This window comes from Chroicocephalus ridibundus, chromosome 11 (genome assembly GCF_963924245.1).
Source record: "Chroicocephalus ridibundus chromosome 11, bChrRid1.1, whole genome shotgun sequence".
Classification (NCBI taxonomy): domain Eukaryota; kingdom Metazoa; phylum Chordata; class Aves; order Charadriiformes; family Laridae; genus Chroicocephalus; species Chroicocephalus ridibundus.
The window spans coordinates 786,933-1,018,958 of record NC_086294.1 but is presented as its reverse complement, the minus strand read 5'-3'; the positions used below and the strand labels follow the sequence as shown (position 1 = coordinate 1,018,958).

General features: G+C 50.4%; 2 protein-coding genes across 13 annotated transcripts; one reads left to right on the top strand and one right to left on the bottom strand.

The window, feature by feature from the left end:
• Positions 1-2,279: 2,279 nt before the first annotated feature.
• Positions 2,280-175,658, bottom strand: NRG2 (neuregulin 2). 2 transcript variants are annotated; one of them, XM_063349233.1, is made up of 12 exons: positions 175,172-175,656; positions 65,645-65,816; positions 53,498-53,616; positions 49,444-49,509; positions 36,737-36,857; positions 25,733-25,791; positions 14,145-14,168; positions 9,877-9,979; positions 8,824-8,947; positions 7,394-7,521; positions 4,512-4,736; positions 2,280-3,064 (listed from the first exon to the last, which is right to left on the bottom strand). In XM_063349233.1, exons 1-12 carry the CDS (start codon positions 175,599-175,601, stop codon positions 2,407-2,409), a joined length of 2,229 nt encoding a protein of 742 aa, XP_063205303.1. In that variant the 5' UTR covers positions 175,602-175,656; the 3' UTR covers positions 2,280-2,406. The 2 variants fall into 2 exon arrangements, with proteins under 2 accessions (XP_063205303.1, XP_063205304.1); XM_063349234.1 differs by lacking the exon at positions 49,444-49,509 and having other exon boundaries at positions 175,172-175,658.
• A 22,683-nt stretch (positions 175,659-198,341) lies between these two features.
• Positions 198,342-219,745, top strand: PURA (purine rich element binding protein A). Of its 11 annotated transcripts, XM_063348630.1 has the most exons (4): positions 198,342-216,529; positions 216,617-216,673; positions 217,713-218,024; positions 218,779-219,745. In XM_063348630.1, the coding sequence occupies exon 1, from the start codon at positions 198,413-198,415 to the stop codon at positions 199,355-199,357; it is 945 nt and encodes a 314-aa protein (XP_063204700.1). In that variant the 5' UTR covers positions 198,342-198,412; the 3' UTR covers positions 199,358-216,529; positions 216,617-216,673; positions 217,713-218,024; positions 218,779-219,745. The 11 variants fall into 11 exon arrangements, with proteins under 11 accessions (XP_063204700.1, XP_063204705.1, XP_063204706.1 ...); XM_063348635.1 differs by lacking the exon at positions 216,617-216,673; XM_063348636.1 differs by lacking the exon at positions 217,713-218,024 and having other exon boundaries at positions 219,174-219,745.
• Positions 219,746-232,026: the final 12,281 nt, after the last annotated feature.

Below are 232,026 nucleotides of genomic sequence, written 5' to 3'. Positions count from 1 at the left end.
GCATCCACTCACCTTAGTGAGCCTCCACGCCTAAGCCCTGCAGTGAAGGTCAAACGTCCATACCAGGTAGAAAAACGTCCACCTCTGGATCTCTAGGGGCATAAAGTTGTTTATGGAACCAGACCATCGTTCATATGTGGAGAGGCTGAGAGAGCTGGGACTGGTCAGCCTGCAGAAGAGAAGGCTCAGAGGGATCTTATCCTCGTGTATAAGTACCTGATGGGAGGGAATGAAGAAGAGGCAGCTGGACTCTTCTCAGTTGTGTCCAGTGACAGGACAAGAGGCAATGGGCACAAATTAAAAAATAGGGAATTCAGTGTGAACACAAGAAGACACTTTTTTTGCTTTGAGGCTAACAAGCACTGGCAGAGGTCGCCCAAAGAAGTTGTTGTGTCACCATCCCTGGAGATACTCAAAACCTGACTGGGCACCATCCTGGGCAACTAGCGTTGAGCAGGGGAGTCAGACCAGATGACGTCCAGAAGTCTCTTCCAACCTCAACCAGTCCGTGATTCTGTGTATGGTACCTGTCACAGCTCCCCATTTGCCCCCCAGATTGCCTGAGATAAATGCAGCCCACAGCTTGTTGTTTCTTATTTTATTTATAATATAAAAAATGTTCAAGTGTTAAACAGTCGAGAGTTCTGACATTCAGACAATCCAGAGCAAACTTTGACAATCATCTTATGACAAATTAGCAGAGTTTTCTATCTGACCCCATCATGGGTGAGGAATAGAGGGTTTAGTTACTTTATTGCTAAAAGTTAAATGAAATACACTGTCAATTGTTGTATTATCTTCTCAGTCACAGCTTCACCATGCATCCAATCTACAGTATCTGAAATGCAAAGGACATGCAGAAGTAAAAATATAAAAAGAAAAAAGTCAGGCTACAATGTAAACAGGTTTGCTGCAGAGAACTGAGGAGAGAGGGGCACTTCCATGGGGGATGCTCTGCCGCCTGGACACGCAGGACTGTCTCTTTGCGCCACAGAGCCAATGGCCAGAGCTGCTCCGAGTTCGGAAACATGACGTCCATCATCGATGGCAGGACGTGACGGTGACACAATTACAATACACGGCACGGCAGTACAGAGGAATCTGCTCACTGGGCTGCCCCACCCAGGGCCCCCCCTGCCCAATGCAGGGGCGATAAGTGGGGCCAAAAGTGCTCGGGCTCCTGCCAAACCCTGGGGCAGCACGGCCGGCAGCTCTCTGGCTCGGCGTCCAGGGCGAGCCGCGGCCGTGCTGCGTCGCAGGGCCGCACTCCGGGTGTCCTCCCAGTGTCGCCTGAACCGCGGCCGAGCACAGCACGCAGGACGGCACAGCCCCGGCAGCCCTACGGCACTGCAGCACAGGGCACCACGGCCAACGCCGCACCGCGGCTACACCGCACGGTCAAGGGGACGCCGCGGCCAGCACGGCACCGGTATGGCAATGCAGCCACGGGGCGCCGCAGCTGAATGGAGACCGCCCTGTTGGGACCACGGCGCAGTGCCGTCTGCCTGCCAGGGCTGGCTTCAGTGAACTGGATGCAACCGTACGTAACGGGGTACTGCTCATCACGTTCGTGTGGGTGTCTGCCCTGTTGGACTACAAACCTGTGCCGACCCAACTTCAGACCCACGGGTGAAATGGCCAAAGGTTGAGAGCTATATTGTAAGGGCTGCTGCTGCTGCGCGATTTCTTTTTCTCTTCCTACCTGTGTGGCAGAAGAAACATTATTTCTGCATTTCAGTATGGTGCTGTTGGGCTTCTTTTTCTCCTGATTTAAGCGAAAATACAAGTATTTCATAGGGCAAGACAGATCCCCGTTAGACATGATAATGGAAATGCTCCCACTCATGTCCCAACTGTGTGTTTAAATGATACCTTAAAGAATAAGATCATTAATAGCGGGGTACGGGGCAAAGTGGCGAGGCTGTTTTCTTCCAGCGGAAGAGCGCCCTTGTGACAGGTTGTCTCCCAAACAAAAATCTATGATCTTAAAAATGCTACTGAAACAGAATCCTCGGCATGAATCCCAGCACTAGCATACAGCAAAAGGCACCACGATAGTTTTGTTTTCTATTTTTAAGTAGTCAAAAATTGGCCCACTTTTTTTTTTTAACTTTATTGTTTGTTTTCTTTTCTTCTTCTTTTTTTTTTTCTTTTTTTTACTTTTTTTTTCTTGGAAGCTGTAAATCAAGACATTACATATAAATAGAGATTCCCTATAAAAAAGTCATTGCCGTTAGCTATTATAAGACAACTTTGCTAAAATGAAAATAAAACATTTTATTTGTTATATTTTTTCCCTCTTTTATATAAAATAAAAATATTTATTTTTGTTTTGTTGTGTCTCGCCTCCCTCCTCGGCCTCCTCCATGCGGGTTACGTCTGCGGGCGCGCGAGTCTGGGAGGCGCCTAGAGAGGATGCGGGTCCGGTTTGGGCGTCGTGTGCGCCAGGCTGCTGCGCCCGCTCTCCGTGTGCGCGCTGTGTCTGCCGCAGGAGTAGTGAGTCCGGCTGTCGCCCGGCCGGTGGAGCGGGGGCGACTCTGTGTGCGCCGCCTCATTGTTCTGAGTGCTTAGGAAAGGGGTGCTCTCGGCCACCAGCTCCTCGTCAGACTCGCTGTAAGAGGCGCTGCTCAAGGAGAAGGAGTCCCGGACGGCTCTGGCTCTGTGAGGGACGTGCCCGTTCAGTTTGGATTTTTTCCACCGTCTGTTGCTGCTGGCTGTTTTCTTTGGCTGCTCTAGCGCTGTGACGTACTCCTGCGTCGTCTCGTACTCGTCGTCCTCCGTGATGCGGAAGGGGCTGGAGGGCAGGCTCCCCATGCTGTCGTTTAGGTAGGTCTTCCTTTGGTAGTAGCTGTCGTACCTCTGCGTGTCCTGGAAGGGGAGCTGGTACCGCCGCAGGAGGGGCTGCTGTTCCTCCACGCGGAAACTGATGGGGGCCGCCGGCGGCAGGGAGACGGCGTGCGCCGAGTTGGGGGAGGTGATCTCGAAAGTGGGCACCTGTGTGGCCATCGAGTAGTGGAAGTCAACAGGCGACAGGCGTGCTGGTGTGGTCAGGGCCGACACATACCTGAAAGAAGTAACACCTCTGTTTGGACACTGCACAACCCCGCAAACCTCCAGCTGTGCCTGCGCTCTGCCGAACACCTGGCGCAGGGACCCATGAAGTCCCAAGTGCGCCTGGTCCTGGAGCTCGGCATCTCCCGGGGGACCAGGTGGAGGGACCTCGCACCACCGTGCTGAGGGAGGAGGAGCTGCTGCCTTCGGTGGGCGCTTGGGCGCTGTGCACCACGCATCCCAGGAGTGCCTCTCCCCAGGGACTCGGTATGCAATTCCCACCCCGCATTGCTGCAAACCTTGCAGCATCTGCCAGCAGGCTGAGTCAAGACTTCCCTCCCTCTCGTCTGCCTGCCAGCTGCTTTTCTGTTCCCCCTGGAGCTGCCAGGCTTGTCTCCAAGGAAGGTCCCTGAAATGCCCTCCCCCTCCTCAGGCCACAGATGGGGAAAGCCTGGGCATTGCTTCCTCTGACTGAGCAAAAATCTTGCGTCTCAAAAAGGCATCTACCCCTTACATCTACTCTAGTGGCAACGTCAGTGCGGCAACTCACGTCTGGTCTAGCCCCTCTCCAAACAGCCCTTCCTTTGGCATCACTTCTTTCTAAGGAGCAGATTTCATTTCCTCTCGATAGTCCCAATTGGTGTCATCTCACTCGTTTCAGGCTGACCCGGCTCCCTGCCTCATCCGACGCTTTTTTACCCGTGCGTCTTGTGAAGTATGAGACCTCCGTAGGAGCTGGGTCAGCCTGCCTGAATGGACGGGGGGACGGGAATGAGAGAGCAAGCAATGCTGCTTATCTCCTCTTCCTTATGGACAAGTCCCACTGCCTTGAAGGGTAACTGCCTGAAAGTGGCCACGTGGCCACCCAGAGTTGCCCACAGCTACCCACAAAGGACTGGAGCAAGGCTGGAGACGTGCTTCTGCACCATGAGGAACCAGACCCGGGAAGGGATGACTGTTGCTGCCTCGCACTGGCTGATGGTGTCTCAGCTCTGCAGATGCTTTCCCCCGAAGGCTGGGTCACGCAGAACCCTGTCCCAAGGCTGTGCCCACATACGGCACCCCGGGCCACCCAGGACTACGCTGAAGATGCACATCTTTTCCACATGTATCTGAGGGCCAGACTCTGCTTGAGCTGCCAGCCCACCAAGCTGGTGCTCTCAGACAGTTTTTCTTCACCAGTTGCTGACTGCAGCAAGGTATAGTCCGCTCCTCTCATTCCTGTGCTCCAAACCTACTTTGCCACCAGGTGAGCAGGGTGCAAGTGCTTGCTGCTGCCCCTACCAGAGTGGTCTCCTGGGGTAGTGGCTTCCGCTGGTAGGACCAGAGCTGGAGTTTCTCCAGTGCTACCACAGGACTGCAGCTCTAGGGCTGGGCAGAGGCAAACATTTTTGTGTCTGGCACAGAGGGCACAGCTCGCCTCTGCTGTGCCAGGGCGGCACCAAGCAGTGGGGTCTGACCTCTCGCTGTGCGGTGAGTCCCGCAGAGAATCCACTGAGTCACGATACTGCGTCATGGGCCTCCGCGAGTCCTCAATGCAGAAGGCGGCCCCGCGGCGAGCCCGTGCCTCCACGCACGCAGGGCTGTTGCATTTACTGGTTCCCACCGAGGACAGCATTATCCCAGACTGGGAATCTGAAGTCAGGCTCTCCGTCCGCTCCAAGCTCCAGGTGTGGCTTTCATGTCTGTGGACCAAACCCCATATGGACAGTGAGCAAGGAACCCCCACCAAGGTCTTCTCCAAAGAGCTGCATGCAGGCACAGCTCACACTCTTTTCTGCACTGGTGTCCCCTCCTCTCTCTCACTAGGACACAACTGGCCAGGGATGCCCAGCTTCCCAACCTTGCCTTTGATTTATCTTTCTTTACTACTTCTTGGAGATATGATCGAGAGCTTAAAGAAAGACAAATTGGTGTATACGGGGTAACTATCACACCACCTCCTGACAGCTGGGGACAGGACAGGACAGCCTCTGGAGGGAGGCCAGGGCAACTCTGCTTTGTGCTTGCAAAGTGTTCTGGGTGTGGAGCAATGCACCGGCCGTGCCAAGGCAAATCCGCAAAGGATCTTCAAATGTGCCATCTGCATTGCCAAGTGACAGACCCATCAGAAATGCTACCAGAAAGGACCCAGAAAAAAAACACTCAAAATTACTTCATCAGCAGCAGAGAAAAGCATACCAAAGGTAGATCTAGATGTTCATTTTCCACTGGCTTATAAAAGATTTTGGTGGCAAAACACTTTCAAGGTGCTAGACAAAAACTATCATGTGTTGTCCAGACCTTCCTGAGCACTTGGAGCTCCACCTGCCCTAGTCTTGGTGCAAAGAAGATATCCCGCAAGGACTCACTGGGACCATGGGCACACCAGGGGTCCCACTCACGTCACGGCCACCAGGCTGACCCCTCTCCATAGCAGAAACATGCGATCCATTAGAGCAACAGCTCTGGACTCCCAAACTGCACCAGGTGGAGCTGTGCTGGCAGAGGATTTTGGGTGGGGGTTTGCAGAGGAGAGCAGGCCTCATTAAGACTTCCCAAGAACTTGTTAATTATTGATGGCTCCAGGCACATGCTCGTCTGCAACCACCACACTCATTTATAACTTCAAATGGCGTCCTCATTAGAGGCGCTGATCGAGTAAAATAGAGCCTGATTATGCCAGTACTTTGCCTCTGGCATGACTTCAAGAAACACCTGCTCACTGCACTTGACTCAGGAAGATTAGGTGGCAGGTAGCCAGGACCAGAGGCTAGGCAAGGTAGGTGCCTCCCCACAGCTGTCATGTGTTATTGCTGCCCTCCAGGCACACCTCTGCGTCTTCAGGAGGCGCCCAGAGATGGCCCTGGGGTCCCAGGACTTTGAAGTGAGCATGGAAGGCCAGCAAGGCGCAGCTCTGCCGGCACAGGAGCCTCTGTGCACCTGGCTCAAGCTTGCACACAGATAGCCTGGGTTGGGCTGCAGCGTATGAATTAATAAAAAAAAAAACAACTGGAAAACACACTGTCTAGCTCACCAGGGGTAGGACTTCCCTGGACAAAGGTAGTAATTTCCAGCCCAGAAAGTCATTCTTGGCTCCCGCTCTACCTGTTGGAGGTCTAGCCGGAGGAATCTGAGGCGGAATTCACCTGAAAACCTACGTTCAGTATCTGAAGTTGATCTGACGCATTGTACACCGAGAGCACTTGCTCATCCCTGATGAATGCCTGAACCCTGAAGAAACCTGCCAGGGGCCATCTTTGAGCTTTAGCTGAAAGGATTCATTGCTTCCTGGACGAAGGGAGGCAAACACATCAGACCGATGAAGTAAATAAGCTGGGACATCTTTTGCTTTATAGATTCAATGCAATGTGATCTATACATCATTGACAGGCTGTAGATATGGCTGCCCTGCACCTCACTGTCACCTTTCAAAGGCAAGTTCTCTCCTAGGGAAACACCACCACTTACTGGAAGAAGCACAAGAGCTGTGTAAGAAGAAGAACCCGAACATGCAAACTTGAAACAGCACAGGACTTTTTTCTAGAGCATTTGAAGGACTTTTCTGGACATCATAAAAATAGGAAAGTGCCATCTGCAATTTAAATGCTCTCACAAACCACAAGAACTTCGTCTTCCAAGCCATGCTGCTCTTCCCCCAGTGGCTATGCTGAAATGTAAAAAAAATTATGCCTCTGCCTGTGTACCAAGAATTACTGGCACTTTTCTGCTAGACCCAGTTTTCCTGAGATCTTCAGCAAGACTTCCAGTGAAAGAGGTGCCACCACCTCAGAGGCTGAGATTCTAACGCAACTTTCTGGACTGTGATAAACTGCACAGGAGGGTTTTCTCTGGTGAAAAACTTTGACTCCCAAGTCAAACCCTAACTTTGAGGAACTGGTAAAGACATTTTGTGGTATTTTGTGTACTTTGCCTTTCACAAGGCAAATATATTCTGAATATACCAAGCATGAAACAAATAACCTGTGTGTGCTTAATGAATGATTGCAGGTGTCCAGTGTGGTTGCAACCACAACTTGCAAAACCTTTCCTACATGCATCCTCCCGTTTGTATCTGTGCAAAGCATGAAAGCACAACTTAATTTCCTCCTAGTTTCCAGCTATGTCAGCGCTGCAGGTTCCTGCCGGCAACTCGCTGCATGTCAAGGATCACACCTTTCCACAGCTCTCACTAACTCGCTGTGGAGCCCACAGTGTCAATATGGCCTGTATGCCAGCGTAGTGCCAAACATCAAGTAAAAACAGAAAGGGAGGTGAAAGAAAACCTTTTGCTAGCTTTGAACCTTACAGCATCCTAAGGCAAAGAGTAGGAGAAAGTTCGGGGGAAAATGGCATACATCACCTCTGGCTGGACGTTGGAGTGGCTGTGGAGCAGTGATGAGACGGGGAGCAGGAGTGACTTCCCGAAAAGGTTGTCTCGGTTTCCCTTCGGATCACATGCTCGGTGGCAGAAACATTCTTAGAAATATACTGTAAAACAGGAAGAATCACACAGATCAGCTACCAGCTTGCCAATGCTGTCACAGCCAAATTCGTCTGACTTGATCATTTCTGGTGAAATCAGATGACGACTGAGAGAACCCGGCAGCTCCGCGCCCCATGGAAAGAGACAAGGACGCTGGAGGCTCTTCTCTCTTCTCCGCCCTTGCACTTTGAACACTTTGAAGAAGGGCCGTGGCACGGGGACTGCAGAAGGGTATGAAGAGCCACGGGGTCACCCTGAGGACAGTGGTATACCACGTGTAGCTACTGAGCAGAAAAGCATCTCCGCTTACGGGAGGTTATACACCCAACAGAGCACCAGCAAAAAGACAACCACGTGAGATCTGTCGGAGATACGAGACCTACAGAAACGCCAGGTGTAATCCAAATATTTATGCTGAGATATTGCTCCATCTAACAAGAAGCACTGCTTTTCACAGGGACACTAAGCTCTCTGGGGGAGTCAATACTTTGCAGCCAGAGGGCTGTGGTTCTTAAAAATTTCCTTTCCCTCTTCCTTCATGGCTGGGATTCAATTAACATCCAAAGGGTGATCCAGCAGCGCCCGTAACTGATTCATTGTACTCATTTCCATCAGTACTTCTTTTTGTTTGGCTCTGTCTCCTGCCTCCCTTTTCCTGACCCCTTTCAATGTCTTGGTCCAGCGAGGCACCTAAGCACAGTGACAGTCCGATTGAGTTCACGGAGTTTGATGGGAATCTCATGTGACTGAAGTCATGAGAGTGGCTGAACCACCCTTCTGGATCTGGTCCTAAATTCTTAGATCGTCCTCATTGGTGTGATGCTGACACCACACCGGGACATCCCACCTTGCCCAGGCAACTCTTGGTACGGTCAGGGGGGCTAACGTGGTGCTGACCAGATCACCACGACATGCTTCAGTGTAACATGGTCACTGCGGCGGCTCTGGCCACCGCCACGCCGATCACATTTGTCATGCTGCAAAGTGGGGCTTAACAGGACAGTTTAATAAACAGGAAACATTGTGAACATCTCTCTTCGGGGAAAAGAGGACCACGCTTGATTCACCAAAACAAGCCTGTCCCAAGTGCCCTAGTCTCATCCTGATCTTCAAAGTAAAATCACATTTCCCTTCAGATGTTGGTTTTGGAAATGTTTCTATGCAGAATCTCATCTTTTTGTTCAAGTTTGTTAGTGTTTTGCTCCTCACTCCGCACACAGGTGTGTAAGCATACACATCCACGTCAAACCCCTGGCAGAAAACAGGCACTCAGTAACATGCAGGGAGATGGAGACAAAAAGTCTTACGTCAGCCATTTGGATTTCCTCAGGATCCAAACGTGGATGGCTTGGACCATTTGCAAGGCTCCTGTTCTGATGGGCAGGGCACATGTTCTGCCGTAAATGATTATGCATTTGTTTTCTTTGTTTCCTTTAAAACAGAAAGGAAAAAAATCTATTAGGAAGACCTATCTCATGGGGGCCTGCCCTCTGAGACACCTGGGGGGCGCAGATGATAGAGAAGGCAAGTCTCGGACACACTTGATTTTTCAATGTTGTTTGTGGAAAGCTGCAAACAGGAAGAAACAACGCATTCAACATTTGCCACCTTCTGCTGCTTCTTCAAAAAAAGGTGAACGTTTCTCATCGTGGGCAGTTTGGGAATCTGGGTCCAGGGTCCTGTTTCGCAAGACAAGGCCAAGCACAATGCAGTGGACCCATGTGCACCGTGGCACTGGGAGCGGAGGAGAAAAGCAGGAAGAGGGGAAGCGGGTCCTGGCTTGGCCTTCGTGGCAATGCACTTGACCTGTCCTGCATTAAGCACAAGGTGGCAAAGCCTACATGTGCCCCTATCAGGGCACCCACTCCACAAGACCTGCCGTCTCCTGGGGGCACCCTGAACTGAGGTGAGGTGCCGGCTAAGTAAGGTGCTGTCCAGGCAGGGAAGGCTGGCCTTAAAAGAGGACCCCAAGAGACTCTTATTCCATCAAGATTGCTCTGAAAGTCCCCAAAACGTACATAGCTGAGGCAGCAGCTCCTGAACAACAGCCCAGTCTGCTTCTGCTGTCAGGAGATGAGCTGCTGGCTTGGAGGCCAGCTTTTCCCGGTAACACAGCATCACCTGCCTGGGCGAAACGATGCTGATTCAGGGCATAAGTAAATGGCCCCAGGAAAACATCCTGCTCAGACACAGCCTGGTAGATGGCTTCACTGGCCTCCTTCAAGAGACCTTCCTGGGAATATCACAGCACAGGGTCTCCGTAAAATAGCATTTGGGTGAAAAGCATGACAGTGTGAAGCATGAACACTACCACTCAGCAACCTCTGGCCAGTTATTGTCTGATAGCCACCCATACTCACTTGGTTTTACAGTAAGCTACCACACAGACGATGCCCACCACAAGCAAGGCAACACAGATTCCTGTGATAGTTAAAACTCTCTTCTGGTAGAGCTCTTCCGCTTCTGCAAATGGAGAGAAAGAAACTAGTTACAAACGGGCTCCAGCAACAGGGTTGTGTCTGGCTGCACAGGAACCAGCACTGTGTGTGGGTAAGATGGAGAACAGGGCTCGGTCCGACCTCCTACCAATCCACTGCCCGTCTCTTAGAGCTGCCCCAAACCTGAGACCAGCTGGCCCAACCTTACTCACCCCTCAAGAGACCTTCACTCCTTTCGTCTCTCTGCACTTGTGCCCTCTCTTGCTCAGTTGTTCACCCCTTCTGCGCTCAAACATGCTTCTCTCTTTCTCTTCTTTTCCCGCAGCATAGCTCGGTGATTAATCTCGAAAAGCCCCACGACTCTCCTCTCCCTTCCAGCAGATCCCCGCTTCTCGGTAACTTAGTAGCCTACCAAGGAAGTCCCCGAGCATCCCCCACTCACCACGTACATGCACGCCCTGTGATGCTCTCATCACAGGCTCTCTGCTCTGACGGGCTCAGAATGCCTTTGCCTTGCAGCGGCTGCATGCCCTGGAGCTCGGCGGTGTGCTACAAACCACCGAGCAACAAGCCCCAAAGCATGTAGGTGCTGGAAGGGACATCCTAAAACAGTCAAAAAGCAGAATGAGGATGGAAAAGTGATGGCGCATCAGACAAAGAAAAGGGAGTGAAGTAATTAAAATACAGTAACCAATTACAGTTATGGATTTTTAATGAAACCCTAGGAAGTGATTAATTCCGTTGCACCAGGTAACTCAGATGCACACACAAAATTCAAGCAGCATGCTGCCGCTTCTCTCAAATATCACCACTTGTCACGGACCACCTTTCAAAACAGAAAGGTCAAGTCACTTGCTTCAAAACCCAGCCCATGCTGGAAGTGAGTTAATTCACTCACGTTAATCAAAGCTCCAAGGAACGCTAGGAAGTCGCTTGCAGTGCAACTGAACTACACCTCGGCTGCAAGCGCAGGGCACGGACACCTCTTCCTCTGTGGCTACACCACAGCAGATGCTCTTCTCAGAGACATCCAGCAATCTCCACTGAGATCAGCAGAGGCAATTCGGTTCTCCAGCTGGATGACTGAAAGAAGGATTCAGCGCACAGCTGCCATGAGCATTTTAGTTCAGCGTCTATGAAAGATGTCCTCCTGCCCCCATGCTGTGTGTTAATGTTAAAGTTATTGGGGTTTGTGACTTCTTCAATGTTCGTTGAAATATTTTTTCACATAGATTAGGCAATAAAACTCATGCCATGGTTGCTGTGCTCAGTATGGTTCACCATGCCACACTAAATACCTTGAACGGTCTATACGATACCCTCAGTGCTCCCAAGCAATGAAATACAAAAACAGAAGAGAAACAGGTCTGGTCGCAGAAATCCCTGGGACTAGACTTTAGCAAAAAAGTGAGGGGGAAGAAATTAAACATTCCAGATAGATAACTGAATATTTAAAACCAATTTCACCTTGCCCTTTTAGGAAGGAAAAAGCATTTTTGGAAGAAAAAAAAAAAAAACACTAGGAAAAATGTTCATCTCTTTTCATTCAAAACTCTCAAAATGGGAATGAAGAAAGATTTGCTAAACAAGGGCTGAGAACGATGCATGGAGATGCAAAACACAATCAGCAGATCTTGCTTCATGCCTGTGCTGCAAAGCTACAGTTTAAAGAAATACATTTCCGTCCGTTTTGTTCGTGCTCTGGCCTTTGGCTTCATGAGGCACTCAGGGTGCGAGGGCCAGAGCCTGTACAGCCTTGGACATCCCATAGAGCAGGTTTTGGGTGCTGGCTGACCTTATACTCCTTGTTCTTTACTACAAGGAACCAGGTGGAGCTGGAATGGGGAAAGAACTCACTCTGGGGTGAAACACCTCCTTCAGCAATGTGTTTCCTTTGCATGGGTGCCCTATTCCAGGCATCAGCAACCATGGCAGACAAGTTTTCTTTCTCTCGCACACCTCTGGGACCTGGATACCAGCTGCACAGCTCTTTCCTTCAGACAGACAGGAGCTTCAGAGATTTTATCAGAATCAGGAAATCACGTCCTGTTTATGGATGGCACCGGGCAAGAAGTTTGGACCCATGGACCCATCCACCAAGACAATTTTTTCAAAGATCCTTCACCAGCTATGGGTTTTGCTACAAAGACTTAAAAAAGTCCAAGCATAAATCATTCCATTTGAATCATGGAGGAGGGAGAAAGAGAAATAGCAAAAAATATGGCTTTTTTTTTTTTTTTAAACCTATTACCCACATGACAAAATTTTTTGCCCAAGGCTCAAATCACAGCCTCTGTTCTGGTGATCATGTCGGTATGGGACCCTGGCTCTGGTATGTCTGACTGCCCTGAACCTTCGCCCGAATTGCATGGGGCATGTTTCAGGTCACCAGAAACGCAGATTTAGCCCCTCTGTCTTGAGCTGACAGCTCTGCTACGTGAAGCAGTGAAGTGCAAGGCTCTGCGTCACTGCTGCAAAACTGAAAATTAAATGACCTGCTAATAGCAATTTAGCTTGGCTCCGAACATCTCATTAAAGCTGATGCTCGATAACACAGTATCTTCATGTTGCACAACAGTAACAGAAAGAAAATAAGAGAATGCACACTACAATTTTGTATTGGAGGAGCTAAGATCCTGGAGCAGGACTTGTCCATTTGTGTCTCTATGCTCTACAAACACCACGTCTTCATCAGCAGCATCGTCACTCTACAGCAGCAAACGCTATGAACAAACCATATGGTGCCACACAGTGCCGACAGAATCACAGTCCAGCCATGGGTGTCACAGCAACGCATGAAAGCGAGAGACGAATGACAGAGAAGAGACGACTGCAGACTGGGAACAGGATGTGTGCGGTTCTGTGATGACATTGAGAATGGATGAGGAAAAGGACAAAAGGTCAACAAAAAAGGGATGTCAAAAATCCTCAATTTTAAGGTTTATTTAAGTGTATTAGCATTAGCAGCACCACTTTCTCTGAATCACCTGACCACAAAATGCATACATTTTCTGCAGCAGGGAAGAACTGCTGGGGGATACACACCAACCCTGGAGGATCGGGCATGCAAAAATCAGAGGAGACCAGTTTCTCCAGCTTCAACTAGTGCATGTCCCTCCACCTCAGGGACCTGAGAAGACAATTTAGGATCCAGAAGTGAAAGACTGGCAGCCCCATCCCTCTAGCAAGCGGAACTGAAGCGTCTTCATGTGAAGATCTGCTCTAGCTGACATTGCCCAGTCAATGTTTTTACGTTAGGTGATAACGATAAATCTCTCCGCTCTCACCTGACCAAGCCCTTGCTGAGGTTGGCCTGTACACTCAAGGGAAACCTAGCCTCAAGGATTTGATTTCCAAGGTGCTTACTCAAGAGATACTTGATACATTTCTAAAAGCAGACTGAGGAGAATGAAAGAAAAATAATATAATTACGAGCAACTGGGCAGGAGCCGGTAATTGCCCAAAGCGGGTGTTTTTAAAAGCATTTAAGTTACTGCGGTGTTTTTCCAAACTTCAGCTTGCCACCATGATACTCAACATTACACCCTCCGCTCTCACGGGAGACTACTGACTTCCCTGGGCTTGCTGTTTTCCAGACTAACTTGTCTCATGCCACCTTTCTTGACACAATTCTTGACACGAAAATAAGTCGCTAACCTTTGGAAAGAGGAACAGCAAAGCTCATCCTGACCCTTCATAGGATCCAGTGGAGGTTAGTGCGTCTAGGATGGCAATTCGTAGATAAGCCCTGATCTTCCTAAAACTTGCCTTCCCGTTCCTGGAAAACTTGCCTGCCCGTTCCCAGGTGGTGCCTGCTGGCAACCTTTTGGATGGACACAAACTCCAGCTTTTCAGTTAAATACACAAAAGCATGTTGAATGAGGAGACGTATGGCAATTGTAACATCCCAGTCACGCCACACACACCAGGCTGCTGCTTGAAACAAAGAAAAAAGTGCTGCTAAAAATACACGTGCATTTTTATAGGTTTACATTTAGATTTTGTGTTTTGCTTTGTTTTGTTCTGTTTCGTTTGGTTTGTTTTTTTTTTTTTTTTCAATCCAAACATCTATCTTGGTGCCAGGAAAGAGAACAGAACAGCTGATTTTTCAATCATCCCATTAAAGCCATAGATATAATGTGGGCAGCTCTTAATGGCTTCTGATTAATAAATGAATGGTTGTTCCATACCCTTTAATTCAAATCCAAGATGCTCTGCCAATGCAGAAAGAAGACAAGGAAGAGAAAGAGAAAAAGAAAAACAGGTCTGTCAGAGATCTCTAACATACAAACACACTGTGCAGTTACAGCAGGTTAGCTTTTCCGTAGGCTCCGCAGCAGTTACACAGAAGGCAGTGTATGCTTCAGAGCATTTAAAATTCCCACCAGAGCTTATATCTTATGTAAAGAAAGACCCAAACAAATTGCAGTGGAAGTTAATCATGAATTCTTTTAGTTAATTATGAATTCTTTTGAGATGAGCCATGTTTTGTTAGTACCTGATATGGAATTCACAGGTTAGGCAGGAAAAAAAAAAAAAAAAAAAGAGTAAAAAAAAAAAAAGTACACTGGTTCTCAAACAACTCCTGACAGGTCAAAACACATAGCGACTGCATGAACCTGGTAAAAACCATTCTTTCACTTTCTACAGGCAAAATGTGCCCTGGATGGTTTCACACGCCCCTCTCTGCCTGGGGGCCTGTGCGCCGAAGACGAGCGCTGGGCAGACGGATGTGCAGGCACTTGCTCGGGGCCCCGAGGCCTGCCAGCACCATTCTGCTGCCCGCGACCTCAAGTCTGGTCTCGGATGCACAGCATCATCTGGCAGCATTGCCTGTAAATCACCTGACGGTGTGTCAGTCGCGCGAGCACTGCTCTCGGCGGTACTGATCCACAGTTGGGCCACTGATGCTGCAAGGGGGTAGTTGCCCGGGCAAGGCAATGAACCCCTTGCAGATCTAAAAGTGCGAATTGCACTGAAGGTTTCCCTCAAGTCTGTGATGTTACGAGTTTCACTTCTGCTGTGGTTCTGCGTTGTTTTAGAAATAACAAGCAGGCTGAAAAAAGCACAAACAGAAGCATCTGCTTTCAGGTTCACAGTCATTACAAGTGAGATTGCAGTTCGTCTTGCAGAGACAGCGCTAAGCAAAGTAGTTTACCTAATGAATCAACAACACAGTTATCCAAAACAGGTATCCTGAATTTTAGTAATTTACCTGGTACAGGCCTTACCTAAAGACAGTTTTTCTTACATAAAGTTCTCCATACTTATCACTGTACACAAAAGCGAGCTCGGCTGTTCCCGATCACCGTACACGCAAGATTATTTGCAGCTTGGGGACGTCTAGATTTATTTACTGTATTTTCCATAGGAACTGCTTTTTGCTGCACAGAAATATTGGCTTTCTTTTGCAATGCTGTGCAAGATTTAGGCAGGGGGAAATTAGCACTAATCGTTACGGAACATGAAAACACAGTTTTCTAAAGCAGGTTCTTCTCTTCAAATCAATGCTGATGTTTGGGGGTTTTGATGGGGGTGGGGGGGGTGTGAGCGGAAGTTGGGGGGGTTGGTTTTTTTTTTAAATTTTGTACAATTTAAAGGCCACAAAACCTGGCTGCTCTCTGCTTCTCATCTCACATTTGTGCAAAAGGAACGTCAGACTCTACCATGCATTGCACAGTCATTCTGTACAAGTTGCAGCGACACGGACACCATGTGGTGGGCAGCAGAGAACCAGACAGAATGCATTCATCCTAAACCTCTTGGTTATCACATCTAACCAGGACTTTTTCCTAAGGCATGCTATCGTTACGCACTCCCTTTCACCTGACAGTATGAGAAATGTGTGTACGGATACATTAAATTTCATCTATATATCTGCGCTATTCATTGATTTCATAGCTGCATGCTGCCTACACTGCCACATTTCCTCCCTGTTCCAGGATTTGCTGCAACATCTACAGCTACAAATGGATGCAATTCAAAACACTTTCATGTTTTTTTTTTTGCAAACTCAGAAATGCCTGCGCAAACGGAGTACCTGAGGACCTTCAGCCTTCCCACTGTCCCTCTCACATCAGAACTGCGGTTTCTTTTGGCTTCCCAACCCCACGGAGCAGATGCCAGACAGATGGCTCACTGCATCTTAGCCACAGCTTCCCCAAGCAGAAGAGGAACCACGCAACCCTGCAGCAGCTGGAATGCATGTGCCTGCCTGTGCCTACAAACCCACCAGTGGCTTTGCAAACAGAGGGAGCCTTACCCCAGCCTGTGCTCCTGCATCTGACGTTCATGGCCACTCAACACTTCTCTATCATAATTTCAGGCTGCAGACATTGCTACCGTATCACCCGTAACTGAACTCAGAGAACAGGGAGCCACCTCCCCCTCCCCTGCCCAGGAGGTCCTCCCAGCCCGGACAGGTATTGCTTTCTGTGCTGGGACAGGGAAGGAGGAGACGCTTCAGGAGCAGGCTGGGATTTGGAGGGTTCGTCTCTTCTCTAAAGAGCAGACTGTTTAAATTATTCAACATGTTACAATCCAGAGGCTAACGAGATGACTCCAGCTCTGGGAAAAGCATTGCTTCAAAATATAACCATTCTGCGTTCAGCAGAGGGGTATCATCTTCACAAGCATGGGTTACCACATAATGCACGCCTATTTTGTATCAACGACATACCGCTTGCTAGCAAACATGCTTGAGAAATCAAAATTTCTCCTAGAGACAACAATCTATTTTGGTCTGGAGGAAAAGGTATTTCTCACTGCTTACCATGTTTGAAAGAAGTCTCCTTTGCTTTTTTAAGAGGTTGGTCAGGAAAAGTAACACATTGTTAAAAGCTTTGGGTTATATTTGCTGCTAGGTGGAGAAGGTGCTCAGCATGACATGTAGCACCTGCACTCTGTCTTGTTCAGTCAACCTGCATTTTACTCACCCTCCCAGTTAGACTGGCAGTCTGGCAGACTTGGCTGCTGGGGACGACTAGAAGCCTTTGGGCAACCGTCCCCTCTGCAGCCATTAACCACACAGAGGGAAGCATGAGGTCCAGGTAAGGCCTCCAGCTCCTCCAGACGGGGACTCACTCCACGCTGATAGAGGCGGTTGCAACGGGGAGGTGTACGGTATCCCAGGCGTGTGGCAGAAGGAGCCTTTGGGATAGCTAAGATTAAATGGATGAATCCCATCTGTAGAGATAAACTGACACATGCCAGGAGTGCTGACAGAGTGCAGCAGTACTCTCCAACCCCCACCGGGCAAGCTCCATTGGAAGCAATACATCCAGAGGCTACTAGGCAAATAAATTACAGTGAGACAGAAGTGAGACTGTAGCTCTAGGCTGAGGAAGTGGGCGTATTATTTTTCTCACATCATCAGCCTTCCGTTGCTCCCTAGTCATGGCCAGGAGCTGGGCCGAACACCCTGAACGGCTGTGGGACTCCCAAAACTATTTGAAGTGGGGACTCGTTTTTTTGGAAAATCTCATTCGGAATGTGCCTGCTGAACCTTTCCGAAAATGCTGGACTTAAGATAGAACCCATTCTTCCTAATGCAGCCATCAGCGTTAAGGAAACAGTAACTACTGACCTCTTTAACGCATTACTCTGCAGTATTTAGGTTACTTCTTGTACCTAAAAGCTAAGCTAGGCTCTTCTGTGTTGATCCCAAAGGAGACGGGACTAGTAGTTTGTAAATGTTCAAACACCTAACTACTGTATGTATGACAGAAGGCTGTCCAACAGAAAGGCAGCGAGCATGGGAGAGTTGAGGAAGGGAAAAAGGGAAAAAAAATATGAGAGAGATGACAAAAATGTTTCATTTTGACACTCTTTGCCCCAGCTGCAGCACATCTGCATGGGATTCAGGTTGGATCCCATCACCCAGATTGGTACCACTCAGCTGTTCAAAGCAGGGCTTGCAGAAGAGTCAAGCGATGCATGGACCTTACACTCAAATCCCCCAAACGCCTTGAAAAAATTCAGCTGAAGTGGACTGAAAGAAAAAATTCAGTTGGATTTAGGTGCTACCAGAAGGGCGGGTATTCTGTGGACCCACTGTCACAAATTTTGTGGTGGACTGTTTTCTCATTATGGGACAGAAGACAAAGTCCTACACTTACTTGATACGCAGTGACTTCGTGACTATCTTTTTCTCTATAATGTATTTTTACTTATTTTAAAAGATGAACAGACAAAAACATTTAATCTAAAATATCCTTATAGGAGTAACACCTCAAGACAAGATGGCTCTCACTGCGCTGTAGATTTATGGGATGATTAAGAAGGATAAAAGCCTTAGCAAACAGCTGTGAAAACTGGGCCTGTGGTGATGTGGACTTCAGGATGCCCAAGAACATCATGAAGATGTTTAGTTACCGTATGCATTATTCCCCCCAAACACACTTGGGTCCCCCAGGGGGCTATCTGGGCCACAGAGCAAGCTCCAAGGCATGAAACAAAGTGCAGAATTAACATCTGAGGACCAGCAAGACAAATTATTGATAATAAATTGTACTGACGGGAGAAATACTTGCAGCACCCTGGTCCAGGCTTTCCCCAGGGGGTACAGAGAGCAATGCAAGACAGCCCTGTGATGCTGGGGACAGAGGACACCGTGCTCATGTTAGAGGCTGGGCAATATGTGGGATCTCCAGGTATGGAAAACTTTCCATAAACTGCACAGCCATTTAGCTTGTCCAGTACTGTATTGATAAAAAAAAAACCAACTCGGTCGGCCTCAAGAGTCCAGATACATAACAACAGAGTATTAGCAAGCTGCTGTGGATTAGCATGCAATTAACTTTAGGACATCCCAAGGGTAACCTGTACTGCTGTCCAGGGGAGAGGAATAACTCTGTTATGATAAACCACAAATGCCCTGTAATTACCCAGACACACCACAGCATAGTCATCAGCCTGTAATTAAGTGGTCAGTGGTTATCATGTCATTGAAAGGAAGCCGCGGAATGTTTGTGGAATTTAAAATGTTGCTAAATATTGTTTTAGGGTTCAGATGAGTAAGAGGTGGAGGAGGAAACAGAAAGGCAGGTATAAAAAAGAAGTATTCTTCTGTTTATCATTTTTATATTGCAATCGATGGGTAGGAAGCTACTGCTGAATAAGTGAACTGAAGTGAAGTGAACAGAGAAGCTGAAATTCAGATCTAGACCTTCCCAGAAGAGCTTCAAATGGTACATTTATTCCTCTGCTCACAGGGACACTCCACCTCAGTGTGAGGAGCAAGCGTCCCAGACGCACCTGTCAGAAGGATCACTTTCACACGTCAGCGTGATGATCGACAGTCCTCCAGCTGCAGCCTGGTGACTTCAGAGCAAATGGGACCAGCCCTCCGAAAAATAAGAAGCCTCTCCCCCGATAAACCTACACTGCTCTGCTTCCGTGATGGTTTAGTCAGCAGCGCTGGAGCCAGTCGGTGTGCCACCGTGGGAACAAGGGATGCTGCTTCCAGCCCAGAGAGCCTGATACCGACACTGAGAGTAGAAAGTTTATGCTTCTCTGGCTGGAAAGGCTCTCTGAACGCAATTTCCTTGGAAGGAATGACTGATGGGAAGACCCAGACATCCAATCTACAGGAGATGTGTTATGGTAGGGCAGGGATCATGCTGCTGAGATCAGTACACGGATCACACCCAGTGATGGTGCAGTGCACGCTCAAGAACAGATGGTGGTTCTCATCTCGGAAACACCCGTGCTCATCATCTGCTGTTGGAAGGAATCTGTACTGTCTGTGCAAGGGAAATGATTGATCAGGAGCCAGACCCACGGCACTAAACTTTCGATGGCTTTAGTTAGGGAGCCCCGGGAGACATAGCAAGCTGTGAATTCAGGATACACTTTCTTATCAGCATCCACTGCAAGCCGAATTGACCAGATAGATAGCCTGTGACTGCAAGACTCCGATTTCTCAGCTCAAGCTCTTCTCTTCCATGTTTCCAGATGACTACACTGAGTACCATGCAACAAGAGTAGCTGTCTTTCTCCCCTTCAAAAAAGGGATTTGATGCCTGAATAACAGGCTCCTAGGGAAGCCCAAAGTTGAAGAGAAAGGCTGCTCTCCCAATGGATAGCAGAAAATGCTGCTCTGTGCTTCCAAAGCTGATCAGTAGGAAGACTCCAACTATGAATTAAAATTCAATTGGTAAAGAAACCAAGAATGAAATATGGGGTAAAACTGGAGAACATGCTGGATTACATTGTATATAAATGTCAGCTCTGCTCTGGGATATTTACAGGCAGGCTACAGATTTCAACTTTAATTAGGTCACAAAGTAGAAAATGAAAATATTTCACTAAACAAAAAGATGAATGGTGTGACATTTGTCCTCCAGATCAGTGACAATTATTTTGGGAGATGAATAAATAGCAAAGTCAAGATGAAATTTCAGATTCCACAGAAAAGGGACAAGAATAAACACAAAACTTCATCCCGAATTTCTAAATTGTTCCATAAATCACAAGTGGAAAGAATCCAAATGCACAGATTTAGGCAAGGTATAAATGTTCCTGCTCACGATGTTTAACCTTCAGTATCTTGGCCCCGCAAGGAGCAAAACAGCTGCCAACATGTTTTACAAAACCTTTACAACCAGCCAGCCTGGCAATTTATTAGTAAACTTCCAGAAGGGTTTTACAGAGACCTGAAAAATTTCATGTAGAAGAGAGAAGATAGAGCTAGATCTTGATCTGATGTAGAACAGGCAGCTATGAAATACAGGTGCCAGCACAGCTTTAAAAAAAAAGTTTCTTAAAAGGAAGAATGATTTTGGCTGTGCTTCTGTCTTCTGGAAAGAGCTGCAAGACATAGTTGTGACTATGAAGTCATATATGTGACTATGACTCTCCTGTGACCCAGGAGACAGCTGTCAATTGGGTGAGTCTCCAGTACCCACTAGAAGTTCTCATATTAGAAAGACTTCCCGACTCTTTCGTGATGTTGCTGGACCCGTGTGTGCCAGCAGAGATGAAGACCTGACTGCAAAGGCAATGGTCCCTGTGTACTGGTACTATGGATCCATTCAGGCCGTAGATCAACAGCTTGATGTGTTCTGTTCTCATTAGTGCATGGACAGCCAGCCAGAGACAGCTGTGATCTGTGACTCCGCAGGTACTCGTACCAGCGCTCCGGGAGAGATATCTGACAGCTCATCCTATGAGTTTGTACTCATCACCCTCAGCACCTCTGGAGGATGAGATACCGCATCCTGATGGCAGCACTGGAGTTCAAGTAGCCAAATGCTCATCCTTTGGTGCTGAACCCTCTGCAGTGGCTATGAAGGGAGCCTTCCTTTCTAGCACACAAGTCTAAAAGTCCAGTGAAAAAATAATGAGGATCTGGCTGCACTATTGCTGCAAAGAGTGGGGCAGGGAGCACAGGGGTCAGAAGGCAAGTTCACGGCATGGACTCAGACTGCCAGTATGGCTGGGTACTCCTTGCCTGCACGTTGCCTTCCCCGTGGCCAGGGTTAGGGAAGATTCCTGGTTTAGGTCACATTTTGGAGTTAGGATCTCCCAGTTCTGTGGTTTCATCGGAGTTACGTCATAACTGCAAGATCTAGTTCCTGAAACTAGCAGACGATGTGACTTTACCATCACATGTACAATGCAGTATATATATTAATTGTATCTGCAACCATAATCATATGGAGACATAGAAATATGAAGACCTTGATGTGAAAAATATTTTAGTAAGATGATTTAATGACTCATCACCCACGGAAATAATTCCCTATCTTCTCATCTACCAGGACATTCTTCTGTTTTATATAGTAATTGCGGACGTTCACTGTGCCCTCTGTTCACTGCCATTAGTTTTCCTTAAGTCTAAATTAAAACTGCTTCATATGTTTCTTTTATGTCCCTCAGCTATATTGTACAGCCTCTATAACGCTTTCCTCTTACAGATAGTTAAAGCCTAGACAACGTGATCCTCTAACCTTGATCCATCAGACAATTCCTTATGGGTGGACGGAGGAGCGTGCACAGAGACCAACCGAGATCAGTGAAATTTCACAGACAAAAGGGATCTAAACGGGTTTAAGTCAGCACATCTTAAGTCAGAATTCCTTTTTCTTCTCAGAGATGTACCTTTCAACTACTTTAATCTCAGCGAACATGCAGCTGTTTGCTCTGACATCTCTCCCTCCTTCCTTCCTTCTCCTGGTAGGTTTTCTGTTTTGACGAATGTGGGGAAGCCATCTGTCATACTGTCCTAAAACTGATCTGTGATACACAGGATAAAGCTCTGAAGTTTCCCCGTGAGACTTTGCCCATACTTACTGGATGTGGGATTAGTATGTGTCAGTGTCTCAAAGGCCCTCATCTGTGCTGCTGCCGCTTAGCAGGTTGTTGTCCGTTTGCTGGCCGATGGTAACCAACCGTCCACACACCCCTAGCCACTGCTGCGTAAAACAAACGTGCTGCCTTAGATCTCCCTACAGTATGAGCCTTGCTGGTAAACAGGCCATCAGGGTGGCTCAGACTAAGCCAGGCTTAGCGTAAAGGCAGGCTGAGAGAGCTGGCGTGGTCAGGTACCACAGGAGTGGCACCTTTCTAGGCCAGAGCAACGTTCTCTGTTGGCACTATGCATCCATTTTCTCAGAGAAGTAGCTGTTTTAGCATGCTTCGCTTTCTTTCTACAGTATCTCAACACATTTCCCATTACGTTTGCATTACAATGCACGGGAAACAAAATGTAAACTCCTTGTAAGCAGATAGGAAACAACCGCCGAGATACTTGCTTGGATTCTGCTGTTGCAAATTCCTACCAAAAGCAAATGCTATTCATCCAAATAAGGACTGAGCCGGGACAGACTGGGAGGCCTGCGAGCTAGCCCAATAATACAATTCCTAGTGAGTTCCTCTGTACCAATCTGTTAGAAAATAGCAACAGTGTGAGAACGGCATAGAAAAACCCTCCGTCTTTAACATTTTGTCTTCATTTTCAAGCAGTAGGGTATAGACCCAGAACGTCTGGCAGCTGGCACTCGGTCATATGGTTGTAACAGCAACATAAAGAAACATCCCCTGCGAGAAAATCTCTCTGAATACACCTGGTTTTCACCTTCATAACTGCAGTGGTCCAGCAGGTATTTTGGACAGAGAAAGCCAAATCTCCAGAGCTACCTGTCAAATAGACAAGGATAGCCTGAATGCCTACAAAACATGGGGAGTTTTACCTGAGCAAAATTTGGATACAGGTTTAAACGGGAGAGAGAGGAAGCTGCTCCCGGGAGAAAGATACACAACATCTGGCATGATGCTGGGACGCTGCACCATCTCCGTCTCTGGCCCAAATTCAGCAAAGTATCTTTTCAGAACAGCATCTTAAATTTAGTTTGCTCTGCAGAGACCCTCGCTCAGCCCTGGGATATACCTACTGAAAGTCATACTGTAATATTTAATATTTATGTTCAAGAATCTGAAGGCTCCAATCTAGGCCTGAAATCCTAAAATACCCCAAATGCATCTAAAACAACAGCAGCGTAGGTGTCATTATTTACTGTTTAAGTATCTGTCAAGTGCTGGCAATGTTCTCAAAACATGAATCAGGACAGAGCTATTTTATTTCCAGTGGAAATGCTCGAACCTCATTTAATCTGTTTCAGCTTTTGACCTGTCAGAACCCATATGGGATGAAGCACTGAATGAATTATAGAGCAACAGCAACTTCTACTGTGCCCTAATTGTTGATTAAAGTAGAAAGTAAGCTTCTGCACAGCCCAGACTCAAGAGAAGTGCCTTTCCTACTCAGAACAGCCAGTTCAGCGCACACTTTTCTGCAGTGTTGCTGCTACGTACATTACCCAGCTGTGACCTGAAAGTGAAAACAGCTATAAACACATATGAATCATCTTCTTAGATTATTTTTATCCAAGTTCAGACAGGCAACCTGGATTGTTAAGCTGTTTTTACCTTACTGTCCTGCGGTTAAAGCAGAATTGAGGTAAGGAAATCTACATGTGTCGGTTTTAAAGTTAGTTGAAGTTAAATCTCATTCCCATAAAAAGCTGGATTCTGCAGGCTGGGGAAAAAAAAAAACATGCGCTGTTTACTCTTGCCGTTAATGTTCTGAAAAGGCATTTTCCTGACACAGAACTCATTTTCACCCGTTTTGGTTTTGCAGCATGGTGGCAATAATAATAATAATAGCCGGACACCACCTCATGAAAGATGTGACAAATCAGCTTCATCAGGTGAGCATCCCACTGCTGTCGGCAGCCCTGGTCCCTGGCACCCTGGGCTTAAAAGCGGAAAGGAAACCCTTTTGAATCAGGTTAAAGATCAAAACAGAACATTTCGTTTTGTCATTTTGAAAAGAGCTTACTTGGATGTTTTAGTCTGAAAGAATAAATCAATGGACTTTTCAACTTTGGAAGCCAATTTGGAACAAAAGGCAATGTTTTTACATCAAGCTGTCCCAAGGGCCTCACAAAACCCATTTGCATCTTGTCTGTATACTCTGTAGAAGGGAGTCCAAGGCGAGCACTTGCCAGCTATTAGCACGTGCTAATGAGACTCCCGCTATGGCCAGTTCGGGATGAGGACTGCAGGATTTCGCAGGAACGGTGGGAGAGGTAGTACTGGCAATCAGGCAGTCATCACGGAGAGGCATTTCTCCTCTGGTTGCCACTAATTAAAGCCTCTCCTGTGGCTCTTTTTAAAAAGCCTGTTTTTGAAACCACCATTTGCAGTGGTCCTAACAGCCAGGGTGGAGGCAGTGTGGGTCACACAGAGGGACACTGTGGCCGATGTCCTGCGCTGTAACTCTGCCTCCTTTCAGGCCAGTCCTTACCCGGACCGGGATCCCACTGATGCTGGGACACTGTCTGAATACAGACCCAGGAAAATTATCTGCCTTGAACAGAACAAGCTACAGATGTCTATAAGCGAGACGCCTCTGGAGACCTAGAGCCTGGAGGAACTGGAAACTAGAAACTGGGAAGCACTAAGTGCAACTGCAAGTGCATTACACGCACCGAATACAAGGTCAAAGGATTGGTCACTGTAGTTAGGCACAACGCCATATGCAAGGCTGTCCAACCCCTTCGGAGAGACAGGAACATCTCTGTGTCCAGGAGGAACATAGTCTGAGATGCCCAGTCAGCAGATTTAGCCTGTAACCTGCGTGGCGTGGAGGCGTGGGAAGCCCTGAGACATGACTGCCGGGGCTCCAGGCATGCATGTGTGGCCTGTCCAGTCCTCTGGGTGTGCTCCAGGATCTGACTCCACACCAGCCTTCAACCGTCTCACCTGAACAGCAGCTGATGCTCGGTTTAGCTTCTGGAAACAGAAACGCAAGCTCACCCTGCGGGAATTCTCATTACAGCCCTCGCCGTGATTTGCTCAGTTGGTACAGAGAGACTCACACACCCCCTCGCAGGAGTCATGGGAAAATGTACACCTCTTGCACTGCACAACATAGTCCACCTTGAGCCAGCAACGCAAGCAGATACAGCTTATCACACAGACTGTTCTCACACAGCACACCACATAACTCTGTGCCTTATTTGCATTGTGCATGAAAAGAGCAAGCAACATTAAGTTCAATCAGAAATGAAAGCAGAACCCATTCTAACAAATGGGGAGATAACAAGAGCCCCAATTCTCCTCTTGGACACGATCACAGCTCCTCTTAACGGCCGAGCAGAGCTGGGAGCGCACAAGACAGGATGAGGGCTCTTGGAGAACAGAAGAACCTGCTTTAAGGACACGACACAGAGCTACAACAACCAGGGAGAGAGAGAAGTAGAAAGAGACATACTGGAGAAGCTGACCATTGCGAAATGCTGACATCGGTCTCCTGTGAATTCGATCGGACACCTACCGGAAGAAAGAAAACCAGAAAGGGAGAAACAAGATAGCAAAATGACACCCAAACAGACCGAACTGAGGCCCCTTCTGATCCCTTCCACGTCTCCTATCCGTCTGCTCTCAGCCTTCACCCTTACCTGCATCCCTAAGCCCTAGCCCCAAGCTGACACCAAGAGCAATCCCTGACTAGACCACTCTACATCCACCGCCGTGCCCAGGAGGTTTTAAGTAGTGTGGTGCATTTTTTGTCTTCAAACATACTTTGCTTAGGGTCTGGCATGTACAATCGCAAAGGCAGTTTCTCCAAACATCTCTGTCCGAAGAATCCATTTGGACATCTGGAGGGGAAAAGGGGAGAAATCACAGAACATGTCTGGCACCGTTCTTGAGGCTAAGGTCAGAAATAAAAAGTGCATTGTGATGAATGGAAAAAATAAAGGCTTTACGCGCGTATTTACTCTTCACTTTGCTTTAACCAGGCACCTGCAACGTCAGCATTCCAGCTCTATTTTTGGCCTGAGTCTTCGAACAGCCAACCAAACCCCTCCTTTCCTCCGCTGCCTGCCTCCTTCCTTCTCACCTGCTAGAAGCACCAGCTGGCAGGAAGATCGAGATGGGCTGGATGCTACTTTCAGAGACTCCCCTCGGAGCTGCTATCTAGACAAGACTGGCAAGAGGCACCACAGAGCGGTGAGCAGCTGCTCAGGTGACAGCAAGCGTTGTGTACGGCAAGCGTCTTCCTGCTATTACCCCAGAAGTACCCACAGGACATTCCAGGGAAAAGGGTTATGTTGCGGTTAGAGAGAAAGCATGTGCAGAGTCTCTGTGTTACCAGAGAGAAAAAGACAGAGAAGAAAGCTGAACCGAACAGGTCTCACACGCTGCCCAACTGTGAGGCTCTTCCGACCAACGTTACGTGACGGGCCAGCTCATGGGGCACCGGTTATATATCAGCATGATGCTGCAGTGGCAGGGATGGTGCCTGTGGATGAGGGCCACCAGACATGTGCACCAGCCCATGAGTAAGCTCCCCTGAGCAGCTCCCAGGCTGAGCCAGTTTTGGGAGCACGGGGACCAGGGCAGGGGTGCAGCAGGAGCTGCCGAACCACACACGGTGCAGCAGCCACAGCTGCGGGTGAACCTGGGAAGCGACGGGAGCTCAGCTGTGGGTGGTCAACCGCTTGTCCCCTGGGCACTTATCTCTCTCCTTCACTTCACATCTTTTCTTCTGGCCTCCTTGGACAGTCCCTCAAAGTTATCCCTAGCTTTCTTGAAGTCTCAGCTCTTACCTGTCTGTCCTATAACTTCCTCCCTCCCCAGATGGCTTCCCCCTCTTCCAAGCTTAAGAGAGTTTTACAGCTAGCATCTTAGTGTCTGCTTTCCAGCTTCCCGGGGTAAGTGGGGCTGTAGGCTCTGCGCCTCATACATATCAGACCTTCCTCGCTCTCAGGGGCCACCCACAAGATCGCACTGTCCCTCAGTGTTCGGCAGGCCCCAGCTGGTCAACGAAGAAGGGACTGAAAGAGACCTCAGCAAAAAGGACGTGGACCAGAGGCCTGGGACTGAGGTGAATGGCTTAGCTCCCTGTCGGTCCATGGCAAAGGACAGCAAGCAGCTGGAGCAACCTTGGCACAGTGTCAGACGGCTGGTCCCAACCTGCACATATGGTGGGGTGGAGTGGGGCAGGTCCAGGTCCAGGTCCAGGTCCAGGTCCCATGTGCTCACTGCCAGCCCCGCATGGGCAGTGCAGACCTGACCCTTTCGTGCCTCTCAAAAGTATGCTAACTCCTGTTCCCAGTCTGCAGACGTAGCACAGGGCATGGGGAAGGGATGGCTTTGGTGTTTAATATGACCAAAGCTTTGCGGTTCCAAAGCTTGTTGGCAGTTTAGCTCTGTACTGTTCCTCAAGGGCTATGGCAGCATTTGGCGCTCTTGACAGATTTATGTTTAGATGGAGCGTTACAGATATGCAACTCCAGTGGCAATGAAAAAAAAAAAGTCAAGAAGAGAGATTAATTCCTATTTCTCTCTACTTGCTTAAGGGAACACAGGTTTTTTTCAGCAACTATTTAGCTCTCTTGGGGGGAAGAGGTAGAAATTAGGGAAGTCTTCCCTATTCATTATGTCCAGAAAACCTTGGGTTTTAATGGTTCTCCCTCATCATGGACATAGACTGATCTGGGCCAGCAGGTGGGAATCAGAACATGTGAGGGAGTGCTAGGGGCTCTCAGCAGCCGCACCAGCTGTACAGACCACGGGGGCACCAGCCCATGTCAGGCCTGCAAGGATACAGACTTCTCCGAGCTGGAGGGCTCCTCTCCAAATGGGAGAGGTGAGAGTCAACTGAGGTCTGGGGAAGGACTTTAGGAGGCACCAGGTGGCTGGGCACGAGGCAGGACAGGGTATAAAGATCTCCTGACGGACATGGCTGGTGCCATTCCCCAGTGCATAGATGTCTAATCCCTGCCTGGAGACCTGCATTAACGCTCCCGGGGGGAAGGCTGAGGCATTTGCTGACACACTGATACACCTCCTAAAGGAGACCATCCACCTGTGGGACAACCTGCTGGTACTCCAGAGGTAGCCTGACCCTCAGTGCTGGATGCTGGATGCCTACAGGGGACCTGCAGGTACACCTCTGAATCCAGCATGATTCAAAGAGAAGATATTGCCCATGAAAGGCTGCATAATCTCTGCATCCCATCTACTGTCCTTCTCCACCTCAACGTCTCCACAGCTCCAAACCTGTCCATCTTTCCCCTGAAGAATGCACTTCCCGGTTCTCCAAGGCAGGGTGCCCCAAGTCCAGGGGACAGTTCACCTGCTGTCCCTCTCACAGAAGAGAGCTTTGGAAGACTTTGCACGACTGAGGTGGCTTTGGTGCTTGATTTCTTGCTGGTTTTCACTGCAGTTTCGTTAGGTCTGCACTGAGGAAAAAAGCTCGTGCATCCTCACTGCCCATGACCAAACTTATTTCTGTGCTACACAGCATCTGGCTTTTGGGACCTGAGCTAACACCTCCATGAGGGAGTGTGCTGGGCTATTTCTGCACCCCAAACTGCTTGGGGTGAACTTCAGGGCATGGCTCTGCATGAGGCTTCACTGAACTCCCTCGTCATACGCTTAAGTTTCTCAATATCTAAGTCGCTTTTGAACCTGGAGATTTGACTCCATGGTCAGGCAAATATCTTCAAAAAATTCATTCTTGGACATTCATCTTGAAGTACAGGAGAGGGAGACATACCAGTGACATAATTTCAATACCAGGGAGCCCAGACAGGTCCCAAGGAAAGCCCAGCCCAAAGGATTATCATGTAATGAAGCAGAGGAAGCTGGTGCTGTGCTGGGAAGTGGATTGAAGAAGATGCCCTATTGGCAATCAAAGAGCACAAACCTGAGGCAGTTGGGTGATGCAGACTCACAAGGACAGCCTTCGGGAAGAATGACTTTGGAGAAAACATTGAGATTGCACTGGGGTTTGAACAAGGCCTCCAAAAAATCCTTTTTGAAGTTTATTCTTCACCACTGATAGAGTCGTGAATTTATTCACAGAGTCTCCAAGGGTATCCAGTTTAGCTTGCGGCATGCTGCCCGTTTGTCTGGGATCTGAGACTTCATGTGTGTTGTGAGCACACCGAAGGGCCTCAAGGGTGCTGATGAATGAAGCAAAGGTCCTACCCACCTCAAAAAAGGGCACTTCATCTGAAAGGAGCTAAAACTGTCTCAGGGGCACATCCCCAAGAGGTCAGCCAAGGCTGGAACTTCAGTGCGACTGAAGCTGCATGCCATTAAGGAAAGACTGAAAATTATGTGAAAACTGGTGGAAGGAAATAAAAACCCAGAGAAAGAATTGGTGAGAAGTGAAAAAGCAAAACAGAAAAGTGTCAAAGAAGCTTTGATGTCATGACAGCTACCATACAGCTCATCTTCAGATCTCTCTAATCAGCCTAGCGTGGGTGGGGAGAAGAGCTTTCTAGACAGAAGGCAGTAGATAACTGTCTTCTCTGGGTCTAGGACAGCCCAGGCTTTTCATCTTTAGTTACTAGTGAATCAGCACTGGGAAAAGTGACAGAAAAGAAGCCTTCATGAACATGAGCACCTTCTGTCACCTCCCAAGCTAGCATACAAGCTGCCAAGACACATGGGCCACTCTGGCGTCCCTGGGTCTCGATTCCTCATAAGCAAGGCTGCTGGCAGCAACAGTGACCAGGAGACCTTTGAAAGCATGCAGTGCTCATGGTTCCTTTTCTTCAGCTGTCTCATACTTCTAGGCTGGTGAAGATGATTTGTTATTTATTACTATGGATCCAGATGTGAATTCTAGGAAAGAAATTTCCAGCGTGCATGGAACACGAGTTTAGCAGTCTGGGCAGGAAAAGCAACGTAAAGCACCCTGTCTGCATGCAGAATCTGCTGCCTGTGGCAAGGGCTTCTGAGCAGCTCTTCTTCAGTGGCCAAGCATATGGCCTGAGTGATAAACCTGAAAGTTAAGGGTCTTTTAGGTCGAGAGCTATCACCAGATGGTCTTAGATCATGGCGTCCTTCTTCCTGTACATTTGACCCTGGTCAAGAGGTTTTGGCTGGCTATCCCAGCAAAATGGAGTCCCTTCTCCTTTTGAAAGCTCTTGCAGGGTCTACACAGATGGTGGACTATTCCTAGATTTCCTGGTCCACTCACTGGTGTCATGGAGGCCCAACTTGTCTCTCCTCAAAGGCCAAGGGAAGCGGACAAAGTTGAGTCTGTAGGAATGGTCCTGGGGAAGGACAAAGCTGCACCAACCTCTTGCAGACAGCACCTTGTCCCCTCTCTAGCCTGTGTGGAGAACCCCCAAGACTGCCCTTGCGTAACTCCATCCCTCTGTGCCTAACCAGCTGCATGAAAATTAAAAAAAAAAAATTGCCAAAAATTTACTACTTGCAAATGCCATCAATAAAACTGGTCAGGGATTTTTCTGTCCAGATCCTATTGTTGCTGGAAAATGTCCAATTCTTTTTTCAATTTTGACCAATTCCTTAAGACCTTTTGTTACCCCGGTTTGAAAACATCCACAAAGTTCTGCTGTTGGGTTCAGGATGAATTGCAGTTAAATATTTACATGGTAAAAAAAACGCAGTAAGATGATTAGTCAAATAAAGAATCTCAAAAAGTACAAACAAAAATGTCTTGAATGACCCATTCCTTTATTGTTTGAAGAGCACTTATTTCTGAAAATTGAAAAAGTTTGACCTTTTGCCCTGTATCAGGTTAATTATTATTAGTTACTCTTAAATAATAACATCATTATCATAATGTTCCTGCTGGAAGCAAAACTTTCTCTGCCCATCTGTTGATCTAAATCTTGCAAGGGTTGGCATATTTCCTTTGCTCCCCCAGATCTTAATTAAAATTCCTAATTCCTAAACTAAAATTAAAATGCCAAATTCGGTAGCTCTCATAATGCAATCCATGTTACAGAAGAATGTGAACGAGCAGGTGCTTCAAAATAACGGGATAAGGAGAAGCTGTAGCAGAAGGACACAATGCACTGATATAAGCTAATGGAGTAATGTTTCAAGCACGTTGCTTATTTGTACGAAGGGCTGAAAAAGAAGACAGTTCTGTCATTGTCCCCTGACCAGTCCCAGATGATCAGGCTCTGGAAAGCCACAAAAGGCTGGGCTTCATAAAATCACTGATGGGAAGAAAAGAAGCCAACCAGAATAAATGCAGAGGCCTTATCCAGAGCGGCTAATCAAGGCATGTTTGCTGTAGAGTAGAGTCCAAACCAGAGGGACACCTACTTCTGGGCTCAGTGAAGACAACAGTGCTCCTCCCACTGAGCTGCAGGAGCTCAGCAGGATCTGTGCTGTTGTCTTCACCGAGCCTCGCTGTTTCAGGATCAAGCTTCCACACTTAGATAGTTCTTAAGGGTCTGCTATATTTATACGTGCATTAAAAAGGACACATTGAACAGGATGCATAGACGGGCCACTTGTACCTGATCTCATCACCCAAGATAAACAGCATGCAAAACCCAAGGAATGAGTCCTGGCTGGTTCAGGAGATTTGGAACAGGATGTGGAGATTTTCACCTCAAGCTCAACACTGTGTGCTCTTCATTTCCAAGGACCTCCCCACAGAAATGCTGACATCTCCATGGCAAAGTGACATACTTGTGGTTGTGCAGTGTGCAACTTGTGCTGACCAAATCAGGAGAGTCACTGAGGGGGGTGGCATAGCTCCTGACACCACAGGAGAGCTGAGCAAGCTGCATAGCAAGGAGGACCACGGCCGTACGAGATCAGCCTGATGTTCAGCACTTTGAATTGTGCTATGAAAAAGCACAGGGGAGCTGTCAATGTGGCTAACCCTTCAGCATGATCTTTCCCTTTTCCTGGGAAAATCTGCAGGAACCAATAATATACATGGAGGACGTAAGCAAATGGGCTTCTAGGAACTGAATATGTAATTTTGTAATTTGGTGATTTCCATACATCATCTAGTTTAAAAATGAATTGATCTTTTCTCTTTTGCTTTGTTTTGTTTTTTATTCTCTCCTTGACTTTCACTTTTTGTCCAAGGCCCTCCAGGCCCCCGACCTCACTCTCTCACGTAATGCAATGCCGTCAGCCCAAACTCAGAGAGTCTGTTTATCTGCCAGCATTTGTAAATCCTTTAGCATGACTCTTGCAAGCACAACCAGTGCAATATGATGGGGGAGTGTTGCTCTATAAAGCTCTTTAAATCTTCTCATCGCAAGGTCCTGGCCCACGTCCTGGCCCGGGGTACCAGCCACTTTGATTACATCAACCACACAAAAGAGTCACGAAGCGCGTTTAAGTGGGAAGAGAAGGGCTGTGCAGTGATGAGACTTGGCTTTGTTTCCTTCTTTGCTGGGAAGACCCCAACTGTATATAATGTGTGCCAGGAACTAACTAGCAAAAAGAGCATTTCTGTTGCGATACACACGCTAGCACAATCCTGTGGGGCACGGCACCCAGCAATAAAAGATTAGAGCAGCCTCAAACTGCTCTAAGTTGTGCGGAGAACCCAATGGTCTCCAGGACAGAGGCAGACCCAAGATCGGAGGCTGCTAGCCACCCCAAGCACTACGTTCAGCTGGACACAACAAACCAGTCACCGCTCTTCTGTGTCCCAGCCCAGCTCAGGTCTTAAGACTTGCTTGTGTGCATCCCTTCGGCAGGCACTGGAATTTGCTCTACTCAAACTCGTCACTTCCCCACGGTTATGGTGAGAAAACAGTCCAACTCATAAGGCCTCTCCGAGCAAAATGGTCTGGAGAAGGGTCAAAAAATTATTCCTGTCAACAAGAGCCTGGGGCTTTTTAATTTACTAAGGCTGTTGAGTCAATTCTGTATGTGTGTGGCTCAGTCATTTCCTGGGTTTATGCCGAAAATTTGTAGAATATCTGAGGCAGATTGCACTTCTCCCATCTAACTTCCAGGTGGTCTGTTTGAGTGTCAGGATAACAGCACAAATTATATCATGTTCAGATTTTCTTTGACACTAGCATGTGTAGAATTTACTTCAAATAAGGACATAATTATAAAAGCACAAAATCGAAAAAAAAGGCACAACTTCTGGAACAGCTCCAAGTCCATTCTGGGCTCTTCCCTGATGAAGAAAACGCATTGTCTAAGGTCTAGCTGAAGTGCATTGAAAAGGATGGAGGAGGTGTGTTTACAGGCAAACAGTTTGTTTCCCAGAATTTGTAAGACCAGGAGGAACACGTTTCTGGGAAGCCTGTAAAAAAATAATAATAAAAGGCCAGCGGCCAATCTGTAACAAATCAAGCATAAACCTCTTCAGGAGAAGAAATCATTTGAGAACCCAGCTACTCTTTTTGCTCCTGAATGCCAGGGGTAACACCTACAGGAAGGATCTCCTATGCTTGTGGACAGCTGAAAACAATGAAATCCACTCCAGGAAGCTGATTACAGGATGGTGGTAGGTTACTGCAGTAGTAGAACACTCTAAAATCTTATTCTCTGATAGCTGGTATTGGAAGGGTGCTGGGGTGCTAGAGTCTCCTTAGCACTTGGTGAAGGAGGACCGCAAGCTGGCACCCGGTGGCAGAAGACTCCCCAAGGCCCTGCTGACTCTAATCAAAATAGCGAAGTGGGAACAGCGCACAGAGACATGCATTGTTCCTGGCCCAAGATGCTCACGTGGCTCTTGTTTGATCGCCAAGGCATTTGAGGAGGTTGTGTGCAGAAGGACCTATTGATTTCCTCTATGCTTATGTCTCAGAGGCTGGAGGACCAAGGTTGGATCCCATGTTAGAGAGTTCAGAAATGCAGGTCAAAGCCTGCAGCTTTGCCTCCTCTAGTTTCTCCTCCAAATCTGTACCAATGTGTCTTTCACAAACCACAGCAGCAGGCCTCCTGCCCGGGTACAACGAGGAAGCTGTGAAACATTTCAGCATTTTGCTAGTTTGCAGGCAGGCGAATGTGAAGTCCGTTTATCCATCACCAGTCTTCCCCAAGAACTGTCCATGTTATTGGGAAAGCCATTTTATGGGAAATACTATGTTTAGTTCAAATGCCTCTCCATTCCTCAGTAACTAACTATTGCCTTCTGGAGTCCAGAAACTCTGAAATTATACCACTTCAAAAGCCAGGATTTCTTATCTTCAGTCTATGATTTAATGATAAAAACAAGGAGAATGAACGTCCAGATATCTCCTCAAGCACTAAGATCAGAAATTACTGTTCCGTGTGGAAGTCACTTGAGTCCCTTGGGTTCCTGTTAACACACAACAGTCTCTTCTGGCAGATGAATAGTGACAGCATGGACCTTCAAAGCACCTCCTTTTGGTTAACGCTTTGCTGCCCTTCCTTACGCACCCATTCAATTCCCATCTGGCTTTAGCAATTGGTATCTTGGGACTCATCAGAAAAGGAAATCATTTTACCATCTGCAAGTAAGGAATTAAGGCTTTCAAACTACATGAAATAATTAGGGGTCTGTTTTGTATGGCACATAAAATCTTAATGGAATCCATCACTGAGCTTTCCCTCTGTTCATCAGCTATCACAGCAGCCTGGTTTGAAGGTAGACTGTTTCTTCGCAAGGCTTGAATCACTTTGGTTAAAACAGTCCATCTGCCAAAGACACTCGATAACCACCACTTGTATCCTTCATTAGGAAAAACAGAGCCTTACCATTACAGCTGCATGTGGCAGGAGGTCAGGTAACTCTTGCTATAAGTAGAAAGTGATCTGATTTGAAAAGTCTGGATCTGGATTCAAGTTCTTCCCAAAAGAAAAAGCCTTGAGATCTATGCTTTTGGCACCACCACATTGCTTCCAGATAGAGATTTTGATTCATATGCTCCCCCAGGCTTCAAGGGTTGAGCCCTCTCCAGCATGGAAAGACTAGAACTGCTGGGGCTTCCTAGGGCTACAGCCACACCAGAATAGTGGCTGTGACTTTGATTCATCATATGGAGCGTCCCCCATGTTTCCTATGGGGAACACTGGCCAGATGAATTTACAGGACCACCAAGAAGCCAATGGCAGACACAACTACCCTAAAGCACAGGTCTGTGGTGTACGAGGGCGGCTCTCACTTCGCACTATGGGAAATGTGGAGGACCACAGCATCTGGTTTCTGTCCTATCTGTCTCTTTTCATGTGTGAAGAAGCAAGCCTGGGAGAACTGGAAGATACTGTTCATCCTATGTCCTCACCACAGCTGATCCGACATTGGAAAGTGAGAGCGCAGCAGCTCAGCAGAATGCACTTTCACATGGTCTTTCCCACTGCTCCCTGCCGAAACAAAGGAGTACAGGGAGAAGGAAGGAGTTGTGCTAAGCGTAATCCAGCTCTCAGCCCTTCCAGAAGGGGTGATGGTTCTGTTCAGATGCGTCCTTCAAGGCCTGAGGAGTGGAGGTGTCTAGTGAGCATCACACCATGCAGTGGCAGTGGTACAAAGTCAACATCCACAGATGTAAATACCTTTGGCTGTGCATCTCCACAGAGAGGTCTCTGGGCCACACAGGGAGAAAATAGTCAGCTGTGGGCTTCTCCAAGCTGGGCACAGTGACACCTGGATCCCCAGGTCTGCTCAGAAGCCAACTGCACCTGCTCAGCAAATGCACACGCAGCGCACCGCCTCATGCTCAATCTGCAGGAGCCCCGGGGCAGGTCCTTTGGGTACCTACATCTCCAGCACTGGCAATCAGACTCCACTTTTCATTCACAGTCCCTGTTAGGCTTGGAGGGTGAGCTGTGAGATGCTATTGGGCTTGCTGGCTGCAGCAGGTTTGAGCCAGAGGTGAAAAGGTCTCACATCCCATTCCACATCCCTTGGACTATGCAGCCCCACTTTAACCCCTCCAAGAAATTCCATTTTAAGCATAACTTAGCATGTGTCCCTGGGGTTTTTTGCAGGTTTTAACACTTGAAGGGGTGGAATAAACAACCCGCAGCCCACCACGAAGTGGCAGAGAGTGGTGAAAAGGCGTGTGCGAAACCCGCCTCTGGGCCCGTGAGGTGCAGAGAGGAGAGGTAAGAGGTGGGTCTCGGCAAGGGACCCCCTCCAGTCAGAGAAGGGAGGTGGCTGTGCACTGGGGAGAGACCACCCCCTCGGAGGGGATGACGTGTCAGCGGGGGGCGCGGAGCTTTGACCTAGCTCAGGGAGAGCAAAAGGGCCCCGACCTTCCCTGAAGCTGCAGAGGAGAAAGGGAAGAAAGGGAAAGGAAACAGCCAGGACAAACATATTCTTAGAGGAAGAGTCAGGACAAGTGAATAGTGGCACTCACACAAAAAAGAAAATATGAACCCTCCTCCCCCACCCCCACCCCTGTAGTCTCCCTTTCTGAACCTGCCCAGCTCAAACTGCAATTGCCAGGAGAATTTCAGAGCCACCCCTCCTCCAGCAGTCGCACAGAGGTCTCCTCTCCGCCAGCCAAGTAATTTCCATATTGACACAAGAACTACACTCACTTACTTGCAAGACAGCTGATTAATCCCCTCGATGTAGTAGCATACCCCACCATTGACACAATAGGACTTGGCTGTTTCGTTGCATTTTCTAGCATGCCCGGACCAGGAGGAGAGGGTTGTGGTTACTGCAGGGAAAAAAAAACAAAACACACACACAAAAAGGATATATTGTTATTTCCTTTGTTGGGCAATACTGTTTTCTTAGATGATTTTCAACTAGTTCATTTGCCAAGGTAAAAACCCCAGAGCTACAAACCTCAGCCTGTGCCTTTAGACCCACCTTTACCTCTCCAGGTCCTGGGGCTGCGACTTGACCTTTCCCAGCAAAAGTGGCCAAGCGAGTGAGGAGTTGAGGACACGCCTTCCTCTAAGCAGCCAGCATGTCAGGACCAAATCATATTTTTGGCAAGCTGTAGGGAAATGTGCCCCTTTCACACCTCTCCTCGCCCCCCCCTCACACATGCATGCAACCCTGCGTGAGCAGGCAGGCGGGAGGTTAGGAGGAACGTGTGCTGCAGAGTCACAGAGCCACGGTGGCATGCTGCTGAGGCCTGATTTGCGTCATGGTACTGGACCAAGATCTGCAGAGGACATTTCGTTGCTCCACATCTCTGGGAGGAAATAAGTTTTCAGAGCCAGAAGCAAGTGCCCTCATTGTGCCCGGAACAGTTCCAGCGCAAGCAAGAACAGCTCCATCTCGCCCTCCCCTATTTCTGAGCATTTCTCTCTCATGCCCCAACGGGGCTGCCTCAGGAGACCGAGCAGAAGTTCAGCTGTAGAAGTCAGTCAGACCTAGTCTGTGCTAAAAGGGAGGCAGCCAGCATGACTCGAGTTCCGTGGGGTACAGATGCTTTTCCAAATCCAAATCTCTTTACGGAGAAAAGCTTTCCAGCCATGTAAGGTATAAAAACAAAACCGACAGTACTCTGCAGAATTTCACTGCGATTCCTGTCTCTGAATGACTCAGACAAACTCACAGCCCAAAACTGAGAGTCTCCATAGGCCAGGGAAAGGCTTCTAGGAAGGGAAAAGCCTTTTGTTAGAGCAATTGATGAAAGTTACAAAAGCAGACCAGCTTTGGGGAATGCAGACCCGTCTTCGCCTAACTGAAAGAAGGGCTGGGCACTCAAAAGTAGCTGCTTTTTACAACTGAATACTTAATCTCATTAAAGATATTCCCCCTTCCTGGACTACCCAGCTTGCTTATGCCCTGACATAGTTACATCTCCAGCAGCGTGGCTGCTACCTACTTTCCAGTGCCCTTCATGTTGTACCGAAGGTTTCTGAGGAGATACCCTCCTCCATCCTGTTTTCCAAAGCATGAACGAACTTCATGGAGAGGTTAGGGGCTTCAGATCAGCTGCTGAAGACTGAATACCTCATTGACACAGGATTCGAGGAAGAAGGCTGGAGCCAGAGCCCCAGGCAGGAGCTAGTCAGAACCATGGGAGAGCAAGGCATGCCAGAGCCTGCCCCGGGGGGAGCCATGGCTGCTCCCCGCACCTCGGGCATCCCCCGTGCCCGTCCCACTTCCGCAGCAGGCTCAGAGGCTGCCGCGGGTGCCTGCCCTGCTGCCTCCGGCTGCAGCCCATGCCACCAAAGCCACGGTCTCCGTTCTCATGCTCAGGCTCCAACCCGGTGCCTGCCAGGCACGTCTAGGCTCTCACAGCTAAAGGAGCGCTCCCAGCATCCTGCGAAGCCGCGCACATTTGGGTGATGCTCGGCACGCGAGCAACCAAACAAGCTTGTTCTGGCCCTCTTGCTTTTAGGACTATCTCTGACTGCATGGGGTCCATGCCTCTCTGAACGAGGAGTTTGCTCATCAGGCTGTGCACGGCAGGAGCAGCCCGCTCTGTTACCAGCCAACCTTGCTGCTCATTTTGCTTGAACCAATGCATCGTCCAACCCCATTGTCTTCTGTTCCCATAGGGAAGCCAATGCCTTCCACTGTCTGACAGAGCTGGGGCTGTGCACCAAGCGCAGCTATTTGTATGCTTTGCCTTGAATAACAATTGCCTCTGGGGTTCTCTTTCCACAGCTATACAGGGCAGAGCAAGTTGTCCCAAGACATGGCAAATACTTCATCAAAGACTGAAGATGCAAATGGCCCTGGGACAGCAAATAGCTGCTCCCCTCCTAGGGCACGTAATGCCCGCCAACTAGGAGCCAAATGTGCAGAGCAGCGTACGCATACTGGGGTGTATGCTGGGGTTTAGAACAGACCACGATTTGACCAAGCCACCAAAGAAGTCCTTGCAAAAAACCCTCAAATATGAAAACTCCCAAACTTCAGCACTCCCTTCCAGTTAAGATTAATGGGAACTAGAAGCCTGAGTCACTGTAACGGCTTTGTAACAAGTCTGTATAATTTATACCTTTACGAGATAGTAGCACGTTTCTTCTAAGGCCAGTGGAGAGCTGCGGGTTGAGGGCGGAGGAGCTCTGACTGTGTGCGGTGACACCTGGACTTTGTTTGCAAGGCCTCCCCTTTAGCTATTGCGTGATCCAGCCACTTAAACCAAGCCTTAGCACCAAATGCCATTTTTAAAAATGAGCATGAAAACAAAGCCTAGCCTGGCAGCATGCAGCTGTGTCCCAAAACACAAGCTGTGCAGGTGCATGGGAGGCTGCGGGCAAAGATGATCCGATGGCTGGAGTCCCTCTGCTGTGAGGACAGGCTGAGAGAGCTGGGGGGGTTCAGCCTGGAGAAGAGAAGGCTCCAGGGAGACCTTAGAGCCCCTTCCAGTACCTGAAGGGGGCCTACAGGAAGCCTTTATCAGGGAGTGTAATGATAGGACAAGGGGGAACAGTTTCAAACTGAAAGAGGGTAGATTTAGATTGGATATCAGGAAGAAATTCTTTGCTGTGAGGGCGGTGAGCCCCTGGCCCAGGTTGCCCAGAGAAGCTGTGGCTGCCCCATCCCTGGAGGGGTTCAAGGCCAGGTTGGACGGGGCTTGGAGCGACCTGGGCTGGTGGGAGGTGTCCCTGCCCAGGGCAGGGGGTTGGAGCTAGGTGATCTTTAGGGTCCCTTCCAACCCGAACCATTCTGTGATGCTGTGATCCTAAGACAGCCGCTGCCCCTTCGAACAGTCCCCAGCGCTGCCGGGCCAGCACACAGCATGGGAGATGCCGAGAGACGCTCGCAGGGCGGCTGTTGGTTTGCAGTGCTTGCTGGCTTTCACGGTACCTTAAAACCACGCAATGGAGAGATCTGTGTTAAAGCTGCAAGTGTGCCATCAGATCAGGCAGCACTGAAACTTCATGAACCAAAGCACCGGTGCGAACTGAAAGGCACACGGATGAAGAACAAGCACAGCCTGCAGGAAGCCATCATCCCCGCAACCATCAAACGTACCAGCTGCTAGCAAGCAAAACTGTCCATCTGGCAAAGTCTCACATCGTAAATTCTACAGGAAAGGATTCTGGAGCGAGCCTTCCCACAGTAGGGGAGGAGCAGAGAGGGAGAAATAAAAACAGAGCCCAGAAACCTCCCCATAGAAAACACCTCAGATAAAAGGTACCCTTTCCACCAGAAAAGGCGGATGGGAAGAGGCAGCGCCATGTGATGTTGTGATACCAGAGTGGATTACAGTGCTGACCAGCTAGAGACTGCATGGGATTTTCATCCCATATTAACAATTTTGTTCCTTTTAAACAAAGAGACTGACGTGAATGAGCCTGGGACATGCATGTTGTGCACTTCTAGAAAGAGGCTGTCAACAGAGCTATGCCTGACAGAAAAACACGTGGTTGATCAGTTCTCCGAGAAGCATCTTGTTAATGTCGTTATGTTTAAATCCTGCAAGTAATCTGCCTTTTCTCCCAAAGAAGCACAAAGTATTTTGAAACTGAATCATGGAATCATATTACCGTGGTCCATTTGTTGGCAGCAGAGATGTAGCAAAGGCTACAAAAAGAGGCAGCCAGCCCAGTTCCCTGTTGAGAAGAGAGTGTCATGAAATGCAGGCCATTATGAGACTATAAACTGAGCAGTACTGGCCAAACTAAAGCCCTGTCTTGTCTCTGACAGCGGCCAATAGGCGATGCTTAAGAAGAAGATCAGCATGAGCACGCAATGATAATTTTCTTCCGGCCATCAAGGATGAGCAGCTCACAGACAACTTAAATCAGCTGCAGTGTCTCTGCATTTAATAGCCTTTGACGGTTTTCTCTTCCACGAACGGGCCTAGTTGCTGTTTGAACAAATCTAATCTTGCAGCATCCACAATACTTGTGGCAAGAGCTCCAGTGTTATGCACACAGTGTGCAAACACACATCTCCATTTACTTCTTTTAAACCTGCCCCTTCCTGGCTCTTGTATTAGAAAAAATAGCGATCGTCCCCACTCATTTCCCCTGTGCTGCCTGTGGCTTTAAAGGCACGGTCAGCATCTCCTTCCCCAGCCGGAAAGCAATGATCTATTTAGAAGCTTCTTATACAGAGGTTCATCTGGCTGCGGTACTTTTTTGTGCCATCTCTGGTTCTGCTTTCCCCTTTGGAGATGGCGAGTCCAGCCTGCACACAGGACAATTACGTCAGCCTGGTTTGTTCTCTGTTCCATTCATAGTAACGCCTAACGCTCATTTCGAGTTTTGATGTACTGAATACAGATTTTTATATATTATATACCCTGACATTATATATATATATTATTATCACATATCTACTATAACCCTGAAATCTCACTGCTCCATGGTAACTCCCAAGGTGCCTGATTGCTCTGGGATGTCGCTGCAGCTGGGACCTGTTGTTTGTGAGGGCAGTGGCTGCAACTAGTTTGGGAGCAAGGATGGAGAGACCCCCCCAGTTCAGAGCGCAGCAAAGGGGAAGCAAAATGTCTCACTTAGGAAATGTGCCTGGGTTGAAATGTGGCACCTTTTGACACCACGTGGCTGCGGATCACAGACAAGCACCTTGAAGCATGAGGCCAAGGGGGATTTCAGTGGGTTTCCACCAAACGAGCAGGATAATTCCCAGATTCACAAGTGACTCCCCTCAGTTACTTCGTGTTTAGTTGTATTCCCCCATCAGCCTGAGCCACTGGAAATACCTTAGCAAACGTCTAACTGGTCCTGAGTCATCTGCAGTTTGATGACTGATGTTGGTAACGAGAGCTTCATGTACAGTTTATTTGCAGTCATGCGTGTTCATTCACCTCCACTCTAAACGCCACTCAGGTGTGCCTGGTGATCCAGAAACTACTTCCCACGGCTATTTTACCTTAACTGCCACACGGAACCAGGCAGATGTTACTCCCTGTTGGCTGGTGTGGTAGAATAAGTCCTTCATTTGGCCTCCAACACAACCCCTATCCCAAATGGCTTGGAAGGTTGTAAAATTACTGACATAAACGGAGATCTGAATAAGCAAGGGAGCAATTTTGGGTGGAAAGGGGCTCACGTGAAGGCAGTGGGAGACGCTGAGGGGGTTTGTGCAATAACTTCAGTCACGTACCAACTACTGTACCAAGTACTTCAATGAATTAAGAGCAGGGAACAAGGAGTGTGCATGGGGCAAGCTACATAAAATAAATGGTGAAATTAGGCCAGTGGGAATAAGCAAGGGGCCCCTGAGACAGGGGTCTCTGCAAACACACAGGCGAGCTGGTCACAAACCTCCCACAAGGTGGAAGAAGGCCTGGAGCAGCTCACCCACCATCAAGTCAGAGTTCCAGCTGGTCTCAGTCCCAGGGCTGAGAACAAAGCAGAAGGGAATAAGGAGGTGAGGACGGGGAAAAGAGGGCTGCCTCTTGATGGATGTGATTGCGAACGATCTGGAGCCGCGCTCCGTTGCTGCTGCCCCAGTCAGTGAGGACAGTGCAGCACAAACACATGAGAGATTCAGAGCACTGTAGTCATTCAGAGCGTCTAATTTCCACCACACACCTAGGTTACTCGGGACTAACATCAAGGGCAGGGCAAGAGAGAGGAGAGCCACGGGCAGGGACATTGCCGTGTGGACTTCACACAATCCACCTACACAGAAAGGCCATTAATGATTGTGCACGGATTCTTACACAATTCCTACCGTGCACATCGTTTAGCCTTTGCAGACAGCTCACCAGCCTGTTCTCAGAAATCCGGTGAAATAGTCCCCCTGCAAAGAGTTAATTATTGCAGCCTGGACTATAAATTATTGTTAATTTTTCACGAACTACAGCTACTGTCGAGAAGAGCAGGGAGACAGCGATAGTTTCGCTGATCCTTTTCTTTTTTATAAATAACTTTGACTGGTGGGTTCATAGAGTACAGACACTTTATTCTCTCAATATTTAGACATTCAGTTAGACAGATGAACTCAGCTGGTTGGAGAGTGTATACAAATTGCCTGCTCTGTATATGCCTTATGTACTTACTGATAAAACACAGAAATTCTGAGGTTCCTCTCAACCAAGTTCATTCAACTGCTTGTCAGAAGAACATGGATGAGAAGGTGTCTGGCCAAGCTATTCCTTAGTTGCAGCAGTGTAATCCTGGCGTGAGCCACACTAAATCCATGATTTACACTGATTAATACACTGAGGGGCTGTTGATCCTAACCATTCTCTCTGTGGCAGATTTCTGTACGTCTAGTACGACGCTCTCTTCTCTTAATAAACCTGAAGAGAGTTTGGATGCCCGCTGCTGCTTTCTGTACATAAAATCAGAAGGGGCTGTGCAGACTGCGGCTTGCCTGGCAACAGACTGGGGACTCCGGAGCTAATAAAAATTCTGCTCCTGTGTCTTTGTTCATTTGGAAATGGCCCAATATTTACCCCTGCATTTCATTGAAATAGATCCTGCTGGAATTATGTTGCCAGTTCCTGAGGGAATCATGAGGATCAATAGCTGCAGAATAGAAGTTCATCCCAAAATACAATGCCAGACTACCGGGCGCTCAGAGCATCAGATATTGCTGAGCAAACCAACCCATGCAGCACTCCCACATCTCCCATCTGCACTGTTTAGGTCTTTCACTGCGGAGCAAGTTGAAAGGTTCCGGAGTGCCAAGGGACTGCCTGTTTCCATAGGACAGGTAGTTATTGCAGTGGCAAAGTCCTGTGTTATTACAAAGCTTCTAGTTGCTCCTGCAGGCTGATCTCTCCAGCTTTATGAAGGAGCCCTTACTACGCTTTTCGCTACCACAAGAGTCCCAGAATGCACGTTAGCACTGCAGCATTTTATTTTCCCAAATCCCCATCATGAATTGTAATAGCGGCAACATGATATTTCAATGAGGGGATTTGTTCAACAATCTAAAAAGCCTTTTGCGGGGCCAGTGCCAGCATGAATGCTTCGCAGGTGGGACAGCGGAAGCCCAAGAAGTGAAGCAACATGCCAGGATCACATGGTGGAGTCAGACAGAGCAGATCCCCTGGTACAGAGCCTCCTGCTTTAAACGTTGGGCTTACCACCTCAGTTCTTCCAGGGGGCATCAGCTTCCATCCCATGCCTATTTTTGCCTGTAGAGTCACAGTGGCCTGTCTTTACATAGCATCTAGAGTAGCAGACGTGACGGCTACTTAAGAAATACACAGTGTGCAAAATAAGCAATGACTGGGACCTTTCAGCAGGCAGGCACAACACAGCTCTGTGTAGACTGTCAGCAAGATCTCCAACAGGTAGACCTCAAGGCACCATGCTTGCGTGCTTGCAGGCTCCACTCAATTATCAACCACACCTCCAGTTGTGGGTTTCAAATTATCTGAGCAAAGGCCACACCAGGACTTATTTTTAGTCTAATGTGGAAAACAGGTCTGTCCTCGTGGCCCTTGGTCGACTGACTTCTGTCTGTTCTAGCCGTGCTCTGGGCTGGCCGGACACCCTTCGACTCCAAACCAACAGCACCATGCTCCTGTTTGCAGTGCTGCTGGCTCCAGGAGAGCACAGTGCCTTCAGACTGGAGTGACCAGAAATTGACCAGCCAGTTAACATGCAGGTCTGCCATGACCACCCAGTAAAGGCCATGCCAGACTGGACTTGAGACAAGATTTGGGGGAACTGGCTGAACCTTAATTACACGTCATATCTTACTATGGTATATGCTGAAGCTTCAATTCCACTAGATGTGACTAGATGTGACTTTTCAAGGCCCAGTTGGATGGGACTTCGAGCAGCCTGGTCTAGTGGGAGGTGTCCCTGCCCAGGGCAGGGGGGTTGGAACTAGATGATCTTTAAGTTCCCTTCCAACCCAAACCATTCTATGATTCTATGACTTACAAACCACATCACAGTAAAGACATCACTGAGACACTGTAGTCATGCAAGTCCACCAGGCCTATCTCACCTGGGACAGGGAACGCAAGGAAAACATTTCCAACACCCAGCCATGCTAAGCATTGGGGAAGGTATTAAATGGGAGAGGAGGAGCCTGAATGAGTCTAAACAAACTAGTTGACAAACTAGGTCCAATGATATCACCAAGATGACAGCTATGACATCTGTGGACCTACACGGGTGTGTGTAGAGTTAAACTTAATTGGAGAAAGGGCTGTTTCACCTACCCTCCCATGGAGATCTCTAAAGAGACTTCAGGGAGGGCTTGTGATCCCCAGCAGTTGAAATAAAGGCCCTAAAAATCAATCCAGAGAGCCTGGCTCTCAGGTGCCTCACATTATCACCAAGTCCTCGTGTTCCCAGGACAACTCAGAACTACGTCTTCTGCTCTTTCTCTCTCTTTCATCTTCTCATTTGATCCCAAAACTCTTTCTGCTGCAGGTCATCTGTAGAGTGAGATTAGACAGACCAGCCAGCACTGCCAGCCTACACAGGTTGGTAAAGTAAAAGCACTCAACCAGATTAGCTAGATAGTGACCCAAAGGGTCCAGCTGAGCAGCTGCAATGATCCACATGTTGGTTTAGAGCACCTGCCCATCACTGGTGGATCCTCTTGTATCCTGACGATATCAAAACCACGCTTCCTCCACCCAGCCTGCATTCTCTTTTTACCCTCCAGACTTCACTTGCTCGTTGAAGTCAAGGAAATAAACTAGAGAAACTAGACCTCAACAGCAGAAAACAAGCAAAAGGGATTATCTGACCTTTTCAGAGATTTCAAAAATTATCTTACCTTATAAAAATGAAACCCTGATAAGATTTTAGTATCTTTGTCCTGCATAAACCTTCCATCTCAGGATGCTCTACAGATTCCTCTGAACCTTCTTCTATTTTTGCCTCCATCAAAATGTTCCTAAACTTTGACACCGATTCCTATTCTGTTTACCAAGCAGGTCTGTAGCCAGACTACCGAACCTTGTTTAGCTGCTTCAGGCTGCGCAGTAACTGGATCGCATTACCATTTAGAGTTCTCGGGACGTTGAAATGAGCATAAAGGACCTTTTTCTCTGCATCAGGGCACATGATCAGGTTACCCCATGCCTGCAAGTTCCTGCCTGTGAGCACCCAGCTGCACAACCTTATCCTGTGAAAAACACAAGACATGTCTTATTTAATGCTTTTTCACTATGGATGAAGCTACTGCAACTATTTCATGCTTACTGGGCTCAACAGGAAGACTTCTTGATAAGAGTACTATGCTTTCTTTTGAGCCCCAGTGTTTTCTGAAGAAAGCATCTCTAGGGCTGCTCTGATAATGCTCAGACAAAAGCATATACTCAGAGGAAGGTACAGTGGTACCATGTCAAAATACACAGCATAATGGGAAGACTTTCCCAGACATCAGATTTCCTTTCTGAATCTGGCCCTCAGAGTCTAGCTTGACCATGTGAACCAAAGCTGGTGTTAAGATCAACACTACACAGTGTCGATCTTAACACCATCTTTGGTCCACATGGTCATCACACTCCATGGTCCGGCTTGTTACATCTGCTAAATGGCTCTAGCTCATCTGAAGGTGTCCACACCACTGAGTGAGGCTGAGCGGTACCCCATGCCACGCACATAACAAGTAGTGGTGGCATCAGGAAACTCAACTCTCTGTCTGGCAGGTCCCAGTACTCACCCCAAGTATAAGGTTGCATCCACATGGGCTGGAGAAGGACACAAGGAAGATTTGTATCCAGACAGCTCCCAACATGCAGCACCATCAGATCCCAGATCTCTCCAAGTCTTTGGTCCCAGATCCAGACTGGTATCAGGGCTGTCTCTACACCAGAAAGACCATGAGATCCTTGGGTTTCTCCATACTGTCATGAGATCTGTGAGGCCCATATCAAACAGTACCCCTGTCAAAGGGGTCCTGCTCTAGAGGTCCTTCTCCAGCCAGCCTGTAGGCAAGGGGAACAGGAGCTGGGGGAGAGATCCTACCACACATCATCATAACAACGTTGATGTTTCCAAGAACCTATGGTACCAACCTGCCTCCTTGCACTCTGTAGCCTCATGTCAGGTGCCAGTTAGGCATGGAAAGGTGCTGAGATGGAAAGCGGTGGGACAAAAAATATGCTTGCAGAGAAAAAAGTTACCCAAGAAAGGAGACAGAACACATTGGAGACCTGGGATGCATTTTGAGTGCCATGTGCTGTGTAAACCTGACTTGTGTCACGGATGCAACAGAGCCCAGAGGTCTGTGGCCACTGGAGAAGAGGAGGAGGAAGGCAGGGATGACTCAGAATGTGGCAAGTTTTGCTAGTAGCTACACTTAGAGGTGGTAAGAAAGGCTTTAACAGTGCTCCAAGGGGAAAATATGTGATATCCCACTCCTTTTCCCAAGACAGGGAAAAGGAAGGCCAGATCATCCAGGAAGGAACTGGGACCTTCAGGAAAAACACTAGTTAGAAACTTATACATCAGGAGCAGCAGGGCTACAGGGGGTGAGGCGTGTGGGGCTACACGGAGTGATGGGGCTGTATCTCCTTGCCCATAGGAACTGTCTGGGACATGGGGAGAACACGGTGAGTTTCTTGAGGTGGAGGGTCTAACACCCTTGCCCAGCCTACCTGGTAAGAAGCCTGCCTCACACTGCGGTCCAAACAGGAGTGACCAAGCGCCATGACCAAGCTGCCTGTGCGAGGCAGTCTCTCCTTTCCCAGAAAAGTGCAGCTACCGCCAAGATCGCACAGTGCTTTCTCACCGTGGTGTTTAAAATCCAGTGGATCATTTACAACCTTTCAGTGAAACAATGAGAGGTGGGACAACCTACAGGTGCCAGACAAGCTTTTGAACACAGACATTGAAAAGAAATCCAAGAGTTTTACAAGAATGGGACACTTGTCAGCTTTCCAGATCATCCCACCTCACAACATCTTCATTACCTACCCATATGTCATATACATGTATATGATAGATCATCCGTAACCACAAAAATCAGGGGGACTATGTGTTATTTAGATAACAATTGAGAGAGATCATAAAAAAGAAACGTGAAGGAAAAAGTCAATTACAACTTTAACTCTGGAGACTTTACCATCTCTTCACATCATGAAGACAAAACCAGACACTCAAGGATGATGTTCCCACAGAGGAAAGAAGTTTTACAAAGGGAGAAACTTCTGTGCAAGCCACAGGGAATTTTGACAGTTTCCTTTCTATTGTTGAATTTGGCTTTTAGTGAAAATAGTACATACGTAATGCAATGTAGCATGGATCTATGCGGGTGAACACAAAGGATAAAGCATGGGGAAGGGTGGCATGGTCATTGCGTTAACGGTGCTGCATCGCCGCATGATGTCCCCAGTGTAGTGGAAGGCTAAGCAAAACATGAGCAAACTGTAAGTACAGTTTTCTAATCAGAAAAGCTTTTAAAGGATACCTGGCCAGTCCCTGCTGTGGCTGTAATCAGATTTCCTTTAAAAAGATAAAAGATGGAGTTTTCCAAGGAGAAAACATCCCCATCAAATCTGCAAAGCAGAATTGTTAAGGAAGAGGCTCAGCCAGCTGTGCTGTCAGTTCTGGGCGTGAGCAGCTGGAAGGGCAATACAGCACAGATCTCCAAACCACCACCCGGTCCTCGGCTCTCCGGGTGCCTGCTGCTTTGGACGGGATCCTGGTGGGCTGCCCAGTGTGCTGACGCCCCATGGGTGGCGCGGTGTCCCCCAGCAGGGAAACACCCTCCCACATGGAAATAATGCCCTCCGCCAGAATGAGCTGAACCAACGGCCGGGCACCTTGTATACGTCCTTTGATTTGTATTTTTGTGTGCCCGTTTTCTACTGCATTTGTGACAACTGAATAGGAGGGAATGCTAAAAAGCACTTCCACCACTTTAAATCAAATTAAACATTTTGGGAAATATGTTCTTGCTTTCCGGAGACTTGAGGAAAAACGTAATGGCAGGGCACAGATGTATTTGCTGCAATTTTCTTATGACTTATGCTTAGAAGACTCACATATTTTTTTCTTGTATTTCCTATAGCCTCTTTTGGTTTTCTCACCGATCCTTAAAATAAAACACCCAAACCCAAAAAAGAAACCTACAAAAAACCCCTGCTAAATCAAAGGCTGTTAGAAGCACATCTTACAAGTATCAGTAAAACCATGTATTGAACAAGCTGGGAATGCTGAAAATCCATCTGCAATTTTAAGTTAGCATGCTCTTCAAGTTATCATTGCAACAGTTACTAACCTCTCCCTCTCTAACACAGACACCAGAAAAATAAATCATAATATTTGAAAGATCTAGGGAAAGATCAGTGGCTTTCAGAGAAATCAAAGAGAAGTAGCGATTAAAGAAGATTCCAGGAGGCAATAAAGCATTTATGCAAAATGTCTATAAAATCAAAACAAATAAGGGGGAGGAAGCTGTATGGGGGGAGTCGGGGGAGAGGTACTTACACTCTTCTTCCATAACAACTATTTTAGTTTCTGAGGCTGGTAAGACTTGTGGTGCTTTCGTTGTTCCTGGGGAAATTAAGGTAAGAAAGTAGTGAACAAAACATCTGTTTTGAGCAGAGAAGAGTGGGCTTAGCTACTGCAGGGAGGAGCACAAGAGCAGGTGCTGCTGGGTGGCGCAGGTTGGGGTGGCGGTCAACATGTTAGTACTGGTTAGAATATGCTCAGGTGGGTAACTGGGTAACAGAGGCAGATAAACGAGCGTCGCTGCAGGGGACGGCACAGGGCACGCCAGTCCCCTCGCTGTAACGGGCCTCCTGCCATTAGCGTCCCTGTCGTGACAAAAAGGCAGAAATGGCTCAGGATTCACCTGGCAGGTGCTGAGCGAAACTGTGGGAGGTTTTCTTAGTCCTGACGGCCATGAGAGTGCGAAGACGGAACACGACAGCAAGAAAAATGTGGAGTTTAAGAAAAGGTGAGACCACCTGAAGAGCCTCCATCCCACAAGTGTGTGCAGTTCTGCAGCACAACATAACGCTCGTACAAGAGATGGAGGAACGTGAAATGGATGAAGGCCATGGCCCAAGGCAACACGGGAGCCAAGCACATGTAGTGATTTTCTCTTTATAAACCAGGATGCTGGGAAAGTCCAATGTCCACAGCCCACCCAAGCCCGCTGGCAGCAACAGCCCCTTCTGGGTCAAAGCCCCTCACCACCCTCTACAAGCACAGAGGAGAAAGCACCAGGAGCCCACGCTGTGTGTGCAGCACCCTGTCAGAGATAGGGGGTGAGACCACCGTGAAAAGGTAAAAGCAGGAAGAATTTTTTTATAAAGTTTGATTTTTCCCGCAGTGTTTAGCAAAGGGGAGGCGGGGGTGTCAGTTAAGGAGGTGTCTAGAAATTTTCTGAGGAAAAAAAAGAGTCTGAAATGGTCACATCTCAGCTGTGCCTTCATGCCTATGTGATACCAATATTTGACTACTCAATAAAGAGAACTGGGAAACGGGATGTTTTTCTAAGAAAGCATCTGATTTACCTCAAAGTAATAAAAATCTGAAAATAGCACCAAAGCACAATATGCTTTGGATAAGCCCAGAAGCATTTCCTCAGAAACTGACACCCTCCCAAAGCTTTTCAATGTGAAGGCATTTATTTCTGAGCTGGGCATTTTGTGGAAATACCAGAATTGCAGAGGAGAGATGAGGTGATGGGTTTGGCTCATCGGCATTGTTGAAGTGACAAGGAGTCACTGCACTGAAGCCACTCTCTTTCTAAAGAAAAATCTCTCATCAGTGTGGTGTTTTCAGTGATTTACAACAGATCTGCACGGCTGAAAAGGTGCTCTTTGGAAATTGGTATAAACCGAAAAGTGGTAGTGGGATGGAGCAAAGAGTACTTTGCAGCAGCAACGCTGCCTTATCAGGCTGAGAAATTTTTACCAACAGAGACAGAATCTCAGACCTTCACATCCATGGGCCTGAGGGTCTCACGTGTGAGGTCCTTCCCTGCCAGCCAGGACCCAAGTGGGCTCGGGAGCCTCTGCACCCCGGAGGGGAATGGTGTGTCAGGCTGAGGACACCTCTTCCACGATGCTCATCTCAAGCCTCAACAGCCATGCCACCTCTCTACAGGGGTACCCCAAGGTGTCCTCAGACCTTGTATCTCTGCATCACAAGATGCAGCGTTAGCTCAGGACTTTTTCCCAGTCCTGGATTCACCCGCGTGTATCACAGCAACGTTACGGGATGTCCAACAATACTACTAAGGGTCAGGACACAAAGTGTGCTTCTTCCAGCAGACGGCCCCAGAGCACCAGTCCCAGACAGCCTGTGTGGGACATGGTGATGCACCAGGTTCCCAGGGATGGGGCAGCGGTAAAGGAGAATATAAAGCAGCGTAACATACAGAAACAGCAACAGCCGGAGTGAGCTTCTGGGAAAGAGGGGGAGGCTCCGAGGGGAGGCCAGCTCGCGCGGCTGCTCTGATTAATTGTTATAAACTGCTAGAACTTCACAGAGCACTGTGTTGAGACTTAGCCACAGCAGGATCAGTGCTAAGGAGTCTGGAGAAGAATGCGGGCAGGGACAGAAGACAGCACACACGTGGATTCAGAGACAAGCAGATGCCCTGGGGAGTTTTCCACCGAAAAATATCACAGAAGAAGGGAGCTTGCAAAAGTGAGGAAAGCTGTCAAGGTCCCAAGAAGTCCCAGCAGTAAGGAAAGAGGGACGCCCTGGGACAGCAAGTGCCTGGGCACAGATGAAGGCTGCTCGGCTCTGGGTAGCTCCAGCAGGAGGTGGAAAAAGAATGCAAAGGGGGTGACAGAGCTGCAAAAGCCTACAGTGATCGCCACCATCTTGTTTGCCTTTGCAAGGAGCTACTACTAGCATTCAACTGCTGTCCTGCCAGGTGACCTGCAATAGCAGCAGCAAGGTGTGCAAGCAGCTGAGAGTGACAAGCCAAAGGCGGATTCGCAAGGCAGCTTAGAAAATGGATTAACCAAGGCAGTGCCACCACAGGGCACAGCAGGCAATCTACTGGATGTGCAGCACCTTGCAGCCTGCAGCTCGCGCTAGGAAAATGTACAGGCCAGATCTTTGGATCACTTTGGTTGCTTTTCAGGTCTTAAAACTTTGCCGGGCAACTCAGGTGTGTCCTCAACCCCCTCGTGACCTGAGTGAGCGCAACCACCTGTCCTTGCCAGACGGCATGCCTTCCTGCAGAGGAAGAGTTAAGCCCTGACAAACACTGCCATTGCCCGCGCATGCGGGATGGGGCAGCTGGAAGGCGCAGTGGCCTGATGTGCACATTCCTGGTGCCATGAGCAGCGTGCAAGATCAGAGCCTTGCACTGCTCGGTCACACTCTCCCACTTGTGAAAAGGGACGGCTGGTGACTGGGAAGGGCGAGTGGCGGAGGCAGAGAGGGCTCTGACGGCAGGCACGTGCTGCCCGTGCGTGTTGCACGTGGGGACAGGGGGTTGCACCCGCAGCTCCCAGTGAAAACAGGAACAGGTCACGTTGTGATGGGACAGCCAGAGCGTGAGTCAGAAAAAAAAGGAGCTGCGCTGCCTCAGATAGCTTGTCCTGACACCTTTCCTATTTGTGATCAGAAAGAAACACAGCAGAGCAGCTGGGCTAACTTCAGAGATGTGGAGCATGAAGGCACGGACGTCTGAACGTGGATGGCCTTTCTCCAGACTTTGCACAGAGTCTGGAGACTCTTTGCTGGCTTGCACAGAGTAACTGCGGGGGAGGCTATGGGATATTGCAGCCTCAGAGAATAAAAGATTCAGGACCGCAAACACTGCAGAGGCAGAGGTTAATAGAGAAAAAATGCCAGAAAGCAGCAGGAGAAAGCTACCTTCCTTCACATTTGACTAACGCTGAGAAGAGCACAACAGAGAAACTGGATGACACCAAAGGGCTGCAGAGCCTAGGCTCCCACAGTGGCCCGTGGTGAACGGCAGGAGGAAGAGCTTAGGGAACAGAGCTGGTGTGGAGAGTCATCCCTCCCCCCGTCACACACTCTCAGCTTCTGGCAACCACTGTAGGGACTTTCTGAGCTGGAGGGTGCATCCAAACCATCATGTTAAGCAATATAATTATTATGACCAAGATAATAATAAAACCACCTAACCTCAGACTCCATCCGCTGAGCTCTACGAGATGGAGCACACATTCTAGGATGAAAACCAGAAGCAACTTCACTCATCACAAAGCTATGGTTTAATTACTTGTCTTCTGGTGAGTTTTGCTTCTCAGAAATTCTTTAAAAAAAGAAAACATCAAGCCCACCAGCTTTCTTTCCTCCTTACCCCTTTTAATAAATAATACATAGACTTTAAGTTTATTTAAAATGTAAATTAACCACATTGCCAGTGACAGATAACAAAGATAAACATTTACACTAAGCTGCATTTTTCTTATCTCCCAAGATTGTTTTACTTGATATCCTGAAAGCATGAAACAAAATACAAGACAGATCATGTGCAGAACCTCCCGCTTTCTGCTTGAATGGCAGACAGCTCAAGACATTTGCTGGCTTCTTCACTTACCACTTTTCACATTCAGGCTGCCTTTTGCGGTGTCTTTCCCTAAAACGTTCTCCGCTTCGCAGCTGTACTCCCCAGCATCTTCCAGCTTCACCTTGTTGAACTGCAGTCTGGAAATCTTTCTGTTGAAAAGTACAGCAGACATTTCTTACTTGATTGCTAGCCATCCTCACGAATTGATAACCATTCCTGGCCCTGGTACGCTGCCTGGTATCTCACCCCTTTTTGAGAGGATGAGCTGCCTGACCTCACGAGCTGAACAGGCACTCAAGCCTGGCCAGGAATCCGATGAGATCCTTCCCAGGAATCACAACCACCTAATGGTTTTCCTAAACGAACATTTTCTAAATGAACATCTCCCTCTGAACCCACTGCTCTCGGCACGTTGCCATGGTTTGGTCTGACACCTGCCCTCATTTGCACAGAAAGCCTTGCAAGGGGTTGAGCCCACGAGTCCCCAGCATCCCAACACACAGACTTTCTGCACTGGAGAAAAGCCACTTTACTGACGGACAGCAGGATCTGCCTGCGAGATGGAGGCGCGGGGATGAGATGCACATTCTGCACCTTCCTCGGCATGGAGGCGGAGCAGTCCGGTGCTTCCCCCGCTGCCTTCAGCAGTGCCACACACTCGAATGCAAACACCCGTGGGGTCAGGGGGGACTCATACCTTTCCAGCCTGCAAATCAAAACCTTGTGGTTTGACCTAGACAGCTAGCTTGTAGCTTTATCCAGGCCAAAAAATAAGGTAAGCACTTAGTCTCCCCAAAAACATACGCACTCCAATGTGGGGCTGAGCTGCACGCAATCATCTTACCAGCCAGAAGCGCCTAAAAAGAGCAGAAGATGATGTTTGTGATGATTGCCCGTGTCACCTAACAACCCGTGCTTCACGGGAGTGGGAGCAGCTCTGCGGCAGAGCTCTGCGGCACTACAGGGAAGACGAGCATCGCCTTTCCCACCGGCTTTGACTGGTGTCTCGTTCCCTGGGATGTCTTTCTGACAAATAGGCAAAAGCTTTTGTTTAAGCCTTTAGTTTAACAGAGATCTATAGGAGCCTTCAACACACGCTGAATACTGCTCCTGAGACCACAGTGGGACTCCCACATTGGGCCCTCTGTTTTACTACATTTCCTTCTATTTTAGCCATCTTATCAACCCCCCCCCCGCCCACCCCGCCATGTACTCTTCTCATGAGAACATCTCTCTGCTTTCTACCCCAAGCTTTTATCTCAGGTCTGTGTCATACAGTTGCTTTATTTAGAGACTTGGAAACACTGCCAGCTTTAGAAAGAGGTCCCATGGCCTATGTCGCTGAAGGCAAATAAAATTCCTTTTATGTGGAAAATAATCATTAGCTTTGGACATATTTGCAATGTTACACGTGTCATCTGAGAAGGACTTTTTTGGGGGCTGTGCAAATCATCGTCCATAGGAAGCCCTTCACAGAAGCACACTGGCATCTTTTTAACACCCTGACATTCTGTTCTACTGGGAGGCATGGCACAAGGACACAGCATGAACATCTCACTAGTTATATTAGTAAATTAAAAGCACTTGGAGACAACTTGGTACGGCTCCCAGGATACAGGCGCTGCCCTGTTTTACAGGATGCGGTCAAGTGTTCAATTGCATGAGTTTAGGCCCCATGTGGAGCAATTTTTAAATGAATGTTGACAGTATGCAAAGATCTCTTGAATCCCTCTAATCCCAGGTCTCCCCTAATCCACTGTGCAAAGCCAGCTATTTGGGCCAACATGTTCCAACATGGGTGCCTAAACAAGCAGGCTGATTCAGGGTGGTGCAAAGCTGCCCTGAGTCCCGGTGCCGAACACTTCTCTGAATTTTCTTAAGTCCCTTAGAGCAACCTGCGACAGTCCTGGGCACCGTGGTCGCTGCTGCTGTGATGCCTTAGGAGTCGAGCGGCACCCAAGAGACAGCCAAGCGTTTCAGGGCCTCCAGGGCCTGTTGCTGCCCAGTAGCAGCTGGGCTCTGCCTCTTGCTGGGGAGGTACGACGGGCGCCTGATGAAGAGGGTTGGCTCTCTTGGGCTGTAGTGCCCCGTCCAGGAGCACATTCCAACACTTGGCGAAGGGGCAAGGTGGGCTCCTGATACTACGCATGCAGCTCCAAGGAGACTGCCCCCAGCACAGCCCAGCCGTTACTTTCTCTCAGCTGTCTCAACCATCACTGACAAAATACACCATTTGTTTTATAAACCACCCCTACAATGACTTGTAGCTATTGCTGCAACGCAGAGCGAAAAAGCAGGCAGCACGCGTTGAAAGCAGCTTGGAAGAGCAAGACTCTAACTCAAAGTCCTGCAGAAAACACCACCCTCGCACACCAGCATGCTGAGGCTATCTGCCAGCGCAGAGCTGAGAGTATTAATGAACGTGCTGCCTTCAGCTGCTGGAGGACAGATATTCTCATGATAATTGGCTGCATTGCAACCTCATATGCACAGCACGTTTCACCGTGTGGTAACTGGAAAAATCCACTACAGCATTAGAATATCACCTATGTATGTGATCTTTTACACATAAAGGGTTTTAAGTCCCAAAGATACAAGTCAGTAAGTTATTAGTGACACAAAAGGCTAATGAAAGGGGACACACTTGACAGATTCATCTCCAAGAACAGGATGAGAGACATTTGGTCTTTTACCTGGAAGTGGAGAGGAATGTGAGCAGAATAAAAAGCAATGTTGGCATTTATAGCATATCAGCATCAAGGTGAAACCAAAGAGGATTATTTTGTTTTAATGCACAAGACTGTAAAAGGGCCTTTTTTTTTTTATTTTCCATCACAGTTTGTTGAAGTTCTCCTGGACTGTAAGATCCCCTTGAAAAATCAAGAGCCTTTTCTTGCTGTTCATACCCCAGACCAATGGTGTAGCTACTCTTGGTCTCCACACTGTGCCGTATAATGTCAGCTTGGGGTAGGGAGATGAAGGGTTCAGCCTACTGAAGCCACAGTAAAGAGAATTTCCCTATTGCAGGAACCATTGAAACAATCAGAGAGGTAACTTGTGTCTTTTAATTCACGTGAATAATGCCTGTGCACTAGAAGAACTGAAATGAAGGACGTAGAAGAGAGTAGACCTTGCTTGATCTGTGTGTGGCAAAGACGAAGATGACCAGTCTGTCTTTGTTCTATTTTACTATCTCCAAGTGCTATTGAAATATCTCAAAACTGCCTCGGAAATTGGTTTTTCAAGTTCACGTTCTTCCTTCTGCTGCCCCAAGGGCAGGTACTTTGTTCACTTGAGGGCTGAGGCGTGTTTTGCCAGAAATACCAAGTAGTAGCATACAAGGAATTACGCTGTGCACAGGCATTTTGTATCAAGTCCCCTGCTGCCCTTTTGGGCAGCGTGTCTCTTGGGGATGCCAGCCCCTGGGAAAGCCCTACCGTGTGCATTCAAAAGGGTGCCTGGCTGCCAGACGATGCCATTCTTCTGGAGGAAGGCACTGCCCCGGGCTGTTTGTTCAGTGAAAGGGCCAGGGTCACTGACAGATCCCATCATTTCACTGCAGTGCAACTCTGCTGACATTTCTTTACTCCAGGGGAAAATCTGCTTCATTGTCTTTTCTGACCCTCAGCACATATGACTTAGCCACACACTAATTATCTCCTGTAGTGCCAGTGGAGGAATAAGCCACAGGGAATATGTTGTCTGCAAGCTCTGGGGGATAGGATTCACAAGGAGACCTTCAGCCTGGCCAGAAGAAGATCCCCCAAAATACCTTTCTGTCCAAGAGAGAAGAGTCCCCCAGAGGGCAGTTTGGAGTGATGAGTAAATCACCCTCTTCAGTGCCAATCTCCAGACTACAATGGGAAACAAGGAGATCAGCCCTTGGTCGGGACCTACACAAAGAGCCTGGCAAATTCTGGCTGGGAAGGGTGGCCTCATCTGCTGTAATTTAGACATCTCAGAGTTAGACATCTAAATGTGTACTTGGGCCCTGAGGCCCAGTATAGTCAGAGGAAAAGAAACGGGCGCTTCATCTCAGCCAAAGAAGAACTTTTCATGACAGGAGTCATGTTCCCACCATCACTTTGGTCAAGCTTGAATCATTTTTCTCCTCTTCCCTACTGCCAAGTGGAAATGGGACCATCTTCCCAGGTCATCTCCTCACAAAGCCTTTCATCTCAGAGCCTGTGAGCAGCTGCCACGGGACACCCACGTCTCACTGAGGACTCAGCCTTCCCTATGTGAGTTCAGCTGCTTCTGCACCACTCAGGACAAAAATAGCCCTAGGATTACTACTGTTGTAGTGTTTTATTAGTCTTCTAAAAATAGAGTAGCTAACACGTAAGTAATAAAGAAGAGAAGGAATTAGCTGGTGAAGAGAATTTGAAGACTACACCCTATGTGGCCCCTAAATTGTCAGTGAAGAACGCTGCACATAGTAAACACACCTGAGATCCTAGGAAAAGGAAATTCCCAAATATGACCCTTGCAAAGGACACACTGAATACACTGCTCTGGTTACCTATTAACTCCATTCCTCTCGGTTTGCAGGAAGCACACCGATATCTCAGAGAGCAGAAAGGGCAGCAATTGCTGTACTGCTTACACTCCTGCCAAAGATTTAATTGGTGCCCGTGTGCTGTCCTGGCACACTGCAGGGTGGTGCATTTGCCCTGAGAGAGCAGGTTAATGATTGGCAGGAAGATTCAGAATACCCAGTTCTTCAGCTTATAGTCGAGAAGCGTTGTCCAGCAACCGTCAAACATCAGACAGCCCCGCCGGCTGGTGCAGGGGCTCCCAGTGCCCTGGCCTCGGGGAACACATTCATCTTCCCCAGCACGCAGTAGGATAAAATCAGGAAGCAGAGATCACTGCAATGCAAAGCAGACTGGGGATGGCCGTGGCAAAGCACCTCTGTCTGGCAGGGGAGAAGTGGCAGCCCGGAGCGTGCTCCCCCCCTGCACAGCCAGATGGAAACCACACCAAGCTCTTCCCTGCCCTTCAGTTACAGAGAGGCACAACAGAGCTGGGCAAGCCGGCTGCGCCTTGCAGAGCTTGAGAAAAACAAGTGGCCCTATGCTGGCTGCTGTGGTCTCTAGGGCATGATCTGGCTAGGCCAGGATTAGCTATAGAAACAGCAAATAGGAAAGAGGGAAAAAAAAAATGCCCTCAAGCAAAGCAATCAAATAAAAGGGGTAAGGGCAGGAACGTTCGGACTTTTCAGCTTGGCCATCATCCTCTCTGCAGTGATCGAGGTCCTCCTTCCTCCTCCCCTCACGCCATCACCTGCCCCACTCAGCGTTTGACCCGCTGGGACTGTGGGAGAAGCAGGCGTGGGAGACAGCTGATGTCCTTGTGGGTGCCCAGGCCAGGACCAACCATCCCCTGACCCCCTCTGCCTGCTCTCTCCTACCCCTGTCCCCCAACATTAAAGTTCTGTTCTAACCTGAAAAGCAGATTTGCCCCTTCTCTGCTCAGCAGTGCTGTTGTCTCTCTGTGCCCAGGCTTGGGACAGGCTGATTTTAAAAAGAAGACTCGACCAGTCCTCACTCTGCAGAGCTGACACTGACACTGGCCTCAGAGTGAGAGCAGGAGTCCCTTCTGGGTCGTGCAGCGTCAACAAAAGGGGAAAAGATCAATAAGTACGCTCCAAAGAGCAGGGTCACTTGTGCAACCCCCCTCCATCCTCAAATTCAGCCTGGGGCCGCACTGCTGAATTGCCAGGGATGTTCCCACAATGGGAAGAGGTGTAGGGCAACAGAGGCAGCGTAATGCAACCACACCAGTCCCTAGAGTGGACTTTGTGGCCGCTCTGTTGAGAGGCAAACCCCTGTGCGCTGCTGCTCTTTGTGCCAGGCAAGTCTGCGGCAGCTGCCAGGGTGTGAAATCAATAAATACGTAAAAGCTGCTTTTTGGGTTAAGGCTGATGCGCAGACCCAATGTCAGTGCAGGGTTCCTTGTATTACTTGTCCTGGAATTGAAGGCAATTGATCCATCCCACGAATGTTTCCTCCAACCCCGATGCCAGGATTTGAATTTCTTTGAGGAAACACAGATCTCGGAGCAGCACTCTGAGGCCAGCTCAGAGCAGGCTCTTTCCCTGCTTACTCTCATATCTCACACAGGAGCATCCTAGAAGCCTCCCAGGAGCCAAGGACATCCCAGCACCAAAGGTGGACCAGATACCTCCCTGTCACAAACAGCGTGTGAGCGTGTGACCTCAACAGAGAGCGGAGACACCCCTGGTAGGTGTGGAGCCAGGATAGCGTGCAGGGGTCTACACTGTCTCAGCAACCAAGCCACAAGCTCGTTCTGTAGTGGGGAGGGGAAGAGAGGGTCAGTGCTGCTGAGGAGAAGGCACAGAGTTTGGAAGCGCATCGCACGTTAGACGTGGGCTGATATGCTGGGCAAATCAGAGGCAGGACCAAAACTTCAGGGATTGCCAGAAACGGGGTAGGAAGCCTGAGAGGGCCTTTAAAGCAAAGTCGATTAGTTTTTAAGGATCAGGGGAGAAGGAGAGGGAAGTGCCATGCTAACAGCAGCTGTCTGGGGGGGAGCCCTGTGCTGAGCACAGGAATGGAGATGAGCAGAGACAGGCTGCAAACACTCAGATGAGGAAAACGCATTTGTGGGAAGAGAGGTCATGGGAAATGGATGGCACCTTCAGATTTTGGGGGGTTTTTGTTTTGTTTTTTTTTGGGGTTTTTTTTTTTTTTTTTTGTGTGTATGGTTGGACTCGATGATCTCAAAGGTCCTTTCCAGCCATGAAGATTCTATGATTCTATGACAGAACTACCCTTCCAAAACCTCTGCGAAACGTATCGTCATGCTGATATGCAGGGTTATGCAAGAGATTCAGTTACACTTTTGGGGCTCCTTTCTGACTTTGGAGCCTTTGGGATGCATGTCATTCCTTTCTTCCTAAGTCATTTTTCCACAACGGGTATGCGCCACGGGTCCTCACCAGTGCCTAATCCATGAAGCGTGAGGGGGACCTGGCCAATTCATGGCTGTAGGTATACAATGTGCTGTCCCGGATGAACTGCCTGCAGCCTCAGCCCTCCTCCCCCTCGGCAAAGCATTTGAACCTAAACTGGATGAATGGGGTTTCAGCTCATGTCTCTCAATGAGTGCTTCAACCTAATCTGGGACATTTTGCAACTGCAGCAGGCTAAGGTCTGTAGGGAGAGATTCATATTTTTTTTTAAAGCAGCCAACACCACCGGACAAACCACACAAAATTTCAGGCACGTAAAGCTCCTTCCACCTCTAAGTTTGCACACACCATCAGTTGAAGCAGCCCAGCATCTGACCGTAACTTGTTAGCCACTATAACTCAGTCAAGTTTGATTAAATGCCCATTCCCTGAATCTCTTAGGAGCCACAACTCGCAAAGTTTGATTGTTCTAGCTCAAGACCCAACTGCTTCTCCTTTCAGTTCTCAAATTCCCTGGTTCAGTCCCAGGTGCATTGGCCAAGATGATGTCCATCATCTCCTTTAAAACAACAAACAGACAAACAAAGGAGATGCTCTCCTTCACACCCCCCTCCAATAAAGTGCCTTCAGCAGCTAAAACCAAATCCCAAATATTGGAGACTTATAATGACATCGTGAGAGTTAGCAAGGCAGAAGCTCCCCTGGTGATTATAACAACACCGGTGCTTGAGAAGAGTCTTAGCTTCAAGGCATCTGGAATTGCTCTTGCAAGATCCATTGTCAAATGAGCCTTTTCCTTTGTTTAAAAATGTCAGCCTGAAGACCCCTGCCAGAGTGGTGGTATAGCCTGCTTGGGTTCACTCTGGCTCCCACAAGGCTTCAACAGTTCTCTTTGCCCCTCCTTGTCTCCAGGCTTAATTAGGAAATCATTTATCTTTATTGGCACTCTCTTTCCCCTGCTGCTCTGGCATTATTATTTTTTTTTGCCTTCATTCCAGAGCAGTGAGCTGTACAGGGAAGACCACAGCCCCATTCATTGTGGGTGGGGAATAATCTACAGCAGGGAGCTCTACAAGGAAGACCCCAGCAATGAATCTGCCCCAACTAGCATCGCCTGAGGGACTACTGTACAGAAACACGAGAGGAGGGTATCCCTTGGCTCCACTTACAGGCTAACAATAGGGATTCCTGGTGATACTGAAAGTAGGACACTACTCCCATGGGATGTCATATGGTCAGCCTGTCCCAAATTGAACTGCCAGCCCTCTCCAATCTAATGATACGCCTCCTTCACCACCCCAGCAATCTCCCTTGGTAAAAGTGCACACAAAGAGAAGAGGCTTTAAGGACAGACACAGCTAGGAGACTACCAGGCTCATGGTCCCCCTCTGACTCCAGCTGAAGACCTACAAGTCTCAGGGCTGAGACCTGAGCGCAACCTGAAGTGGGGAAGGTTCTCTACACCTCTGCAAACAGAAACTCCCTTGGCTTTCTCCACAATTGGCATTTGCCCATTTGCTAGGACAGTCAGAGAGTCAAAACCCAACCTTAACTTCTTGGGAGCCAGCGGACTCAACCAGATCTCAGACGCACTCAGCAGAAAACGGTATCGCTTTGGCAGCCCAGTGGGAGAGCCACTCACTATGCTGAACTTCCACTAGTGCATGCAGTTCTTTATGGGCAATTTCTCTAGGTTCCCCATCAACTGTGTTTTATTTAAATTGAGCCAGAGATAAAATTCCAGCCAATAATTTCTTCCACCTTAAAGAGAAGTTTCCTCTTTGTGTAAGCCAGGCTTGCCCCGGCCTGTTACTAATTACAGATGGAACATGCAGTTCAGAAAGGAGGAATCAGAATTGTTCCCCTCCCTCCAGCAAATACCCATTGAAAAAACCTGACTCCTTTGCCTGATGGCACCAGAATTTTTCCCGGTAAGTTTGAAAAACAGGAAGGAAGATGGTTGATGGAAAAGCTGAAAAGCTGACATGCACTTAACTGCTCCGCTCTTCCTTACAACATATACTTCCCTTATTTTCAAAGAGATCTCCTACTCTAGAAAGGCCGGTGGGATCAGATGAAAACTCAGTCACAAAAAAAGTGCTTCAGGCATGCTTTCTAGTTAGAAATCCCAAGGGTCTTTAAACACACAAGGAGAAAAGCCAGGCACAGAGCAGTAGAGGAATGAGTCACGAAGGGCAACGATGTTCTTCCTGTCTCCCATCCTAATCCTCTGCATGTTGCCGAAGGACCGCACAGTTGAAGACAAAGAGTCTGTGCCCAGCTGTGGTGGGGACTCACAGGGCCAAGGGAAACACTACGGACAACACCTCCACATCCTGGCAGGGCTCATTTTGCCTGGCTCCACCACTATTAGGTCTTTGGATCAAGCTTTTAAGGAAATGATCCTGTGCACCTGGCCAGGTGCTCCATAATCCGTGAAGCTTTTTGCCTTGTGTACTTTCTCTATGAAAGTCCGTCTCCAGTGCTCTATTTCTAGCCTTCTGGAAACCCCACTCTACTCTGAACTGAAAGGAAGGGCAGAGGGTTGTCTGGAGACCAGTGTCAACTCTAAGTGGAGCCAGATGTATAAACCCCATTATTCTTGAAATAATCATCATAGAGTAAGACATCCTTTCTGTGCTTTACATTTTAGGATGCTTAGCTTTCCCTGGAGTCCCCTCCTAACGTGCTGGACATAATAATGTATACCCATACCCCATGTCCAGTTTTGGGTCTCTACTAAACTCAGCCCCACTAGCTACTTAATGGAGGTATGCAAGGTCATGAAGGCTGTCTTGATCTTTAGCCTCCACGCACAGAGTAATTTTTAATATTTATTGCATGCAGGCAAGACCAGAAGGAGGCAGGTCCAATGCCAGCCAGTGCTCTGCCCTCGAGGTGTTCTCAAGCACCGAGACCTCGCAAACCCAGTGGAGAAGAGAGCCTGAAAGCTGAGGATGCCAGACTGGGTGTGCGCAGACCCATCCAGATCTGCTTGGAGAAGTGTCCTTGCACTGCTGACTGCTCAACAAGGGGCAAATGGTCAACGAGGGGTGTATTGTCTCAGAGCTGTTCCATACGACAGCTGCTTGAGGCTAGCCTCCGTAGCCAGACCCCAGCCCCAGCACCCCCCCACGCAACCTCTCCACTTCATGGCATGTTTTAATGGCAGCAGGGTGCAGAAACAGGGGTGGAAAGCAACTCTGGGGGCAGATCAGCAGGGAATGCTCTGGGCCCTCACACCTTTGCTGTTGAGGGAGCCTCAGACACTGGAGGAGGCAGGTGCTCAGCTTTCTTTAAAATGTTTATCCTTGGGCTTATTTTGCCAGCAGGAAGCACTTCTAGCACGCACATGTCTTTGGCCTGTCACTGGCAGGCTGTGAGCCAATGTGTTGCCATGGAAACTGGTAAATGCAAAATTATTACTTGACAGCAGTGTCCTGAGGAAAGAGGATCAACCTTCTTCCATATGTTTGTGTCCTTGACCCAGGGAGTGTGTTTTCCCCCCATGCACCGCTGTGGGTGGGATGCCATCCTGTCACGGCTTCGTGCTGGACATGGGGTGCCAGGAGGCAAGGAAGGACTATGATCTCTGGGAGCACAGCAGGGAAATGCTGCAAGCGGCGCTTCTCGCCATCGCCAGGGTCCCTCCCCAGAGAGTTTTGTTGGGTGTTTGGTCTGGGGCTGGTTGCTCTCTAGCTCTGAGGGAAACAGCTCCCCAAGATCTCTGCAAGACCCCAGCGCCAGCGAGCTCAGGGTCCCACGAGCTGCCTGCCCGCAGGGACGCAGTGTCCACATGGGGGTGGCTTCCCACGCCTGGCTGCAGCGGGTGGTGCAGACATTCCTCCAGGGCATCCCAGCTCCAGTACCCATCGGTAAACAACTGAGGCCATGAGGCTGACAGCGGCCACAGAAATACTGAGGGCAACAGAGCAGAGGCAGGCGCAGTTCTGCTCTACCTCTGCTGCCTGCAAGCCCGGACAGCCTTTCCTGAGCAGATGGCATCCACTAGATACAAGCCAGTTATCCTGGGTCTGCTGGTGCGTCTAGCCTAAGCCTTCCACTGACCACCCCTCCACCTCATCCCAAAACAGCCACGAATCCTACAGTTACAAAGGAGGTCAACCATTTTGGCTGTGATGTTGAAATCAAAACCAACAGGACTGAAATTAAATTAGAGCAATTGACAATGACCCACTGGAGCACTAATTGATTTTTCTAACTGATTTTTTAGTGGCTTCTAATTTTAAAAATTAATACTCTATCGAGTCCATAATGAGAAGGGGCGAGCTACTTTTCACACTCTCAGACATAACACACGTTAGCACAGAATTAGTTCCAAGTTTTCCAAGGGGTTGGGCAGTTGCAAGCTGACTTTGCTGCTGGCTAGGTCAGGGTATCTGAATGTAAGTATAGTCACTGTTATGGAATAATTTCAAGATACGTTATATGTAAATACTTGTCCTTGAAAAAAATCAACATGGATCCATTTTAATCAGTTCCTAGTGAGAACCTCTTAGCTTAGCCTCTAGGGCCTATTTCTCACAGTGTTTTTGCGCTGCCTGAACGAGGCGGTGTCCGTAGGACGACACTCACTGAGGGCAGCTGCCCGACAGCTTCTCTGTGTGGGGAGTTTGGGGCAGCCACGATGGAGCTTGCCCTGGGTGAGACAAGGCCTCGGCGAGTGACTCCGGGCCCTAATCAGACAGTATCGCGATGTGCTCTTGCATCCGTGCCTTGGATGCTTTTGAGTCCACTCAGCTTCAGGAGAGAACAGAGTGATTCCTCCCACATTTGCACAGGCCCGCTGTTGGCTGGTGGGGCGACCGCTGAGTTTGGGTAGCTTCTGTGTTCAAATGCCTAATCACAAAGCAGGATTCACCCCAGGTAACCCGAGCTGCCTACAACCAGCCTACAGCTAGCAGGGAAAGAGCTATCTCCCCAGGTCACCAGACACCCGACTCCCACACACAATGACACAGTTACCCAAGGAGAGACCCGTCTACAGACCCAGCATCTATCCTGCGCACACCTTGCTACTCCCCCTCAGCTACCCTTTGAGGAAACTGGGAATCTTGCTCACTCTCCCAGGCATGGCAAATGGGCTGTGCGTGGTCCTGCAACTCCGAGGAAGTACCTCACTATCGCTCAGCGCAGCACCACTCCCGGCCAGCCAGTCCCCCAGACCCAGACACTCAGTATTTGTGAGCAGAGGCAGAGCAGCCCCAGAGCATACTTACTTCCCATTCCCATACTTGATCCGGATGTCTTTGCTCTTCTTCAGCTCTTTGCCATCTTTAAACCATTTGTAGGAGGGCTGAGGGTTTCCAGCAGTCGCCTCACATTTCAGTGAAATCTTTTCACCGACGTGAACATTTGGGCTTTTCAGTTTCTTCAGTTTGGGAGGGACAGCTACAAAAAGAGAAACCAGACACTGTGAAACCTGCCTCTTTCGGAGCCTGTGCACAAGCGATGTGAGCTCACCCATCCCCCTCCCCTGGGAAAAGCGCTTGCTGCCCCTGCTGCCGCACCATGGCTGGAGAGGGGCTGCAGATCAGCTCGGCTCCCCAGGTTTTACCAGCACACAGGTGGGGAAGGAGCACGAAGTCAGAAATACCCCTGTGGGGAACAGAGGCAGCCCCCAGGTCTGGCCGGCTCTTTGCCACACGTGGCCAGGCTCGACTGTTCCGCTGCTGCCCTTACTCAAGCGGGCAGGACCCACGCGTCTCCTGCTAGCCCAGGGGCCTGCTCCGCTCTCCAGGCCCTCCCGCCAGCCCACAGCCGGGGATGCAGGACCTCAGGCTCTTCCGAGACTATTTTTCCCTGCATCCTGCCATTGCCGCTTGATGATTACCGACACCTACATGGCCTCTGCCGCTGCCGATGGGCATGCTGCCAATCCCACAGCCCCACTAACCGCAGCCGGAGTGTTTTGCTGAAGAAGGAGCAGAGGTGGGTCACAGAGAGCGGCCCCCTGTCCCCAGCAGTGTGTGCCACGGATGCTCCCTGCCTGCTGCTAAGACGGACGGTCACTCAGCACGACAGCATCAGCAGCAGTGCCACAGCCACGGAGAGGGGCTGCAATGAAAACCTGCACGTAATAAAGGACGAGGAGGGGAGGGACAGCTGTTCTTCAGGTCACAGTTAGAGAAATGAAAGAATAAAGCTATTTGAAATGGTCTTAGGACCTGCAATGTCAGGCTGGCCAGCAGCCCTTCCAGTCTGTGATTACCATGCACCTGGAACATCAGGCAGAGAGGGAGACACTTATTATCAACCTCTGCCAGGCTTTATATTAAACCCGACAAGAAAGTATTAGCAGGCTTGGAATTTTTCTTTCAACTGACAGCTCTGCACTCTTCTAGCTCCCCGTTTCATTCTCAGTGCTAACCTTAGAAAAGAAAATGGCAAGTTGCTGGTTTTGCCTTAAGAATATCGGTAACAATGGTTTCCACTTGGCTAAGATGTCTTACAGATAAAGTATTTCTTCTGTCTAATATGCACAAGCTGTGTTTTAATTGCCTAGCGCCTTCTGATCTTGAGATATGGAAGAACAATCAAAGGAGGAGGAACCGGATGTGTTTCATTAGAGCAATTGCTATTTTATAGACCTTTGTATGTCTCCACTCATTCTCCATGCCAAGCTAAGTTATCGTAGGTTGGTTTTATTTAAAGACTGTTTTCACTGAAAGTGATCTTATACAAAATAAGTTTGCACGGGAGCAAACTTCAGATCCAGGAGTGTGAAGGAAGCACCAAGGAAAAAAGAATAAACCCCACCAAATGATCTTCCTGACTGCTATTTTTGCACACCCGAGCCTGCTGCAGGCTCCCGGGAAACCTGTGCCACAGGCAGCAGGAGGGGGAGGGCTGCACGTGTGCCAATGGGGCAGGGACAGCACAAAAATCGGCTTGGCAATCGCTTCGGGCTGCACTGATGTCTCGCACTGCTTCCCAGGTCACTGTGCTTTGGCACTGACGCGGAGGCTTCTGAAGAAAACCAGCCCCAGCTTTCCCCACATTTCAGGAGTTCTGTGAAAATCCAAGGTGTCCTGGGTTTTGTGAAGCCAATATTGCTGATCCTTGCCTGGAAATGGGTCACCCAGAAGAGCAGGAAGGCAATGAATGGACAAGAGAGCTTGTCTCTTCTCAGAACGCTGTGCACAGAGAGCTAGGAAGGTAAACAGGACCTTGCTTTTATAGGGGTCATCTTGGGGAATAGAGAAATAGACTCTGTCAAATATTTATTCTGTCTGAATGTGTGTGTCGGTTGGCTCCTATTGTACACTGAGGTCACCCTGTACCATGCCAACTGTATACATATGCCTTAAATACCGGGAAGGTCCTGACCTTGGCATTGGTGCATCTGCTTCATATTATTTCCAGGCTTGTGGTCTGCAGAATTATGAAGCGGGCAGCACAGCCTGGGAAAAAGATGCGTCAGCCCTGCCCCTCTCCCCAGAAAACGCTGGCAAGAGCAGAGCAAAGCCCAGAAACCTGAAGATCATTGAAGGAGCAGGCCAAGGACAAGCAAAAAACCTTACAAGACCTCTGTTCCCTGGTTCCTCCTCACCGATGTGAATCACATCTCACCCAAACCTATGCACCTCTTGCACCTTGTGCTCTTGGCCTCCAGTGATAAATTACATGGTATTCCTATATTTAGGAATTTAGGCAGGTCCAAAGAGACATAGGCCAAGCGTGGCAGAGATGGAGCTGACACTCACGCAGGGCAGGGGCTCTGCCTGCGTTGCACCCCTCCAGCAGAGAGTCCTGCCTGGAAAAAGGGAGGAAAACATGTTTCCTCCCCAGATTGCATGCCTTACTGCAGCAGGGAAAGGGACTGTGCGTTCAGCTTACAAGCCACACTTCACGGACTGTAATTCCCAGTTGAATCAGACAGGCCAGTGAAAGGGGAATCCACTCCAGAAATATTTTGGACCGTGTCTGGGAAAAGCGCTGTGCACAAAGAAACAGGGCTGCGCTCCCTGACTCCCAGCACATCTGTGCGCCTTACTGCTACGCTACGCGTGTGGCTCCGGCTCAGGCAGCAGCAGGAGCCCCACGCCGGGGGGGGACACAGCGTCCAGAGCCATCCACAGCCTGCTCTGGTTCAAAGGGAAGCCCAGCCTCGGTCTCCTGGAAGCGCTGTTCTGGGCTGGAAAGTCTCTCTTCGTAATTCCTGCATCTTTTAGAAAAACACAGGAATCCTCATTTAGAGCCATTAACTGCTTGATGAGTCTGCTTAATGCCAGCCAAAGACCTTCCACTGGTTTTTGTGCCTATTGTTTAAACTGCTGCCCTTATTCCTAGCCTGAATTTCTCTAACTTTGGCTTCCAGCCAAGAGATCTCTCTGCCTTTCTCCGGTAAACTTGAATTCCATCTAGCAACCAGAAACCTCTTCCCTTTTTAGGTACTTGCAAACTGTGAATGAATCACCTTTCAACCTTCTCCAGCAGTAAACCCAAGTAGCTTGAGAGACCACAGCAGCACACAGAGTGCTAATTCTGGAGTACATCAAAGACAAAGTTTTACCTTTTGGTTCATTTTCAACTTCATTTCCTATCTCTGCCCTGTCCAAAGCACAGAGTTGCAGCTCGGGAAGTCATGAGCTTGGTTCAAACAGACATGATGATTTTAAAAGTGCCCCCTTTCTTCAGTGCTCTGAATATTTTGGGTCATTTTAGCCTCCTCCCTGCTTGGTACTTTTTCAAACACATCGGGAAAACAAAGTCACTAACTTCATAAATATCAAGATAACGTACTATCCCTGGCACACAGTCTCAGATGTATATCAAGTGGGGTCCGGGTCCAATTTCCCCATGTTTCCACCAGCTCCCGGCTTCCCAGCCTCCTGCCCACAGGTTACTGCTGCTCAGGTGTGGCCAGAACAGCTTTTGTCAGAGCCAAAACACCGAACCAGGGCCACCCAAGTCACCCCATCATCCTGACGCAGGCTGAGCTGGAGCTGCTGTTTCAGATCCTCATCATCTGAACCTCATGGCTCTGCTCTGCCAGCTCGCGGTCTCCTCTGCAGCAAGGTTAGCAACACCCACCGCTCACCCACCACAACTTCCTAACCTGTTTCAAGAGCCATGTTTCACAAAGAGGACTCTGCAGGAGAGGTTTGCCCTCTGACAGCTGTCCTAGTGTCTACTGCCAAGTTACCATCTTCTCATGGGGAGGAGAGGGTTACAAAAGTCAAAGGAACTCAGCTCTAAATTACACTATATGAGTTGCTTGACCATCTACCATAAAAGGACTTATATATACACACCGCTTTAATTAATTCACTTCTGATTATATTTGATATTACATTTGATATTACATTGAAGTACCTTGATGATAACAACACCTCTTTTACTTCTGGTACCTGGAGTATGCCTGAAAGCACCTTAGAGCCTCAACTCAAAACATCATTAATCACGAACGGGCAGAGTGCCCAAATGGAGTCCAACAATGGAGCAGTAACAAAACCACATCCCACCCACAAAGCATCATACATAAACAACTCCTCGGCAGCATAAAGCAGAAGCAAGTCATCCCGGGAAAGGTGCTCCGTGAACTCTGTAACAGCCAGCAGCGCTAGCCACAAACACTGCTTCGAGGGCTGTGTCTTGCTCGCGGTGGAAGATCCTCCAGGGCGGACAATCTACAGACACATCTGGGATCTCCGGGCAACGGACATCATGAGTAGACGTGACTTTTCTTCCTGGCCTCCTCCAGAGGATGCAGTGCCAAATACTGGAGGCTCCCCCACACTGCCTGGCACATGGTGGGTGGCAAAATGTTTAGATAGCTGGATCTGGAGAACTTGGAGGGCAGGATGCTTCTGTGTCTCCCTGAGCAGCTGAGGAAGAAGGCAGCTCAGGTTGAATTCCCACAGAACAGATTGAACGGGCACAGAAAAGGGAGGCTGAAAAATGCTTTCTCACAGGAATGGGGGATATGTGAGGAGAGTTAGTTAACTCAGAGGTGATGCCTTGACATGCCTACATCAGAGCAAAGTAGGCAGGGGGGAAGCTGGGAAGCTGCACAGGTGATGTCTTGGATATGGGCTGTGTTTCTCAGACTGCCCACGCCATTGGCCTCAGGACAGCCCTTCCACACAGGTGCCAGGACTTCCAGCCTCTGGGCTACTGTGCTGGGATGAAGCTGCAGGTCCAGCAGTGTCTCCAAGGGTCTGCACTCCCAATTACCCAAGGACACCTGAAGGATGCTACAGGCACAGTCCTTGAGGCTTCCAGGCTCCTTGCCATCGAAGTACAAGATCTGGAGGCATGACACCCACCCAAGCCACACCTCAAAGACTGCTATTCCCTAAGCTCCTTCTGAAGAGTCCCCACCACTTTGTTGTTCAAAGTCTCACCCGCAGGAGTGCAGGCCTTCCCTTTGACGTAGGGCACCTCAGATGGGAAAGTTTCAATGTTCTTCCAGATGGAAAATTGTAGAATTTATCTTTCCGTGGGAAATGTTTTGCAGCCTCAACTTGCTCCAAATTCAAACACAAACTTTTGCAAAGATGGCGACTCCTTACCAAACAGAATTTTCCTCGTTTCTGTCATCTCTACTACAAGGTGAGGACACATGTCCCTGGCACAGAGTATCACCAATGCAGGTCTGGAGACCATACACGTCTTTAGTGGGTCAGCATGCTCAGCACTGGGCTAATACATCTTACTTCTTGGCTAATGCAGCGCTACTGCTTCTGGTATGTTTGCTGCCTGTACTGTATTTATCAGAGGTGATGCTCCTCTGTCCTGTGTTTGCTTTGGCCTTTAATTGACAGGAAGACAAAACTGAATCTCAGCAGCAGCAGCTCCTGCCCACCTTGACTATTTGAGCGTTTCAATACTGGCTGCAAATGCCAACTTGTCAAAGAGGGACCTGCTCTGAAGAAAGCTCCCTCCAGCCAGAAGGCACGGAAACATGGGGTCCACTTGCAAAAAAGCCTTGCTTGATACTTTACATGCTCTAAGTGTCTGTACTCCCGTTTTCTGGGTTTTTATAGAGAGGGTAAAAATGCGGTCACTGCTGTCCACCTAGGCAGGCTGTGGTGGCTGCAGCTGGGACTCTGAACAGAGTTCAACTCTTCGGTGGCAGGGTCACAAGGACCCCTCTGAGCCTGTGACCTTCCAAGGCCCCTGAAGGTCACAGGACTGTACTTAACTAAAGCTGTATCTGAAATATGGGAGGGAGCGAAAGACCCTGGCTTCATTCAACGGATGGACACAACCTCCACAAACCACACACAGTCCGGGGCTTACGGGAGAGAACCTTGATGTCAAACTGACATATTGCCCTGTCCCAACCTCTGCCGCAACACGCCGGTGGGTCACTACAGGCTCCAGATTGAGAATATAAAATATAACATAGTACCTGTGATATGCTTAAGGCCACTTATATTTACGGTTTATGCAAAAAGGATGATCGGACTTTCTCACGGCTGTTATCATGACTGTCTCTGCACACTGCAGCAGCTCACCCAGACCTCTACACCCCGGGTAGGGGTACACGGCAGGTAAATGACAACGTCAAATTTAAATTTCCAAGGAGCAGCATTCTTGCTGTAGCCACTATTAGGCTTTTTAATTAACACATAGACATGTTTCTCTTAATGGATCTGTGATGGTAGGGACTCCGCTGTGGGAGCCAGCACGAGGTGACATGGCTCACTTTAGGCGTTCACACCTCACTTCCACTGCCCACGGTCTATGTGTGCAGCAACTGCAAGGACCCTTCAGCAAGGGTTAATAACCCAAAGCTCTCCAAGGACATGGGAGATGTCCTCTGTGCCTAGCATGCACCATGCTGCTGTATCCCTCCCATAGAGGTACACCACCAGGGGTCAGAGGCATATTTTTTTGTTCCTGGGAGAAGCCACACTTTGACAGCTGTAGACACTAGGTACGACAATGCAGGAGCCGTTCCTCCAGGACCTAGAGGGTCTGCTGAGGACATCCACCCAGCTAGCTCACACAGAACAGACAGTGGTGTGGAGAAGACCCAGATGTCTGGAAGTGTGAAGATGCTGAAAAGACTGCTATCAGCAGATCTGGGGTTGGAATGAAGCTTGGAAACATTGCTGGAGCCAGAATGACTGCATTATTGGTTGGACTCTATGATCTCAAAGGTCCTTTCCAACCATGAAGATTCTATGATTCTATTAGTCCACTCTACGTGTCCCATAGCATCCCTACCATACAAGTTCTCTTCCCTTAACTAGGTTCCTGTAGCCCTCTGTCTCAGGAAGGAGAAATTACTATAACGCCAATCCACAGCACTATATATATTTAAAATTGTTAGTTACAACAATCAGTATTTCCATGACCATTCCCATTGGCCAAACCAAATTGACTGGAAAGCCACAAGCAGGTTTGCTGATTTAGGTTTGGTCTCTGCAGGATCCCTCTGGCAGCTCAAACCACAGGGAAAGGTACCACAAAGCCAGCCAGGTCACTCTCCTCTTACAAATGCCGGCTTTGCTTACATAAAACAGCAACTGATAAATTCCTCCTCCTCTGTTTTTCTCTTTCCCACATTTAATATTTAGTTACTCCTCTTTCAAGTGAAAGTATTGAAATTAGTGTATGATTCGGCCCAGCGCCCTAGGCTGAAATCTCAGCTCCATTGAAATCTATGAGCTTTTGGACACTGGGCAAGGATGTCTTCCCATTACCCGGGCTTTTCACCCAAATTGTTAAGACAAGCTGGGGTATGCTTTTATCACAGATTGGGCAGAAGTGCTGGAGGTGCCTATGCACATGGCCACTCAGATGCTTACCTGAACTGCACAACAGCTACAAGTAATTCACGTACAAATATCCAATATTAAGATCCAGGGCTGAAGTGCTTGGATTTGCCAAACCTAGTACTCTATGAACACTAGCTGGTTTGCAAACAATGTAATTGGAGTAGAATTGCTATTGTGTTTGTTTGTTTTGAATATTTTTGGCCAGGAAGTTGTCCTGGAGGTATAGTTGAGCATAAGTGGTCTGGTGGAAAAATGTCATTCATTCTGTTCCTATTAAAACCAAAAACAATAGCCACACAAAGACAGCAGCGACAATTTCTGCTCTTCATGCCTCTAACAATGTGTTTTCAACCCTAAAGGCAACATCTTGTTTGTACCCAATTGATTCTGGGATCATATTTTATATAATCAGATATATCTTTGAACAAAGATATATTTTATGAACTGCTCAATTTCCAGATGACCTTGGAAACAGCAATTCATAAAATATAGCTTTATCTCTATCTTCACAATCAGCTAGAAAAATGGCCCACCCATACTCTGTGGACTGCCAGTCAAGACCCAGCCAACAAACAAATTACCCAGAGCATCCAAAACTTTAAAATACATTAATTCTTTGTTTCAGCCACTGAACACTAAGCACAAATTACTTGCCCTAGTACCCTGGTAAAGACCTGGGTGGCATCCAACATCTTTCAGTCACCAAAGGAAAGTGTAACCCTCACCCCAGGAGACAAAACAATCTAAGTTAGCAAAAAAAAAACTTGTTTCATTAAATGTTTATTATGAAATCTGTACATGAAACCATATATAGACCCCTTATGGTCATGGCAAAGCTACAGGCTATGTTTCAGGATTTGCTGATGTAAAATGGCCATTAGTGGAATATCACTGGTTCTAGAAAGGGGTGGAAAAAAAATCTGTTTGGTGTTTTACAGCTCTACCAACCACAGGAGTGTTTCTTTAAAACACGGAGGGGAAAAGCTCAGTTGAAGAGGAGCTGAAGTTTTTTTAACAGAGACTGCCTGCACCGCCTGGGCTCTCCCAATGACGAGGGGACAGAAGACACGCCATCGTGGGCTGGTGGGAGCACTGCAGGTACACTTGCAAAAACAAGAGCCACTGCAATGCCACGGGTACAGAACAGCCCCGACCACCACCCACCGAGTCCTTCAGGTAAACCATCAAGAAGGGCCACTACAAACACATAAATGCAGCCAAGTCCCCGAGTGAAGCGCGAGGTTCAGCAAGGAGACCTTTCTCTCTCTGCCCAGCCCTGTCTTGTGCCCACCAAATTAGGTGTAAAAGCAAAGGGCCAGGGATGCACTCTTAGCTTTAGATAGCACAGCACTTCTGGACATCTCTTTCCTCCTCTCTCAAGGTATTTACTTAAATAGAATGAGGACCCCGGAGGTGTTAAGCTACTGAGATGTGCGGGCTGAGGTCAGGAAGACCATAAAGACGGAGCACCGTCTGCAGTACTGCACCGTGGAGGGACGGTTCAAACCCAGCCCGCATCAGCAAAATCCCAGCGCAGAATCAGCGCAGAATCTGACCCAGCAGGCTTACAGGTGAGAGTCAGTTTTAACAATTCTTTTTGAGCACGCTTAACATCGGCAAGTAGGGAAAAATCAGCAAAACTTGGGATCGGTTACAAAGGTGTTGATTCGGGTCAGGCAGAGGTCAAGTGAAGGTCAGATGCAGCAGCCCAGTTTGTAACGTTTTTTGGATATTTTGGCCTCCCAGGAAGTCCCGGGCCAGAGGACGTCCCGGTGTTTCGTACGTGACCAGGTGGAAGCACTGCACAAAGCAGGCACTCAAAGAAGAAAGCGCTTCAACGTCTGGACAAAGAAATTTGGTTAGCAGCCTCTAACATTGAGGTGGGGGGATTTTTAACTTTTAACCTATAAAATCCTATTTGCTAGCATTCCGTGACAAAAGCCAACCACTTGCAGTCTTAATTACAATTTTTTTATTTTTTTTTTCCCATGTCTCTTCTTACTTTGAAAGTTCACCATTGTCTCTGGTAGGGTTTTGACAAATCCACCAGAGGGTATTTCCAAAACAGAAAGCCATGTTTTTATCGGGATCTCCCCACAAGAGACCCTGGGGCTTGCATTAAAGTCTTGTTTGTCCTCTGTAATGTTATATTAGAAAGATTAAAAGGTTTTCTGTTAGTTCAAGAAATGCTTTAAAGCACCAGTACCAAAAGAAGCTCAGACAGTGACCGCAGGTCTGTTTTTCATACAAACACAGGAAAAGGAAGGAAAATAAAGATCATCCCTGAGACAGCTTTTTCAAGGCAGCCAGACGCATACGCGCCCCAACCCTATACGACACTACTCTCCCAGGACACCCCGGGTCTCTGCCGCTGCTGCTGCGACAGCCGGTCAGGCCGAGCTCCACTCCCTTCCCACGCCTTGACCTCTCCGTTGGGATCAGCGGGACCCTCTGCACAGGAGAACACGATCCGCAGAGAGGGGCTGGCCGCGCTCCGTGCCAGCAGCACCCGGCGCTGGCCGAGCCCCGCCAAGAAGGGGCCACCACCCTCCTCCGTGGGCTGCAGGGAAGCAGCAAGCTGTAAATTCCGTTTGGGACTCTGGGCACTGCCCAGTGGAGACACTAACACAGCGTGTCTCCTGCCTTGTCCAGAGTGCGGCTTCCCAGCATTGTTCTGAATAGCTCTGGACCCCCACTGAAGCACAGCGATGGGTGGCTCACACTGAAATGTCCCCCAACCAGGCTGATTTACGGCTGCCAGGAGTCTCAAGGATGTCAGCTCTTCCTGATTAATTTTTTTATCCTTATTTTCCCTCGTTTTATATTTGAATATTGCTTATTGCAATATTCTTCAGAACTATTCTCTGGAAAGCCATACTGGCTAATTTTTGGCTTGTAAATTGCTCATGAGCAGTTTGTGGCTTGTGTTTTTAAAAAAAAAAATAATCTAGCAACTCTGGCCCATTTTGGTTGGATAAAGAGATTTTGTGGCCTCCATCAATTCTAGTCCCTGACAGCAGTGACAGAGCTCTTATTATCACAAACATACAGTTGCAATTTTAAAATTTGCTTCCTGTGACTCTTCGTTAAAATTTAATCAAGAGTTACTGCTTCCACAAACATTTCCGGCAGAAAGTTCACTTTATAGAATATTCACGGGCAAGAAACACAAAGGAAGGTAAAGCAGATTTGAGTTCTTGAAGTGAGCAAACCCTTGCTGGTTGCCCAGCTACTCCACTGAAGGATTTAGGCAAGAGAGCAACAGGAGGTGCGACACAAATCATTTTCTCGGAGATATTGCAGAATGCAAGCAACCAAAAAACAAAGACCAATGATGCAGCAGAGAAATGTGGGCGAAGAAAAGACAAAAGGCAACATAGTGGGGGCCCAAGCAGGAAGACTATTCTGTGTTCAAAATGCACAGGAGTTTACTGGACCTGCTTTACGTCTAGCTGCAGATCACAAGGTGGCAACTTTCGCCCAACCGGCCAACAGATCCTGCACAACGCAAACAACTTAAGGTGAAAACCAGAGTTGCGAACAAAGGATGGTTGTTGAGCAAAAAGCTATTAATAGTGCTGGGTTTTATCCCAGAAATGTTGCGTAAAGTGGGACAATTCACATCCCTTCTCTGTGCTTCCATTTCCTCTCTCAAAGATCCTACTTAATATATTTGGGGCAGGGACTGTCTCTTGTTATGACTCTGTGCTGTGAATAGCACAAGGGGAACAATGCTGCAGTCAGGACCTCTGGATGCCACCACAAATGCCAATTTTAAGCAGCAGTGACAACAAGCGGAAGGAGTTTGGGATCCAAGGAAGACCTGAGAAAAGACAAGGCACGATCTTGTATTATAAGCATGGATGCTTCTCATCTCCGTACAAGAGAGACAGGGAAAAGCAAAGAAGCAGCTGAGCTAGACAAGAACGAAGGCAGCTCCCTGCCCAGACACTCCAGCTTAAGCAACATTCCTCCAGAGCTGCTCCTTCACATCTGCACTCTCACTGCTCCTCCCCTTCACCATCACCCCAAGCCATCCTTGAATAGCTCTCTGCAGAGGAATGCAACCACCTACAAACCCCAAAAAGGGATGTTCAGGGGTTTAAGACACGGTACGAAAAACCAGATGGAACGAGTGGGGTCTCCTCTGCAGGGGAAGATTTTTGTAGGAGACACTCAGTCTAAATACCCTGTGCATGTGGCTTCCTGATAAACCTGTGAAAGGTGCAGCGGTGCCGAGGAGCTGCCCTGGAAAGGCTTGAATAGACCTTTACCATCTTCAGCATCTACAAAACCAACCTGGAAACGCCCAGGGTTTGGGTGGACAACAAATCACAGAATTGCAAGAATAAGCTTGGAAGAACCCTTCAGAAATGGAGCAGACCACATCCCTGCCCTGAGGTTGGATCAGTCAAACAACATCCACCCAACTCATCAGGATCCAGGCACACAAACAACCTGGTACTACACACCTACACTGCATCCCACAGAGTGCCCCGGGACCTGGCTGACTTCAAGGATATATCTCATCCCAACCTCACAACCTCCCCAGCAGGCAACACTAGATCCCCTCTGGGAAAAGGCGCGGGCTCCCTGCAGGAAAGGCTGTCACTACAAGGGCACAGTAGCTAGCAGGTGATGGGAACCCAGCCACATTATCAATACTGAGACCTGTGAGGCTCTTTCGGTCCCCAGGTGCAAAAGAGATGTTCTACCCTTTCCCAAAGGTGTAGCCCATCTCTCCTTTTGTCTTCCGGTCTTTTACACTGCCCCTTCTTTCTGTTTTGTTCTCCTTGCCCATGCCAGCTGCCACCAATCACAAGTGACCAAAATCACTCGTCTTTATCCTTCCTGTTTCAATTCACCTTGGCTTTGAGATGCACGTTTTTTTCTTCCCTTTGCAAAATCAATGGTCTTGAAAACCTTGAATATCAGCCTTAAGCCCCAGCATCATCCCCCTCTCATTTCTGGAGGTGCTGACTGCCTCCCGCATCTCAGTGACGAGCTCCAGGCAGCTTCGTCTTCATGAAATCGAGAGGGCCTGAATCAGCCCCTCGGACAGGCACCTGAATGTTGGTGCTTCTCTTCTGGTTTTCTGCCAGTTTGGGCTAGTGCGTCAGTAGCTCCACTATCACACAGAGCTCAGAAATACTTCAGTGCTGCTGTGAGGCTGTGTCACTCTCTGGTCACACTCTCCCCCTGGCTGCAGGATGCAAAAGCTGAGCTTCCACTTGTACTCACGCTCGGCGAAAGGAAACTGCTCGTCACCCTCATGCCCTGTCTGTCCCTGCGGGGGCAGTTCCTCCACGTAATGGTCAAGCCCAAAACACCAAGAGAAGAACGCCTTCTTTCTCACCTGGATGCTGCTGTTTGTAGCGACAGGACCCTCGCACAGGTACAGAGGACGGATCCATCCCAGATCCGCTTTTATAATCGTGCTTCTGAGCAGGGACCCGCGCCAGTAGTTACCTGGGTCTCAACCAAAGCCAGGGGATCATGAAGACCGAACATCACAGCCAAGCGCAGCCTACCCTATTATGCTTTTCATCCCATTTTTCAACTTGCACCCCTCCCTTTGTAATTTGGTGGTAAATAAATGTCTGGTCAAAATATCAGATAATTAACTGGGAGCGTCTTTGTGAACACGAACAAAAGCTAAACGGACACCTCAGACAGGATCACTCATCCGCCCTGCCGTATGAAGGATATTCCGAAACACCTTCCCAGGCAACTAAAGGCGAACAGATCCAGCTTCCCAAGTACACTCACAGACTCCCCTTAGTTGCTGTAGGAGCCCCACGGAAATGCAGCAGAGGTTAACTACGCGCGGCTCACCATGAAGGGCAGCAATTGGCAAGACTTTAGCTCCCAACACTGCGCTCTCCTTCACTCCCCTGACAATTTGACACACTGCTGTTTATCCTAATCCATTGTTCATGGTCCTCCCCACCCAGTTTTCAGTCCATGTGATGCTCTCCTGTCCTACCAACTGGAATTAATTTGGGGTGCTAGGGCTCTATCAAGAGACTATTAAAATCTAAGTGCTGGCAAAGCATTACCTGCTTTCATGCAGATATTTTAGCCTTTTATCAGACACCCAGAGTGAACAAGCAAGCCATCACAGTTTTCTGGGGCAGCTGGCTTGTAATTCCTGGCTCCCTCAGCGATCCTCTGAATAACCAGGTAACTTTGATAGGGAGGTCCTGGTCAGCAAGGACTCTGTAACAACATAAACCTTACTCTCCCAGAATTCCCCGCTACCTCTAACTTGTTCTGTAAATCTGATGCTGCTAAAACATTTAGCTGAACTTAGGTCAAGCGAAGATGGCTTTTGAAAGACTTCCAGTGGTTCATTTGCAATAAATGGCTGAGGAATAAATCATTTCAGCCCTGATGAGTCCTCAAGCAGCCAACTCTGTTAGCAGGGCAACTCCAGCAGCGAAGAACAGGGGAAGGGTTCGGTGACGCAGGGGGACTCGTGACAGGCACAGAAAGCAGCCAGAAAAGACCACCATGCTGCAGAGAGACTGCCATGTTGGGTTAGACCATGCCCCTTGCTAGAGAGGGACCTCCACTTCACAGCAGCGAGTATCACTTAATCCTTTTAAATAACTTCCCAGTAGGGAAGTCTTCTGCGTTCTCTCAAGGACAGAGCTGTTTTTCTACCCCGATGCCCAGAAGCTTATAACCCCCGCATGCACTTTTGCCCTCGCTAATCCAGCTGACAGCATGCCTATGCTTCGTATAAATGTTTCTCCCTTTCTGCCAGTCCCGCTGTGCTCTTGCCCTCAGTGACTGCAGTGACAAAAACTTCCAGGGGATACTGATATACCAAGTGAAAACTGGCTGGGAGCAGAGAGGGACGTCCGGGCTTCTACCTTTGGCCTCAGCGGAGGCATAGAGAAAGAGTGTTTCATTCGTGAGACTTTCTGTACTGTCATGGTGTCCCTTCTCCTTTCGGAGACCTCAGGTTTCAATCCTGTGGCATGCAAGCAGTTTCCAGGGTCCCTTCCCTGACTCACCACAAAGGTCCTTCCTACTTGCACACCCGTCTTGCAAGAGCCACAGTAATGCTTCGCACAGAAAGCCTTGCGCCAGTGTGACTGTGGGCATGGGACCTCCATCCACCACCGGAACCTCCATCCACCACCACACCTCCGACCCCAGCTCAGCAGGCACAGTCCACCCATGGACCGCAGTCGGCTCCCCATAGGACCATTTTCCCGGCATCTCAGGTCTGCCATGGTGGGGTTGAGACAGCGCCGGAGGGCTGGATTTGAGGAGAAGGCTTCAGAGAGCTTCATGCTCTGGTATGTGAGGGCCACAGACGACAGCTAGGGCGGCCAGTCTGACAGCTCTCCGTGAGGACCATATTTGCTGTCTACAAAGCAAAACACCATACCTACACACAGCTCCTGCAGCATGCCGCCCCAGCAGCTCAGCCAGCTCACGTGGAATGCGAGCGCAGCGCAGAAGGCCTGCTGACTCAGGGCAATTCATCAAGTTGAGTCCCAGTCTGCTCTGACAGGTTCGGACTCGAGCAGCTAATCCAAGCCCAAACCTGAGGAAGAGGGACTGTCAACTCAGGCTGGTCTGTGCAGCCTCTCTGCTCAGGGTGGCTTTTCCAGAGTGTAGCAAGAACCCCTAAGGTGGGCTCTGCTCCAAAGTGGTCCCCCTTTTCTGGGTACACAGGGAGCCCGAGGGCACCAGCCTCCTGCCTTTCACCCCCTCGCCTCCTCCGCGGTGCCAACTGGAGCCAGCATCGAGAATCCTCTGAGAGGCCAGCTCAGAACAGAAATGCCACAAGAGTCTTTGGCTGCTCAGGTCAAGCGCAGTTGTTCAACCAAGTCCAGCCAGCAGCACGGTAAAAATATCAGCCCTTTTTCTGCAGAATAAGAGGGTTTGAGGCAGGAATCTGGTGCAGAACAGTTCTTTCCCTTTAAATTCACACCCTAGGCCAAGCAAGTTTTGCAAGAGTCTCCCTGTGCAGACAAGCCCTGAGGCTTCAATGCAGAAAAACGCTCCTGCTGGGGGAAGCACCCAAGCCACTTGGAGGCCAGGGCCCCGAGTATTACAATGGGGCAGCTGCTAAGCCTGCACGTGGCAGAAGAGATGGGGCAGGCTCAGAGATGTGTGTTCTCCATTAGCATGAGAAGACAGCAAGTACGTACAAGAGACCCTCGATGTCTCTTGTGACCTGCAAAAAAGACCACGAAGAGAAGAAGGAGAAAGGAGGAGAGGGCAGCTCACTTGGAAATCATGAATTGGGCATTTTCTCTTTCTCAAAAAAATGTGATATTGGACTAAATATAACAAGCTATCCATCTAGAGATGTCTTTGGGGCTTGTTATTATCTTTGATATAAAGGATGTTTAGGCTCCAGAAAGGACACACTGTCTGGCTTTGCCCTGCGATGACAAAGGATCAGAGAAATTGGAGATTCTCAGAAAATAAAGCAAGTACAACACCTGGAGCTTCACGGGAAATAGCAGATTATCACAGTTCTGGCAATAAAACCAAAACTGTTGGCAGTGCTTCAGATTTCTACTGCTTCTTTTTTCCTTTCTAAGCCCCCAAAGACACCTACCTAACCCGCTAAGAAAACCAGAGCTGTGACTCATGCCATCTCTCTCAAACATCAGCTCAAAACATTACCAATAGAAAATGTTACAACACATGAAATGAGCAATGGCCCTGCTAACACAAGGCTTGTTCTTAAAATTGCATGGCCTGCCCACATTTTCTAAATATAGGATAGACAAGGAATCCTCTCCAGAAGCACTAATAATTCAAACAGCCAACCAAACACAGAGGTGGTTTTGAAAGCTGTTATCAACATATTTCCACCGCACAACATTTCTTTGCCACTCCTGCTTTCTCTTCTGCGCACCAGCAGCAGGTAGAACGGATAAGCTCGACCACAGAAAGAAGCTATTCCACGAAATGCGGCTCAGGAAAGACCTAAGCAACTACAGCAGCATTGTGGCTGCTAGTCTGCAGACTCAGGAGGGCAGTCTTACACCTGGAAGTTTGCCAGTAGAAGACCTAGAAGTATTATTGAGAAAAATTAACGCCTGGGAGGTCTGTGGAAGCCGGGGTCACTTGCCCTGGAGTCTGCAGCACCTACACCATCATCAGCAGGACAGATCAGCATCCATGAGCCTGCCTGGACAAATAAGCTGAGAGAGAGGAGCACCAAGAGCCCAATGCATGCACTGTAACCAGCACATAAGGGCTAGGTGCTAGGGCTACACAGCCCAAAATTTTAGCATGCCTTTACTGCTGCTTTACCAATCCAAGCAAGCGGACAGAAAAGCTTGCTCAGGACGTCTTCACGTAGCAATGTTCCTTCCTGACTGCAGCATAGACACCACGCTGGCTGGGCAAGGACCGTTTGCCCATGGCAACCTTTTTGACTTGACACCTCTTCTTCGGTTAACAAATTTCTTGATCCTCATGCCCGAAAGTGCCCAACCGTGAATCAGGAAAGCTGAGTCAGATCCTCAGTCTTGCAGTTAAGGAACGGGCTGCTGCAGTGCTGCATGGGTGCCTCCACACAACCGCTGCAGCATGGAATGAGCACTGCCCTTCACCTCCTGCCTCCTGCAGGAAACTCAAGAGTTTATTTAACCGTCACCCGCAACCATTCCTCCGGATTTTTACCATTTTCTCCCCCAACTACCAGCATTATTTGCCAAGACGTCCCTCCTGAAATCCACCCATTGACATTTCTTCAGGGAGTCCCCCAAACAAAGATACCCAGGAGTTTGCTACGTCTCTCCCTTGATCTAAACGTGTCCACTTCAGGCAGCAGAAAGGTTTCGTTATTCCTAAATGGTCCCACTAGCCCTGCTGGACAGAAAGGGGGTGCCCAGGACTCAGGCCAGGTTCAAGGGAGCAGGCAGCCCCTTTGCCTCAGGGTGGGCAATGGGAAGGACACCCTGAAATAGGTAATTTGTGCTGCCTCCCATCTTCCTGAGATTACCTTTTTTAGGGGAAAAGGTTCAGATTGTGGACAAAGACTATTCATACCTGGAAGGACTGGGAGAGGTAACCCAGGACTGAGTGGGAAATGTTCTTACAAGTAGAGAAAAAGCACGGACATTATTATACACACAATGCTTTTGGTAAAGTCATCATTTCATGTAAGATCCAAGATAATTTCTGTTTTGGGCAGAATGTCTTTTTCTTGATCATATAACTGGCATCTCTGCAATGTTAGGACCTCTTCTGCGATGCAAGTTTTAGCTGTGTTTGTTACCCAACAGCCAGCTAGAGAGTTTATTTTAGCATTCATTAATCGTGCCTCTCACGCAGACTCTCAGCACAAATACAGAAACCTAATCTCATTTATTGACAAATGTGAAGCAAAATACACTTCCATGCCAAAGAGAAGTTCATCACATTCCTCGTCCTTGCCCTTCAGGCAAAAGCCTGAATGAGCAGATGAAACATGCATGATCCCTGGAAGGGAAACAAATTGCTTCTTGGGTAGCAGCAATCAGGCAGACTCCTAGCCTTTGAAAGACAGCCTGCCCAGCTCCAGCAACTTGACCTATGGATCCAGAGACTGTTAGCAAGACTTTCTGGGTCCGAATCACTTCAACACCTCAGTCACTTTCAGCCAACATACCACAAGTTCTGCAATTTGCGCTGCTCATGGCAGAAGTCACACAGCCTAGCACTGGGATACCGTGGGATGTAGAACTGATGCTGCTGCACGAACTGCTGTGTCCATCAGCGATGGCGTCACGGAGCAGGCAGAGCAGCAGAACAGGCTGGCTCTGAAAACCTTCTGGCCGAGAAAGCCCTGCTGTGCATTGCCAGCTGTCTACCCACAGGGAGGAATGTACCTGCAGCAGCAGCCACTGGAGTGTCTCACAAGCCTCTTTCCCCCATCAGTGTTCCTCTTACTTGCAAACCCTGCAATGGAAGTCAGGCAGGTGATTTTTTTTTTTTTTTTGCTTTGTAGTGCAGCTGAGGCTTCTCTCCTGCAGAAAGCAGCGAGTTGGCATGGCCACAGCGGAAGCTGGTTACCTTGCCATGCAGAACAACCGTGCTACCAGCTGAAAGATCCTCCCTCCCTCTGCCAGACCCAAACTCAGCATTCCTCTCTTCCAGCCCTGTCCCATTCACTAGAGCTTGGAGATGGAGACAAGGCATCTGAACATACACGCAGTGCAGGCAAGTGGGCCACGGCCAGGTTCAAGGCAGCAGGCAGCCCCTTCGCCTCAGCTCCCTGGCCAGTTTTCTTGCAACAGCACCAATAGCCAGTTCTCTGCTGGCACCTGAGCTCATTTTCCGATCGGACTTCTCACACCACGAATGTGGGAGCTCTATCAATAACCTGGCCAACACCAGCTGGTCTGAGTAGACTCCACAAACCAGCGCCTGTGCACACACCACTCATGGAGTAAGACCAGTTTGCCTCTTGAGCAAGGAGGCTTCTCTCCCGGAGCGCTTAGCTGAAGCCAAGAGGTGGGGAACAGCTTGAACACAAAGAGCTCTTTTGGTGTGCTTTGAACCAGCAACATAGCTGCTGAGCATGGGAGTTTTTATAATGGTTTGACTGGAGGAAGCGATGTACACGAGGCATACAAGGAGCAACAGCATCAGTACAGGCTTTGCCAGAGTAGTGTGCTAGCCAAAATTGCATACCCATGCCCCCCAGAAGGCTAGAGTGCATCAGGAACCAGGGGACTCTTGCAAAGTGCCGTGGACTTCAAAGTGGAATAAAAAATTCATGTGAGCACAAACATATGTACACATGCACAGATACACGGTTTCAGAGCTGGAATAAAGTCCCAGCCTTCAAATCAAAAAGTTGTCGAAAGCAAGAGGGTCGGATGCTCAGCTGGTATGGATCACAAACACACCAACAAAGCCAGACGAGACAGGTCAGAGAAACATCTGCTGAGAACCTGGCTGATGGATTTTAACCTGATTTTACCCTCAAATTAAGCAAATGTGCAAATTCTGACACCAAAAACAGGCTTCTCTGAAGGGCTTCCAAACACCAGTCAATGATGTAAGAAATCTGCTTCAAATTTGGGGTGTGTTTTTTTTTTTAAAAACAAAACATTAAAGCACCTGAGTTCAGTGCAGTTTTAAGGTAATTTAAAGTTTCACTGCTTCCCTAAAGAACACTTTAGGGAAGTGTCCATCTCACACATTCATAGCTGTCTTTCTTTTTCTCAGCTGACGGCCACTGAGTCTCAGACTTGGAGTACAAATGCGGCTCCCTTCCCCTCCCCATCCTCACCAGGCACAAAAATTCCGCAAGAAAAAACAGGCTCTGACTTCCATGTGTAGTCAAAAACTTAAGGGGATACGAAGGATGAGACAAGCTGTAGAAGAGCCCCAGGAACACCGGACTCCTCAGAAGTATGATCATCACCATAACTGCTTGGAGACAGCCTTGTGTGGCTTATTGCTCTTCTCTGCAAAGCCCCCCTTCGTACAGAGAAGCTCTTACCTTCCCGACATGCCTGATCTAAAATCCTTTATAAGGGCTGACGACTGAGTCTGCCAAGCCTAATCACCAGAGTTATTAATTACCTAAATGTTTAATTTTTACCATTATTCCCTGTATTTGTTGTTACAATTTGGAACATCTCAAAAATGCAACAACATACCACTGCCCCTGTCAGAGGGGAGACAATCCCAGGTCACATCGGCTCAAAACACAGCTTTCTGTCTGGAGCACAGCAGAGGAGCCAGGACCGTGTCCTGGCCAGGAGGCCAGGCTTGTCTTGCACTGCTCTGGATGCTCTTGCGGGACGTTGAGGGAACCTGCCGTTTTGCTCCCGTCAGGCCCTTGCGAGCCTGGTGAGAGCTTCCCTCTCGGGCAGAGTCACATCTCCCAGTCACGCGAGTTTCGTTATCCTGCCCCAGACAGGAGGTCAGCGCAACGGGTGATGCATGTCCGAGCTCCAGCCCGAGCGGAGAGGCCTTTGCCCTCCCAAACCGCCTCTGCTGCCAGCACATCCCTCCACCTCAGCGGCGCTGGCAGATCAGCGGAGGGTGACCAGTGGCCAGGACAGCATGCGCTGACAGAAACTGGGGCAAGTAGCTTGACACAGCACCGAGCAAACTTTCTGGTGAAGCAGCGGTGGTGGGTGGCTCCTGCCCAGCTTTCCACTCCCCTCCGGCCTCATCCTCAGCAACATGAGAGGCAGCTTTCCCAAAGGAAAGCTCCAGGTTTACCTCACGGCCTGACGGCCTCTGCCCTGAACGTGGTCTCCAGCACAGGGTGGATGGCCAGACTTTTCTGGGACTTCACAGTCCTGCAACTTTTCCGCCAAAGGAGCTTGCCTGGATCTACAGGCCTAGTTGTGAGCTGCAAGCTCAGCTGCTCTGGGACTTAGGTTCTTCCAGTTTTCCTCAAGAAACACTTTGTTTTTCATGGAGCTTTGCTCTCAGAAGAGCACAAGCACATCCAAGCAAGGGCCGTGTGTTACTCATAGCTCCACTCGTTGCTTACTGCAAGACCGTGGCCCCACTGTAACAACGCTCCTAGTCACTTAAAATGGCACAGGGCCATACGACCCCCATGCCGAATTCCCCTTATGTGCCCGAAAGTGTTCATTGGAGCCCAAGGGGAAATGAGGAGGAGTCAGAGGAACAAGAAGCTCGTCTCCCCTCCTCTGGCTGCCTCTGGAGTTATGCAACAGAAGAAGTGAGATGCAGGTCCACGCACTCACCCTGCCCCAGCCCCACCTTCTCCAGTCGGTTGTGAGTTCCAATACATGCTGCAGGCCCATCAGCACTTGCCTGAGTGCTGAGGCAAGACTGGAGATGAGGGACTCGGGGCGGGAGGCTGGCAGCCCAGATGCAGGAAGAAGGATGACAGAGCCGTGCCGTTGATAGCAACACAGCTTTCCTTTAACCACTTTGCAGCTGGAGCCTGTCACATTAACAAAGGCAGGAGAATGGGCCGAGGGCATGATCTCAAAGGTCGGCAGCCAGGCTGCGCTCAGCCCCTCTCCAGATGTTCCTCCTCTCACCAGAGACTGCTTTTCCCAGGTTACTTACATCCATCTCCAAAAAAGGGATTGAAAATGGGATGCCCAAGGCTCTGACTCACCAGCTTTTGGATCCACAGTGGGATTACTTGCTAATGTACCATTCTGCTCCATCCTGCACCTCTGCCAGGAGTTCATAGCCCCCTAGTCTGCCTGAATGGAGAGATGGGTTATTCCCCAACCCTGCTGGGTCTCTCTCCCATAACCCTTCTGTTTGTACTAACACCTGAGACTAGAAGACAGAGGCAGTGGAGGGACAGAGCTACGTGCTCATTTATCAACGCCTCCTTCTGCAGAGCTAGTGAGCCCCAGCGAAAAGACTAGAAAGCAGCTGGGACATATAACCTCTTCCTTTACCCCAGAGTGAATCACTGGAGCTTGTGAGTCAGACCCCGTCCGTTCCCAAAGCTGAGCAAGTCACTGCACGTTTGCTGATCCCTGGTAACTGGCCACATGCGTGCTCTCATCCACATGGCAATGGCAACAGCAGTCCATTAGTTTAGCCAGTGGAAACGCTCTAGTGAAAACATGCATGTGGACAGATCCTGGAGCACAGCTGACATCTGGTACCTCGTGTGTCTGGGTGTTTATAGAAAACAAAACTGCTACTGTAGGATATCCGCTGTGGGTTATCCTTCTTGTAAACAAACCTTTTGGCTAATGTTTCCATGAGCTCCGTAGAACTGGAGTCTTTCCTACAAACAGGAGACTAAGAACAACTCAAGAACAAATCAAGAGCATGTTCACCCTGCAACATGGAGAGAGCTCACACAGAGGTACGTCAGCCAGCAGCGAAGCTGTTTTGGTTGGACTACGGTTGAGTATCTCTGATAGCATGAGTTTCCACCACAAAGCCTGCACCTAGCATCTGCAAGGGACTTTCATGTCCCTCACCGAACCCTGTGTTAATGTGGCAGCACCCTAAAGCACCCCAGGCTGGTAGAACCTGGCTAATGTCCACCTGCTTCTGCTACGACCCCACCGGTGCCTCGCACACAGGGGCACGCCTCCTCCTTAAGACCTCTGGAGTTTCAGTTCCAATACCCGTCTGCAAAACCTTTATACCAAATCCTGACTCTTCTGGGAACTGAGGTCAAGCCGGTTCCTACGGAAACATGAGACACTCTCTGCAGAGACTCTACACCTGCTCTCCGAGTAGTTTTCCAGCATTAGCATTTGCCATGGGCAGTTCAAGAGAAAGGCACAATTCCTGTGCTCCCTGCCTTATTAGCACTGAGAAACAACAAAAACCTTAAGCACACGCAATGTTTTCCTCCGCACCATGTAAAAATAAGAGAGAATGCCTGGAATCGCTGGGGAATTTAACCAACAAAATGTTTTACATATCTCTGATCTTTTCTCCCCAAGCGACCTCACAGAAGTACAGATGAAACACAGAATGTTTCCAGTCTCATAGCCCTTCCCTTTCCACTTTGCTCCTTGCCTATACCAATATGAAGGCATCCTCCAGCCCTTTTGCTTCTCCTTCTGCCTGTCTCCCCATGAGGCTGGTGCACTGGCCTCCTAATCCACTGCCATAGCTCTGGCGTTTGCTCCCCCTGTTCGGCTCTGAACTTCTGCGTTGGCACCAGTCCATTTGTCCCACTTCTCCAAGTCTTTCAAGAGTGCGATAGGGCAGCTCCTTATACACCCACAGTCTTGCCTCAGTATCAAGTCTTTGACTGCCCCAAGCCATCCAGTGTCTGATAAAGTACCAGCTTCTCTTGCAGTGCGGAAGTTTTCTTCCGGACCTGAACTTTGCCAGCATTGCGGGAGCATTATACATTTATTTGCTGGTCTGTTGCTACATTCTGCAGCTCACGTAGTCCCTGCTGGGTGTGCCTTCCACATGTGTTGGGTGGGACACAGTCTGTCTGTCTTTCAATGCATCTTACAAACATCTAAAAGAGGGATCCTAATGGTGCTTCTTCATAGGTGGACACCATCTCCCCCTGGAGGCCTTCACAGGCTGTTCCACTGGCTAGATCTGTAGCTGAGGCACTCACTTTAGGACAGCTGCATCACTAGAGGCATAAAAATGTGAGTTTAGGTTAAAGATAGCCCTTGTCCTCAGAACAAGGCTAGCACTTCGTATGAGATCAGCAATCTTCTTTTACACATTCACAGAAGCCCAAAAAAAAAATAAAAATTGCATTAAACGCCACAGTGGAAGAATCCTCTCCTCCCCTGAGTTTGAGAGACCTCAGGGGAAATCTAGCACCCCCCGTGGCACACTGATGCTCTTTCCTGAAACTCCTGTTTCAGCTCTCTCTTCCTTTAAGAGGTTTTTTTGCTGCTCTGATTCACTGGAAGTGAATAGCTCTACTACATGGGGCAATTCCCCCAGGCCAGCTGGCAGGGCTGGGGAGATCACCTTTGTAAGTCAGAGTGAGTGTTTTTCTGTGCCAGAGCTGTCCTGGGCTCTCTGCAGAGCACACCACAAAGGGGTGTCTAGAGGTAATTTCCCATGCAGACACCTATGAGCACCAGGGTAGATCAAGACTTTCAGAGTGCTATAGGTAATAAAGCTTGGCCCCCAGCACGCAGAGACTGGTCAGGGATGCAAGCGTGAAGAAGGAAGGCTTTCCACCCTTTTATCATTCCCCGAGTCTCCCCTGCACGAGCCATCTAATACAAATGTTCCTGTCTGGACCTCCTGAGTGTCTTTTTAGGACTTTTTTATGTTCCTCTTCTGCCTCCTGGTTTCAGAGGGGTCAGCACATCCCATTTGCATGGAAACATGTCAACCTGGGGAGAAACAGAATACAAATTGCCCTTGCAGTGCACTGCCAGTTGCCTGATTCATGCTGGAGCTGGGTTTTTGCATCAGCCCAAGCACGCTGGAGAGGCAGTCTGAGGTCCAGCCACAAGTTAAAGAAATAGAGTCCACAGGATGCTCAGCTGCCTGGAGTGAGGGTCTGTGTACCAGGACTGGGGCATTTGCTCAGAAGCGTTGAGGGAGGAACTCCTCTTGTCTAAAAGTCCTTTTCGGGAAGCATTGCTGCGGTACTCCTCAGAACACAGGGCAAAAGTGACCCATGATGGGAAAAGGTGTTCACAGATTCCACTGATATCAACCAACCCAACCCAAAGTGGGATTTGGTTCAGAGACACCACAGACAACTAAGTGCCTTCCTCTGATGGACCCACAGAGCAAACAATGGGCAACCTCTGCAGCAACACAAGGCAAAGGAGTGACCTGGATCCAAGTAACCTCATTAAGAATGAATGCAATAAAAGGACCGTGTTCATGCTGTGCAAGCTAAACCCAGAACCTTTCTTTTCTTTGGTTAAGGTACAGACAGGATCGATGCAATCATCCCCAATTCTGCCCTGGATCCATTAGTAGAGAGAAAGGGGTTTTGCACTTTGGCCAAAGTGTTCAGTTGTGGGATTTATATGTGATAAAACACCCCTACAATGCGCCTCAGTAGAGGACTCGGTTGTCAGCATGAGTGCCTACAGGAAAAGGGTCTTTACATGTTCCCCCTAAAGCAGTAAGCCATTACAGGGCTTTGATGCGGCACTAGAAAATAGAGTGTGGTCTGACCCCTCAGCTCACGCCTGGTCCTTTCCCCTGCACGTAGCCCCCATGGCCCTTGGGCAGAACCAGTCATCTTCAAGCAGCTGCTGCCTCTGCTTGGTGGTTTCAAGCTCCCTGTTCCGAAGCCATCCCAAAAGTCTCCTCCCAGATCCCACAGCAACAGCTATGTTCTGATGTCATAGGCAGGAGACCATGCGTGAGGTCAGCCTGCCACGGCATCAGCACCCGCTGCCACCCCAGCACCTCTGGAGCAGAGACAGTGGAAGAGCCCATGCCCTGGGTGGTGAACAGAGCTGGGTTTCCGTGCTCAGATCAAGGGATGAAAAAGGGCAGGGGCAAATCCTGCCACCAATGATGCCGGTGGGAAGCCAAAACCAATCTATTCAGGTCAAGAGCACTCACTAGCATCATGGTAACAGGACCAAGAGCCCAATTGCATCCAGGCAAGCGAAGAGCTAAATTGTCTGACAGACTCCTCCAGGACCCGCTTCAGCCTGTAGCCTCTCTCAACACTGATAAAACACAAAGTCTGACAGAGTTGCCGCTCTGTCCAAATACATTTCCAGATAAACCACAGATAAGAAACAGCCAGGGATAATCCCTCCCTGATACCATGACAGAGTAAGAAATACCACTGTGCTGCATTACCACCAGGACACTGCCGTATCTGCCCAAGACAGTGCTTGCGTTGCCCTGGCTTGTACTCCCCATTTACTCAGGAACCAAATTTTATCAGTTAAAGGCAATCTAAACATTTTATCCCGGCAACATTTTAAGTATTGCCTTGCTCATTCAGCAGGGAACAGTCAGATCTCCTGAGGAACAGCCCGATTTCACTAACAAGCATATCAGCAACAAGTGAGGGTTTACAGTCCACGTGTCTTTAACTACAACTCAATGCAGTTACCTCAAAAAGCAAGGCTATAACTTACGTCTGATCTTGGAGAGTTGGTCTGTCCCAAGGAACAGTCCCTGGGATCCTCCAAAATAGTGGCTTTTGATATTTACCTCAGGAAGAAGCAAGAAAACAACCAACCAAACAGCAAAACTCGGCACACCAGAACCCCCAGAGAATGAGCACAAACCCCCTCAGTTACCATATCACCATGACAGGAACAGAATGCTGCTGGGTTTTTTTTGAAAAAGTACATTGCCCTGAATTCTTGGGGCTTTGGATATTTAAAAGAAAAAAAGAAATAAAAAAAAAAAAAAGAAAAAAAAAGGTAAGATCAAGAAGAAAGCAGTCCTACAACAGCATGAATATGAATGAGATGCAGAGATTTGCACACTTGCCTGGCAAACGCTCCCTATCATTTGCACCCTCATGCAACCCACAAGTACTTTCCTGCTGGCTTTCTGGCTTCTCTCTTCTTCCTATAAGTAAAATCTGTTAAAAATGGGAAGTACCTTTTCCTGGGTCAGGTTCTCTTTCCCCTTTTTTCCCTTCTTTGTTCTTTTTGCTCTTTCCTTTCCCTTTTTTCTTGGTCTCAGACATTCTGCACAAGTGTTTACAGTCTCAGGAAAAGACAGTCCACACCAGATCTATATGCCCCACGACTGCTACTCCAAATGTTACTTGCCAGCTGCAACTTCCGACTGTTCTTATATTGTTTCTGACACAGACAACACCCACCACTGGGTGGAGAAGCAAAACTTTAACCGTTTGCTCACTGCTCCCAGTTGTCTGAAAAGATGCACTGGGTTACAGTGGGAGGGCAAGGGGAGCAGCGCTACGGGATGGGAGTAGCTCTCCCGAGAGTGTTTTAGACACACAAAGTCTAGAGGTGGTTTTCTGCTTGCCGATTCTGTCTCCGGCTGCAAATAAGTTCTGAACAGCTTCTGGAGCATCGCAGAAATAAGTGTTTTGGGGAACTGCTAAGGGTCAGACCTCAGTGATATGTGAGAGGCAGTGGAGTCTAAAGAAAAGGGTAGAGGCTTGAGACCCATTCTCATTCTGCTTCAACCCTGCAGAGGGATTAAGTTGGCCTTTCTCCTCACATTGTTGTTCCCACCGTAAATCAGAGTGACTTCCCCTGCCCTTTCACCCAGCTCTTTGTTGTCCCAGGAGGTCTTTCCAGAAGCTAAGAATAGTTGCAGAGCCCTTACCTGCTCTTCTTGTATCTGTCCTCCATCACTGGGAGCTCTAGCTGGTTGATTAAACCCATGTCTCATCTGCTTGGGGGTTAACAAGGTCCTTTTCCACAGGTCCAACATGGGATGGGTGTCTCAGCCCAATCCTCTTCTGCAGGGCAGGCCATGCTGACATCGCCTCAGAAGTCCATCCGGATCTCCATCTGGAAAGCCCCAGAGTGCTGCCAAATCATTCCCAGATGCAGCTAAGGGCTTCAAAGGCCCAAAGGGGCCGTAAGCCGTAAGGCACTGGGTAGCACATTTGATCCAGTTATCCATGAATCAAAACCAATTCCACGGTCGTGAGTAAAGCATGTCCTCCAGAGAAGCACTCCCGCCTGGTGCACGGACATCAAGAAATGAACGAGCTATCAGCCCCCTTGGGATCTTCTCCCAATGGTTAATCGCCCTCATTGTTAAAAATGTCTGCCTGCTCTAAAGTGGAATATCTGGCTTCACTGTCCAGCCATTGTTTCTTACTCTTGTTTTCTCCTCTAGATTAAAAAGCCCTTCAGCAACTGGTATTTTCTCCCATGGAAGTACTTACACACTGTAATCAAGTTATCCCTCAATCTTCTTTTTGATAAGCTAAACAGATCAAGCTTTTTTCCATTGCTTGCTGTATGGCATTTTCTCCAGCTCAGGGATCATATCTGTGGCTATCGCATTTTGCAATATCCTATTTAAGCTAAAAACACAAAACCCAGGCACTATTCCATCGTATCTCGTGTACAGAGGCAAATACAGAGGCAAAATCCCTACTGCCATCTCTTCCCAGCCACTTTAACCCCCAAGAGTCGCATTTGGACACCAGGCTTCACAAGGATGATATGTTCTGTTCCGTTTCTACTGCAGCTCCTATCAAGTCCCTGCTCTGCCGGGCATCGTCCCCCGCTCTCTAACTAGGAGGAATTTCTTGCTTCTTCACAGCACCACTCTCTGTGTTGAACCTTCATTTTGTTTTAAAAGAGCCAGTGTGCCAAGCCACTCAGATTACCCTCTCTAGCTTCTTTCTTCCCACTGATGCTTGAAACTCCATCAGTCTCTGTGTCACCTTGCTGATTTTACGAGCATGTTTGCCTTCAGGTTGCTGATGACAACGATCTCACCAGAAGCGCTTCATGGAGTAGCAACTGCCTGCCAGCAGCAACTTTCTGGTGTGCGCTAGTTGATCACTTCTTCACCAGTACATGAGGTACATTAGGGAACTTGCAACACCTACTTTCCAGTTTGAGCAGAGGACACCACCAGGCTGAACACCTTGTATACAGACTTACGAAAAGCTAGGAGGTATACGCCACAGAGCACCTCAGCAAACTTGCCAGGAACTATTAGATAAAACTACCGAGCCTGCTGATTCGGAGTTTGAGCATAATATACATTGTTTTCACATCCTCCGGGATTTCTTGGTCACAGGAGAGCAGCAGCCCATGATAGTGTTTCTTTTCCAAATGCAGGGTAATAGTGGTTACTGACCAGTTGGTGTCTTCTAAGTCATTATGAATGATGCTTTCCACACAGTTATCTCACCGTTTCCCTCATAATCATATTCCTCTTTGCTAATATGTTCCTAGAGTCCCTTAATTCTGTAGCTGTACTTGATAGGTAACTTCCCTCCAGATGTTTTTACGTTGTTGTCTACACACCATAACTCCAGATGCATGTGGATTGCTACCTATTTTTCTCTTTTCTAAATTTGTTAACCTTATTATTGCTTCCAGTTGTTGCTTTTATTGCTACCAAGCTATGATGGATATTAGCTAGACCTTGTCCTCTTTCTTGAATCTGAAATCTCAACTTTCTTGGCCTCTGCTCAAAGAGCTCCCGGTCCTTACTCGCATTTTCCTGTGAATGTTTTAACACCCAATCAACTTCACTCAGTTTTCTTCAGCCTTGCAAAATCAGTTCCTTTGAATCCTCAGGAGCGTCTTATATATATTTATGATTAGGGCTCTCATCTGACTGCCCCTGTGAATGAAAACCCATGATGGTCACTGGCCCCATGTCAACCACCAGTGATTAATTCAGCCATCAAAATCAATAATCCAGCACTCACCAGACATAACGAGGCCCAAACAGAGTTCCCTCACTTCAGTGTGATAACTTAGTGTTAGATCTACAGAGTTCTAGGAGACTTTGATGTTTTACTGCTAGCGATAGCTCCCTTGCCAGCACGTGTCTCCCGAATGGACGTATCTCATAAAAAACACATTTCCCTCCCTCCTTTCTTTTCTTCTGCAATTTTATTTTCGTCTTGAAATATCTTTTACCATGGGTTCCTTTACATGAAGGCTGCATTTTTTTGCTCTCTGCTGTCGTTTCTGAAGATAAACTACAGCTCTTCCTCCACTCCAGCAAGCCAGTATTTTCATTCCTGTTAAAGACTCAAAGTCCATGTTTTCTTGGGATCATCTTTCCAAAGTGCTTGTGTTTAGCGGGGGTTTGTTAAAGTTAGCAAATGCAGCTAAGATGATGCCCTACCTTTTTTCCCTCTTTTTTCAAATTAATGAATAATCAAAGATTCCCTACTGCTGAGCAGTGCTCAGAGGGTGAACCTGTGTACAACAATGCACAGCTCAGCTTGAGCATCAGAAAATGAAAATTGCAAAGTCTAAGAAGCGAAAGTGGCAGCGTCTAGCTTGGCCCCACTGTCCTAAACAGCCTGGGACATGCCATGGGAAGAAACAGCACCCCCAACACCCAATATGGGTATTTTTGTACCTTGGCAGCAATCACAGTCTTACCTGCGACAGACGAGGAATACTATACACAGATTAATTTTTGCCTTGGCAGATGTACATCTTTTACATCTTGTTATCTTATCCAACTGGCTCGCGCCTGTCCCAGGGCAGGGATCCACCGCTCTAGATCCAGCTTTAGCATCACAGATATACGGATTACGCTCTCTCCTGAACAATCCCAACGCACAAACACAGGAGCTAAATCCAGCAAGTGACTTCAGTCCTCATGAGGCTACACCGATATAATAAAATCTACCAATGGGAAGGGTATTCCAGGTTGGGGCCCCAGGTGCCTCATCTGGCAGTCGGCATGTATTTTAATGGCCGTGGTCTCAAAAGTCACTTAATACTTCACTGTAAAATAGCATTTAATGCTTATTGCTTTAAACAGTCTCATGGAGAGTTATAACCTAAAACACTATCAACCTGCGGTTTTTGCAGTCTTTACAATTCCTGTACAGCTTTAAGCTTAACAAACAGGAGGCATGTAATTATATAAGAGACTGAGCCATACCTTAAGCGCAGCTAAGTCTTGCATGGAATCCAGCACACTGATTTTACAACACGCTGCCACACTGCAAGCAGCAGGGTGAGTTTACCAGGCAGAGCGTCCTTACCCTTGTTAGAATTTGCCTACACACCAACCTAACAAGTTGGGCTCCGTAATAATCCCCAGGAGGTCAGAACCGAGATCAGGTGAAAGAGAACCTCCCTACCTCTTCACCCACACAGTATCCATTGCAGTCAGCGGCTGTAAAATTACTTCTTTAAACAAAAGTCCCAGATCGGCTCAGTGGAGAACGGAGTCCGCAGCTAAGAGTCACGCTGCTGCATTGCATTCTGGCTTCTTTTCTGGGAGGATATAAGGCACCACTCCCGTGCAGAACAGCAGTGTGCTCTCCAGGGGAAAACAGCGTAGTTCGAAACAGCAAGGTCTGTGCCTGGAAAAAAATTATTAATACAACACCCCCCGGCCTGATGGATATTTAAAAAAAAAAAAAAAAAAGCCCTGACCCATCAGTGCTACTTGATATTTCCTGAAACCCAGACGGCAAGCCCACTCCAGCTCCTCCAGTCTCTAAATTTCAGAAGCAAAGGCAGGCGCGCACGCTCCACAAACTTCTGAGGCTGTATTTATGGCAGCAATCTTGGGAGCACAATGACCCATTTTAAATCGTAGCATTTTCAAAAGCTCTCGGTATTGGCTTAACTCTGCTCTCACTGGCATCACCAGGAGGTGGCCATCAGTTTCTGGGGAACCTCTGTGTCACATTATATGGTCCGTCCTAGAATTGTCAGCTCCTGTTTAACAGTGGAGTCGACCCAAAATTGGCGGTAGCCAGAAATACTTACAGGTTATTTCTAGAGAAGTAGAATAAAAAGAAGACACATTAGGACTACCTGTCGGCATCCCTTTGGCTTATCAAGGCAATCCGCTGGACACCATTTTTCTACAACTCTGTTCCTACAAAACACTGCAGGCTCGACAGAAAGACTATGGCATCACGAAAGCAGCAAAGCTCGGGCTCCTGACCCACCTTGAGCTGGAGATAGGCAGAATCCTACCAGCAGGTTCGCTGAAGCAGAACTATTGAAAAGCAGCACAGCCTTCTTGTCACTGCTGTTCAGACAGCACCTCCAGGACCAGGGTAAAAAACAGATTCTCCTCACAAAAAGCATCTTGTACCAGAAGAAAAGCTGTTGGCACTTGCTGGATCATTAGCTCAACAAAAGCTGCGCTATAGGTTTGTCTGCTGGAACTGACAAGCTGGGAAAGCTATTTTCAAACTGAAAAAAACATCCTTCTTTTTGCACCTCTTGCTGCCACATCTTTTGTTGCCATGCAGGAAAAAAAGAAAAACCACGCAGGAAGCACAGCTATTTGTCCAATAAGGGTCCAGATAAGTTCCATCTGACCACCACCTGATGTCCCTCTGTTGCATAAATGGCATTTTGCCATGCTCATGTTTCACATCTGCACACTCCGAGGTCCAGCCTAACCCCCCACTGCACATTCAAATGCAGCTCCGAAACAGCACAGGTCTTGTGGATGATTGATAGAGACCTGACCCAGCCAGCCCGAGTGGGATATTTCACATTGCATCTTCTTTTCCTTTTCATCCTCACGGAATGAAATCCTCATCTTGACATGATTTATCACGTAGCCATAATGTCTTATAACCATATAAATTTTTGCTCACAGAAGTGAGCTTATGTTATCAACTCTTACTGACACCCAGCTAAATTTGCTTCTGAAAGCAGGCAGGAAGACAGGGAAGCCAGTGCCGGCTCATGTCCTGAAGATGGCCTCTCCCCACTCCTGACACATTCCCCATCTCTTGGAGACTGACGACAGCAGTGTCACTGCCAGCTTAGATAAATCCCGGTCCTTGTTTGCAACTGCTCTGTGCAGCTCCGAAGCAGGAACAGACAACACCCACTGCCGGCTGCTCTGGGGTGTCTCTGTGGGGTGTCTCACGCAGCTGCCCTTTGATGTTTGGGTGCCCTCACACAGCAGCGGGCAGGTCAGTCGCTGCGCTTTACTGTGTGGACGCTCCTCCGGGCTGTGGGTGCTCCTGGCCCAACACAGCCACGACAGACAGTCAGTGCTGAGCTTGGACACAGGCTTCACCCTTGCTTTGGAAGCTGCAGTACCAACGGCTTGTGCGTGACCAGGCTGACGGGCTTAAATGATGGGCTTTATATCACAGACTTACTCTTCCCTTCCCATGAATTGAGTCCCTGGGGCTGCTCAGAACAACCCTGCTGTGAACCGGCCCAAACTCACTAACTGGTCTGGGGCAGCTCCAGTTAAGTTATTGTGTTCGTGCCCACGAGCCAGCCCTGACACCTTAAAAGCAGAAGTCGGCTCCTTGCTGAGCCAGCTGCCCCAGCCCTCAGTCTCTGAAATCCTCCCGGACACTTTTCATCCCACCTGCCATTTCCTTCACAACTTCCTCTTTAATCCCACTTCTTCCTCCTGCCCCTGCAATCAACAGCAATTTCCATGTGAAACCAATGGACAGGGCATCCTTCATTCGTACCTCAATCCTGAGCCTTTCAAGTACATCTGGCCAGAAAAGGCCAGGAAGTTTTGGGGAAAATTCCATGAATTCTTACGGTCTCTTTTTCTCTAGCTGCAACTCTGCTGAAGTGCTGAAGGCCCCAGCAGGTTATAGCCTCCTACAAAGAAATCAGAAAGTTGCTTTTGGGAGTGTTTATATTTAAGTGATAGCATGAAGCCTCTCCCCCTCGGCCCTTCGCCTGCTCGCACGGTCAGTCTTGTGCTGGAGGAATGGAAGCAGAGGCAGAGCCCGTGCATGTGCAGACCCTGTAATGAGGGGCACTCTAACACCTCAGTTGCTTATCTGAGTGGATCTTATCTGCTAAGCACTGTGCCAGGCCCATGAACAACCTAGAGGAGCCTGTAAGAGGTACTGCTTACATGCAGCCACTCTAAATTGTGCATCCCCTGATCCATCATCACCCCTCCCTGTTGCAACACCCACATACCCATCAGTTCCTCAGACCCACAGCCTAAAGGCTGCTGTGCAGACCCAGGGGATGTTCTGCAAAGATAAAATGCATCCAAAGCTACAGTCACAAGGACAGAAACGGCACATTTGATGTGTTAGTTCCCCATTCAAAAGACAACTTGGACAGAAGAAAGGTTGGACAGGAGAGACTGAGACCACCTGGAGCAAGAATAATCAGAAGCTGCTCTTGTAGTTTCTAGAGAACTGACCTTGGGCAAGAGGCTGCACATGGAACATCTCAGATGTGTAAGATCTCACAAGGCTCCATGAAGCCAGAGGTTTCCCAGGCTCATCTCACCATGGGTCCAGCTTACCTCTAGTTCTGTGTGAGCACCAGAGAGTGCAGGTGCGAGGTCCTACCAGATACTACTTACTTGGAAAGTCTCTGCAAGGACATTGACTGAAACACCTGAGCTCTGCTTTACAGAACTGTTTAAAAAAGCAATTAGAGATTACAGCTCTACCTAAATGAAAGGGTTCTTCCCCAGAAACCTCTTCTGGAACCTTAAAAGACCAAGAAAAGCAATACGGCATCACTGACTGCAATAGACGGAGAGCGTGATCAGGTGGATGAGTACATTACACAGGGCAGGTGCTGTTCTGTGTTGTATTCGCCTGGTTAAAATGTGCCTGAAGCAACAGAGTAATTGGATCCGCTGTGTTCGATTCAATAGAGGAGATGCTGTGGGTTAACCTCAGTGGGCAGCTAAGCACTACACAGCCGCTCGCTCACTCCCGCCCACCGCCAGTGGGATGGGGGAAGAGGAGAGGAAGAATAAAAGCAAGAAAACTTGGGGATGAAGATACACATAAAAAAATAATAATTGATTTGCAAGTGAAGGATAAATAGAAGAAGAGAGGAGAGAAGAAAACAAAACAAAACAGTGATGCAAAGGCAATCGTTCACCACCTCCCATGGGTAGACCGATACCCAGCCAGTTCCCAAGCAAAAGACGGATAACCCTTTTATTGCTGAGCATGACGTTACATGGTACGGAATATCTCTTTGTTCAGGTCATCTGCCCGGTTGTGTCCCCTCACAACCTACTGCACACACTCCCAACCTATTCACTGGAGAGGCAGAGCGAGAACCAGAGGCAGCACTGATGTTGCACAGGCACTGTTTAGAGAAAGCTAGAATGTTAGTGCATTATCAGTATTTTTTTTTGTCAGAAATCTAAAACACAGCACCGTATGAGCTGCTGTGAAGAAAATTAACTCTATCCTAGCCAGGTCCAGTACAGGAGAGCACCAAAGAGTCCATTCAGGGATGTAAGAAGTTCTTCACAATGAGGGTGGTGAGACACTGGCCCAGGTTACCCAGAGAGGTGGTGGAGGCCCCATCCCTGGAGACATTCAAGGCCAGGCTGGATGAGGCTCTGAGCAACCTGATCTAGTTGAAGATGTCCCTGCTCACTGCAGGGGGGTTGGACTAGATGGCCTTTAGAGGTCCCTTCCAACCCTACACATTCTATGGTTCTATGATTCATGTCACCTCCCCATGCCTGTGCCACACTAGGGAATGTGTCCCCCCCCAGGCAGGCTCTGCTGGCACTGACACCACAGCCATCTGCACCGTTACATGCTTCAGGTGGCCAGGGGCAAGCAACGGAGCAAGGCCACAGCTGCCAGCTCTGCTCCTCCTACTCCAGGGAGAGAGATGGGCAGTTGAAGCATCTGCTCTTGACTCTGACCATGGGTGAAAAGAGAGGGAGAGCTCAGGCAGCCACAAGAATAGTCACATACTCTGCCTGGATAGGGACCGGAGAAGCCAGGTGATGCTCAGCACAGAAAGCAGGCTGCAGAGGGGATTCCTCCAGGTTGTGTGGGGAAGGAGGTGGAGAGAGGGGTCCCTGGTGATTCCCAGAAATAGCTCGGCATGAAAAGGCCTGAATTGACAGCACCAGCTACTCAGCCAGGTAAGATCAGCCTGCGTGGATTTTAGGCAGCCCTCTGTCCCACAGGGACATGGCGGAGCTAATCTGTGCCTTGCTCTAGGCTGCCTTAGAATCAGGGCTGTGCAGAGAGCATTTTCTTTGCATAACTTCTCTAATCCAGAGACAGAAGAGCCCGGGGGAATGGCTTGTGACTTTGCAGCACGGAAGAAGCAGCAGCAAACCCACGTTATTATTTTTCTCCTCCCCAATAGGCTTCCCTCTTGTGCAGGTGTGAGGGCACAAAGCACAAGAGGAGCCACGTCCAGACTGTGATTCACTCCTCCTCACTGACACTCCATATATTTGGCTCCTCCAGGCCAAAGGAAGGCCTCCTGCCCCTCACCATCCTCTTTTTGGGTTACTGCCAATTCGCCTCTGCCTTGGTCACTAATGCATAGTCGAGGCCACAGCTGGCCCAAGGAGATACCACCTCCTGCCACCTCTCCCCGTGGACGCCTGGGAGCAGAGAGCTCAGCACCGCTTCATATTACAGCCTGCTGTCAAACGTGTCACCCGCTCACGCAGCCAGGGCTCTCTCAGAATTGCTGCTTTCCAAACAGCTCCTTCTCATTACATAATTCTGCCTATAATTGTTCTTGCCCAAAGGTAATGGCTATGTTTCTCGCTGACTATAACCAAGATTACTTTTCTGCTTACTGTCAAAACCCTCCGTCTCGCATTTCATTCCCTGCTCTCTCCTCTCATTTGCATTACGCCTTTTGAGAACCCAACGTGGTGCTTTTCCACGCCGGTCCCCCCATGTACCACGTTACATAGTGAGGGGAGTGACTACCCGCCTGGGCAGCATCTCCCCTTTCACCCTTGCCAGACGAACGCTCGGCATGGCCACTCCTCCCTCCATCAATCCTTTCCACATATTGCAAGCTAATATTCCAGCTAATTGGCGCTCCAGACTCCAACAAGGTCTACGTCGCACCACAGCACACTGCGAAGGGTTATCCGCTGTCTTCCTCAGTCCACTAATTGTGTAATTATGCAGAAATGGCCTGTCTGGTACAATCTATTTCTCATACTCCCCTGTGGTGCTTGTTGCTTACAATGCTCATTATTCCTCTAAGTATTTGCAGACCTTCACCCTCCATCATATTTCCACAAATTGCAGTTCTATTAACAAGGGAACAATTCCTGAAGTCCTTGCAAACACTGTATTCATTTTCTCAACTGCTCCCTCCTTTCTGGTCAGGAGCAGATCTAGCGCTGTCTCCAGGCTGGCTCAGATTCTCCTGCTGTCTCAGTTCCACAAAGGTGCCTTTGCTCTTGAGCCTCTCCCACGTGATCTGCTCACCTGCCAGACCCACGAGGCGAGGCTGTGCAGGACCTCAGCGTGCAGAGCAGCGGGAGGTGTGCTGTTCCATGCGCACAGGGTACACACACCTCACCCTCTGCTACGGGTACGTACTCCTGGCTCTTCGCTACCCAATCCATCCCACAAGGAGGAGACAGGTGGGCTCCTTGCTTCATGCAGGAGTTCTGCCTGCTGCCGGACTCATCTGTCCCTGCAATTAAACACCAACTAAGGCCTGTTATTCAGACTCAGCTTCCTGACATGAGCATGCACTGGGTCTGAGCATGGAGCACTCCCCCTCCAGAAAGAAGGAGCCTACGCACGTTAGGATGCAACCACTGTCCCCTGTTTTTATTTGCCTGATGAGGCTAGCAGCATGCCCACACAAGGTCAGCACCAGACCTCCCCAGCCTGGACCTTCTGAGCTAGAGGAATGGCCAGAAACCCATCTGGAGATCCTGATATGTTTCAAGGTGGCACAGCAAGGGCAAGTAGCAGATGTGAGCCACTGCTTTTTGTGGAAAGGGCATCGGAAGCAGGCTGGGGAGGCTCTGGGCCAAACACCTGTGGCTCCTCTAGGGTTGTGTTGGAGGTAGGGTATGGCTGCAGGAGGCCAGGCCAGGCTGGTGTAAGTCATCAACGGGGCTGGAGGGAGCTGAGGCACAAAGATTAGCCCATTGCCCAAGATTCAACATGTCAGGAGACCCCCAGGCCCTAAGAAGTAGTATTTCAGGGAATTTCCCTCCTTGCAGACAAGAGGAATCAGAGGGAGACCAGGGCAGCCATCAGATGACTTCTTAAAAATTAATAGCCTTACCTTGTGACAGCACCACCACAAGCATGAGTGGGAGTGGGAGCCCCAGACCGGCTATTTTCTGGATGAGAACAAGACACAGTACTGATGAGCAGAAGTACTGTGTGTCAGCATATCCCTCAAATCCCTCATCCCTCAAATGAAACCTTAAATGAGGTCATGTGGGATCACCAAAAGCCCAGGAGTGAAGGACAGTGAGAGACTGCACTAGCACAGCAGCACTTGGCATCCCTCTGGGCAGGTACACCGACAGAAGTACCTTCCCAAGAGTGCAGGTTGCCAGAAGGACCTACCTCTCTGTCACTGTAGCAAATGCAAATCCTCAGGGTCAACTGGGAGCTGAGGAAGCATTTAGGATGGGTAAAGGGAAGCTTAGGCTTGGTGGTTATAGTTGGTTGAGTTGGTCTTTAGTTATGGTCCATTTGTTCCGCTTCCTCTCCTGGCCTATCCTCTCTGCCCTTTCCCAGCATCATATTCTCAGTTTCTCTTCAACCTGCTGGTGCTTCTCCCTCGTGTTTTCCCTCCACCACAGTTCCTTGGCAAGCCACATCCAGAAGCAGCCAAACGACACCCAGACACATAGAGATGAAATCTTGCTTATGTGCAAAGGGTGAAACTGCAGCATCAGCCTTGCAGGTGCTCCATTCCTTCAGTTCATGTTGCCCACCCGTCATGCCCCAGCTGCCTCCATTCCTTCTGCACCATACATAACCTCTCTTCCTTGGAGGACCATGGGGTCAGCTCTACAGGCAGCGTTGCTGTACCTTGTGCATCACACCTCAAAAACAGGCTAGAAGAGCACAGCAAAACAGGGATGGTCATGCAATGGACAGGCTCTAATGAGCCTAGGAGGTCATTTGGCACATAACATATCTTTGATCTCTTCTCTCTGCCAGCCACAGTGCCTATCTAACCTGGACTTCTCACTCACTCCCAGAGCCATGCAGCAGACCATGCAGGCAAGAGATCATGGCAATAGCCCCAGCGTTGATCATCTGCCCTTATCAGAAACAACCCAGGGAAGGGGCTCAGAAGAAACCTAGGGGACCTTTCTACAAGAATAAATTGGAGTTTACTGCAGAGCTGGATGCCCTGGGCAGTCTGGCCATCGGTGATATTCAGAGGAAACTTCCGTCTGCCTTAATCTCCATTTTGAATTTCCATTACAGCTTTTGGCTTATTTGACTTGTGCCACAGACATAGCGCAATAAGAAAAGAACTGTTACAACTGTTGATCATGATAATAGACCAAGTGTGTTACTAAGCCTCACACAGGGTTATCTCTGGCATAGCATTCCACAAGAGAATTTAAATGTGCCTATAAAATTTAATTCTAACCATCTTTCTCCTAGATATTTCTGAAAGGGGGTCTCCCATGAGAGGCCTGGTGCTCTCTGCTTTCATTAAGTCTAGACGTTTCATAAAGCAGTCTCTCCTTTTACTGTTCTGGCTTCCTCTTTGTAAGCCAAGAGTTGATAAGACTTCACAAAAGGAGGAGATGAGAATACACTGAAAAAAAACCAATTTGACACCATTTGGTCATCTCAGTTGTAGATCTCAGCAGAGAGTTAATGGAGGAGAATGAGCATGCTGCTCAGTCAGACAGGACTCCTCCATCCTCCTTTAATGACAGACCAACTGCTTTTGTAACTACCCCCTGCAGATATTAAAGCTGAGAAAAATCCTTCTCACAGCAAACCACAAAAAGAAAAGAGTTTTTTTCTGGAATGTCGTGTCAATTAACAGGATGAACTTCTTAGAACTAGTCTGAAGGCTGCCATATCTGAGACTTCTCAGGCTAGGAGACCATTCACAGATACACCTGGATGAATTATACATTGCAAATAAGTTAACTGAAGAACTAGATATTCCTTCCTGTTTGTAAAATGATTCTTAGCTGATCTTACCAGCTAAAGATTACAAATACATTTATAAACATCTGCTGCATAGTTTACAGGAAGAAATGTCAGCCTCTGACGCAGGTCATGTGTTATGATCTGCATTATGTCCACACGGCAATCAAAGATGCAGTTGTTGCAATCACGCACATAACCCTGTGGGCTTTTATCTGAGTAGCACAGGTAGGCGCATCAATGAAGAGAGAGCTCAGGGCAAGCCAGAAACCCAAGCACACATCTGCTTTTGCGCTCCGAGCAGAAGACTTGCACTAACCCCCCTGCAGCTATCATTTATAGCTATATAAACTTGCATTATATGACATAGCACTTTGGCGTCTCTCCTGCTCAGGATGCCCATGTGCTAGGCGAAGCAAGGTCGCAAGTCCCAGCGGTTCCCCTAACCACCAAGTACAGCCCCACTAATGACGACCTACAACTCTGGCGAATGCAATGCTCAAGAAATTGGAGGAGGCACCCAAGAGTCCGGCCAACCTTGTTCGGCCTTTGCCGACAAGCTGCCTTAGACCAAGCCTTCAATAGCACTGCGAAAAAACAAGCTGGTTGACCAGTCTGCCTGATCTCCATCGGCCTCATTCAGCCCCAAGGGAAGTTTCATGATGAAGGCCCTTTGCAATATACCCCCCTGAGCACAGATGAAATTGAAGCAAGCATGAGGGAACCCTAGGGTAGAGGGCCAATGTCTCAACTGTAAGCCTACAAAGCGGCACAGGCATGATTCAAGTGCTTAAGCAGTGGAAAAGTGCTGCATAAGGACTAGTGAGGACCTTAGACTGGCACACAGGAGATGAAGAGGGTACAGGGCAGTGTTTGGACAATCCCTTTCTATGGTGGTAAATGCCCCCTGTCCTGATGAAAGAGTCTTTTCTCTGTCTCAGAAACTTCCGTTAAATCAGGTAAACGTACACAGAAATTAGTATCTTCCTCTATAAAGCACACAGGCAGACATGGCGGAATTTCTGGAAAAATAACAAGATTTGATCCCATACATTCACCCCCGACTTGCGGGGAGAAAATTCTCTCCCTTTCCACCATTCCCAGTCTTTGCTTTAGGACTCTGTCTGCAATTCTTTGGTCTAACATAATGAAGTGTTTTTTCTGCCTTCTGTGCCATAATGAAACGATAATGACCTTCTCTGGCAATCATTCGACCCTGAATAATTTGATCCATAAGCAATGGAAATGCTTGTCCCATCTGCCTCTGTTTAGAGCACGGCCAAGATGTTCTGCTTCTTTTCTCGGCTAAGGCATAAAACTTAGAGTGACCCCACTATTCAGTCCTGTCCTTTGGGTTCCCCAAAGGTAAGCTGGTAATTTTAAAGGCAAATTCAGTGCAGATGACTAAATTAATAATGCCCGTAAATAACCCAAGGCCCCATTCTGTTCTGAGACATCACATGTCGCACACAGAAAAGCCCAGTCCCATGTGTTCCCTCCGTGTCCCAAACCATGGGCGAGATTCCCACAGTTCAGAGGCACAGGGTGACAGGAGACAGCTCAGAGCAGTCTATGTCCCTCTTGGCTCTTTCAGTTGCATGCATCAGGGAAGAGAGACTAAGCCAGATGGACCAACCTCTGTGCCCTCCAGCCCTTTGGCATTCACCCCCCCCAAGCACTCCCGCATTCAGAAATGTTTGACAAGCAATCCATCTCCCACTGTCTTGGAGACAACACCAGCCCTTCCTGCCTCTCACATTCTGTGTCCCACATTCTGCCTCTGCTACTCCTGGGACAGGGTGGCTGGGCCACTGAGCCCAGACCTCAGAGCCCCCTCACAACATCTGCTACATCCAGGACTTGTGCTTCCAATTGAATTTTTCTCACAGGAGGTCTTGCGTAGGAGTGCTCTGCACTGTCACCTCTACGCCTTGAATCACAACAGTCTTTGCCACATAAAGCCATATGACACACAGCATGGCAGCTGGAAACTGGTGGGGAAATCAAAGGATGATGAGTGTCTTCAGGTCACACGAGCTCAGAGTCACCCCAGCTGGCCAAGGTGGTGTAAAGGCTATGTTGGCCACTCCAAAGGGCAAGTCAACCCACTTCAGATCCATGTCATCCTCCAGACATACTTGTCTCTCTTGTCTGTAGGAAGGGCTTAGAACACAACCTTCTTAAATGATGTGGTGAAATGAAGTGCCTAACCATGGTCTCTGCAACAGAATTAAGGTTACAGGCAGGGTTCTCGACTCATGACATTTTGCTTGCCCACACTTCTATCAGAGCAGTCCAGGGAAGCGAGGTGATACCAGGAGAAAATCGCAAACGTGACATTCTCCCACACGAAGTTCAGTAGGTGAAGGGCCAGCAGGGCCAGGAATGAGGAACACGAGTCACGTAGCACTCACGCTCACAGGCTCAAGCAGAACAACTGGGAGTGATAGAAGGAGCAGCAGGGACTTGAGGGCTGGGAAAAACTCGGGTGTTCGGTGGAGGACACGGGGGGAAGAGATTAAAGCTGTAGACATGTTAACCTAGATCACAGAATCATAGGGTTGGAAGGGACCTCTAGAGATCATCCAGTCCAACCCCCTGCCAGAGCAGGGTCACCCACAGCAGGTGGCACAGGAACGCGTCCAGGTGGGTTTGGAATATCTCCAGAAATGGAGACTCCACCACCTCCCTGGGCAGCCTGTGCCAGGGCTCTGCCACCCTCAAGGCAAAGAAGTTCCTCCTCATGTTTAGGCAGAACTTCCTATGGTCAAGTTTGTGTCTGTTACCTCTTGTCCTGTCGCCGGGCACCACTGAGGAGAGCCTGGCCCCATCCTCCTGACACCCGCCCTTTCAGTTTTTATAAGCATTGATGGAGGAATTATGCATAGCACAGATATTTCTGATTATGCCCTCAGTCCAGTTACAATATTTTTTTAAAAACAGAAGCCAATTCTGGGTGCTCACACTCAGGCACCTGGTCTCCTTCCACCACTGCTGTGTTTTAACAGCCACCCCAATGATAAACCCAGCTGGGACTGTTCAGGGTAATTGTGAAGGATGAATTGGCTTGGGTTTAAAAGCCTTTCTGACTGCTGTTACCCTTCTCCATCTCCCAGCAGGAAAAGCCCTTAGAAAAAAGGAGTATGGTAGTATGGTTACCTTTTTTTTTTTTTCTTTCTTCCCCCCCCCCACTCTTTATTTGTATGCCCTATGCTTCTCTGGGAACTGACGCTCTCACCCATCTAGAGATGCCAGCAATTAGTGTGTTGCATTTTAGTCCCTTTCTATAGTGGCTCACCTCTGCTGAAGACCTGGTAATGACTTTCTCACGTGCCCTGGCTCCAAAGGTTAGGCATAAATCAATGACTAAGTCCCAGAATACATTATTCTTCTAGTTGCTTGCTGGTGAATTATCCATGTTTGATTTCTGAACTGCTGCGGATAGTCCAGAAAGCCAGACTTTGTGGCTGAGCAGCTAAGCTGCTCAGGAGTCTACAGTCCTACTGGGAAAAAAATTTTAGAGCTCCACAATTGAAAACCACTTCTCTCAGGATCTTATTCTGCTAACAGCACTTTCTACCTCATATGTCAAGTTGTCACAATTCACACTTGCCAGCAGCTGCCTGACCCTGCTTGGGTGGTGGCAGGAGTAAAGCAGAAGAAACATGGAGCCAAGCGTTTAAAGGAACAGAGATGTTCTTGGCAGAGACAGGGGAAGAACACAAGACTGGCAGCCTTCAAACTAGAGAGCGGTGTACTACACCAAGGTCCCAGCTGTGCTCCTGGGATCTTCCCAGAAGGACTAGTAAATTCATGCCCTGGAGGAGCTCTGACAGAGACCACGATCTAGCCCTTGCTCCACGAAGCTCACGAGTATGGGGTGGTTCAGCTTTATCCAGGCAACCAGTGCCATTTGGATGGACCCCAGCCTTGGTACCTGCTGACTGTAGCCTCATTATGCCATTTGATATCCCTTGCTCAAGGACGTCTCCACGGAGAGCATAGACCCTCAACGCTCCTAGCACTGGCTCTGCATGCAAAGCTTGCTAGGCAGATCTGTGTGCGCGTGTGTGTTCCTCCCTGGTCCAAGTGGTAAAGCCTGAGAAGAAACCTTGGCGCTGGCCCAGAGACATTTGAGCTTAGTAGCAGCATTTGACGACAGATGTGTGTCTTGCAACATCGCTACTGAAGTGTCTTTTCCTTTCAAAGTAGGAATCATTTTCCTTCACGTAATAGTCCAGGCAAATATAATCCTATTAACGGGGCTATTAAACTAAACAATACTTGGCACGCCATGACCTAAAGAAACAATCCACCAACACCGGCAGCTTGTAAACAGCCCTGTCCCTAAGGCAAAATGGGCATTTCCTATGCTCAAGTGCCCTCCTAGCCAGCACTCTCCCACTCCGCTGCTGTCTGCATAAAAACTGTCTTTCCTGAGACAAGTGGGCCCTTTTCCATCCTGCTCTCCCACCGTCTAAATTGACTTTACTCCCTAGCACAATTAGCATTCACTAAAGGTTACACCAAGACAAGGCCTGGATCTTTGTTGGCATCTCTGCAATGTCTCTAATCTCTTGGGTCTATAACTCTTTTGCTCTTACATATACCAGAATTCCCAATCTAGTCATGCCCAACTTGAAAGCCCAGACCCACATCTCCTTTTGGTAGGGCTGCCAATAAAAGTTCGTCCTCCTGATCTGGTCTCTCCACTGATGTAATCCTAATTCTTGCTTCACTCCCTCAAGGATGCAGCTGCCCCTCCTCTGCTGCTATGACAGGGAATGAGCTCTTGACAGCACTGTCTTGGGAGGCGAGGAATGATAGGATGCTCAGGTACTCCCTGTGCAGCCCTGGGCACTGGCTTCTTCTCTGTAAGCCTGAAAATAGCTATCATTTCCATGGTGTTGCAGCAAGCAGAAGAGCAAGGAGAAGAATTTGGGCTGGGGAGCCATTTGAGGCTGCATAAAGACTTTTAGCAGCATGAAATGATGCACTTGCCCACAGATGGGGCACCAAACTGAGATCAGCAAAGGAGGAACCCGCAGAGACTAAACGCCAATGTCGATGACCAAACTCCGTCTTCTTATTTCTCCTCAGAGCTACCCACACAGTAGGAGCTCAACAGATCTATGTGCTATGTAGACCACTTGTCTCTGGCCTCCCAGAACTGTTGGGCTCCCCAGGTTGTTCCAAGGAGAAGAGCAAACCTGCCTATCAAAGCACCACTGGTTTCCTTCCCCTGCAGTGAGTTCAAAACAAGACTGGAGCAATCACCTTTCTCTGCCTCTCTGCCTACACTTCACCCCCTTCCCAGGTTGTGAGAAGGCATCGTCTCACCTGTCCTTTCCAGCACAGTTCATCCTTCGACCCCTTGCTAAGCAGCTGTTCTGCCCATGGGCTGAGATCAATTGCAGATGATTCATTGGCAGAGACCATTTACCAGACGGGTGAGGGATGTTTTATCATCGTCCCAAGCACTTCTGCCAGTCCCATGAAGAGAAGCGGAGGTGGTCATCCAAAATTACATCCTTGGCTACATTATGTGTTGGAGCTGGTGTTTCCAAAGAGATGCACTATCCTACCACTCTGCTTTGGAAGGAGATACGCTCCGGCCTCCCAACTTATGGAAATCAGATTCCCCTCGAAGCTGGGGAAAGACAACCCAACAATCACTAGTCATTTTTCAATTCTTTTGTTATTGTATATTACCTTAGAAACCTCTGCAAAATAAGTAATGCAAACAAATCCAGATCAGTTCCCAACGAACTGTGTGGATCTCCACAGAGTCCAAGCCAGAAAATCTAGACTAGAGAAAATGAGGTATGAAGCAGTATGGTTAAAATTGCTCATTGTCATTTGACTCTTGCACAGTCCAGCTACTTCATAGTTTCTCCTAGCCAATTTGGCTTTCCTTGTTGCTTTGCTTTACGGGGAAGGTTTTGATTATTGCAGCTTAATATCTCCCTCATCTGCTTTTATGGGGAAAATGTATTGAAAATTCCCCCTCACACAAAAGTCCCGCACAAAGTGAAGCAATGACACATAGAGCTCAAAGGATTTCTTGGTCAGCTGATTTCTCAAGGCTGTCATCTGGGCAGGGTCTGAGGTAAGACCAAGATGAGCAGTCCAGCACTAAAACACTTGAAGGGATCTGATAGGATGAAGACCTACGAACTGCCCCTATCAGAAAGTACAATCAAATTACAGGAATTCACTCAGGTAAACAAACAATCCCAAAACACGTCCAGATATGTGCAGGGTGATTCAGTCCAATGACAAATAGACCAGACACAGCTCCAGCCTCTTAAACTGACCACAGCACTTTTCACTCACCCCCATCAAATTCCCGGAATAACAGACATTCTGCGTTGTTCAAACAGACAATATTTGTTTTATTCTTACGTAAAATTGTACGGGTTCTGCAGATATAAACATAAGTAAACATTACCTCCTTTCCCCAGTGCTGTAACGCAGAGCAGTATCACAGAGACAGGGGGAGGACCGTGGTGCCTGCACTCATCTCCCAGTTCTGCCAGACCTTCCCAGACAACTTTGCAGGGGTCAAGCATCTTGGGTTTTGGTCTCCCTCAGACCAAGCACCTAAAGCCAAATTCACTGTAACAAACATCAACACAGCCCAGTTTTCAGAGGTGTTGAACTGCAGTAGCTACGAGCAGCATTTTCAGCATTTGATAGCCAGGCCATTTCGATATTTTAAAATATTAATTTAAATATAAAATATTGACAACAATATTGTGTTTAGTCACCTAGAAAGAGAACAAGACAGTTTTCCTAACTGAAAGGCTGAGTTAGGCTCTTGGTGACAGTAAGCAGAGGACAGAAAGAAGCACAGAGCATTACAAAATGAAGAGCAGCAAGTGCATATGCCGGATTCCAGAGGCTGATTTATTTCTCTTTTAGCAAAAGCATTCAGAAACTTACATCTTTGTCTCTCCACAGATGGTGTGAAGCCAGATTGTCCTGCTTGGAACCATTATTGACAGTGTCATTGAATCATCTCCATTAATTCCCATGAGGAGGCATGGGTAATTCTGGAAGGCTCGTGTAAGGCAAACCCCAGTGGGGCTCATTTAGTACTTTATGAACAATTTTAGAAAGCTGCGTTCCTGCTTCAAGCCTACAAAGCCAAAGATCAGCTCTGGCCATGGTTAAGAAAAAGCCCTACCTAGGTCGGGAAATTTTATGCAACTTGGCTTCACTTTTCGGCCAGAGCTTTGGGGATTGCTAAGATTCACTGGGGATGAGGATCTAAGATCCATCTTTCCACAAACTCATCAACCCCAGGAGCAGGGAAAAAACATGAGAAAAAGTGATATTTGCAAGTCACACCACAGTTCTTTGCTGCAACACCAGTTGCAGGATGCAAAAAGAACAAGATTGAAGAACCAGTCGTCCCAGGGAAGGTTATGAAATAAAGACCAATAAAGAGCACATGTAATTGCTCCCCAGTGCAGACCAAGCCTAAAAGAGAGCAATCGCTTCCAAAGCATCTTCTTAGAGGTTATGCACTTGTTCTCTGAGCATGAACTTACTTAGGCAAAGGGTGGGAAACACATGAAAAGAACTTGAATATATTACACAAGTCGCTACTAAAAAGGGAGAGCCTTTCTGCCACCCCGCATGAAGCCAAGGGCTGCAGAGCCCCTGGAGCACTCAGCACTGGCAGACAAAGGGCAGAAGGAATGTTTGAACGGGTGATTTTTGACTGTGCTGGGAATTTGCCCTGCTCCCTAAGGCCCTTACCCAGTCTCGCAGGGTTTTCAGCTCCCTGAAAGCACTGGGAATCACGGACCCTATTATGCCTCAGAAGCCTTAAGGAGTTTTTCTCTTCTGAAGCACCTTGCTAGCAAGGTGATTTCATTATCCAAAAAGATGAGACCTTCTAATGAATTTCAGATGCAACAAGCCATTGCAAAGCTCACCTTCATCAAATCCTGTGTCATGACAATGGGTAAACCAATTTTAACAACATATTCTGGAAGAGGCAATAGCATTATGGAGAAAAGAAGTTACAGAAAGAAACCTGATGTCGTCTTTTCTATCACTTTTCTCTGTGACAAAAAGCAGTAACAGCAATGGGTACAAGTTGAAATATTGCCACACGGGGTCAGATTTTGAGGGCTGCATCCACTGAGAGCAAGACAGTCTAAACCACCCTTTTATCTGCCCTTGGTCTTTATTCACACAGTGGTTAAGCACCTGTTTAGATCTCAGAGCAGCATACGTGCCTAACCATCGCAGGGAGCAGGTACCTTACTTGGGCCTCTGCTTTACTACAGCACAAGATGACTCAGAAACCTGGACTTCAGAAAAAGATTTGAAGTCAGTCGGTCACTGGGATTGGAGATACACCTGCTGGAAAGAGCCTGGGGACACCGCAAAAATTTCTGGGGAGGGCTATGTTGTTATCGCGATACTGATTTATCATAGGAACACCTAACAGCTCCAAAGGAGCCCTGATTTCAGGTGGGGCTGTGTAGGTCCACCGTGCTTAGAGCACAGACAACACAGAAAAAAGAAGGACACAGCCCATGCTTTGTAGGCAAGGAATGGAAGAAGAGTATGCCTGCCATCGATGGTATTTCAGTGTGGGATGTGGATGCTTGAGGTCTTCTGACCTTCTGGCCTGACAATGCAAGTACTTTGTAGACCTGCTGGGACTCAAACATCCACATCCCACACTGAGACCACAGGAGTGCACCGAGTGGTGAAGGTAGAGGGTGTACAAGGGCAGTCAAAGGAGGAGTTAGAAAGTCTGGCTGAGAGAGACTATGTTTAGCACACGAGGGAAGCAAAATCCATTTTCAGTCCCCATCAGTTGCAGCGCCAATCTGGAACTTTTTGTAAATCAAATCAAGCTTGACTTAAAGTGCTGCGAGCAGATCTAGCCTAGCACCTTCTCCCTGTAGGGCAGCCTACAAACGCCAAAAAGAAGTCCGCCTACTACAGAGATGGAACCACTAATGAACAGGAGAGCCACTCTGACAGCAGCTAGCCAGTCAAACTCTAATTAACAAGCAACAGCAGTACTGGATGATCATACTGGCAGCCCCAGGAAGTTTTCAGCCCCAGCTTTACACTGCCAAAAGCACATAATCTCGGCAGCTGTGGTATGACCAAAGCCTTTCTCCAGACAGAGCAGTTCATGGTCCCTCCACTTACATATGGGGCTCACTCAGGTGGTCGTGCAGGCTGATTTCTCTGGAGCCTAAAGAGACTTGGGTGGCTATTTGAAACACTCTTATTCACATATTGAGTTGGAGGTATGGCCGTCACATATGTTTGAGGGGTTGCTATAAATTGCTTCTCTGGACCTGTGTCATTTGTGAACTTATTTCCCCAGCCACACAGAAGGGAGTTTGTAAGTGACACCGAGCAAGGAGAGGCTGGAGACAGTTTGGTGATCAGACCTCTCCCAGAATCCTCACCTCAGCTCTCTGCATGTTATAACCTTCTGCAGTTCAAATGACAGAGTAAAACCCCCGCCTGGTCAGCTGAAGCAAGTCACAGCTTTTCTGCACATGTGGCAGTGGAATTTCTGGATACCACAGTGATTTGTACGAATAGGAGGGTGGGGGGGCTGGGTGGCCCAGGGAGGTACATGGGTTGCAACCTGTGAACATACCCTGAGGCCACCCCCTTTCACGAAATGAAATTGAGGCACTTCCTTGTTCCAATGAGAACTTGCTAGAGCTAGCAAAGCTCCCACCCGCCCTCCCATCAGGTTGTGAAGCTCTCAGTTAGTTTAGCAGACAACCAGGAGAGCATCTCCTCTCCCTTCTGCAGGGGATTCCAACTCGGCTGTCCTCTCCTCATTTGCATACTGATCTGAGCTTAGGCCTGGGCTGCTGAACGCTCATGGTCCTAAGAGGCTCCCTGATGTCTCCTCCAGCTAGATGACATTCACCCTACGCAAAGAGCAATGCCCAAATTCACCCAAATTCACCTAGTTTCCCTTTCCACCATTTGCATGGCCAAATCCTCTGAAAAGCCAGGACACGTAACGCATATTCTCCAGAGCCAGAGCTGAGCCACCCCCAACTCCTTTGTGCATGCTAACCCTCCGGGCTTGTTAGCAAACGGCTTTCAGATCATACAGAAAAATACAAAAATAGGGTTCTTGTTTGGGTTTTTATAAAACTTGTTCTACACCAGGTGGGGTGAGAAGGGGAGACCTGGTGCAGCCCTCTTTCTTGATCTCAATAAGAAAAGCCCAACAGCAAATCCATTAATTAAACAGCTGCTTTAATAAGATAGAATTAAAGAGAAATGTTGATAGCAAGTAAATCTTACATCCCTTCAGATGCTGGGAGCCATGCATTCGTGCAGCATTGGACAGACCCCAGATGAATTTTCTTACAGCACTGCACGGATCCTGTCCCTGGAGAGAATCTCCATTTTGGTCATTTCAGTTATTATTTTCTTACAAGAAAACAATTCTATTCACCATGCATACTGTCAAACAGAAAGGATGTTCGCATGAGAACTCCTTGCTGCACCGTTAGATGCAGGCAAGGCGATGCATGCTGTACGGTGGTGGGAGCTGCCTGCCATGTCCTCCGTCACCATGAGCTGGCTGAGCCTGTCCCGCAGCAGGGGTTTGTGCAGCCCGGCACAGCCCGAAGGCCACGCTGGACATCCAGCACAGCCCAGCGCGGCACAGGCCTGGGCGTACTCAGGGTCACTCTGATGTGGATCACTGACTTCTCCATGCACGGTGGCTCCCGATCGGGATCACTGCATTCACCCCTTGATCCACATACAGTTTTCCTTTCCAAAGGAATGATAAGTTACAGATTATGTTAATAACATACAGGCTTCCCAAGCCCTAAGTACAAGGCGCAATAGAGCATACATGGCACGTTCAAGATCACTGACTCCTCAAAGACAATGTCTTCCGCAGCGCTCCCAATACCAAACCTTATCATAACCAGCCGTGCAACAGCAGGGTTCAGGGGCATTTCTGATGAGTGCTGCTGAGCTCATTTTATGAGGATCGCACTGTGTTTTATACGCTCTTATGGAATTTTATTTGTCTTTGGTTGAATTTTCCATCTGCCTAAACATGCCCAGTGGGAACCGAAGATGCCCACACAATTCTTGAAACGTTACACCTGAGTGACAATACCCGCAGCTCTGCCCAGCCACCTCCCATCCTGCTTCAGTTCAGCTGGCAGCGGTTGATGGGCCTTTGCCTCTGCACCCGGGTTTGTGCAGGCATGTGTGCCCACTTGCTGTGTTTGACAAGGACAGGCAGCTCGCAACACCAGGCCCCACTCCTTTCCAGCGGGCATCGCTCCTTCAGTTCCCCCTGGCACAGCCCTGCACTGCAGAGCTTAGCTGGTACCTTCGGTACAGCCTGCTAAACAGTGAGATCTCTCTCCCACCACCCAAAGCAGACGCCCCTACTCGAGCTTCACTCAGCAGAGCTAAGTTTCAGTGGGAAAGGGGGACATGTAGAGTCAGAAACCCGGGGTTTGATCCCATTTGTCCAGGTCGAACAACCACGGGAGCAGCTTCACAAGTACAGAACGCCCAGCAGAGCCTGCAGAGCGGCTCAGCAGCCTCTCCACGCTGGGAGACGTCTGCCTCTCCAACCCAGAGACACAACAGTCACACTGCTCTGGCTCGGAAGTTTTAACAAAGCCTTTTCTTCCTGGAGAAAGCCAATGTCAGTCTCAGACCTGCATTCATTTGAGTCCCAATAACCCTTGGGTCCTAAGAACATATAAACGGAGAGGCTTTTCTAGGGACAAGGACAAAAATGTAGCGTGGGTGCATGCTTGTACAGCTCACAAATGGGTGACAGCATTAAAGCCCTGCTACATTTTAACATCAGCTCTCAAGAAGGAAGAAAAAACAATTTTTAACTGATCATTCAAATATACCTGAGTCATCTTCTCCTTTGCATAAAAACCACTTCTAATCCTGACATCCTGGGCAGAGCGCTCTGATTCACACGCATCCCCTTTGCAGTCACCAAAGCTCTGAGCACCACGATTCCTTAGCTCCTGTCTTGCTAAAGGAGCCAAACTACATTTTGTTCCAATTTCACCTCCTCCTTCCTCTCCGCACAGGAATTTCCCAAGAAGGGAAACTGAGCTGCTGCATACACCAACAGGCAAAAATCACCTTGGGTAATCTGGGTTGGGATCAGCCACCAAGACACATCTGCATTCCAATGACACACAGGACAAACCGATTTCTCATCACAGCACCGCATCCAGCTGTGGAACGTGACTGATGCTCAAAGCATCAAAGCCTGGATGCTCATCTCGGCTCCTGCTCCTCATCAACAGAGGGAACCATGCAAAGGGCACACGTGCGCACACACACCAGTAACTGGCTCTCAGATCAGCCTCTCTTGAATCGATGGGACTTCCCAGAGAACATCTGCTTCCTATTGGAACAGGTCCCTTTGCTTTCATTCACAGAAAGTTAACAGCCCTCTGGGCACATCTTACCTGGAAAATGTGCCATTGGGAAAGCACTGAAAACGTTCTCCTGCCTTTTAAGGCAACTAAGCAACTGGAAACAAGAGGAAGTCAGCAGCGGTGAGCAGACAAGAATCTGAGAATCACCATTTTAACGAAATTTGCAAGCCAGAGACTGTGATGTTATTCCCCGTGTTCCAGCCAAACAGAATCTCAACACTTCTGAGTACAATGAACACAAAAGCACCACGGGCCCAAAACCACACCATCACAGAGACCACAGGCTTGTAGCAAAGTATTAGAGGATGGGGCTTGGCAGGCAGGCACATTACAGCTATTTTGGAGTCGATGTGGTTGTTCTTGGTGCCACCACCAGAAAAAGCAGCGTGCATGGGTCTCAAAACAGCGTAGAGCACCGCAGCCACTGGAGATTTGCAATGGAGGTAGCAGCTTGCTGCAAAAATCCCCTCCTCCCCCAGGCAGGGTTGCAAAGGAAACAGGTCTTTCCCAGACCCAAGGTTGTCAGACTTCACTGCCATAACCCCGAGGTCTCTGTAGCAACGGCCTCCTGAACAGAGAGCACCTCGACTCAAAGCCTTTCTGCTGCCTTGGGTGGATGTCCTTGCTGCATCCAGGGAAATGTCATGCATACGTGCAGCTGGAACCACTTCTGCTAGCGAATGGGAATCCTCCCACGTGGCTGCTGAGCCCCGCGCTGCAGCCGTCACTCACTCCATGCCAGACTGAGTCATCCTGAGTAACAACTATTGATGTCAAATCGATCTCTGGGAGCCGGCTCAGCTATGCACAAGGCAGGGATCTGCTTACTGTGAGTCACAGTGGGGCAGAGCAGTGCCAGCTGACCTACAAGTAGCCCCACAAGTGGGACTGTTTACAAGTGTAAGCTGAAGGTGCTTTTTGACTGACAGACATCCGCTCAAGTAAAGAATCAGAAAATGAGCCAGATGTAGGGGCCAAACACCATCAGAGTCCATTTCTTCTCTTTTGTTACAACCATTCAAAATGGGTATGCTTTTACGGAAACCAAGGGATGATGCTGATGCCCAGTCAGCCAGGTGAGAGAAGCATCGCTGCTCTTTGCTTGCTGATGCTCAGATCTTGCGCAGGCAAAGTCTTCATCGCACGCAGACAGGGCACCGCACAGATCTGGCGCAATTTGATCCACAGCCTTTCCAGAGGTACACAACGCCGTACAGAGCGGGTGCGCTGCCGCAGTCCTGCCCAGAGCTGCGACACAAGGCCCCATCCTGTCACGCAGCAGCACCCACCCTGGGTTGCTCTCCCCGGCCCCTGCTGCCAGCCTGACCCTGGCGTGCGTATCCTCGCCTGCATCAGGCTGTCTCACCCTGCGCGGCAAGCGCAGCTGTGTGTGCTTAGTTTACCCAGAGTGGCACTGGGGGTGGAACAGTGACCTTTCTCATGAAACCGTATGGGAAACGAAATTCCCTCTTTCAAAACTTTGTCATGTCTCAACTAGCTGCTCTGCAAGTAATTTTTACAAAAGAAGGAGGGAGCTGTCAGCTGAGACCTGTCAGTGACCGAGAGCACAAATCACACTACCTCCCCAAGCCATGGAGACAAAGCACTTGGCAAGGCGACTGCTAACCCCGCTGCCTTGGTGCCAAGCTACCCAGGCTGCCTCCTCCAGCGGGCTCCTTGGAGCAAGGCAGACGGGAGGAGCTGGCAGCCATCGTGACAGGCAGCAGGGGAGGGCTGGGAAATCAAAGCAGGGCCATTTCCACACAGAGAAACATTCCCGTGCCTTGGAGCAAGCAGGAGCCTGTGCCTAGAAGCGCATGTCCCATCCAGCCTGCCTTGCTAACGTAGCGGAGCGCATGTGCCTTGCTGTTCCCATACGCGCCACCTTAGCAACGTGAGCGGAGTCGGTGCTGCCGGGTGAACCGCCGCTCCCGGCCTGGGGAGCGAAGCCACCCAAAGACTAAACCTGGGGGAGGTCTGGTTCCTCCCTCCCTCCCTCCAGCCACAACAACGAGGCTAAAAATCTCTTTGTCTCCATTCGTCAGGACGCCCGATCACAGAATTGTAACCTTGTAATAGCTAAGCGGATGGCTTTTAACGGCAAGAAGCACCATTAGGAGACACTGGAAGACAGGAAAAAAACTTTGGCCCAGGAGATTTGAAAATAAAGGAGCAGAGACTATTACCTGCATAGGAGAGGCCTGTCTAAGGAGGGGATTTCCCAAAACATCACACTCAGCCTCTGTTTCAAAAGCATGTGTTGAACAGGGTAAAAGTCACCTCTTTGCAGTCAGATAAATACATTCAGAGAAAAAAATCACCACCTCCAGCTTCATCTGAGCCGCGGGCTGTTGCTTGTGGCACGCTGACGCTTTCGTATCTTGGGGAAATCTATCACTTCAAAGTCACGCTGACATATATGGAGTGAAAGGCAGGAGCAGTCTCACATTTGCATGCTGCTGCTAAGTAAAGCAAGTTGCCAAGATACATTTACTGCTTGCAAAGTATGTTGCTGAACATCATCCAGGTGTGCACAGACGTTAGACACAACCATTCATCCTTAGCACCGTAATGCATTCATTGGTCATTCACATGCTGAGATCTCTCTTTCCTTTGTCAGGTTCCCGCTGGATCTTGTCCCGCTACTTCTATCCCAGTTACCTCCATACAGTGTGCAGAAACAAGATCACTTCCTAGTCCTCAAAGGGCTTAGGACCGGACTTTCACAATCATCCTTTTATTTGCTTTAGATCAATGCATTTATGTGCAGAAGGTGAGCAGCTTTACTTATCCATTAAGACCCTCTTGCAGAGGTTTGGGAATCTTGTACTATATTTTTAGAGGTTGAAGGCACAAATTCTGCTATATCAAGGGGATGCCCTTTAGCTTAGACCTGTCCTTTTTTTTTACAACTCTGCTCATCAGCATCAATTTGTAGCTTTTTCCTTTTTTAATGGGCTCTTTTGGGAGAGGATTATGAACAAAAAGAATTCCTAAGGAGCTGGAGACCCTCTTCAGAAGGTGCCTTGAAAAGCCTTGTCAGTGCTAACTGAGGGCAGGTGCGAATACCAGCAAAACTTTTTCCCGCTCCTGCAGTGGCGGTGGCAGGATTAGCCCCTTACGTGTTGTGGCGCTGTAACATTAAGGTTAATGTGATGCCCTAGACACATACTGAGTCAGTTCTGCATCAGACCTCACCTCTGTTTGGTACACCAGCATCCTATGATGTAGGCCCAAAAATCTGCCCTCAGCATCTCCCTTCAGGTCCCAGAGCCTCAAGGTGTGGGTCTGGTCTGGGGAGAACCACGGCTACATGGTTAGACTTCTTGGAGTGCTTCAGCCACTTGCTGTGATAGAGCAAGGCACCTTGGTGCCGCGGAACTCCGGGTCATTGGGACTGCAGTGTCAGGACCATGACAGCCAGGACCTCTGCAGCCCAGGCAGGGAACCCATGCAGCTACTGCAGCAAAAGAGAACCCTGAGTAAAAGAGATCATCCCAAAGGGACATCTCCATTAATGACCACACTGAAATTATTAGACCTGGCGGCAAAATCCAACTCAGCCTTTTATCAGGGAGTCACTAGCATGCTCCAGCTATGAATAGAGGTCTTCCATGCAGTGCCCAGGTCAGATTTCAGGTCACCAGGAACAGAGATGAAGATATTCTAGACGCGACTGGGAATCTCCAGGAAGAGATTTGGGAAGCGAAGTTTCCAGATGGTGGCGTAAAAGGAAGATCTGATGAAAGCAGCACAGACATCGGTGCTTGCCAAAACTAAGGAAAGAGATTATCCAAGGCCTGGATACTTAACTATGAACAATTTAAAATTTAAATTGGAAAAAAAAAATACAGAAAATTTGGAATTACCACACGGGAAATGAGTTAAAGATCTCCTCAAAACCTTGGCTCTCTTCCACAGCACAACATGGGGGAAGAAACATGGCAAGTTTCTTCCCCTCCTCCTAGAAGGTTCTTTCCCAGGCCCCTTCTCCACCCAGGACTTTGCTTTTTCTTAATACTATGAAGTTAAGCTCTAAGCTTGCCCCCTTCAGTTCACTGCATTTACTGTCCAGAAACCAGAGAAAAGTGCAGTCACATCACTTTCTACACAGCACGAGCTTCCCACTGTCCGGTTCAGATCTTCTTTTTTCCTGCAGGCCAATCTACTTCAGAATCTCTTCTGGCATCTCCCCTGTCTTTTCCCACTCATGCCTTCCTCTCCTAAGGGCCCCCAGAGGTCACACACGGGGGTCTCTATCAAGCCACTCACCAGTCAAATTCAAAGAACCACCCTGTGGTCCCACCATCCACTGCAGCTCTTCACCATGTTCTCCACATAGCCCGCGTGCTCTGAGGTGGGGAACAAACCTGGGAGGTGAGCTGGGGTATCACTAGCCCACTTGGGCTAGCACCACTTACGTGTTCCTACCTGGACACTTCACAACAGCAGGCCAAGGGGGATACACAGGCTCAGCTTTTGGGAGGCAGTCGGCGATGTGGGAAAAAGCTTTCCTGCCATCTTTTACCTTCTAAGCAGGTATAGGAAGCCAAAGAGCGGTGTCTTCTTTTCTCTGTACCTCCTACAGGTGAGAACTCCCAACATGGATCACATATGCCCGTTATAGGAGAGCCAGCGGTGAACATATTCCTCCCATTTCTGGGAGTTTGCATAGGCTCGTTATTATGTTAGTTAATACCTCAAGGGAACTCAGAAAAAAAAAAATCAGAGGAGGTTTCCCAAATCCTACAATGGCATGGTATTTACGGGAGGGTCTGAAGGAAAAAGCTGTATTGTGCCAGACCAGTAGGTCTGCTGTTAATTATGAGCCTTCCCTGGAGATGACGCGCCTACCTCCCTTCTCATCCTTAAGTTCCTGACCCCAAATTCAGCCAGTGCCCTGCACCTAAACCATGGTATTCACTGCTGCAGAAGCAGCTTATAGAGATGATCCCTCATCCGCAGAACCCACAGGGCAAGATGCTTCATTTTGCCAGAGAAATCCAAAGCGAAACGAAGGGCCGAACTTCCCTACACACACACCCGCACAGATGTGTCCTCACTGCCTTCCTCCAGCCTGCATCAGGACCACCTGGCCTTTGCAGATCACACGACATCTCCGAACTGCCCCTAGGCCAGGTTGGTCACAGCAGGGACAGCCTGGCCCCAGCAAACACCGATTGACAAACGCAGAGTTTGTGCGAAAGGTTCAGCAGCGTTGCAGGGAGAGTTACTGCTTGCAGCACATCCCCTGGCAGGAACCTGGCAGAATCCCCACGACACCCACCCCATCTTGTTTTCTCATCGAGCTGCTGGCAGGGCCCAGACCAGAGCGCACACTGTGCCATCTCAGCTAGGAAACACAGCAGCAAAAAAGAGCCAGGCAGGTGTCATGGAGCTGTTCTAGAAGCCCGGACCTGCTCCTCCCAGATATCATGGGAGTATCATGCTCTGCCACTCACAGGACATCATTAACAGGGATATTGAGGCCAAGCCCAGCAACCTGGAGCCAGAAAAGCAGTTCTCCGTCATGGGCAGGGAGAGCTTCTGTTTTGTGGTGGTATAGCTGATGTCAGTGCCTGGAGCAGCTGCAGAGTTGATTCAGATTAACCCATGTGGCTCTACAACAGATCCCTGCAGTGGGAAAGCAAGGGTCGATGTGAGTCCAGTAGCCAACTGGTGGGCAAGGATCTACCAACACTTACTGGGGCCAAATGCTATCTAAAGCTAGTCATTGAAGGGAACTGGCCAGGAACTAAAATCCTCACTCAGGCTTATTGCCACAGCAATTGGGTGTAAGGCAGGGAGCCCCCAGATTAAACATTTGATTCACCTAGATTACAGGTCTTGGAGGCTGCAAGATTCAGTCAGTGTGGAAACAAAACCAACATGAGCCATTCCACGTGGGCCAGGATCCCCGAAGCACTCTCTGCAGTAGCAAGATTGCCGCTATTAGACCATGCAGACCTTCATCAGGGCACTTTTGTAGGTCTTTTCAAATCCCTCACCACCCCTTACTTTAGTTGTGATCAAGCCTCTCCCTCTCTGATAGAACTGCTCTACATCGGCGAATGGCCGCTTTGGTGGTTGGACGTGTATTCAAGTAAGGAAGAACTTTGAATTTCTAGGAACCGGAAAAAGCATTTCAGCCTTTTTACCTGAGAAACAGGTCTAATTAAACTGCTTGATCTGTGCATGAATCTGTATTTCTCCTCGCAGAAACTGCTGGCTCTCCTGTCTGATTTCAACTCCATTTAAGCAGATGGGTAGAAATGCAGAGATTGTGGAAGTCAAAAAGGTCTGAAACATGAGCAACTGCAGAGGTAAAGAGCCAGGCCCAAAGGCTTTTGTGTGCCCAGGGAGCCTCTAACCCTACTGCTCACTGGAGTAAGTGTGGCTGCCTGGAGGATGTTGCCAGGATGTTCCAGAAGAGAAAGAAATGATGCCTCCACAAAGCTCCAAAGGATGCAACGTCACTGCAGAAATTCCCACTGGCCTTGCAGGTGATGATTTTTCTCCAAAAAGCAGCTACCTAATGCCAGAGAGAAGGGTACGTTAGAGAGAGAAGAACAAGCTAAGGTCAGGAAAGAGCAGATTGGAGGAAGAGTAAGAGAGACAGCACAGAAGTCTGGGAGTGTCCTGGAGAGGAACAAGAGAGAGTAGAAAGACGAAAGCTGCTGCAGCTGTTAACTGTGAGACTGCTGTCCAATAAAGCCCTAAACAACTCTCTACCTGATGCGGAAACTTTCTTGAAGACCAATTGCAATGCTTGTCACAAATCACCTTCCTGAAGTAAGCCAGGGTCCACTGGCCCCAACACTCATGAACAGTTTCTTCTAGGTCAAATTTCTAAGGTAACGTTCTTCCCACACCCACCACCTACACAACACACTGAAGTCAACAGAGCTACCGAAGGAGGCACTTGTGCCCAACCCTGCAGAGCAATTTTTCAATATCTCAGCTGCTGGTGTAACCACTGCCAACCCATGCAGCCACCTGGAAGATGGACCAATGAGACAGACCTGTAGGCACAGGGGGAGGGATGCTGGGGCAAGGAAGAGGGAATGCCATTTAGATGTCAGATTGGGCTCACAGCTGGGATGGCAGAGATATTAGCATGGTCAGTGCAAACCTGTCAGCCCAGAACTGCAACAAAATGAGGTAGTCCACTCTGCCGCTCCTCAAGGCAGCTCAGAGCTGTGCAGCTTGCCTCAGTACTGACCCAGTGCCTATCAGGCCTCTGCAGAGTCCACACAAGCTCCATTATGCTTCCCAGACCAACTCATGGCCTGGGGAACTGGTGGCCAGATCTGCATCCTGACAGAGGAGAAACCTACACAATTACAGCATCTCTCGACACACCATGTCTGTTTCCCAAGAGCCCCCAGGGGGCCTGCAGGACAGGTAACAGCGTCTCCTCCATCTAAAAGGACCTGGGAATACCTGCAGTCCCCAGAGCAGATCTTCTCTTCCCCCATGGTGTCTTCTGCTTCTTTCTGGTTCTAGGCTCAATGGGAGCATCTCTTCTGACACCTGCATTTTGTGCCCAGCTCGACAACACTTTTCAGAGGCAGGCAGCTGTATGCATGCAATTGTAGAACAGCCACATTTGTGCAGAGGGAGGATGTTTGGACCTAGCAAATTCTGAGAAAGCCGAAAGAAATCCAGACAACTGCTGAGAAAGCAGGCTAGTAAGCAGCCTCTTACTGTCTCCTGACCGATACGCTAAGACCTGTCCAATCCGCTTTGGAGCTGAATTCAGTTCAGTGCTTTTCTTACAATTCTTCAGCTTTTCTGAAAACAACATCCCTTTGCTTGCCCTCCTCAATTTGCTGGGTCAGCCTTGCCTGCAGTGCTGATGTGAGCTTCCCTGGGGAAACTTCTACCTGGGACAGTGGGATTCAGAGCCTGTTCAAACCCACTTGATCTCTTCCGCTAGGCAACTTCTGATGCTACAGTATTTTACACTAATTGCATACAAACCTGTTATTAAAAAAAATGCAAAAGGTTACACTCTTCAGTGTCTTCTACTTTTATAACGTATTTGATGACACCCCCCGGGGAAAACACTCCCGCATGAACAAGTAACGACACAAGAGGAAAGTCTAAGTAGGGCAATCTGGGTATGGATGATAATTACCGACGCATAAAAATATATCATGAGATACGCTTAAATAACTTCACATGAGGCGGCACTTCTGGCTTAGTAATTCCTTCACCATGATATCATTTTTGTGCTCATACGCCAACTGAAAGTAGCTAAAAATCTCGGGACCAAACAGACCATGGAGTCAACAGGGGTGAGTCTGTGTCTTTTCTCCTGTCGCACTCTCACTGGCATTGAATTTGGCCCTAGAAAGCCAGTGCTGGTTTTCCCCGTGCTTCCTCTTCCTGGCAAACCGAGCTTCAGTTCACCCTGAACTACTGGACTCCAAATCAACAGACGTTCCCTCTTCACAGCTGACACACAATTTGCCTTGGAACAAGAGACTGACCAAGGTTTTTGTTTGTATGGGAAGCAATACCTTCTTTTAGTCTGAGCAAAAGAATCCCAAACTGAGATAATGCAGAAATCATTTATCCAGCTCTCAGGAGTACAGATTCCCCTTACAGATGCCTTGCGAATTTTGGGAACGAGTTGTGCCCTTTGGGCTGGCCTGAAGGAACACATCCTACAGTATTGCTTATCACCGTCCTCCTTCAAACTGCGTACTCACGTGCTACTTGACAAGCAGACACATCTCACTGAGCAGCAGCGTCTAAGACAACAGACAGACCCCCTGAGACATCTCCCAGCTGAGCAGAACATGCACATGGTTTTCTTTCTATCTACATCTCTGCCAATGCACCGAGACTCATTCTCTGCACAGGTCTACCACAGACTGCCTGGAAAAATTGATGAAAAGAGGCAACTTGAACACTACAGTCTGCCAGCACTGGCTCTGGAAGATTCCACCATGAGCTCAGAAAGTCCTAGAGAGCAAACTCCTAAAGAGGCATTACAAGAAGATGATGACTGGGCATGTCAACATTGCGGGCAGGAGGCTTGACAAGTAGGCAGGAGCCCGAGCTCTCCTGGAGACAGTGCACCAGGCAAACAGATATGTGTTCTCCTCCAAGTTTCTGGATCCAGGACACAGGAAGAAGCCAGAAACAAAAGACAGGCCTGGAAACAGGGACGAAGGATAATCAAAGTGTTTTACACCGTTGCAGGTGCACGTGTCTTGTGTAAGGATGAGCTGGTAGGCTTGAAGCACAGACAGCAGTCTACATACCTAAGCTTTCTACCTGAGCACCCATACCATGTCCCATACCAAGACTGAGCTGTGCTTTAGCTTGGGATTAATCTAAACTTCCTTGCAAGAAGGCTTGCTAGAGGGCTAAAAAGTGCTTAATGCTGGTCCTGCCATTTTCCATTCAAGACAACATCCTTCTTTAGTCCGCACAGTGAAGGTTCTTCCCCAGAGAGGTTCACAGGACCCAAAGCCCCTCCTCACATCCTCACACACACAGTGAAGATCCCAAAACATGTTATGGTGGAGAAGCTCACAGGAGGGAACTAAACCAAATACTCAGAGCACAGTGACAACCAGCTTGTAGACAGCTCACACTGTTCTACCAGACTGGGAACTGATGTCTAGCTAAACAAGCAAGAAACGATATCTGTAATGCTTCATACAACTCAAGTTTGCCTCCTGAAATACACAGCAATGGTAAAGTTTGTCAGTCTTCCAAAAGAAAGAAGTCCCTACCCACCTCACCAGCTCAAAATTAACAAATTTAGAAAATTAACAAAAATAACAAAATTAACAAATTAACCCTTTGTTTGGCTCAGACCAGTTCAGATCTCTGAGCAGTTCTGCCCAAATTTTCTGCTGCCCACAGCCAGTCTGAAATGTCTTTTCTACCTGAGTCCCCAGACACTGTTCTATTCCTTCCTTGCATAACGTGTATACAGTAGAAATAGCAGTGGCTTAATCTGTACTTTCCACTCCTATTGTTCTCTAATGACCTGCTGCAATTATCCAAACTGAACTCTTCTGGCAGAGCACAGCATCATTTCTTAACTGGCTCAGTCTGTTCCCAGTGGGCTACCAACTCTATCTGGAAGCATTTTCTGCTGGTGAAGTGCCCTAGTGATCCTCTCAGCAGGGTAAGTCCAGCAGCAATGGGCTGAGGTGGAAACAACCACTCCTGCACGAGCAGCAGAGGGAGGGCTCTCCCAAGCATTCCTAGAGCTTCACACCCTGAGATGGAGAGAAACAAAAATACCATCTTCCCTGATAGAGGGAAGAAGGGAAAACAATGAAAATACTTTCCAGGTGCCCTACTACAGACAAGCACAATCGCGTTCAGACAGGAAGCTTCATTAGCAACCTCTTAGCTTTGGTGGGGTTCTGTGATTTGTTTTGTTTTTTAATAAGACACATTGCCTCTTTCCAGACTGGTTTGTTTTGGCTTCCTGTGCCAGTGAGACAGGAAAAAAAACGCAAAACCTTATCAAAAATATGATCTTTTCCCCCTGTTTTCCTTTTTTAAAAGCTGCTGAAATAAGGTGCACCAACAGCAATTACCTCCCTGTTCTTAATCCCTGGTTTGGATCTGCGAAGTGAAACTGAACTCCCTGGGAGCGCACAGCTAACTGAACTGTCAGAGCAGAGTGAGCACTGATTTTTTGAAAGCCAAGAGATTAGAAAGAGGTTGATCCTCCATTTTCTCTCCTGGCAAAACTGCTATCATTATCAACAAACGCATGGTAATTCAGGGACCAAGAGAGTCCATTTGAGAGAGAATTTTTACAACAACTGCTAATTTAATTTCAGATTCCTCACCATTGCAGTGGTTCTGTTGCACCTCCTGCACCCATTACCCAGGCATTCTGGAGTCAAAAGGAAAACTAGAGATAAGGTAGGCCCACTGTTGAATGAGACAAGAGCCATGGTGACAGAGGATGTGGAGAAGGTGGAGTTACTAAATTCCTTCTTTGCTTAGGTCTTTCCAGCCCTCAGGAGTCCCACACTTTGGAGGTAACAGGGAAAGTCTGGACGAAGGAAGACCTCCCCTTGGTTGAGGAGGATCAAGTTAGAGATCAACTAAGCACACTGGGTAGCAGAGCCCTGGCACAGGCTGCCCAGAGAGGTGGTGGAGTCTCCATCTCTGGAGACATTCCAAACCCACCTGGATGCATTCCTGTGCCACCTGCTCTGGGTGACCCTGCTCCGGCAGGGGGTTGGAGGGGATGATCTCCAGAGGTCCCTTCCAACCCCTACCATTCTGTGATTCTGTGAATCCCCAGTGATGAAGATCCCTGGTGACCCATCCCCAGGCTGCAATGGACATTCCTGGGGAAAGAGCCGTTAAAGGCATATGGAGCCTTCAGGCTGAAAGGACACAGCTCCACACGTCTCTGCCACCAGCACTGAACAGCAGTCTGGGCAGCTCAGGGACGAACAACCACCATGCCGACTTCCAGGCTGCCCTTCGCCATATAAGCGTAGCCCACCCTGCTCCTCAGAAAAGCCGCTGCAGTCTCTTCTGCCATGCGAGCCCACGGCCTCTGGCACCCTGCCAGACTTTTCCATTGGAGGAGGGGGGTGGGAAATAAGTATGCTGCAGTGTTTACAGAGATGGAGAGAGGATTAAAGCCTTTTGTGAGCAGCTAGTAACCCAAACCAGAGGTGCAGGGCAGAGACTGTGTGTCACGGCACCCAGAGTACAGAGTGGGATATTAAAGGCAGATTAGGATAATTTCACGTGCCAGACACCAGGAGAGACCTTGCAGTCCAAACATGCTTGAACTTGCTGATAAACCTGTTGCCTTCAGTGGATAGCCACCAAAGCAGGCTAAAAAGCTGGGGCCACAAAGCAAATGCCAGGCCTGATAACAGACATTTAATATTTATTAGTGCAGGGATATGAGCCCCTCTCTCTATACTTCTACTTTCACTAACAGCATCAGCCCTTCTGCAATCCCACCAGGAGAGAGGCCTTTCCCTGGTCAAATGGTTTGTGTCAGGCTGACACCAGACGCCTCTGTGTCTCACTGAAAGGAGCAGTTTTATGGCCAACTGCCAAAATTAGTTTATAACCTGTGACTGGTACCAGCAATCGCTATGTCTGACTGAAGGGAAGGTGCCCTGATCTCAGGTCTATGATTATATATGTCAGGAGAAGAGCTAACTGTATTACCATGCATACTGCTCACATTATCATATTAACCCCTCAAGCTCAAGACACACTGCAAAGAGCATCTGCCCTGAAGCGCGCAGTAAGGAGAGCTGCGGATGCACTGGCAAGGGCCTGCTCTAGTGCTATCCCAGCCTGGACATCACAGGCCAATGGCCTATTTTCATCAGATACAGTCTCCTCTGCAACTACTCCCTCTCTCTGGCCCTGGGCAGTTATTTCTGTAGACTTCTATAGCTTGTGGTAGAAGAGCACTTTGCATGTCCTACCTAACAGTCTGAAGAGCCAAACAAACGTTCATTGCTTTCACCAACACTAAAATGTTAGCCCTGTTTTTAACATTCATTGTCATCATTAAATGATCTCACACCCAGGAAGTTAGTGACTGTATGCAGCCAAAGTGGCACTGAAAATAACTGGATCCCTTAGAGGAAAAGCAAGCAATAAAATGGCAGAAGTTCTCTTTATGCTAAAGTTAGATCAAGGTCAGATTCACTAGCTCATGGTCTATGGATCTAGAGGACCGTATTTCCTAGCGCATAGCACCTTCGCAGAGAACAGGATGCCACACAGAGATGAAGCATCTGAAGGACTGAAAACTACAAAAAGAGTTCAGAATCAAGGAAAAGGAAAAGGACAAAGGGGGAAATGCTCTAATGGAATAAAAGAAAAACCTATTGGATTGAGCCATCATATCAAGCAAAGTGGGCATACTTTAAATCTTGCTTGATGTACCAGAAAGGAGAATGCTATTGAGTGACTGTGAAGTAAGAGGAAACTCACAGCAAGCAAACAAGGCCTGCGGAAGAACTTCAAGGGAAGGAAAGCCTTCCAGCAAATGCAAGGTAGTGGCAGGAAGATGGACATCCTTGGGACAGTCTGACTCCTGTGTGTCTTTTGCTATGGGAATGGAGATTGGGCTTCCAAAACGAGTTGCTGGCATACAAGAACTGCACGTAGTAGCATCCTAGTAGCACAAGGGTCCCTACCACTGTTTCAGTCTCTATTGTATCCAAGATGCAAATTATTACAATCACTGCTGTGTTTAGGATACTGGCCTGGATATCCTCTCACAGTGTATCCTGGCCTGGGCCAGCTGAGCATCAGCAGGCTTTCAAAGATAACTATAGAAACAAGAAAAAGAGAAGGATTTTGTCCAGCCCTTCAATATAAGATTATTTCTGCTCATTCCACATACAGCCTTTCTGATCCACTCACACCATCAGAGTGGCCAGTGTCTTTGCTAATCCCACAGAGCTGCACACCATTTCATTCCAGCCTGATATCCATCACATTGAATGAAAAACAAGAGCACCAGTGAAGAAAAAAAAAAAGCTTCTAGTTTGCTTTAGAAGGATTTCCTGGTTAAAGGGTTTCACCACAGCCCTCCCATGGCAGCCAGGGGTAATTGTTACTTGTGCTACATGATCTAGACATCTCCGTGTCAAATGTCCTGCAATCCTCCGTCTCGGTTAGAGGGACCTTGAGAAGCATTCATTGCCACAAGCTAGATGTCAACATTCTCTTGCACTATAAGAAGATACATATGAAGAGCCCAAAGAATCTCCACGTCATCTGTTCAACACAGTGGAGGGACCATAGTTTGTTTGAGTTTGACCATGTTTCTGGAAGATCTAGTGACACTACAATAATGAACACTTGCAAGGTCATCTTTGTTCTGTGATGTGTATCAACTCTATAGCTAGCCACTACACATCACAGGGTAAACCATGAGGGAGAAAACTTTCATGTATCCCACACTCAGGTGATAATAAGAGACAAAAAAAGAGTTTGAAGAGCCTTCTTTCTAAATAACAGCCTGGTAACTTTGCAGGTGTGGCTATAGCAGAAGCACAACAGGTCCAGGCGACAGTACCCAGGAAGAGGCTAATAGAGGAGTCTCAGTTGCCATAGGAGGAACACAAGGAACCTTGCATCAGTTTGCCAGATGCCCTGGAGATGTTACCTTAAAATAAACAGGAAGGATTTATAAATGACCAGAATTATGATTTACGAGGTGCAACAGATTTTCTGGGAGAACTGAAACTGAACCCATAAAAGTATCAGCCTGTTCCGGAAGGACTGTGTGCTTCAAGGACATAGGCGCTGGCTGCAGGGTCCAGGGAGAATGGAAAACTCAGATCTACAGAAAGTTCCAGCAGTGCGGAGAAGTAGCTGTGGGGACAAAAGTGCAAACTGGAACATACTGAGGACAATCTGCTGAGACAGGAACAGTGCAGGTGACTGACAGACTTACTTTCAGGAGGGACTCAGTGTGGAGGACTGGAGAGAACACAAACATGGGTGAGGGTGACTGACCCGAAAGGGTTTGGGACCCTTCAGAGGGGTACTAGGAAAGTTGAAATGCTGATTTCAGAAAGGCAAAGCACCATAAGCTCTGAGCTTTGGTATGAATATCTTGGAAGGCTGAACTACAGAAACAAAGAGCAGCAACAGATCTGTTAGTTTGTGGAAGAAGCAGGCCTTGAACAAGCTCTCTCGCTGCCAGGGAAAAGGCAGGAAGAAAAGGAAGGGCCCAATACAGCTCCACATGAGATCCTTGTGGAGCTCAGGAGGAGGAACTGACACTAGGTTAGATTACAACAGGTAACAGTTAAAAGCACAAAAGGACAAAGCTGAAAAGCCAATGCACTTAGCTTTAGAGGAACAGCGAGGGTGAGAAACTGTACTAAGCCCATGAGTCATGAGAGGGAGACGTGGCCTGTCCACTGCTCAGAGCTGGAAAGCCATCAGCTGTCTTGGATAAATGTTGAAGGCCACAAAGACCAGTGTGAGAAAAAAGCAACAGCTGATGCAGCACAGGTATTCTCAACTACAAGAGGACAAGATTTAACCCCAGATAAGGCAAGAGCAGAGTAAGGAGTACTCTTCTATGATGTGAAGGGTTTCCAATGAGATGTGCCTGATAAGCCTTATCTTAAGGCACTGATGCAGGTTGCTGGGTTTTTGGACTCCAGAGACAACCAAGTAGCCTTAGAAGGCCGCAGAGAGCACAAATGGAGTGGTGCTTTACAAAATGGAAGAAAAGAAAATCTGTGAAATTACATACCCACTGTCTTAGTTTTCATTACCACAAGCACTAGAGGCAAGCAAGGAAGGGTGCAGGAACTAACAACCTCTTCAGACCAACCCAGCTTCCCTGGACAGTCAGGCAAAAGAATTTTGTAGGAAGGAAAGACACCAGTTATCAATTCTAGATAGTAAGACTTTTGATATTTGTTTGGCGATAGTCTCCTAAGCAAGCTAAGGGAGATCCAAATGGCAATATGATGGGAGAACATTTAGAAAAAACATATTCAAAGAGTAGTCATAAATGGCTCATTGTGTGAAGGAAGAAGCATCAAGTCAGGATTCACAGAGATGGGGTTTGGGTCAATCCTAATCAGCCTTTTTACTTACAGCCGGATAACAGAAAAGGAAGCAGGTTTATTCATCATGCAGATGACGCCAGCACAGAAGAGGCTGCCAGTATATCACAGGACAGGCTTTGGATTCAAACCAATCTCAAGAACTTGGGAGATGCAGTCAGAAAAGAAATAAGAAACAACTGAGTCAGTGTGAATACACCATGCCGGACCTCAGCAGGGGAGTCAGCCCCACAGGCAGAGAAGAGGAAGAGAAGGATCTAGAAGGTATTGTGGGTTACAGCCTACACAGGAGTCCGTGCCCACTGATGGGCACAGGGGCAAGGGGGCATGAGTCCCATGGCTCCACAGATGAAGACTCCACATCCTCTCTGGGCAACCCGTGCCAGTGTTTGATCACTCTCACAGTACAAAAGGGGTTTTTCATTCAGATGGAACCTCCTTTGTTGTCTCTGGTCCTGACAATGGACACTACTGAGAAGAGTCCCTCTTCTTCGTTCCCTCCCATACACATGGATAAGGTCCCACTGAGCCTTCTTTTCTCCAGACTGAACAGTTCCAGCTTCTCAGCCTCTCTTCATATGAGAGATGCTCCAGTCTCTTAAGCACTCCTGAGTTCAATTTGTTTAAGTGCTCCCTAACCTGAGGGTAAATCTTCCTTGCTCCAGATTTTTCCCCTGGTCTCAGGGTTTTGGGATTGATGAAGGCTGGTCTTACCAGTAAAGACTAAAGCAAAGAAGGCATCGAGTACCTCAGCTTTTTCCATGCCTTTTGTTACTAGGTCCCCAGCACCATTCAGCAGTAGGCCCATGTTTCCCCTGGTCTTCTTTTTGCTGTTTACGTACTTGCAGAATCCTTTCTTGTCACCCTTCACGCTCCTCACCAGACTCAACTCTAGGTCACCCTATCCCTGCAAGATCAGACAGCAACTCCATACTCCTCCTAAGTCACCTGCCTTTGCTTCCACCTCTTGTATGCCTCCTTTATATGTCTGAGTTCAGTTATGAGCTCCTTGCTCATCCATGCAGGCCTTTGCTCAGTTCTACCCCTTCAACATTTACTTCTTCTTCAGGTCCTCACCTAGGTCTCTTGATGGGGAATAGCTTCGTTACTCCAAGCCACGTTGTCTAAAACCAACCTCCAGCCCACCAGCTAGATTTTTCTGATGTCCTATGGGTATTCAGCTCCCCATCACAACAGATCTTCTTATATCAGCCAATTGTGGCATTTGCCTCTGTTTGCTATGTAAGTGGAGCAGATGGAAAAACCACAAAGGAAGTAGCGGTAGCTAAGTCTCCCCTCTTACCCTATTCACCCATTTAAAGCCTTGCTGCACAACATGATATGTTTCAACACCTGCAGTGATAAATAGTAGCACAAACCAGGAACAACCACTTGGTCATGTTTATCCTCAAGTGTTCCTTGGTCGCATTGCAACCCACAATAGCATTCGTTAACAAGTGTTAGAACATAGTTACAAATTGCAGCAAACACAAATGCTCCGTCAGTGTTATTGCAGACTTCATTAATGATGATCCTTCACATTTCAGCAACAGCCATTCAAGGATCTGAAAACATTTATATGCCTCTGTGAGCCAAGTGTCACGCTCCATGTGTGAGCCAGATGTTCACAACATCGTTTCACAAATGAGGGAACGAAGTTCACAGGACTGACTCCAGACCCCTTTCCTCCCACTGAGTAATCCACTGCCCACCAACTAGTCATAGGGGAATTATCCAATTCGAGGCAAGGCAGGATACCATTATGGTCTCTTTGTTTCCTTGCATTGTCTCTATTCCCTTGCTCCTCATCTTGTATTTAGATTCTAGGCCCGGAGGGGTACCTCTGAATGTGCCCACTGCAGCGCATCACGGCACAGAGATGCAACTTAGCACTACTTCGTACCGCCATGCAATCAGCAATGGTACCAGAATCTGCGTAACTGAGCTCTTGAAGGAGATCTCCAGCAGCTGCATGCGTCAAACCAGGCCCCTTATAGACAGAGCAAGCCCAGATAATTTCCAGTAGCAGCAAACCCAACTAAATCCAACATCTGTCCCATTCTAGCCATCTCCCCCACAGAGCATACAGTGCCTGCACTTGGCAGGGCCCTGTCCACCTTCAAAACCTTGCACTTCCAAGAGCCAAAAGGAGAGTCAAGAAAGTAATTCCCACTTAGCAAACTGACCCTTTTAAGGTGCTTAGCTCCTCCCTCTCCCCTCGGACCTTGCTGGGACAAGAGATTCCCTTGCAGCTAGAGAAACACCTATGTTCATGAAGCCAAAGAGACTGCAGCATCCCTCCTACATGCCTCCTGCCATACTGCTCCACCAGCTGGATCTCTGCATCATGTAATTTTTTCAAGATTAAGGAAAAATCACATGCTGCTCCCTCTAGTGACAACCTGAGCACATTTAAGCAGTCTGGCCATGACTCGCAGCACCACTGCAATAGTTGTTTTTAGACACAACAGGCAACATTTTTACACGGCGACCCACTCTTTGGCATCTATAGTCTTTCTCTCATGCCTTTAGCATATCCAAACCTACCTTAGTTGCTCTCTCTGAGGCTGCTGCTCTACAAGCACAGGTCTCACCAAGCTCAAGAGGCTGCTAACAGGATCTGCAGAGCTTCACCAGTCCTCAGTTAAAATCTAGTCTGAGCTGAGAGTGACCTCAAGGTAAAAGCACTGGGTGGCCATGGCCACCTGCGCAGGGTCATCACGTGTGCACTCTGCAATTGGTACTCGTTGATCAAATAAAAGCCAAGTTCAGGAATTAAAAGCAGCTACGCAACAGGGAACGGCCACAGCTTCAAACCAGCATTCCAGCTGCTGCATTCATTTCAGGGACAGCAGAAGGTTGTTAAACCCAGGTTTAGACACCATAAACTAGAAATAAAAATGGATATTACAGCTTTATGGATAAAAGCAAATTGAGCTGAGCAACGAAAACAAATGAAGGGAGGTAGAAGTTAACATAACCATTGCCTTTCTACTAATTCTAAACCATTAAGTAGTACAGGTGAAGCTCGAGCTGAAAAGAAGCATGTGCACCGAGAGACCACAACCACCTCACTTCTGCAGCCCCTGATGGAGGCAGCATAAACAACTCTGCACAAGTCCTTCATACTTGTTCTCCAATCAAGAAGAAACATAAACAGATAGCTGAAGAGGAGGGCAGTCATTTATTTCTTGAAATTCACCAGTATACTGGTTTGGGCTGGGATAGAGTCGATTTTCTTCATAGTAGCTTAGATGGCGCGATGTTTTGGATTTGTGACGGAAAAAGTTTTGATAACATAGGGCCGTTTCAGTTATTGCTGAGCAGTACTTACACAGTGTCAAGGCATTTTTTGTTTCTCACACTGCCCCACCAGCAAACAGGCTAGGACAAGAAATTGAGAGGGGACGCAGCTGGGACAACTGACCCTAACCGACCAAGGGGATATTCCATACCATATGACAGCATGCTGAAAAACAGCGGGAAGAAGGAAGGAGGGGACATTCGCAGTTACGGCATTAGTTTTTCCAAGTCACCATTTCGCGTGATGGAGCCCTGCTTCCCTGACAATGGCTAAATGCCTGCCTGCTGATGGGAAGGAGTGAATGAATACCTTATTTTACTTGGCTTGCATGCGCAGCTTTTGCTTCACCTATTACACTGTCTCTATCTCAACCCATGAGTTATCACACTTTCACCCTTCCGATTCTCTGCCCCCTCCCACCGTGGGGGAGTGACTGAGCAGCTGGTAGTGCCGAGCTTCCTACCGAGTGAAATCACAACACCAGTTCCCTTGCTTACCTGTCTCTCCCATTGCAAGTAAATAACCTGCCAAGGTACCAAACTCCCCTGGCCCAGGAACTCGGCCATGTGTGGAGAAGCAAAGCCTGGCAGCCCCTTCCAGGGCTGGCTGGTGCATACGCATGTACCTAACTGCCGGCACATCTTCTTGCCAGTCCCTTTCACCAGCTCTAGGTCATGCCCTTGCAAACACTGACCTGAAGCATGTCACTAACTGTCCCCTGCATGGGAAAGAGTAACACACCTGCTGTCCGTTCCCATTCACGCCGGAGTGTCAGCGCTGAGGGACAGAGGAGAATGCAGGCACTGGGGTGACAGTCACGCAGCCACTCGCCGGCAAGGCGCAATGCAGGCAGGCAGGTGCTGGCATTTCCCAGCCCACGATCAGCTGCATGCAAGGGCCTAGCCCTGGATGACTCTGACTGGCTCCTCAGTCCTGCACCTGCCTGTATGGCATAGACATATGCTTGGACTCCATCAGAGAAGCTTGCCGGGACCCCTCGGAGGGGCCACTGTCCCCTCTGTGCCACCAGCCCTGTCGCACAGCCACACCCAACCGCAGTCAAAGGACCAGCACCAGCGGGATAAAAATGAGTTTTTTCTCTTTCTTTTTCTGTCCTTCCAGTTCCAGAAAGTCTAGGAATGGCCCCAAAGCACTGACACTGCTTCCTGAGTTTGCAGGGAGCCCGAGAAAGCTGCTTGGAAGGGGGAGGGCCATACCAACAGGGCTTCAGCCCCCATCTTACCCACACCATGGCTGCTCAGGGGGAAGGAGGGAAGCATCACATAGCTGCTGCCAGCTCTCACCAAATCGGCAACGCTGGCTGCTTCAATTCATGTTAATCTGCCTTATACCAAAGAATCCCAGAACCACACAATAGTTGGACCCTCCCTCAGTCCCCATGGCATCGTCCTTCCCCGACACCTCTCTCTCTGCAGTGCCACCCACATGATGGCCGCCTTATTCCCACATCCCCCAAGAAAAACAGCCACCAGACAGGGTGCTGGGGGAAAGGCAGGGTAGTCAGAAAGGCACCAGGAGTAGCAGAGGCCTGGACATGGAGAAGGGAAGATTCAGAAGTGCGGAGTGAGCAGGAGCAGGGGTGTGGAAGCTCCCCGAGGGACACAGGCCACAGCAATGGGGAGCTGGCAACGGGAATCAATGGGAAGGCTCCACAGCCCTGAGGGAAGCCACGGAGCCTGAGGGAAGGCCATGGGAACCGAGGGAAGGGCATGGGACCTGAGGGAAGGGCATGGAGCTTGCAGGAAGGCCGTGGAGCCCCAGGGAAGGGCATGGGGCCTGAGGGAAGGGCATGGAGGCTGAAGGATGGGCATGGGGCTTGAGAGAAAGCCATGGGATCTGGGGAACGGCATGAAGCCCGAGGGAGAGAGAAAAAATCATGGAGCCTGAGGGAAGGGCATGGAGCCTGAGGGAAGCATAGAGCCTGAGGGAAGCCATGGAGCCTGAGGGAAGGGCATGGAGCCTGAGGGGAGGCTCTGCATCCCTGAGAGCTGGCCCTGGAGCCGGGGGAGCTGTAGGAGAAGGGCAGGAGATCCGTGTGCCTCCTGTTGGAATGGCGCACGCACGGGCAGGTATCAGCCACCACAGAACCCCACCTGGTGCCGCAACCGACCCGGGACAGAGAGGGTCTGTCCCACTGAGGCCATCCCTCCTCCCTGCTTCACTGCGCACCACCAGAGCCAGAGGCACCCCCCTCTGAAGTGACCGGCAGCTTTGAGCCCAGCTGTGCTGCCGCCGGCCATTCCCTCACCCGCCACCGTGGCCTCGGCAGGGCAGGGTGCTGGCCCCAGCAGTGGAGGCGGAGAGGATCCCTGAAGGCTGGGGAAGCTCCAGCCACCACGGGATGCTGCAGCGGGCAGCGCTGAGACAGCACGTCTGCCAGGGCAGGTCCCAGAGGACAGGGCACAGTGGGTGGGAGAGAGACAGACAGCAACGTCAGCACCCAGGCAGGCATGGAGAGACATCTGTCACCTGCTACTGCTCCTGGGAACAGCGGCAGAGGATGGTGGGGATGCTGTGTGCGCTTATTTAATGCCATTTAATTCTCAGCACTACAGATATTAAAAATTAATTAATTAAAATAATCACAGTGCCATGGCATCCCTGTGTCCACTGCAGACAGGAAGTCTGCTGCAGAGCAAGCTGTGGCCGGGTCTCCTTGACCCTCATCATGGGAGCAGGAGACCATGTCTGCTGGGCTGGGTGACAGGGGACAAAACCGGGGGAATGGGCTGCTGTGCAACAGACCGGCACAGAGAGGAGGGGACGCTGTGTGCAATGTGCTACAGTGACAGGGCCAGCATGTGACATGCTGACTCCTAGCGAGCCAGAGCAGGAGAGCAAGACACCGAGTCCTAGCACACCCCTGAGGCACCAGCTCCCAGCAGGACACGTGAGCCTCACCAGCTTCTCATGAGGAATGGCCAGCATACACTGCACTGGCTCCTAGCAAGGCAGGGCTGGAGGGCAACACACACGCTCCTAAATGGACACGTGGGACCTACCAGCTCCTGGCAGGACACATGTGACATGGTGAGTCCCAGCCAGAGAGGGCTAACCTGTGATGCTCCCAGCTGATGCCCTGACTGCCAGCAGGATGCATATGATGAACTGACCCCCAGAGGACACGTGATGCATTGGCTCCCAGTGGGGCTGAGACCCACAAGATGCACCAACTCCCAGTAGGACACAAGGGACTGACTGATTCCCAGCAGGATACGTGCAGGGCCAAGACTCTCAGTGGGACACACATGACACACCAACTCCCAGCAAGACACAGGCAACACAACACCTCCTGGTAGGGCAGAGCGAGTGTGGCAGCTACCATCAGAATACATGCAAAACACACTGAATCCCAGCAGGGCAGAGCCTGTGTGACACACAGACTCTCCTCAGAGCATGTGTGCTGTGCCAGCTCCCATCAGGATGTACGTAATGCGCCAGGACCCAGCAGAACATGGCCTGCCGGTGACACACCAGCTCCCAGCAGGGCAGTTGTGATGCAGTGACTCCCACAGGACACCTGTGATACACTAACTCCCAGCAGGAGATGTGCAGTGCAGTGACTGCCGGTGGGACACGCGTGATGTGCCAGCTCCCAGTGAGACGTGCGATGCACTGACTCCCAGCAGGACACACGTGGTGCACTCACTCCCAGCTGGATACTCACAGCTCACCAGTGAGACACGTGCAGTGCAATGACTCCTAGCATGGCCAGGTCAGTGTGTGAGGCGCAGGCCTCTGGTATAACATGTGTGAAGCACTAGTTCCTACAACGACAGGTGCCGTGTGTGAGACACCAGCTCCCTAATGACATGCCAGCTCACACTGGAAAAGGGCTGGCGTGCAATACACAGGTCCCTCTGTGCCCTGCTCCCTGTCCAGGAGAGCCCTGGGCCCTGTCCTGGCAGAGGAGGGGTGCACGGGCAGGCCAGGCTGTGTGGCTGGGGGGACAGGGACACCATAGCAGGGCTCCCAGTGCCACCTAGTGGGGGACAGGAAAGACTCAGGAGCCACCCATCCCGGAGACCTGGGTGCTGCTGGGCACAGCAGACTTTCTGCAGCCAAGCCAGCCTCTCCCACCACCCTGCCAGACCTGCCTGCCTCCAGCAGCCACCCCCGTCCCACACACTACAGCAGGCCAGCACGTCCTACGAGCTCTGCTCCCACACGTGCCCATCCTGGGCCCTGGAAATTGTATAAAGTACTGCCATGGGAGGGACAGAGGAATTTACTCCAGGCGCAGTCTTGTTAATCACGTCAAGTACAGTCCTGTCGAGTTACTGGGTTTCTATCCTGCAGGGGGTGAGCACAGAGAGACCCGGTCGGAGAGCCATAGCTTCTGCTCATGAGCTGCAGTGTCCGGAAAGCATTAGAGCCGCTCTCGTAAGAGCATGTTTCAAGAAAGCCCCCCAAAAGTACTACATCTGAGGCACACACTGATGATGCCTTTTTTATCTGCCCAGCTACCTGCGAATTAGCCCTCACCTGTGTACGTTAACTCTGACACACACAGTCATGCATATAAAAGAATGCACCACAGACACATCAGCCAAAAAAAACTCCGGCACGGTAAACAGCTTGTGTCACTGCACAAGTTTTATTTCATAGGCTTTTTCCCCAAAAAACAGACCAGAGGTTCTGGGAGATGGAAACAGCAGATGGGGCCATAAAGGTGCAGTACAGAGTTGTGTGAAAGTTTACACATGGGAAGGCTAAAATCGAGTAACAAATGCAATTGAACATGGAGCGGGGGGGGGGGGGATGAGTGGATTTGCAATCCTGGTGCACGTGAATGTAATCTTTCCTTCCATCTCTCCACCCAGCAGGCAACCATCGATCTCTTAAGCCATCTCTCCACTCATCTAGAGCTGTTTAATCACTTGGCATTTTCTTCCATTCCATCTGCATCCTCAGTCTCTTCCTTCCTCACATGTCCTCAGCCTTAAAACAATCCCTAGGATATTAAATAGAAAACCATGACACCTTGTGGAACAGATGGAGCCTTTTCCAGATAAAGGCACCCTCACAAACATCGGTGTGTCACCCAGCAGGTCTGCTCGGCGTAGTACAGCCCAGACAGTGAAAACAGACCAAGCAAAGCCCCAAAAACTACCAGTTTCCAGTGGGCGCCCCAGGTTCACCTACTGATCAAACCCAACCCCTCTTTGCTCAGAGGATCAGCTACCAGATTTTTGTTGGCCTTAATCATGGTTAAGCTGAGTGTCTCTCCAGGGAGTTTTTCCAGGGAACTCAAATCCCTGCAAAAATTACATGGGCTGCAAGATGCTCTATTATCCTCATGATCCATGAAGGGAAAGGGTGAGGCTAGAAAATCAGACCCATCATGGTGATGATCTCAGCTAGGCTGGATCCCAAGCACTTCTGCAGTAATACATGAGACAAGTCGAGAAATGGGGAGAGAGGAAATACAAAAAGAGGTGGCCAGAGAGTTCAAGGCAACAGGAGGGAAGGAGCTAAGAAAAAGTCCTGTCATTAAGAAGTACAATCCAGGGCCTAGGCAGGCTAATGGCTTGGGCACATCCCTCCAAACATGAACAAAGTCAAGACACCAGATGAGCAGCTCAGGTATATCCAGAAAGGCAAATGACATCCCCACGGGATCACGCAGTCCTGAGCCCCTGCTGCCTAAGACAGCCCCTTCTCACCTACAGCAAAAAGCCTGCAGGATCCCAATGAACCACCAGCTGGTCCCCGAGCACTTAAACTGAAGGCTGTCCTCTTCCCATGAACTCACCTCCTCTGCTCTCACATGTCCCAGCTGCCAGCCTACTGCCTATTTTAAAAACAGCAGAACTTGGGATCAAAGTAGTCAAGTGAGCTGTGGTGGTCCAATAGGCTTCCTCATGACTAGCGTCCTCCAAGAGCTGCCCTCTCCTCCCAGAGCAGCACGGTCTGAAAAAAAAAAAGGAAAGAGATGGGGGCAAACATCAGTCTCAAAGCTGAACTTCTCCAGGTGCTTAGGACCAGGCATTATTTTAAGAGCACTTACATGAGAGAAAGAATAGCTTGGGAACTGCTAAGGAGAGACTTGGCTAGGTCCTCTCCAGGTCACCGAGCACACGCAGGGCAGCAGAAGCAGCTCCGGGCTCTTGGCTCTGTCAAAATTTGGTGGCAAAACTGAAAAATGTGGTAGAAGACATTTTGATTTTGCAAATTTTGCCAACCTGTGAGGACATGCTGGTGGTGATGAGCTGCAGGTGGTGAGCTGGACTCGGCACAGGTGAGGGTGGTCAGTATGTTGTGGGGAAGTAACGAGGAGATTGGGAGAGACATGAACATAGCAAGGCTAACACTGTTAGTAGGAGAGAGGAGAAGACTGGAGAAAGTGTGTTTGGGAGTGGGATTATGGGATCCTAGAAGAACTCAGGGACAGTCAGACCCATCAGATTCTAAACAGTCCAAATGATCACAGCGATCAAGCCCCTGCTGGTGCATGACCTGTCCCCACGGCAGAGAATGATGAGAAATACAGCAGGAGGCCAGAGTGGCTTCACACTACCTCCAGGCCAGGTAGACCAGCTGGCCTTCAGTGCTGCACACTCAGGCAAGCCCTGCTTCCCTCAGCAAAAAAACCCAGAGGGCTGGCCCTACCATGCTTGAATGTGACAGCTGGCATCTGCATAGGAAAGGGACCCTCAGCGTGACACGTCATCATCTAAATCCCAAGGAAGGTATTAACATCTGCCATCTGGCTCTAGAGAGGCTTTAAGTGTCTTCGGGAATGAAACAGATAACCCCAACATGATTCGAGAGGAGGAGCCTCCCCCCTGACAGACAGTGGCTCCAGACACTAGACACTCCCTACATCAAATAGGTTTTGGGTCTCAAACTAGACCCCTCCATAGACAAGTGGTCTCCTACTTGTCCATGCAGCCCAGGGCAATGCTCATCAGGGAGGCAAGAGGAATAATAGCTGGGATGGACAGGAGGGAGGGCTCAAACAAACATCTTTGGAGGGTACTGAGGCATTGCTAAGCTCCCTCTGGGTATGCCTGCACTGCCCAACGGCTTTCCTCCCTGTCCTGCTCCCAGGTCGCAGTCTCCGACTGCCCATCCACACTGCAGGTACAGCTTTTTGCACATGGGCTGTAGTTAGGAGGAGATCGGTTCAGCCTCTCCTAGGTGATGGGTCACTGCGTATGATGGATCGCGCTTGGGCTGCCAGACCTCTTTGAGATCACAGGAGTCTGGGTCTGCTGAAACCCCAGCAATTACTGATGGTGTCTCAGAGCCAGTGAGTACTTCAAGGGGCCCAGAGCAGACCTGAACCAAAGATTACACAGCGTGGAAGTGGACATCCCCAAGCACTGTGAACTTAAGCCACTCTTCATCGTGTGGCACGTGAGTCAGGGACTGCTCATAGAACAAACTCCCCTGGTAGTAGATGCTGAAGCTCTGTTTGCAGCACTGGAGGCAGCTCAGGCACTTGCACCTGCCCCATGGTACAAGTTCTAGTGGGTCAGAGCAGCAGGCTGCCAAGACTAGTGCTCTTCCCAGCAGTGGCAGCAACTTGGTAAAGGCCACAAGAAATGAGGACTATAGAGTGATCCCACCCCTGACATTGCTTTTCCAGCTGCCTGCAAACTGCTCCTCAGGCCTCGTGAGCTAGAGGTTGTAGTTGCCCTGCAATGTCTAACAGCACTGCTCAAGAGGTTACGACACATTCTGACTCCTGCCTTTCAACAGGGAGTGAGCAATCCCTGTGCATCTCATCTGTAAGGGATGGCAAGGCCTCTTTGAAAGCTTGTCAAAGAGAAGTTGCATACAAGTATCTCCAAGTTTAATGTTACTTCTAACCAGCATGCTGAAACAAGCGGTGTGCCAGGTTGTCCCCCCCTGCAGTACTGGGAACCCGCAGACAAAGAGCAGACTACCTCCAGATGGGCAGCAGAGTAGCAAAACCTGAGGCTGATAACCTCCAAACCAACATGCCGCAAACTCATCGTGTCTCACAGGGATCCCAGCAGACAAGTCTTAGTTTATGTCTTCTACATAGTGACCACCAGCCATAAAGAATCAATGCTGGCCTTTACACTACCTCAATACCTCTCTGCTCCGCAAATCAGAGAAGCAGCGTTTCCCTGTATATCAGCACAAATACACTACCTCAGACAACTTGGAGTTGACAATATTCTATTCTTGCCTGTTGAATACTGAGGACTTGCTACCAAGGTAGGCCCCAGCTTACTGCTTTCTGGGTATGAAAGCAAAGAAACACGAAGAAAACAGCAGCTCAGCTTGAACTGTACTTTTTCTGAGCATCAGTCACTCACTATAATTATTTAGATCCCTAAAATACACAAGAAACTAAGAAAAACAACAGCCACAAGCTAAGATGACTGCACTCTATCAAAAAAGCTTTTATCTCTATGCAATGAATAAATAACTCTGACGTAACTACATACAGCAATTTTTCATCAGATGTCTGAGTTTCAAACTCCCTCTCCAGACCTACTCTCATACATCTCTCGGCAAATGTGCTGATGGAAAACCACTGGCCACATTCACAAATGTGTCTAAAATATAGCACATAAATCCACGAGAAACTGTTCCAAGGACCTACCACACCACCTCCTCTTTCTATTGCAACGCCACCTCAGCATCTCTCTGTGCACTCCGTGGGTATTTTAGCCCATAGCCTCACCACGGAAAGCACAATACTGCTTTTCTAAGGACAGACAAGAGATCAAAAGCTGAGTGGATATTCCCAAAATCCCTCAGATGTCTTGAGGTTGAAAAAAACCCCCAGAGCCTTCAAAGGCAGCTTTCCCAGGTGTATGGCCAACAAACTCAGTCTGTACCCAAACCAACGCCAGTAGCTGATGGACACTATTCGTCTCCAGATTGCTACTCAAATGGATTCAGAATCTGGTGATTTTGTGTGTTCCTGGCCTCTGACTGCAGGACAATGCAAACAACTAAACAGGCTATTTCCGCACTAACAATCGGCCCTTTTTGGGGAAGGCTCTTTCATATCGGGCAGCCCATATTGCCACTGCTTAATCAGGCCGAGATTTAAGGAAGCCCGCTGTGAGATGACACAGATTGCTTCCTCCCTCGGGAGCTGTCGAACACCACGGTCAGTGTGTAACTGGCAACCCCTGCAAAAAGAGTCCCCATTACACCCAACAGCTGAGCCCTCTTCTTCCTCTGCCGGCACTTGGCCTCCACAGACTTGGACTGAGCCAAGGGGCTCCATGTGCTCAGCCATCCCACATGTTGACTCCTCTCTTAACGCCTCAGAAGTCTTAACTGGCCACAGCACAGTGATGGGAAAGCAGGCAATGACAGAGGGAATGTGTAGCTGCTCACGCATCTCCTCTGCCTCCCATGTCAGCCCTGGAGACAGAGCCTTGTCTGGGCGTGGATGACACCATCTGCTCAGTGTCTGGCAACTCCAGGCAGGCAAAGGGCAGGGAAGGCTGCCGCGTCCAGCCGCCTGCCACCCAGGCAATTCCTGAACGTGCTGAGCAGCCAGAGCAGGGGAACTCTGGTCGAGAGAGACAGCCAGCAGCGAGGGGAAAGGAGAATGGAGCCCATTCCCAGGATAGGTCTAGGACAGCGCACGAGGCTCAGACCAAACAGTTCCAGATAGCTGAGACCTTTTGATCCCCCCACTTCAAGGCCTCTGTGGAAGACCCACCAGATGCCCCACAAGAGGCATTGGTGAGCGGTTGTGCCTCCAAAGTGTGCAAGTCTGCTAGGGCCCTGGATTTACCCTCCTGTCAGGGTGCTGGAGCTGAGCAGTGTGCCTTCTCACATGGACCTAGCAGGAGTTCAGCAGCCTTATTCCATCCTGGGTGTTAAAGCTGCCATTCAGACGCAGCAATTAGGCATGCAGGACCCCCAGCCACAAGTACCTCCAAACCTTCTTCCAGTGGGGTAGACAGAGTGTCCCAGGCAACAGCCTCATTAGCACCATCACCACCCCACACCTCAAGACACTTCCAGCCTGTCCAGCAGCTTCTACCTTTGCGTCCCTATCCCAAAGCTCAGCTTGTGCCTGGGAAACGCTTTCCCCAGATCAGAACCTGCCATTACTCCATGCCCAAAGTCTCCCCTGATTTAACAGACCAAATCCTCAGCTTGTACAAATGACTTTGCACAAACACTACAACTGTGGCTACCAATGTGAATGTCTTCATCAACCCTCTCAGCCCAGGACCTGCTCCAGGATGTCCTTGGTTATATTTGGTGCTGCACCTTGCACCAAGCAACTGTGAGCGGGAGGTTGGACTGAAGCCCTCCGGATCCCCTTCCACACCTATGCTGCAGATTATTTACCCCCCGAACGTGAGTTTAGGGAGCAATCTCTTGTCTGCAGGGAGATCCTGAATGGCATCCGCTCACAAGGTTGCTTCTAGGGAGGTATGGGGCAGTCCCTTGTAAGAAGTGCTGCCTTTTCAGGTCCCTCCAGCCCTTTCTGGGGCACGTCCCTATCCCAGAGCACAGCTCATCGCTTCTCTCAGTCAGTCATTCTGAATCCTCCACAATCTCCTGAAATTCACAGCACTAGTGTTCATGTAAGACGACACAGCTAGCTCTTAACAGGGTTCCTCATCTTGTAGCAGCTTAAAGCATAAGGAGCCTCCATGCATCTGGGTGAAAGTGGGGATCAGGAGCGCTGCAGAACTGGCCTGCAAAATGGAAATTGCTGTGCGATGTCAGAGCCCTTGCAAGCCTCCAGGCCCGTGTCCAGACCCACCACTGTTACAACCTGTTTGACCACTGTCTTTTACCGAGCCACTCAGTAGCATCCCTGCATGGGATATCTCTGCAGCCTGGAGATCACGACCGCTTCGCCTGGCAGCCACGCAAGAAATCAACTAAAAGTTGCAGCAAGCTCTTGACAGTGCTGCACAGTGATAGCTGCCCGTCATTGGCCTCCCCGCCCCTGGAAAACAATCCCATGGGAAATTCTTTGAAATCGCCCAAGGAGCAGAAAAAGTAGTTCTAGAAGGGAAAGTCTCAGCAGCTTTCCCTGAAGACATTGCTTATGATTATTAAAATATATATATTTATGGGGTCTGCACATGAGTGGTTACACAGGCATGACCACAAAGAGCAGACACCTACGCAGCAAACCCAAAGAAAGTATTGGTTTCTTGGTGTCAGCTCTGCCAAAGTAGAGTTGGGCTAAAAGTGATGGAATTAACAGCACTGTGCACAAATACACCATCCTAATTGGAGAAGGGCTGCTTCTGTTTCCCATGCATTCGTAAAACTTAATCCTTTAAAGGAGTTGGGGATGTATATTTTTACTGCAACTGAAACGTATCCTGGTTGTTTCAGCTTGCAGATTAAGAACAGGGTGTGTAGGAGACCCCAGCCTTGCTCCCAGGCTGCTCCTGCATCCCAGACCAGTTTCCTGGATGCAACTGGAGATCCCACACCGGCGTGCCCGGCCAGGCTCTGTGGGAGCGAGACAACTCCGACAGGGAGAGCCGGCTACACAGGAGCCAGGAACCAGAAGGAAACTAACAGGGCAGCACCAAAACTGACAGCTTCTCGCACCTTCTCCGAACTGGGGAGATGAGGGAGTACCACGAGGTGGAATAAAAACAAGGACAAGTGCACTTGGTTTCTAAATGTTCCCTGACTTCACCTCATCAGCCGTGCTATTAGAAACAAATGCAAGGGAACATGTTATCTTTTCCAGCTATGATTTTAATCTGAGAGTTCCTTTCTACACAAAGTAGTAGTCGTGCTACAGCTGAATGTCTCATCTCAGGCAGATTTCCTCACATCGCTGTGGGAAGAGCCAGCTTCACCCTGAGCAGGTTATAGCTGATATGAATCATTTCAGAAGACCATCATGGCCCGCCATTAGTAACAGGTGCTGCCTATTAACCTTAATTAAGATACAGGTGACTTAATTGGTCCTTAATTAGGATCTGGAAAAAAATTTAGGCATAGAAAAAAAAGCCATTTGGCCCAGCTTGAGATACCAGCCTTCATCCTCTCTACTTTGGTCTCCCCTCCACATTTTTCCAAGCCCATGGGGAAAACCACGCGAGGCTCAGACCAGCAACTGTACAGGAGCTGGCAGACAGCATCATTTCCTCCCCAGCTGAGCTGGCACCACGTCAGAGCTGTCACCAGGTCTCTCCTGTCCCACTTTCCTGCAACTGGATATCGCTACACAGGAGCGAGGGCCTTGGAGACTCTGGGACTAACCCACACAGATTTCTAGGACAGCATGTTCCAGTTGTGAGCTCCAAAGAGCACGCTGAACACAATGGAGGGCCAGCTCCTGCCTGGGGGTAGTCTGTGGCACCACCAAAGTCAGCTTTAGGCCCCTGCTCTGTTTTGGCCACAGCAAACCACTCCTTCTGCAGAGCCCATTGGCAGAGCTTGGTCCCTCCCAGGGATGTTCACATCCCGAGGTCCTCCACACGCTCAGGAAGGGAAGGACTCTGAAGGCCCTCACCATGAAGAAGCCATCGCATGAAAACCCTTCCATGCATCTTGACCTGCTATGGCTTCCTGACCTCACGGAGGCCTGAGCCATCAAGGGCAGAGAGCAGACCTACTCTGAGATTCCCACAGCCTTCCCGTACCTCTCCCAGGAAGCCCAGAAAACTTGTGCAAGGAGAGGCAGTTGCTCCTTGCCAGCAGCCATCATCTCCTATGACAGGATTAGAAGGGCACAATTTGATAAATGTTCCTTTTGAGACAGCCATCCCACCATGTGCTGACCCTGCCTTCCCAAAAGAATACCTGTGGGGCTCAGGGGGGGGGTTTGCTGGGTTACAAGCACCACAGCACAGCAAAGGGTGACCACTAAAGCAATGTTCATCCAAGTCCTAAGGCTCAGTATTTACACCACTGAGCACCACAGGAGTCTTGCTGCTGCTATTGGCTGTGATTTCTTGAAAAACAGATACTAGGATATAGGAATACCAGTATAATGAACTCGACGAGGATAATCATAGAATCATAGAATCATAGGGTTGGACAGGACCTCTGGAGATCACCCCGTCCAACCCCCTGCCAGAGCAGGGTCACCCACAGCAGGTGGCACAGGAACGCGTCCAGGTGGGTTTGGAATGTCTCCAGAGACGGAGACTCCACCACCTCTCTGGGCAGCCTGTGCCAGGGCTCTGCCACCCTCACAGCAAAGAAGTTCCTCCTCATGTTTAGGTGGAACTTCCTATGCTCAAGTTTGTGTCCATTACCTCTTGTCCTGTCCCCGGGACAAGACAAGAGTATGAGCATGATATAATATCATATATATCATGATAAATTATCATATATATCATGATATAATATGAGCATCTGCACTCTCATGCTGTTGCAGACTCCTTGACACTGTTTTATCTGGGATGAAAGAACAACTGGTCACAGCTCAAGAGCCGGCATGACTGAGAACCCATCTCTACAGGTAGCCACCCTGTTTCAGTGGCTGTGCTCAAGGCTGCACATTGGTATCTGCGCCAGAGAACAATCTCGTAGCAATTCAGCTGAGGGATTTTGAGATGAGCCATGGCAGGAGATGTCTGGCACCTGGTGGGACAGGAGAGCCAGGTCTTCCCCATGCCACAGCACTGCGAACCACATGTGCTATGGACACGCAACAGAGTTAGTGTGCAAGAGAAACGGGAACTGCCTATCTGAGGAGCCCAACTCCTGCCTTGCTTTATCTCCATAAAACAAAGCATTAAAAAATTAAGTAGATCCAATAAAATGCAGGTCAGTCCATCCCTCAGCCTATCCGCCATCGGCAGGAAAACAACATCCCGCTGGAGCTGGCAGTTAAATGGGTATCGGAATGCATGTCGCAGCCTAAAATCCTTACTCAGTGGAACAAGGCCTCAGCGTCTGACAAGGCCACTGACAAATTGCTCTGTCACCTTGGGGCTTTGTCAGAGGCTCTCTGTGCTGGACACAAGTCTTCGGCGGAGCCTGCATGGGGAAGCAAAGGCCTGGTAAAAGATGCCCAGAAGCACATTAGGACTGCACTAGCTTCAGCCCTTCCTCCGAGGGAGCCTTTGCTTCACGACCTTGAGGTGAGCCACTCCGAGACTCAGACCGCCTGCCTGACCCTTCTGTGGAATCAGGGGAAATCATTATGATAAATGAAAAAATCAGACGTTCGCACGTCTTTCCCCCATTAGGCCTCCACCAGCTCTCCTACACACCCCCATCTGCTGCCTCCTCGCACATGCCGCCCCTCTCCTCTTCCCCCCTGTCTTGCGATCTCCTCCCAAAAATGCTGCCCGAAAAGCAGGAGGAAGCAGAGCAGAGACATACCCAGCACTACGAGCAGAGCACAGGACCACCTCCAGGCAGAGGTCTGGCAAGCACCTTGCCAGGGCTTTCGCTGCAGACCCCCCCTGGGCACAGCAGCAATGAGACATTTTCCACCTGATGGCAGGTTTCTGGCCTTCTCGTCTCTATCCCTTATTGTGCATGAGGGAAACTATGCCAGTTCATCGCTCCTCAGCAGCTGGGACATGGGACACCCATGGCTTCTGCCTCTGCATTACACAGCTGGGCTGCAATCCCCCTAGCACAGTCCAGCTGCATCCCAAACCCCTGCCGCCAAGACCAACGAGCCCCTGTGATTTCGGAGTGGGTGAGTCCTGCCAGACACCACGGGGAGCCCAGAAACACCTCACTGACAGGCTGGGAGTTCATTTCCCCTGTAAGGTGAAAGCAATCTCTTTGCAGCAGGCTGAGGGCAGCTGGAGAAGCTGTCAGCCTCCCACCCACCAGGTCCTTGGATCCGGCAGAGAAGCCTGCCCACATTTTGCCAGACGCTGCCGCATCCTGGCACCCTTGGTGCTGTGAAGCGAAACTGCTCCATCAACTCCCCCCAGCTGCTGGTGCAGAGACGCAGCTGGCAATGACAGCCAAGGACCTTGTGCAGGCCAGCAGGGTGTTCTCCATAACCATCAGCAGCCAGCACCGTCAGGATCAGCGCCATCTCTGTCCATCAACCCCGGCCTCCTGTCCAGGTAAGTCAAGAGGAACAGACGATGTCTGTGAGACCCTAGAGGTTCCCAGCATGGTGGACCGCAGCCTGTTCATCTTGCTTTCCGCCTCATCCCACTCAGCCAGCACTGAGGAGCCAGCTGGCCAGGCAGGAGGGACGACGCTGCACAATGAAGCCTTGGGACAACAGACTGAGGTACCAATGGTGGACGCCGGTCCCCAAAGCAACCATACCATGGTCTAACAACTGGAAGCAAGCTTTAAATGGCAGAAACCTTGGGTCAGACCTGCAAACAGGGAAATTTTGGGGGTTCTTGTTGCTTACCCAAAATAGTGCAGATCTGAGAGCTGGACACCCTCAAGCTGGGGGGTGGATTTCAAGCACACACAAAAGATACTAAATAAATGCTGGGATGTTTTCACTCATCTCCTGGTGGGATGAGCTTTGCTCATGCATATTCTCAGGCTTGTTTCAAGTACCATAAAACTTCTACAAGGAAACCAAGATTCACGTGCAGTCCAACAACTCTGGGAACTGGGGCTTTAGAAGAAACCCTTGAGAGCAGCCCCATCACTATCGTAGCAATTCTTCAGACGTCTGCCTGGGCACCAAGCCCCTCTGTACAGCCCAGTGGCCCTGACCCAAGCCAGGCCAGCCACACTTACTGTGATTTCCTCCACCATCGTAAATCCCTTCTAATTCCCTCTAAATCGTTCCTTGCCTCCATCAAAGCGCAGCTCCCTCCCTGCTTTGCCCAGCAGGGATTAGCGCAGCCCCATAGAGCGGGGTCTGGAGGCAGAGGGAAGGCAGAGCACGACTGGCCCTGCCTGTGGATAGGCCTCTCCCCGCATCCCTGTGCCCCTGCCCTGATTTCATGGCTAATCCCAACCCATCACGAGCTGGGATTGGGGCCACCACAGAGGCTGCCATGGCATCAGCCTCCTCTGTTCTCTCCCAACCGTGTCAGGAGTCTTCTCCCTCCCTTGCTCATTTCCCACCCCGTCCCAGCCACTGTGCTCCCTTGCTTTGGGAACCAAGATTACTCCTCTCGATGTCTTCCAGACCCACATACGAGCACCCATCTGCTCCCAGTCCCCCACTGCATCTCGCCCAGGAGGCTGAAAGCAACCCAACAGTCTCCAGGCTTTCACACGCTGGCTCCAGCCTGCAATGCATCATTTGCAGGCGGATCTGGGGGCTCATCCCTTCCGCCAAGGGAAAGGAGCAAGGAGCAGGAGAGGCTGCTCCACCAAGTAGACCTGATATTGCTTATACGGGAAGTGATGAGAGATCACTCCAGCCCCCTATGCTCTAACCATGCAGAAGTAACCATTTCCTTACACAGTAATCCCCAAACCTTTCATCCATCTCCAAATCGCTCCCTCCTCCAGACTGCTGCTACAGCCCCCTCCCTCACTGTCTCCAGCAGGACCACGGGAGTACACCTTGTCCACTGACAGGGCAACAGCACCAAAGAACAGCCTTAAATGCATAGTTGTACTCGCAGTCATCCCTCGCAGTCCTGCGGCTCCAGGAGTCACAGATTCACAGACACAGCTCGGTTTGATGAGAACGGGTAAGATGCCAGAGTAGCTCCTTTTCTCACTCACTGGCGCAGGAAGGTTTGGGACCTCGGGGGCTATGCTGGAAGCAGAGCACATGCTGAGGCTGAGGCCAGGGTGAGCCCGCGCTATGTGGGGAGCCTCAGGTTTGGCGATGGGCAAGCACAGCACCACGCTGGTCCGGAGCCTGGACCATCCAGCTGCACAAACAGAATATTTGGAGGAAGGCATCCCACATTTCAGCAGTGCTTCAGCAGCAGGAGTGTACTGATCCCGACCAGACCACTGTGCACCGACAAGCTAGTGATGCATCTATGACGTAAGTACCCCCATGCTACGCTGGGCTATGCTGCACGTAGGTTGGTGGCCAGGCTGGGCTGTGCTGCACAAATCCCGTGGCCACAAGACAAACTCTGCCCGCTCATGGCAACGGAGGAGCCGGTGGGCAGCTCCCACTTGGTCCAGCGATTCTGCACCTGGGCAACCTCCCCTTTATCCCCCAGCGAGGAGTTCTCCAGAGAACACCCTTTAGGAACAGAGTTGGGTTTTTTGTGAGAAAATTACATAATGGCTCAAATGACCCAAAGGCAGGGCTTCTCCCCACGGATGGGATCTGCTCTGCACTCTGGGAGAAATCTATCCAGGGCCTGTCTGATGCTGCCCAAATGCGGGGTGCCCAGCATCTTGAAGAGACGTAAAATTTACTCACTGTATATACTCCTCATTCTGTCTATTTAAAAATGCTGTTGTACTGAGACAGTTGTTGGTGGGCTTTTTCTGTTGAGCGCCAACTGGCTCTCACCTCACCCCTGCCTGGTGCAGAGCAGAGGGGCAGAGAGGACCCACAGCTTCCCTGGCAGCCTGCAAAACCCGGGCTCGCGGTACACAGGCCGATGCAAAACCCGGGCTCACGGTGCACAGAAAGACGGACGGACAGAGGCACCTGAAGCACAAAGTGGCCAGAAGGCCAGCAGGGAAGCGAGGGGATGGGGGACCAAGAAGCAAAGGGACGCAGCCGCTGGCCAGGCTGAGCCAAACCTCTGCAGCTCTGCCTCAGCCAGCCGGGACTCAGCACCGCACACAAAATGCTCGTTCCTGTGTATTGCTCTCCCTCGCCATGGCCTGCGCGCTCCGGACACCGGCACAAACCCGACTGCAAGTCCCAGCCAGGATGTCCCAGCCCATGCCTGGACCACTCTTCATTCATTGGCCAGCTCCGTGCTTAGCAACCACCAATCCCAAGAGGTTATTTGCTGGCTACTGGGTAGGAAGATGCTGGGATTTCTTCCCACCCCAATCTCCAGCACTGATCATTTCTGTCTGCAAAGGAAGGCTCTGGCACAAACACACGGACAAGACACTCACTCCCGTCCCCAGGGCCCCTGCTCCAGGAGAGGAGCATCCCAGGGCCTCCCCCGCATCATCTTGCGCTGCAGCTTCCACTGCAGCGTGATGCATCCCCAAGGCTCATCTCATCCCCCAGATGAGAACACAGATGTGGGGGAGTAGGAGAGGAGAGAAACAGCTGTATCCACCTACAGCTCCCCCCCAAAGCCTCAAGGTCGTCACATCTTGGTCGCCACACACAGGCTGTAGCTGAGACCTTACCATCCCACGCTGTGAACCAGGGACACCCACTGGTAACACTAGCCCTCCTGCAACAAATACAGCCCCAATGGGCTCCAGAATGACACCCCTCCTCCCCTGCACCAAGAACACGTGAAAACAACGCGACCGCAAACCACTGCCCACAAAACCAACACAACCGAGCCTTTCCCTGTCATTCTTTCGGATGGAAACTGCAGAGGAAGGAAGCAGTATCTGGTGGAAATCCACAGGAAGGAAAATGGGGAAAGAAATGACCTCAGGCTGTCCCCCACTTCATGAGGCCAGTGCTGTACCTTTGGTCCTGACTGTGACTGAGAGACTTGAACCTCCCCAGAAATATTGATCTGAGGCCTAAATGACTTTAAAATTCTCCTGCTGCCTGGCGAGGGGTTAATATGTTGAGTGCGCAGGGGCTGACCTTGCCCACAAGGCAAGGCAGGCCAGGAGGAGAGACAGGGATGAACCGGTGTTTTTCTAAATCCTGGTTAACCTCCAGTCCCTTTTCAACTCTGTTAGGAGTTGAAATTCATGAGGCCTGAGCCCTCCCTTAGCCACAGGGTTTGTTGCCCAGTCACCAGGACACTTTCCCTTTCACCCTGCACCCCCAGCTCTGAGGGAAGGGACAGGGCAGGGCAGGAGAGGGACACGCTGGCAGAGTACCAGTGGCTTTCATTCCCAGCACAGCAGCCCCCTGGAAAGGTCCCTAGAAAGCTGCTTCTTCACAAGTACAGGGCATTTCTCAAAAAGCATCCAACGTACTTGGGGTTTTATCTCACAGCAGCCAGATAAAAGTACACAAAAGGCACAAAATAGCTTCACAGAATCACAGAATGGTAAGGGTTGGAAGGGACCTCTGGAGATCACCCCGTCCAACCCCCTGCCAGAGCAGGGTCACCCACAGCAGGTGGCACAGGAACGCGTCCAGGTGGGTTTGGAATGTCTCCAGAGACGGAGACTCCACCACCTCTCTGGGCAGCCTGTGCCAGGGCTCTGCCACCCTCACAGCAAAGAAGTTCCTCCTCATGTTTAGGTGGAACTTCCCATGGTCAAGTTTGTGTCCGTTACCCCTTGTCCTGTCGCTGGGCATCACTGAGAAGAGCCTGGCCCCATCCTCCTGACACCCACCCTTTCAGTATTGATAAGTGTTGATGAGATCCCCCCTCAGTCATCTTTTTTCCAGACTGAAGAGACTCAAATCCCTCAGCCTTTCTTCATCAGAGAGATGTTCCATCCCCTCAGCATCTTGGCAGCCCTTTGCTGTCCCCTCTCCAGCAGTTCCCTGTCCTTGAACCAGGGAGCCCAGACCTGGACACAGCACTCCAGGTGTGCCCTCCCCAGGGCAGAGCAGAGGGGGAGGATGACCTCCCTCCACCTGCTGGCCACACTCTTCTGGATGCCCCCCAGGATGCCATTGGCCTTCTTGGCCACAAGGGCCCATCGCTGGCTCATGGTCATCCTGTTGTCCACCAGGACTCCCAGGTCTCTTTCCACAGAGCTGCTCTCCAGCAGGTCACCCCCAACCTGTCCTGGTGCAGGGGCTTATTCCTCACCAGGTGCAGCACCCTACACTTGCCCTGGTTGAATTTCATAAGGTTTCTCTCCGCCCAACTCTCCAGCCTGGCCAGATCTCTCTGGATGGTGGCACGGCCTTCTGGTGTGTCAGCCACCCGCCCCAGCTTTGTGTCATCAGCGAACGCTCTGAGGGTGCACTCTGTCCCTTCATCCAGGTCATCGATGAATATCAATGCCTCCATATCAGCATGAATATGAGTATGGCTCCATCAGAGGACATGCACTGGAGTTTGTCCCACTGGGCTCCAGACCCAGAGCTATAGGGAGACCCCCGCGTATGTGTGGTGGGAATCACCACAAAGCACTAGGGTAAGCAAGCCGCCAGGCGACAGTGCTGCTGCCCAGCGGTGTGCCTGCCGGGGCACGGAAAAGAGTCAGCTCCAGCCTCAACCCTCAAAGCCATCGCATGGATGCTGAATTCAGGCTTGGGGACCTTCCATCCTGCTATACTCGCAGAGCCCCACGGCACAGCACTGGGGACCATACTGCCACAACACCCTCTGACAGGCTGCTGGGATCTGCTCTCCCAGCCAGACCCTCCTTCAGACAGTACCGAACCACAGAGCAAAGCCTAAGGTCAGAGTTCCAAGGTCTCACACTCTCCACGGCTCGGCCACCACGGCTGGGTTTCCCCAGCTAGGCTCTCAGGCACATATGCTGCTGGAAGGACATGGCCACTCGGCTGCACACCCCCAAATCTGAGGTGAAGGCTCCCTGGGATGAACCAGGAGGTGGGGAAGCACCCTGGGGTGACTGGCAGCAGGTCAGCAAGAAAGATGCAGAACAGAGGACCTCAGAGCAGCCTTGCCCTTTCAACAGACTGCCAGAGAGGAGGATGTTTTGCAGCGGTCAGACCTAAACTGACGCTTCGACTCCTTCCTTTTCTCACCGTGCCAGCACGGTACTGCGGATCTCACCAGGGCGTTTGCTGTAATGAGTTCAGCTCCAGCAGTTAAAGTTGGAGCTCACCTTGCCCATATGTCTAACGCTTCTGTAATTTGGTCCGACAACTCATGGTAACTTTTAAGGACCTTGTGCCTGCGCATGTTGCTGCTCTCAGATCTCAGCAGCCACGACCGCTCTGCTGACAGGCGTCCCAGGCTCCCCGAAGCGTCTGTCGTCTTATTAGCAGAGCCTCCACTTGGGATTTATTTTCCATCCAGAATTTAAGCTGAATTTATGTATTAACTAAAGACTATTAGTGCCAAAAATAAGCGGAATGCCACTTGCTCAGCAACACAGGCCTTACGAGGGACCACGTGGCACAGCCAACCCACCCAATCGCAACCCCAGAGAGGCTTTTTATAGACACCCACGTCTGATGGAGTGCAAGTGATGCTTGGCTTGCTGCAAGCTTTGCTCTGCCAGTGTCTGATTGCAGGGGGAGGGGAGGGAACTATCCCTGCATCCACGGGCAGGAGGCACGGTTCCCTCCTCTCTGCTGGCTGGGTAAGCGGCCAGGTGGAACTGGAACTGGTTTAGAAGCAGGTAGTGGCAGCGCTGCCTCATTTCCCTGCCACAAACACCCTCGCATGCAGCGTGGAGCATGCAGCTCCTGACGCACGGCACGCACGCTGCTGAGTGCCTCGGTACAGCGTCCCAACATCAAGGGTCCTCCTTCTCAAGGGAGAAAAAAAGGTTGCCCAACATTGTACAGCTCTAGCTGATGGCGGCTTCTCCATTTCCCAGGCTGTCCCCCCGCACCGAGCTATCTCAGCTACCAGGAGAGTGACACCGATGTGACTCTGAAGGCTTCTCCAAGGACGCCAACCAATCTCCGCTGCGAGGGATGCGAAGCCACAGCAACGGCCACAGCGACGCCGCTGCCAGCAGCCCAAGGAAGCCCATGCTGCACACGCTGATGCGCAGAAGGGTCAGTGGCAGGTGGAGGGCAGCCCTCACATACCAAAAACACCATGCCTGGCATGGCCTCTTCCCTTCCACTGCTCCCCATCCTTCTCCCCTCGGAGCCAGCCATTTTGCACCCTTTGCCAAGCCAGACTCAGCTGCTGCGTGTGGGACGGGCAGCAGCCAGCGCGGGTTTGCTGGTCTGGTAGCTCTCTGCAGCACCATCTGCGTCTCTGCTTTGGCCACGATGCAGTGTGGAGCAGCGCACAAATAACCCACGGCCAAAGTAGCATCTGGGAAGAGGAGGAAGGAGGAAGCATCTGGAAGGAGTCCCTACTACAAGAAAGATATGGACGTGCTGGAATGTCTCCAGAGAAGGGCTACGAGGATGATCAGAAGGCTGGAGCACCTCTCCTATGAGGACAGACTGAGGGAGTTGGGGCTGTTCAGTCTGGAGAAAAGAAGGCTCCGAGGAGACCTTATAGTGGCCTACCAGGATCTTAAGGGGGCCTACAAGAGAGATGGTGAGGGACTTTTTAGGATGTCGGGTAATGGTAGGACTAGAGGGAATGGATTAAAACTAGAGCTGGGACGATTCAGACTGGACGTTAGGAAGAAGTTCTTCACCATGAGGGTGGTGAGACACTGGAGCAGGATGCCCAGAGAGGTGGTGGAAGCCCCATCCCTGGAATTTTTTAAGGCCAGGCTGGACAGGGCTCTGAGCAACCTGATCTATGGGAGGTGTCCCTGCCCAGGGCAGGGGGGTTGGAAGTAGGTGATCTTTAAGGTCCCTTCCAACCCTGACAATTCTACGATTCTATGATTCTATGAAAACAGGTCACAGGCTCACAGCAGACGTCAGCAGGGCTGGAGCAGGCACAGCTTGTCTGCACAAACCTCCCCGGTCCAGGACCTGCTTGCAGAGGTCTCAGGAGCAGCTTTAGGCCATCAGCTGGACCAGAAGCCATAGGCAGGCTGCTGGACTCCACTCTCCTGCTTGCCTCAGGACATGACGGCACTGGCACAAGCATCACCATGCTTGCGGTCCCACCACAGGTGGGATGCTTGCTTCCCAAGGTGCAAGGCAGAAAGGCAAAAAGTCGGTCCAGCGCCCTTCCCAACAGCCATTCTCTGCCACCTTGGCCCTCACCCTGTGATTTCTGCACCAGTGATTTTCATGGGAAGGCAGAGCAGGGAGAGCAAGTGATGGCATCTGAGAAGCAGGGAACAGGCAGGTCTGCCAACAACAAGAAACCCAGGACCAGGCCTCCCTTCGCAAAAAGTCTGTGAGATACAATCCAGTCTGGCAAAGATGGCAAAGAGCTGCTCCTCATGCTATGCCAGCTCCTGCTTTTCCCAAGAGACAGCTTGGGCAGAGCTCAGCCCTTTGCTGCTGCAACCCCAGCCTCGCCAGGACCAGCACCCAGCCATGCTGCTACCAGTGGTTCCCGACCTCCAGCCCTGCTCTCCACAGCCTGGCCCATCCGCTGCACGTTCACTTGAGAAAAACTTAAAAAGCCCAGTTCATCCTCGGAGCGTCTGGGGTGGGTTACAAAGAGCGACTCAGAGAAGCAAGCCAGGACCAGACAGGCCACGGGCAGGAGAGGGCTGGAGGATGGACGGGGTCTGGGGGCACAGCAGTGTCTCCCTGGCACACATCCTGTTGGGCTCCCCTGGGAGGGTGTCGGGCATGGGCAGGAGGACAGACATTCTTCAGGAGTGCGCACAGGGCCTTTGGGCGAGGACGGGCAGGGCCTTAGAGAGCACTGGATGAGACCTATGGAGAGGGAGAGAAGGGAGAGCAAGCTGTGAGCATGTTCTGGACCTAATCCAGAGTAGCCCGGGTAATGAAAGCCCCAAGGACTCAATGGCATGGCTGCAGAGGAGCTCGTGCGTGTGCCCTTGTGCATCATTTTCACAGCAGTGCAGAGGCCTCTGACCCATGAAGCTGAACAGGGGAGATGCCACCCCTCCACAGCCCTCGCTCCGAGGGGATGGGAACAGGCCAGAGAAGCACCGTGAGCACACAGAGCCAGCTCTGGATCGACGTTCTGCAGGCAGGTACAAGGCTGCCTGACTCTGTTGCTCCTCTTTTATGGGGAAATCTTCACTGAACACACCAGGAGGGAGGCAGGAGACACCCAACTGGAGTGCTGGCCCCAGCTGCATCCCTGGCCAAGGGGTGGCAGCTGTTACACAGATACTAACTCATGGCCCAATGCCCCACAAAAAAACAGGGGAAGCCCCCACATATCCACCAAGTCTCCAGCTGTCTGCAGGCCTTCCGTTACGGGCAAGCGAGAACCACACAGGCAAGAGGTCCTGAGCCTTCCACAAACAATCACGGAGTGGGTAAGGTTGGGGGGAACCTCTGGAAGTCACCTGGTCCAACCCCCTGTTCTCAACCAGGGCCACCAGGTCCATGTCTGGATGGCTTTTGAGCACCTCCAAGGATGGAGACTCCACAACCTCCCTGGGCAACCAGTGCCAGGGCTCAGTCACCCCCACAGTGAAAAAGGGTTTCCTGATGTTCAGAGGGAGCCTCCTGTGTTTCAGTTTGTGCACATCGTCTCTTGTCATCTGGGCACCCCTGAAAAGACCCGGGCTCCATCCTCTTTGTACCCCTCCTTCGGGTATTTATATACATTGATGAGATCCCCCTGAGCCTTCTCCAGGCTGAACAGTCCCAGCTCTCACAGCCTTTCCTCACGTGAGATGCTCCAGTCCCTTCTCCATCTTTGTGGCTCTTCACTGGACTCCCTCCAGCAAGTCCATGTCTCTCTTGTGCTGGGAAGCCCAGCACTGGACACAGCGCTCCAGCTGTGGCCTCACCAGTGCTGAACAGAGGGGAAGGATAGCCTGCCTCGACCTCCTGACAATACTTTGCCTAATGCAGACTAGGACACCATTAGCCTTCTCTGCCTCAAGGGCACATTGATGGCTCACGGACAACTTGGTGCCCATGAGGACCCCCACAGCCTTTTCTGCCAAGCTGCTTTCCAGCTGGGCAGCCCCCCCAGCAAATACTGGTGACTGGGGTTGTTCCTCCCCGTGTGCAGGACTTTGCACTTCTCCTTGTTGAACTTCAGGAGGTTCCCGTCAGCCCATTTCTCCAGCCTGAGGAGGTCCCTCTGGGTGGCAGCACGACCCTCTGGCGTATCAGCCACTCCTCCCAGTTTGGTGTCAGCTGCAAACTTGCTGAGGGACATGCTGCCTCATCGTCCAGATCATTAACGAAGATGTTAAACAGGACTGGACCCAGGATTGACCCCCAGGGTACACGGCTAGTTACTGCTCTCCAAACAGACTGCGTGCCACTGATCTCCAGCCTCTGGATCCAGCCATTCAGCCAGTTTTCAATCCACCCCACTGTCTGCTCATCCAGCCCATAGATCAACAGCTTGCCTATGAGGATATTATGGGAGACAGTGTCAAAGGCCTTACTGAAGTCCAGGTAGACAATGTCCACTGCTCTCCCCTTGTCTAACAAGCCAGTCATTGCATCCCAGAAGGTGATGGAGTTGGACACAATCGTCTTCCTCTATGCTGTCTCAGACTTTTGTGACTTTTCACCTCAAAAATCATCCAGCTTCCTACAAAAATGCCTGTGTCTCACCAGCAAACGCCTGTAAGAGGGAGATCTACAAGTGATGCTGAGACTCTTTCCCAACAGGCAGGCCCAACCATGTCCTGCATATTTAGTGGCACCAGACAACTTCATATTCCCACTTCTCATCCAAATACTGAATTTCCAGGAAATTTCCTCCAAAAATAAGTCTAAATGGAAAAAAAAAAAAAAAGTCATGGAAACACCTTCAAGTTTTCAGACATGGTGCAGCCTCACAGAACACTGCAGAAAAAGGAACCAAATCCACCGTTAAAAACATGTTAGAGTTTTTCTTAGCTCAACTGCAATTATCGCTCTGAAAGCTGAAGATGTATGATAGAGAAGAGAGTGTGTGGGAGGGAGGAGAGAAGGGGAAAAGAGAGAGACAACAGCAGCATGGAAGGAAATTCAACACTGCCAAGTGAAAGCCACTGTGACAGGCAGAATTTATTTCCTTGCAGAAGGGTTTCCCATGTCATCCGCTATACAGAGAAGGAAAAAAAAAAAACATTATTTTGAAGAACACCGGCCATGAAAGTAATACTCCTAGGAGAGGAGGTTCCCTCGGAGGCTGCAGCCAGGAGATTACTCCCATGCAGCCGTTCCCTCACCCTCCGACAAAAGACCAGTTTAGACCAGAAAAAAAACACTCCACCTAAAATCCTGTTATCAGCCTCACTTGCTGGAAGGTGCGTGTTACAATAAAGATCTCCAAACCTCCAAGCTCCACCGCTGGGCAGATTTCTGTCCCAGGAACACGGACATGTTTTCCACAGGCTCCACACTCGCCCCTTCCTACTGATGTGATAACTCTCCTGGGAACGGGATTTGCCCGGCAGGTTGCTGACCTTAGTTTTTAATAGCCCAGCGCACGGTCCTCCCACCCAGGCACTGCCCGGCATCATGACCACTCTTCCCTCCTCGAATCTGACCACCGGTGCGCAGTGCCTGGGAACCTGTGCCTTGGCACGAGGTTTCGCCTGGCGGCCTAAGGCAGGCAGCGGAGCTGGCGGGAGCCACTGTCTGACGGGGCACCGCTAACCCCGCTCCTCACACCCTCAGCACAAAGCAGAGACAGCAGCTCCGCTACCGGCTTCGGCTGCACTGCTGGGATCTCTGGAAAGGCACCGGGACCAGCCCGCTTAAGAAACACTCCAGTGAGACAACTTGGACTCTGCAGCCTCTTCGGACCAGAATCAGAGGCTGGGCAGAGCTTGTCTGTGCTGTGCTTCAGGTCAGATTTAACCTGGCACCCCATGGGCCCGGGAGGTGAAGCACCAAGGTCTTTATTGCCTGCCCAGAGGAGGAAAGGGCCAGTGCTGCTCTCCTGGCTCTGGGACACAGCTTGACCACTGGGCAAGTGAGAGGGGTGGGAAATTCCCCGAAGGCAGAGTGATGGGAAAGGGCACCGAATTGTGAAAGAGATGATGGGAAACTAAAGTCTGTGACATGCCTCCTCCCAGCAGGTTCACACGATGCTTTCAGTAAATCTTGTGCAACATAAGGAAACATCCCAGATGGAGATCAGCCCTACCCACAAAGCCTCAGCGTCCCTCATCCCAGACATGGACCTGCAGGGATCTGTGCAGGGGCAGGGACGAAGTGACCTCCCTCAGAGCCTGACCTTCACCGGAGCACGCACAGCCACACGTCTCCCCATGCGCCAAGAGCAAAGGACGGAACAAGACCTCTCCCTCAAGCTGCAGAGCTGCCCAGCACCATGACTCGAGGAGCCGCCTCCAGCCCCGGGAGCTCCTGTGGCCCAGAGCTCAGCACCAGCATGCTCGCGGCCGGCCAACCTCCAACACGGGCAACAGGCAGCTGCGGTCCTGCAGCCGCCCAGGGCCGCCTTGGCACCAGCCACTGCAGGGAAACCATAGCCACTCTCCTGGGAGAAAGGTTTCAAGAGGTCACAGTTTCCTAACGGCACCTTCCAACATGCCTATCTGCTCTTCCGAAGACAGAACCCTCTTCACGTATTTATGATTTGGGAGTTACCAGCTCCTCTCCAGAATGCTTTAACACCTACATATGAGATTTACGGGTCCCACCAGCCACCAGCCTGTTTCAAAGTTCACCACAGAAAGGTACTTTCTCTCCCTGCCCAAAGAACCATCCAGAGCCTCCTTCCTGCAATGGCTGTATTGTATTCACGGTCACCAGCCCAATTACCGTGACAGCATGCGCTTTCTTGGCAAATTTCCTACAGGTGTATCAACACCACGGGCAGGATTTCCTCTGCTCCCTTGCACCTGTGCTGTCCTGGTGTGACAGCTCTGGTCTCTGTGCTTTTGCTCCGATGACACGGAGCAGAAGGCGACTCAGCCCGCAGCGCTTGGGAAGGAAGGAGAGGCCTGCAGCCGTCTGCGACCTCAGGCAGGAGGGCTCCTGGATTAGCTGTCTCAGCACAGGCGGAGAGTGCAGTTGTCTTTCCTCTCACCGGGAAGAGTCTGCAGAAGTAAACATGCACACAAAACCTGCCTGTCTGCGTTTGCATCACCTCCCGGTAACATTTACTGACACGTAGTATCCCAGAGGGCTGGGGAATGGGCCCTGATGGCAACTCTCGGGGTCATTTCAAGCCACAAAACAGCAACTCTAATCTCTCAGCCCTGTGCAGCAGCTACAGATTTGCAGAAGTTTGCAAGCATCAGCAGACCAGCCACTCAGCGTGCCTCGCCCAAGCATCTTTCCATCACAGTGTGTGCCACAAAGCTGCTCAGATCTCTAACAGCTTGGGAAATCCTCTCTCCGCACTGTCATGCAGCATCAACTGCCCTCGGGGATCCGTGCTCACCTCCAGCGCTCCCAGCTAGTTCTGAGCACCGGAAAAACAGCCTGGATACCAGAAGCCTGCATGTCACCGCGCAATGGACTGGCAGAAACCGTCTCTTCACACGTCACAGCTCCCCCACACAGAGGGAGAGTGCCGCTGCAGATCAGAGGCAGGTTTGGGGACCACAAGTTTATGTCTTTGTGGATCTAACACCTTTGCTGTGAGCTGAGCTTGGCTGGGCAATGTTCAGAGCTAGGTGGCCACCCCAAGAGAGTCAACACACTGCTGGCGGGGACCAGGCAAGGTCTCTTGCAGACCCGTTCCAGGAACAAGGCAGGGCTCCTCCACCCCCAGACACCCACTCAGATCCTCCCAGCTGCACAGACTGCAGGGCCTGCCTCCTTTTTAGCAGGGTCTGCCACCTCCAGGGTTGACCAGTTGGCAGCAGAGACAGCCCTGCACCCAGGGGGATGGACTGCTCAGAGGTCCATCAGTGAAAGGCACTGGAGGGAGGGAAGGGCTTCGTTACCATTTCTGCCCATCACGGGCAGCGATACACTGATAAGAACCCAACGCACCACCAGTTTTTTGCCCGCTCTCTCGCAAAGCATGCAAAGCAGCATCCTTCCTGCTTGCCAGGCAGGGAATCGTGGTGTGGGGATGCTAAGCAGCTCTCCTACGATCAGTGGCACAGATGGGAACTGAACCACATCTCCAAGCACAGCCTCCACCCCCCGCCTGCACCGGCTCCCTCCGGAGCGCAAAGCCACCCAAACACACCTCTCTGTACGTGTCCAGCACAACCGCACGGACGCAGGGCTGAGACGAACCCCTACAGCTGGCTTTCTGTGCTGCACCCCCCCAACACAGAACGTCCGGATGCTAGAAATGGGCCGGATGCTCCACAAAGCTCCTTCTCCGGAGCATGGCCCGGGCGACGGAGAGCAGGCTCCATGGAGGAATTCCTGATCAACAAATGGAGAACCATGTCACTGCCTCCCCGCAGAGCACGTCCCTCCTGGGGCTGAAGCCACAGCAATGCCTCAGACCCGTACTGGGCCTCTCCCCACTGCAGCCCACCCCTTCTGGCAACGAGGTATCTGGGGATATGCAGAATCAGCAGCTGCACCCCAACCACGCGGCACACATCAGCATGGCCAGTGTGATCCTTCTTCCCTGTGGCCCCAGTGAGACACCATGCGAAAAAGGACTTTCTTTGGGTGACCCCACACCTGCTGCTTCCCATCACCCTAGTCCTTGTAGGTATAGAAGAATTCCTAATTTCCATCCAAGCCATCCTACATCTAGCACTATGCCTTGCCCAGTGCCCAGAAACCTCAGGGCCTTCCCAGCATCTCACCTGCACCTGATCCTCCCAAACCCACCAGAACACCTCACTCTCTCTAGGTTTTTCCCTCCTTGCCTGTGAGCCCATTTGGGCTCTAGGGCATCGTCTGCTACAGGGCTCCTACAGCATTTGCCATGGCCTGCAGTCGCTGTTGTGCCTCAACATCCAAGGAACAACGACAGCCACCCTGCAAACCCAGCCTCTTGTATCCCCCGTGCCAGGAAGACCGGTTTAAATCACCAACCTAGGGAGAAAGTGTGCCAGAGAAGAGCAATCCCTCTGTACCACCGACCTCCACCCCGGCTGCACTCCCACTTCCTGACATCAAGGCATCTTTCTGGGAGCGTTCAAGGTCAGGGCAGTGCTGGGGTGGTGGGACACTCACTTGATGTCTGCCCCATCTGCCTGGGGCCCAGCAGCACTGCTGGAGGCCGGAGGAGCAGGGCTGGGCGTGCGGATGCTGGAATGGGCACTGCCTCCTCCTGCCATGTGTATGGAGCACGCCGAGCCAAGCCAGGAGCTGCAGGAAGGACCCGGCAGGGAAACTCCCCCAGCTCCTTCCTGCTGCCTCAGCCCTGCAGATGTGGGGACGTCTGTGGGACTCAGGCTCTCCAGTACTGTAAGAAAAGGTCTCCAGGTCTCCTCAAAACCATCAGGTAGCACCCCACTGTGCCAGGTTCCCCCAAGACAGGAATCTCCACTTCATTCCAGCACAGGACATAAATGTGCAGCTGCTCGGGCAGGCAGCAAATGTCCCACCGCCCCATGAGAAGAAGCTCTGGTGTTCCCTAGGTCACACGAGCCTCACCAGGCAGCTCCCCATGGAGCTCAGGGCCAGCGACACAAGAGACATCCTGGCAGGCAGGATGAAAAGGCAGCTCCTTCTCCCAGCAGGGACACAGGGAGAAGGCAGCTGAGACCCCGCACGGCAGGGGATCACCCCAGGGATGCTGACGACTTCAGCTGGACTCCCAGCAGCAACTGCTAGCCTGGCTCGAGGCTGAAAGCAGCCTAGGGGGAGACTCAGCTGCTCAAGTCCCCTCTCCTCCACACCAAGCCACAGGCAGCTGAGGAAGACCAGAGGGGTGGAGGTGGGAAGGAGGGAACACCCAGAGCAGCGGGTGCAGACAGGGGCCAGAGGTTCCCATTATTGCTGTCACTACCGTCCCGCAGACCCATGGGGAAGATCCAACCTCCAAGCAAGGCATCCTGACAGCCCACTCATACTCCTTGTCATACTTCCAGGGCTAATGAACGTGTTGCTAATTGTCCTTCACACACCCACACAGCTCTGCGTGCTGGGAAAGGCCGCCATTACATTGGTAGAGGCGGACAGTAGAGGCCGTGCCGGACCCTGACCCCACCTTGGCTTGACCCGAGCGCAGCCCACCCCGAACAGCTAAAGCGGACGGTACAGCAGCAGGGAGCCAGGGTCCAACAGGGACAGGCTCCAGCAGGTGCAGCAGCCAGGGCTGGTGCATTGCTGCCAACTTTGAGACAGCCCAGAAAGCAGAGCTAATTCCACTCCCCACCCTCCTGCCAAGCCATCTGCCTGCCCCAAGACCACCGAGAGCATCCTGAACAGCATTTCATCATTACCGAGCCATTACGAAAAGTGGATGAGCAGTGATTGATTATAATGAATGCAAATACCTGCCTTCTGACCCCAAATTGGCAGGACCTGACTAGCTCTCACACTAAATAGTACAACGTGTCCTTCCACAGGCTCTGCAAAGCCTTCCCAGCCTCCTCAGCGTTTCCACAAGCCATCAGGCACAGCACTGCCCACCCATACCTGCCCTAGACAACCATCATGTCCAAGGTCTGCTCTCCATAAAGCCTGGGGCCCTGCTCCCACCCACAGATCCCACAGGCTCATTTCCAGCATCTGAACCCATTGGGAAGGCTTTCCTGGAGTCCTCACCTTCATCGAGAGGGCAAAGGGCAGTCCCCTCACACCAGGACAGGGTGAGAGTGGGGGTCAGCAAGGTAGGAGCCGGGCACCGTCACAAGCATGACACGTCCCCATTCATCAAGTGCGTGTGTCCCATCCCAGAGAGCTGCTGTGCCCAGAGACGACAGCAGCGAGCTCTCCTCCAGTAGGCCACCATCTGTGAGGCATTCCCTCAAAACCAGGGTACGCGCTCCTGCCTGCAAGGACCAACTCTGTTGCCCTCCATGAGCCAATAAGTGACAGGAATACAAGAAAGGATGGCACTGTCCTGCTGCAGACAACAGGGCAGGGGGCAGCTGGGCAGACCGGTGAGAACCACTGCAGCCACCAACCCCAGCCAAGAGACCTTAAAGAACTGGCCTGGCCAGGGAGAGACGCTGTGAGCAGAGGCACCTTGTGCCTGGGCTGCAACGTCAGACAACAGCGTGGGAACGGACCTGAGCACCCATCTAGTCCCTCCCCTCAGATCCTCTGAGCAGGTGCTCTTGCCTGCCTGCAAGATCACCCACCCCAGCGTCACTCCTGAGGGGTGTCTGCCCAACCCACTGTCAAAACACTCTGCTGAGAGCTCTCGCCCAGCTCCAGAGCAGGACAAGGGGATAACTCCTTGCAAAGTGGCAGACACCCCTGGTTTGCAGTTCCCACAGCCTTGTCAGGGCTGTTGCCATCTTCTGGCCTCTTTCCTGCACACAACTTCTTCCCGTCAGCCCACCCACCTCCATCCTCAAGGTACCACACCAGCTAGGGCCATGCTCAGCCCACGCCACTACCAGGAGGCCTAGCCCAGTCCCAACCTTCGATTCATACTGGGGAGCACCCTTTGGTCATGGTTTGGACTGCAGAGATACCTTAAGGGAGCAATTGCTTGGGGTAGGACAGGAAAGCCAAGGAGACCAGAGAGGATTCCCTGACGCAGGCAATCAGGCAGCAATGCCAAGACATGGCTACAAACTCAGCAAGAGCTGGCTAACCCTAACACGCACAGAGACAAGAAACCCCCGCTCAGCTGAACCCCAATGCCCTGGGTCTCCAAGGCAGCACCTCCTGTCCCCCTCCGACCCACTGAATCTCTTATTTTCTCATTTCCTTTCCCTTCCCTGATACGAACTCTCCCCCTCCCCTTGAACAGCTTCAGCGCTGTCTGCTGCGACCTCCATACAAAACTTCCTCCCGACCCCTCCGAGCGCAGGGCCGATCCTTCCCCTCCCCGACCACATCCTAGGCTTCCCCGCCTAGAGTTACACAACTTATTTTCATTCAAGCTGCAAATGATCTGCTCCCCTCCAGGACCCCATGTTCTGCGGAACCTCATGTTTTCCTCCTCCAGACCAGTCACCCTTTTACCCAGGCCGGAGATGGACCACGGGGATTAATGAAAGTGGTTTTCACCGACCCTTCTGGCCAAGCCTTGCAGCGCACAGCCCAGCACCAAGCCGCAGCAGCCAAGTACCAGGAGCACAGTCATTCGGCAGAGAAAGAGCAGTACGGTGATTCATCTTCCTTTTGATCTTTAGCCTACCTTTGCAGACTCAATACTCTGTCCCCAAAATTTCTGGCAGCTGGCAGACCTCTCCACCTCCCCCCGGACCCGAGAGGGCGAATGCTGAGGGGTGCTGGCACCCTTCAGAGGTTCCACTGCTGCACACCCAATTCAGTAGGCGAGCAGATGCCTGGCTGCCAAAGTTGCCAGGGAGATGAGCTTCCTCCGGAGCCTCCCCTCACCGCACACGTCTGCCCGAGCTCCCGCCGAGGACAAGCGTCCTCCGCCATCTGCACCGGACAGAGCATCGCACCGCGCAGAGAACACCTCGCCAGGGAGTGGAGCAGCGCCTTCTCCTTCAAACGGCACCATTTGGACATGAAAGAGCCGTCCGGCAGTTCGGGAGGGTGCGTGCTCGCATCCTGGCAGCCTCCTCCGATCAGCGGGGAGAGCAGAGAGAGAGGCAGGATTTACTGACATCTTTGCTACACTCAGCCCAGCTCCCCACCAGCGCTGACCACGCTGCCACACCGGGCACCGAGTGGGCACAGAAGGACCGACAGAAGCTGCCGGGCAGCCCCAGCGCCTCCCGGCTCAGCGGAGGCACTTCATCGCTTCCCAGCACTTTATCGCTCAGGCTCCTCCGCAGTGAGAATTCCTCAGACGACCAGAGTCACCCACAGGCTCGCAGCCTCACAAACCTCCTGCCCACCACGGATTGATCTCCTGGGGCTACTCCTGGCCGAGCACGCCGCTCACCTCCATCCTTCTCCCTCCGTCCATTCCCTTGCCTGCCAAAGGCCGGCACAGCTCGCTGGGGGAAGCCTTCACGCTGTTCCAGGGCAGCACGGCTCTCCTCTACGCTCCGCGGTGACACGCAATGACGCAGAAGGGGAAACCGAGGCGAGGGGCACTCCAGCACCGGTATCCAACGCCCTAAACCTGGCCAAGCGGCGGCCGTTCCTCACGGGACCCATGTCATGCTGCTCAGGGGAACTGGCAACCCCACCTGATCTGCTGGGAGAGGCACCCTCACCCCGGCAGTACGGCACCAACACCGACCCCTTGCAGGACTTTGCAGTAGATTTTGGGGTGTGCCAAACGCTTTAAGGCTCGAGGCCCTGGCGATCACGGTGCCTTTTGCCTTTCACAGCCCAGACCAAGTGGGGAGCTCCGCTGCAGCAGAACATGGCTCCCTTTTTGCCTGATGATGGAGCGTATTGCCTCTGTGCTCCCAAGCATGCGCCGGTTTCTGATCCAGATCCAAACCCAAGTCAGGGTGTCGTCTGTGATTTAGAAAGGGCGTTATGCTTCAGGGCCCGTATCTAAGGGTTATTAGCTGGCAGAGCACAAAGACAGCCACCGAGCAGCAGCTGGTGCCCAGAGGCTGTGCACGGAGAGGCCCTGGATACAGAAACAGCACTGCTGGGATCAAGCAGGAGCCTTTTTAGTCTCCTGTTACTCACAGAGATCCTTGGGGAAATGCTTTATTTAGTCAAACGTTTCCGAAAGGGATGCTGAGAAATTAGCCGGGCTTTGCTCCGCACACGGCACGTGCCTGGCAGCAGCCAACCTCTGTTGTTCCAGGTACAGCCGAAGCCACTCGGACCTGCAGCGCCAGCTGAGCCAAGCCGCAGTTGCCAGTTCACCATCACTGCTGGCTCAGCTGGGCGACGAGGAGCTGACCTGGCCACGGTCACCCACCCACTCCCAGCCCAAATCCTGTGTGCCAGACGAGCGGGGAGCACCCCGAAACGTGCCGTCCTTGCGAGGGGGTAAAAGCTCTCTGCAGCCAAGCGACCATTCCCCATCTGCAGAAACTCGAGGCAAGAAGGAAGCAAGTTTTCGCTCTTCTGCGAACCCAAAGAAGTGTGATTTTCTGAAGGTGGTGAGAAATTGTTTCAGACAGCTTTAATTAGCCGGGTGGTGCATGAGAAAATCCAGCTTTGCTGCTCCCTGCTCCACAGCTGTCCTGGGATGAAGGGAGAGCACCAGCACCGGGGGTTGGAGCCCACCCGCCCCCTTCCCCTGCGCTTGCAGCAAGCCCGATGATTTGCAGGACAGCCAAGAGGGATATTTTCGCGTGAGCTGCCGGTCCAAAGTTGCCAGCGCTATTTCAGGCAGCAACACCTACACTGTAATCCAGAGGGCTGCGTTTTCCCGCGGGCACTTCAAAACCGGGCCTCCCTCCCCTCCTCGCAGGCCGGCTGTAACCAACCTGGCTCCCGCCATCGACGGATAAATAGCTTCCAGCATCGTGTGGCCACCGAGTCCAACGCCACAGCCCCAGCACGTTCCTCACTCCCACCGAGACCAAGGCGCCTTCCGAGTAGAAAAAAAAGAAAAGAAAAAAGACCTCATCTCACAAGAAGCACCTGCTGCGACAACAGATCCTCTGCCCGCAAATCCTCCCGGGGATCTGCCACCGCCAGATTACTCGCTCAGACTAAGCCAGCTAATCCTACAGGCAAGTCGCACGCTTCGTCCTGGAACTCCGCGGCATTTTCGGTGAGGTGCTCCGGGAGAGGGACGAGCTCTAATTAAAGCCTACTTTGCATCTCCCTGCATTCGGAGGCAGGAAGACATTTGTTCCTCTGCGAAAGCAGAAATCAGAGCTCAGAGGGGTTAAACCCCCACCAGCGAGAGCCCCTCCTGCGTACGAAATATCTGCAAATGTGTCTTTCGCCCGGGAAGCACGGGCTCACGTAGAGTGGAAAGGAGATGACGACACAAGAGACCCTTGAAGACCAGGAGGGTCAGGACCACATACCCCTTTCTGGACTCAAATCAGGTCCCAGCAGGGGGTCCCACGCCACGCAGCCACCCCAGCGGGGACGGCCAGCGCCGCGGCTTGCACCTGCTTCCCCCTCCTTGATCAGCGCATGCAGGCAGACGGGAGACAAGAGCCCATCCAAAATTAAGGAGCTACAAGATGTAAAGAAAAGAGACAGGGGGAGAAGCGACAACAGGAATCATTATATAACAGTATGCAAAAAAAAAACCAAAACCCAATAACACTGCCGGTGCAGAAGAGGTTTTAAGATGGGCAAGTGGGTGGTGAGGATCCCGGGCCCCGCGACCAGTGGCTCCCTGTGTGCCAGGGGGACGCAAACCGGCGGCTGGGCAGAGGTGCAGAGGCCACAGACCTCTGGGGTCCGCAGGAAGGGAAGTCCCAGCCTCCAGAGCCTGCCCGGCGGCGGGACAGCCAAAGTGAGAACCCCCCTCCCTGGATCTCAGCACGGGGTGGGGGACGCAGACGCAAACCAGCCCAGCCGAGACCCCGCGCACACGCCGGTTTTCCCGTTCTGCCTCCTGCACCCCACGCCACCCTTCCCTCTCCTTCAGCCTCCCTGGCTCTGCCCAGCGAGGGCCTGGGTCCCACCTTCTCTCCTCCGAGCGAGCTGTGCAAACAGCAGAGGCGCTCCTTGGAGAGAGACACGGATGCTCCAGCCACAGGCCTAATTCCGCCACGCATCCCGGACCTCAGCAAGGTTGCACAATGCCTCAGCCCGTGAGAAGGGGATGAATCACTAGAAAACAGACCCGGGCGTGGAGCCAGAGCAGGGAGAAGATGGTCCTGCGAAGCCTCGATCTTTGGGAGCTGGGCGGGACTGGAGTGACCAGAGCCACGAGGTCCCCCTCCACCCACTGGAAGTGCCCTCAGCATCCGTCCCCCTGGCTCCGTAACACCCCTAACACGGCTGCAGGCTGGCTGTCCCTCAGACAGCACGTTGTGCCTGGACGTTTCTGCCCCTGCCAGCTCTGGACTTGTCCGCAGCCCCCGTCTGTGGACAACGGGAAACAGCCCTGCGCCCCTCCGGATCTCCCCTCCCGGCAGAAACCAAGGAGCGAGAAGGCAGACCGTGGCCTGGTTTCCCAGTCCACGCACCTTTCCAGCAGCTCGGGTGCTACAAATCAGAAGATCCTGCCAGGAATGTCACCTTCAGAAGTAATCTCCTGGCCAAACCGAGAGCATGAAGTGCTTGGGGAACCACAAGTTCAGCAGGCTGAGGCTCCCGTTTAATCTTCATCACCGAACCAAACCACAGGTACGACAGTTCCCAGCCACCAGTTTTTATTATTCCTTTGCAGCCTGCCGTAGAGCTCTGCCGAAACAACGCTCCTGACAACCTGCAGAGTCCCTTCGCCAGGGAGCCAGTTCAGACCATCGGAAATACAGACACAAAAGCAGCAGCTCCGAGAAGGTGTCACGGGCAGAACGGCACCCCGTAACTTGTTGTTACATCAGCCTACACGTTAACACGTTGGGCCCGAGCCAGGAAGCAACAACGGAGCAGCCTCCGTTCCTCTTAAAGTCATACCCTGCTCCTCAGAGATGCGCAAGTTTGGAATCCTTCTTGCTTTAAAAAAATAAAAATACGAGCCCCGTACCTTTGGCTGTGCTTTCACCTGATGATGAGACCACAGTCCCGAGACATTCCCCCATTTACCTTCCTTTTAACTCTGAAACAGCTATTTCGCCAAATCCTCTATGTCCACGATGGCCCACATACAGATGCACATGAAATTAGTGCCTCCCAAATTAGTTTTCTCGTATGCAGTCCTAGCCCATTTTCCTCAACAACATATTATGATACGCAAGGTTCCACCTTTCTCCCAGGAAACGCAATCTTCTAAATTTATCTTTTGGGTAACGGAAAAAAAAAAAAGGACAGGCCTGGCTTTCCAAACCAGGGCTCGGCACTCACAAACGGCAAAGTATGTGCCCCAGAAACACCTAGTTAATAACGCAACAACAACAACAACAACGCAGCAGACATACGTTCATTACCGAGCTAAGTATAACTTGACATGGCACCTTGCTTTTAATGAGGCAAAAGGCCAATTAACCTGATGAGGAAGCGCAGAGGGCTGTCATTGAGCGGGGAACCTGGATTCCCTGGAGATACGGCCTGTACATCCTCGTAACCCAACGAACACGAGAGATTCAAATCCTTTTCTGATGGCACGGCGCGGTGCTCGGAGCCCTCCAGGTTCACACCGGCCTTCTACGGATTTTGTGACACAGTATCTCGGCACTCGGGCAGGACGAAGGGCCGGCCTCGCATTTTTGTAAGCTCAGATCTCAACCCCGGGAAAATGCAGTTATTGTCTTCGGCCGGTCCCCCACCGCCCAGCCCAGCGCAGGTATTTGCCCTGACGGAGGACAGCGAGGAAAATCTGGGCACAAAAGGAGTAAAGCTCCGGCAGGCGCTTCCCCCCTGAAGTCATTTCATAACTGCATTTACAAAGGGGGTGGCGGATCAGCACACAGTACGCCCGGAGAACGGCGCGGGTGCGCTGACTGGAGACATCTATATGCGCTGAGCGAACAAAAGAAAACCAACTTCGCGACGTGAGGCCGTTATTTTGAAAAGAGGCAAAACTTCCCGGCGCTTAGGGCACACCTGCAGAGCCAGCACCTGCCCCAGGCCCCGCAGCCCCCGGGAGAGAGCCCCTCTCCGCGCCGTTAAACGCGCCCGGGGGGAGGAAGGCATCGGCGGCCCCGGTGCGCACACAGTTAACGGAGCCAGGGCCGCACGCCGGCAGCGGCTCTCCCATCACCGAGGCGAACCGAGGGAAGCGGCACCGGAGGCGGGGGCTGGGCGGGGGGGGCACCCGGAGAAGCGCCGAGACCGAGGGCTCCAGCGCGCTGCCGGCCGCGGGCGCAGCGGCAGCGGGGCTGCGGCCCCGTCCCCGCCCGCCCCGCACCGGAGCTCGGGGCTGCCTTACCGGCACGGCGCCGGGGGGGGGCCCGGGACCTTGAGCCGGGCGAGCCGGGGGGGCGGCGCGGCTGCGGCGGCCGGGCCCGGCGGAGCGCATCGCCCCCGCTGCCGGCCGGGGGGAGGGCGGGGGGGGGGGGGTGTGGGGGCGATCGCCGGGCCCCGCCCCCCCCCCGACTCCTCGCCCCGACCCCGGCACTGGTGCTACGGACCTGTCGCCCCGCCGCTCGCCCGGGCCGCGGGACAGTGCGCCCCGCCGCCCCCCATCCCCCCCCCGCTCCACCACCCCCGGCCGCCGCCGCCGCCCCCCGCCTCCGCGGCGCGGCCCGTACCGCAGTCGGCGCAGAGGATCCGCGCCACGTCCCGCTTGAGGTTCTTGCCGCTGGTGTCGAGCGGGGCGAAGGCGGTGCGGAAGACGAGCGGCTCCTCGGTGGGCTCCAGGAAGAAGATGTAGCGGTGGTTGCGCTTCACTTTGAAGCAGGGCGCCTTGGAGCCCACGCTGATGAGCTGCTCCCGCTGCAGCCCGCCGCTGTTGAGGGGCCACAGGTCGAGCACCTTGACCAAGACCCCCCCGGCGGGACCGGCGGCTCCTCGGCTGTCATTGCCGCCGCCGGCGGGGGCCCCCACGGACTGCACCTTGCCCTCCAGCACCACCGCCGCCGTGTACGCCTGGTCCTGCACCGACTTGAGGCTGGGCGAGTAGCAGGCGAGGGAAACGCCGAAGAGCAGCATGGAGAAGCCGGGCGCCGGGTCGCGCCTCATGCCGCCGGCTACCACCGCTCGCTCCCCGCCGGCCCTGCGGCGGCCGGGGCTGCGGGGCTGCGGCGCGGCGGGCGCGGCGGGGCGGAGCGGCGCGGCGCGGCGCGGCGCGACGCGGAGCGGCGCGGCGCGGCGCGGCGCGTCGCGGAGCCAGGAGGGGATCCTCCTTCCCGTTAAAGGGAGGTGGGATGCTGACCCCCGCCCCAGCCCGGGGACTCCCCCCGCGGGGATGCCCGGCATCCCTGCCTCCCGCTCCTGCAGCGTTTTGGGGCGGGGGGGGTGGTCCCCGGGGATGGAGCCAGATGGTGTTTGCCTCCATCTCAGCCCTTCGCCAAGCATCCCCCCCCCCCCCTCCTCAAAGCGTGCAGCCACACACACACACCCCCCACACACACACACACATTCCTCCCCCCCCTCCAAGGTGCCACCAGAGATGCGGCTGCAGGTGGCAGCGGGGCTTTCTGTGATGCGCAGGGCCCGCTTTGGCGCGCTTTGCCCGGTGTTTTTTTGGGGAGGTTCGGGCCTGAGGTTCCCTGCGCACCTGAAGAAAAGGCATTAACGTCGAGACAAATGGAGTAAGGTAACGGCCGAGGAGACAAAGCCGCCTTTCATGCCCTGATCCCTGCTGCCTCTTTTTAATAAACGAGCGCTCTTCCCCCTGCAGAGGAGTCAGTTTAATCTCCAAAAAGTGGCTTATTCGGGTTTATTTTCAAAGCTGATCCTGAAGCGTCTGTACTCCCAAAGCCTCACTGCCCGGATGCTACAGCGTGGAAGGGCTCTGAGATGCTAAATTAGCAGCAGAGGATTTCATGTTTGCTGTTGCACTAGATTCTGCGTTGAAGGGGAGCGGCCGCGGTCCCATGGCGATGGAGGTGACCTGGAGGCAGGAAGGCCGGGCTCAGCCTTGCCTGAGGTGGCGGGTGGGGGTACACCCCGTAGCAGAGACGCACAGCCCTGCCCGCGCTGCAATGGAGACACGGCCCCCTCCCAGCGGCTTTGCAACCTCAAGGGAATCCCTTAGCACACCCCAACGATGACAAGAGTCGAGCCTTTGAGCAAAGGAGCACCGGTGGCAGGATTGAGGTTTGCTCTCCTTTTAACGTGTTGCGGCCAGATTGATCAAGAAAAAGGAGCCTTTGTGCCCAGTGCAGGCACCGAGCGCTGCCTATGCTCCCGTTGCCCTGGCTCTGCTGCCCCGGGGCGGGAACCGGCCCTGTGCCACCGCTGGCACACGATGGCACAGCCCCAACACATCCAGCCCGAGCTCCGCACCCTTGGAGCGGCTGCGGCTCGGTGCTGCCAGCCAGGACGGCTGCTTTTCCCCCTCTCCGGGGAGGCTAACAGCTCCCTGCATAGCTCTGCCATTGCAGGACCTTGATGCCTCAGAAGCAGCGCAGTGTGTTAACAGCTGGGTTCGGGGAGCGCTTCTCGCCTGCATTTTCTCTTGCTAACTGTGATTCTCTGTGGCTTTCTGTTTTCAGATGTTTCTGAAAGCTTTCTCTTTTCCCTCATTTGGTGACCGTGCAAAACTGCAGAGGAACACAGGCAGAGGCAGAAGGGACCAGAAGCGTTTCCCACGGCAGAGGGAAGGACAGCATTTTGGATTCAGGAAGCTGCTTGGAGGAGTCGGGAAACCACCTGACTTCTCTCTGCTTTTGACACAAATCTCTGTGGAAATTCCCCTTTCCCTAATATTTTGCTCAGACAGCAACGCAGATTCTGCCTGAGAAGGAAGGAGATATCCGATAGCATAACTCGATCTGGAGCTCTCCCTCTCCACCCTGCCTCTCGCCAGAAAAGGCGGTTTAATGCCCAGGCATTTGAGTTGCTAATCCTTGTCTTCTCCCTGTTTGCGGGTTGAAATCCCAGTGGGACCACAGTGGTTCAACCACTGGCAGAAATTCAGCAGGAGATTCAGCACCTGTGAGGCCAAAAGGGCATTTTGGAGTCCAGGACACTTGGTCTCATAAAAGAGCACTGTCCACGTCTCCTTTCAGTAATGTTTTTCCGGCTGTTCAGCCTAGCTGTTGTGGAGACAACTAGTCATCACCAGAGACGCTTGCATTTCTGCTATCATTTGGGAAATAGTTTAGGACCAAATCGCTTCACCCCCTTCCCTGCTGATTCTCCCATATGAATAGAAAATCATTCTTTTCTGTAGGGCCTTGGGCATTTTGACGTATGAAATGAATAAGGCGAGGCCCTGGGTGCAGTCACCAGCCCAGTCTGAACACTGGTTTTGAGAAAATGGAGCCTCAATAACATACTGTTAAAAATATCTCTCTTCAGTTGCCTCGCAAAGACTTGACCCTCATCCACAGAATAACGGGATAACTGAGGTTGGCCGGGACCTCAGGAGGTGTCACAGCAGGGCCAGCTGGGGCAGGTCGCTCCGGGTCATGCCTAGCTCAGGCTTGAACCTCCCCGGTGAACCTGTTCCAGTTTGGACTACCTTCATGGTGAAAAAAAAGCTTTTCCTTATCTCTAATGGAAATTCCCTGCATTCCAGCTTGTGCCTGTTGTCTCTCATCCCCACTCCATCCGAGGGGCTCTGTCCCTCTACCACCACTCCCTGTCTGATGGCAGCACCAAGATCTGCTCTTCTCCAGGCTGAACTCTCCCTGAGACTCTTCTCATACCTCCTGCCCCCGACTTCTGCTGCTCTCCTTCCAGGCTGCCAATGTCTTTCTAGTGCTGGAAAGTCCCGATCTCCGCCCAACCTCCAGCTGGGATTTCCAAATGCCACATCGAGGGGAGGGATCCCTTCCCTCACCCTGTGCGCTGCACCTTGGCCACGCAGCGGGTTCGGTGGTCCCTATGAGAGGTGTTGTTTATTAGGGTGAAGACCAGCGAGGAGCCAAAAGACTGTTCAATGTCCTGGTGTCAGATGGCTGATCCTCACCTGCAAGTCACGCTTGGGTTCACTACAGGTCCCAAAGGGACAGCTGGAGGGAGAAGGTCCTAATTCGTCCCCCAGGGCTGGGGGGCCTTTCTCCCGGGGGGATGTTGGGGATGCGCAGGGAGACGGCCCGAAGTGTGCAGGGACCAGGCTGACCATTGTCCACTGAGGGCAGCAAAGCCAGGCAGGAGGTGGTGTGGGTTTGCTGATAGGAAGGAGCACGGTTAGAGTGATGGCTTTCTTCTCGCCTGCCCATGGACTGTGATCCAGTTGCCTCCTTTTCTGACATCTCCCCCCAGGCTCTGCATTGCCTGGTGGCTCAGGCAGTCATCTGTGCAGGGTGTTTGCTTCTGGGCTGTACCATGCATCACCATGTGGCCTCCTGGCCACAACGCTCTTCCCAAAGCTTTCTAGAAAGAGATCAGAAGCGCAAGTGTGCGGGGGCTCAAGGGTTGTGCCTTGTTGTAAGTCAGGGCCTTGCACTGGGTTTTATCTGCATGGGGAAATGGACAAAAACCTTTGGTCTCCAAAGCTAGTTTGCCAAATAGTACTGTTTGAATCTCGCCCTTGGCTTCTAAATGCATTTTCTGCAGCTTCCACATCTGTTCCTCAGTGTGGGGAACTCCGTCCCCATTTCACTGTGTCTGCATCACCAGGTATCGCATGTTTGGGGCCTCTTCTGCTACTCATTTGGGCTCAGAAAGGGTTTTCTTCAGCTTCATTGCCATGGTTGTTAGCTGCCATCATCCTCGTTTAGTCTCCAGGCTGATACGTATTTCCAAATTTTCACCCTGTTTAAGAACGGTCAAAACTGTGGCAAATTTAAATACTTCCCACCTTCTTCTCCTTTCTGCAAAATCCACTGCGCCTTTCAGTAAAGAGGCTTTGTGTTTGTCATCAACCTTTCTGCACCAACCCATCTCAGTGCAACTGCTCTTGGATGTTTGTTTCTCTGACCCATCCATACCTCTTTCCTTCTGGGACTTTATTTCTTCATTTTGCCTTTGTCAACCAGCAAAGCCATTCTGCACTCAGGCACAAGCCGGGGATCCGTCATGAAGAGCCGCTGTTTCAGAAAACAACTGCTTCATCCCCTGGCTGCTTCAGTCTCTCCAAAGCCCATCTCTCCCCTGCCTCCCTGCTGTGAAAACCCATCATATTTGCCACCCCGAAAGGGGGATGGAGCATCTGAGCTCAGCCCAGATTCCACCCTGCCTGGAGCAGCCCAGGAGCTCAGCAGCACCGTCAGAGGCCTTCACCCCTCAGACAGCTGCTGTGGGGGCTGGATTTTCATTCACCTCTTCATTTTGCTCCTGCAATTTCCCCTGCAAAACAAAGGACTCTCTTTTCTTCTGCCAAGGGAGCTCCTGCCTGGTGACAGATGCCACGAAGGGCAGCGTCCCAGTGTCCCTCCCTGCCTCAGGAAACCCCACAGCTCTTCTGCGAGGAGAGATGTTGACTCCCAACAGCACAGGCAGGTGGGTTGTACATCTTCAGCGCCATCCACAGGTTGCAGATCCTCAGCCTCATCCATGTTAGTTGAAGACACGTTCCTCCAGATCTGATGTGGGTAAGTCCTGCCAAAGAATCAGGGCTTTTGGTATCATGAGGAATGGAACACAGAATCACAGAAAGTGTTGGGTTGGAAGGGACCTCTAAAGGCCATCTAGTCCAACCCCCCTGCAGTCAGCAGGGACATCTTCAACTAGATCAGGTCGCTCAGAGACCCATCCAGCCTGGCCTTGAATGTCTCCAGGGATGAGACCTCCACCACCTCTCTGGGCAACCTGGGCCAGTGTCTCACCACCCTCAGTGGAAAGAACTTCTTCCTAATGGCTGATCTAACCCTGCCCTGCTCTAGTTTAAACCATTGCCCCTCGTCCTGTCGCTACATGCCCTTGCCAACAGCCCCTTCCCAGCTTTCCTGGAGCCCCTTTAGGGACTGGAAGGGGCTCTAAGATCTCCCAGAGCCTTCTCTTCCCCAGGCTGAACCCCCCCAGCTCTCTCAGCCTGTCCTCGCAGCAGAGGGGCTCCAGCCCTTTGATCATCCTCGTGGCCTCCTCTGGCCCCGCTCCAACAGCTTCATGTCCTTCTTGTGCTGAAGGCTCCAGAGCTGGACATAGCTCTGCCTTTCCACCCCAGGGTATTCTGGACGAGATGTGTTATCCAGCGTGGGGCTGTTCTAAAGAACTTTGGGCAAGCCTCAGAAGCATGAGTGCATCTCAAGCATGTCCCTCCATCTCCCCCAGCCCCCCCCACCACCAGGTCTATCCTGGTCCCCTGCAGTGGCCCTGGAGCCCTGCTGGTGTGAAGAAGGCAGGCTTAGAGACACCCACCCATACCCCAGCCAAGGGAACATAGTTTTTCTTCCCTGTGGGACATTTCTTGCCTGTAACAGTCAGGTGCTTTACAAAGGCTTAGAAACATGCCCCAACACCAACAAGTCCAGTGCAGGCATTTTTTTTTCCCACTTCAATGTCTTCTCTGCAAGGATTTGGCTTGTTCAGCTTGGGGCTGTCCAGCAACAGGGGGTACGTAGCCCATGGAGAGCATCAGTACCTGCCAGGCAGGGCAGGAGCCAGCCCTTCGCCAGGACACACGAGACTCCTGGCACCAGGGAGACACTGCCATGATCTCGGGTGAAATGAGAAAGGCAGATGGTAAACGATGAACTGAGAAATTATATAGAAAAAGCAAAGCTCAGAACCCAATTTGAGACTCCAATCTGGAGATTGCCTAAGCAAGACCATGGTCAAAATACCCCATACCTGTCAGTCCTTCCAGGTAGGTAAGGACTGGGAGACCTCCAAAGTCTGCTGTTCCACCCACCTCTCAAAGGCACCAGCAAGCAGCGTGGCTGCAGTGAAGGAAACCAAGACCCACCTCAGGAATTTTCCACCAGCAACGCTGTCATGGTCTCAGCAATTTCCTCGGCTTACCCCTGCCCCACTGTGTTCCCGTATCTCCTGCCTGTTAATGTCACCTTCCACACCAGCGCCAGCAGGCGAAGGCAGAACTGAGGGATGTATCCGTAGGCACCAGTGATGCCTCTCCCAGAAAGAGACCATCACGGCGCGGAGGCCTGATCCAGCTCCTCTCCTTCCCTGAGCGGAGAGAACATTGTCCTACTGTCTTTCTGTGAGATGCTCAACAGCACAAAGGAAAGAAGTTGGGCACGTTCGGTGTTGGGAGACACACCAGTACCTTACGAGAGGGGTGAAATCCACCCTGAAAAACCTTGTCTCTCTTGGCCTATGGCAATCGAAGGGAAGAAAAATCAAGAGCTAAGTGGTTTCCTTCACGTGGCAGAAAAGCTGATAGGGTTCCCTCCAGCCCCTCTGTGGCATTTTAGCCCAGGCACAAGGAAGAAAAAAAGCCACTCATCTTTCGAGGAAATTTGTGCCTCTTTTATTTGCTGCCCTCCCCAAGAAACTCATTCACTCCTTGTCCACCCACACGAGCAGGGATGATGAATGAAAACAAAATATAAACAATTCGGCCTTCCCTTTCTCCTCCCAGCCTTCCAATCAGATGTTTCAGTCCATGCCTTAGTACCCAGATTTTGCATGTTGATCATTCTGATGGCGTGCCTTGGCTCACTGCACCTCTCCCACTCTCTGTTTCTTAGATACATATATCTGCATCCGATGCATTTATCAGCAACTCCAGCTTTGGGAGGGTTTCACACCACGCAGGGTGGAGGAGTCAGAGGGGAACCTGCCACTGAAGAGCAATTGCTCTGTCATCACTGCCCACCTGCCCGGACCAGAGGGCTCCTCTCGTGAGACCTGCAGACACGGACACCAGCAGAAAGCTGGTGATCAGCGAGGCAACACTTCTTGCGCCCCCAAGAAGGACGGTGCTGGCCAGGCACTGCGATGTGTCACCAGAAAGATGACACATGGGTGCAGCACACGTGCTCCCTGCACCGGGGTGTATCTTCAACGCCTGGGCACTGCAGCCCACTGTCCCCAGGCCACCAGCGAGAGACCCCTCCAGCCCAGAAACTCTCCCCCAGGACTGGATTTCTCTGCCAGACACTCTGATTTTTCTCTCTCTTCCCTTCTCTCTGCACAACCTCCTTACACCCCCCTGTGTGTTCAGTAACTACAGTTATTTATGATGATGCCAGTGCATCAGGTAGCCTACAGGAAGGATGGGGAGGGACTCTGGATCACGGAGTGTAATGACAGGACACAGGGTAATGGCTTCAAACTGAAAGAGGGGAGATTTAGATTGGATATCAGGAAGAAATTCTTTGCTGTGAGGGTGGTGAGGCACTGGAACAGGTTGCCCAGAGAAGCTGTGGCTGCCCCATCCCTGGAGGGGTTCAAGGCCAGGTTGGCCGGGGCTTGGAGCAACCTGGGCTGGTGGGAGGTGTCCCTGCCCAGGGCAGGGGGGTTGGACTAGATGATCTTTAAGGTCCCTTCCAACCCGAACCATTCTGTGATTCTATGTGTGATTCTGTGTATGTCTGAGCACCTTCGAGTTCCCTTCTTAGCTAAAGTCCGTACCAATTATGTGTCACTATGTACAGATCCTGAGCCAGGAGAGCCTCTGTTTGAAAGAACTATAAAGAACTATTCTGAAGAAGAAAAATGAACAACAACATCTCCAAATTGCCACGAAAAATGCACTAGTTGAAGCAGACAGCTATTGGGAGACAAACCCGCGACATGACACGCTATTGCAAAGGTAAAAACCAGCGCTGGTCGTAAAAACATCGATATAGTTCTGCCTTCTCTAACGATGCTGCTCGTCTAGAGCGATGCATCTCTAGGGGACGCGGATGCAAAACTGAGAAATGGGCACCGTCACAGTGAGAAAGTCTGTCCTAAGCTTTAGCATTTTTGGTGGTGAGGGGGCTCCAGGTCATCTGCTGCAAGATTGTTTCTCGTGGATTCAAAATCAGGTCAGTCCCTGCTTTTGGAGGTGGCATTTCAAACAATGCTTGTTTAAATTTTTGCTGCGAAGGCAGAGGAAGCGGCCTGGAGGGCTGTGTGGCTGCAGGGAACCCTCTCTCTGGAGCAGCACCATGTCTTGGCAAGAGAAACTCTCCGTGTACAGCCCCACCGCTTCTGCTCGGAGCACCACTACCCCCACCCCCAACTTTTCATCGTAAAAAAACCACCACCAGTTATTGGGGAACACACGTGAGTCTTGCTCAACCTGAACCCACCATTTGTTGACCAACAAGCAGCGTATCCCAACATTGGTGAAAAACCTTTCACACCAAGACACGGCAACGTGCACCAAGGGCCACCTGGGATCCTGGCATGAGAGCAGCCAGGGCGGCAACGTCCTTTAATATCGCACTTGAAGTTCATAATGACACCCCAAATTCTTCCTGGCGACTGCATCTCCCTCTCTCTTGGAGGGAGGCTTCTAATGAATTCAAGGTGGCAGTTTATCCAGTTAGTGCAGAGGTTTCATGGTAGATGTCCATATTCATGCTGTAGATGTCCATATTCATGCTGTAGATGTCCATATTCAGCACCTCTCCTCCTCCCTTCAGCACACCTCCGAGCTTCGCAGCCATTGGGGTGCTAGCTAAGGGGTGCGATAAGTGAAGGCGATGGCCATGGGCCGATGCCGGCCAGTTTGAAAGCGGGAGGCACGCGCACCCGGTGAAAAGCCGAGGAAAGCGTTTCCGTGAAAGCAACAGCTTTGCACATCGCAAAATCCCTGTGTCGCTGAGGTGCGCTGGGCTGCTCAGCTCCTCTGGCTGAACGCTGGGGGCTGTCTGCAGACTCAGGATTATGTTTCCCCCTCCCACTTTTGCCTGTTTTGTTTATTTTGATGTAAAAATATGCTGAGTGGGTATATACCCTCGTACGTGTGCAGGAAACACAGAGAAGGAACACTTGAGGTGCAACACAGTGATAGAGACAGACAAGGCTCCTTGTCTAGCTTTGCCCTTGATTCCCTGTTTAAATATTGTCTGCTACTGTTTAGACAAGAGACCTTCCCAAAATGACTTCTGCGATTCAGGAGACCATTTCTGCAGTAACAAGTTAATGCTTGCAGGCAGCCCGTGGCTGCAGAACCCCCTCGATATTACAGAAGTGGTAACTTGTTTAATGGCTTCAAAGAAATAGGAGAGCCCAGGAGCCGAGGTGGCGGCATCTCAGCCTCGTACTGAGAGGTGCAGAGACCTTACGGCGAGATTAAATATAGGTCTCACAAACCGGAACAACAGTGCTTTGACTGAGAAGATAATCAAGCCCTGGAGGAAATTATACGATATAAAGCTTAGATTTAAAATAAATGTGAAATGAGCTGCCAGCTTTGGGACCAGTTCCTTATGGAAAAGTTTCCACGTCAGAAAAATCGGCTGATGAAGCTGGCTGTTTAATTAGCAGGTTTGGCAGGAAGCCAGGAGGACCAAAGGGGTGCTGGGGCCTCGTCCCTCACCTTGCCGTCTCGCCCTTTGCAGGGAGCGCTGGGATCAGCAGAGGGGTGGGCTGCGCACAGGCTGCTGCATGTAAGGGGCAGGAAAACCTGGAGACGGGACCTGGGTGTTGCCCTCGTGACTCTCCATCAGCAACGTACTTTCCCAGGAAGACCCTACACCCCCCAAAGTGGACGCCCAGGGCAGGACCCCAGCCGCCGCCTGGGCAGGGAGCAGCAGAGCCGTTGCAGGAGGAGGGCTGCCCCGGCTCCACGCTCTGCTCTCGCAGCCCGGCGTGCAGTTTGGTTGATGCAATGTCGAGGAGATGGGTGTGGGGATGGAGGCTCTGTCCCCAGACAGCTGCTGCACGCACTTCTGCCCTGCCTTAGTCATCTGCTGCCTCTGCTTTTTCACTACGCATCACCCTGGCGTTTTTACCCGTGCCCAGGGATGAGTATAAGTGATCCCACCTCCCCGGGTGCAGACAGGTCCTTGGACACTCTCCCGGCCCTATGCGTTGTTGGTCAGCCCCTCTGTTAGCTCCCTCCCTGCAAGACAGGTTTTGGTGGTTTCCTGCACACCAGCGCATTGTCCTGCACCTGCTGGGGGGGGGGGTGGGTGGGCGGGGAGCAGGCTGGAACCACCTGAGACCACTGAGGGCATCAGGCTTTTAGGTAGAAAGGTCCCAAATGCGACCTCCCTGCTGTGATGGATCCTACCCATGGGGGCACACCATGACACTGCCACCGGCCTCACCCAGCACTCCTTCAGCCAGTTAAAGGGATGCAAATTAAAAAATAAAGACCAAGTTGCTTCTCTCCCTCTTTCTGTCTCCTCCCTCTTTCTTTCCTTGCTTCACATCACGCTGTAATCCTGTACTTTGCAGTTTAATTGTGTCCTTGTATCTACTTTTCTCAATGAGTTAATGCAAATGATTTTTGCTCCAAGGTGGAGCGTGGAATTCTTGCTCTGGGCTGAGCTTGAAAGCAAAACGCAGGGCCCAGGTGGCGTGTGAGCTCCTGCTTCCCTGGGGAGTCATGGGTTGAATCGGGCTCCTAAGCCCCTCCAAGCATCTGAGCCTCAAGTTTCGATTTTCAGCTCCGTTTTCAGCTCCCTCTCCTCCCTGCAAAGTCTGTTCAACAGCAGCGGGAGGTTACAAATAGAGCAAGGCAGCTCATCTGCTGCGTCTCGTTTGTGCCATCCATGGGCACGACCGTGTGCGCGCCGGATCCTCCCTCCGCAGGCACTTCCCGACTTTCCCCAACGTACCAGTGGAGCAATGGCCACGCGTCTTTCCTGGTCTGTAGCTCCCTCCTCAGCCCTTTACTGTGCACGTCCCGGCTGCAGCCGAGGACACAGGCAGCAGCACCACCCGCATCTGCACGGAGATTAACCCTGCAAAGTCAGGGACAATTTGTATTTCCTCATCCAAAATTCATCGTTTGTGAAGGCTGCCAGGCCAGCTCTGCCAAGATAGACACTTCAGTGGGAGTCTCTGCTCGCTACAGGAGTGACGGGGTACAGACATCACCCTCGCTCACCTGGCCCAGGGGATAATACATGCTCGTTGGGTCAGGGATACAGGCACAGGACGGGTGAAGGGAGGTGGTCTCATTTAGTCTGGCCGAGAGGAGGCTAAGGGCTGAATTAACGGTGGCCAAAAACTACCTGGAGGGCAAGTACACCGGCAACAGAGCCAAACTCTCCTTGGTGGGGCATGTCACAGGGGCAATGGCCCTACAGTGCAGTTCGGGATGCTTAGATCATCCAGATGATTTTTCTTTCCCAGGGGGTGGTGTATTCCTAGGACAGAGCACAGCATGGGAGGCTGGGGTCCTCCATCGTTGGGGGTTAATGAGGCTAAGCCCAACGAGGCAGTGGTCATCCTGACCTAGTGCTGGTGACAGTCGTGGTGCAAGCAGGCACTGGCCAGGAACACCCCAGGGCTCACATCCCACTACCACTTCTAGGACTCTGGGATATAGGAGCTCTAACCAGTCCGGCAAGGCCGTGTCTCAGCCCCTAACCCGGGGGGAGACGCTGGCTGCCTGTGACACAATACGCAGCTCTCAACCCCTGCCTGTTCCCCTTGTGGAAGTCATGACTTCTCCATGCGGGGAAGCAGCGAGGACCTGAGGCTCCCAGAGCCCCTCCAGAGCAGGGCTCCTGCAGGTCCCTCAAGCTACTGGAGACCTCAAGCTATTTGGTCTTTCAATCTATTATATAGCCTATTTTTATCATTCTATCTTATTAAAGCAGGTATTTTATTAAGCCATTTGTTGTCGGGCCTTTCTCATTGAGATGCAGAAATAACACTCTCTCCCACCTCACCTCCCCCCTGGTGCAGAACATCTCCCTCACAGAATCACAGAATGGTTTGGGTTGGAAGGGACCTTAAAGACCATCTCGTTCCAACCCCCTGCCCTGGGCAGGGACACCTCCCACCAGCCCAGGTTGCTCCAAGCCCCATCCGACCTGGCCTTGAACACCTCCAGGGATGGGGCATTGACAGCTTCCCTGGGCAGCCTGTTCCAGTGCCCTCGCACGTGCTGGAGCCCCTTCCCCTCCCAGCCCCCAGCACCGGTTTCGGTAGAAGGGCTGTAGCTGCTGTGCTGGTTGCACACTATCCCACAACTCCCTGGCGAAGCCAGTTTGCAAACACTCCTGTTTGGTAACCCCTTTTCCTCTCTGACACAAACCAGGTGCTCCCACACACCGCAGTCTCCTACCTGCTCCAGCCAAACCTTGCGGGATCAGAGCACCGCGTCTTCCCACCTGTATCACACGGTGTTTGCAGACTGGCTGTAAAACATGTTGAATATATTGAATAATTGAATATAATTATGGAGAGGATGTTCCCATTTCCCGCACACTTACCCACCACTTTACCTTGATCATGCCAGGGCTGGTCTGTAATTCTCTTTTTAATGAGTTCCCAAAACATTCCCATAAGCAATATCCTCAGCAGCAAACCATAAAAACAAACCAGCCCCTCTACCTAGACACACTGTGAGAAGTTGAAACCACCATAATGGTCTCTGGAGAGGGAGAATAAGGACTTTCTCATTGGCTCCAAGGTGATTCCCGCTCTCCCCAGCAGCAGGATTTGGGGGAGCCATGGATTTGCTGTGGTTTCCTCCTCCTCCTGGCCTCACTGAGTCAACTGTTCTTGTCGCATCCACTGCAGGGGTTGCACAGCCCCAGCTGGGACTTGTTGATCTAAAAGCATACAACCAGCAGACATCCTTGGAGCCCACGTCTGATCCAAACACACCCAAGGTGCTGGGGAAGCTGCCAGGGCAAACAACTGCCATCACCCCGCGAGGGCTGGGGCACAAAAATGTCCCTTTCTCTTACACCAAGACTCATCCCAGAAAATGCCACCTCTTGCTCCATCCCCGTCCAAGGAATTGCCTCACAAAAGTGAAGCTATTTCCTTGCTGACACCACGCCAGACTGGACCCTGCAGCCTCTTTTGCACTGTAGGAAACCGGAGTATAAGGAGACCCAGCACCTTTATAGAGATTTTCCCAGGGCATCTTGCAGGGAAAAGTAAAGAGATGTTGCCTGCACAGTGAAGGTCTGGCTTACGTCCCGAGGGGTTTTAAAATTAAACACCCCTTCAGCAAAATCCCACACTGAGACAAGTCATGGGACACGATCCTTGAGCTGTTAGTCTCCAGCTATGCCATGCCCTAGCCACGGTCTCAGCTGGACAGGAGGGAATCCCACCAGCTCCCAGGGCCATCTCTGAAAGAGATGAAGGCAAATGTTAAATAATTAATAAATAAAATGAGACGCTTTAAAACATTTCCCTGCTACAATACAACACTCCTTAATGCTGCCCATGGGAAGTCACTTGCAGATGAGTTACGGAGGACTTCTCTCCACCTAGGGTCTGATTCTTCCCTGTCATGGCACCTATGTCGGGCACACGGGACTTCTGCAGTCATGAGCTGGGCCTCTTCATCACCTCCGGGCTGGTAGGTATCAAGCCCATCACCTTGTGAATGACAAGTGACTCTGCTGCCCTTAGACAACCTCTTTGTCACAGACCCTTTTCTTCTTGGTGAAACTTCAAGTGAGGAGCCAAGTTGGCTTTCCTCTTCCTCTGGGTCCAGAAACCAATGGACCTTTAAAGGAGTGGTATCACATCTACCTCCCATCAGTGGTGGCGGCCCCTCTCATCTCTTGCAGGAGGACTGCAGAGCTGGCCCACACTTCCATCTATCAGCACAGCCAATGCACGCTTCAGGTCTTCCTTCTCCTTGAAGGACAGCTGTGGATTCTGCTCAGGGAAGACACCGGACCATGGTTCAAAGAATAGCTTTATCCCCCTGACAAAGAGAGACCAGGGTCTGGTGGATGCCACCACCCAGGTGTAGGGCAGGCCACCTGGCTGGGCCACTGAAGGACTAAGCAACAGGCCAGTGTTGCCATACCTGAAGGATGGCTTCAAACTCTCATCCTGCTATCCCTCACTCCATCAAATCATACTTAGGGACCATCTCTTCCTGCCCTCCAAACTTTGCCACCATGGCCAGTTGCTGCGAACAGCCGATAATGAGATGCCTTTGTTGGTCTCATGTAGGTGATTGCATAACGAGTAGTTTAGATGTTACAAGCTATAAATTCTTCTGGACCAAAGCTCCCACATTCTCCAAGCCGCCTGCCAGGCAGAGGGGCGTCTGCGTAAATAGGCTTGTTTACAGTCAACCAAGTGTTGGCACCAAACAAATTCCTCTCCCGGTGACTGCCAAACAGCATCAGCACAAACTCCACTAGCACCAGTTGGAGCAGCGGGTGCCCTGCTTGAATCTATGGTCAGCCCAGGGGGCTGCAGGGTGCCCAGATGTCCACGTCCTCTTGAGGGTCTCAGAATCACAGAATGGTTCCGGTTGGAAGGGACCTTAAAGATCATCTCGTTCCAACTCCCCTGCCCTGGGCAGGGACACCTCCCACCAGCCCAGGTCGCTCCAAGCTGTCCAACCTGGCCTTGAACACCTCCAGGGATGGGGCATTGACAGCTTCCCTGGGCAACCTGTTCCAGTGCCTCACCACCCTCACAGCAAAGAATTTCTTCCTGATATCCAATATAAATCTCCCCTCTTCCAGTTTGAGGCCATTATCCCGTGTCCTATCATTACACTCCCTGATGAAGAGTCCCTCCACATCCTTCCTGTAGGCCCCCTTCAGGTACTGGAAGGGGCTCGAAGGTCTCCCTGGAGCCTTCTCTCCTCCAGGCTGAACCCCCCCAGCTCTCTCAGCCTGTCCTCACAGCAGAGGGGCTCCAGCCCTCGGATCATCTTCCAGGTCCCTGTCCTTCTTGTGCCGAGGACTCCAGAGCTGGAGGATTCAAAACCAGTCAGTATCATCACTAGGCGGGCGCAGGGCGCGGGAGACAGTTATCGCTATGCAGCAAGAGGGTCCACCACAGGGACACTGAAACTCAACAGCGTCCGTTATTCGCAATCCAGCAGCAAATCTAAGCAGTTGTCCCTTCCGTATGAGTTGATCTGCACAATTAGACTTTGCTCTTTGTTGCGTGAGTACTGGAGGAATCTGCCTTTCAGAGACACGCAAACATAACCCGACAGAGGCTGGGGATCAGCGCCACGCCACGTTGGCAGCAGTCCGCCCGCCTGAGAGCTGAGGACTCACCGCTTCCCCTCAGAGTGGGGACAGTCGGGGTAGCATCCTATCTCAAGATCCAGGCATTCGCTGCCGTGTCAACACATCCTGACAATCCACATATTTCACGCTAAGCAACGATTTCATCCTCTCCATAAGGCATTAATTGTTTTTAGTCCCACTTAGCTGATCCATGGTATCTGGCTGAAAGCACGCGCTATGGGGTTATGCTGATGCTTCCTGGCATTTTTTTTTTTTTTGAGGGCAGGGAGGCCTTTAAGACCTTGTGGTGTGTTGTCTCTTGTTTCATGCACTGTCCCACCCTGCATCCCCAAAACTATGATATCATAGAATCATAGAATGGTTTGGGTTGGAAGGGACCACAAAGATGATCTTGTTCCAACCTCCAAGGTAATGGGGAACTCCTCCCTCTACATTCTCTGGCACAAAGAATTGGGGTCCCAACTCAGTATCGTAACAGCTCCCAACTGAGAACACCACAAAATCTCCAGGCTCATCTGATGCTTCAGATGCCTGCCGGTGCTTGCATGGGAGGAACCAAAGCCTCTGAAGCTCGCCAAAGAGCTTCTGGATATGGCAGAAGGAAAGGGATCCATTTCTGAGGCCTGAGTTTGACACCAGAGTGTGTATTCTGAAAGCCTGGTGAATATACCAAAGCCACTAGCTACTACAGAAAGTAAAAGATGCATTAAAAATCAGAATTCTAAAGGAAAGCCTTAGGGGCTGGTGTCCTGTCTCACAGCATCCTTTGCATGGCCTCTGCAGGGAGGCTCGTCACGCTGTAGACCCCAGTGCTCCTCTACAGTTGTGAAACATCACTTCTTCAGGAGAAGAACTTCCCTTTTGGGGGAAAAAAAAAAAAAAGAAAAAGTCAAAGCATCCTTTTCTTGACAACTGCAAAACTGTGATTTGTTCTAAATCTCACGTCAAAACCGCAGTTTGTTCTAAATCTTCTTTCTCATCCTCGTAAATGTTTGTGGTTTATTTGCTCAAGATGGAAGTAGTCGGTTAAGACAACTCCACCAGTCCCCCTTCGCCCCAGCTCCTCGAGCGACCTCGCTCCCTGTGAACCAGGCTGGGTGCACAAAGGGGCTTGAGGAGGTCAGGGCAGACAGGGCAGACTGGCCCACCTCAACACACCCCTGTTGCCCTAAGGGAGTATTTTGGCTGGCACTTTAAGAAGAAAGACATTGGATGAGGGATAAATAGGCTGCTGAGAAGGTGTGTCTCTAGCTGCATGATCTGGGCAATGCCACCAACACTGAGGCCCCAGATGATGGTCCGTATTGACAGCTTGCTTCTGCATTTGCTGCGTGAGTGTGCCTTTGACAAGTGAGGAGGGATGGAAGCGGGGAGGCAGCCCTGCGTCAGCTTTGGACCCCCAAGAGCTCTAAGCTCCACTTCTCTACCAGCTTGAGTGTGGCATCACATTGGAACCATGCCCAGTAGGAGCTGGGAGAGGCACTTTCTCGGCAGGGCGATGGGAAGCAGTGTGTGGAGACCCCCAGCTTCACGAGGAAGACCGACTCCTGAACTGGAAACATCCCACTGCTCAGGACAAGGTAGTAGGTCTGGGAAGTGCTAGCAAGGAAACCACAAAATCACTGCAGTGATGGTGCCTGGAGCATGCATCAGGGAGCCACAGAGGGCCAAGAGGACAAATCTGACTGTACTTCAATGTTCCTGGTGGATAAAGTAGCCCCACAGGGAGCTTGGCCGCAGTAAGCCATGGGGCACAAAGGTGCCTTCCTCACACCTCCCCGGCCGTGATGAACCATGGCAGCTCTGACCAGGAGCTATGGCAGAACTGCATCAGTCCTCCAGCGCCAGTTATCTCAAGGCATCAAAGAGGCTCAGCCATAAAGAGCCTGAAGAAGTGCTTTAACCAGCACCAGACCATGGTCCAGCCACGGAGAGGTCTCCACAGGGCAGCCACCTCTCAAATTCCCCTTGCACAGGCAGGAGGCTGAAAGACAAACTCAACTGCAAGCCAGGTTCACAAAACAGAATGTGTCACCTTGGCATCACTAGCTGCCCTGGGCAAGTAGCAGAGCAAGGACTTGGGGACATGGACTGGCCACAGGAAACTTCCTCCACACACGTGTCAAGTTAATGCCCCACACTCCCACCAAGACAACACCGCAGACAGAAAAACTGGAGAAAAAAAAAAACCAAAACATCAGTAGCTTTGGGCTGGAATCTGGGTTCCATCCAAAGATCAAAGTGGTGAGAAACCATGGTTGAGACAATGGGTTCGCATAGCTCTCCACAGGTTGTCTGAACACTGCAGAAGGCTGTTTGGACCCATAAACACACCAAGGACATTTCAAAGGATTGTAAAAGATCTAGTCCATGATTTGGGAATTGCCGACATCCTCACATGCTTGTTAAGGAAAGGGGGTTTAAAGTAGTGGAAAAGAACCACCAGACTGCAGGAAGGTGCATCGAGGAGGGGTGGGAGTCTTAACCTCAAAAACCAGATGTTACGAAAGGCCAGAAAGCCCCCCCAGCCTGGAGGAGGCACAGTGGTTTGTCTGGACTCATAACTGGCACACTCGTACCTGGAGGTCTCTAGAGCAAAGGCTCCTCTTCACACGGTGAGGAGAGCACTGCCTTCTCCCACCCTGTTATTTTGTGAGAAGCCACAATGGCTGGTTTGCTCTTGAACACCTTCGTGACCCCACCTGATGTGATCCAGCAGCTTTTGGAGGCTGTAAATTTAAATCAGGTATTCTGGCACAGGAGCAGGGTGCATCTCTATCAGGCAGGGCTGGGAAACCCAGAAGTGCTGCAGACCATGCCTGTCAGTGCTTTCTAAAGCACGCTTTCCAAAAACGTGCCTTGAGGGGACGGATTCACGGCCCACGAACCCCAGCATGTCCACAAGCCAGGAAAGAAGAGAAATACCAGACAGGCTGTCAGTTGCCTTGTTGCACAGATGTGACCTGGAGTCACGGCTGTAGGAACAGCACCCCAGGACCATCCGGGGCAGTTGGCCGCAGCTCTGGAGACACCAGCAAGGCAGTATGAGAACAGGAATTGTACAGCAAAAAACACAGGAGTGCCCTCACCCTAATCAAATGACAAGGCAGTTGCTGCACTAGAGCCAGCTCTCCCACCGAGCCAGCCGTGCCAATCCTCCTGGACACGCCTGGGGACAGAGCACCTTCCCAGCCAACACTGCGGGCACGGGAGGAGGGAAGGGAAGCAGAAAGTCCAGCCAGGCATCATGCTGCTTCCACCAGAGGCAAACAAGCGAGCTGGATACCAGGAGGCGGGCTGTCGTAAAGCGGGGTGAACATAGCCCTGGTCCACCTGGAGACAGGTCTGCTGGTGTTGGACCAGGGCACGGTCACATTTAGGGGCTGCATAACCTTTGCTAACTTCTGTACTTGATAGAATGCTTTAATCCTTACTCCTCCTGAGGAGGCAAGGAGCGGAGAGCCCTGGTTTTATAAATCGTAGTCACTGAAAACAAGCAAGAGTAGAATTTGGTGGCCATTTGTTGCTGGTTTTCAACAGAACAGCAGCCAGCACTTACTGGATTACGTGGGGAGCTGAAGAACCGTTCTTCCCTCTAATTTCATTGGGAACCAAGAAGCGGCAAAGACCTCTCTGCAGGTGACAACACGCCAGAGTCCTCCATGGTCAGAAAAAGAAAGAACCGATGAGGGGGAAGCCAACTGGCTGAGAAAAGGGTAGCCAGAAGACTTGCAGGCCAGTCAAGGGAGAAGAGAAAGCACGCTGCATAATTGGAACAAGCCATCGTGAAAACAATCCCAAACTTAATTCACTTGGATGGGACTTCACGTGGTGCTTAGAAGAATTAGCACTTTATCTTTGCAGACAGGAGAAGCAAGAACTCGTTCTGCTATTGTGCAATCACCAATTCCCTTTTTTTCCACTTTTTTTTTTTTTTTTTTTTTTGAAGAGTCAGCAGAAGAGGAGTCTTTACAGCTCACCCTGGGAACTGCAGTTGTGGAGACGGAATGGCTGGTATGTCCCTGGAAGGTCAGTCTCTAGCAGGTGGTCGGGAGGACACAAACCCTGTGCCCATGGATGGCGTGGATCCAGCTGCGCCCCATTCCTGAACACCTGGAAGCTGGGTTCCCTGGTGGGGTGGCATCACAGGCAGAGTGACCCCCCCAGTACCCCCACCAGGGAAACCCTGCCTCGGGGCTCACCCAAAACAGATCATCAAAGGAACCCGAGTGACTTTCTTTGAGAGAAGCGGTTACAACTGGAGGGCTGTAGTTAACTGTGGCCAAGCTTTCCCATTGTTATTTTACAGTTGCTTGATGTTCTGAAAGATATTTAGAAAAATGACTTTAACTGCCCTGTGCCAAACTGGGCAAGGGTGAAAAAAACCTAAATTTGGCAGACATGTTGTTCATTCAGCATGTAGTTTGGATGACGTCCAGTGACTAACACAGGAGTTTTAACCGATCTGGGAGACTAAAAACCATTCACAAATAATTTGATTTAGGGTCACTGTGATTTCTTTTTATAAATAATTTTCATTGAGAAGTATTTTTTTAATTAGGATCGACAGACCTAATAGCAACTCTATTGTGTGCACGGTTCATCTTTGCCGTCTTCACAAATGACTTACATATGTGGTGTGCTAGTTCCTTGTTCACTGCACACGATGGGGCTTGTTCACGGGGCAACCAGCGCCTCGCAGACAGTGCACAAGCCATGCTGGGCTCCTCTCTCCAAAGGCACGCTCCGAACAAGACCCAGATGGAAAGCAACGGAAGCTTTCACCATCCTGTTCCATGCTCCGGTCCGGGGGCTGGTCTAAGCCTTTGCACAACTTCAGACATCCCACGCGGCTGCAACTACCTCCTAATGGCCCTGGCTCCAAGAGACGGGGGATGGCAACTTTGCTGCGATCGCTTTATTGCTCGAAGTCCCGCCACGGCTCAGGAAATACTCTGAACCAGAACACACTTCCTTTTCCATGGTGGGAGGGCTGAACAAGGACTGGACCAAGGGAAAGATCTTGCACGTCCTGGCAAAAGCTGCGTCCAACGGCAAGTCTTCACTCGGTCACCATCTGACCCAGTGGATCGCCCAGCTAAGCCTGAATAGATCCAGGAAGACCGCGGGACAATTCGGCCGGCGGATGGGAGAAGAATGGCTCAGCGACTCGAATGCATCTTTCTTGGCAACATCCTCCATGTGTGACAGCCTTTTCTCCGACTTGCACAATAACAATTGCATCTCAGCCACTTTTGTTATGAATCTTATCTGTTGTTTGAATGGCTCTTAGATTCCCTCCTGCGATTATAAATGTTCACACAAGTTCTTGGAGTCAGCAGAGTTGCTGTTTTGCAGCTGAATAACAGGCTTGGGCTCCAAACTTCATGATGCTCGCTGTAATGATCAGATATGTTCTTAAAGGCCCTCCGAATTGGATTTCGAAACAAAAGCCCCATTGATCTTAAGCCTGAAATCCCAGCCATGCCTCTGAAAACCTTCTCCCCTGTCTTTCAGAGGAACCGAAACTGGTGCAATAAAGACAACTACAATGGTCAAAGAAAGAGTTTATCCTATGAGAGAAAACTACCAACACTTGGTCTTATTTAGACTACTAGAAGAGGGGCTGAGGGGGATGTAATTGCTACTGAGAGACACATGGAAGGGAAGAAAACATGAGAAAACCTTACAAAAGCTCCAGGCTGTGGAGCTGTGAAGAAGCCCTTGGTACGTTTGGGCTGGGGATGGAAAGATTTCTGATTTTCAGAGCAAAGGGGTCTGAGACAGGTTTCAGCAGAACCCACAGAAGCAGCCAACACGAAGCCTGACAAACATATGGGACATATTGACAGGGCTACACCCAAAGGGAGGGCAACGTGGGACCCGGGAGTCTTTAGCCATCAGTACCTGGATGAGGTATGAAGAGATTCCCTTGTCTCCTGCATCCGTCCATTGCTTTTGTCCATCCTGTTTTGCACCTTGCTCTGTTCAAGCAGTCATCCCAGGCTGGCCTTGGCCACGTTGTCTTGTTTTAGCACTGGGCAGACCCATGCAGGTCCCTGTGGCTAGCCAGCCGGGAGGGGCTGCTATGGTAGAGCTTCTATTGAAAAAGATTACCTATTGGGAAGAAAAAAGTGCATTTTTTGCTTTGTTCTGTTTACTTAAATAAGCAAATGCCCATATTCAAGCCACATTCAGACTCAAACCCAGAGTATTGGGTAGTCACTGTGACTAGCAACACAGAGAGAGGCTGAGCAAGCAGGGACCCACCAGCACCATCCCACCAAAGGAGAAACATCAGCGGGTCTGTCCCCAGGACCACCGATATCCACCTGGAGTGCATCCGCTCTGAAAGCGATAATGCTGGCCCGCGCTGGGGAGGAAGAATAACCTCTGCTGCTGGCTGCACTTGATCAGCACCATCACCACCAGCAATTCTCACCCCACCGTGGTCAGAGACAGACTGGCCACGCGCTTCCTGGGTGCCGGGCTTTCTCCAAAGGCATCTCCTCAGCAGTTATACATTTCCCATCTCTCCCGCATCGATAAAGCAGTGGCTTAGACTCCACAAGGATACCTGCCGGCGTTAGCAAGAGGCGTCATCGTTAGGCCTCGGTTAAAATCGTTTAAAGTCATTTGTCTTCAGGATAAAAAGAGCGAACCAAGAGAGAGGGAGTGCCAGAGCATCAGCCCTCAGCCTGCCACAGGGGTGCAGTGCAGCGATGCCGGCCCGGCAGTTCCCACGCCGGGGACCCACAGGGAGAGGTCTGGCGTCGGGGCGGGGTGAAACTCAAACGTCGCGTCCACGCAGCGCCGTGCGTCCCAGGCGCGCGGGGCAGTTCTGCCAGCTGGCCGACAGCTGCTGACAGCTCGCGAGCTGCAGCCCACCGCAGCTCCGAAACATCGCTTCTGTGTCAAAAGGAAACTCTTTTCCTCCTTTTTTTTTTTTTTTTTTTTCTTTCTCATTTTTGTCATGTCGTGATTTGGGCTGGACTGGCCAATGACAGACGACAGATGCTCTCTCTCCGAGGAGAGAGGACGCGTCGTTACCCGCCGAGTCCCTAATCACACAGGCTTTAGTCGCGGCGATGGGGCAGACTGGGGGTTCCTCCCCTGATACCCAAGCGACCCCTAAGCTGCGCGGCCGTCCTCGCAATTTGATCTTGCGTCTTAAATCCTCGACGAACGTTATTCCCTCCAGCGCAGCACGCAACCCCGCGGGCCACCATGAACCCTGCGTACCCAACTTGGGGGGATTTTTTTTTTTTTGGGGGGGGGGGGGCGCGCTGGGGGCAGCATCCATGTCCTCCACGCAGGGAGAGGCGCTTTTAGCCCACGCCAGCCGCGCTTGGGACGGGATGCGGGATTCGCGGGGTGGTGGCGGTGATAAGAACGGGAAGCAAAGGCATCTCCCCGAAACCCCCCCCAAAAAGTGGGAATTTAGTAAAAAGCGGGGCCGCGTGTGAGGCGGATGCCACCAGGGGCCCGTCGGGCCCCCCTTGAGAGGGTGAGGACAGGGCTCCGCGGGGGGGGCGGGGGGGCGACCGCCCGCCCCCGGCGCGGCGCTGCTGCCCGGCTCGGCGGGGCGGCCGGCGGCGGGGGCCGCTCTCTGCCGCCTTCCCGCGCCCTCTCCTGGCTCCCGCAGATCTCGCGAGAGCGGCCGGCTGGTGGCCGCGGGGGCTGTTGCAGCAGCGGCGGCGGGCGGCCGGAGCGGCGGCCTCGGAGGAGGAGGAGGAGGAGGAGGAGGCGGCGGCGGCGGCGGCGGCGGAGGAGGAGGAGGAGGAGGAGGAGGAGGAGGAGGAGGAGGAAGAGGCGGCGGCGCGGGGTGGGGGGCGCCGGGCGAGAAGCGGCGGCCGAGGCCGAGCGGCGGCGGCGGCGGGCGGCGGCATCATGGCGGACAGAGACAGCGGCAGCGAGCAGGGCGGCGGCGGCGGCGGCGGGGGCGCGGCGGGCGCCGGGGGGCCGGGCTCGGGCGGCGGCGGCGGCGGCGGGGGCCCGGGCGGCGGCCTGCAGCATGAGACGCAGGAGCTGGCCTCCAAGCGGGTGGACATCCAGAACAAGCGCTTCTACCTGGACGTCAAGCAGAACGCCAAGGGCCGCTTCCTCAAGATCGCCGAGGTGGGGGCGGGCGGCAACAAGAGCCGGCTGACCCTCTCCATGTCGGTGGCCGTCGAGTTCCGCGACTACCTGGGCGACTTCATCGAGCACTACGCCCAGCTGGGGCCCAGCCAGCCCCCCGAGCTGGCGCAGGCGGCCGACGAGCCCCGGCGGGCGCTGAAGAGCGAGTTCCTGGTGCGGGAGAACCGCAAGTACTACATGGATCTGAAGGAGAACCAGCGCGGGCGCTTCCTCCGCGTCCGCCAGACCGTCAACCGCGGCCCGGGGCTGGGCTCCACGCAGGGCCAGACCATCGCCCTGCCGGCCCAGGGCCTGATCGAGTTCCGCGACGCCCTGGCCAAGCTCATCGACGACTACGGGGTGGAGGAGGAGCCGGCCGAGCTGCCCGAGGGCACCTCCTTGACTGTGGACAACAAGCGCTTCTTCTTCGACGTGGGCTCCAACAAGTACGGCGTCTTCATGCGGGTGAGCGAGGTGAAGCCCACCTACCGCAACTCCATCACCGTCCCCTACAAGGTCTGGGCCAAGTTCGGCCACACCTTCTGCAAGTACTCGGACGAGATGAAGAAGATCCAGGAGAAGCAGCGGGACAAGCGCGCCGCCGCCGCCGCCGCCCCCCCCGCGGGCGCCGGGGCCGAGCCGCCCCCCGAGGCCGAGGCCGCCGCCGCCGGGCCGCCCGGCGCCCTGCTGCAGGCCGAGGAGCCCGAGGAGGACTGACCGCCCGCCCCCCGGGACGCGGACTGGCCCCGCCGCCCCCGGCGGGAGGGCGGGCAGGCGGCGGGGCGGGGGGCGCGGCGGCCGGGAGCTCCCCCCCCCTGCCCCCCGCGCCGCCGCCGCCGCCTCCCCCCGGCGGCCCCGCCGCCGCCGCCGCCGCCCGCCCGGCGCCCCCCCGCCGCCCGGCAGCAGCGCCTGCGACCCGCCACCCATCGCTGGATGTTCCTCCACTTTACCCACCGTATCAAACAGTAAGCAGCTGCTAAAACAAAACAAAACAAAAAAAACAAAACACACACAAAAAAAAAAGTCAAAAAAAGTAATAACATTATATATGAACTGTGTTTCCTACTTGATTAAAAATATAAAGAACTGAGTGTTTATTTCCCTAATTAACCGAGAACTTTTGTACACGTTTAAGCTATTATTATTAAAAGTGTTTGCAAAAATGGTCAAGATTATAATATTGCTGAATTATATAAAAAAAAAAAGTCCTTTTCATGTTGAGCTAACATTTGACTTTAGCACAAAAAAAAAAAAGAGATATTTTAGAACACGTAAAATAATATTTTTAGTTTTTTCTTCTCATTTTGTTACCAAATTTCGAACCTTACATGGAGGTTACTATAGTATATTTGACACCCTATATACCTGTGATTAGAGATGTGTATATATATATGAGGGCTAGGCATGCTGTGTGTCTGAGCTTTGTCTAAATGTTATGCAGAAGTTTGTAGAGTTAAAAGGTACGTAGGTTTAATTCATGCAAGGTAAACAATAAGTGCTCTCTTTTATACAATATGCATTGCATCTGGACCTTAAACATATAAAAATGGTCAGTGAAACTTCTGTGAACATGAAGAAAAATTATTAAAAAAGGCATTTAAATGAAATTTGCTAACTTGTGATTTTTACGTTTGAACCAAAGTTATTCAAATAGTAAAAAAAAAAAAAAAAAGAAAAGAGGAAAAGGAAAAAAAAAAAGAGAGAGAGAGAAAAAAAAGAAAAGTAAAGAATTTCCTCCCGTAATATTTTTTTCTGCACCTGTTTGGTTTACAACTGAGTAGGCGTATTGTCATTATTGTGTATATGAGATGTACTTGTATTGTTCATAATATATTTTTTTTATTCTGTGTACTTAAAGTACTTAACCTGACGTGCAGCGGTTTCCAGTCAACCTGTTTTTGGACAGCAGGTAGCGAGCCTTTCCGTGTTGCCACTGGCACTAGCACTATCTCCTCAATGCGTGAGAGAGGTCCGAACCTACGCTTTGATCCCCGCCAGTGCCGCTAACTCCTCTAGGCCTGTTAGAAATCAGTGCGACGCAATTGCAGAGTAATCCTACTGAGCCATGGGGTTCGGCGGTTCGTGCTAAAGCGAAAGCCCGGCCGGTGTGTGTCTGTAACGGATTTCCATGTAGCTGTGGTGCTAGTTCTTACTGGCTACATACCTGGCGAGCCTCGCCGTGCCCAGCCCTCCCCGTCCCAGCCTCCTCGCCGGCGTGCACGCTCGCGGGCTCTACCGAAGCCTAGGCTAGGGAGACGCAGATTTGTCAGAACACTAATCTGTCCAGGTGTGTTCTCCAAATTGAAATTGTCTGTAATAATAATAAGAATAATAATAGACTTTTACAGGTTGTTTTTGTTGTTTTGGTTTTGTTTTTTTTTTCTTTTAAAAATTTGGTGTGCTTTTAATTGACTAACTTCTTGCTGCTGTATAGTAAAATATTAATATATTTTTATCATTAAACTGCTGCATGACTATCATCATTATGAGTGAAAACGTTATAAAAAAGAAAAGATGCCTTAAACAGTGAAAACAAAACTTTTCTTTTCTTTTCTTTTCTTTTCTTTTCTTTTCTTTTCTTTTCTTTTCTTTTCTTTTCTTTTCTTTTCTTTTCTTTTCTTTTCTTTTCTTGGCCAGAATTCAGTAGACAGCGTTTCAGAGAAACTAGGATCTTGTTCCACTCGGAAGTTTTTTTGGGATGCCATCCTTTTTCTTAACGCTCTTGGCAAAGTTAGCCGTCTGGTAGACCTAGCCGCTGCGCGCAGAAGGCACCACCTGTATGAGCAGGAGCTGCCAGCGCTTCTTTACTGATGGTCAAGGATGGAGTTTTGGAAGGGTGGGGAGAGAGAAGAAAAAAAAAAAAAAAGCTTGTTATAAAGAATTTTTATTTCCTGCTGTCTTTTTATTTCCATTTGAAGTTATAATTCCCCTTTTCTTTTTTTTTTTTTTATTATTTTGAGATGTACTGTAAGTGTCAAAACAAGCTGTTTCCATTGTACCGTGCATTATTTCCCTTTAAAGAAGTTTGCTGTTAGTGTTCACAGAAAGTTAAATCCGAGATGCCGGTAGCGAGGTGTTTCTGTTTCTTTTTAAACAATCACTGGAAATGTTTAAAATTGCTTTAATGTGCACTTTCCTATTTCCCAGTAGTAAAATAAGCTTTCGGAGCGCGTAATGTGACGTTTGAAATGGTTCTCAATTGCATGTAAACATTTGTCTGATAACCTGCTTTTGAATCGGAGGGTCTGGATGGGCAGTTCCATCGATTATTGTACTTCAACTGTGATGTGTGCGGGACTGCATTCTCCATGCTGCTAGTCGTAGTTAGGAAATTAATTGCTTTGGTTTTGCTACTTGATTGATTGTCTCGGTCCTGCTGTTCGCTGCCCTCCCCAAAGTTGTGGCCGCGCTCAGCCGCTCGTGGTTGTCCCCGCGGTCGGTGGCGGGAGGCGAGGAGTGCCCGCCGGTGTCCCCCCCTTGCCCGCCCGGCGTCGGGGAGCACCGCCAGCGAGGCAACCGCGCCGGGGTCTTCCTCGCCCGCGCCCCCGCGTCCTGCCCGGGGTCCGGCTGACTGGGGGAGCGCGGGGGCCGTGTGGTTCCAGTCAGACCAGTAGAGTCTGTGGCAGCCCCGCTGGCAGTCTTGTGAACAGTGTCCGAGAACCTTGTGGTCAGTTTTTGTCTCGTTTTGGGTTTCTTCTGCGTGTTTCGTTGTTTTTTGTCGGGTTTTGTTTTTTTTTTCTTTCTTCTTTTAACGCACGTTGTGTATGTTCTAGGACTTTATGAATGATGATAATGAAAGACTAAAATGACTGTAAAGGTTCATGGGATTTCGCTTCTGGTTTTGTTTGGATTTATTTTTTGCTTTTTTTAAATTTATTTTTTTTTTTCCCCCCAGAGGTGCTCGGTACTTTACCAAGGCTCTAATATCTCAGTATATGAAACAAAGTACAGAAAACCCGTTTTAATGTTAGAAGGAGAAAGGTATATTTGACCATATGTGTTGTTTTAAAAAAAGACAGTATGCTCAAATGTGCCAAGATATCTAATTCCTGAGAAGTATGCCTTATATTTCCGTGATTATATGCTTTTAAATGTCTTGTAGAATAGGTCCAAGAGCATGATAAAAACTACTTTATAATGACTACGTGCAAGAAAACTTGAAATTCATTGCAATACTGACATTATTTTATTTTTAAGTTAAAGGGACACTGTCAAGTAATTTACCATTGAAATACAGCCGCCCTTTGAGTGGGTTTGTGCTAATGGCAATTCAAATCCCAATTCAAAGTCATTATTATTATTTTTTGTTTGTTTGTTTTAAAAAACGGTAAAATCGCTCTGACAAGTTAAAAAAAAAAAAAAAAAAAAAGAGAACGAGCCGCTGTTGATTCACGCCTCTTCTTTGCGGTCCGGCTGGCGATGCGGCTGCGAGAGGCGTCCCTGCGGCCGGCCGCCCCGGAGCAGGCGGGACTGGCCGGAGCGTCCTGGAGCGAGCTCCGGGCCGGCATTGCCAGGGGGGTCTGAGCTGCGGCCAGGCAGGGCCCGCGGGCCACTGGCCAGGAGCTCGGCTGCCCGCGAGCCGCTCAGCTGCCAACCGGGCATACCCACGGGCGGTGGGGAGAACTTTTTGGAAAATTCAATTTGAAAAAAAAAAAGGGAAAAAAAAACCCACAAACAAACCAAAAAAACCCCAACAAATAAAAATACTTGACAGTGTCACTTTCTTGCGTATCCCTCGCAGGGGTTGAAACGTGCCGGGCGCGATCGCGGCCGCAGCCGGGCGGTGGTGCGGCACAGAGGGGCTGCCCGGGCAGAGACCCCCCCGGTCGCGCGGGGCAGAAACCTGCCGGCCGTTTAACCCCTGCCCAGAGCCGACCGGTAACTTCTCTTTTTTTTTGGGAGCAATTACTTTGTTGCCTTTAAAAATAGCACTGTAACCACCTTTTTTTATGATTAGCTGTAGTGTAACCTTTGTCCCTTTAAACTATGCAAGCTATGAAATGTAAATTAGGGATCAGTTAAAGATAGTTGATTATATTCAATCAGATGGCATTCGTGCACTAACTGGATTATATACAGATAAAGCTATTAGAGTGACTTGTATGCTAACAGCAAGATATAACATACCTACCTATTCTAAAAAAATGACTATTAATATTGTATAACAGGACTGTGGGGTTGGGAGGGGATGTTATCTCTTACCTTCTTAAAAGGGGATTTAAGATTTTTATAACTGTTTTTTCCATCAAACTTTAATATTTTTGTCAAATTTTTAGGTATTTAATTTGTAAAATAGATTTTACTTTGTACTGGCGTACAGAAAATAGGGGTTGATTTAAACTTTTTTGAAGCCAAGTGATCAAGTACATTTGTAATAAAAAGTCAATGGATCTATATCAGTCGTACTCACTGTTTTCATTTCTTGTACGTTCTAATGCAGTGGCGCTGTATGTCTCCCAAGGAAAAAAAATTGGGGAGGTGGGTGGAAGGAGAAGGCAAAAATGTCAGCGTTGACGCTGCAAATTGATGCGACTTTCCGTACGCAAGTGGCCCGTGGTCAGTGGAGATTTGGTAGATATGCATTTTTGCTAAAAACACATGCACTTTTTCCAGAAGGGTTTACGAAAACCTGACTTTTTGGCATGTCTTCACTTCATGCTTCCACCTTGGTGCCCGTAGACCCTACAGCTGCCCTTTGGGAAGCGCGTTTCCCCGGCACTTACGAAATACAAAAACCAAACAAAGCGCAAAACTGATTTCTTCTAAGGTGGTGAACTACGGCATGTGACGGTTTTGCACCCACACACTTTGTCTCCCTCCCTCAAAGCTCTGCCACTTATCTTCTTTTCTCTAAGTTCAACAGGTTAAACTTTTTTTTTTTTTTTTTGGTTTCTTAAAGTATAATTACCAAGTGTTTTGGATTGAAGACTTCAGCAGATCCACTGAGTTTGGATCCAACACCTTGAGGAGCACTGGCATAATTAATTTTTGTTTGCTTGTTTGCTTTAGACCCAGACCTCCCATTTCCCTTTCCAGGGCATATACCAAATCTGATTGACTTCTCTGTGGCAGAAGTTGTGGGAGCTAGAAGTGGAGAATCCTGACATTAATGTACAAGAATGCTAAAACAGGTTTACTTTTCGGGGGGCTCTCGTGAAACGTGAAAACTCAAAAGTATAACTAGAACCAAGCAATTTCCTGGGTTCTGCTAGCCCAGCGGGTAGAAAACGACTCTCTCTTAGGTGAGTTGGAATGAAGGCAGTGAAAGCAAATTCGTCCGCAGCTGTGCAATTTGCTCATTCAAAAACCTGCTGCTTCTTACTGGCGTGGGTTGCTTTTTGAGAGGTAGGGCTCTGCCTAAAGCGCGGGAGAGTTTCTCTGGTAAAACGACACTGTCGAGACTTTTGCATTTTGCATTGCAAATTTGCAGTCCTGGTTTGCACCTTTTTTTTTTTTTCCTTCTTTCTTCTTTTTTCTTTCTTTCTTTCTGGTTATTGTTTTGGTTTTTTGTTTTTGCTTTGCTTTTTGTCAGGCTTACCCAAACTTTTCTTTTTTCTTTTCTTACCCCCCTCCTCTGCTGTCTGCCTGTTCCTTGTTAACTCAGATTGTGTAATTGAAGGGTTCGTGTTGGTGTTTGGACTATTTGGAAGAAGAGTCCGGTGCAGTTTTAAGTTCTCGGGCCGAGCTTTGTATTTTTTCGCACGCGCACTTCTCTCCCCAAAAGGTTTTCTCTTCTTGGCTTTCTTCTATAACGCGTAAAGATAGGTGAAATTTTGGTAGCAGAACATAGAAGCGGGCTGTACGCAAAGTGTTGTCAAAATGTTTTGACAAACCCGACAAGGTAAACAAGCGAGTTCCATTTTTGTGCTTGATTCCTGCTACTGTTGCCATCTCCTGTGCCACTCGCAACAATGGAAGATAATTTCAGCCCCAGAGCTTTTTTCAAGCCTGTGGTTCCTTTTACTCTGCTGGCTTGCACGTGATTTAGCTCGCTGGCAACGCAAATGTTGCGTGTGGGTTGCGAACATGGCAAGGAGATAGGTATATATAGTTTAAAGCTAGTTAAGGTTAATCTAAACGGACTTTCAAAATTATAACCTTTTTTAAAAGCCTGTTTTAACCAGAGCCTAACCTTTGGACCTAAAGTTCATGGCATCTTTTTTTTCTCTTAAGTGGGATCTCTTGTGTTGAAATTTGTGAGGGTGATGGCCTGATGGCCGGGGAAGGATGCTCCTCTCCTGCAGTCCCTCCGCCAGGGCCGGGCTGCTCTGCTCCCGTGGGCGATGCCGCGTCCCACTCCCGGGCCACGTGGCCTTGGGTCCGCTCTGGGAGTTTCTCTTAGCCTGCCTATCCCGCTTTCGTACTTCTTATCTTTTCAAAGCATTTCAGTTCCCGATGGGACAGTGTTTTAGCAGCACTACAGTCTGGGGGAAGGTCAGCCTACGTAGGGGTCTGCAACGCATCCCACATGTGGCGAAACACAAGTGGGCCATGAGGCTTTACGGGGCTGTGCGTTGTTTGTCGTTAATGCCGGTCTGAACCGCTGTAGGCAGCGGAGAGATCTAAACACCAAATCATCCGTTTTTAGGGGTTCACAGAGTTACTTCTCCAGTGGTATTCCAGATGTTTTCTTGCAATTTGGATGGCGTAAAAGTTGTTGCTGGAGAAGCAGGTTGGAAGGGAAAGGAAGAGTGGGTTTGCAGGCGCTCCCGCAGGCAGGTATGGTGTCATTGTGGCCAACAAAGCCATTGCCTGAGCTGGCGGCCTCAGGCGGGTACACGCCAGGTGAAGAGAGTTCCTCCTGGGGGAGAAGCTGCCAGCAGTCACAGCAGAGGAGGTGCTGTCTGTCTGGAGGGTGGGAAGAGGCTTTCGGAGCAAGGCGGGAGGGCTGGGCCGGCAGAGGTGGTTGGCCGAGGTGTACCGTGGCCATCGTTCAAGCGCTTCGGCTCCGGAATTGGTGTTTGGGGTGGTGGGCAGGGGGTGCCACTTGCAGAGGAGCATGCGAGAGCCAGATGCCGGCAGCTCTGGCAGACCCTTCTCCGCAGGCAGCCAAGGGGCGTCGGGCAGCTGGTCCCGGGGGCGCGTGGGGCTGAGCTCCCCGGCCGGGGCGGCTCTGCTGGGCCCCTCTGCGCAGTTCGGTGTCAGTACGGGGCTGAAGCCAGATGAGCAGTCGTGTTTTTTGGGAGAGTCAGAGCGTGTCACGCCTGCCTCTATAAAAGTAGTAAACAGTTGCGTAGCCTGTTTGAGGCAAAATATCGCAGAAGAGGGAGAGCTGAATTCATACGGCAAGGAACGAGGCATGTTTTCATGGAAAAACGTCAGCTTGAAATTAAGTGAGAAAAGATAAAGATAGGTGACTCCTGGCCCTGCTGTCTGTCTTTTGAGTGTTGACTGATGAAAACACGACAGAGCAAATGGCTGGATGTCCTGGGACAATGCTTCACTGTCCCTCTGTGAATCGATACTGCTGGCGCTCCTTCACCTGGAGAGGGGATCCGGTCCAGACCCTTTTGCTCTGGAAGCCACCACCTCCAGCCAAGACGCTGCCCTGCTCAGGCTGGCTGTAGGTTTCGCCTGCGCGTGGGTATTGTCTTATTTTGGGTGACCAGGACCCCGCACCGGCCGTCCCCAGGGCCACGGTGGTGTCTGCGGTGGCTTTGCAGCTCAGGTCGGGTGCATGCGTCTGCAGCGAAGCGCTCTGCTATCCCTGCATAAGGTGCCTTGGTTTGATCGCGGAGCAGTCTCGGAGCACGTGACCTGATTCGGTTTGGAGTCAACTAAGCCAAAAGACCAGCCCTACCAACCAGTGGGCGTTAGGTCCGTTGGGCTAAGCAAGAGCGCGTGGGGGAGTAAAATCCCCAAAACACAGATAATGTGCCCATCGGGTCCTGAGCAGTGACTGCTTTGCTGTCGAACTTGGCTCTGGCTGTGCTGATTGCTCGCGTAGACGTAGCCCTAGATAAAAGAGGAGACCGCCTGTGTAGATGGCTGGCCGTTTCTGCATCTCGTTGTCTTGAGGCTTAGGTTCACAACGTGTGGCGTACTTCTGCTCCTTTCCGGATCAGACATCAGCTGGGACTGCTCTTGCTTTGAATGGGCATCTTCTTTATCTCCCCAGCAGGTAACTCGGTCTTAGCTCATATAATTCCTTGGCTTTGCTGGTCATCAGTTGGTTTGCTCTCCGTCCTGACGTGAGCTTTGCAGAAATACACACCTTAGCCTTTTCTTAAGCCACGTAGGAGACTGAAGCGAAAAGAGGACTGGCTGCAACGCCGGCACTGGGAGTTTGTGCTGAGCCTTCCTGGCTGTGGTGCAGAAGGGCTTTTTTCTTGAAACACTGTCTTGAAATATGCAGGATGTGAAGAAAAGCTTCATTCTTTCTATCGCAGATCGGTGAGGTGAGAGACTTGAGTTGCACCTGCAGCGGGGAAGGATGTGCCCCTCTTGGCTAGTGAGACCTTGGAGGGAGGCCGCCGTTGTGGGAGCAGATCTGCTGCGTGCCGCCGGGAAGCAAAAGTGCATGCCTTGGAGAGATTTAGAGAGCTTTTCGGGGGAAAAATCTCTACACGTTGAGATGTCATCCTGGTCAACATGTTGATTTGGATGGAGAGCTTCTTGTAAAGGTGGATTGCAAATGGCATCTGAATCCCCGCGACCGTGTTGACCCCAATGGGTTTGGATTTTGTTCCGGACACGGTGCAGAGACCGTGGGGCAGCCCCCGTGGGTGACCCTCTGGGTGCAAGAGATGGTGTCTCACTGATGCGCGGCGGTGGTTTCAGCAGTGAGGTGGCACTGTCGTGCCTGCGGGAAGGTCTGGGAGCTGAGCCTGGGCTGTCAGAGACGTCTCCTCATCCCACGGACTGATGTGCCGTTGCTCTAGGGTGGGCCAGCACGGGAAAAGGGCTTTCGGGGCTGGCGTGCGAGGACACACGAGCCGCGGGGTCTCTGCTGCAGGGCCGACCCCCGCCGGCATGTTTGCAGCTCCTCTGTATCCCCTGCTGTGCTGGTGCGGCCAGTGCCGAGATGAAGCATCAGGCTTCAGACGGCGGCTGGAGGGGACCAAGTCTGTGTAAGAGATGTCCCTGGGTAATTTATATTGCTGGGAGCTGCGAGTGGAGAAAATGAGCGGTGGCGGTTTTTTCTGTTGCTGGTGAATGTCTTGATGTGCGACTCGAGCTCAAATCACCAGGCGCTTGTCATACATGCGGTGCCCTCCATCCAGCTGGTACATTAGCCCTGGTCAGAGGCCGGGGTGGGTTTTGTTCCTCTCACTCCGGGTGGAGAGGCGCGCTCTCACGTGCTAGTGCGCAGGAGAGCGTTTGCGCCTCTTGAGCGGACCTGTCTGGACAGGACGTCTCGGAGCAGCACTGTCATTTGAAGGTCAGCCGCGTTGATTGGAGTGTCTTTCTCTCCCCCAGGTTGGGCTTGCTGTAGTGTTTCGCTAGGGAATATGTTTTATTTCTCCATGGTCCGTCCCGGCTGCACAGCGGTTTGTGAGCGCGATGCAAGCTGATGGCTTTACTCTCTGTGGTCTCCTGAGGTTGGGATCTTGCTTTTCCTGGGCTTGCCTTTTGCTTGGGCGTTTGGCATGGGCTCAAACCAGCAGCCCCTTGGGAGCGTGCATCGGCATGTTGGCGTCAGCTGGACCTCACTCCTCAAAGACTCACCTGGGGATCAAGAAGTGAGCGCTGGCTTTTCAAGGGCCGGCTCTTCTCTTCTGTCCAGCAGAAGCAGTTCCAGCTGTTTGCCTTCCGGGCAAACCGTGAAGGCTTGCTGCTCTGTCAATACTTCAAGAAATGCCGGGGCTAGGAAGGGTGGATAAAGGATTTTGTGAAATCTGGTATTTAAACCTCCCACTTGAGTGATGCTGAGGAGAGCTGGCAACGGAGCATTGGCTCATCAGGAGCTGTGTGGGCAGGTCAAGTTAAGAAAAATGTTGTGTGAGCAGCACCAGAGCTGAAGAAGAGAAGCCAGAGTCTTGTCAGTTACAGCATTATAAATGCGATCAAAATTTCTTTTTGTTAAGAAGACTCTTATTTAAATAATAAATGACGGTAGGATCGCCATTGCCAGGGGCTGCTGAAGGGCAAACAGGCAGATCTCTGAGCAAAATAAGGACGAGAGGCTTTGAATTATTTTCTAGCATTAATAATTTTGAACTAAGCACTTGCCAATTCATGTAATTGTCATCTCTGCTTTCATGCACTCAAACAGTTTGGTTTGTGGATAGGTCTTTTGACAGTGCTGTGTTCATTCGATCTTTAAAAAGAAAAAAAAAGTTGGCTTGTGAGCTGTAACCGTCAATAGAAGTCCTGGTAAATGAGTCCTCGCAGGCTTCTGCAAGGCCATATGTAACTTATCTTGTCCAATGAAAGTCTCTAATTGGTGGTTTAAAGTAATTAAAAAAAGAATCCGTTAACAGCCAGTCTATTTTTAGTTTAAAGGTGGACTTTATATGGTCATAAAGTAAAAATTACAGGAATCGGAGAACATTGGCTTAATTGCACTAGGAGCTGCACACATGAGTGCAGAGAGGACACACTTTATGAGCGGTTATCTTCTGATAAAATATTATACAGTGCAACAAGTGGAGGTGCTCCAAGCTCCAGAAAGTCTCTTGAGACCAAAGTTGCGGAGCTGGTGGAGAAGAGATGACATGAAATCATCTGCAGATGGTCGCGGTCCATCCTCACCTTGGCCCTGGCTGCTTTGCTGTCATGGTTTAGGGCCAGATTGGCCAGTGGGGTGAACAACAGATGATCTCCCCCACCTCTCTCTCCAAGGAAACGTATTTGTGGAAACTCGACTTGCAACTGGATAGGATTAAAGGGTCTATTTATAATTTAATGCTAAAGCCTTGGTTGAGGAGTTGTTCTCTGTTCTGGAGAGACCTCCAGAAGCTGGGGAAGGTTTGGATGGCAGAGGATTTGGTTGTGGGAAATACAGGCTTCGCTCCTGATGATTAGGAGATCCATCTGACGAGTTGCTTGAGTGGACAAGTAGATCCTAGAAGATATCAGAGTGCTTGGAGCAAGCCTGGGGCTATCATCCTTGAAGCTGAGATACTTGGGAAGCTAAATTTGGGTTCCTGGGAAGAAGACAGAATTTAGGACATGGCAGTACCTCTTCCTAAAGTCCTAATGCATGCCTGGGAAAACGGTAGAAAGGATATGATGGGGAGGTGAAGTTAAGAGTCATGACTTCTCAGTGTGGGCTGGTTTCCACTTCAACTGAAGCGTTCCTAGGCTGGTGGCACAGCAAGTGGACAGGGTTTTGGGAGGATGGACTGAACACGGTGCTGGTGGAAGGCTGAAGCTGTCAGGACTTGGGCAAAGGCTCTGAACAAGAGCACCGGGAACAAAAACATGTGCCCATTTCTCCTGGAGGGCAAGGTGTGACTTTTCAGTGCGGGGTTCCAAGGAGGCTGAGAGCAGACTTGTGGATGCGGGAAAAGCGACCGGCTGTTGGACTGCAGATTGGGATAAGAAATGGGCATGTGGTCCAAACAAGAATAACGTCTGTTTACCAGCACGGAAACATGAAACAAAAATAGTTGTTGTATACTGCTTGGTGGTGTAAAAAGACCTTGGCGTAGCCAGTCTGATTGAAACGTGGTGGAGGTGATGAAAATCAGTAAGATACTGCATTACCTGCCATCAAACTATACTGAATAGGCATGCTAGGTCATAAAGGTGTGAAGGAACACTATATCTAAGAAGTTGCCGTAAAATCTGAGAGGAAATTAGAGTAGTGATGACCCAGCCAAATTTATGTTGGATATAAACCCCGTATTTTAATGGCATGGAGGTATTAGGAAATTTTCTATTCCAGGCAAGAAGGTGGTTATGGATTTCATGGGGCCTGGGAGAAAAACAGGCTCATGCGTCTTCATAAACCTGTAAGAAAAAGTAAATTCAATTATGTCCATGCTGTCTGGCCAGATTGTTTGGGAAGGAGCTGGCTAATATTTTGATGAACAAACATCTTGATTTACTTAAAGGATCATTTCTTGTAACAGCCTGGTGTAGAGTTAGCCTTGATTTAGGACTAAAATGTAAGAACTGATTCAAGATATAATTACTGTTGAGTCACTAAATAGCAGTGACCACAGTACAATTACAGGTTCAGCATCCTCAGGGGTGGAAGGCGCTGGACTGAAAACGAGTCTTGTGTTATAAAATATTGCAGGGGCGAAGATCAGAAAAATAAAGTCCTTAGACTTGTCGAGGCAGCGCCATAGATACCTGGAAAGGTTACAGAAATCCAAATTAGGCAGAGCTCTGTCATGAAGGAGCTTCAGAGCTGAAGTGGAAATCAGTTACAAGGTAAAATAATTATAAAGTTATGAAATAAAATAGTTATAAAGGAAGGGACTTGGTGGAGTCCAGCAAGATTCCATCAAAAGACAGAAGCCCAGCTCTTGCAAAGTAGACTGAAAGCGCCGTGCTGTATGGCAGGTAACCCATGATCTGGAAATTAAGCAGTTTAGGATGGGCTTTGAAGAGCCGGGGACTTTAGGGAGCAAATCCTGTCTTAGGCGTATCAGAGAGAAGGCTGGGGAGGAAAACTGAGCAGGCAGGACTGAAGGCACAGTTAGTTTTCTGCACTACTTCATGCTACTTGTGTAACTTCTCCGCATCCTTCCGGAGCACAGAGCACGTTTGAGAGCCTGCTTATCCATCACCTAGTCCTTTTGGATGGTAAAGATAAGGAGCCTGCCTCTGAAACTCAAGTGCTTGAGGCAGAGACACTGGAGCAAAGTAGTAAATTCAAGAGGAAGAGCATCAGGTGTACCTAGGAGTTTGAAAAGAGCTTGCGCCTGAAACACTAAAGTTACTAGCCAAAATAGGGCTGTTAAAAAAGAGCTTAGTATTCTCCATGACTAGATGACTTCCCAATGTGAGATTATTGTTTTTTTAATTAAAGTATTAAATGGGGCACTGGGAATTGCAGATCAGCAATCCTGGACTCCGGTTTGAGAAGGAGAAAGTACCCTAAGTCTTCAGGATGTGGTAGGTTGAAAGCAACATACTTTCTGCAAAGAAAGAGCGTTGGAGTAGGTGGACTTTGAAGGTTCCTTCCAACCCAAAGCATTCTGTTATTCTGTGATCAGTCTTCTTATCTGGGTAATCTACCAGAGTCTTTGAACACGTTGACAAACAGCAGGAGGTGGAGAGTCAACTGATCTTTATTTGGTTGTTTTAAAACGTTTCTATCGAGTCCTCCCAAGAAGGTATTAAAAAAATATGCTTGTAATGAGAGGAGAAATATCATGGAGTCCTTCTTTGGTTGCAGCTGATGTTGATCACTTGGGCAGCACAAAGTAGACAAAAATCTAGTTGGAGATGGTGACCAAAGGCTTCCAAGCCTGCACCTCGAGTAGATCTTCAGACTTTGAGCAAATGAGTTTCCTCTGGAAAACACTGATTCATTAAAACCAGGTGTTTTGCCAGGTGGAGAAGGGTTGGTTCTCATTGAACTTTTCTGGTGAGCACGTCTAGGTCCAGGCTACAAAGACTGGTTGACCGAGGAGGAGAAACAAGCCCAGAATACTGGGTGGCATAGCATCTAGATTTCTCCTGTCGTGTGACACCCCCAGTTCAAGTTCCTACCCTGAGCTTGACTTTCAGGTCTGCCAGATCTCAGAGCATGCCTCAGCAGCGAGTGTTGTGGATATGTTCTGTTTTCTTTTGGTTTCACCAAGGCAAAAACCCAAAAGGTTTTGGTCTTGACAATAGGCAGAAAAAGAAGGAGCGGGGAGAGAGGTCTGGTTGGCATTTTCCAGGTCTCGCCTAGCTCTGTTCGTGAGGGAGGGTTGTCCACGCGTGTGTGCGGGCACATGCAGGACTGTGTTACCTCTCTTCCCGAGAGACCTGGGAGGACCCATAGCTGACTGGTCTGGCCTAGAGCAACCCTTTGCTGCCCGGGCTTAGTTTTAGGCTTCTTAAAAGTCTAGAAGTCGTGGCAAATACCCGTGCTTCTCCCACCTTCTCTGTCTTCAGTAGATCATTGCACCAAAGAGCAAGTGCTTTTGATAAATCATCAGATTTCGCAATAGGAGCGGGTTAACTGCAAGGCACCTCAAGGCTTTTGGTTAGAGTTAGCCTTTAAATATAAGAACTGGCAACTGAAAGAACAGAATGGTCGGTTTATACCGTGACTGAAAAATCCGGAAGAGCCTGATAAGCCCTGATGCCGTGAGCGTGCGGCGGTGGAGGCTGACCCTGGGAAATGCAAGGCAATAGGCAGGGGGCAAGGGGGCGGTTTGTAACACCCCAGCAGTATGGCTAGGCTTTAGGTGATCAGCTCGGTCAGAAGAAGAGCATCTGGTGCTGGGCAGCAAAAGCAAATGAAGTGAAGGTGTATAGACTGCCGTAGGAAATAACCGCGTCTTACGGATTTAGGTGCTAAGGTCCGAGAGGCTGCCGTGCGTGAGCTCTCCTGTAACACAGTTCATTAGACCCCCATGGTGTCCCTGTGCTGTTTTCCCTCAGTAATCTGGTGGTTGTCGGTGGCACAACCTTTGTCCCCTCCCCCTAGAAATAATAATTTCATTAGACTGCTCACTTCTAGTTAAATTATACCAGCTGACTTTGAAGTACTTAATATAAAAACGTCGTGGTATGCTTGCATGATAGTTATTTGATGTAAGAAAAAAAAAAAATCTCTTGTGCTCTCTCTTTAGGAATTTGGGCTTTGAGTTTCATTAGGGAGTGTTGTACGTACCCAACTGCACGGGATCAGGCCCATCTCTTTTTAAAAACATATTTCACATCTGAGATTAGAAACGTTCTAGAAGACAGATCGGAAGATGAAGTTGGCCGTTACAGGCTCAGATGATAATAGTGACTTGTGCAAAGGCTGTCCGTCCACATAGGAAACTGCACGGCTACTTCTGTTTAACTGCTGTCAAAGGTCTGGCATTTTGGTAACAGTATTTTTTTCTAAATGTACTGAGTATACTTGCCTTTAAATCCTGTTAGGTACAGATAATTGTCATTGGTATTCTGTAAATTAGCTCTATACTAGCATTCACATTGGACTAGGCTTAACATTGTGATTGCCAAAGATGACTTGAAAAAGGAAAATTAATTTATACCCTTTTAATGTGGTTCTACCCCATGTAGGGGGTTGTTTGTAGAAGTATCAGGAGGGCTACAACTGTCTTCCCCCTGTTGCTTGCCATGATTCTCTGCAGGAGAACGTACAGATTTAAATCTATTTTTCCATCCTTTGGAGACACTGAGATACTATCACGGTGAGGGCCACGGAAATATCTAGGCAAACCTTGTCCAATTTTTTTTTTTTCTTCTGCTGTCAGTCAGGTCTCCGAGCTTTTCTTTTTTTTTTTTTTTTTTTTAACGTAAAAATGTTAAATTGTTTGAGTAAAAATCACTTCCCTCATCTTTCCGGTGCGACATCCTCTAATACCGTAGGTCTGTTCGGGCTGGATTATTTGTGGTCTTCCAGAAAAAGTAGATGGAACTGGAATTACTGATGCCAAAAATTGCCCACAGCAAAGGAGGGAAATCCTTGTTTTTAAGACAAAACCCATCCGGACCCTTTTCGGACACCCCGCAGCACACCACAAGGGTATAAATACCTACTTTTTCTTTTCCAGGTGATCTTTAAGGCCGGGTAGCGGCGGGCAGGGTCGGTCTGCCTGGGTGGACAGGACGGGGTCCTGCCCTGCAGATTTGTCCTGCTTCAGCATCGAACCCGCCGGCTTTTAGGCCGGGCTCTTGTCCTCCAAGTGGAGCTCGGCCCCGGCACCGTCGGCCGCGGGGGTGCCGTGCCCTTGGGCCACCCGCGTGTCGGCAGGTACCGAGAGCCGGCACCTCCACGGGTGACGCTGCCGCGCACTGCCCAGCCACGGGGTCTGCGTTTAGGGAGCCGCGTGCGGTGGGCTTTCACCCTGTCCTCGATGCTGATCCCCAGGGCAGGAGAGTTAGGACTTTCTCAGTTAAAGAAAAAACAAAAAGTGATGCAAAATCTCCGGAGAGTGGTGTTCCCCCGTGACAGCGACGGCCGTTCGCCACCCGCTTCTGTTCAGCCATGCCCCCTGGTTCGGTTCTGCTGGGTTTTTAGCCATCTTGACCTCATGTTTGCAAATATTATTGGTAATATAATGCTCTATGTACAAATGTCTGTGTGGTTCATGTGTATGTTTCTGTGGTTCGAGTCAGCCACAGACTTCTGGAATTTCATTGTACTTTGGTTAAATGTTGGACTTTTAACTCTTCTACTGTATGGCTTCTTGATTTCTCTTGTCCAATGTGGACCAACTCTATTTTTGGAAATAAATAAGCATGTAAATAAAATGAATGGGTTTATGCCACTTACAAGAAAATGCTTTCTTTAAAATGTACACTCAGTCTTGTATATTTTATGGTATCTCAGGGAGCGGACGAGGCTCAGGCACCAGCAGCCTTGGTGATGAGATACCATATTATGTACAAATTCATTTCCAAGTGGTTTCAGAAGAAGACTTTCCATCTCCTGAGCCAAACCCCTGTAGGACCAGCCTTGTGGAGGAGGTGGGGGGGTGTGTGTGGCGTGGTGTAAATCCAGAAAGAAGCGCATAGTTTAAGGGGAGTAAAGGAAAGAAACACAACTTTCCTCTCAACACAAGGCTTCTGGTTTGAGGTGTCCAGGTGCCAAAGATGCCGCCGAGTGTAGGGATGCCGCGGGGCAGCTCTTGGCTCCTGCCCAGCAGCACGATGACGACTTCTTTTTTTTTTTTTTTTTTTTTTTTTAAAAACTTCTCCATATAAACCAATATTTACCAGTAATCCTGTGTTTCTGTTTTTGTTTTTTGGCAGACTTTTACCAGTAAATATCGGTTTATTCCTGAAACCAGAAGCCCTAAACATACCTTTGTTTCTAAGGTCAGTTGTCATTTTGTCTCTCTCATTCCCCGCTCCCCCCCAGTACGACCCGGCAGGTGATTGAAAGGTACCGAGTTTTCTTTCTAGTTTTCCTGCTCTGCATCTCTGGGAACTGGAGCCTGCAGGACCTAGAGCCTTCTGTTGGTAACGTAGACCCAAGTTTACAAATTATTCTTGTACCATTTTAAAGCCTGCTTTTAAGGACAGAAGTGTTCCCGGCTGCCCGCTGCGGGAACTGGTAGAAACCCCTGCAAATGTATAAATTGCATCATCTCACTGAAGCCCGTGGGTAGGTCACTCACGAGCAACTTCAGGCTTGGGGCTGAGAAAGTGATTTCTCCAAAAATATACACGAAAAAATACCATTTCTGTTTTACGGTGGGGGAGGGAAGGGCGGGAAAGGAATTTGAATTATTTATTTTTTTCCCCTAGTTTTTTCTGATTTCTAATTTACTGCTAGAAAGCAAGTATGACGTGGGGAGGAGGGAGAGAATTTGGACGTTCCCCTTCCTAACCTGCTGGTAAACTCTTCCTCCGAGGCTGGGAGAACGGGCCGGTGAAAGGTCTCATCCTTAAAACGATGTTACTAGGTGTCTGGGACCCCAAAAAGCGCAGTCGGCGCTTTTTAATGACAGGAATCTCTTTAGGTCATTTTTTTCAGAGTTTTGGTTTATACCAAGACGAATGAACTCGGGAGCGTTGAAGCCTCCTTTTTTTTTTTTTTCCCCCCGCGAGTGTTTGCAACCCAAACACAACAGCATTATGCTAATACTCAAGAAAACGGAGAAGCTGGCGAGGAATAGAAAATGAGTCGGCTGCACGGTCCCAGCCAATTTTTTTCTCCCAAGCGAACAAAACGCAGAAAAAAAAAAAAAAAAAAAAAAAATCCAAAAAAATGAAAAATGCAACCTCCCGAAAAAGCAAGCCAAAGGGGATCTCAAATGCCTCGTCCGGGTTTGTAGCACGTGGTTGGCAGGAGTGGTTTTGGCATAGCTGCGACCTAACCGTGTCCCTTTACGGAGCACCAAGGGCTCATTTCCCCCTAACGAACCCGAAAGCCGAGGTTTTTGCGGTTTTGGGGCGCAGATCGGAGCTCCTGCAGCCTTAGTTGGAGTCCAGAATGAGGGGAGCCCTTCCAGCTGTGCACTTTGAGCTGAAAACTACCTTTCCTCCCCTTTTGCAGCCTGGGTGGTTCTGATTGCTGGCAGTTCTGTAACACAACTTTAATCTGAGCAATTGAGGCTGGTCCTACATTACCTTCAGACGTCTTGCGGAGGACTCCTGTTACCAGTTTGGTACTCAAAAGCTACACCCCACCATCAGAAGTCACTTGGTTTTTTTGGTTTTTTTCCTTTTTTTTCCCAAAGGCAGTGATAGATGACCCTCTTTAGCTCTAATGGAAAAATAATGCTAATTGCAATGCAACTTTCTAAGAAATTGTTCATATATTCATAATTCCGTTGCAATCCCAAATTGGAGAAGAGATGTGTTAAAGGTATATATTAGTCTAGATTTTTTCTTATTGTAAATACTGTAATTTTATAATACTGTCAATATTTTATTAACTTAGAAATATTTAACAGAGTTTAATCTATGGTAGCTGATTTATTTATAGGTTTATGTTGCAGCCAATATTGCATTACGTTCTAATGTAAGATTAACTTTCAGCATGTAAACGTTGATTTAATATATTGTTGGAAAGATTAAGAGAGAAAACTCTCGCTCTTAATCTGTAATACCCAGCCCCCAATTCCCAGTTTGGAACTCTTTAACGAAAGATTACGAAGTTTCAAGACCTCGTGAATCCGACAACTGCGGTTGGGTTTGAAAAACTTGAATTTTGCAATGTACCTGGCTCTTTCACCCTGTGAACAAGTTTGCTTCGATATTTGGTCTATACAGTGCGGAAGTCTTTATTTTGAGCAAAGGGACACTGTCAGATCGATTTTAGATTCTGGTTTGGGGAGGGGGAAGCAAAACTCACCCCCGGTGCATGTGTGTTAATTCCTTTTTAATCGCAAGGGAAGAAGCCCGTTCCGGTTGGGGGGTGTTTGGCTGGGAGCGTCCCCGCAGCCGGGGTGCTGCCGCGTCCTGCCGTCCCTGGCACCGGCCGCAGCCGGAGCTCGGTGAGATGGGTAAAAGTGCACAAGGTCTAAAAAAACTTGCCAATTTTTGACCAAAGTTTTTGTCTTTTTTCTTTTTTTCTTTTTTTTTTTTTTCTCTTTAAATCTCTCTCTCTCTCTCTTTAGCCTGATGGTGTCCCTTTAACAGCATAAAGATGTTCACGTTCTCTGAAAAACCATTAGAAGTGATTTCCTTTTTAAGGCAAGGGAGAATTTGTCTGTAATTTGTTTGCAACGTAACTCGCGTAAAAATACCAAAAAGATATCAAGGGTTTTCACGGGAGTTGGTATTTTTTCAAGTGTAAAAGTTAATCTTTATTAGAGATGTGCCAATCTATACTGCTTTATTGTAGTGTTGTTACACTTAGGCATTTCAGTTAACTTACGAATATATACTGTAACAGTATACTTTGTACAGATTTATTTAAAATTTATTTGAAAACTGAAATAAAGTAGGCAGAAAATAAAGATATTTATTTTTCATTTGACTATGTAAGAAGGTATCATTCTTTTGGTTTTAGTGCACTGGTGTACCAAGCCTCAGAACCACTGCTTTCTCCAGCTCATAGGATGCTTTTCCGAGACTGTGGATACGTGTATGTGTACCGCTGTGTTGATAAGTAAATGCCAACGATGGAGTTCGTTGCTTTTATACATCCCAAAGAGAAGTTCTCCACCCTTCATTTTCTGTTTTCTGACCAAAAAAGGCCTGTGGTTGTGAACAGTGTTCACGCGAGTTCTGCCATCCCACTCTCCCATCAGCTTATACCAATGCCAGGACGGGAGGATTTGCCTGCGTACCTTCCCCAAAACGCCCTGGTCCGCGGTGGCACCGGCAGGGAGCAGGTCAAACGCGTGTCCTTTGGGCTTTGTGTAAAGCAAACACAGAACAAGAAAAATCAAGATGTTAAATCCATTAGAAAACAAATTCCTTATTGTACAGTAGTAATGGAGATCTCTAGTCAACCTGCCATTAATAATAGATTCTTATTTTTTGAATGATCTATTTAAAAGAACAGCAAGCATTGTATTTGCTAGTAAATCTGAAGTGTTTACATGGAATTACTAAATAAATTATTTGATCTAAGACGGCTCTCATCAGTGCTGATTTTTCATGCTGGAGATTAATTTTGGCAGCTGCTTTTTTAGTTCGTGCTGTTCTTTAAAACCTTCCAAAGCAGGTTTTTTTTTCCGTGCATCCTTGCGTTTTAAATGAGGCTCTGAGGAAGAACCTACAGCTCTCCTGCGACAGCATACCTCTCCCCGCGAGCTGTGACAGGAGCGCTCGCCAGCGTTTCCCAGCCCCTTCCGCCACGTGAGGCTGCCCCTCCGTATCCCAAACAACCGCTCACGTTGCTGAGACGGAGCAGGATGCTCTGAGCTGGAATCCCTGCGGCAAATGGTACTGCTTAGCGGCGGTTTTCGTCGGTCTGAGTCCTGGTGCGTGTATATATATATTTTTTTTTTTTTTTTTTTTTTTTTTTTAGCAGAAAGCGTTGGGATAGAAGTAAAACCTCATCCTGCAAGGTAACGCGTTGTCAAACGCGGGTCCATCGTGGCTCGGTCCTGCTTTCCGAGGCTGCGGGAAAGCCCCGTGCTCCCGGCCCCATGACCCTGCTCGGGGCCCTGCGGGCCACAGGCAGTCGAGAGAAGCCGCAGCAGGCGAGTGCTTTGCATCGTCGTGGAGGCCGAGGGCAAATTCAGGGGCTTCCACCCGCTCCGGGCAGCAGAGCACTGGGGCTGCTGTCTGGTGGGGGGGCGGGGGGGGGCTGGCATGGCTCCTGGGGTGGAGGATGGCGCTGGGCGATGCCTCGCCGCGGGGCTCCGTGCTGGCACGGCGCGGGGCTGGCAGGGTTTGCGGCGGCCAGTGGAAAGCGGGAGCGGTGCCGCCCGTGCGAAGCTGGATGGAGAAATCCACGCAAAAGGAGCAGGCAGGGAACAGCAGGCAGCGGTTGCAAATGCGGAGTCTGGCCACACCGTGTCCCCCTCTAAGCACTGCACGCGCTTGTTCTCTCTAAGGCGTTTAAAACTGGGGGAAAAAAATGCAACTGTAAATAATGCAATCTCTCCCTGCGTTCCTCATTTCCCAGGCTTTCCTGTGCAGCACGCTAAGTCACCTAATGTTTAATTTAATGCTCTCAACGCCAGATCCCTGGTTAGAAAACCCATCGAAGGGTTACATTATGCACCATTTGAAGTTTTTTTGGACGTGGATTTCACGCTTCATATCGAGGGCGTGATTCCCAGCTGCCGGCTGCCTTGCGCTCGTGGGGAGCGATGAGCCCAGACCCCGCTCCGGGCATACGGCCAGCATCTTTCCCCAGCCACCTGCTCCTCCTTCCCACTCCTCTCGCCCTTGTGGTTTGGAAGGGTCCAGGATTTCCATCCCCTGGCCCCGCAGTGCGGTCCCAGCTCTCCCCAGGCCTTTTATCCCCGTCGGCTCGCTGATCACGGCACACCGCACACCACGCTGCTTCCACTGGAAATAAGTCTGCTCTCCGCTTAACTCTTCTGAATAGCATCTTTATACTCATCTTTCTCTTAGACGAGAGCTAGCACATGGTTATGAGTAGTGTATTCCTAAAAAAACCCGCCTGGACGCGTTCCTGTGCCACCTGCTCTGGGTGACCCTGCTCTGGCAGGGGGGCTGGACTAGATGATCTCCAGAGGTCCCTTCCAACCCTATGATTCCATGATTCTATGATTCTGATTTGCTTTCTGGTTTGGGGGAAATTGAGCACACTGGTAAAATGGCTACAATTATCTGAGGAACATCAGGAAACTTAATTGGGACAGATGTTTCTCCACCTGGTACCTACCAGCCCTGTCCGACGGTTGGTACCTCAGAAGAAGTTGGAAACAGATGTTCTGCACCTTGCTGAGTCATGCAAAGCCCTTATTTTGGAAGAAAATATTTCTTCATTAGCTTTATTTCCCACCCTGCCCCCACCCCCTCTATTTAGCAGGAGGAATTACAAACGTGGCTCAGGACCCACTGAGCTGTGACCCACGGCACTCATTCAGGCCACTGCTGAGCCTCGCAGCTGGAATGATGGTTTCATATGGGGTCTCCACCATGGAGACCAAGGTGGACGGCCCGACCCGCGCCGGGGATGTGCCCGCAGCTCCGGTCCCACTGCCTCTGGTGGTGCCTCTACTCATTTTAATGCTTAAAACCCAAACTGAAACGTCAGAGAAAAACTTGCGGTTGTAGTGATTTGGGTGTGACTGACGGGGCGACGCTCCAGTAACCCGGATGCAGAGCATCTCAACCTGGCTTGGCCTCAGGGATGGCTTCCAACCAGAGCAGCTCCCTCCACGCTGGCTTGTTTGGCATTGCAGAGGACCGGCCATCTTTTCTGGAAATTGGCTAAAGTAGGTTATTCAGGAAAGAAACAGTGCCACGGGGTGGCATTTTCTGACATAGGAAACCAGAGCAGGTAATTTTGCTGTCACCACGGAAAGGTGACTCAAAAGCCAACTGAGAGCTCCCTCCAGTGCTGCCATGTAGGCGTTTGCAGCAGAAACTGCTCTTGAGTTCAAGAAACGCATAAATACAACGAGGAGGCACGGACATGAACTTCATCCGTCTCCAAACAGCTTCCCCTTCAACCCAGCGCAGCGCGGTAACTGTAAAGAGAGAACTGAATTGTACTGAAGGCAGGAGATCCCCTGAAGTGCCACCTCCCAGCCCTGCTGAGTGAGAGGAACAGTAACCTGTAACCAGTAACCTGTTACAGTAACAGTAACCTGGCTGTAACCTTCACTGCGCTTCATGTCCCGCAAAGCATTTCCGTTGAGGCTCTTTGCGTTGGTCGTGAAAATGAACCTCCCTCAAGCGTCTCATGCAGGAATGGCCACAGAAAAACACCTTGCGACACTTCCCAGCGGCAGAGGGGCAGAATGGCCTCCCGAGGGTGACGAGGGCAGTCGGTGGCCTGACGGGGTTGCTGGGCTCCCCGTAAGCACAAGAGGAGCTGCTTTACCCTGGGAGCGAGCAGTGCCCGGTGTTAGAGCATCTCTGAAGCTTTTCTGAGTGAGGGAGATCAGATTTATCTCCACCAGCGAGTGATGTTCAGGCTCCCCCTGGCTTTGCCAATCAGTAAACCTATCCCGAGATAATCCCGTCCAGCCAGAAGATCGTGTCCCTTCTCAACAAAAATCATTTCTAGCAGCAATAGCAACAACTTTCCCTCTAGGTGGTGGTGTGTCCCCCCCGACCCTGTAAGTGTTTGCTCTGGCTCGTAGCAGATGCTGATGTCCCCAAAGGCTGTGTGATCAACACGTTGCTTTAACCAGCGGCTGCAAGAAGGGAGTCCAAGAATTTAACAGGGAGGGAAGCAGGGGTTGCTGGGCACGGTGGAGCCCCCACTGCGTGTTGGGACATCCTGTGTCTGGGCTGAGTCATGGCGATGGCCGGCAGGAGAGGCTGAGCCCGGCTGCACGGTGCCAGATCCGACGACCTGGAGCGTCCCTGCCGGAGCTATGGCGGGGTTGGGACCTTCCCATCACGGCTCCTCCTGTGTACCAAAAACCCTGCAGGGGAAACCTTTGGTGGAGGTGTGATTCGAAGGAGCTGCAAACACAAGTTTAGCCGAACACTGTGTCTAAGCACGCTAAAAGTAACGTCATGTCCCATCGCGGAGAGCAGCAGGGGCTGAGGGAATCCCTGTGCCCACCTTTGGTGTCCTCCGGACCTGCTTCTCCTCCCGGCCCTCCCAGTGCCCCGTGGTGCCAAATGCCCCCGATCCTTGCATTTTCTGTGGGATGCTTCCCTTAGTTCATCTTTAGCCTGCAGGTCGATGATTTCTCAGCAAGGCTCTGCTTCCCTGTGACGGAATTGGTAACAGTGGGTACCGCAGTAGCAAATAATTATTCGATAATTAGTAAACCAAATATCGGCTTGATTTGCTTTACGTAATTATTTATTTTTTTATGCAATTTACGTGATTATTATTACACTTTGTTACCCTCTTCTGCCCCTCCTGGAAGCAAAAAATAAATTCACGGGTTTTCTATTATTTTAATAAAAGCTTGCAGCCCTTCCGTAAACACCACCGTAGGTATGGCACATACCGGGAAACTTAGGCAGTGCCTTGTCTTTAGTGCAGAGAGAAGATCTGACCTAAGCATCGCTACAGGTACCTTCATAGAAGAGGCTTCTGGCAGCAGATGAATCTTGCACAAAGCAGCATAGAAAGAGAGCGTGGCCTGAGGCTGACAGCAGCGAGGACACGCCTAAGATATGGCTGAGCAAGTGATGTTGGACTGACTGTCACTCCAGACCTTGAAATTGAGAGCAGAGCCCTGCAACACGGCGCTGTCCCAGGGAAGGTGCAGGTGGGTGTTTCCACACCCTTTGTGAAGCTGGAGATGGGGCGAAGCGCCCCTAGCAACGACCTTTTAGTTTTAAAAACCTGCAGCTCTACGAAGGGCTAAATATTCATAACCTCAAAGAAGTTTCTGAAGCACCGTCAGTAGCAAAGGACACCTGGGAAAGGTGAGCTACAGAAGGGAGCAGCAGCCCGAAGTCTCTCCGTGAGTGAAGGACCCTGTTTGGAGCCGGGACACGTACCCTTGGGTCCTGCTGGTGTCACAGCCAGGGGACTGCCCATGTGCCACCTTGTGCCATAGTGTCCCTATCCGAGTGCAAGCAGTGCTAGGACACAGGGATCCCTGGCACGACCTTTGCAGCCCCTGGCTGGAAGAGCAACCCCGCCACGGCTTTTTGGGGAGTGGGAGGGATCACCCAGTCTGTCCTCCTGGAACAGCTGTGAGCACACGGCTGTTAGATGCTGGTGGTATCACCACCACCACTGCCCATCTCAGGACATTTGTCATTTGTACGGTCATCAAACATTATTGCCGATGCGTTGGCACAAACCTGGCACCTCTCATGGCCACAGCAGGAGATGCCAAGAGGAACAGGCAGGAAAGAGCTGCCAACTCATGCTCCAACTCATGGCCTGCTCACAGGCCACTCAGCTCCCAATGCCACTGAACCGGGATCACGCGGGGCAGGGCCTCCTGAGCTCTGCTGTCCTTCACGCAGGTTCATTCCCTACAAGCAACATGGTCTCCTGCCCTAATTTTGCCTGTAACGGATAGTGGCTGCCAGGTGTAAGGCTTGAATAGCCAACAACTCTGAGGTTCTTGGGAGAGCCCACATGCTAACCAAGCCCCTCTGGAGAAGAGGAGTGAACCTCAGACTGGAGAAATGGTGGCCTATTTGTCTCCCAGATGTCCAGCCCCTACTGAAAGAGGGAACTCAGTCTTCCAGGGATAGGTCAGGAAGCCAGATGAAGGATAAATTTCTAGTTCTTTTTTTCACTTCACGCGACAAATGTGCCCAGTGAGGCATCTCATGGACTCCCTGGTGTGGTGGCCCAGGTGTCCTTGGCCAGCACCCCAGCTCACCTCTAAGCCTGAGTTTGGCAGCAGCCCAGTCCCGCCAGGAACACGTGCAATTCAGGTCGCTTCTCAAACAAACAAACCTGCGTCAAACAGCAAATTTCAGTCCGTACCACAGCTCACTGTGAGAAGAACGGGTGGCCTGGCCCTAGGTGCTCGCCTCTGACCCAAGCTCTCCCTTGCAGGTCGTTGGAGAAGATGCAGCCTGAGCCCTGGCGATGGGCAGACGGGCAGAGAGACGCTGCCTGTGGAGCCAGGATTGCTGGACCTGATCGAAGGCGCCCGAGTCGCTGTTACTGGGTGAAGCTGGATGCACCGGGGCAGCTCTCAGGCTCGGAAGAGGGGGGTGCCCAAGGAAGAGGAGGACAGGGAAGGCAGTGCAGTGACAGCCACGCTCCTGATGGGCCCCTCTGTGGTGCAGAGCTGGGTCGGAGACCCTGGTTCGGTCAGGCCAGAACTGGCTTTTTGGCTTTTTTGCCTTTCAGTTGTGCACCCCAAGGTAATTCTGCCCAGACAGGTCCTTGACACGAAACGGGAATCAGTGATTCAGAAAAATGTAAACCATCTGTTGAGCAGCGTAACAGCGGAGACCTCTTGGATCACTCACATATGGGAGCTCTCGAAAGACCTGCTCCTTTGGGCAAAGCAGAGTTAGCTACAATTTTTTTTAATGACACTGCTATTTTGGAGGGGACGACTCATTGCTTCCTGTGCTTGGCCAGCACGCGGGCTTTGGTCTCAAGTAGAACATTAACAGTAATTATTTACAGCAGAGAAACGCAGGCACACTGCTGCCCCTCCGTCAGCAGCCTGCATTCGGGGTGCTGTGGGAGCTGCCGTGGTGGGGGGGCACCCACTGGTGTCTGCCACGGGGCGCGCTGCCCCCGCACGCCTGCATTTCACCAGCCACGGCTCGGCCAAACCCTTGTTCAACGCACGGCACCCTCTGCCAGGCCCTCAGAGGCCTACGGGGCCGTACCAGGTCTCAGGGGACCGTCCCTCTGCCGGGCTGGAGGAAGACCGTTTTTCTGGGGTGCAGAGTGCCACCCTCCTGCCACGTCCCGGCATCTAACCAAGCGGCTTGGCTACGAAATGCTTCTCTTTCTACTCTGGGAAAGCTGATTTCCTGCCCAAAACAACGTGGTGATTTTCACCTAATGTCCACACGGCAACGTTTGGCTTAAAATAGCTTTGAAGCGAGGTAAAAACCTGTTTTTCCCACTCGCTTTAGTAGCTAACCCCAAGCAAGCCATGTGCAAAACCATTTCTAACCTCGGCCGCTGGGTGCCCAAGGTGAATTTGCAGAGGAAAAGGAAGGAGACCTGCGAGGTGCTCAGCCTGGGTTGGGAGGGAAGAGGAAACAGAGGCGACCCTGGAGCTTGGTGCTCCGAAGCATGGGAGAGGGGAAGGAGATGCCCCTCGGGGCTCAGCGCGTCCTGCTCTTCGAGCCCTACAACCCCTGGGTTCCCTGCCCTCACCTCCGCTCCCAGCGCGCTCCGGACCGTGAGCAGCTGGATGTGGCTCTCCTGAGGTGCTTGCATCTGGTCTGACTCCGCCTCCTTTCATCTTTTCATCATTCCTTGTCTTTTTTCTGCCTTCTAAATCTTTTTCTCGTATTTCAGCATCTCTGAAGGGTGAGTGAAGCTGACTGCTGGGTGTTCTGCTGTTAAACAGCTGTTTACTAGGCACCAAACCACACTATAGTGAGTATTGAAAAAATACATATCAAAGCTTTTCCGGGCTCTAATCCAGCTGGAGCACAAAGGATTGGTGATTTCGGCAGTTCCTGAGCAGTCCTGAGCTCTCCTTCTTCCAACCGCACCCACAAATCCAACGCACGCGCGCAGAGATCTGCCGAAGGTGTATCTAAACCCAGCAACATCCAAATGAAACTCCATGACCACGACATCCCTGCATTTGGCTCCCCAGGGGCCTCCGGGCAGGCACAGGGACTCCTTTTTGCCTCCCAACAGCTTTCGGCTGGCGCAGAGGTTTTTTGAGGGTGCTCGAAGGCCGCAAACGGTGCGATCGCTTCGACCCTCGCTCCCTCACGGAAATGGCGCCATCCCAAACGCGATGCACCTCGTTTCTGCCCAGATCTTCCACCTACCCCTGACACATCTAATGGTTGCGAGATTACATAAAATGCTCATTCCCAGAGAAAAGTAGAAATCCATTTACAAGATTTATGCAATCACGTTCCAAGCCTGGGGAGAAGGGGGTGATAATACTTTCCTACGCAGCCTTTTAGATTAACCAACTATAAAACACACAGGGTTTAGCAGACAATTCTTTAGTGCTTCCACTGCTATTCGCAAAACTCTTGGGTTCAGCCCCTCTTTTTCCCAGCAGTCTGATATCAGGAACTTTCAGGAAAATATAAGAAAGGAGCTGTGCTGGAGGACTCCAGAGCTGAGGCCCTGTTAGACTGTTCTGCAATGGCTTAACCGCTGAGGTGGCGTCCCCTCGGCCCCGTGCCATGGCGTGGCACCACAGCCGCGCTTGCAGTGCCTGCACGCCGGTGTGCGGGCCAGGGCAGGGGTGGCCGTCTGCTCCCGGTGCTGAGGCCCTGACTTCCCACCAGCTTCTCCCTCGAAGGCAAATCCCTGCAGACAATGCAGTATCCCAGTGGGGCTGGATGGACCTGTCTTGTCATCCTCTGCTGGAGTGCCATGCCGGTGGCAGACACCCGGAGCCGGGGCGGGCTGTGAACGTGAGGGAGGGAGTGGCTGCGGTGAGGGGTGGAGGTTTCCAATGGCACGTTGCTTTGGGAATCAGCTTTCCTTGTTGAGTTGCTCAAGTCATCTGGGGCATCGTTTGTAGGTTTCTTATATTCCCCTCTTCCAAAACCTTCTGCAGAGCCAATTCCCAAATGCATATTATCTGCATGCTGTTTTTCACATCCTTCCCTGTTGGGGGTTCCTCTCCGTTTCTCCTTGCTCACAGGGAAGCAGCAGAGGTCCTTCCTAAGACCATCCCGTTCCGCCTGCTGCCACCCCAGCTCGCTCTCTTCCAGAGGGTAAGACTCATTCAGTAAACGTGACCCTCTGCCAAGACCACTCTTGCACCGATTCCCAGTGGGATTTAACTTCTTGAGGACTCCCATGGGGCTTTCCCGTGGAGCCAGGAGCAGGCAGTGCCAACCATCCTGTTCCCATCAGCCTGCCCTTATGGCTCCAGCCCCATGACAGGGCTCAGGGTGGCTCAAAGGGGCTGGGAAAGGGCAGGGCTGCCCAGCAGTGCCCCCACAGTCCCACTCTGCCAGCAGCAGTCAGAGAGACCCTGTAACGCTGCTCTCGGTACCCCGGTCCTGGGGAAAAGCCAAAATTACCTGGGCGGTGGGAGAGCACGCCCAGCACCACAGCTTTGCAGAGCAAAAGAAATCAGGGAGCCTCCAGGGAAGCTGAGATGCAGCAGTTCGTGTGCCCCCCCACCCCGAACTGAAGCCCCTGCAGGCAGGCCCTGCAGGACGGCAGGCTGCAGCCCCAAAATAACCCCCTAGTTTTGCCGCTGAGACTGGCGGAGGTGCCACTGGACCAAATGGGGCGCAGCACCCAGCGTGATGTTTCAAGGACAAGAGATAGGGAAGTGGAGACAAGGCGCTGTCAAAAGAGACACTAATTAGTGCTAATTGCAAGTAGTCAGCCAAACCTAAGAGCACGAAGGAACCAAGTCCTGGCAAAGCTGATAGCTCCAGCTGGAGCAAGGAAGGCATTTGTGTGGCAGGTCGTGGTGGGACAACCCCACAGACGGAGACCCCACACAGCCTCCCCACTCTGTCACCCACGCTTCCCACATCCCATCCAGGCAGAAGAGCCGACGAGCTGCAGCGTGAGTGTGGCTCCTCCCAAGCTGCTGCCTGTCCTGGTTCCGGTGGGGATAGGGTTAATTTTTCCTGGTATTCCATGCCATGTGAGCCACGCCCACCCTGAGCTGCCGGGGGAGGGGGCAGGAAGTTGCTGCTTAAAAGCGGGCTGGGGCATCCCGGGTCTGGCCCCGAGCGGCAGGGAGCGGCGGTCCCTATCGGTTGTGGTGGTGGTGGTGGTGGTGGTGGTGGTGGTGGTGGTGGTCGTGGTCGTGGTCGTGGTGGTGGTCGTGGTCGTGGTGGTCGTGGTGGTCGTGGTCGTGGTGGTGGTGGTGGTGGTGGTGGTGGTGGTGGTGGTGTTGTTTGTCTGTTCCCTTTGCTGTCCTGTTAAACTGCCTTTCTCTCAACCCAAGAGTCTTGCCTTTTCTTACGATTCTTCCTGTATTAGGAAGGCGCGAGCGAGCGGCACGTGGTTCTTTGTTGCCGTCTGAGGCTAAACCACGACACTGCCCCATGTCCCCTGGCAGCAGTTCCCATAGCCAGAAGGGTTCATGTTACGCATCTTGGGAAATCCTGCTGCAAAGCCTCGGATGGGCTGCCGGTCCTCCCCAGGCTTCCGGCTACTTCGAAGGCAGGAGAACCACCGGCTGAGATGCTGGGAGATGCCAGATCCCAAAGCAAGCGTTGCTCCTGTCCTCCCAGCACCCTGGGCCCACCCAGATGAGATTCTCAGCACACGTGTGTGCTCCTGCGAGGCCTCGGGGCTCCTCTTCTCCCAGGGGGTTAAACCCATTTTCTCCAGGTATTTGAAGAAGTCAAATAATAGCATTTCCAACGCAGCGTCTGCTTTCTGTCATCTGCAGTCGTCGTCTTCTCTCTAGAGACCACACTCCGTGCAGTTTTCCCTCACCTACACCTATAGCACTCTCAGCTTTTGCTGCTTTGGCCCTGGGATCCTCATGAAGCTCTTTGTGCTCAGAACAGGTGTCCGAGCATGGCGCCAAGACCTGCAGCCGTGGTGTGACCCCGGCCAAATCATCACATCCCACCGCTGAGCCCCAGAGCCCCTCCCTGAGACAGAAGCGGGTGATGGACAGGGTGCCCTGGCTGGCTCCCAAAATGAGGATGGAAATTTTCTCTTTCATCCCTGGAGCGCGATTCTCCATCTCCAGTACATGTCTGTCCTCACATCCGCAGACTTTATTCGGCACCCAGATCTTCATTGGTACTGAGGAGCTCTCAGAATTGGGTTTGAAATCCTACCCAGTTCCTTCCTTACCCATTCCCTGCAATTTCACCTAGAAGACAGGTAATATTTCTACCCGTGCCCAGCTCTGGAATAAAAAGCAGGGCACAGACGCACGCAGGTGAGCGTCACAGCAGGTGCAGAGCCAGGATCCCTGCCAGGGGTGTGACTCTTGTCTTTTCAGCACTCGTGATGAGTAGCAGACAGGAGCGAGCAGGACAGAGGTGTAAAATAATCACCTTTCCTCTGTATCAAGCCCGGCGGGTACCACACAGGTCAAAGACTGATGATCACCTTGGCGGACTAGGCAGGGTGGAGACCCACTGGCAGACCTCTCTGAAAAGTCTGGAAGAAACGTTCAATCCTCTGCGTCTTGCTAGTAAATTCCCATTCATGCATGATTTCTCAAATGCCTTTTGAGTGCTTTCCTTTGCTCTCTGTGCCAGCAATGAGTCAGCCTTGGCTGTGCGTTGTCAGGCAATCCGGAGCTGGCCTCTCGCTAGGAAACACCATTCGATCGGCAAGAGCAATATTTAAGTGCCCTCTGCTGGTAATTCCCTATGTCATTGCTGGGATTTCCCCCCTCTCCTTTCCGCCCAACATCCCCCCTGGGTTATCCGCTGGGATAGGTGTGCTCTGGTGCCCCGGCAGTTCCTGCTCTCCCACCCCGCCGCGCACTTCGCGTCCTGCTCCATTGCCAGGTTCTGCAGCGAAATCGTCGGCGCGTTCCCTGATTCCGTTCCTGCTGCAGCCAGGGCGGCCGCGGGAGCTGAGTGCTTGGCCTAGTTTGCTGCCCACGTGTCAGCTCATCTTCCTCAGCGCCGTCCAACAGCAGCAAGCCGCCGCAGCTGAGGGTGCTCGGAGCGGGTATGCTCACGGCTTCCTTCTTTCCCCGCTCCCATTCGCGTTTCAGCCAATTTTAGTAAAAATTTGGATGTGGGAGATATCAGCGTAATTAAGTTCCCCTGTACTTCGTGAAAAGTGGCGTCCAGGCAGCAGAACGAAACCTAAATTTGCTCCTCCGGTATGGAAAGATTGCAGTGAAAGCTCAACCACGATACAAGCCCTCAGAGACACCACAGGAAACCAAGTTTTATAACCCTGCTTTTCCTGAAACTCCTTTTGCAACTCACTGTTCTCTATAATTTCTATAAAAAGTCTTACAGGGCCGTTAATTTTTCTTTACGAAGAAAGCATTAGAGATGCCCGCACAGTAGCTTCCACTGCCGTGGGGGAACTGGGGCCACGTAACAGAAAAATGTGTGCGATGCCCACGGCGGGATCGGAATCCGGACTGACCGCCTACTGAAACATGAAAGAGGCATTTGTAACCACGAGGCCACGCCGCCCGCCGCCCCGGCGAGGGACGTGCTTCCCCTGGCTCCTTCTGCTCTGCTCCATGAGGGGGGCAGAAATGGGGAACTGCGAAGTAAAAGTGACTCGAAGGGGGAATATCCCCCTGCCTGGGATCCCGCGGACCAGGCGTGCCGGTGGGATGCAGCATCCAAGGGGGTTCCCTCCTGCGCCGGGGTGGGGGGGCTGCAGCCACCCACCAGCCTCTCCACCACGCAGGGGCTGCACCCGCGTGGGCCAACTGACCCTTGGGCACATCCCTCCTTGCTCACGTCCGTCCCTAATGGGGAAACAGTCTCAGCGCCCCCCAGCACAGCCCCCTCAGTGGCAGGGGGCGCGCATGAGCCAGTGGTCCGGAAGGTGCAGAGCTGTCCCCTACGGGTTGCGCGTTACTGAGGGTTGGTTTAACAGCAAAAGGAGTGACGCCTCTGCATAAAACAAGAGCTCTCGTGCTGCAGGAAGGCTTGAAAGCCTTGTAAAGTAGGGGCGAGGCTGACAACGCTCCGTCTCTGTGGACACCGCTCCCGGATGAGACGCTTGCGTGAAATGCGTGTGCGCG

Coding starts and splice junctions, on each gene's coding strand:
- NRG2 (XM_063349233.1), bottom strand. CDS start 175,601: ATGAGGCGCGACCCGGCGCCCGGCTTCTCCATGCTGCTCTTCGGCGTT. Junction 25,792..36,736: donor ATTAATCAGCTGTCTTGCAA/GTAAGTGAGTGT, acceptor TTCTTCCGGTAG/GTGTCCGATCGAATTCACAG. Junction 9,980..14,144: donor TCTTGGATTTGAATTAAAGG/GTATGGAACAAC, acceptor CTCCATTTGCAG/AAGCGGAAGAGCTCTACCAG.
- PURA (XM_063348637.1), top strand. CDS start 198,413: ATGGCGGACAGAGACAGCGGCAGCGAGCAGGGCGGCGGCGGCGGCGGC.